The 288,358-nt window shown below is 45.4% G+C and overlaps 1 protein-coding gene across 2 annotated transcripts; it reads right to left on the bottom strand.

Annotated features, from left to right (window-relative positions):
• Window positions 1-75,501: 75,501 nt before the first annotated feature.
• Window positions 75,502-203,200, bottom strand: PLPP4 (phospholipid phosphatase 4). 2 transcript variants are annotated; one of them, XM_015065920.3, is made up of 7 exons: window positions 203,025-203,195; window positions 156,768-156,876; window positions 147,229-147,319; window positions 142,397-142,460; window positions 140,685-140,809; window positions 86,847-87,017; window positions 75,502-76,067 (listed from the first exon to the last, which is right to left on the bottom strand). In XM_015065920.3, the coding sequence occupies exons 1-7, from the start codon at window positions 203,078-203,080 to the stop codon at window positions 75,865-75,867; spliced, it is 819 nt and encodes a 272-aa protein (XP_014921406.2). In that variant the 5' UTR covers window positions 203,081-203,195; the 3' UTR covers window positions 75,502-75,864. The 2 variants fall into 2 exon arrangements, with proteins under 2 accessions (XP_014921406.2, XP_026919056.1); XM_027063255.2 differs by lacking the exons at window positions 140,685-140,809; window positions 142,397-142,460; window positions 147,229-147,319 and having other exon boundaries at window positions 75,934-76,067; window positions 203,025-203,200.
• Between the last annotated feature and the right edge of the window lie 85,158 nt (window positions 203,201-288,358).

Below are 288,358 nucleotides of genomic sequence, written 5' to 3'. Positions count from 1 at the left end.
TAATCATATAATAATATTTGTCTTTCTCTGATTGACATATTTCATTTAGCATAACACACTCTAGTTCCATCCATGTTGTTGCAAATGCACGATTTCATTATTTTTAATTGCTTTTTGATTGCTAATATTCTCGTGTGTGTATACATATATATACATACATATATATGTATACATATATATATACACACACATATACACACACATACACACACACACCACATCTCCCTTATCCGTTTGTCAGTTGATGGACTTTTGGGCTCTTTCCATAAATTGGCTATTGTCAATAGTGCTGCTATAAATATTGGGGTGCATGTGCTCCTTCAAATCATCAATTTGAAATCTTATTTTAAATGTAACTGAGTTAGAAAGGGATACAGATATTTAAAGAAACCACGCGAACAGTGTCTCAGACGTATGGAATCACCTGTTGCAGAAGTTAGTATTTTTGCATCTGTCCATTTTCTCCTGATGAGGCATACCTATATGGCCAGGGCTGAAGGGGAAACATGGCATCTGTCCTCACCTAGAAACTTTTACTTAATGAGGCAGAGATACAAACACTGGAGAGGCAGGCCACTTCTTTTTACTAGAAAATCTACCCAACAGCTTCTGCTTACATCCCATTGGTTAGAACTGCGGCTCCTGGGTAGGAAAGTGGGGAAATGTCACTTTGGGGGAGGATACATTGTCACCCTCAATTCAACCAGCTGCTACTGAGACAAGGACACTGAGAACCTACCTGGAAGTCCGAGAGAGAGAGAGAGAGAGAGAGAGAGAGAGAGAGAGAGGGAGGCAGCACGTGTGGGAAACCAGAGACCACACACATAGAAGTCACTGAGGTAAGATGGGAGGCAGGGAGTTCCGGAGTGTTAGGGCAGGAAGAATTCCTTGCTTGACTATCTCCCCTGGGTGCTGGTGCTGGAATGGAGGCCCTCGGCTGACCCTGCCTGTCCTGGCATCACTTGCTTGAGATGTAGGCTGGGAAAGGTGTCCCAGTGGTCACATCTGGACGAGGAAGCTGCTCCAGCTTAGATGGACAGCAATTCGATGGGACCACCGAAGCAGGTCCACCCAAGTGTGGAAAGGAAACCCTCCCTCCTTTAAAACAATCCACGGTGCTGTTAGTAAGGAAGATTGAGCAGCTAGAAGTCACAAACAGTCACACTTGCTAGATACCCATTTTGCTGGTGTGTCAGGGTTGGGAGGTGTGTGCTTGTATCCTGTTGCAACGGAAAGTCTGTTGGGGTGGAATAGAAGGGCGTAGGACCCACTTTTTAGGAGATTAACAGGGTTGGGCCCCTCCCCTCTGGTGCTACTCAAAATGTGAGTTGAATAGAATGGAATCAAATTGAATTTAATTGAGGACTATTGATTTCAAAAGAGGGCAAGTAAATACTCTGCAGTGTTTATCAGAGTGTGGTCAGTGGACAGATTGCATTAGAATCACATAAAAGCCTTGTTTAAAAACATCCATTCATTTATTCATTCATTGAACAAATACGTATTGACTCCACATATGTGACCAACATGAAGAAAGGAGCTGAGAACAAAACAGTAAACAAGGAAGACATCATCCTTGCCCTCTTGGAATGTTGTTTAGCGAGGAAAACAGTGAAAATTTAAGAACTGTAATAATGAAAAAGGCAAGTAAAGTGATTATGCATCGTGATGTTGTAAAAGAAGCAAATCCCAGGGGGACCACAAAGAACAGAAGTCTAGCAGTTGGTTTCTGTTTTCCAGGCACCAAGGAAGCACTTGAGGCCTTGTTAAGCCCCAGGGAAAGGAAGAGGCCCCAACACAGGCTGAGGTCAGCTGGGTCTCTACTGTGGACACCTCAGAGTCCGTGTTCATTTGATTTGGAAAACCAGAGGGAATTCTGCGTTAACGTGACACAGAAGTGTTACTCATCTCCTGTCACTCTCTAAATCCCACCAAATTCGCTCAAATTACAGATATTAAGCCACAAGTTCTGAGAGACTGGGAGAGGAGAAAATCGCTGGTGAAATATGTCAATGTGGTTTTTGGAAGGTGGAACACAGATGAAATCATGACAACAGAAGGCAGGAAGTTGCAGCCTACATGTGTGTTGCAAGGAAGATGCACAGAGAGCAGAGGTTGCTGACCATACAAAAGCCAGTTCATCCTGTAGAACCCTCAAGAAGTGTGAGATCAGTACCAGAGGCTGTGGAAGGCAGAGGTGAGAAGCAGAATGAAAAAAGGGTGGGTCAGCTGTCTTTTATTTTTGAGAGAGAGAGAGAGAGAGAGAGAAAGTGGGGGAGAGGGGCGGAGAGAGAGAGAATCTTAAGCAGTCTCTGTGCTGAGCATGGACACGGGGCTCAATCCCATAAACTTGGGCTCATGACCTGAGCTGAAATTAAGAGTCAGACACTCAACCAACTGAGCCATCCTGGTGTCCCTCAGTCATCTTTATGTAGAGCAGCTGTCCCCTCCTCCCCACCAATTTCTTCCATCATCCCACACCACCACAGCCTCACCTACCTTCCTCCTACAGAAAATAGACTGTCTAGTCCTTAAAGAAATGTGTCTAGAAATTCCCAACTTCAGGGACACCAAGAAGGAAGGAGTGAGACACAGGGATAAAAATAGGACAAAGTAAGTTAAGTCAAAGTCTGCATGCATTCTGAGCACTGGAATGCCCAGCCCCCATCCCAAATTCCAGACTCACGACCTCAAAGCAAAGCACACACTTCCCTCAGCAGAAGATTGGCACATTCACTCCGGAAAACATTTCATGGTCCCAGAGAAAACACTTTAACATACCAGCCTTCTATTAACTAGCCCTCCAAACAGAGATCCAAACCAGTGGTTTTAAAGCTAACCTCTTAAAAATAAGGTGGACAAAGAGAAATTTAAAGAAAGCCTCTGACATGAAAGAAAACAATCGAAGAAAAATAAAGGTGGAAGGAAACAAAGAAGAACCAAAAGAAATTTCTTTTTGCATTTAATTTTGTTTTTATTTTTTCCCCAAAGAAAACAACAAGTAAACAGAATATGGATTATATTCATAATGTCATCATCTCTTTGTCTTAGCAGAACATCAGACATCTCACTAGATTATTATCCTCAAGCAGAGGAAGAAGATACTCGAACCATAAAACAAGAACCAAATGCTTTTCTTTTTTTCTCTTTTGAGAGAGAGGGGGGGGGGGAGGGAGCAAGCTCATGAGCAGGGGAGGGGAGAGAGAGAGAGAGAGAGAGAGGGAGTGAGCTCATGAGCGGGGGAGGGGAGGGAGAGAGAGAGAGAGAGAGAGAGAGAGAGAGAATCTTAAGCAGTCTCCATGCCCAGCACACCCAATGCAGGGCTCAGTCCCACAACCGTGAGATCATGACCAGAGCTGAAAACAAGAGGTGGGTTCCCAACTGACTGAGCCACCCAGGTGTCCGGAGGACAAAATGAAGAACAAACAGAATGTAAGATAAAGAGAGTGAAATGCAATTAGAGAATATATCTGTGAAAGTCCAAGCACTAGAATTTGTAAAATGAGAGACCAGAGAAAGCAGAAAGAAATTATTAATGAAATAACACAAGAAAGCTTCTTAAGACTAAATGTGGGTCTTCAGATTGTAAAGGCCTGTTGAATATGCGGCCCAGTGAAAGGCAGGACATCCATACCAGGGTTTATCATGATATACCAGATACTGAACCCTAAAGTAAAAGGAAAACCCTAAAAGCTTCCAGGAAGGAAAAATAACAGGCTGCATGCAAAGAAGCAAGTGTTAGAATATTATCGGGGCACCTGGGTGGCTCAGTTGGTCAAGCATCTGACTTCGGCTCAGGTCATGATCTTACAGTTCATGAGTTCGAGCCCTGTGTCAGGCTCTGTGCTGACAGCTCAGAGCCTGGAGCTTGCTTCAGATTCTGTGTCTCCCTCTCTCTCTACCCTCCCCTGCTTTTATGCTGTCTGTCTCTCTCTCTCTCTCTCTCTCTCTCAAAAATAAACAAACAGCAAAAAAAATTAGAGTATTGTCAAACTTTTCAGTAGCAAACTGGAGAGCAGGCACCACAGGAAATTCCTTTTAGAACCAATGAGGGAAGATGATTTTCAACGTAGAGTTCTGTACCAACTCAAGAGGGAATGTTGACCAGAGACTTTTTTAACGTGAAGGACTCAAAGATTTACCTAAAATGCACAAGTCCTTAGGAAGCAACTGGGGAATGTGCTTTCACAAAATGAGAGAGGAAATCAAAGGGAAAGATGTCAGAAACAGAGATTCTAATACAGGATAATGGTGAAGGGCAGTCTGGGCACAGTCTTAGAGAATTATCAATGGACACGGGAACAAGAACATAGACACAGAAGAAGGTCACCAAGGAAAACTGGGACTGATAATTATTATGGACTGAATGTGTCCCTAAAAATTTCATAAAATCTTTCATAAAGTTTCTTGAAATCTTATGCCTCCCCAGTGTGAGGGAATTAAGAGACGGGGCCTTGGCAAAGTGGTTCAGTCATGAGGGTAGAGCCCTCAGAAATAGGATTAGTGCCCTTACGAGGGGGGGGGGCAGAAAGAGCCCCCTCCCACTCTTTCCATCATGTGAAGACACGATAAGAAAGCAGTCTACAAACCAGGAGATGGGTCTCACCAGAACCCCACCCTGTGGGCGTGCTGACCACAGGCTCCCAGCCTCCGGCTGTTGTATATAAGCCACCGAGTCTTTGGTACCTTGTCAGAGCAGCCCAAACTGGCTAAGACCATTATCCAGTAGGTTTAAAAACTAATGACAAATCCTTAGACAAGCTTACCAGGAAATTGGCAACAGAACAGTAGAAAACTATACAAATTCTCCACTCCCAGAAAGACAACACTCTACAAGAGAGAAAAAAGTCATAGTATACCACTCGATGCAGAAGTAAGCAGTGCTCACGGCCACAGTATAAACATTTTAAATGTATGATTTTATCAGGAATTGTAAATAACTCTACTGGGGCAACTGAAGGTAGCTAATTAGTAGTGATGGTAAAAGAACTAAATGTTCAACCATCACACCAAATAGTAAGGTATTGCCTAAAACTAGTCAGTGAAGAAATAGTACTAGAAACATACTAGTTGGGAAAAGATGGGTAAGTATAAAAAATATATAGCTAGAACGGTTGAGAGTAGTTGCCTCTAGGAAAAGAGCTTTAGAGATGGCGCGTGGGAGGCGACAACATATATTACCTGTATATTCTGAGTAGGTTTTACCACTCTTTAAAAAATCAACATTAACCTTTCAAAAAAAAAAAAAAAAAAGCAATGGGAATTTTTTTTTTCACAACTGAGCATCATTCCTGAGTGTCATGTACATGCCTTGTAGGCTTAATGATTTGAGAAGTGTCATCACCTGATGAAGATCGCTGGTGAGTCTGAATTCGGTTATCTCTAAGCGGTAATTATAAAACATCAAATTGCACTTCAGTATGATCCCAAATTGCAGGAGCCAGAGAATACGGACTAGCAGGATTTCCCGAGTTGAAGTGGTGAATCTAATTCTGCTAGTATTCCGGACTACTTTACCTAGTGTGTAATAGTGGTGAAATGGAGATTTTATCTCGTCCCCCCCAAACCGATTTCATTTTGTCCTATTCATACTTCTGGGGATAATTTAAAAGATCTTAAAAATGGAATCACCCCATGCTATTTCCAGTTCCTATAATGTTAAGAAACAGAAGTATATACTTGGCTATTTTTTTTTTTTTTGTCACGAGAATGCCACACAATCAGAATGAGGGTAGATTGAACGTGGAGGTTCAAGATACTCTTTTTCATGAGAAAGGTTCTAACAGGCAGAGGAAACAATAAAATTTACTCTGAGATGGTGAATGAGAGGATACTCACTCCTTCCTCTGGCTGTTCTGCTTTTGCATTCGAGATGCCCCAGCCTGAAGGATCTTTTATGTAATTTAAACACATCCTCTGTTCTCTGAACTGAGATAACCAATTTCGTATATTCCATCTGACAGCAAAGCGGGAGAGTCTCTGGATGGAAATGAGGTGAATGTTTAGGTAGGCAAACACATAATTGCTCTGTTAGAAACACCTTCATCCAGAAAGACAAATTAACGTGACTCATTTTGACAGCAACTTCTTGAACCAAATACATTTCCAAGTAGGGACGGGATAGGATACAAGCTCCAAAATTAAAATGCAGAGATATATCTGTAGCAAAATTAGTTTCTCCCCCTCCCTCTGAAATAGGAAGCTGCTGCCGAGAACAGAGCAGGAAGCCCTTACCCACGGAGGTGACGCAAATAGAAAAATTCCCCATTTCACCTTGGTATTCCGCTTCAGACTCCTTCTACCTGGGGAGAAAAATCACTGTTGTGTCCTAGACTCTCCTGTCAGAGGGCCTTCCAAGTTATCAGTTCATTGTTCCATCTTCTGGACTTTAATTACCATTTTAAACTTTTTTCTTCCACTGGGGGAAGGACTTTATTAGCTAAGTGTTCTAATGAAGTAAACTAAAAGTTTTAATGAAACCAAAACAAAACTATTCTAAGACTATTCTATTTAACGAAACTAAAATACAACTGAAAACAGAGCCTTCGTGAAAATAACAACGGGAAAACATTTAGCGGTGGCGGGAGATTTCCCAAAGGCAGGTAAGACCCATAGACAAAAAAATAAAAAATAAAATAAAATAATAATAATAATAATAATAATAATAATAATAATATACCTTTTGGCAAAGTTTGAATGCCCTCATATGAACTCGGTGAAAATGGAAGGGATAATTTTTTGATTGCCACGATTGTATTTTTAGTCGAGAAAAATGAATTGCTGAACTTGTTTAATTCAAGAGCTGTTTGCCAGCTGACAGGTATGAAGTCTGTAGGCAAAATCTCCACTTGGCTACATTTTCTTTTGATATTTACTGCTGAAAATACTGACTTTAAAATGTACTACATCCAAGGTGATTAAAAACATCCATCGGTATTTCAGACAGGCATGTTGTTAGTAGTTTTCCTTTCGGAAGGAGCTCGCCCCTGGGCCCCGGAAGCAGCACTGTCTCCCTTCTGTGGTCAAATAGGGAGGGCCGATACCACACAGACCCTGGCGACGGAGCTCAAAATACTGTGTGGTTGGGTGGCTCGACTTATGGGGAAAGGGTACAGCCCAGGCACCGGGACGCCAGTATGTGGACGGCTTCCAAAAAGGTGCCAGGAGGCAGGCTGGGGACGAAGATTCCAGCATATGCCTCGTGGGGGGAACTCTCCTCCGGTTTACTGTGTTCCCACTGGTGCCCTTTAACTTGCATTGAGGAAGAGACTTCCCCTTCCTAGCCAATCTTATGTCTCAGATATCTCCTCCCCACCTGCTCTGTCTACAGCTTGTGGTCAAAACTCTCATTTTGTACTTCGGGACCCAGCCTCTACTCTGGCTCTGCCACCTACAGCTGCTGTGTCCCCAGAAGGTGACCCAGCTCTCTTGTCCCCTCTTCTCTCGCGTGTATCACGGGGAAGAGAACACCACTGCCTGGGGTTAATAGGAGAGTCACGTGAGGATGTGCTTAGCACCGAGCCTGGCCCGCAGTGTGTGGAAAGTGGTAGCTATTAATTCCTTGTTCATATTAATATTTGTTGGCCTCCTGCTAAGCAGTGATGCTAGGGGACACAGAGGTGAATCAGATGTCCCCTCAGGGAGCCCATAGTTACCAAGTGGGAGCCATATCAAATAAGGCCTCTCACTGTTTAGGACCAAGACTTCGGATGCCATTTTAGGACTTGCATGGGATTTCCTCCCTCAGGCCTCTGCCCGCCCATGTGTCGTACCTAGAAGGCCACAGCTGCTTGTTGCCCCTCTCTGTAATTTTCAGCCCTTCCAGCCTCAGAGAATATCTGACCCGGAGGCTTTCTCCCCTTTGAGTCCTGGGGGACTAGAATAAGTAGCCTTTGGAATTGCATAAAGTGGGAGAGAGAGCGTCTTGCAAAGGGGAGGGATGAGAGGGAGACAAGAGAGTAGAAACAAGTGCTTGGCCAGGGCTCGCGGACTGGACCCAGCAAATGGCTCTCACGGAGGAAGTTTTGTTTCTGGCTAAAGGCACTCACCCCATGCCAAAGGAATCAGGAACCAGGGACACAGTCAGCAATCAAAGAGCAGGCAGGTGCCCAGCCCCATTAACCACCACCCTCCCCCCATGCTGAAGGCATAGGAAACCACTTCCTGAGTATAGAGGCCTTTTGATAAATGGGAGTGGACAGCATCCACACCACTTGGGACTTTTCCCGCCTGGTGATAAATTTTCGGAAGCAACCCCAGCTTTTAGAGCTGAAAGTCCTCAGGGTCCTCATTATTTTATGCTGCAAAAAATCTAAGTGCCCACAAGGCAAGACACAAGCAAGGAACAGGCTTATGGGCAAATACGGCTAAGTGGTTAATACCACTGGACCGATGGGAGCCAAATATATTCAGAAACCGGGACACCTGTGTGTGTCCAGATCTCTTCACAGGATGCAGGGGGCAGATGTGCACACAGAATCCATAGAAGCTTCTTTCAGCCTTTGAGAGGCACTTGGGTCCAAGAGACAATGGAGTGGCTTACTCTACTGATCTTCAACCTCAAAGGCCCCAGCAAGAGCCGTTTCACCAAAGGGCATCTTCAAGGGCTCTCAACAAGCCTGCAGGAAGTCAGCTGCCCCCCCCCCACCCGCATGCTGAGATTTGCCTGATTATAATTTTCGTCCTTTCATTTTTAAAGAAGTGTGTCCAATACATTAACCTGCCAGAGAGACAATGAGCGCATTAAAGGCTATTAAAAAGCACAGCGATCAAGAAATCGTCTAGCTTTATTTAAATGCTTTCAATCTTATTTGAACATAGAATCTTGTATGTGCTGTGTGTGTAAAACACCCTTTGATACCCCACCTCTAGAACACTATGATGTTCTGTCGAGGAGTGACAGCCAGAAGAGGGAGTCATCCACGTTCACACGAAAGCAGGGCTGGGCTCACTATTGGTCACTGCTTGCCTACTCCCCAGGTGTCATCCCGAGCATCACTGAGACACAGAATCCCATACAAGGTATAATCCTAGCCCTAAACTAGTGTCCAGAGTCTACCTGCTACAACCTGGGAATGTATAGATGAGAAAACCCCCAGAATGGGAAAGCAGGCTGATGGCTAAGGTTGACATCAAATTTGGTTCTCCTGAGTCTTATCCAAGTGTTACTCCGACTGTTCCATTTTATTCTTTCTCTCGCCTATCACCGACCTCTTATCCACCTTGTTCAGGAGACCAGAAGTCCTGGTAACAAAGCCCCCATTTTCTGACCTCGCCAGACTCCATCTAACGCATTGCTTGAGGTGCACCTTGTCATTTCTCCTCCTGGACAGCTCCACTTCTCGTTCTGCTTCAGATTCTTCTTCCCAGTATAACAGCACCACAGAGGCTCACATTTGGAACCAAGAGTCATCTGGGACCTGACCCACCCCTAGTTGCTACAAGATCATTTACTCATTGAGAAATATGTATTGAGCGCCCCTACGTAGGGGACCTGTGCCAGGTGCTGAAAATGCAAAAGGACGCTAGAGCAGATGTGGTCCCTGACCTTGTGGAGTCATCAGCCTGACACAGAGCATGGACTGTTCCACACGTCCCTCAGCTCCTCAAGGCCATCCCATCACTACGATGTGATCTCTCCTCCAAACCCCTAGTCCTCCTCCCAACATTTGTCAGGGCCCTCATTACATCAGATCAATGGTGGAAAGGACTTCTGTCCCTTTGCCTTAGCCTCACCCCTCCCCAAGCCATCCTGCACCTGCATGCACACTCTTACACTCTTATCTGAAGAGGTGTTTTTTTTTTTTTAAGAGACAGAGACAGAGTGTGTGAGTGGGGAGACAGCAGAGAGAAAGAGAGAGAGAATCTTAAGCAGGCTCCATGCTCAGCATGGAGCTCAATGAGGGGCTCGTTCCCATAACCCTGGGATCATGACCTGAGCTGAAATCAGAGTCAGCTGCTCAAATGACCGAGCCACCCAGGCACACCCCCCCAACTTTTTAAAAAATTTATATTTAGAGAGAGAGAGAGCAGTGCACACACAGGAGGCAGAGGCAGAGAGAGGGAATCCTAAGTAGGCTCTATGCTCAGTGTGGAGCCCAACGTGGAGCTTGATCTCATGACCTGAGCTGAAATCAAGAGTTGGACACTCAACCAACTGAACCACCCAGACATCCCTATTGGAAGAAGCTTTTAAAGCAACATCCTCTCTCCCTGCTTCCTAAATGAAATCCATGCTGGTGCCCAGTGAATCTATTCTCCAGTCCCTGGCAAAGGCTCACATTTTCCATGTGTGGAGATAGCTCCACAAAGGAAGGACCTTTCCCTGATCAAGACAGAATGGCCCAGAATTAGAAGAAAATTTCCCATGGAGCTAGAGAGGCTGGATATACTATTTTAGTTTCCAAAATTTCTGCTACCAGCATTCAGTTTAAAGAAAAGTACTACATGGGCAGAGTTTCTATAAATACATTGTGTGTCCAACAACCCCGGATATAGCCTCTCCCAACCTCTTGGTAAAAGACCATTGAAAGCACAAGTGAAAAATGAAAAAGTGTAACAAACATTTAAAGAAAATAGCAGTCAATCTACTATAAGTATATGAGAGAACGTCCTGCTACTTACAAGACATAGAGATGGATGGATATCCACAATCTGAGCCAACATATGCTTTTGTGTTGCATTAAATGGAGAAAACTTATCACCCTTAAAAAGTATAGATATTTTCTTTTCTGCTGCAAGTATTGAACTTTCTGCAATGATAGAAATGTTCTACAATCTGTGCTGTCCAGCACGCTAGGCACTGGCCACATGGAACTATGGAGTACTGGAGGTGTGCCTAGTGCAAGGGAGGGATGGAATTCTCAGTTTAATTTAAATACAATTCAAATGTAACTTAATTCCATCACCACGTGCGGCCACTAATGAGGCTGCACAGATCTACACACATCAGAAAGTCGGGGTCCTCCCTCTCCTGTGCAGACATTCCTTTGGGGGTAGTCAAGTGTGGGCCCCTTTCCTGCCCTCAGCCTCAACACTCCTTACTTATGAGCAAAGAATTAAATAAAACTTCCAATAATAATAATAATAACAACAACAACAGGGCACAAAGTGGTAGGACAGGAAGAGACAAGAAGTATTTATATCCTCTCCACACCCGAAAAACAAATAACCCAGTGAAGAAATGGGCAGAAAACATGAATAGACACTTCTCTAAAGAAGACATCCAGATGGCCAACAGGCACATGAAAAGATGCTCAACGTCGCTCCTCATCAGGGAAATACAAATCAACACCACACTCAGATATCACCTCATGCCAGTCAGAGTGGCCAAAATGAACAAATCAGGAGACTATAGATGCTGGAGAGGATGTGGAGAAACGGGAACCCTCTTGCTCTGTTGGTGGGAATGCAAACTGGTGCAGCCACTCTGGAAAACAGTGTGGAGGTTCCTCAAAAAATTAAAAATAGACCTACCTTATGACCCAGCAGTAGCACTGCATCTTTTGGAATTTACCCAAGGGATACAGGAGTACTGATGGATAGGGGCACTTGTACCCCAATGTTTCTAGCAGCACTCTCAACAATAGCCAAATTATGGAAAGAGCCTAAATGTCCATCAACTGATGAATGGATAAAGAAATTATGGTTTATATACACAATGGAGTACTACGTGGCAATGAGAAAGAATGAAATCTGGCCCTTTGTAGCAATGTGGACAGAACTGGAGAGTGTGATGCTAAGTGAAATAAACCATACAGAGAAAGACAGATACCATATGTTTTCACTCTTATGTGGATCCTGAGAAACTTAACAGGAACCCATGGGGGAGGGGAAGGAAAAAAAAAAGAGAGAGAGGTTACAGTGGGAGAGAGCCAAAGCATAAGAGACTCTTAAAAAATGAAAACAAACTGAGGGCTGATGGGGGGTGGGAGGGAGGGCAGGGTGGGTGAGGGGTATTGAAGAGGGCATCTTTTGGGATGAGCACTGGGTGTTGTATGGAAACCAATTTGACAATAAATTTCATATATTTAAAAAATTAAAAAATAAAATAAATTAAAAAAAATTTTAAAAGGAAGTGTTTATATCCTGAGAACTTTTTCTCTCTTGGGTAAAGCAGCAGTTGGTCAGAGACTGAGGTCCTGGTAGCAAGGTCTATGGAAAACTCTAGTTTTTCATGTCTTCTGTGCAAAGGGATAGAAAGTAAGTTATCAGAAAGGGAGGGATGAATAGGGGAAGCTTATTTTTGTAGGGAAGTGAAGCTATCCTGTATGATACCATCATGGCAGACAAAAGTCATCGTACATTTGTCCAACCCCACAGAATGCACAACACCAAGAGTGACCCCTAATGTAAACTGTGGTCTTTGGGTAATGATGTGTCAGTGTAGGTTCATCAGTTATAACAAACATACCATCCCACGAGGGAATGTTGATAATAAGGGAGGCAGTGCACCTGGGTAGTGGAAGGTCTACGGGAAATCTCTGTACGTTCCTCTCAATTTCGCTGTGAACCTAAAACCGCTCTCAAAATTGTCTTTTTTTTTTTTTTTAATTCTACAGGCATCTAAAACAGGAAAACAAACTAAACTAGATGCCTGCAGATTATCAACAAAGGATTAAAAACTACGCTGGCATGCGTTTTGTCCTCTACAATGCTAAAGAATGAAGGAATAACAAAAAAGAAATAAAACAAAACAAAATAAAAAAAATATTAAAAATATAAAAAAAAATTAAAAACAAAAAACAAAAAAGACTGTTTCCAAGGATTTTCCGCACAAGTTGCTGCTTATGTGGAAAACTAAGAGGAAGACATACCACAAAGTCAAGAACTAAGAAAATACAGCTCAGGGCATCTGGCTAATTCTGTGAGTAGAGCGTGTGACTCTCGATCTCAGCGTTGTAGGTTTGAGGCCTACATTAGGTGTAGAGGGAACTTAAAGATAAAATCTTTAAAAAAAAAGAGAAAGAGAAAGAAAACACATCTTAATTTTTTTTTGAAAAAAAAAAAGAAAACTTGATGGATGGCAGTTTAAAGCAAGAATGAAAAGTACTTAGTATGGGGAAATCCTGGAATAAAAGTGCCTGCATGGAATCCTAACATTAATTAAAGAGTTCAAAGCTTATTACACATGAAATTTTCAAATATAATCATTGAAAAGAAATACAAAACAAAAATTGCGTGTAACATAGGTACCCAACCACAACATACGTTAATGGAGAACAGGAAGTAGGAAGAAAGATATGGTAAAAAAAAAAAGAAAAGAAAAGAAAAGAAGAAAGAAAAAACATGATAACTTCTTCTAAAGCAAGAAGGAACAAAAAGGTCACTCGTATCTTTGGTAATAAGAAAACCATAGCTTAAAAATGGCTTTTACAAACTTGATGGTCGCCACCAATACAATTAAAATCACAGGGTATCCCTTCCTGATGACTGCAGTTGATCAAAGAAACTATGTCCATTTTTTCCCCCCATGCCACTGTTTTCTTCTGAAATTTTCTTCTGTTTGTTTTCCTCCAATAGAATATAAGCTCCCTGACAAGACTGAACTTGTTTTATTCACTGCGTAGCCATGGTACTGATAGAACCAAACAAATACCTGTTTATGTTGTAAGTCATAAAAATTTATGTAGGCAAACATGTTGTTTTCTCTCTTGATTGCTTCCAATGCTTTAATTCTTACTCTTTCTAAACCCCCAGAACTGAAGTCATTAAGGTTTTATTCCAGGGTTTTTAGGATTTCAATTTTTAAAGATATTGTTCATTAATCTACAAAGAATGTATTCTGTAGTTACAGTAAGAGGTTAAGGTTGTCCAACACCACTTGCTAATCATTCCTTCCTCACTGCTTTGAGATGTGTTTTTCTCTCTCTCTCTTTTCTCTCTCTCTTTCTTTTTGGTCACACAACACATTTTATATATTAGGGCCTTTTCCTCGGCTGTCTGTTCTATTTCATTGCTCTGTTGGTTGATTTTTAGAGCACAGCCAGTTTTAATGTTTATGTATTTAGGTATAGGTTACTTGCAGGAGGGACAAAGCCTAATCTGTTCCATTTTTATTTATGACATTAAATAGAACATAGCAGTGTTTATTTGCAGTGAAAAATTGGAGGCAATATAAATAAGCAACAATAGAGGAATGGTTAACAAAGATACATTCATATAGGGAATGACTGTGCGTTCAACCAATCAGGCTAATGGCTACAGCTACACTAATACCCAGGCCTATGAACACACTTAATGTGAACATCATCGCTTCGCCTGATTTGGAAATAGCACAGCCCATAGAACAGTGCTCTCGCTCCCCATGCCAGCTGCCGCCCTGAGAGGGCCCTGTGATACATTTACGAATCAAGTTTCTGAAGAATTCTTAGTGACTTTGAAGAATGATTAAGTAAAACATGATTAAGTAAAAATAAAATTAAGATATAAAATGGGAATTCCAACAGGAGTTTTAAAATCTCTGTCCTCAAGTTTTAAAGGCCAAATGGAGAGTAGAGCAAAATGGTAAAAGGTTCGCATGGTAATACAAATGACATTCCTTTGGACTTTTCTGTCCTTTCCAAATGTTCTTCCAGAAATTATATTTGCCCATGAATAATTTTAAATCCACCTTGTTAAAACTGCATGGAGAAGAGATCGGAGCATACTTGGGGGTGGAGGCAAGCTAGGCTGGAGCCCAAGAGGCGCAATGTAGTTCAGGGTGCTGATGTGGCCATGCTAGCCTGGCCCCAGGTCAGCCCTGGAGCAAAGTCCTCAGTCCCCAGGCTGCACGCCCCCTGGCTTGCCAGGCACTCACCTCATGGATCCTCTCCAGACGGGCTCTCAGCCACACTCACCTCCCGGCCTCACGGTCTTCTGCCTCAGCCCATCGTGGGACAGATGTGCGCCATGCGCCATGTAGAACTGCCCGTTGGTGTTCCCCTGAATAGACTCCGAGGGCAAGGTTGTGTTGATGCTCTCGTTTGACTGCTGTCCCTGCCACGGTTAGGAGTCACAGCTCGTCCATGAGGCCTTGATCACGTGTCCTCGCTTACTGAGCTTTTTAATCCATAAAACCCACCATAGATGGGAGAGAGATGGAAGATGGAGGAACTATTGGTCTTAGGATCTTTTTGAATTGTTTTCTGTGATTTGGGAAAACAGCTGGGGGAATGAATAATCCCAAAGTCATACCTTTTTAGTCCCTAGTGTTTCCCTTCATGGGCAATTGTTTGGATTTTTTTCTTTTTAATAGGCATTTGGCCTGCTGGTTTCCATCATCTTTGTGGAGACTGTTATGTACAGTCACATCTCTGTAGTGTGTGGGCTCCATGCTTCATGGACAGAGGAGGGTCACACCTACATGGGAACCTTCCCATCTTCATGGAAGTGATAAAATACAGGATTGGTGATGTGTAAGACTCAGCCAATCTGTCCCAGGGATAGGACACCACCAAGCATGTCTAAGGGTGTGATTTCATCCAACCCTCACATGGGCCCTCTGAGGCATCATTTTGCAGATGGGGAAATCAAGAATCCAAGAGTTTCAAATGTGTTGGTCATTAGAGGACTGGTAAATAGCACAGCTAGATTGTCTGATTCCTCTTTCCATGATTAAACTGTAATCTGGGCAGTGTGTAGCTATCTCTGGATTAAATTTATTTGTTAGTGGTCACAAGTTCCTAGAATGAATGTACCCCCAAGGAAATTGGTCCATATTTTCAAGACCCTGGTATCTGAGTTGGCTATAGAGAGGTTATAAGCACGGCTCATCAGAGCCTAGGTGCTAAGAAAGGAACTTCCAAATGGGCAGTTTGCAAACAAACAAACAAACAAATCTGAATGTAAGTTGAGTTCTTTGCAAGGGTCCTTGCTAAAATCAAACATAATTACAGGTCAATTTTATCTACAGAATTGTAAACGTCATGAAGCCAAGAGACTACTAAGGATGAAACCTAAACCAAATAAGAATACGAGGTACGATGTGTTATGAAGAATTTTAAAAGAGGAAAATAAAATAGGTACCTAGCATATCTCACGGGTAGATAATGGGAAGACACTGGCAGTGAGATTTTTTTTCTTAAAAACAAATTACCTTGCCAGTAGACCTATAGAATACCTTAAGCAGTTTTAGTATTTTGCATTTCTACCAATCCTGACATATAAATACAAATAATGCATCTCAGTCCTTTTAAGTTAGTATCCATAGTTACTCATGAACAGTAAATACATTGAGGAGTCAAACAGGGCTGAGTATTACACTGTTTCATGTTTATTCAGGCTTGTTTAATATCAAACCAATCAAAGCTAATGGCTGCAGCAAAATCAACATGCATGCGCACGAATGTATTTAAAATAAACACCACATCCCTCGACTGTAAACAGCACTGACCACAGACTAATGCGCTCATGCCCACCTGGCTGCCATCCCGTGATGCAGACAGAGCGCAGCTCCAAGGTCGGGTCAGCAAGTGGCCAGCCTTGGGCCTGCCCTTCAGCCCCTCTGTTCACATCAGTAGAAAGGAAAGGACCAGAGCTGTCCTACTGATCTCCCCTTTCGCACGGGGAAGGCCCTGTGGGGCCAGAGACCATGCCTGTGTGCTCACCACTGTGTACCACACACCAGCCTTCATGCCTGCACATCAGAGAGCTCAGTAAACAGCTGGCAGTGATTCCATGCGATCAAGTCCAGGAATTACCTTGAGAAATGGTAAAGCATTTATTCAGACCCTCGGGACAATAGTCATTACTATGTATGTGAATGAGACTAGAGGCCAGGAATTAGGGGATTTACAGTTATTATTTCATTTAATACAACAATCCTCCGAGCCGGGTGTTACATCATCATCCAGGTTTTACAGAGGAGGTGACTGACGTGGCTCAGAGCGCAAGGCTGGCAGGCGGCACCCCCGAAACCTGAGCCCAGAGGTGGGCAGCGCTCGTGCCTGTATGCCTGTGCACCCAGCTCTCCTCCTCTCCGCGCCTAGCTTTCCAGGGATTTTTCCAAGGTCTGTACATCAGGTTTCCCAGAACTGGCTACTCATTCATTCATTTATTTAAGTAACATTGATGGTCTCACGGAGAGAGAAAGGTGCTGGGCACTATGCGAGAGCAAAGACTCCTAATACACAGTCTTTGCCCCCGAGACACTTACAGTCTAGGTAGAGAAAATAAGCCACTCGGAGATCAGGAATAAACAATACCTTGGTGGTTAATAACTGTGCGTGATGATGGATGCCATAGGCTCCATTATAACTTCCTCCTCAGGTACAGACACACGTCATGACATACAGAGAAGAGAATGGTCACGCAAGTCGGGTCATCTGGGAAGTTTCCGGAAGGAACATGGATCCAAGCTGGCCCTTGTTCTTTAATCAAGGTGTAAATTTGCATTTGAAGGTGGGAGTGGAGGACTTAGGAGGATAGGAAAGGGGTGTTGTGCTGTGTGGGGAAGACTGATGTCCAGGAGCTAGGGGCAAGTGTGATCTTGGGCAAACTCTGACTCCTCTCTCTTCATCTAAGGAACCGAGAGAGGGATTACGTCTGTCTCTTGAGTTGTGAAAGGGATTAAATGAGATATCCAACATATGCAAACTAATGAGCTCTGTGCCCGCTACAGCAGTAAATCCATCAGTGGGAGTGACACCAATTAACAGTATCACTTTTCCATACTTGGAGAGACAGAGAAAAAAAGATTACATTGGTGCTGAGCCAAATTCTCCAATGGAAAAAGCTTTAAATCTGGGGAGGGGCGGAAATGAAGGGGAAAACGCCCTGCAGTTTCCATTTTCTTGCTCAAAAAAGAAATTATGTTTACTAAGTCTGCGAAACAAATAGGAAAATTAGAATTTAAAATGCTGACTTCAGCTCTTCCCAAGGCCAAGAGTAAAACCTGCAGTGCTTTTTACATCAGTTTAAATATCAGTTGCTGTAGGCGCACCTCGGTGGCTTGGTCGGTTAACCATCTGACTTCGGCTCGGGTCATGATCTCATGGTCCGTGAGTTCGAGCCCCGCGTCGGGCTCCGTGCTGACGGCTCAGCGCCTGGAGCCTGCTTCGGATTCTGTGTCTCCCTCTCTCTCTCTGCCCCTCCCTTTTTCGTGCTCTGTCTCTCTCTGTCTCTCAAAAATAAATAAACGTTAAAAAAAAAAAGTTGATAGTTTAAATATCATTTATCGTAGAAAACAAATGGGCAACTTTTCTTAAATCAAAGCTTTGTTCAAGCATCTTGTGTAAAAAGAGGTGGCTTTAGGGAACCATAATCATCATCTTCTGTTACTGAAAAGCTGTCACACAAAAGGGGAAGAAGGTTTGTTTCTCTTGTCCCAAGGAACAGAAATTAGACCAATTTTTTTAAGTTTTAAGGAGACAGATTGGACTTAGTATTTTTTTAAATAAAAGGAACAAACTGAAGACAGACAGATGGGAAAGTACCCCTCCCAACTTTCTAGCAATTTCAGACAAACTGCCGGCTGCCATCATAGACAATAAAATGTCCTCAAAGGACCTGATTAACCAGCTGCCAAGAATGCTGCTCATCTGGCCCGCCTGGCCCATCCGTTCTCCAACGACAGCCAGACTGACCTCTCTAAATGGAAATCAGAGGATGTATACACACTTAAAACATTTTAATCCAGTGTTTCACAAGCTCATGTTCACATTAGAACTGACCACCTTTTAAAATCCTGATTCCCAGGCGGTACCCCAGACCAATTAGAATCCACCTCTGGGGACAGGGCCCAGGACTCAGCATTTTTAGAACTTGCCAGGTACACCAATGTGCACCAAGGTTGACACTCAATACCATCGTTGGGTCAAGACCTTCAAGGAAGAGCCCCTACGTGCCTTCCAACTTCCTCTCCACTCCTACTCTCCCTCTCTCTACTCACCGTCCAGCAACATCAGCTTTCATTCTGTCTCTCAGTTACCATCTCCTCTCTCCTCACCAGACACTGCGGCTGCCTCTGTCGGGAACATCCTTCCCTCCCCATTCCACCACCTTTTAACTACTGCTCAGTCCTCAGACCTTATGTTCGGAAGGTCTTTCTTTTCTTCTTCTTTTTTAAATTTTTTAAATGTTTATTTATTTTTGAGAGAGAAAGACAGAGCACGAGCAGAGGAGGGCAGAGAGAGAGAGAGAGAGAGAGAGAGAGAGAGGGAGACACAGAATCCAAAGCAGGCTCCAGGCTCCGAGCTGTCAGCCCAGAGCCTGTTGTGGGGATTGAATCCACGAACCATGAGATCATGACCTGAGCCGAAGTCTGATGCTTAACCGACTGAGCCACCCAGGCACCCCAAGAAGGTCTTTTTAGTTCTCCCACCATAGACTGGACACCACCACCACCCCCCCGCCCTGCTGCTTCCCACCTATTATCTGGTCTTAAAGCTCAGAAAGGCTTGATCTCAGAGTACAAGTCTTGGTCACTGTTATGAACCTTATTTGTGTAAGGACGTGATTAGTGATTGAGTCCTCCATCACCATGGAGGCTTCTGAGAGGGGTGGGGGCAGCCAAACGTGGTTTGTTCCCTCTGAGTCTCCAGGACCTCGTACAGTGCCTGGCATATGGTAGACTGGGTGAATGATTGCTGGGAGATAATTTCTGCATAGCTCAGAAGGACATAATTTTTCTTGTCCAATTCTGGATTCAGGCATCTTTAGTTCTAGTGGTTCTACCCTGGCACCCCGATGCGGCAAATCTCCTGGCTCGCTAGTCTGGGCGCCTCCACTTACCCCGAGCTGCCAGAGGGTTTAGAAGCGCAGCCTTTGGAGTCAGACCAAGCTGGGTCTTAGTCAGGACTTGGCTACCACTTAGTAAATAGTGATTATACACCAGCCGCTTATTTTCTCTGAATTCCCTTCCTCACATGTAGAAGGAAATTAATACTCATTTCCTAAAGTCGTGGTGAGGTTCAACTGAATTGCTTCAGTGTAGTGCTGAGCACATGATAGGTGTAAATACTCACAATGCTGCTGGGAGGAACTATTATTTTCATGTTCTTCCCTGGCTCAAAGGCTCTCCTCTGGAATGCTGGACTAAAACTAACTCAGCTGCGGAAGCTTCTCATCCTTTTATCTTTGCCGCCCCTCATCTTGCAGGGCACATCCAAATACACTGAACCAGGGGTTTAGAGGCTGCTCTGCGTAAAGATTCCTTTCTCGACACTGAGCCTTCCATCTGGAGCACCCTTCCACTACCTTTCTGCCCCTCAAACTCCTCAGCTCAGAGTCAGTGTCTTAGTGAAGCCTCCTGTTTTCCCCTAGGAGGGACCCTTCTCCTACATTCTTTCTGAACTGAGGCACCAGCCACCCTTAGCGATGGTCACACTGAATTCTTGTTTTAGCGATTCTGTTTAACCCACTGCATGGCAAGATCCCTGAGGCCAGGAATCATCTCTATCCCCAGACCTTTGTGAAATCTTATACTCCAGGTACCTGATTAGTATGTGTTGATATAGTTAATGCTCCTGATCTCAGGAGCCAGGAAACAGAGATGCAGATGGTTCTAGAGAAAGCCATTTACCTCCCTGATGGGTTATCATCCTTTCTGGAAAGGGCATCCCAGCACCTGTAGGTGCTATGAAGAAGGCACTGGCACCCGCTGGGGTTCAGGACCCCCCCCCCCAACCCAGCACAGGTGTGCTCCAGCTCAGACTAAGATTGGGGTAGGAAGGCTGTGGCTCAGAAGAGTTCTGGACTCCTGATAGATCAGTGCAAAGCTCTCAGTCCCGGAGAAATCGCACAAAACCTGTGCCTTTCTAGTGCATGGTCAACAGAGCACATCCAATCCTTGCTGGTGAATCACTACAGAGAACCAAGGCAAACCCAGAAGGAGTAATTAGATTCCTTCCCTGACATCACTTTTAAAATATCTCCCGTTGCAAATAATCAAATGCTGCTTGGTTTTAGAGACAGGTCTAAAAGGCCCTTTGAGAGAAGAACAGTAATTTTCAAACTTTGTCACTCGCACACCTGCTCAGGGGAAGGTTGTGTAAAACCTGCCCCAACATTTACGAACAAAAAAGAATTGGCGTTTTGGCTAAGACCCTAAGTCTGTGGGGCCGGAGCTTCTCCTGTGCCCACCTCCTGATGGGGTCAGAGAAGGCCATGTTGGAAGAGCGCTAACGAGCACAGTTTGATGGTTTGTTATTGTTTGGTTGTTCTAAAAGGATAATTTCCATGTGTTAAATCTGCATACAGATTTCAGTGATGTTACCATTAAGATTCATTACGGTTCAGTAATGGAACCAGCTTAAGGATGAAAATATACCTGCTCTAAAGCAATAATCATCATCTCCATATATTATATTATCAGGGCAGAGAGGACCCGCCAGATTGCCATAATTTGGAAAAAGAGCCCAAACATGCATTTGTATTCCCTCTGGTACTCACTGTGCTGGGAAGGCAGGCCCGAGGGCCTCTCTGGGGGGGGGCCGGTGAATTCCATCTAACGTCATAGCCGACCCAAGCACATTCCAAAACCTTGGCCTTTTCATCCCTGCGCAACCGTGGGTCTTGGCAAATCAGAGGAAGCCCTGTTTGGTGTGGCCCAGCGGTTTTCAAGCTAGAGGTTACCTCAGAATCACCAGGAAGCCTTGTTAGAACAAGACTGTTACAGCCACCACCAGAGTTTCTGAGTTGGTGGGGAGAGTAGCGCTAGGAATTTGCATTTCTAGCAAGTTCTCAGGTGAGGACAATGCAGGCCTCACAATCTTCCCAGGTGATCCTGAAGCTCCTATTCCAGGGCTCGAAGAACCACAGTGTGGCTGGTACCGCTCAGCTCTGTCTGTGCATGAGAATTACCTGGGGGGTCTTTACTTTAAAGACCGGTAAGCCTGAGCTCCATCCCTGTGCCTGATTTAATTGGGGCTGAAGTACAGTGAGTTTAAATTTAAATAGATCAGGAGCTGGTGGCCGCTGTATTTTACAGGGCAGTTCTAAGGAAAACTGAGTGCATTTACTTGTTGGTCTTTTTTCACTGGGCTGAGCTGTGTTTACGAGCGGGATATGCATCAAGTAAAACGCCCTGCTCTCTAGAAGCTTACACTTTTTAGTAGGAATCTGTTGAATGACAGTAAATCTCTACATTTCACAGACCAAAGGGAAAAAAAAAAAAAAAGCGTGTGCTGTGGCAGTACAGAGATAACAGCAAGTTCAAGCCAAACCTCAGTTTTTCATGTTACTCAGAGTAACTTTAGAGAACTGCTTATGGTTAAGATTTCCAGAGATGTTGCTTGGGACATGATTAGTGTAATCTTATCATTTCCCCCATACTTGCAAATGTCCTCCTTTTCAATTTTTCCAAATAATTTTCTCTTCCATAAGTAATATAAGGCAGGTATGGCACCTGTTTTGCTCTCCATACATATCGGATGCTCAAAAAACACTTATTGACTCAATGAATGAGTCTATGAGTCATCAAACCTGGTTTGCTGCCTGTTTTTCGTATGGTCCAAAGGCAAAGAACGGTTGTTACATTTGTAAACGGTTGGGGAAAAGGAAGTATCTTATGACATGTAAAAACTAAGTGAAATTTATTTAAAAAATTTTTTAAATGTTTATTCTGAGAAAGAGAGCATGAGTGGGGGAGGGGCAGAGAGCGAGAGAGAGGGAGAGAAAGAATCCCAAGCAGGCTCTGTGCCATCAGCAGAGAGCCCAACACGGGACTCGAGCTCATGAACCGTGAGACCATGACCTGAGCCAAAACCAAGAGCCAGACACTCAACCGACTGAGCCACCCAGGTGCCCCAAAACTACGTGAAATTTAAATATCGATGTCCATAAGTAAAGTTTTATTGAAACACTGTCATCCTCAATTGGTTAGAATTGCCTGGGGCTGCCTCCACACTACGTGGGTAAAGTTGACACCCTAGAGCAAAACCTAAAATATTTATTATCTAGCCCTTGACAGAAAAAGTCTGCAGATCCCTGAACTAGTACCTATTTTTTTCCCAGGAGAAACTTGTTTGTGTTTCACATTTTCGAAGAAATTAAAAATTTTAAGAAGCTGCTTCTGAGTTGTGGCCAGAGAAAACTGCATTCCACACCCAAATATACACAGCTGGGATTTGGTGGGGGGAAAAAAGCAAAAGCTTTAATGGAGTTATTAAAGTTGCAGCATAGGAAATAAAATTCTCCACGGAAATTCTTAAGCTCATGAAACTTGAGGAAAACAAAGAATTTAAGACACTGTTTATTATTTGATTTCATAAAAATGCCTGGCGTGAAAGCAATTACCCATTCTAAATACTTCAGCAGAGAAAACATTCACTTACTCCTCCCAGATTTGGGGAAAGGCAGAAATTAGCTCGTAGTGTCATAAATCTTTGAGAGATCTGAACAAGCATCTTCTTAACGTTTTCAGACTTAACGAGAGCTCGACTTCAGCCCTGAAGAAATGAATCGGGAAACAGTTTCATCTTTTGTAAATCTCGGTTTCCATCTGGACTCTTTCTTGCAGGGGGGGAAGTAAACATCGTCCTTTCAAAGAGCAGACAAGATCTTAATTGCCTGTTTGACCCTTCACAGCATTTCCCCAGGAGCAGAATTTAGTGCATCCTGTTCGGATATTGATAGCATACTCATGAATATTCCTTGTAATATAAAATGAGGGGAGCTACTTTAACACAGCTGAGTAACTGCAGTCTCTCTTTGGAGACAGACAGCAAGTTGTATTACCAATCTGCATCCCCAAAATGACACTACAACCTTTAAAGCTATATTAATAAAGATGGTGCCAAATAATTAAATAAAGCCACTTATCATACAAATCAAGATAGAAATGGAACCCTTGTCATTTCATATTTTTTTAAAAAGGCTGCAGCGTAGTGAGGGCAGCATGATCTAACATTCCAAGCTAGCTTGAGATGGGGTCCACTCGGACTCCTTGTGTCCTACCCCAGATTATCGACAGGGTGTTGGAGAACAGCTTCGGGTATGTTCTTTCGTTTCTATTTCCTTTGGGCAGGGCCTATCATACGATTTGCAAAATCTTCCTAGGAGCGGAAAGGTGGTCCAGAGACAAACAACGTTTAAGGCAAAGGAGCGAGAATTGGAGAAGTCAGCTGACGTCATATGGGATAAATTTGCTGCGAACTGTTGTCAGAGCCAGATGGAGAAAGACACTGGCTTATTCAGATGTGATAGAACCATATAGGGATCATCAGAAACTGATGCGAGGTGTCACAGCACGGTGCTTCAGAGCCTGTGCTTTGGAACTAGATGAATTTGGGGTAGAATTTTCGTTCCGCCTCTGACCCATTGTTTAATCTTGAGCAAGTAACTTGACCTCATCCATGATATTGGGCCAATGATACTATCTATCCCTGAGGGAAGGTGGGAATTATAAAAGTTGATGCTTATAGCTGCTTGACGGTGAGCTCATTCCGTATAATTTTTACATGGCACTCCACAAACATGTCTGACAAGCAGGATAATTCTGGCAACGCAGTTGCCATCCGAGGCCAGTGCTGGATGCAATTTGGTGGATGAGCTGGTGTTATCTGGAAAGCAGAGACCACTTCAAAACCCTAAAACATCAGAAATGAAGAACTGGGGAATAAATTGGGGAAAGGATTTCCAAACAAAATCACTGTAGATTTATAACTCTAAAAGTAAATACTTGTAGCAGCCTATTCCTAGGGAGGAGAAAGGCGTTGCAGCATTCGACCAGGGACAAAGCGTTCTAAATCTAGAAAGCCAATAAACGCAGTGCTGTCATAGGCATCTTGGAGGTACAAGAGATATAGTCGTGTGGCTGGGGAGAGCGGAGGAGGAACAAAGCCCTGTACTGTCAACAGCTAAACTGCTTGGGACAGAGAGGAGATGAGCAAAAGAAGCTCTCCAGAGAAGTGTTCTAACTGCCCTGTTGCTGAGGCCCTGGTTTAAATGGGTAGCTCAGAATGGCTCTTGGGACCATCTACTGCCTTCATTCTTCCTGCAAATATCCCCAATGGACATTGACTTATTTTTATTCTTGGTTCTCTTCTTTAAAAATTTCCATTTGGCCACACGTAGGAAAACATTCTAAATATTTGAAGAAATGAGAAATGGAATTTTCATTTTGACCAAGGAATAACAACCTATAGAGATTACAGAGGAGACGATAAAAACCAGTGAAAAGTCAGCTTTCTGCTCTATTGCCATGTGTATTTTTCCTTTCTGCCTCTTAGGGAGCTACGGAAAATGTACTCCAGGAGCAAGGGAAGACCCTAGATGCTAAGCCGTCTGGCTCCTTGTCTCGCTGACTCACAGAATCAACCCTTTGCGTCCTGCTCCCTTTGATTAGGTCTTGCACCATGGGGGGTAGGGCAGGGGAGCAGGACCACTCTTCGATATGGCAATAGGGGCCTGAGTACACATGACGGGATGAGCCATCTCTGTGTCGCCTTTCCTTTCCTCAGTTATGACTCAAGTTTTATGCTTCCTGCTTGCTTTCAGCTCTCTCTTTGGGCCAGTGATCTTGTCACGTTGTCAACATTATGACACAATGGCAAGATTTCCCCCTGGTCCTTGTGCTAGCTTAAGAAAAAGGCTCTGAGCATCCTTTTCTTGGGAAAGTTTGACACCCGTGGAGTGTGAGGGGCAGGGTGGGCGCCAGGAAATCTCAGTCATTTACTAAACACCCACAAACTCACTGAGCTGGAAATGGCCCAGTTTAGAGAAATAGTCAGGCTTATCCACATCCAAATGGAGACCACCAGACTGTAGAAGAGAGACTGAGAGTAGCCAAAGGTCAAATTATTTCTGACTGTCAAGTTCATCCAAAGACTACATGCACCAGAAAGATGGGGGCCGGGGGTTGGCACTTTGGGACCTGTATGATAATGAGTGTTGCAGAGACAAGGCACCCCCACATAGCTGAGGTTTGTTCTCCACTTACACAACCTCAGCATACTTGCAGTTTGAAGATGATGGATGTGTTCAATACCTTGATGGTGGTGATGGTGTCCCAAGTGTTTCCATGTGTAAAATTTTACCGTATCGAAACCACTTTAAATATGTGCAATGTATTGCATATCAATTACATACCAATAATTTATCATTTTTTTTCATCAAAAAATAATAATTGTGTAATTACGTTCAGTGTGTGTCTCTTCCAGAGACAAAAGCTTGTAGGTGGGGCCTGGGGGGATCTAGTTCATTGCTGTACCTGCAGCATCAAGTACAGTGCCCGGAACACAGTAGGCATGCAATAAATATTTGTTGAATATACTAATGGGTGGACTAGTGAAGGCAAAGATTTGATCTTATTACATCTTTTTAAAAATTTTTTATTTACTTATTTATTTTGAGAGAGTGAGAGTGTGTGTATGAGTGGAGGAGGGGCAGAGAGAAAGGGAGACAGAGAATCCAAGCAGGCTCTAGGCTGTCAGCATGGAGCCCGGACATGGGGCTCAATCCCACAAACTGTGAGATCATGACCTGAGCCAGATTCAAGAGCCAGTTACTTAACCGAGTGAATCACCCAGGAGCCCCGATCTCATTACATCTTCTATTGTCAAGTCAAAGTGCTTGGTCCTAATGATTTGTAAAGAACCCAGTTGGCTATTCTCACATTGGTACTAAAAGACAAGCATTTCCACAGCTCATGACATAATACCTTAGAGGTTTGCCACCAGGGATGCTGATTTAAAAATAATGCTTGTTTCAGGGGCGCCTGGGTGACTCAGTCGGTTGGGCGTCTCACTTTGGCTCAGGTCGTGATCGCACAGTTCATGAGTTCGAGCCCCATGTGGGGCTCTGTGCTGACAGCTCAGAGTCTGGAGGCTGCTTCAGATTCCGTGTCTCCCTCTCTCTCTGCCCCTCTCCCACCTGCGCCCTCTCTCTCTCGCTCTCAAAATAAATAAACATTAAAAAATTTTTTAATTAAAAAATAAAAAATAAATGCTTGTTTCTGATTCTGATGATAACCTACTTATCATAGACAGTTTGGGAATAGTAGAGGAACAGTTTTTGAACTGATGTGTCCTTGTTTATTTTCCTGAAAGTCTCCTCTCTATAGCAAACATGGGAAACCCTGATGCACACAATCCACTTATTCACATATCTGCTGATTTCATCATTGCCTCCCGCTTCCCAGAACCCTTGGACATCTCTTTCATACCGCATGAGAGTCCTCCTTAGGGAGAGTTGTATTTATCTGACACCCTCATCATATGAGACACTTACTCTGTCTTGTTTAGACTAGAAAGAGCCAAGTTACTGAAGAATTTGGTGAGGAGAAAAATCTGTCTTGTTTTTGTTGTACAGCTTCTAAACGTTTACAGAACAGAAACTATACCCTTATACGAGGTTGCACATGTTAGTTGCACGACGATTGTGTCAGTGTGAACTCCTAAGTCCCCCACACCCCAAAGGCATATTTTATCCTGGGAGGCCAGAGAAATCTGGCCAAGAGTGCAGCTGACTGACTAGTGTCTTACAGGGAGTCTAAAGGTCACCTACTTCTGATTCCTAGAGCTTAGAGGATGGTGGCCTTTGATTAGTCATTGCATAACGCCACCATGTGGGGAATATTTATACTCTTTCCTCAATTCAATAGCTATTCATTGAACACCTGTTTTGAAGGGCTTTACTAGATGCTGGAGGGTATGTATGGGGTGAGCAGCAGATGCATTTGCTCTCAGCTCACCGTTGAGCAAGACAGCAAGTAAGCGAAAGGCACCATTCGCTATCAAATGAGAGTAGAAATTCTCAACCAGGAAGCTTCCGAGTTACCTAAATCTCTTAAAATACACAGATGCCTATCCTTGATCTGGATGCTTATCTTAGATCTACTAGACCCAAATCTTTGGTGAAGGTCACTGATGGCCTCAGTGAAAACCCTCAGGTAACATAAATCTGACTCCAATTCAGTAAGTAATACGGCTGGGCATTTGACATCGCAGGTTTTTAACTGGAATAAAGTACACATAACATAAGCTTCACCATCTGAACCGGCTTTAAGGGTGTAGTTGGAGGCATTAAGTACATTCACAGAGCTGCACACCCACCAACTACCAGCCATCCACAGGACTCTTCATCTTGCGGAACTGAAACTCCGTGCCCCCTGAACAATAACTCCCCGCTTCCCCCCCTTCCAAAGCCCCTGGCAGCCACCATTCAACTTTCTGTCACTATGAATTAGACTTCTCTAGGCGCCTCATACATCTTGGTCAATCCAGCCCACTATAACAAAAATACCACAGACGGAGTGGCTTCTCGACAACGGAAATTTAACGCTCAAATTTCTGGAGGCTAAAAGTCTGAGATTACAGTGCCAGTATGATCAGGTTCTGGTGCAGGCCTTCTTCCTGGTTGCTGGCTGATTCTCACCATCACTCCGCATGGTGGAAAGAGAGCTAGGGCGCCTGGGTGGCTCAGGCGGTTAAGGGTCTGACTTCCGCTCGGATCATGATCTCACAGTTCATGAGTTCCGGCCCCACGTTGGGCTCTGTGCTGATAGCTCAGAGCCTGGAACCTGCTTTGGATCCTGTGTTTCCTTCTCTCTCTCAAAAATAAATAAACATTAAAAAGAAAAGAAAGAGAACGAGCTAGCTCTCTGACCTCTTTTTATAAAGATGCTGATCCACCATCAGGATCTAATATTAACCCCCAAAGCCCCTGCTCAGATACCATCACATTGGGATTAGGGTTTCAAGATATAAATTTTGGGTGTATACCAACATTCGGTCTATAACGTCGTGTAAGTTGGATCTCATAGTTTTAAGTGCCACATTTATTGTGATTTCGGTTTTAAAATATTCCTTTAAAAAGCAGGACAGTACAAAAACATTTAAAAGGTGGGGGGAGCGGGGGCTCAGTTGGTTAAGCATCTGACTTTGGCTCAGGTCATGATCTCGCCTTTCCTGAGATCCGGCCCCATGTCCGGCTCTGTGTTGACAGCTCAGAGCCTGGAGCCTATTTCAGAATCTGTGTCTTCCTCTTTCTCTGCCCCTCCCCCACTCACAATTTTTCTCTCTCTCTCTCTAAATAAATAAATATTTTTTAAAAATTAAAAAAAAGCGGTACAGTACATTTCTGCATAGAGAAGATCACATCCAGCTACATGTTGAAGAAAACAACCACCCTGACATTATGTCACTGAGGTCCTGGGGCGGAGGAATATGTTTCTAGGGAAAGCATGATACCCAGATTACCACCAAAGTCTTATATCTCAAAGACGTTAAAGAGAGGAAAAGTAGCTCAAGTAATTATGAAGATGACCTTTCCCGAAGAATGAATGTGAGGAATTTGAATACAAATATTGTTTTAAGTACCAGCTCTCATTTCTAAGTTGCATTACTAAAACTTGGACGGAGTAAGTTAAAGCATCCTTAAGTTTTCTTTTTATGTTAGATCATGTCAGATTCACTGTTGACTTTGATCATTATAGAAATTGTAGTTTAAATATTCTTTAAAAGACTAAAAACAAGATGTACAACTTTCACTCACACTAAAAACTAAAGGCAGGCCACAATGAATATGCTAAAAAATAAAACCAAGGACAAGCAAGAAGTAAAACCAGATAGAGCTCCCCATCCAAAAATATCCCCAAAAGTATAGAACAAGAGATAACAGAATGAAGACCAAACATGCAAAAATTACCTCAGTAACTGTAAATGATTTAAGTTCACCTTCACCTGTGAAAAAACAAGAACAAATGATAAAAAAGCTGGCTGAGCCCATGTGCCAAACACCTTCCTCCCTCGCTCTTCCTTCCCAAGTAAAATAATGGAGGACAGTAAAGTTCAGGGTGCAGGGGAGGCTTGGAAATGGAGGGAATGTAGGGAAATGGAGAAGGTTGGGAGTCTCCAGAGACCCCCATGCGGCTGGTGACCCTACCTGAGGAGCCTTGAGATTGCTGAGAAATCCTACACCACGCAGGGCAATCTCCCCCATGAAGACCAAAGGCCTCCTAGAGCCTCATAAATTCTGGAAATAGTACAGATTAAAAAACAATCTGATGCAGAGAGAGAGGGTTTTTTGTGCACTGCTGGTGGGAACGCAAACTGGTGCAGCCACTCTGGAAAACAGCATGGAGGTTCCTCAAAAAACTAAAAATAGAACCACCCTGTGACCCAGCAATGGCACTACTAGGCATTTATCCACAGGATACAGGTGTGCTCTTTCAAAGGGACACATGCACCCCCATGTTTATAGCAGCATTATCAACAACAGCCACAGTATGGAAAGAGCCCAAATGTCCATCGATGGATGAATGGATAAGGAAGACGTGGTATATATCTACATGTAAATACATACATACATACAATGGAGTATTACTTGGCAATCAAAAAGAATGAAATCTTGCCATTTGCAACTACGTGGATGGAACCGGAGGGTATTATGCTAAGTGAAATTAGTCAGTCAGAGAAAGACAAAAATCATATGACTTCACTCCTATGAGGACTTTAAGAGACAAAACAGATGAACATAAGGGAAGGGAAGCAATATAAAAACAGGGAGGGGGACAAAACAGAAGAGACTCATAAATATGGAGAACAAACTGAGCGTTACTGGAGGGGTTGTGGGAGGGGGGATGGGCTAAATGGGTCAGGGGCACTAAGGAATCTACTCCTGAAATCATTGTTGCACTATATGCTAACTAACTTGGATGTAAATTTTTTTAAAAGCAAAACAAAACAAAACAGTAATCCGATGATGTATGATTTGAGAATGCAGAAAGAGAGTGTGCAGGCACCTCAGCCAGAGGTTTGTGAATTAGGGTTGGATGAAGAGGCCTGACCGTAAACTTAAAAGCAATTGGAGAAGGTGCAGGTGAATGTGAGCAAATGTGTTTTTTTGTGGGTGCATGTGAACAATTGTGACCAACCGTAGTGTAATAAGGTTCTGGCATCCAGAGTGTATATTCTGTGTTCAGATTCCCTAGATTCCAGGCACATACAAGTTTTGGGGGGGTCCCCAAACTCCCATAATGTTTGAGCATTGTTTAAGAAAAAGAGAAGAGGGGCGCCTGGGTGGCTCAGTCAGTTGAGCACCTGACTCTTGATTTCAGCTCAGGTCATGATTCCAGCGTTGTCGGATTGAGCCCCACATCAGGCTCTGTGCTGAACGTGAAGCCTGTTTGGGATTCTCTCTCTCTCTCTCTCTCTCTGCCCCTCCCCTGCTTGTGCTCTGTCTCTCTCTCTCTCTTAAATAAAAAGGAAGAAAAGAAGGAAGGAAGGAAGGAAGGAAGGAAGGAAGGAAGGAAGGAAGGAAGGAAAGAAGGAAGGAAGGAAAATATGATTATAAAGTTTATTTGGAATGGAAAAAGGAATTACAGCAAATTTTAAATTTGATAAATACCACAGTCTCAATATCCAGAAAAATAGCATGGTAATTTTATTATCTACCTTACATTGCTACTTTTTTTTTTTTTTTTTTGCTACTTACTCTCTAATTTCCTTTTTATGTGACAATGGTTTTGTAACACTTTCTACACAGTAAATAGAGAAACAGACCTTTGGTCTCACACAATTTATTAACTTTTTTTAATTTGCTGATAGCAGAAACATTTCTGTTTTTCCAATGTTTATTTTTGGGAGAAAGAGAGAGAGAGACAGCATGTGAGGGGTGGTAGGGGCAGAGAGAGAGGGAAGCACAATCTGAAGCAGGCTCCAGGCTCTGAGCTATCAGCACAGAGTCCAATGTGGGGCTTGAAGCCAGGGACGACAAGATCATGACCTGAGCCAAAGTTAGCCACTTAACAGACTGAGCCACCCAGATGCCCTGATAACAGAAACATCTTTTTTAGCTTTACAACCTAGTGGTAATATCATGAAGTTTTTAGGATTGTTGGTAAATTTGGGCCAATTCCATCATATTCTTTATATATATATATATATGTATGTATGTGTATATATAGATATGTATGTATGTGTATATATATATACACATATATATACATATACATATGTACATGTATATACATATATACATATGTATATATGTATATATACACATACATACATATATATATACACATACATATACATATATATGAGACGTAACATTCGGCGAGGAATTTTCCATAGACCAGCCTTATAGCTTCATGCGCTTCTTAGGTGATTCTGGTGTGAATTACCAGAAACAATCTGTCATGATTTCAGGTGAGTTGACACAATGGTAAGAGCATTCCTAAAAGCATTCTTACATCCGGAAGGCAAATAATAATTTAACTCTATGCAGAGGTGACTGCAAACCACACACACACACACACACAAATCCCACTAACTAAACCAAACATTACCCAATTCACCGTCCCCATAACCAGACCCCAACCATGCCCACAGCCACTCCAACATCAGACCAGTAAGGGTGAATGGTGGTGGGTGGGAAGTTGGAATGGAGAGAGACGGTGGTCTTTACTGATCGCAAATAGCACACGTTACTTTTGCAAGTTTTATTTTTTTAAAAAAAAATGTATGAACACACGAATATATATTCCAGAGCTTTAGAAGTAGTATATGCAAGAGAGGGGCCCTGAAGCTTAAGGTTTGTTAGCTTTATGGTAAATCCACTTCTGCCTACCTTCAAATCGTGTCTTTGCCATTTACTGGGGCCTTAGACAAACTGTTTACCCTCTTGGTCACCTCAACTGTAAAATGGGGAGAAAACACAGCTGCTTTCGCTACAAGACCGAGCTGAGTAGCTCGACTGCTCAGTAGCTTGACTGAGAGACGCTGTGGTCTGCAAAACCTAAAATGTTTACTGTCTGGCCCTTGACAGAAAATCTTTGCGGACCCCTGCCTGTTAGATTTCAGTAAGAGGGGCTCATTACCAAGTTTGGACTCTGTGCCTGAGAGACTATACTTTTCATCTCATTTCGTCCCCACAAGCCTGCAAAGTGGGTGTGTTGTTTCTACTCAGTAGAGAAGCAAACTAAGATTCAGGGAGAGGCAGGGACTTGCCCAAGGTTCCACAGACAGTGAGTAGATTCACCTCAAGTCTCCACGAGTCCAGATTATAGCGACCTCTCCATCAGGCCAAGCTGCCACTGGAGTGAGTCGTGTAATGCCCGGGGCCATAGCTGGGAGGGGTGGGAAGAAGAAAACAGCTCCCTCCCTCTGTGTAGCCGGGTTCACGTCTCCCTCGTGGCCAGTAATGGAAAGCCCCTGGCTGGGCTGGCTCGGCCTCCCCTGCAAGTGTTGCCTGCTTCCCCATTAGCAGCCTTGATCGTTATAAACACATTGTTTTATTTAAAGCGAGGTTTCAAACTGTGCGCTGGTAGGAATCGAAATTCAAGTATAAAGAGTTTGATTACGAGTGTTTCTCAGATGATTTCAGTATTGAAGCAGTCATATGGGTTCTAACAGTTATATTTTGAAAAAAGCAAAAGTAGTTGGTTTCTTCTGTCAGCCTGGGCTCCTTTGCAGCCCCTAAGAGGAAAAAGATCCCCCATAAAAAAAGAGCCACATTTTGGTGACCAGAAGGCCATCACCATGAGCAGCTCGGGAAGGAAGCCTTTCAGGGCCTGTTCCCAGAGAGAAATGCTCTACTGCCCCTAAGCCAACAGGACAACCCCAGCTCCTCAGACCCCCAGTACCTTCTCGGGCTAAGGAATCCCTCCACCCAGGGAGGGATGGCCCTTCCTTCCCTCTTTCCTCCAACCTTCTGTGGCCAGTTTAGAATCCAAGATGACCCCAGTAAATTGTGGACTGTGCAGCCACGCTCTCGTCACCAGTCATCCTTTGCTGTAATTTTTAAGGGGAGTCCCTGTAGGGAAGGTCAACCATGGGCAGAGGACAGGTGGACAGACCCCAAATCGTTTAACCCACCCCCAACTGTCAGATGACCCAAGAACAGCAGCCCAGAAGGGCCTTCTCTGCGGCATGAGAGGTGTGGATGCCATTTCCTTTTTTTCTATTGGTGGGGGGATGTTTGGGGCACCGCCTGAGGGGTGTGGGGGTTGGCTACAGACAGATGACATCTGTGGTTCGGTCTGGTTGTCAGTGGTAGGTTCTTTATAGATTCAAAAGCTTTGTAGTTTCACATTGATTGGGTTGATTTTCTATGCTAACAACGTAGAGGTAATTGCTGCAAGAGAATGCATGGTAACCAGTGGTGACAAGTTCGATTCCAGTATCTCAAAATTATCCCCCTGGAATCTGGTGGCTCGGGGAGGAATGGGAACCAGACCTCACCTGGATGGCGAAATTCCTCATGCAGGGAAGCTACTAGAGTTCCACCAGGCCCCTTGCAAGATGCAAAACCCCACAGTTCTTGAGCACAGAAGGGGGACTTGGCCATGTTCTCCCTCCAAAGGAGTTCCCACTGAGCTGGGGCCCTCAGACAGGACTGGGTGGGGACAGGCCAGCCCTCCATCCACTTCCTCCCTTCCTTAAAGGGCCAGAACAGAAAGTGGCTACGGCATCTGCCACCAGCCCAGGAGAGAAATAACACATCTCTATTAGGATGGTCAGGGTCACGGCAGGCCTGAAGCGACTCTCAGCCTACTGCCTCGCTGATTAGTTTCAAATAGGGGTGTCTAGAAATGTGGTGCTGGGATTCAGAAGCAGATTTAAAAAATGCATTGCAGAAACTTAAGAAAGCTGTGGCTGAAATCATCCTCGTTGCGCACTGCTGTTTTGGGTGAGGGTTTTACAAAGCCAACTTCCTAACAGTGTTCCTCAGTCCCTACGGTAATTTATAACCTGTGTCTGACTCTCTAATGCTGCGTTCCCTCCCACACCTTCCCTCCACTGCTCCCCTCTTTCCAATCTCTGCCTCTTTGTCACTATTTGTTCATGAAATGACACCAAGGTAATAAAAAAACATTCCTGCAATCTTCCTCCCGGGCAGACCCATGAAGTGTCAAGGGCTCTGGATGAGTACCAGAAAACCTGAATCCTCAGCCCTGTGACCTTGAGCAATTCACTTAACCTCTCGGGAATCCAATTCACTTGCATTAATATGGGAGTGGATTATCTCTAAGATCACTTGCAGCCCCCAAATCTATGGCCTTAAGTAGGAAATGTCGACAAACAATAATGGTAGGGGAAACTGAAATTTCTTCCTGTGGAAGCACTGAATGGAGCATTTGGGTATCTAGGATCGCTTAAGGAGGAAATACTAGCCCACCAAGGCATCCCTGAGCCGTGTGAATTATATCCCGATAGTCTCCAAGGACAAATTCACACTACCATTCACCACCAATACAACTGAACCCACTCAGGAATGTGCAAAGCTACAAGGGTAAACTTAATTTTGATAGAAAACAGGAAGTTAGATGCTACATGCCCTCCGACCTGAAAAATGAAACCGATCCGGTTGCGAATTAACTCATCATTACTAATTATGGGTGTGGGGGGGAGCTGAAGAGTCTTGCTTCTAAGATATTATAGTAATTATAATAAAATAGTATAATGGTGCCTCATTTCCTGATGAAGGCATGCATGGAAAGCCAATTAGTTCAGACTGATTTCTCCAGGGCTCTGTGGCACTCAGCTTCCTCCCGCCTGGGTCACCATTCTACGTGTTGGAGATGAGGCTGTCATGTCTGCAGGTTTATGGAGAAGAATGGCCCTACCCCACATGCCCACGGACCACTGGAACAGCAAGGCACGGGCTTCTCATTGATAAATGGTGGTTGCGGAGGCTTATATAAAGTTTATGCAATGACTGAATGTTGCACTTGAAGAATCGAATGTCATGATAGACGGCAAAGAGCTTTCGGTCCTGAACTGTAGGGTAGAGTTGTTCGTCATTATCTGGGGCCGTCCAGTTCAAGCTCCTCATCAGCTCAGAGCCCTTCTCACAGATGAAGAAACTAAAGCCCACGGAGGGGACCGATGTGCCTGAAGTCGCCAGGAGGAGAAGGGCAGAGTCCCGCCTGGAAGCCGAGGCCTAGCGGGGGGTGGAGTGCGATGGGGTGGGGCAGACTCAGCGCTTTCCCCATGTGAATCATGTAAGGACCATAGAGGGCAATTTCTCTTTTCATCAGCTTGAACATTTTGGCATCAAAGAATCTTAAAATGCTTTATTTGTGGTCTCGAGTGTGTTTTGGAAGCTACAATTAAATTCTAACAATTAAAACAAGTTTGAAAATTAAAGTAGCAATCTGCCAGCAATCCCATGGCATGGGCGTTCAGGCTAATGGAAGCGTACAGCAATTTTTATCTTATTTTTTTTTAATTTTTTTCAATGTGTATTTATTTTTGAGAGGCAGAGACAGAGTGTGAGTGGGGGAGGGGCAGAGAGAGAGGGAGACACAGAATCCGAAGCAGGTTCCAGGCTCCAAGCTGTCAGCACAGAGCCCGATGCGGGGCTTGAACCCATGAACCGTGAGATCATGATCTGAGCCAAGGTCAGACACTTAACCGACTGAGCCACCCAGGCGCCCCGGCAATTTTTATCTTATGATTAAAAGGTACCATTTTGGAGTAGCTCTTTCACGCCAGGAGCTGGAACAGACTTCTCACAAGCACTATCTTCCCATGATGCTCACACAGGCCCTCCGGAGAGTTAGCGTTCCCAGCCCAGCCCCTCAGACTACAGCCTTGCTCTCCCCCCGCTTTCCAGGATGGCCCCTGGTATGGGCTGGGGTGCTGCCCACCACAGTGGCTTCTTCCCTGGATGATGTCAGTGAACAGGGGAAGGACACCTAATATGAGCCAAACCACTGGCTCTGTCCCTACTCTGAGGCAAAATGATACAAACAGGAAGCCCAGTGGGGCTGGGTCATTCTGAGGGCAGGACCCTTACGACAGTCCCTGAGTTGCTTCCCCCAGATGCATCCCCATCTGGAGCTGGGTGATGGCCTTTGTCGCGTGGAGCCCATTGGTCTCACTATTCTTCTTCCCAGGGAATATGCACCCCTACCCCATTCCTGCTTTTGTGTTACGTTGTTTTAATTGTTTTCTTTTTTTTCTTTCTTTAAAAAAAATTTTTTTAACGTTTATTTATCTTTGAGACAGAGAGAAACAGAGCATGAACAGGGGAGGGGCAGAGACAGAGGGAGACACAGAATCTAAAACAGGCTCCAGGCTCTGAGCTGTCAGCACAGAGCCCAACGCGGGGCTCGAACCCACGGACCGTGAGATCATGACCTGAGCCGAAGTCAGACGCTTAACCGACCAAGCCACCCAGGCGCCCCTTGGTTTCTTTTCATTGTAAGCAAAGAATCCATGCTGTGTGTCACTGTACTGTTACAGAGGAATCCTTTGTTTTGTTTTTAAATATCAACTTTGATAATCACCTGCTAAAATCTACACCATCCACATGGCCGCCTTCTTATGCACAATAATGAATACATCAAGATACTGTATTAGTTAGTGAGAGAATGTGGGGTGTCTCCAAATGAATGTAGAAGGCACGGTAAGTTAAGACAACTCTTTGCTGAGCCCAAGACAGAGTGGAAGATAGTCTAAGGGAGGGGGCATTTGATTCTGTTTTTCTTTTCTGCTAAATCTCTAACATGAAACTGTATGCTTTGCCTCAGTCCCCTGGATCTCATGGAGAACCCTGGACTCCCTGCCTTAAAGTCCTAGGCAGACCTTCCCCTGGCACCCAACACTCTCTCCCCTATCACCCTGTTAGCGTCGTTCTCCGGCTAGTGCCAAGAATGGTCTGCTTCCTCCCATCCATGTGGCCTCCAATACTATGTACTTCTCATCTGGATCTCAGCCTCATTTATCTGTAACCCAGGAGCCTGGCCTGGGCCCGGGAGGTGGCGGTGGGGGGGGGGGGGGGACGAGGGGGGGATGGGCAGGGGGAGAAGCCCATGGCTTATACGAGGCCATTTTAGTGTTGTGGGGTGTGGCAGGGAGTTTGAATAACAGACAAGAGGAAAGTTAGGGAGGGTCCCTGAGTCTCCTGTACCACCCCTAGTGTCACTGGCCCCTGCATGGCGCTCAGTCCGTCCCGATTTACCCAGGAGTCTCTGTGGACAGCTAAGTCCATTCACTTCCTGGACTTTATACCGTTTCCCCCACCAGGACTCTAGAAGCTGAGCTGTCTGTCCCAGGGCTACACAGCATTTGATATTCTCCTGCACATTTGTGTCCCTTGTCTCTCGCATATTCCTCCGGCTGGGCTGAAATGTAACTTTTGAATCTGAAAAGAAGGACTGGTTCCTTACTCTCCAGAATTCCTTTGGTGGCTTTGACTGCTTAATAGTACCTGCGACTGCCTCCACACATACTCCTTCCACATGAGAGGCGTCCACGGGGGCTCGCACCTGCTCCAGACCTTTGGCGAGCACCCGGGCCATGTGTCGGATACTGGACTAAGTAGTGAGGGCACAGCGTTTGACAAAACACAGCCCCTGACCTCAAGAACTCCAAGGCCAGGACAGAAGCTTGGCAAGTGAAGAGATCCTTGCTTCACTGTGGACCAAGTGCCATACGAGCGAGGCACGTCACACAGGCTTCAGAGAGGCAGAGGGGGCTCCCTCCTTTCCTACGGACCTGCTAAGAGGAGAGCTACAACCCACCACTGATTTCTAGCGCTGTTCTGGGTTCACGCGCAATGCAGACAAGGCCTCAGCTCTCTGCCATTATGACTAATTGGTCGATACATATGTATCAGTCACATCAACATCAACATCACTGGCTCTCCCTCCGAGAAGAACCATGTGACGAGAGGCCTCATTTAGCTGATGGGAACATGAGCCTGGCTTTCATTACGAAGCATCCCCGGCCGCTCGGAAGGAATCGTGGGACCCGGTGAGGAACTGATGCGATGAACACTATTAATTGATTCATTTTCCAACCGCTTCATTGGTTCCCTTTCAATGCCCGAGGCTAATACTGAGAGCCTGCGAGTTGGTGGTATTCTCTGGTCCCTCCAGGCAGCTCACAGGGAGACGCCGGTCACACCAGCTTCGTCAGTGAATCCACAGTGTGAGTTTGGAAGTGATTGTGTGCTCTCTGCCTAAAATCACAAGCACATGGGACAGCGAGGCAGGGCCCCACGATGGTCCTGAGCAGATGATACCGAGTTTCAACCTTCTCTGACTTCTCTTCTCTGTACTAAAGTTTGTAAGAGTCCTGGCTTCCACAATACTGCTGCTTTAGTTTTTCACCCCTAACAATGGACCTCTGTCTGCTTGCCATCTCTCTCTTCGAGCTCCCCTCCCCCAGATCTTTGTGACACTCTGGGTGTAAGGTCAGCTTCCCCCAGTGAAATGCAAGTTGCACAAGGGAGGGGTCTGCTTTGCTCTTCTCTCCTCCCCACCCCCCACCTCCTGTGTCCCCAGCGCTGCAGAGGTGTGGCGCGTAAGAGGCACAGACCAGATGGTGGCATGAAAGAACCTTCTCCACTTTTCAACGTGAACTCTCAGTTCTGTGGGGACAACTCTAGCCTCAAACTCTCTCCTACACAAAGTCCCGCATCTCAGGCACCGGCCTGCATTTCCTTCTGTTGTCTGCCCACACTCAACATGATTGCAATAAAGTCCTTTGCTTTCTCTCTACACCAGCATCCCTTGCCACATCTATCTTCCTGTTTCTGACAGCAATGCCACCATTCACCTGACCAAGTGGGGCCACCTCCTCTTCTTCCTTCCTTCCTTCCTTTCCTTCCTCCTTTCCTTTCCTTTCCTTTCCTTTCCTTTCCTTTCCTTTCCTTTCCTTTCCTTTCCTTTCCTTTCCTTCCTTTCCTTCCTTCCTTTCTTTCTTCCTTCCTCCTTCCTTCTGTGGACCTCCTTCCTTCTTCTTGTCACTGAGCTGCTTCCTTCTTCACTGAACAAGGCCACCTTCCTTCTCTGGTTCATCCAGATCCCACGGTCTGACTCAGAATCCCATCCCCTCAGATGTACCCTATGATGACAGTCCCCTAAATGGCTCATCACTTTCCTAATCCACGGACACTCTTCCTCCAGATGATGTTCCCCAAATACTGTGTTCATCTGCTGCCTCTCTAACCTGATCAAAGCTCATCAACTGCCCCTGACTGCCTACTGTTTTGAACCTTGGCATTCAGGGACCTTCATGGTCACCCCTTAACCATGTCCAGTCTCACCTCCAGTGATTCCCAAGAAAGCACCTTCCTTCAATCTAGCATTGTCTCCTGAGCCTGTCTTATATCCTCCCCCTTCTGGACTCGTGCCCTCTCTCCCCCTTGCCTTGGGAGTCTCTGCTCAACTCCCTTCAGTGAAACCTCACCCAGACTTCAAGGTCAGCCCAGATCACACCTCCTCTAAGAAGCTTTCCTTTCCCTGATCACATCTCCCTCCCCCTCATCTGTGTTCCTATAGCTGTGTCCTCTGCACCATTGACTTGATTTTAGCATACACCTGCTTCGGATCATTAGCAATTCTGTCATGCATTTATCTCCCCAGCTAGCTTGTAAACCACTTTTGAACAGAGCTCATGGCTCATGTTTTCTTATATTCCCTACAGCGGTTAAGCTCCTTGCTTCCCAAATCCAGGTCTTGCACAGAGTGGGAACTCAGTGGATACTGACTGATTTTAAAGGAAGATAAGACTGAAATAAATGAACATCCGGACAGGAATCAAACTATGCATATTTAGGGAATGGTGTTTCCTTAGATGTTTCCTTAGGGTATTTTTTTTTTCTTTTGTAAAGAGAGAGCAAGAGCAGGGGAGGGGCAGAGAGAGAGAGGGAGAGAGAGAGGATCCCAGTCAGTGCAGAGCCTGCTGCTGGGCTCGACCTCACGAACCACAAGATCATGACGTGGGCCAAAATCTAGAGTCGGGCACTTAACCGACTGAGCTGCCCAGGCGCCCCTCCCTTAGGGTATTTTTAAAGCATTTTTCCCTCAGTAAAATTAGATACTTTGAACAGCACCAACATCCCATATTAGATGTGAAATACACGAGCTTACCTTTGGACTTATTTCACTGTTACTAATTTCCACAAGAAGGAAAATTAAAGAACCCATTATATTCCAGCGATGAAAGTAGGTCATCTAGAAATCGATCTTAATTTTCCATATTCAAATCTCCTCATTTCAGAAATAACATGGTAGATTTAGTCATAATGAAGGGCTCACCACGTAGCTCTTTTGCAGTGTTTGTGTTTTAAATCAACACAAAGGTGTTATTCATTTTGTTCTGATTCAAATGGATCAAACTACATCAGCTTTGGCTTTTTGGGAACTGTCTCCAATGTGGTTCTTGACTCTCCAGCCCTGATTTGGTCCTCCTCCACTTCCTCCTTCTTCTCGACTGAATGCATGTGTCCCCCCTCAAAATTCGTATGTAGAAGCTTAATCCCCGAGGTTATTGTTTTAGGAAGTCGGCTTTGGGGAGGGGATTGGGTCGATTCAGGTGGAGCCCACACAAACGGGATCAATGCTCTCACAGGAAGAAGCATGACAGTGTGTTTGCTCTCTCCACTCTCCGCCACCCAGGACACAGACAGACAGACAGCCAGCCATCTGCAAACCAGAAAGCAGGCCTTCGTCAGACACCAGATCTCCCAGCACCTTGATGCCCTGATCTTGCATCAGGCTGATACCCAGCCTCCAGAACCGTGAGCAATAAATACTTGTTTTTAAAGCCACCCAATCTATGGTATATTTGCTACAGCAGCCTGAACTAAGACACTGCCCCTGCCCCAAGCCTGTCCCCAAGCCTGGCTCATCCTGTGCCATCCATCTTCTGACAAATGCAGTTTCCTAAGTCTGATCCCAGAGCTCTGACTAATAATCTCTTGAGATGGGGCCCAGGAACACGTATGTCAAAAATGTTCCCGTGGTGATTCTGATGAGAAATCAGCTTTGGGAATCTCGATCTTCACACACAAGAAGCCTCAGTGGCCTGTAAGTGGCCTATAAGGGCTCCGTTGCCCTCTTCTCCCCAGTAAAGCCTGATGGGGACCACTCCACTCTGTCCCTAAAAGCGTAGCACCGGGGGCGCCTGGGGGGTGCCTCTGGCTTCAGCTCAGGTCATGGTCTCACGGTGCGTGAGTTTGAGCCCCGTGTTGGGTTCCGTGCTGACAGCTCGGAGCCTGGAGCCTGCTTCGGATTCTGTGCCTCCCTCTCTCTCTCTGCCCCTCCCCTGCTCACGCTCCCTCTCATTCTCTCTCAAAAATAAACGTTAAAAAAACTAAAAAGTATAGCACCAAATGTATGCTGGACATGCAGAGCGAATGGGGGCACCATGTCTGAGACCAAAGAGCTTGGAGTCTGACCAGAGAGACCAACCAGAAGACCCAAATGAGATTTACGACTTTTAATGTCTCTCCCACAGACAGATCACTAGAAAGCAGCTCTTAGTCAGACATCGGGTCAGAGTTACCTTTTTGAAAAGCTGACTCTTCAACTGAGGTTGTGTATTGTATTGTGTTGAATTTTTTGTTCGTTTTCCTCAAGGCAAAAACAGTCACACGGTGTAGAGAGTCAAAGTGTTTTCAATTTGTGGAAAGCCGTGGATCCCTCTTTTTCCCCACCACCTCTTGTTCATCGGAAGGCAGCCACATCTACCTACTTTAGCTCTGAGTATTTTTATTTTTCTTTCCATGTCTTTATTTGTTTATTTTTAATTTTTGTAATGTTTATTTATTTTTGAGAGAGAGAATGAGTGGGGGAGAAGCAGAGAGAGAGAGAGACAGAGAGAGAGAGGCAGACACACAGACACAGAATCCAAAGCAGGCTCCAGGCTCCGGGCTGTCAGCACAGAGTCAGGGCGTGGGGATCGAACTCACAAACTGTGAGATCATGACCTCAGCTGAAGTCAGACACTTAACCGACTGAGCCACCCAGGCACCCCTTTACCCCCATGTCTTTAAATACTGTGCTTGAGGGGCGCCTGGGTGCCTCAGTCGGTTGAACGGCAGACTCCTGATTTCGGCTCAGGTCACGATCCCGTGGTTTGTGGATTTGAGCCTGGCGTCGGGCTCTGCACTAGCAGCACAGAGCCTGCTTGGGATTCTCCCTCCCTCCCTCCCTCCCTCCCTCTCTCCCTCTCTCTCTCTCTCTGTCCCTCCCCCTGCTCGAACTCTCTTTCTCTCTCTCTCAAAATAAATAAACAAACACGTTTTAAAAATAAAATAAACACCATGCTTGAGTTGCTATCTTTTGATTTTTCAGCTTCAGGCTTTTTAAAATTCATTTTGTCCTATAGCCCCCCCCCCAGCCCCACCCGCCCCAAAAAAAGATTTTATAGTTTTATTTCCCAGGTGTGCTCCCCACATCTCCCAGCCTCCCAGAGGAGTTTCATTGTGGTTTCTATTGGATCAGTCAACACTACCATTTTATAACATAGCTAACTCATAACTTTGTGTTCTTCCTAGACTTGAATTGTCCTTTTCTTTTTAAAAAGTCTGCATGGTATACTATGTTCTTATCACTAATTTAAGACCAAACTGACAAACAATCGTCTAAACACCCTTCCCAAGGAGTCCAAATGCATTCAGAACTTTGTCAAGTTTCTCTGCCTAAGGACGCTCTCTCCCAGAGCATTCAGCTGTGCTCCAGGCTCACCCGGTGGCCCTGTGTGCCCGGCTCCCAGCTGTCACCCAGCTGTACACACCTGCACCCTCAGGGCTTTCTTCACCCCCCTTCCTTCACTGAGAGCTGCTTTCTGTATGGCATGTCTTCCTCTTGTTTGATGCGTGGCCCCATTTTGTGAGAGCACATTCTCTGACACCTTCCTTGAAAAGGTTCCTAAATACTCTGCACGTCTGGAAATGTCTTTCTTCTGACATGACGCTTGACTGATTGTTTAGCAGGTGTTTTCATTTGGGTTTCCCCAGAAGCAAATCCTGGGATAAGTTAGTGAGTGCAAGTAATTTATTTGGGAGATGATCCCAGGAGGCGCCCCGAGGAGAATGGAGAATTGAGACAAGGAAAGGAAGGAGGCCCGTACAGGCATTAAGAATCAGGTTACTGTTGTGGGCAACTGAGTTTCTGTCCTGCTGGGATCACAGGAGACTACGCAGAGCACGCCTAAGGTGTCCCGCCTGAGGGGCAAGAAAACCCATCCCCAGCTGGGGGCTGCTCCTGGCGCACAGTAAGTACTGGCCAAGGTCACGGAGACAGTCAACAAGGGAATTTTAAGAAGGCCAACACTGCTGCCTGCCCCCAGACTCCCCCTCCTCTGCCTCAGCATCTGCATGTACCTCATGGAAACTACTTCTCGACCATCCCATCTGCAGGAGCCCCCCGTGAGCCTAAAAGAGGTCACCCCCTCCAGGATGACCCATTCAGAAATCGGCCTCTGCCAACGCAGCCACACAGCCTCTATGGTGCCAGTTACCTCAATGCCTGCGGACGTGTGTGTGTCACCAGCCAGTGGCCTCGACGTGCGGCCCCAGGACTAGCAGCACAGCAGCCCCTGGGGAACATTAGAAGAGCAAAAGATCAGACCCACTCCACGTCCACTGAATGGAAAGCTCCGGAGGTGGAGCCCAGCGGTGTGTGTTTTCAAAGCCAGCCCAGCAGGCGATTCTGTTGCCCGCAGAAGCGAGAGCACCACCAGTGTGAAGTCCCGGGAAGACAGGGAGCGCACGTGTCCTTCCACACTCCAGGTGTTCGTACATTTGTACAATTGAATCTCATGAGTGAGTGGAAGGGATTAAGTATTAACCAGAACTCGGAGAGAATAAGCCGCAGATCCCATACGCCTGCAAGCCAAGTAGGGAGGTGGATGTTGAGGTGCGTCTGTGGGGACGAGGATGTCGAGAGGCACTGGAGGGGCAACGAGGAGAGAAGGCCAAGGCCAAGAACACACCTGGCCTGTTAACAACCTAGCCTATGATGTCCCAGAACGCCTGTCTGATTTCGGTTTGACCGTGTTAATAAAGCATGACACAGAATGGAAAGGAGAGTGAAAAAGAATTATGCAACATGCATTTTCTATTTCCTCCCTGCTATTTTAGGAAGAAAGAACATGTGCATGTTTGTGCTAGAATAAGCATACGAAGATGAGGCCGCCATGCACACATCTGGGCTCCCCAGCAGCTGCTGTTGGTGGAGTTGCCCCCCGCTGCCCCCCAGTTGGAGGCTGGCCATGACGGCCTACAGCCCCAGTCTCCCACGCAGTCTGCATGCAGAGGGCGACCAGCACTCTGATCCATCACCATGTGTCCTTAATGTCTTTCAGCCGCCCACGGGGACATATATTATTGATGGCCCTGGGCAGGCAGCAGATTGAGCCAGACAGGGAGGAGTGAGAACGGGGCAAAGTTCCCATAAAGCGACACAGGCTTGCAAAAGATAGACTGAGATATCTGCTATAGTAACAGGAGCAGTGATAACTCTGCCCCTTCCCGGTGCATTTCAGTTCCCACCTGGCAGACGCCCCCTCCGAAGCGAGGGACACACAGCCCATCGTTCCTTCACGGCAATACTGCTAAGAGAGAGGAATAATAGCGGTAATTATAATAGCTACAATTCAGTGAGCACATACGAAACACCAGGTGTGGTGCTGGGCCTTGTACAGACCCTGCCTCAGGTCACCTCTGCAAAGTCACAACTTTGTTTTTGGTTGAAGACTCTCGTCAAAGTCACAGGAACAGAAAGTGGAAAACTCCCCCCGATTTAATGATGAAACCACAGTGAGCTATTTCCCAAGCATTTGCTATTTGGGGAAGGACACGGGGTACAGTTAGAGACCTCGGGCTCTGGAGCTCGGCCTCAAATGCTGGCTCTGCCTCTCACCCCCTCTGCACCCTGCTTTTCTGATCGGTAAAGTTGGATACCCCATATAAAAATTGTGAGGATTAAGTGAGTAATCGTAGTAAACGTAGAAAGCCCTCAATGAAGAGCAACTCTCATTACGTGCGCTTGAAATCTCGCATTCACATAATATCCTTTTAATCTTGAAACAATTCTATGAAGTAGGTAATTTATCATCTCCATTTTGCTGATAAAGAAACAGGTTTAGCTAGGGAGCAAGGCTAAATACGATGTTCAAGGACACAGAAATGGAAGGAGCCAGGGAGGGGATGTGAACTCAGGCCTTCGGACCTACAAGCCCACGCTCCTAATTAAGCTTTTCCCACCTCACCTCACTATCTGCCATATAAAGAACCTTATGCACAATCAAAAACAAAAACAAAACCGAAAGCAAATTTACCTACTTTCAGAAAGTATAGTTCTGCGTTAGTTCAGGTCCTTTGATAATCAGATACCAAAACAGGATTAGTTGTGTAGGAGATTCTTTGGGGGAAATGCCTGGAGAGAAAATAGGGATATAGCCAGAGGAAGCTGGGAGGGCCCTGAGGTAGCTATGCATGTCCCAGGTGTGGAGGAGAAAGGGCCGAAGGAGCAGGGGAGGGAGAGTCTTGTTCCGCAGAGCCATTCTAAGAAAGGTTTGCCAAGGCCCCTGGGGAGACCAAGTCCTCCCGCCAGAGGACGAAGTGCCTTCCAGGAACGGCCTTCCTTAGAATTCCCACCAAGCTCAGGCACCTGCCAAGAGCGCTGAGTGGAAAGCATGATGCAAACAGGGAGACGGTCTTCAGCTGGGACCACTGCCAATTACGCTCCTCCTTGCAGTTGGTGATCTAAGAGGTGCATTTGCATGGCCGGCATCATTATCAGTTGAAAGCGAGGAGATCTGGCAAAATATTCCGTGGGAAGGCCCTGAGCTCCATCTAAGCAATGTTTTGATGCCACACTTGATGAAGTAAGAAGTCAATTCCCTCATGAGAGGAATGCCTCTTCTTCCAGGCAGCCTTCCCAGGAGACAGGTCAAGGCAGGTGCTGAGGAGTCTCCCCCCACCCAAGGGCCGTCAGCTCTGCTCTGCAATTGTTCATCTCTTCCTGTGTCAGCCTCACCGTCTTCTCGGACTTCAGACACCTGAATTCTCCCCCTTCTCTGAACTTTTGTCCTTTATGACGATACCAGATTTTTTTTAGCTTTTAAGAAAAATATCCTGGTTTCTCAAGGTAGCCTAAATTATCTAAAGGGGTTTGTCAGATTCCTTGCGGGGGGTGAGGGAGCGGTTCACCAAAGAAGTTAAGTATCAAGTGTCTTGTGAAGTCACTGAATATTCTATTTTTCAGTGGATGAACCTATTATTTCTATCCATTCCCTCTCTCCGTTCTCAACCTTTCTCATACCTTCAGGCACTATGGCTGCTCCAAAGTACAGTTGGGGAAGGAAGGAAGGACATCAAATGGATATATCTGAGTGGGAGATTGATTCTGTTTGCTGTAGCCTCTGCTGGTTACAGAAAACCCTAAGACAGAAGCATAAATTGATTTCCAATGCCAGTCTCTAATAACTCAAGCTCATTACCCTAAGTTTTACTTAGTGCCTAAATTGTTATTTTGCGTGGCCCTGAACCTGGATCAGGGTTGCAAAACAGTACAAACAACACTTTATTACCTACCATTTGTCACTTATGTCATTAAAACTTCTTGATCCAGTTCTTGTGTGTGTGTGTGTGTGTTTTAAGTGTATTTATTTATTTATTTATTTATTTATTTATTTATCTATTTGGGCAGGGATGGGGGGAGGGCAGAGAGAGGTGGACAGAGAGAATCAAATCCCAAGCAGGCTCCACACTGTCAGTACAGAGCCCGACCTGGGGCTGGAACCCACAAACCCTTAGACCTGAGCTGAAATCAAGAGTCGGATACTTAACCAACTGAGCCACCCAGGCGCCCCTCTTGTGTGTTTTTTGAATACAAGTTTCATGATTTCACAGAATATGCCTCTGTTGTCAATTACTTGGTGCATATTTGACACAAACGGAGTTGTGGCTTGCGAACTTGTAGTGATGGTAGGAGGTCTCCTCATTTAGACTGTGCCCACTTAGGGAAGGGACTACTACATTTGTGTGACTTCCAACAGTGAGCATAGTCACTGTTATGTTTATGTTATTATTATGCTAATAACTTTTTGTTGGAATGAAACATACCTCTTTCAGGCACTGAGGCCTGTGGTTTACAGAAAGTCACAAAACTCGTCTTCATGGAGGTCACCTGTGTAGATGACAAAGAGAGACCAATAATCCAATGGTTTCAATTAAGGGTGGTATGTGCCACCAGAGAAGTACCCATGGGTGCTAACGGCATGAAGGGTGATGGGGGGACTGCAGAGGGGTTCCCTGGAATGGGCCGCCCTTGAGCTGAACACAAAGGACAAGTGGAAGAAGTGACTGTCCTCTGTCTCTTTAGCCTTCCCTAGGCTTTTTAATACCATTTTGTGAGACATAAATAATGTCCCTCCTTCCTCATCCACTCTTTCTCATTAATCCATTTAATAAGCCTAGAGAGCAATGGTCTGAAATGCTCTAGCTCTTGGGGAAATCTGTGTAGGGAGTAATTCATAGTACCATTATAATCACAAAATCTTGGGACGACCCAAATGTCCTTTTGACAGGCAACAATTAAAAAACAATGACAGATTCATTAATCCACTTAGTCATTCCTCCAGCGAACACTGAATGAGTGTCCACCATATGTCAAGCCAGGTTCTAAGTGCTAGAGATACGACACTGAACAAAACGGAAGTTCCTGCTGGCAGATGACTTATACTATCTGGCTTTTTCTCATTGTTAGGCGTATCTTTCTACATCCTAAGTACAATTTGGTTCTTCAATCTCTTTCAAGTCAAGACCCATTGGAGAAAAACAAAAAGAAAGAGCTGAAGCTGACTGCTCGGCTCAGTTCAAATCCAAAGCCAGTGTCTGACGCACCCATGTGGCCATTGGGACTGATGCCCGGCCCATATTGGTACAGAGCACAAGCACAGCAAAGCCTAGTCCTGAAGAGTCGACTTGATTTCCATTTTAGAATCGAAAGTTCTACTTCCTCCATCTTTTCATTTATGTAAACTGTAATTTCAATAATAAAACACCACACATGGCTATTCTTCAGTATCTCTTGAGGGTCAATAACCCTTCAATTACTATTTAAGCTAAAGAATTAATAAAGATTAAAAAGACATTCTTCCCTTGTGTTTTTGTATAGAATGAATACTCAAACTGTAGACTCCATTTTAGATTAATTTATAGTTGAATTCACAGTGGAAAACCTAAGTATTCATTTTAATTTTTTTAAGTTTATCCATTTTGAAAGAGAGAGAGAGTGAGCAGGGGAGGGGAAGAGAGAGGGAGAGAGAGAGAATCCTAAGCAGGCTCATCACTGTCGTGCTGAGCCCAAGGCGGGGCTCCAGCCCACGAATCGTGGTCCACCTAGACGACCCTAAGTATTAATGTTAAAATGATCTTTGTAATTCTTTAAAAAACTTTTTTTTCAGCATTTATTTATTTTTGGGACAGAGAGAGACAGAGCATGAACGGGGGAGGGGCAGAGAGAGAGGGTGACACAGAATCGGAAACAGGCTCCAGGCTCCGAGCCATCAGCCCAGAGCCTGACGCGGGGCTCGAACTCCCAGACCGCGAGATCGTGACCTGGCTGAAGTCGGATGCTTAACCGACTGCGCCACCCAGGCGCCCCTGATCTTTGTAATTCTAACCTGCAATTTGGCAAGGGGCTTCTAGAAGTTTAGAAAGATATAAGAAGGGCGGGGCCCCTGGGTGGCTCAGCCGGTTAAGTGTCCCATCTTGATTTCAGCTCAGGTCATGATCTCACAGGCGTGACATCAGGCCCTGTGATGAGCCCAGTGTCTATTTCGTGCTGAGTGTGGAGCCTGCTTCGTGCTGAGTATGGAGCCTGCTTGGGATTCTGTCTCTCCCTCTCCCTCTGCACCTCCCACATTTGTGCTCGCTTTCTCTCTCAAAAAATAAATAATAAATAAATAAATAAATAAATAAATAAATAAATAAATAAAACAAGAAGGAAAGAACTGAACGAGATATCCTTGGGGGCGATAAATCTCAGGTTTCTCTTGGTTTCCCCAATGAAAATGTAGCCTTCTTTCCAGAAAGAGAAGTTCAAACACATTGTTCAGAAATAGCTGCTAAAGTTACTCCTGATTTAAACTTTTGCTACCACTTCCTGAATAAGTACTTATTTTGTTTATGCAATGTCTGATGATTGATATGGCTAATATCTGAACAAGGGTTTCCCAACCTCAGCACTGCTGATCTCCGGGGCTGGGTAGTTCTTTGTTGTGGTGCTGTCCTGTCCATTGTAGGATGTTGAGAAGCCCTGGCCTCTACCCACTGGATGCCAGTGGCGCCCCCACTGCTCTCTCACCCCATCCTTCCATTGGGACAACAGAAAATATCTCCAGATATTGCCAAATGTCCCCTGGGGGAGGAGGACCAAACTGCTCTTGGTTGAGAACCGTTGTTCTGGACAAAGACTATGACTATTGTCCCCTTGTTCTTTGCAACTGTATATCCTGATGGTATTTGGACAACGAGACTGCCATGTATGGATGGACGGGTCCTTCACTGCATGAGAGCACCCGGCCAAAGGGGTAGGAGAACTAAACTCCAGTTCTTTCTCTGCTTGCCAAGCCAAAAAACCTATAGGAGGCCTGTCCTGGAGAAAGACACCACTTTAGAACTCACATGCAGGTGACTTGTGGGCTAGCTTCTGTTAGCAAAATGAAAAAATGATAAGCAGACATTATCATAAAAAATGGTAATGTCAGACGTTAAATTCATCTAGCCCAACTCCTTCAGGCTTACAGATTGGAAAACTGAGGTTTTCCATGGAATTCTGGAAGGATGACTGTGAGAAAATCCATCAGTTTCTAACTTCAACAGAAAACTTGAGATGTGAAGGGAGAAGTTAATGCTCTTCGGGAACCTGACCATCAGATGGAAATATCTAACACATATTTGGAGAAGAGCCCTTCCATGAGCAGAGGAAGGAAGCACAAGCCAAATTGCAAGCAGGTGTAAGATAAAAAAGTGAGACCCTTCATACGAAAGATATGGACTGAGCAGGGAGAATGGCATGTACTTGACCAGGCAGGAAATGTCCCTGGAGAAGAAAGAGCTGAAGCTGACTGCTCAGCTCAGTTCAAATCCAAAGCCAGTGTCTGACGCACCCATGTGGCCATTGGGACCGATGCCCGGCCCATATTGGTACAGAGCACAAGCACAGCAAAGCCTAGTCCTGAGCAAAAATGTTGCTGACAGTGGAGACCCTCTGGGGCAGAAGCAGAAAGCCCTCCTAGGGGAAAGGGCAGGCTGTCCAGGAGGAGAGAGAGTATTCTGAAAAGCTACTGTTTCAGTCTTCCTTCTTTCTATAAGAAACGTATGGCTGGGGCACCTGGATGGCTCAGTTGGTTGGGCGTCAGACTCTGGATATTGGCTCCGTTCATGGTCTCAAGGTTTGTGAGTTTGGGCCCTGCATTGGGCTCTGTGCTGCTGGCATGGAGCCTGCTTGGGATTCTGTCTCTCCCTCGCTCTGCCCTCCCCCACCCTACCTCCTGCTGTCTCTCTGAGACTCTCTCCCTTAAAGTAAATAAAGTTAAAAAAAAAAAAAAACATGGCTACATATGACACTCTTCTTCCCCTGGATGATCCACACACCCAGGGTAGTAAGATAAGTTGTATTTTGCCACTGTCTGCCCCAACCCACCTGCTGGACTGGCCAGATGGAACACATCCCTTCCCAAGACAAGCAGGACTCTGGGTCTCCGAGCCCAGTGACATCCTGGAACCTAACCACGTGGGTAACTGTCCAAAGCACATGCTCTTCTCCTCGCCCTTGCAGGTCAGCTTTGCCTTGTTCAAGGGCTCAGCCCCTCTCACGTTCCCCAGCCAGAATCCTGACCAAATCTATGACAGGTTTAACAGAAGCTGCGGCAAAGCTCAGAAGCACAAGCTCCGAAACCACCACTGACACATCGCTCCTCCTCCCTGGGCTTCTGGCTGCAACCCCTTGGCAGTTTTCCTCCAATCCTCCCTCCCAGGGACCTCACAGTTTCAATGGTTCCTGTCTTTCCTACGGGCAGTATTCAAACATTTAGGAAGCAGCTATAATGCACCAATTAATTAGAACAGGTGCCTGGAGGCCCCCTGCTGGGCCAGGTGTTAATTTGCTCCTGGCCGATTCACATGGAGGTGCTGGGTCCCTGGGACGGGGACCATTCCCACAGGTACAGGAGTATTTCAGTGTTACAGCCCTGGTGAGGTCTTACCAGGGGATAACAGTCCCGAATCTCCCCCCTCCTTCCGGGGAGTACAATTTGACTCTGCCTGCCTCCTACAAACTCACAGAGGCATCTGTAGCTTTCCAAAGGACCCTGAAGGGCATTTCAAGCTCTAGACATCCACCCTCTTCGGGAAGTGATGGGGTCTAGAGATACCCCACAACACTATACCCTTGCAGATTTCCTTTCCACAGAACGCCAGCTGTGACACCTTTTTGGAAAGAGCCTCATAATATATCCCGAGCTGCTGACTCCCCTATTCTGCTGCCCAACTTCACAGACGTTTCTGCGGGTTCTGACTCTATAACAATCCATAAGGCACTAACTACGGCTATAATTAAAGCGTAAAAATCAATCCAGCAGTAGCACGCAGCTGGGAGGGGATGCATCTCCTGCGATCTCCCCGGTGGGCCATAACCCTCCTCTGGCTGCCGTAGCATGTGGCAGAGGGCATTATGTCAGCAGCATGAAGCCCGGAGTGCACCTCTGGCTGTTACTTCCACGGCAGGGGTTTGGGAATTAGTCATTATGCTGCAGTGACAATGGCAGGGAAAAACAGCCCCCCGGGCAAGTGTTGTTAGGTGAGAGACTCAGGCTGGAACTCTGCAGTGAGGGTATGAGATTTGGTGCCAGGAAGGGACCAGCCAGGCTGAGGGGGGCGACTGAGCAGAGAGGGTGGGAGATCTGGGACCAGGAGAATGAAGGACGAAAGGGAGCCAGGCCAAAGGGGAGGCAGAACCCCCCAACACTTTACTGGGGTTTTCATTGGGTAGAGACTGCCAATTAGATGCATTAATTTAATGAAATCTGCTTGGCATTTAAACGTACTACATATCTACTTAACACACGCGTGTGTTTATGTAGATTATTCTACAATGTGAATTTCATTTTCAGTGACTCTTGTTATCCTCATAAAATTCTAGAATTAAAAGGCGTCTTGGCTATTGTTACTGTCAAGTGATAGACTGGATCTGCATTCGGCAGAAGTCTCTGCAGCCTGGCCTGGAAACCACACGCCCTACATCGATTTCGCTTTTGTGTGGGTTCAATGGTGTCTCACCCCCCTCAGCCCCCAAGGGTGTCCACCTGGAACCTATGATGTGACCTTATTTAGGAAAAAAAGTCTTTTTGAAGTGATTAATGGAAGGATCTCAAGATGCAACCATCTTGGATCAGGGTGAATCATAAATCCAATAACAAGTATGCCAATAAGAGAAGCGAAAAGGAGAAAACACACAGAGAGGATGATATGAAGACAGAAACAGAGAGGAGAGTGGTACATCTGGATTGCCAGTGGCCACCAGAAGCCAGGACAGGGCATGGAATGAATTCTCCTCCAGAACCAACGCTACCAACACCTTAATTTTAGACTTCTGATCTCCAGACTCTGAAAGAGAAAATTCCTGTGGTTTCAAGCACCCAGTTTATGAAAATTTGTTTTGGCAACCACAGGAACTACTATATGTTGTAACTGGTGACGTGGTTTGGGGGATGGCATCAACTGCTAGTTTGGGGGTCAGAATAACTTGGATTTGGATCTGAGTCATGCCTCTGCCAGTTTTCCTTGTACAACCTTAGACAAATAATTTCTTAATGTTCCCTTCTGTGCAACGGGGATGGTAAGTAATATTTACTTCACAATGTTGTAAAAATGAAATGAGATACAGTGGCAGAGCACCTCGCACATAGTTAAGTACTGGGTAAATTTCAGGTTATTATCATGACCTATTATTAGAAGTTAGTTGAGCACCTAAGCTAATAACTAGTTAAGGGGAAGATGGGAACAGACACGAGTTACTTACAAGTAGGCATTCCAGAAAGAGACAATGGCTCCCCTTCTGAAAAGAAGTAGGGATACAGAATATTTGGAAGAAGTACTACAGAGAGACCATTAGCTGTATCTGAAAAGAGGAGAGAGGAGAAGAGAGGAGTAGGCTGGGAAAGACATGAGGGGAGGACTGGTTTTAAAATAAAAGAAGTATTGCTATTTTGGAAGCTGAATGGGGGGTGTGGCTCTGTGTTTGGAAGGAGGATGGAAATGGAGACACTATTATTCTAAAGAGAGGGAAAGAGGCTGTAATTATAAAGGGGATGTACATGTCTCACATGCTGAGTAATTAAATGAACATGCTTTAGGGAAGCAGTGGAAAGGAGCCCAGGGAAGGGTGAATTTCCTCATCACGATGCCTTCAAGTAACAGAATGGGCACCTGCCCATCTCCTGAGCTGCAAGAGATGGATGACAGGTCACTGATTTCTAGGCCACAGCCCAGAATGAGGGAAAGAGCACTGCCTGGGAGTCATGTGGGGCATGACTGTACCCAAATGGTACATGTACCCAAATGGGTACAGAACATGTCCATGGGGTCTCATCAAGACTGAGCTAGTCCTGGAAGTGTGGTTTTGACAGCAGAGAGGATGGAGTATGTTCTAATGTTTTAGAAGCTCATACTCTCTTTGCCATGGCCCCACGTCACTTCACATGACCTGTTTGAGCCCTGAAAGCCAGACAGAACAAATGTAGATGGTACCTAGCAAAGGGTGATGTAATATATTCTTGCCCTCTCTCCCTGCAAGTCCCAGTGCTAAAAATGCACCACTCATTGAGGGAGTTGATTGCTAGTGTCATTCGAACCTTCTTTATCCCTATTTCTTTGGTTTTGTCTACTGGTTCTATGAATTACTGAGACAGGAGTGCAAAAATCTCTATTGACAACCGTGGGCCAGTCTATTTCTCCATTCAGTTCTATGAGTTTTTGCCTAATGCATTTTTGAAATTTTGTTACCAGGTGTATACATATTTAAGATCTAAATATCTTCCTGAAAAATCAACCTTTTCATCGTTAGTCTGTTTAATATGAATACTCCAACTTCCTTACAACTATTGTTTGCTTTATATACATATGTATACATATATACATATATATATAAAGATATATCCTTTAGTTTGAACTTATCTGCCTTTATATTTAAAGAGAATTTCTTATAGACAGCATATAATTGAGTCTTATTTTTTTCATCCACTCTGACAATCTCTACTTTTTAACTGGAGTATTTATAACATTTACATTTAATGTAAGTATAGATATGGTTGGGTTTAAACCTACATCTGGTTTTGTCTTCTATTTGTCCAATATGGTGTTTGGTCCTTGTTTCTGGTTTTCTATTAATTGAGTATTTTTAGCATTCATTTTTTTTTAAATCTCCTCTATTAGCGTATCAGCTCTATCTCTTTAAGTCATTGCTCGAAGATTTAAAATATGTATTTTTAATTCACTGCAGGCTACCCAAATAGCATCACAAAACTTCAAGAATAACCTAAGAGCTATGTACTCCCAATCCTCTAACCCCTGTTTGTTTTATGTGCTATTATTGTATATTTTTCTCCCACACATGTTACAAAGCCCATAGTAAGTAATAGTTTTGCTTTAAACAAAAGTAACTCAAAATGAGTCACAGATTTAAATGTAAAATTTAAACCCAGAACTTTTAAAAGAAAACATGAGGGAAAATTTTTGCCACCTTAGAGAAGAGCAAAGATTTGTTAAAACACAAAATGTACCTATTAAAGGACAAAAATTAATAAATGCACTTTATTAAAATTAAGAACATCTATTCTTTAGTAGACATTGTTAAGGAAATGAAAAGGAAAACCACAGACTGGGAAAGATAAAATGCAACACGTTGATATGAAAGAGGACACATAACTAAAATAGATAAAGAACTCCTACAACCCAAGACAAATAACACAATTCAAAATGGGCAAAATATTGAAAACATGAACACGCTTCACACACACAAATACATGCATGCACACACACATATACACACAAGAACGGCCAATAAGTACACAAGAAAGTGCTCAGCGTCAACTGCCATAGAAATGAGGTACAAATTAACATCACAACCATGTGAAAATACACAGCCACTAGAACGGCTAATATTTAAAAAGACTGACAATATTAAATGTTGCTGAGGATCTGAATTCGTCCATAGAAACAGAGAGTTAAGAAACTAAGTCTGAGTATTTTTGTCTTTCGTCTGATTTTTTCTTCTCATAATTAGCAACTGCTTTTATTCCTGTCAGATTCTTTGACTATGCAGCTACTCCTGTTTATCCACCATCTGATGTGCTTGACATCTAATTAACTAAATATTTACAAGAAATTTTCAGAGGCCAGCTGACAGCCGCTGTCTGGGAAGAGCCAAAGGGTGATTGCTTGAATGGGATACGGAAAAGCTGCTTAACCGTGACACAGGAGAATAATAAACACTAGATGAATTCCTCCCCGGCGGGGTGATGTGCCCATTTCCTTTCCAATTTCTCTGGGCTTTGTAAATTGTCTCCCATCACTACTCCTCCATCCCCACCCCTACAGTGACCTCAAAGCCAGTGGATGAGAATTCACCTCGTGAATACTCGCCACCCCCAGAAGGTGAAAGTTGGGAAATGTAGAAATGAGACTCTGCTGCAATGGTACTTTGGTTTTCTCTATTATTCCTTGGGAATTATGCCAGCTTTCTTTTCTTTAACAGGTGCATTAAAAAGTGACCCAACATTTAATAACTATGATTTACCAATAGCTACCTAGCACAGCCTGGGGAAGGTGGCAGCCATCGTGTCCACAGAATATAGGGCGCCAAGAACAGGTGGGAGAAGGAAATTTTTTCCATCTGGACTTCTAAGTAGTAGTTCAGGAACTTAGATTTTGCTTAGCTTCATAAAAAAACTGCAGGGCTATGAAGTAGCTCCAAATGTTATTACGCCTTACGTCCTGGAGTGTAAGTGGCTTCTGCCGTGCCTCTTACTCATGTCACTGTGTGGGTGGCAGTGTTCTGGCCAACAATGACCGTGCACAGTTTGGGACTGAGCGACGTTTATAACCATCTCACTAGGTTCTGGAGAGTTCTCCAGAGCTGACAGCACAGGGCTAATTAGAAAGGCAACTCAAGTTATTTACCAGATAACGAGGGGGAAATGCCTGTGATTTAACTTTTACCTACTAATGTTCCCTGTGGGGTTTTTGAAGAGAAGTAATCACCTCCTCATTACTGCAAAGTGTGACCTGGTGTGTTTTTTTGCTGCTGCCATAGTTGTCTCCTCCTCTGGGCTCTCCGGGAGCTCAGGAGTTATTGCTCCCGAATGGCTTGAGCTCCTTTGAGGTATTCCATTAAGATCACCATTTAGATTTCCAACAGTCAAACGTGAAACAACAGACTCTCGGTAGTCAGTCTAACATTTTCCCTAATGCATGAATTTCCTTGTCAACACACAAGGAAACTATGTGTCTGGTCTCTGCTTTGCACATCTCCGGATAGGGCGCTCACTACCCCCCCTGGAAGCCCATTTCTTCACGACGAGAGTTCTTAAAATTGAACTGAAGTCGCTCTCCTACTTTACTGGCTCTAATTCTTCCTTCCTCCGTTCAAGAAAACGAGTCTACTCTGATCTCCAAATGATGGCTTCTGTGTCACACTCGGCTCCTGCCCCTTCAACACTGCCCAAATGCTGTCAACCGCCAGTGTCCTCCCCTCCAGCCAGTGATACTGCAATAGAATTCTGACCGTCTGTTTCTTTCTCTTTTTCCTTCTTTTTCTGCTTTTCGATTTTACCTTCATTCTCCCTTCCTTCCTCTCCTCCTTTCCCTTTTCTTCCTTCCTCCCTTTGTTGCTTTTTATCAAAAAAACAAAAAAACAAAAAACAAACATGCAATCAAAGCACTGTCCAGAAACACAATCACATACATGCCTCCCCTATTCCCCACAATCCCTGTCGAAGTACTACACTCAGATCTGCTCCGAATAAGGGCAGCTCTCTTACTCCATAAACACAGAATTTGGGGTCCTATTTACCCAAGGAATCATGGTGAAAAGTTTGCTTCAGCATCGTATTTTTTCCCAGAATGTCAATATCTGCTGGACTCAGACCTCAGCTTTTCATTACACTACACATCATCTGACCACAAAGGGGCCTGAGAGTCAAGACACTTACTTGGTTCAATTCAGATGACAAACTTCCTAGTCTAATGTATCAACTGACACAAGAAAACGTATTTCTTGAACATGAGGGCCTCCGATCAGTTTCCACATGATCACACAACATGAAGACACAACCTCTGAGCGCCCACCAAACTCAGTGACCCCCTTGCCCACTAAATTGTGGTGATTCTCTTTCCATAAGCATCAACTCAGATTCTAGAACCGCGTCCCCCCACCCACCACCTACCTGAAGAGGGATATGTCATTCACGAAAGGAGGGGACCGTTACAACCCTTGTGAAGCAGTATTATTGTTAATTGTAAAAATAATTTACATACGGTATTTGTGTTCCATTGTTGCTTGTGATATTGACGGTGTGCCATCTGGCTTTCTTCTCGTTTCTATGGGAAAACAACCACAAAGACCGCATTTTCTCCTCAGATCCCGCCAAAGTAAGAATGGATTTTAAATGTGTATTTATCTGTTTATAATCATACATTTGGAGAGATTGGACAGCCCGGATCCCTGCATTTTCCAAAATGACATAATGGGTATCAGTGACAGGGTGAAATTGTGGCTCGGAGCCATCAGACGGATATGGCATTTGCCGCCCAGCTACATGTACGCAGTCAGGCCGATGAAGGCAGGCGGGGGAATTCAAACCAGCAGGCTGCGGTGTTTTGCGTTCAGCCCGCGTCACCCGAGACAGAAAAACAGTGGGCTGACGCTGGAGAAAGTTGAATAATACAACGTTCCACTCCACGGGTTCCATGCGTCAGCTGGACGACAGGGGGCCACGGTGGTTCCAGGGCTGGGGGACAGCAAGCGAAGGGATGGGGAGCAAAAGACACTCGTCAAAGAACACGCAGGGCCCGGGCAGACTCCCACTCGAGAGAAAGGAAACCAGCGGAGCATGGCTTGTCTTCTAGGGCCTGGACGCACTGTTACTTGGCACTTGCTGAAAGCAGTGTCCATTTTTGGTCGCGGGAAATGCAAAAGGAAACTCAACCTGGCGACAGAGGAAAAGGGAATCCACTGGTTCAAGTAACTGAAAAGCCAGGGGTCTCTGGCACAAATGGGGGGGGGGGGGGGCGCCAGTGACATCATCCGTTTCATTCCCTCCATTTGGGGGCTGTGATTTCCTCTGTGTGGGCTCCACCTACAAGCAGATGCGTCTCCTCTGCTGGTAAGACAGCCGCAGCCGCCCTTCGAGGTTCCCATGCCAGCCTCTCAGCTACGCCCAGCAAGAAACGGCTTCCTTTTCCATGGTTCCCACACGAGTCCTGCAATGGAGGCTCAGCGGTTCTGATTGGCCCACCCCTCAACCAATCACTAAGGGCAGAGGGATTTGATATGCTGATTGGACAGACTAGGTCACATGCTCCCCCTTGGATTCTGAGCGTTTACAGCTTGGACAGAGGGAAGCGTGGCTAGTTCCGCACCCCGCCCGCCCCGGCCCCCCCCCTCCCCCCCGGCCAGCGCCTCCCAAAGTTAAATGTTATCAGGCAGAAAGCGTGGAGGATGTAAACAAAAGTGGATAACCACATCGAAGTAACAAAATTGGTAGAACACGTTGGGGCAGAGTTTATGGATGGCAAGGGACTGCTATGTATAACACTAAATGGTGGCCGTCATCCCCAAAGAACCTACACGTTGTGGGGATTCTGTAACCAGTCAGGGTTCTGCTCCTTCCAGCCATCATTTTGATCCCTGCCATTGTCAAAGTACTGCAGCTCCCAACCTGGTCTTGTCTGAAGATAAAAGCATAAGATTTTCCAGGATGGAAATGAATTTGGCCCCATCAGCAGTCAGAGGTTTCGAGGACTGATCATGTTTAAAAATATATAGTGATTGCCTTTATTCTTGGCAGCTTGTTAAGTTTTCATGTTTTCTTTGCTGACTTACTAGTGAAACCACTGTTACAGCTTATTATTTAATGAAGTAATTTTCTAATGTGAACTTACAAACGTTGTGGATGCTTCTGTTATTTTTTTAGAAGTGCCAAGAATCATCATTTCTAATTTGTTGGTTATGTTGATGCCTCTCCCGAGTGTCCGATTGCCCTTAATACTAGAGAACTGAGAGAGATTGTTCTGAAAGTCACAGAGAGCAGACAAGAGCCTTCTGGCTGGTGGATTCATTTAAGAGGCCAAGAGGCAATGTCTTCTCTCTAGAATCGGTTAGTCATTCCTACTGACTCATAGTAATTCCCTCTCTGAGCAGAAGTTCCCTTGAGGCAAGTCCCCACCATATGGCTGTTTCAACTGATAGAAGAATTCAGTGATGTTCATACAGCAAAGAGGTCCTGTGACTCCCAGGCAGCAAATCAGAGACCAGTCTTGGCCATGGCATAACCCTAGCTGGCACCACCAAGGGTGTCATTTTAACTTCCATACTCTTCTTGCTGACTACCCACTCCACTCCTAATCTAGCCACTCATTCTGCAAATGCTGGACCAAAGATATCAGGACACGAGTGAGTAAGAAAGAACATGAAAAACAAGGCAGTGGGGGGAGGTCGCCTGGGTGGCTCAGTCAGTTGAATGTCCGACTCTTGATTTTGGCTCAGGTCATGATCCCAGGGTCATGGGATCAGGCCCCGAGTCAGGATCCGAATACAGTGTAGAGCTTGCTTGGGATTCTCTTTCTCTCTCTCTCTTTCCCTCTGCCCTTCTCCTCTGCTCCTGTATGTGTGCTCTCTCTCTTTCTCTAAACACACACACACACACACACACACACACACACACACACACACGAACATCCAGTCTTCTCTGATCATATTCCTATGCTTTCACTCATTGTCTCACATGAGCCTGAAGGAAATCAAAATGTCACCCTAAAATATGATACTTTGGCATAAAAACTATTTTGGGCTGAAGACTATTAAGAAACAAAATCTAACCAAGTAAATGTGAAGACCTAATTGGTTACATTCATCGATTCATGAATCGGGCAGCATCCCATCTAGCAAGTAAGGGGAGCTCTGAGGAGTTGTACAAAATGGAAGGTTTTTATAGGAAGAAGGATAGGGAAAGGAGTTAATAGCAAAAGACATGAAAGGATTGCTTCAGGCAAGGTCACCTTCCCTTAGGGGTAAGGGCAGGGGGTCTTAAGAAGTGGATCACCTCACCTTCCACTGGGAGGTGGACAGAACCCATGTGACAGATTACCTCATTGGTGCCGACCAGAAAATTCCAGATTGATTGGCTTAAAATTCTACTGGAGAGGTTGAAACTGCAATTAAGTCTTGGTTTGCTGTCCTGGGGGCGAGTGACAACACCTTGGGCCTGTAGCTTTCTTTTTAACAAAGCAGGTACAAAACCAAAACAAAACAACAACCAAAAAAAGTCTCTGCCCTCCCTCATTTGCCTAAAAGCAGGACATACATTTACAAAGTGTCTATCCCCCTTTCTCTGTCAGGAAGGGAGAAAACTTTAGACGCTTATCCATGTGGAGACAGTACCAACCAGAGGAATCTACCTTAAAAACTTTATTAGCTAAGCTTTATCTAACATTAGTTTTCAATTTATTGACCTTCCCACAGTTTGCTTCCCTTGGAAACCTAAAATTGCTTTCCTTTGTCCTGTCATTTCTCTACAAATTTACTGTTTGTTGAAGGTGCTACAGATGCCTAACTCAAAGTCATCTCTTTGAGCTACTCATCTCTGGATACTCCCAAGTGCGATGCGTGTAATACACATGTTAAGAAACGTGTTATTCCCTTCTTAGTCTGTATTTTGTTATAGACTCCAGCTGAGAACCTAGAAGGGCAGAAGGGAAAGATATTTCCCCTCCCCTACAAGCTTGATAATCCCTTTGAGAGTTAAACAGGGCAGGGGTGAAGTCGAGCCTTGTCAAGGCTCACACCACCATCTTGGATCCACTACCTACTAATGCTTGAGGAATCCATCTCAGAGGGATTGTAGAGGTTGAAAGTCTGCTCTGCAGGTTCCCATCAGTCAAAATCATTTGCAGATTCAGGGTAGCTACCACGCTGCCCTCACTATTTTGTATAGCTCTGTCTCACATTCTAGGCCTATTTGAAGTCATTGTTCCTTATCCCTCCCAGGGAACCAAGATGTAAGGTAGCCAAAGGGCCCTCGAATATGCCCATGCCAACAGAGACCCAGAGTTTATGCAAGTGAAAGACTTTGTTAAGACACCAGCCACCCTTTAGAAAATTTTCTTCTGTGCAATAATGAACCAACTTCTTTGCTTCAGTGTCTCTCTTTTCTTTTATTCATCTTTTTCCTTTCTTCATCACTCAGTCTTTGGGATGATTTTCATTACCTGTTGGACAGCTCGGTGTTCCAAAGGAGGAAAGACGTGTTCGTGAACTGTGCACACAAACCAGCCCTGCCCTATCTGCTCCCTGACATGACTTGGATTGTCAGTGGGTCTTCTGTGAACCCCAGATCGTTCTCTTTAAGAGTTAAGCCACTGCATCATTAGTCCAGTTTGCAATTGTGGCTTTTACCCACTGTTAATTAAAGGTGGAAAAGAGACTAAGCCCTATGTCCTGGGATTCAGAGGACAGAACTTCAGAAATCATCTAGTTCAAAGCTTCATGGTTGAAGCTAGTAGTTCCTTTCTCCAAGATTAGTCAGTTAGAAATAGAAAAAATAAGAGCCAGTATGTCTCGGGTACTTGTCAGCGGCCAAGCACGTTTTCTACATACTTTACACGCATTGTTTACTTAATTCTCAGAGTAACCCTCTCTGGTGAATATGGTCATGCCTGCCATTTTCTTTCTTTTTTTTTTTTTTTATAGCAATCCATTACCTTTACTAAACTATGATTAATCTTTTTTTCAATATATGAAATTTATTGTCAAATTGGTTTCCATACAACACCCAGTGCTCATCCCAAAAGGTGCCCTCCTCAATACCCATCACCCACCCTCCCCTCCCTCCCACCCCCATCAACCCTCAGTTTGTTCTCAGTTTTTAAGAGACTCTTATGCTTTGGCTCTCTCCCACTCTAACCTCTTTTTTTCCTTCCCCTCCCCCATGGGTTTCTGTTAAGTTTCTCAGGATCCACATAAGAGTGAAAACATATGGTATCTGTCTTTCTCTGTATGGCTTATTTCACTTAGCATCACACTCTCCAGTTCCATCCACGTTGCTACAAAGGGCCATATTTCATTCTTTCTCATTGCCACGTAGTACTCCATTGTGTATATAAACCACAATTTCTTTATCCATTCATCAGTTGATGGACATTCAGGCTCTTTCCATAACTTGGCTATTGTTGAGAGTGCTGCTATACACATTGGGGTACAAGTGCCCCTACCCATCAGTACTCCTGTATCCCTTGGGTAAATTCCTAGCAGTGCTATTGCTGGGTCATAGGGTAGGTCTATTTTTAATTTTCTGAGGAAACTCCACACTGTTTTCCAGAGCGGCTGCACGAGTTTGCATTCCCACCAACAGTGCAAGAGGGTTCCCGTTTCTCCACATCCTCTCCAGCATCTATAGTCTCCTGATTTGTTCATTTTGGCCACTTTGACTATGCCTGCCATTTTCAGACGAACTAACTGAGAGAAGGAGAATCCATGGAACTTGCCCAGGGCCGTATGGGAGACCTGGGATATAAATCTGTGGGTCTCAGTCTGTGTTTGAGCTAAGATCTCAATCATTCTAGAGCTGTCACTCTTACCCACCTACTCAGCTATACTTTTCCAGGACTAACTCACAGATGAGGAGTAAGGGACAGTACTCTGAGGAGCAAAACAATTACCGACCTGCCCAATGCCACTGAGCACACACCTTCCATCATAGTCTGGCTAAGACTCGGAAATTACAAACTTAAGTGGGCAAGGCATGTCAAGTTACTTTATTTTCTTTAAATCGAATTAATTGTGACTCTGAGTGCCCACCCCAATCCTGCTGGCCTGGCTCAGTGAACTGGGGGCCTGTCCCTACCCAGCACTGTGGAAGAGCTCTGGGGTCTTATGTGGAGAACATTCGAGGGGGGGGCCTCATGGTTGCCCCCGTAGCTGCCAACCCACTTACAGCCCAAACCCACATTGTTATTCAGAAGCAGAAATTCTGCTGATTCTTGCCACTCTTGTACCCCTCAATCTTTCTTGAAGTGAAGGGCTCCAAGCCATGGGGGTCCCTCCTCTGCAGGGCAGACCACCCAACTAAACCTCCGCTTCCCTCCCACATCACCCAGAAGGTCCTTTTCCCCTCCTTGAGACCATCATGGTTCACAGCTGCCTCCCCAGTATGAACGCCATGAGCTCAGGAATGTTTGTTTTGTGCGCTGATGTCTCCTCAGTACCTAAGTCAGAGCTTGGCATGCAGATTTGTGCTCCTTGGGCCCCTCCAGAAGGCCCTTCCTGCCTCTCTGCACCCCCAGACTATGCGGCACCATCCCCACAGTGACTTCAGGCTCTCAAGAAAAGCAGGTTCGCCCAGCAGGCCTGGAAGAGAGAGGAACCCAGAGAACAGGGCAGCCAAGCCGCTCATTCTTTCTAGTTCTTCGGCAGCAAAGACAGAAGCCACACTAATCTCAATAAATCACCCTACCCTTCGTGGACCAGCCAACGAGCATCCAGCACTATTTACCCATCTTCTAGCTGTCATAGAAAAAAGACACAAGTGTGAAGGTCATTGTACAGATTTCAAAGGCCTTTCTTACTGAAATGGCAAAGTTTGAGAGGCTCCTCTCTCCAGCCCCAGGATAATGAGTGCGTGCGCACACTTAAAGGGATTTTTCTTCCCCTCAGCGCTCTCTTGTTGCACACCACAGTGCAGCTTTCAGTGTGGGGAGGCTGGTGAAGTTCTCTGCAACCTGCCCAGCTCAGCACCTGCGGGCGGGTATCGCGACTAGAGACAGACACGTCAGGAGGCAGAGACACGCTGGCAGAAGGGGAGAGATAGCAGACAGAGCATAGACATCACAGACACACAGCGATGCACAGAGACCCCAAAAAAGACACTTCAGAAGGACACAGAGACAGAAAAGAAACCGTGAAAAAGGAAACAGCGAGAGTTAGAACACCCCAGTGCTGAACTGCAAATCGAGATGTCCTGTCTGTCATTCCCCAAAGTGAACTAACTTTGCATGAAAGCAGTCGCTATGCCACTGAGGCAGCTTAGAAAAAATAATTTCACTTAATAGACTATCTTACTGCAGCCCTGCTTCAAGGCTCAGCCACTTAAAGAAGGAATATCTTTGCTATCGCCTCTTGTCCTCATTGCCCAGGTGCTGAATGGAAAGAAGATCTACGGTCGCCTGGCACGAGGGACAGGAGGAGGGCATGGGGCACAGAGGCACAGGAAGAAACTTCTAGAATGCGGAAGCTTTTATGTCTTGATTGTGGTGGTTACATAACGGCTTACAGGGGTCAAAATTCACAACCCCTTGACATGTGGAGTGGGTGAAGTTTATGCTACGTAAATAATGCCTTAATAAAAAGGACTGCCCGTGCCCACCCACTCACACACGCACACACGCACCCACACACACACAGGTGCGCGCTTGGCTCCTGAACGGAACATGGGCTGGGGACAGAGGGGAAACGTGACTAGGGATGTCACAGTGGTTTAGGAGAGAGAAGGTGGCAGCTTGCGGTAAGGTGACAATAGCACAGGGGAGAGGAGTGGATGTGGGGTGTATTTTGCAGGTGGGTCCAAGGGGAGCGGCCGACAGATCTGATGAAGGGAACCCGAGGAGACAGACCGGGAGGGGCGATGTCTGGGAGTCTGGCTTAGGCAGATGAGCCGATAGTGGTCACACAGTATAAGTACACAGTACTGCCTGCGAAATATCAACCCCAAACCAAACATCATTTCTTTTTCTTTTTCTTAATGTTTATTTATTTTTGAAGGAGAGAGGGAGAGAGACAGAGCACGAGCAGGGGAGGGAAAGAGAGAGAGAGGGAGGCACAGCATCCGAAGCAGGCTCCAGGCTCTGAGCGGTCAGCACAGAGCCCGACGCGGGGCTCGAACTCACGAACCGCGAGACCATGACCTGAGCCGAAGTCGGATGCTTAACCGACTGAGCCACCCAGGCAGCGCCCCAGACATCACCATTTCTGAGACCCTTCCCTCCCTGGGTGGAAGACACCCCAAGAAGAGCTCCACACACTATTGTCTTCTCCATTCTGTTCGTGAGGGAGAAAGGAGACAGAAGCAGGGGTTTGGCCGGGGGGAGGGGGGGGCGCCCGAGGACTGCTCCCAGGTGCGTGTCCACTGCACCGTGTACTTTGGCAGCTCTGGGGTAACCCCTAGCAATCGGCAATCAGAGGAAAAAGAAACCATCCACACTCACCCACAACCCTGGGCCCAGGTAACCTGAGGACCCGGAGAAACGGAACAGTGGCCCCTGTCCCTGTACACCCCTGTCATGCCACAACCTACGGCTGAACCTGAGATCAGTCTCGGGCTCTGTCTTCACCTGAAGCCAGGGGGCTGGGAGGCCTCGAACCCCCAGTGCCTCTCCAGTCCGGATGCGCCGAACCATTTCCCCACACCAGGTGCTCAGCCTACCTGCTGAGAACACACAGGCTGCCCGTGGGAGTCACTGGTCCTTCGGGACATGCGCCTCTGCCCCAAGGGACCATCAGAGAGGAGCCCTGAGTGTGAGGCTGCAGCACAGCACCCCAGCCCGAGCGTATGGTTAGGACCCAGGAAATCCGGATGCAAGGCTGTAAGCTGAGGCTGGAAATGGTGGAGTGGAGCCCAGAACGAGGGGCCCCTCAGTCCCCCAGGACAGGATTTCAGCCTCTTCCCTGGGGGGATGACTGGGGTGGATGCCTAGATACCGTTTTTCCTTCCAGCAGGGTCTTGAGCCCTGGGCCACCAACTGGGGAGTCCCCCGATGCCCAGCTGTGCTCCAAGGGGGGAGAGAGGTAGCGCTTGGTGGCCTGGGAGCCCTTGGGCCAGGGCCAATCAGCCGTAGCCTGGAACGCTCTCTCCTGACTCCCCCATCCCAGCTGTTTTTCCTCCCAGCGCCCCCCCTTCTCCCCAAATCTCCATTCCTAGTGATTTCCCAACTTCCCTTTCCCCTACATATCACTGTCCTAGAAAGAATACGTCCTTCTGCTTCTGGAACACAAATCTACTGACGAGGCTCTAATGGACTGCAAAATGTGAAGAAGGAGAGGCGATGAAGGAAGGGAGCTGTCCGCTCTTTCTATTCGGTTTCATCCACTCAGTTAACACTACCTGAGCCTGTCCCCTGTGCCAGGTGCCTTCCAGAGCAGGGGACACAGAGGAGTCAAGCAGAGGCTGTGGATGGCCTGTACTAAGGCTGCTCCCGGGACGCACCACAGCTGGGCAGCTGTGCTTATCCCGCTCCCTCCCGAACCTCCACGACCATGAGAGCGAAGTCCCAGACCAGCCACCGTGGGAGGAAGCAGGAGAGGGGGAGACAGCGCAGGAAGGTGGAGCTCAGCAGTCATTTGAAAGCTCACCACTCAGACAGAAGACAGCTTCAGCTTTCTGTGCTCCCTTGGGTGTCTGCATGACAGCGGCTGACAAGGACCCGGGAAAGGCTTGCGAATTCACCGGCCAGCCGGGGACAAGGACAGGCAGATCTGCCGCAGGCCACAGTGGGTGTAGGGACGAAACGTGCAGGCTCTGGGGCAGGCTGCTGGGCTCCCGTCCTCACTGCTGTGTGACACATCCGAGTGTCCGAACCTCTCTATGCCTCCCGTTCCTCACCAGCCCCCGGAGAGTGGGGACAGTGCCTCTCCCACAAAGCTGTTGCACCTGTGACTGGGGGAACGCGGCGGCAGGGGACGGGGCAGTGCTGGACACAGGGGTGTGCGGCTGTCGCCGGCTGGACGGCCTTTCCTGAGTGCAGAGTTTAGGCTGGACAAGGCCCCCGACTTCTACGCTGAGGTATCCCGGCTCAGCTCTTTGGGCTGGTGAGACTCGGAACCTGCTTCCTCCCCTCCCTCTGGTCATCCGCCCGTGGCTGGCCCTCTCTGGAAGTACATCTGGCAAACTTGGAGGCTTCCGGGGAAAGAATGCACTTGCCAGCCCAGCCCTTGGGGCCTCCCGGGGCCTCCAGACCATCTCTGCTTTCTCTGCTCCTCCTGGAATCTGAGGGGTCTGGGCCTGGCCCTTCCTCCTGACATTGAGGGGGGAGACAACAAACCCCCACCAGAGATACAACCCTGCACTTGCTCCCACAGAGCCGCAGGAAGCCGCCACACAGGCCTGGACGCCAGTGTCTTCCTTTTGCAAGCTGTGTGACCCTGGGCGGATGGCTTGCCTTCTCTGATCCCTAGTTCATCTATAAAATAGAAATTGTACGACTGACCCCATTATCCATTATACAGTCTTTAAAATCATGGCACTGGGTTCTTCAAACGAAGGTAATATTCTAGGAAGCAATTTCTGGGCAAGGAGAGTTTGGGGTATAGAACTCATCTATCAAAGCTCTTTTCTTTAAATTATTTTTTAATGTTCATTTACCTTTGAGAGAGAGAGAGAGAAAGAGGCATGAGTGGGGGAGGGGCAGAGAGAGAGGGAGACACAGAATCCAAAGCAGGTTCCAGGCCCTGAGCTGTCAGCACAGAGCCCGATGCGGGTCTCGAACTCACGGACTGTGAGATCATGACCTGAGCTGAAGTCGGATGCCCAACCGACTGAGCCACCCAGGCGCCCCTGTGTGTTTAATTTTTAAAGCAGTGACAGTAACTGTCCCCTGTCCCTGTCGCCCAGCCACACGTCTCCTTCCCTCGCTGGAGGAACTCCTGTCGTCCTTTTCTTGTGTATCTTCCCAGAGATCTTCCCTCCATGTGCAAGTGTATACAGATAATGTGTATATGTAGTTTAGGTTAAAAAAAATTACATATTTTTGCGTAGGTTGTCCTATGTGTGGTTCAAGATTTAAAACAAATAGAGTGGCTTTCCTTGAAGAGTCTCCTCTCGCTTCTGTTCCCAGCTACCTGCTTTCCCTCCTCAAAGATCGCTGATGTTAAGGGTCTTTGGTATTTTTTTTTTAATGTTTATTATTTTTGAGAGAGAGTGCAAGTGGGGGAGGGGCAGAGAAAGAGAGGGAGACACAATCTGAAGCAGGCTCCAGGCTCCCAGCTGTCAGCACAGAGCCCGACGCGGGGCTTGAACTCACAAACCTCAAGATCATGACCTGAGCCGAAGTCGGACGCTTCACCGACTGAGCCACCCAGGCGCCTCATCAAAGCTTTTTATTAAAGTTTGTTTTGAGAGAGAGAGAGAGAGAAAGCAAATGCACACAAGTGAGGGAGGGGCAGACAGCGTGAGAGGGAGAATCCCAAGCAGGCTCTGCATGGTCAATGCAGACCCCAGCTCGGGGCTCAATCCCACAAACCATGAGATCTTGACCTGAGATGAAGTCAAGAGTCAGACGCTCAAGCAACTGAGCCACCCAGGGGCATCTCATCTATCAAAGATTTTAAGTGAAAATGGTCAACATGTGAGAAAGGCTTCTGATGCAATTTTTCAGGAAAATCCAGTCCCGTGGAATATCCTGTCCTCCACAACACAATGCTGGATGACATGAACAAAAGCAGCTGACATTACTGAGTACCTACTATGTACCAAGCCCTGGGCTCAGTAAGCACTCTCTGTATACGCTTTCCTCACAAAACCCCATCTTACACAGGAGGACACGGAGTCTTCAAAGGGGTCTGTGACCTGTTCAAGGAGGTGCTCAAGCTAGATCTGAAGCCAAGCACAGCCCAGAGCTGACTCTTACCTGCCATGTGCGTGGAACTCAATACAGTGTTGAGACTGTTCATCAAGTCGGCCTCATAAGGCACGCCTTGCTTTGGTTTCAGTTTCCCCTCTGAGCTGTCGGCCATGAGCCAGAAGTTCAAGTGTCCTGCTTGGGTCCAGGGGGCAGATGCAGGGTCACAAGGCAGGCCAGGGTGACCAACCAAAGATCAGAATGTTCTGTAAAGTCTGCCTCAGGCAGTGGCAGGCCCAGGTGAGACATACGAAATGTCACACCTGCAGACAATCTCCAGTGTGAGTGTGTGTGTGTGTGTGTGTGTGTGTGTGGCGGGGGTGCCCAAATGCACTGTAAGGGGGTCTGACTCTTATTTTAAAATAAGCCTGGGCTGGCCATCTCACAAAACTCCCCTTTCACTGAGGCCAGCGCTGCCCTCTCTGCGGACACATCACCCTCTATAGCTCCAGGTTACCCTTTGCACCTGGTACCTGACACACAGGTACAAGCACCATTTGTCTCCATGCGCACTAGATTCTGGTTCACATTCCACAAGCCTTAAGAAGCTCCTGAGTCTCTGAGCCTTTTCATGGCTTTTTCCGATTCCACACTTTTTTTTCCCCAATAATTCCACCAGCTTTGTCAGTTCCGCTGCTTCCTCTTCCTTGGGTAGTAGGAGGTCCTCCTGGCCCCTTCTGATTCCTCTCCCTTCTCGGGAGGCCCCACAAGCCTCTCACCCCCTACCACCCGGTGCTGCCTTGGCCACAGTCAGGCCCCCCTCTCCCACTGCAGCAACATCTGGCTTATTGCGAGCACCTCTCTGAGATATTAATTCTTATAAAAGTCAACAGTGAAATTTACTGTAATATTAACTCTAACTTCTTAGAGTGAGGATCTGGGCTCCCCTAAGAGGATAAACTATATCACTGCCTTCTGATGGCAGCAATTAGTGGAGGGATCATAAGTCGGGGCTTTAATAGTAGATTATCATCACAGTGTTCCGGGAGAAACTCTCTTTATTTGCATTAGAATGATCCTATAGTCTTCAGGGAGTTCTGTAATCCCAGAGTGCTTGCTCAGACACCCCAGGATTTCTGCAGTAACTACAACTGTCATGGCCCCACATCTTACCTTCTTGATTACCAAGCAGTCCTACAAGGTCCTACAAGGTCGCGGTTGTCCTCACTTTGCAGATGCAGACAACGAGGCTCATGGGGAGGAACCCATTTGCCCAAGGGCTGCCTGGCCCCGTTCTGCGTGTTTCCCACTCTCCCTGCAGCACCCTGAGGAGTGAGCGTCTGTTGATGACTAAGCACAAGTATGTGGACAAAAGCAGGTGTCCAGCATCACAGCGTGCAAGGCACTCAAGACCACCCGAGACGGTGGTCTGTTATCAGCCCGGGGAACGTTCTAGGGCAGATCGAGAGAAGATGCTGCACCAGAGTAGCAGGGCCATCGCCGGGGCTCACCCACCACACAGCATTCATCGTCTGAAGGTGTCACCCGCATTGTCCCGGGGAGCACTAGTATTCCTGATTATCGGCAGAAATCCGTTGGCAGACAGTCATGGTAGCATGGCAGGAAGAACTGGAAATAAAAAATGTCTCCGAGAATGAAAATGGGTCCGTTCCTTTAATACAGGACTTCTCAGAGCTTTTAGTATGTTATTGTGCATTTTGGATCTCTAAGAGGGGAGTTTAGAATATGCTAACCACCTGCATTGTACTGGACTATAGTATACTGTATTATACTGTATTACATTATACTTTACCATATTGTATCATACCGTACTATATCGTACTATGTACTACATTGCATTACACTATACTGCACACGGTATATTACATTGTACTATACCTAACTATATCATATTGTATCGTACTTTACTACATTGTATCATACTGTACTGCATTACACTGTATTATACTATACTATACATATCCAGTATGTATAGTATAATACATAGTACATGGTACTACACTATATACCGTATATTACATTGTGCTGTGCTATACGGTCTTGTCCTGTATTGCACGGCACCGTATTATACTGTACTCTATTGCATTATCGTATCATATTGTATTTTTGCAAAGCTAGACAAGTTCTGGGAAAGTCTCCTTGGGAAACACTAATATAAGCTCATCTCTCCTCTTTTTCTCCCCTCACAAAAGAATTTCCCCTGAAATCCCAGTACTAAATCTCTACTCCCCAGATAGCAGCACTGGTGCAAACCACACTGACTTTTAACCCTAATTAAGATGGATTCCTTTGCACTAGGATGGTTATAGTCACAGGCGGCAAGGTCATTTTCAAGTATGTTAATAGTTCTGCTTGACAAAAGCAGGGTCACCATGTCCCCAAGCAGGAGGCATGCTGGGAAGAGCTAGCCCCTGCCCATCAAAGTTCTGAAGGCAAAAATACACACATTCAAGGGAAAGGAGACTCCCCAGAGAAGCACCATTATCTTTAAAAATCCATGGTAAATTTTACACTGAAATTAGCAATTCACTTTTTAAAACTGAGGAAGCTGGGGCTTTTGTTTTGTTTTAAACTGGGGACTGAGAGCAAGATCAAAGCACCCCATCAGTCCTTCCTTGTCTTAGCTGCTGTGCTGGGTACTTTGTTCGATGTGTTCACCGGAGTTCGGAACCACTGGCCACTAGAGACTTGGGGGAACATTCCAGTTGAGACTACTACCGGCCAGGAAGTCTCTGAAATTTCTGGCTGGGGTTTGCATGATGGACGGGCTCACCTTTGAAGAATGCAGTTTTGAAAGTAGGGAGTGGAATTTGAAGCCTGGTGTCATCCGTACAATGTCTGTAAAGTCCTTGTAAATTGTCCCTCCAATTCTGGAGAGTAGTGAGGTGATGAAAAGTTCTTCAGAAGCAGTTTTGGTCATAAGTACCAGAAAGCAACCCTAGTGGAAAAAAAAAGTGTGTTTCCCAGCACCCAGCGGCTGAAAATCCTGCTTACTCTCCCTCCCAAGCCCCCCTTACTTCCAGGGATTGCCATGTGACATAGTTCTAGCCAAGGTGGGCAAAGAGAATTCTCCAGGGGTACTGGGAAACACTTACTTCCTCATAAAGAGGGACTCCCGGAGCGCATTTACCTCGTCACACGATTGGATTCCTTTACTCCTGCATTCCAGCATGATTCAGTGAAGATGTGATTCCTGGGGATACAGCAGCCACCTTGTGATCATGAGGGGGGTATTGCCGACATCCTGAAGATGGTGGAGCAGGAGGATGGAAAGGGCTGGAGGCCTTTGAGACCACCTACCTCCCAATGTCTTATTATCTATAATATTAATAAACCCTCTTTGGTCAACTTGCTTTCAACTGGGTATTTTATTATTTGCATCTTAAAGGATCTCAGCAGACATAGCTATGTGATATAAAATCAAGCATTTTTAGATAAGAAGGCAGATTCCGAACTTCTCTTGAAAAATCAGAAGATCCGGCACTGGGCTCGCCTTCCTACCTGGCAGCAATCTGGAACTAAAGAGACCCTGCCACCTTCTACCTGGGGTGGGTGCTCTTCAGCTGGGCTAGGCTTCCTCCCCTGCCTCCCTCCTGCCCTGCTCACTCCATTCCCTCCCCTGTTGCCTCCAGGTGTCTGACCTTGTGCCTGCTGATCTCTAATTGGACTTTGAGCAGGTTCACTAGGGAAGGAAGGAAGGTCTCACAGACCACGGCCGCCAGGATGGGTCCTGACTGCTTGCACTGTGTGCGACCTGCTTTGCCAGAGCGCCTGCATTAGTAACCCCTCACATCCAGAAGGGGTCAGGGGCACGCAGAAGTGCCTTCGTTCACGGCCACTTCGTTAGTGCCTCATGGTGTTATTTTTCCTTCGTGTTAATAGAGCATGAAATTAAAACGTGTGGATCCACAAAAACACCCGCCTTTTGTGAACGTACGTGGTTCGTTATGGCTTCTAAGAATCCCGCCACAGCTTCACATCATTACGTCCTTTGTAACTTTATAATTTCATGAAAGCTTTTACGTGGCCTGGGGTAGGACTTTCCCTTCAATTACCAGCATTAACAGTGCTCTGTTCTTTGTCACTTTTCAGAATCCTTCCGTTTATCTGTAAATGTAAGTTATTTACATTAAATTTCCATTTCATGGCCCAGCATTTGAAGTCATCAGTAATAAAGTGTAACTGTCTTTGTCCTGCCTGCTAAGCAGAGCTCTGGTGACTACAGAATCAAAGGAGTATATGAGGGGCACCCGGGTGGCTCAGTCGGTTAAGCGTCCGACTTCAGCTCAGGTCAGGATCTCGCGGTCCGTGAGTTCGAGCCCCGCGTCGGGCTCTGGGCGGATGGCTCAGAGCCTGGAGCCTGCTTCCGATCCTGTGTCTCCCTCTCTCTCTGCCCCTCCCCTATTCATGCTCTGTCTCAAAAATAAATAAAATGTTAAAAAAAAAAAAGAAGTACATGAACCGTAACTTTTTTTTTAATAGCATCAAAGGATCCTTCTCTTGCATTGTTATTCGTGACTATATTTTTGAAAATTGTAAACACTTAGTTGCATCAGATTATTTGATTTCCTAATTTTACATGAATTTTAGCCCCGGATTTTAAATCATGTCATATAGATTGCTATGGTTTAGCTGCTAAAGTATATCTCATGTGTTTTCTGAGTTGCTTGTGAGTGTAGCTGCTGTGGTTTTTAGAAAGCAAGAGTCTGGCTGTGGATGAAAGGCAACTCAAGCCTTCCCTCCCCCCACCCCACCTCACGACGGGAGGGTCACCCCACGGCTCTGTGCTGACCCCAGTTTGGAAGGACCGCAGCTGGAGGGGGCTGCACAGGGGCTCATTTGTAAAAGGTCTTCACAAGGCGGTATGTGCACCCGGGGGCTGAGCTCACGGTATAGACAGCTAATCGAAAGCATCCTGATGGTTCTAACTGGCACACTCAGCCCAGAGCTGCTCGGGTGATAATTTGTACAGCCACTTGAGTCTTGGCAGAGGCAGTCTGTCACTGCAACTGCTGCAAAGTGTCAGTCTTTAGTCATCAAAGATGCACCCCTTCGCAGCAGGCCCAGGAACCAGGAGAACCACGGGGTGCGTCTGAGCAGAACCGAATGGAGGGAAGGCTCACTGCTTTGAAAAGAACAAACGGGCCAAGGAGCAGCACGGTCTGCCCTCGGATGGCCAAGGTCCTCGGCTGGCTGAGCTAAAACAGGGTATTCTTGACTCTGTTCCGGTGCTTTCTACCGGAGCCCTGTCATGTGGAAATGCCACCTGCCAGACAGGAGGGGGGAGCACGCCGCTGTTTAAAGAAGACCTTCTGGCAGAGTCCTGCCACACTCGGGTCCTCAAGGGGAAAGGTCCTACCCTGAAGCTGCTTCTTACTGCCAGAGGTCACCCGGCCATCCCCTGGAAAGGATCTGGTGCTCGCCAGCCCTCAGACAACTGCAGCGACCCCCTCTCCATACTGGCGCTCAGGCATCTCTGTTTTCACTGTACGGGGTGAAGTCACTTGTGTGAAGCCGTTCACCTCATTTCCTTCTAAATTCAATGATTTAAGAACCCTGGAGGGGCGCCCGGGTGGCTCAGTCCTTTAAGCATCCAACTCCCACTCAGGTCATGATCTCACGATTCGTGAGTTCGAGCCCCGCACCAGGCTCTGCACTGAGGGCGTGGAGCCTGCTTGGGATTCTCTCTCTCGACCTCTCTCTGCTCCTTGCTTGCTTGCTCTCTCTCTCTCTCAAAAATACATGAATGAACTTAAAAAAAAAATAAAAGAAGAAGAAGAACCCTGGAAAGACTAAGACAGGAGCCCTAAGCTTCAGCTCCATGTCCGAGACGTCTGCTATGATAGGCTGACCTTTCAGAAAGTTTCCAAGTTCAGCACCTGGAATGACCCACAGCCAGAGCTGGCTTTGCACCAGCTGCCCACGCTGGCCTCAGTTGTGAAACACACCACGTCTTTGAATGACTTTTGCTTCCCTGGACAGCTGACACCACGTCTTCCAGCTTGGAGGCTTTATTACGTTTCACGACCATGAAAACATAGGGCGGTGGCTATTACAGCAAACACTGAGGACAAAGGAATGGACCGAGTTGCACCCACCCTCCCCTGGCAGCCTCCTTCCCCACGTCTCTCAGAGACTGTCCCTGCGTCCTTCCTTTGCAAACTCAAGAAAGTTGAAAGGAGACATCGAAAGTAGCAGGAATGCCATCAGCCAGATGGAAGCAGAGGGATAACTTTGAGGAACAGTTGACGAAAAACACACTACAGAAAACCTCTCCTACTGCGTTGTGATGCCGGGGTGGAAGAGTGTGCCCTGGGCTCAGCGTCCATCCTCCCGAGACCGCAGTCATACGGGGCCTTCGGTGATGCCCTCCAGAGGCATGCTGGGCGCGCTGCTGTCCCCTGTGGGCCGCTCATCCTTCTTCAGCGACGTCGGGACTCGGAGGCTGACGTACGGTTTGTGACAAGCTGTGTTGGCCAGAGGGGGGTAGTGCTGTCTGTAGCAAATGTACGCAAAAATGAGGCCAATGACTCCACCCACAAACGAATCTAGGCAGAAAGAGCAAAACGGGAGACACGTGTTACGATGCATTCGTATGTGGCCAGGTAACGTTTTCCAGAAAGTGCTTTTCCCACCTGCCGCGGTGACTGGTTTGCTTGCTGGACCCCCTGAAAGACCACAAGAAAGAGAAATCATGCTAGAGGTACAGACCTTGGTGGCCTCTCCAGATCTTTCACGTCTAGACCTTAAAGATCCCTTTACAATGTTCACTGGATTCCTTCCGATGTCTTTAACATGCGTTTGAGCACCGCACGAACTCAGATTTGCATTCTCGAATTTCACAATCAATTCCAGATTCTGGAAGGAGTCCAGCCACCTCTATAGGATCTAGAGACCTGTGATTTTGGTTCTTCTGCAAGTTTCCACTAGAGACCTGCAGTATCGCTGGCGTGTTACAGAAACCCGTCGAGCAGGCAGTCTCTGCCTCATGGTAAGTGATTTTCCAGGGAAGAAATGAACCTTCTGAGTCACAAAGTGAAGAAAACATTTTGTGACACACCAGGATCGCCGACTCAACAGATCTCTGGTGTGAGAATCCCAATCCCCCTAACATCTCGTCAAGTTGAGGGGCTGAGGGGGACAGAGGAGGCAAAAAAAAAACAACCCAAAAAACCCAAAAAACCATCTACAGGCAGAACAGGTACCTACACCATGGGGGCAGCCCCCTTGCTAAGAAGGCATTCAGCTGGGGGTGCCTGGGTGGCTCAGTCAGTGAAGCATCCCACTTCGGCTCAGGTCATGATCTCCTGGTTCATGAGTTCGAGCCCCACGTCAGGCTCTGTGCTGACCAGCTTGGAACCTGGAGCCTGCTGGGGATTCCGTGCCTCCCTCTCTCTCTGCCCCTCCCCTGCTCGCACTGTCTCTCTCTCTCCTTCAAAAATAAACATTAGAATTTTTTTAAAAATTAAAAAAAAAAGAAGGCATTCAGCTGATGCCCCACAGCGACCCCATGAATGCAGCCCACCCCAACAACCCTCATTTGGTGTGTGTATGCATGTGCGTTGGCACTTTAAACTGCGTCTATAGATTATTCTTGCCAAAAAGACCCCAGACCCTTCGGGAGGCTGCTGCCTGGGGGTTTCCACTTCCACATTTACCATCTTGTTGGACTGCACACACCTCCTATAGGCAGACAGCATCGTGAATTCCTGAGTGGGGTCACAAGGCATAATTAACGGAATTAAATCAAGTTCCTCAAAAGGAGAAGCTCTTCACATTGCCTGTGACCGGCAGCCTCTAAAAATGTGCCAGGACTCAAGGGCTCAAGGTCGGAGAGTTGGCACTATTGTTTTGTGTTTCCTCTAACCCCAGGGAAGAGCCCTGCGTGGGGGCATTATTTTTATCAGGGTCTGAAATGACCCAGGACATCTGCATTTGAGCCTCTGACTACTGAACGGACCAAATAACAAAACCCACAGATAATGTCATTTGGCTTTCCATTTTCCGGGGCTTAGCATCCCCCTGGGTGAACCACTGTCCACAGGACATCGAATCGTTCTGAGTATGGGTTCCCTAGGCTGACGGCAAGGCGAGTGGCAAGTCCCGGCCATGCTGTCTTCCCGTTTCGTTGAAAGAGCGGACAGGGGTATCACAGGTCCGCCAGAGTCATTAGAAAAAATAAGGGCAACGCAAGGTCTAGGCAAGCCGCCTTCTCAGCCAAGCCATCTGGGGCTTTATTACAAAGGTGGTGAACAAGGGCCAAAAAAGGACTTACTTTATGAGGGAGACGGCCACCAAGTGCCTCAAGTGGGCTATTGGTATTTTGATGAAATCAACACTCACGTCCTGTAGGGCATGTGCTGACAGAAAAGCGGGCAGTGGACAAACAGGCCTTTATTAAGGGAAAAACCACTTGGGATGGATTTTACCCTAACTATGGTAGCATGGGACCAGAGGGTTCAAAAGGGGAATACATGGATCTCCGTGTCCCTGAAGTACGAAATACTGGAGTCTCTTTACTCAGCATCAATGTCATGTGTATGTGCTGCACAGGTATCAGGGGTCAGGCGTGACGTCTGGTCCCAGGGCACGAGGTTGAATACAATGTACACGTCCACAGTCCTAAGGGGCCGGATGGACACTAAACAGTGACAGCCTTATCAGTGAGCTGCCTCTGTGCCATATGACATGAAGGAGAGGTGAGGGTCTGTGAGATCGCCCAATGGAGTAGCCTGGGCTGGTCTGGACCCGGGGAGTCTCACCAAGGACATGGCCCACGGGCCGGCCGTGCAGGATAAGCAGGCGTGACCTGGGGGGAAGTGGGCAGTGGAGACAGGGAGGGCACCTGCAGTCTTCCAGGCAGAGGAAAGAAGGAAGGGGCTTGGCAAATTTGGGTGCCTGAGAGAAGGATTATCTTTTACCTGGCGGTGTCTTCGTAATCCTGCAGGACATACGACCATGAGGTATTCCAACTTCAAAAAAAAAAAAAAAAGCCAGGAAGGTGTCTGGGGGGTGGCTCAGTTGGTTAAGTGACTGACTCTTGATCTTGGCTCAGGTCATGATCTCATGGTTTGTGAGTTCGAGCCCTGTGTCCAGCTCCATGCTCACAGCATGGAGCCTGCTTGGGATTCTCTCTCTCCCTCTCTCTGCCCCTCTCAGCTCACACTTGCTCTCTCAAAATAAATAAATAAACTTAAAAAGAATAAGGGGCGCCTGGGTGGCTCAGTCGGTTAAGCGTCCGACTTCGGCTCAGGTCATGATTTCACGGTTCAGGGGTTCGAGCCCCATGTCGGGCTCTGTGCTGACAGCTTGGAGCCTGGAGCCTGCTTCGGATTCTGTCTCCCTCTCTCTCTGCTCCTCCGCCACTGGTGTTCTGTCTCACAAAAACAAATATTAAAAAAACTAAGTTGACCGTGAGGTATTCATGTACCCTCAGGTAATACGGACACTCAGCATGGAGCAGGGACCCCACGGGCTTTCTGGGCTGCCACGTGTGCATACTTCTTAACCCATACCCACCACCCAGTATTGACTTCCCCTTGACAACCTCCCTCATCTTCGTTTCCAAGGGCCCAGCAGTTCTTAGTAAATGTTTGGTGAATGGACATGTGCTGAACAGCACTGACAAGACGCACTAGAGAATCGACATGACCAGCCACAAAAAGCCACATATACTGTGATTCTACGAATGCACAATGCCCAGAATAAGGAAGTCCATCGAAAAAAAACGAAGATTAGTGGTTGCCAGGAGCTGGGGTAGGGGTTTCTTTTTGGGGTGAAGAAAATTTCCTGGAATTAGATAGTGGTGATGGCTGCACAACTCTGAACATACTAAAAATCACTTTAAAGGGAATGAACTACAAGTTATGAATTATACGTCAACAAAACTGTTTACAAAGTCGGGGGAGGGAAGCAACACCAGATGGGCTCCAACGGTGGTAGAAATCAGGCAACCTGGATTTGATTCCCACTCATAAAATGGGCCCCCACCCCCTTCTCATGAGGTCAAAGGACAGGACAGGCTCTCTCTGGGTCTGGCAAATGGAAGGGCCAGGACATCCTGGCCGTGCTCACTTGGTCTGGCACAAATAAGCAGAAAGGCTTCTGAAGATGCACTGTCAAGCCCCCTGGGGGAGCAAACATATCTCTCTGTTGCCATGGCAACATCCAAGCTCACTAAGCTGGCCTCAGTCGGGCCCTTGTATGCCTTGGGCTGTATGACCCAGGATACCAGGGTAAAAATTAGCTCTGACAAACTCAACAAGCCCACATGACAATTTCTGCCATTCCGCCACAATGGACTTGTGGAATGAAGTTTCCCGTTTTTGTGACTTTGAGTCTCTAAGAAAGAACTTTCAGAGCACAGAAGATGCGTGTTCCATCTGATATGCGGGCAGCCGCGGTGTGGTCTCCCTCAGTACCACACCTCCCGTGGGGGACATGCCCAGCACACAGGCACAAGAGGCCAGATGAATGAATGAGAGAATGTTTAAGGTGTAATTGTTTGGCTCATTTTTAAAGGAAAAGAACTTAGAGAGGAAAGGTTAATTTTAATAAAACCAGTGTGAAGAAAAACATGATACTGGTAAGAAAGGAACATGATTTAGTTAAAATCATTCATTCATTCATTCATTCATTCATTCAACACATTTACTGGACACTGTTATGAGCTGAATTGGTGGCTCCCCACCCTGCAAAAAAAAAAAAAAAAAAAGATATGTTGAAGTCCTCATTGCAGTTTTCAGAATGTGACTTTAGTTGGATACAGAGTCCGTGTAGGGGTCATCAAGTTAAAAGGAGATCATGAGGGTGGGCTCTAACCTAACACGACTGGTGTTCTGGTAAAAGGGTAAATTTGGACACAAAGACAGACATACAGAAGGGAAGAGAGTGTGAAGAAACACAAGGAAAACACTGGGGGGCACAGATTGGAATTATGCTGCCGTAAGCCAAGGTGCATCTGGGGCTACCAGAAGCTGGAAGAGGGGAAGGATCTTACCCTACTGGTCTCAACGGGAGTGTGGCCCTTCTCACACCTTGATTTTGGACTTCTAGCCTCCAGAGAGAACTGTGAGACACTTTCTACTGTTCTAAGCCACTCAGTTTATGGCACTTTGTTACAAGAGTCCTAGGAAACTAACACAAGTACCCACCATGTGCCATGCCAACGAAAGAGACAAAAATCTCTGCCCACATGGAGATTAGACTCCAGTGCAGAGTTCACAAACTAGGGCAACTATTTAGTTATATATTGTCCATAGCTGCTTCCACACTGCTACAGCCAAATCCAGGAGCTGGGACAGAGAGTGTATGGCCTACTTAAAGCCTAAGATATTTACTATCTGACCCTTTACCGAAAAAGTCTGCAGACTTCTGTTCTAGTGGATAAGGACAGACAATAATCAATACATAATAAACTACTTAGTTCATCAGGCAGTGATAAATGAGCAAGATGAGAGCGCTAGGAAGCTCGGAGGAAGGGCTGCTAAATCACCAGAGTGACCATCACAAGACATCCTCAGCCAGAATGTAATGCTTGAGTCAAGGTCAGGAGGGGGAAGGGAACAAGCCACATCTACAGAGGAAGTTGGATTCTAGAAATATTTTGAACACAGAGCCCACAAGAGAAACCAGAGACAATGAGAGAAAGCAGAGGGGGGAAGAATTCCTTGGAGTGAAGTAAAGCAAGTTTATCAGTGAGCCTTTTTGAGCAGCCACCATCCATCTTCCCTGGGACCTGAGCAACAGGGGAAGGCCAGGGCTAACCTGGAGGCCCTGACTCACGCTCTCTTTGGTCTGGCCCAAACACTGTCCAGTGGGTTCTGATGGGAGGGAGCAGGGTGACTTGGGGCTGCAGACTGCCCAGCCCTCCTACGGGGCAGCTAGGGTAGGAAGACAGAGATGGGCAGACTCATAAGCCATTGAGGATTGGAGGCCCCCAGACCCCGACCAACGTTCGGCAGCTGATGAGGAGTGTAAACGCAGACCCCACTACAGAGGGCAGCCGACAGTGGAGGGAAAAGGAGCTGAGATCAGTTCACTCCAGACCAAGGATATCCATGGGAGAGTATCAGTGCTTCTGTCCTATGGAAGGCTGGTGGGGTTCTGGTAGGAATAGTAATATAGTTCCAAGGGGTCCTTTTCAAGTCACTTTGCTCAGAGACTGCTTCTGACAGCCCAAGGAAACAAATGGTTAAGAGCATGTATCCCTCAACTATGTGTATGTGGGGGATGGGGGGCAGAGGTAGCAGCCTCTGCCTCACTTTTTAGTGTGACACCTGAATAGTCCAGCAAAGTGCCCCCCACCTCCCAACCACCTCATCTTCACATCCAATAATCTCAAGTCTGGTAACTACACAAAAATTCATTTCAAATCACAGACGCTTCACAGCCCAGTAAGGGAAATGTCGTGAAGGCAGTGGCAGCCATCTTGAAAACTTCAGCCCGCTCAAATATGGCATCTGTGACTGACAAGGATGCTTTCTAACTTGGGCTGGTTGGGAATGAAGGACCTTTCTCCCCTGGAAACCCATTTTCCTGTATTTCATTCCGAGGGAGATGCTCTTTCTTAGAATGAAACACCATACAAGTAAGCAGGGCTGCTGAGAATGACATTACAACTAAAGAAACCAGTGTCAGTTGGAAGGTTACCCCCAAAGGTGGAGTCACATAAGGAAAGCCTGGATCCAGATACAGGAATTTGAGGGCAGCGTATTACGCCCATTCACATAACAAACTATAATTCCTGCCACCCCCAGCTGTAATATTTCACTGACTAGAAAACATGAACACACAACACTATGAGTTGAGGCAGAAGGAAGTTCAGTAGGATGCTCTTCTCCTTCTTTATATTTTTTTCCACATATATTTTTCTTAGCATGGGCATTCCATAAATTTTAACTCTTGAAAACACATGACTAATCACAAAGGTAAACCTCTTTACGAGGTGCTGGGTTTTATAGTTAGCATCACCCACAAAACTCTGTAGCTTCCAGTTGACCTGGAAGCCAGCATGTCACAAAACATGGAGAACTTCAGCCACACACAGATTTGCTACCCATCTAGCTGGTTTTATTTCTGAAAAAGTCCTGCTAAATGTTTCACATGCCCCTTCCTGCCATGGCCTGTGTCCTCCATTTTCTTCACTTAATAAAACAACAGGCTGGTATATTTAGAGTGCAGCTGGGAAGACGGAAAAGACAAGAAGGGTGTTGACAACAGAAAACAACAATGATGATGAAAAGAGTAAGGCATTTGGGATTATGAGCTATATTGGATAAGAATATGTAATTGAGTAACTGGACGTACTTCTCCATTAGGCACGGTTGTATAAATCAAAATTGAAATGGACTCGTAAAAATCTCATAATACTAATGTTGTTAACTAAAGTCTATAACGAGAGAAATTCATGTTTTTCTGATGCCTATGGGGCTCCATGTGAATTCTCATCATAATGGACGGCCCCTGCCCATGGTCACTGGGCAGGCTCAGTCTGTGAAGAAAAACAACAACCTATTTATCTCCATCAGGAATCCTGCCTCAAACAGCCACCCCCACACTGTCTATCCCTTCTCCAAGCTGGAAACCTTGGAGGCCTCCTTGATTACTCCCTTAATAAGTGAGTGTTTACTGAATAAAATTTCCCACTCATTGAACACTGCTACTTTACTTTTTAGAGAGACAGAGCGGGGAGAGAGAGTGTGTGTGTGAGAGGAGGAGAAAGACAGAGGGAGGGAGGGAGGGAGGGAGGAAGGGAGAGAGAGAGAGAGAGAGAGAGAGAGAGAGAGAGAGAGAGAGAGAGGATCTTAAGCAGGCTCCACCCTCAGCATGGAGCCTGAGTTGGATGCTCAACTGACTGAGTCATGCAGGCACCTCGAACACTACTGCTTCTTAACATATAATAAGGGGGAAAAAGGGGGGGGGCTGAGGTACACTGTAGATCAGGGGTTCTCGACCTCAGCAACAGCCATCTGGGGCTGGATAGGTCTTTGTTGTGAGGAAGATGTGATCTTGTACATTGTAAGATGTAGCATCCCTGGCCTCTCCCCACTAGGTGCCAGGAGCAATCACCATTACCACCCTCCCCACCAGCTGTACAAACCAAAAAGAAACTTCCACACATTGCTAAGTGTTCCCTGGGAGGTACAGCAGTCAGCCCTCTGTTGAGACCACTGGTGTAGAGAGTGACAGATGGCCTCATAAAGGGGAATTCAGGTAAAATGAACCGGACTTGTTTCAGAGCCCATTAAAGAATCCAAGGAAGGGCACAGTCCTCTCCTGGCTAATTCTAGGGGTAGAAGTTGAACAGATGATGGCACAGGTGAACTGGTACTTGACCCACAGCAATGACCTGTACCAATGGACATCGATGTACCATGTACATTCAGTTTTTCCTGAATGTCATGGAGGTCTACCGTGACAGGCTGCTTTGCCCCTCAGGCGTGGCCCTAAACGTCGTGGAACGTAAATTCTATTGCTTCACTTGCCCATCAGCCCACAGAGCATTAATATCCTCCTTCTACTGCTCCAAGTTCCTCTGTGTGCCAGGTGGATGAGACGGGTCTGAAGCCCTGATGCCAGCAGGCCTTTGATGCACCAGCTGCGTCATGAGTCCACCACTGTGATAAAGCCTAGGACTGTGAGTCTTCATCCTTCCATGACGCACCAGCCATACCAAGGTCATGAGGACCAAAACTATTTCAGAGAGGCCAACCTCACGTCTTCGGGTTTCAGGACAAGATTGCTACATGAAGGCTCTTCCTGCCTTCCAAGAGGAAGCAGTGGTCTATTCCATTGTGAAACCCTTAATCGTTTCTCAAATCCAAAGTGACTGAATAAACGTGCAAGCCAAGGGTTCATAGCTTACAAATAGACCATGTTCCCTTCCAAGCACAACCAGGCCTGACCCTGCTTAGCTTCCGAGATCAGACGAGATCGGGCACATTCCAAAGGATATAAAAATGCTGACTCAAAGGGGCACACTCACCCCAATGTTTATAGCAGCACTATCAACAATAGCCAAATTATGGAATGAGCCCAAATGGCCATCAACTGATGAATGGATAAAGAAGATGCAGTGTGTGTGTGTGTGTGTGTGTGTATACATACACATACACACAATGGAATACTACTCAGTGATGAAAAAGAATGAAATCTTGCCATTTACAACAACGTGGATGGAACTAGCATGTATTATGCTAAGCGAAATGAGTCAGTCCGAGAAAGATAAATATCGTTTGTGGGATTTAAGAAACATGCCAGATGAACATAGGGGAAGAAAAGGAAAAATAAGAAAAACAGAGAGGGAGGCAAGCCATTAGAGACTCTTAAATACAGAGAACAAACAGCATTGCTGGAAGGGTGTTGGCTGGGGGGATGGGCTAAATGGGTGATGGCCATTAAGGAGGGCACTTGTTGGGATGAGCACTGGGTGTTACATGGTAAGTGATGAATCACTAAATTCTACTCTTGAAACCATTATTATGCTATATGTTAACTAACTTGGATTTAAATTTTAAAAGAAATAGACCACGTTCCAAAAATACATCTGCCTCTAAATCACTTGTTTGGGCAACACAACATATCCTTCTTTAGAAACAATGCACGAAGAGACAACAATACCAATTTGCATTTGTGTAATATGTTTTCACTTACAAAGTACATTCAGATCCATTATTTCATTCAGTCTGTGAAATAGCATGTGAAATATTTGGGGGTTATTGTTTCCAAGTTCAGAAGAAGAAACTTCAGTTTGCAAGGGATATAAATGAAAAGCAGTCCATAAGACACCATCCAGGCCATGATGTTCTTGACCCACAAGGACCCTGGGGAATTGCCCTCATCATCTGGACAACAATGATTCTGTTGGAAAATATTGCCGGGCGCTGTGGGCATGCCCTTCTGCTGTTGACTCAGCGACTCTCTCTCTCTGTTTCCCTTCCATGATGTAGCTTTGTGCTATCCAGAACTTCATCCAAGTCATCGATAAAAGTAGACCACAAGGGAGGGCGCAGGACCCAGCATTATGGCTTCTAGTGGCTTCCCCATCAGGAGGGCCTCAAGACCCTGAACTGCACTTGATGCATCTACCTGTCCAGACCATGCATCAGCCTCTGTTTCCCCTACACTCTTCACTCCCAGCTCCAAGCTGCTGCTAGAGGCTCATGAAGCCTGGAGTGCGAGCTCTAGGAGGGTGGTGGGTGGAGCTGAGGTTGGGGAAGGAGCAAGAGAATCCAGAGAAGATGTCCATTTAGGAGCCCCCCTCACCCCTGGCCTCATCTGCTGCCTCAGGGCCACTGGAATGAATAGCTAGGATGAGGTGAGGAGGGCACAGAACCACAGGCAGCAGAGACAGAAAAGGAGGAGGAGGGGAACCGCCTGGTGGCAGCAGGAACCAGGCAAGAAGAGGAAGGACAAGCCCCAGGAGGATCGTGGAAAGCCATACGGATGGGGAATCTGGTTTGGGGCACATATAATTCAGTTTGCTTAAAGCTGACACACTGGCGCTCCTCCCCAAAGCTCCTCAGACTTCATCAGAAACAACAGACTTGCATGCTAACGCAGACTCCTGGCCACCACTCCAGACCTACCCCCGGAGTTGGCCTCCCAACTCAGGGTGGCCTGCTCCAGGTAATGTGAGGATTGCCCAGCAGGAAACACGGCCCTAGATCCTGCACTCGTGGCCACCCCACGTCCTCTGGACATCACCTCTGTGTCTGCTCCCTGTTTGCTGTGGCAGGTACGGGCTGTGAGCTGCAGCTTATCTGTAGGAGGAGACGGCGTGGTTTCGTCTTATTCCAGTCCCTCACTTGTTTTGTGTTATTTTCATTCTTCTCGGGTATTTCAGGAGTCACATGTATAGGTAAGCTTCACCACAGCCTTGGAGCAGCTGCTCAGAACGTGGCTGGCACGGATGCCCGGGCTGGACACATCTTTTGGAAGTGTCTCTGTGGTGAGAAATATGGCCTTGCGTGACAGATGTGAGATGTGACGGGAGCCCCAAATCACTTGGCACTAAGTCTGCAGGCTGAGGCAAGTGATCCGGCAGGGAAATCACACTTGGGTCTGAGGCCACGGGTCTGCCGTCCCGGCAGGACCTGAGCACGGAGGAGATGGTGGGGCTCCGAGTCTACACCCAGCAAGGGCAGTGTGAAGGTCAGAGCTCCCTTGAACAGGCGTGTTTTCTTTAAAACCGCAGCTCCTGTTATTTCAGCCTCCTCTGGTCTGATGGTGGGAGCTTGGCTCTCCCTGAATAGGTGCTTTGCTATACCCATCCCTGCAGGACGGTGTCAGACAACCATGGGGACGGGCCCCGGGCAGGGACTCACCTTGCCAGTGATGCTTGTAGTCACACATGCGGGACAGGGCAATCATCATGGCGCAGTATAGGGGCAAGATGGCGGCACAGAGCCGCCAGCTCTTCCCCCGCCCGCTCTCAGTGAAGCAGTGCAGCTTGCCAGCCAAGTAGAACGTCGTGAAGCCAAGGCCAGAAAAGGCAACTGCCAAAGAGAAACAGCAGGTGTTACTCCAGCAGGCGGTAACGGTGGCAGGGATGCGGCACACACCGGGCATCCTATCTACCATCTTGCGCGCCCCAGGGCCAAGGCATGCTGGCACCAGGCACCATCTAGGCAATCTGTGCTCTTGCTAGAACCACGCTGGTATGAAACTTTTAACAATCAGAGTGACTTTCCAGGCTTGTGTGTGATCAAAATCTTTTCCTTTTCTTTCTCTCTTTCTTTCTTTTCCTTTTCTCTTTCTTTCTTTTCTTTCTCTTTCTTTCCTTCCTTCCTTCCTTCCTTCCTTCCTTCCTTCCTTCCTTCCTCTTCCTCTCACTCAACAATGATTTAATGGGCATCTACTGTGTGCTAGATGAGCACTACTCTAGGTGGGAGAACAACAAAGCACATCAGATCCTTTCTCCGTGTCAAGGGGCTCAGGGTCTGGTTGAAAGACATAGCCATGTTAAGAGAGAATTTTAATATAATGCGCTGAGTTCCATAAGGAAAACATGTGCATGGAACACAAGACCGTGATGGTTGCTTAGATCGGAAGGGTGAGGAAAAGGAAGGGATTTGGGGCTTGGTGGCGTTCACGGAGATGGAGCTGCGTGGGATGCGTCTGATGGAGAAGACGGCGATGAGAAATGCCTTTTTTTCGTCTAGAAATTAGGGTTATTGATACTTAGAATTGCAAAGACCACTCCTGACTATGCCAAGCCCATGGTCAAAAGCATGGAGGTCAGGTGTAGCATGTACAATCCCCAAACTTTTCATCCAGTCAGGTTTAAAACACAGTTGGAACTCAGTGAGGTTTAGAGGGGGTCTTCTGTGGGTTTACAAGAACGGCCCTCACCCCCTGGCTGTTCATGGAGTCACCTGAAAAACTTAGGAAGCTTTACAAAATACTGGTGGCCAGGTCTTGCTGCCAGATATCCTGTTGGTGATGGTCTACTGGTCTGGAGCATGTGTATGAGTGTGAGTGTGCAAGAGTGCATGTGTAGGTGGGAGTGTATGCATATATATGAGTGTGTACGTATAGGCACTGTGTGTGAGGATGTATGTGCGTATGTGTGTATGTATTAGTGTGTGCGTATATGTGAATTGTGTGAATATGTGAGTGTGTATAAGTGTGTGAGTGTATACAAACGTATATGTGTATATGTACGAGGGTGTATGTGTGCACATGTGCAACTGTGTGTGTGTGTGTGTGTATGTCAGTAGGTGTATGTGTATATTATGAGTGTGTGTGTATGTATGTGTGTATATGCGAATGTGAGTGTGTGTGTATGTATACGTATGAGTATGTGTGTGAGTAAACGTGAGTGTGGGAGTGTGTACGTGATACTCCCCAAGTCATTCTAACGTCAGCCAGGATTGTGCTTAGGGCACTATCGTGGAAGCCGCAGCCCCTGCCTTCTCTAGACACCAGCCTAATCAAAACGTTCCTCTTGCTGGGACAATGTTCCTGGGGGGCAGAGCTCCTTGATAACTAGCCCACACAGGGACTTGGTAAAACCGGGACTTGCGAACACTCCGGATGCCAGGATGCCGGTGACTTTGAGAGACTGCCTGAAGCCCGAGCAGAAGCCTCAGCATCCCTGAGTTTGTTACGGATGCAGAACGTCAGGCCTGCCCAGACCCTCTGAGCCAGACTCTGCGTTTTGTAAGGTCCATAAGTGACCTACGTGTACCCTCAAGTCTGAGAAGGCCTGGCCTGAAACACAGTCATCCTCTTTATAACACATCTCTAAGAGTCATACAAGAATATGGAGAGATCTAGAAGATATTCTGGTCGAGTTATTCATAATTATAGAAAAGGAGAAGGTGATGAACACAGAAGCACAGATAAGCAAACCGACATACCTCCACTCAGTGGACTACGATGCACCCAGGAAATCACGGCCCTAATACAGCACCACAGATGACACTTATGGTACATTAAATGACAAAAGCAGGACCTCAAATTGTAGGTTCAAGATAATCACGTAAAAATAAATGAACGGCAAATTATCTCTGATAATAATGTGTCTTCTTAAAAGGGATCCCCCAGGTACGAACACAAGCCTATGCCAAAGCAGAATGTTTTCAACCAAATTAAAGAAGGGAAGAGGGTCCCCCCCCCCCCGCTTTTAAACATAATATTAAATCAGGTTTATCTCAGGAATAAAAATGAAGCACTTAAACATTTCTGAATAATGATTAGCACTTAAATAAACAACAAAGCAGTGCCGATACATACTGAATATTCTGTTTGAAATAAGAATACGTAAGGGGCTTCATTGTCCAGGCCTGTTCTACATTTTTGCTAGGGTGGAAGGTTTTTAAGTGATCCATGGGCATTCCAAGGTGGCCCCATTTGGCTACCATCCTCGCAAGCACAATGGGTTCTTAATTTCCTGTCCTCGCCCACACTGCTGTTTCTTCTATTCATTTATACTCTCCCCTGAGGTCCCAGAGTAGGAGGGAGATGCTGGACAGTTGTCTCTGGTGGGTACTGGCCTCATCCTGAATTCTTACAGGCGAGTAATGGACTTCATTCAAACCAACAGTGTAGCAAGTCTATCTGGCTGATTACACTGAGCGCGGGGGGGGGGGGGGGGGGGGGGGGGGCTAAAAGAACTGCCCTGGGGCTGTGTGAAGTTATGGATGAAAGTCTCCAAGATTTCAATCAGAGAGGCAGCTCTACGTGTTGCCAAACTGGCATCTCTTGGGAAAAGAAACGGAAAACAAAAAAGTCAACGAGTACAAGGGGAATGATGAGCAGGAGTTTGTATGTGTCCCCATAAAAAAATTGGTTTGGAGACTTTGCAACGGACATGTCCCAGCTCAGGCAGCCAATGCCTCGAGGCACAAGATGGGCAAGGGAAGGGGCGGCTGAAAACCCTCCAAGGTCAAGAACTGGGGTGGGTGGCTCTAGGCCAGACCCTCAGCCTACACTGGATCACCTCCCTGTCCCCCAGGAACTCAAATTTGGCCAGCTTCAGCAGTGGTGGGCTGGGACCCAGTCTTTGGCAGGCAGGTAAAATGACCTCTGTCCCATGTCATGGGACTCATGCTACAGCCCTCGGGAGTGCTGGAGTGTCTGCTTCTCTGAAAAGGAGCAGCAATTCCAAGGCGTATCTTTAAAGGCTGGGCTCCACAGTCTGGATCCTTGGCCACCCAGCAGCCTCTGCTCTTCTTCCACACATCCTACTGGGCCTTTGGGCAGTATTTTTTTTTTAATTAAAAAAAATTTTTTTTAACGTTTATTTATTTTTGAGAAACAGAGAGACAGAGTGCAAGTGAGGGAGGGGCACAGAGAGAGGGAGACACAGAATCCGAAGCAGGCTCCAGGCTCCGAGCTGCCAGCACAGAGCCTGACGCGGGGCTTGAACTCATGAACTGTGAGATCATGACCTGAGTCGATGTTGGACGCTTAACTGACTGAGCCACCCGGGCGCCCCCGGGCAGTATTTTTAAAGCAACGCTGTGTGCCATTGCTTTGCTAGGTGACATGACAGCCTCCAATTTCATGCTAAACCTTATGCTTGTCGCTTTCTAAATGACATTTATACAGCGGTTGAGCCAGCAGAACGTCCTTTGGCAGAGAGCTTCTGGGGCTCCGCCTTGCAGCCAGGGAGGCCCATCTGAACCACGGACACTATGGCCACTTTGCATTCCTGCTTTTCCAAAAGCTGTCTGAATAAGAACCAGGTTCTGCGAAATCACACTGAACTCATGTGATCCCACATTTTGTTCTGCTACTGCCTCCTGTGAGGCTGGGGGTTTGTGATGAGAATGTAATCTTCTGGGAGCCTTCCATCCCTGAGATCCTGGGGCTCCCCAAGGCTCAGATTCAATTTGACTGGGAGAAAAACAAAACAGGGAAGTTTTTAAAGAAATGCTTTCCAAGGCTAGCCAAGCAACCAACACCCTATTCTCTCAAAGAAACGTGCACTTTTGAGACACTGCAGGGCTGGACAGCCTTTCGTGCTCATGTGGAACAGGTGACACCCTGTGCATTCTGTCTGCCCTTCCCCTTGGACATCGCCCTCATTTCTAGCATGATTAACGAATGGAGCTGAGAACAGAGCTTTCAAGGCTGTGGACATTTCAGAAGATGACCATCATAGAATAGGGTAAATGCGTTCATATTTTGCTAACATTATGGACAACAGAAATATGATCGGAACACTCCCAAGCCAGTGGGCAAGGGGATACTGAGACTCTACCTGTCCTTGGGGGCTCTGAATTTATTCACTTTCCAAAGTCTGAAACACACACACACACACACACACACACACACACACACACACACACAGCAATCTATGGGATAGAGCATACACCCCTTGCTTTCAGAGCCTGTGGCGGGTTTTCTTAGCTGGAAATAGTCGATTGTAAATATTTGTATGTTGATCTGGCTGTGAAAAGCAAAGATGTTCTTGGAGCCTCTAAACTAGGAAGCAGATGAAAGAGGATGATTTCCCAGCCCTGTTTCTGGCACTTACAATGCTCGCTTGGCTGTGGTCAATGAGAGGAGATAAGCAAAGCATCACAATACAAGCTGCCCGTCCAGGACGTGACGCGAGGCACATCCCCTGAACAGGGCTCTCTGCCTGCCTGGTGATTTTGAAAAGGAATCACTGATTCTTCTCCCAGGCTACACAGGTGAATTGCCATAGGTTTATGAGTCTCCCTTTGCAAAGAAAGTTCTATTTATTTAGCTAGCTTAGATGAAATAATGTGGCTTGCCTTTCCTCCCCACTTGACTTTTAAACCAAGTGGAAGACCTTTGGACCCCAATGATTGCAAGAAATAAAACTGGCACCCAAAAAAAAAAGAAAAATCTTTCAAAATAAATGAGATAAGAAGCAAGGGGACAGATCCTGCTTTTCATGTTGTGCTTTCCATTTGTGCCCTTTTTAATAAATTTCTCCCAAACTGATCATTCCTGGCACCAAAAATGGAATTGTACCCTGATGAGGTCATCTGTATAAATTTTCCATTTTATGATGCTCAAAGTGTTAGTATTTTCTTCTTCTTCAAGAGAGAAGGGCAAGACCAGGTGGCTGAATAAATCTTAACACTGAAAGGTGCTCTGAGGGGAATGCATCCCTACAAGACCATCTCCACAAGACCATCCAAAAGCAGCACGTGGGAACAAACCTGCACACTCCTTACAAGCAGGACAGTGCAGCTGGCAGAGATCTGGGTTCTCACCGTGGCTCTGCCATTAACTGAATACACGAGCCTGGGCAAGTCACTTTCCCTCTCTGGGCCTCGGTTTGCTCTGTAAAATGAGAGACTGAACCACAGGAGCCACCAGGTCAGAGAGGAAACATGAGTAAAGTAGTTGGATATTAGAGGTGACTTTGTGCAGCAGAAAACCTTCCTGGTCTGTCTTTTATTATTCCACTGTTGCTAGATACTCAGATAAGAAACACTTCACTCTCTGAAAAAAGCAACGGCTCATTGTGATGGTGAATGCCAGCTAACACCTGGCCTCACTATTGAGTGACAATTGGGAGTGGGGAGGACTGGAGAAAACGGGAGAACACCTGCCTGTTTAGAGATGCAGCCTTCCCTGTACAGCAGCCAGTGTCTGCCACGTAGAGACGTGGGCTCTGTGTTCCTAGAAGTTTCGATCTTCTAGCACAGGAGGGAAATCCCGAAGTTGACGGTAAATGTCTCCATTTTAAAATATGAACAACTCATCAAAAATTACGACGGTGCAGACCAAGCGAGCCTGGTGGGTGGGCCAACAGGGCAGGGTCCACAGACTACTGGTCTGATGGCTCACCTGACCGCTGCCTTCCAGCACCAGTGGTCTACTGTTAAATGACCCTCTAAGCCTGAGCTGAAAATTACAAGTCAACTTGTCCCTGCTCCCCACACCACAGCAAAGCACTTGAGTTTGCGATGATTTTTGTTTATTTTTTTTAACGTTTATTTATTTTTGAGACAGGGAGAGATAGAGCATGAACGGTGGAGGGTCAGAGAGAGAGGGAGACACAGAATCTGAAACAGGCTCCAGGCTCTGAGCTGTCAGCACAGAGCCTGATGCGGGGCTCAAACTCACAAACCCTGAGATCATGACCTGAGCCGAAGCCGGACGCTTAACCGACTGAGCCACCCAGGCGCCCCACGATGATTTTCGTTTAAACCAACAGCAACACCATTTTAAGCTAGGCAGGGGATTTGGGGACTAGACAATCCATTCAACAGCAGGGACTACAGACAGTCCCCGACTTACAATGGTTCAACTTATATTTTTTTGACTTTATAATGGTGGGAAAGAGATATGCAATCAGTAGAAACTGTACTTTGATTTTTCAATGTTGTCCTTTCCCCATGTTTGTGACCTGCGATACGATCTTCCCTCGTGATGCTCAGCTGCCTGGTCAGCCCCGCGCTCCCCAGGGCAAGCAACTGGCACACGGCCATCCTGTTCTTCACTTTCAGTGCAGTGTTCAACAAATCCCAGGAGATATTCAACACTTGATCACAAAATACGCTTTGTGTTAGATGATTTTGTCCAGCTGTAGACTAATATAAGTGTTCTGAGCACATTCAAGGGGAGTGGAGTGGGGGGGGGGGATGCTCTAGGCTAAGCTATGAGGTTTTAGTAGGTCAGGTGCATTCAGTGCATTTTCAACTTAATGGTATTTTCAACTTACCACGGGCTTATCGTGACATAACCCCATCATAAGTTAAGGAAAGGCTGTATTGTGTGCTGTTGAAGAGTGCGGGCTTTTGAGGCAAACCCATGTGGTGTTCAGCTCTGCCACTTAACTCCCATAGAAGCTCACCTCTTGGGGTCTCCAGTTCCTTATTTGTGCAATAGGATTTGCAGCACTTGATTTACAAAGTGATCTTGCAAGTCAGTTAACGAGGAACTGTAAAATGCTTAGTGTAGCACCTGCCGCCAAGCGATCTTCTGCCTAAGCCTGCTGGCTACAGCAGCAGCTGCTGTGCATTGCCTTGCACAGGAATGGTCCATTCTGCAAGAGAAGCCTTCCCCAAGTCTACTTTGTCATCTGCAGCTCTTTAGTTATATAACTGCATGCTTGCTTGGAGAGAATTCTGGGGCTAGGTATTCAGGCTGTTACAATTCTGCAGCCTCCAAGGCTCTCAGCAGAGATAAAATGATCTTAGCTGGTAAAATGAACAAACTTGAAGACTCAGTGAGATGAGTCAGTGGATATATCTTTCTGATCCCACTTTGAGGAATGCCTGAAGCTCTCAGATGAGAGGATCGGAGAGCCAGGAGGCCATGCCCGCGTGCTAAGTGACCCATCATGTAGCTTTTTTCCTAGGATTCCACAGTAACAAGCTTCACTGTGTTAGAATCTACTCTAATGTCCCTGTGGCCCCAAATCCCTTAATGTGACTAGTTTCTCATTCATAGTTTCAATTGCATAGTTTCTCAATTTACAGTTCAGCCTAGCCAAGATGCCTGCTCTGTTTTCTATTTTAGGACAAGTGAGATTCATTAATATTCTAAGCTACTGGTTAAGAGATTTTACTTAAAAAAAAGAAGAAAGAAGATCACTGCAAATCTTTGTGAGAATGTGGATCCACAGGGCATCTGTAGCCTCAAACCATTCCGCAGAGTTTAAGGAATGACAGCTATTTATTTCGCCTGAAATTATTGGCAGATGATCATTCGCGTCTGATTTAACAACCCAACCAGAGTTACAATTTCAAGGGTCAATTTTGATGAAAACCACAGAAGAGACTCAGTACACACTGTGATTTTTAAAACAGCCTGCCTCTCCCCAGTTCAGGAGCAACTGAGATTACTCTGCTCTGATGCAGGAGGCAACAAAAAAGTCTATTTTTGCTGGAAGAAAGAGAACTCTCAAAATCCCTGAAATCTTTTGAATCTTACATCAATCAACGATTCTTCTAAAATTTCTTTTAAGAACAAGAGTTCGTCATGACAAATATAATTCAACAGAGCCTCAAAAGTATCAATTAGTCAACTAGATGACCTAAGTGAAAAGACTTAGGTCCTGATTTATCTTAGGAAGCATCTATACATAAGTGCTTTGCTTTGCTTTTACAACCCGGTAGACATAGATCCCACTAGACTATGACCTCCATGAGGGCAGGACTTACAATACCTTCTTCACCCTCATATCTGTATACTCTTACAAACGGACTGGCCCCAATAGACATGTGCTGAATGAAAAAAGGACTGAGCCCAAAGGTATGTTATTGCCATCCACTCCTTCATTAACTCTCTCAACGCATATTTATTAATGGCCTCTCGGATCCAGGGACTTTGCTGGACCATAGCGATAGGAAGATGCAGAAGACCCCGTTCTTGCCCTGGAGAAGTTTTATTTCTGAGAGGAAAACTGGGAAAAACAAGGGAAGCTCCAAGGAGGAAATAGAACTGGAGCCTGGAGGACAGACAGAAGGAAGGGGCTGTAAAAACCACCTCAGTTATCTGCAATCCAGGGCTTAAAGTCATTCAACCCTGTGGTAGAACTGTCTGTGACCAAGCATGATCACAGTGCCTGTCAGCCTCAGACAGAATTGCTTACTCTTGCACCATCAGCCTTGAGACTTAACAACAATTAGTGTGCTGATGAGAAACTGAAAGCTGTCTGTTAGACCAGAGGAGACTGGGTAGACCCTAACCACCTTGCAGAAGGCAGGCTGAGCCTGGGACTGTTGAAGCCAACACCACTGGACTGCTCCAGAGGGATGGAGAAAACCATCTTGACCCACTGTAGGGAGCCAGGTGGCCAAGCGGACCTGAGACTCCAGAAATATGATATTAACTGAGAACCTATAGCAGATCAGAGATGGAGTTAGGATCTAATAAACGCAGGTGAGAAGTGCTCTGTAGCACAGCCGGGTGGACCTAGATGGGCATTCTGACCCCACCACCTCCTATGTGTATGATCTAGGGCAAGGTGCCTAACTTCTAAAACTCAGGCTTGCCATCTAGAAGATGGACATGCCAGCAGCTGTCAAATAGAGTGATTGGGAGAACCAATGATAGAGTGTCCATGATACGTTGGGCAAAGTGCCCGGCGTGCATTAGGCTGTTGATGATGGTCTGATCCCTTTTACCCTCCCTCTCCTTTCCTACTTAACGCTCTTCTCAAAATGCTGCTGCCTCCCCCCAAAGTGAATCTGAAAGTGTGGAGGAGGAAATGAAACAGACACACGTGCAAAGATAACGAAGATGCAAACTCAGTGGTTCCACAAACACGATGGTGTCTGATCCATTGCAGTTATATGCTCCACACCAAGAATAGCGCCAGACAAGTCACGGGTGCTCAATAAATACACGTGAATGAACAAATTAATGAAAGGAAGAAATGGTGGTGTTATGGAAGCTAGACCAGATGATGTATATTCTCGGGGGCGCTATGGGAACGCAATGATGAGCATCCCTTTTCTGCCTAGCTAACTCCTACTCGCTCATGTCTCAGTTTAAATGTCACTTCCTCAGAGGCCCTCCCTAGCCCCCTAGCAGGTGTAACAGGCTCTTACTGTACCTTGTACCTGTCCTTCATAACACTTAACCCAATACGCTTATTCTTGTGATTGTTTAGCATCTATCTCCCTTCTACTAGATCCTAAGCTTTATGGGGACAGAGGCTGTGTTCCCCACACCTGCACTCACCAGATGTTCAACAAATGTGCATAGTGAATGAATGGCTGAAGATCTGATAAGCAGGGAAGGTTTCACAAAGAAGGGAGGGATGCACCCAATGACAGAAGGGGTAGAGTCAGGCACTGGCTCAGAATAACATATGGGGTGGAGATGAGCTGGGGTGTTCATTCTTGCCACATCCCACCCTCCAGACATATCCACAGTTAGCACCCCCCCTCCCCTCAGACACACGCATGCCTGCACACACGCATGAGCGCACATGCACACTTCCTACAAGGTTCATCCTACAAGAGTGGCCCCAGAATCCTCCCGGGATCTTCAGAATAGAAGCCCCTCTCTTCCCCAGGGACTGACACCCAGCCCCCAGATATCCGGGCTGGATTCCAGGGAACACCAGGAGATGCTCGCAGAGTTCTCAGATGAGGTGAAGCTCTAGAAAGGGAAGCAACATGAGATTCCAAGGGCCTGAAGGATGGACAGGCAGAGTGGTGTCTCCATAAACTAGAAAAGGAAAGGGGAAATAGTGCTGACTTGAGCAGGCACTAGGAATGTTCTATCAGAAGGACAGCAAGACGCTCAGGCGTGGGATGCCTCCATCTGCCAGGCACTGCACTAGAAGCGTTCAGTATCTGGCCTTACCTCATCCCCAGAACAACACAGAGACATAGGTAATAGGCCCATTTCATGGATGAGAAATGGAGGCTCAGCTAGGTCAAAATATTTACTGAAGGTTAAGGCAGACCCTAGAAACAGTGAATTATTTCTAAATAGAGCAAGAAACCACAGAGTTTCTTAGCATAATTGCGGTCATGGCACTGTTAACTGCCTATTTGTGTTTCACACCCCTGTAGGCATGTACCTTTCAGGGTCACCACGGAAGCCCTAGGACCCAGCATCCTGCCTGGTGAGAAAAGTAACCAATACATAGTAACTGAATGAATATGTAAATGGTAGAGACCATTTATTCACTTCACAAATGTAATTGGACTCTATTAGGTACTCTGGCAACAGGCCAAGGTCCTTGGGGATGGAAAAACATCATGGCCATGAAAGGTCATGCCCTCCATCCCCTACTTCTAAGCAGGGTGATACTCAAGCTTCCTGAGCCAGACAAGATTTCCATCTCACGGCAGAAATGAGTGTGCAGCTTTGTTTGAGGCTGAGCGATGGGGAAAAGGAAAAGGAATCACAAAGCTCATAATTAGTCTGTAAAGCAAATGTCAGAGGCAGGAAAGGCAAGCAGGAAAGGCAAACAGAAATGGCAGACTGTAAGCTCCTTGCAAAACCCCAGTCTGCATCTTCAAATAGGATTCTGTTCTGGAAGAAAAAAAAAAAAAGAAGGAAAGAAAGAGAAAGAAAGAAAGAAAGAAAGAAAGAAAGAAAGAAAGAAAGAAAGAAAGGAAGGAAGGAAGGAAGGAAGGAAGGAAGGAAGGAAGGAAGGAAGGAAGGAAGGAAGGAAGGAAGAAAGGAAGGAAGGAAGGAAGAAAAAGAATCAACAGCCAACTCAGGCACAATGTGCAAAAAAAATACAGACGGAGCTCCTAAGAAACTGGCTTTGAGGGAAGAAGGTGATGGTTCTTCAGTCAGTCCCTGGAGACAAGATCCTGGGAACAGGGAAAGCATTCGCAAAGGAGGATTAAGGATTTTTAAGTGACGGAAGCCACTCTGGCTCCCCCACCCCCCACCCCACGCTGCTTGATGACCAAGTCTTGTTAGGAATCATAAATGCTACTCCTCGCCCTAGAGAGAGCTATGAGGAGTTACCACGATGGAAGTGGTTTGCCTACCAGAGCATCCTAATCTCCAGAAGGTCTAAATCGCCAAGACAACTTTTGCTTTTTTCAGTCGTGATTATATATGCCACAATGATCTGAAACATGAATATGAAAATACGCCCTCAAAAGGGAGAAATCACTTTTTGCCATAATACCATTAGGGAAGCTGATAAAAACATGGGCCAGGTGAAGATGAAGATAACATTTTAATGAGAAATCATTTTACTTTCCCTCCCAAGGCCTTGGCAGCACAGAAATTTGAGGGTGAAATTTCAGTAGTAACGTGCATGGTTTGACAAGCAACTAAGTAGGCAGTGGCCATGAATATGCCCAGTGCGTCCATCTGACCAGCCTCTCTGTGGGGTGCACGGGCTTCAGGGGAAGCCTCTGAAGTCTGAATGATGGCTACCGCCCAGCCACGCTCTAAGGAAGTGACCTTCTACGAGTTGTTATACCACCTGCATATGATTTGTTAGGGAAAAACAACCCTTCCAATCTGCCCCCACCACTAGCTCTGACTGGGGAGCTCAGTCCACACAGGAGGACAACGTGTGAGACAAAAGAAAACGTACACATTGGTCTCTGCCTCAGGTTCCAAGCACATAGCCCCTAAAGCCCTTGTAAATTCCTAAGTGATAAGTACCAAGAGTGTCTTCTGTTCTATTGAGGCAACTCTGGGCGGGCTCCTGGATGGGGGCTGGTCACCAGAAAGACCAAGCCATGATTAGAACCTTGGGATTTTCAGCCCCATCTCGCATTCTCCAGAGAGGCTGGAAACAGAGTCAATGATCGATCATGCCTATGTAATGAAGCCTCCACAAAAATCCCCAAAGTCCAAGGTTCAGAGAGCTTCCAGGCTGGTGATCGTACGAGGAGGATGACCCCAACTCCATGGAGACAGAAGCTCCTGGGCACTGGGCGCTCCAGACCTTGCCTCATCTCTTCATCTGGCTGTTCGTCTGTAACCTCTATCATATCCTTTAATAAACTGGTAAATGTTCAGTGTTTCCTTGAGTTCTGTGAGCCGCTCTAGCAAATCAATCAAAGCCGAGGAGCAGACCATGGGACCCTCAGATTCGTGGCCAATCGGCCAGGAGCATAGCGACAACCTGGATTAGTGACTGGCATCTGAAGTTGGGTGGGGACAGTTTTGTGAGACCGAGCCCTTAACCCACGGGATCAGAGGCAATCAGCAGGTAGAGTGTCAGAACTGACTTAAATTGGAGCCCCCTGGCAGAGAACTGCTTGGCTGGGGAAGACCCCCCCACATCTGGTACCAGCAGTGCTGTAAGCATGACAGCAGAGCAAGAAGAGTGGGGACGCAGGGGGAAAGACCTGGGTTTTGTACACAGCACAGGCCCAAATGGGCTCCGCGTTAAGATCTGCAGACCCCGAGGTGTTTGGCTCAAATGCTGCCCCGCAGAGTGGCCATAATGGGTGCTGACCACGACCAACTGAATCTTCTCAGCCCTGCAGGAGGGGCGAGGGGAAGGCACATGGACCTCATGTGACATCCTGTGCCCGGCGAGGGTGTTGTTCTGGTTACTAAAGAACACTGCAGCCCCTCCCAGACTCAGGGCTGAAGAAGTGACTGGGTACCGGAGGAGATGGCTTCCCAAGCTTCCCTCATGTCCTGGTTTCCCTGACAACAAGCCTCCATCACGATCCATGCTAATTTCTCACTTACACCCCTAAGGAAACTGACCATAAATATGGCAAGAGCTTCATTTATTTGATGTATGGAAAGGCTGTCCCCCTGTTGCTGGCCCCATCCAAATCAGAAAGATTTGTTTATGTTCATACAAGAATTGTGGGTTCTTTTTTTTTTATTATTAAGCTAAAAGGGCCATTTAAATTCGGGAAAGCAAAAATGCTGATTTTTCATCTCCTGTGACCTTAGCAGACACTGCTAACTGATCAAGGGACTCTATCAAGAAGCCAGCTTGGGGCTCAGGATCTTCCTGAAGACACCTGTCCAAGTACCAACTCGCCCCATGCAACAAACTGAAATCCAGTAGCTGGCTTCTTTTAAGTGATTTAATCCAAGACAGCACAAAATAGAACTAAAATAGAACTCTCCCAGGTGTTACCAGGGCAGAGTGGTGTCCCCCACAGTGGTCTTTCCCATTTGCCAAAGGGGGACAACAAGATCTGCCTCACCCGAGTCTCAAAACCACGAGTTTTGCAAAAGTACCTCGTACACAGAAATTCCATGTACAAATGAAAGGGAGAATTAGAAACGCTGAGGAAACAGATGAGAAAACTCGCAGCTGGCCTCGGACCCAGATCTGTCTGCTTCTCAGCCCGACTTCAGTCTCCTTTACCGATACAGAAATAGCTAACACTTCCCAAGTCCAGGATTTTATTTCCAGCAGTGTGGCAGACTGTATATCCTGACTGAAAGAACTCCATGTTGAATGAAATACAAGGACAAGGCAACAATCTTTTAAACCTATCACCGAGTTGACGCAAAGAGAAGAATTAATGAAAGCTAGGTTCCCCAAAAGGCCAGGAAAGCCCGGGTCTTAGATACAAGGTACATTAGATACAGTAAAGCCAGCCTGTGTCCTGAATGTGTTCACAGAAACCTGCAGACCTCGAGCCTCTGCTCTGATGTTGCCATGAGGCACAGGGGTGAAGGGACACGGTCTCAGGCTTATGTGAGGTAGAGAACATAACAGCAGCCTCCTGGATGAACCTTAGATCTCAAAGGCTTAAGAGTAAATAAGGAGGAAAACAGTAAGACTTCCCTGTCTTCATCTTTGTGCCGTGTGGAGAGATCTCACAACTCTAACACCTCTCTCACAGATCTCTGCTGCCTAATTCATGCTCCCCATATGGTCCCCACAAAACCTGAAGTGGAGCATTGATTCTGCATGGCCCCGGAGCAGGTAGGGCTCTTTGGCAAAATTCGTCCTCAACCCAGACATGAAAATATTCCCCAAAACAAAGTTCTAGGAAAAATGAAAAGCCCAGACTAAGGAAGCTCTAAACACAAAAGATTTCAGGGCCTCTGGAGGAAAAGCTGACTCGTAACAACTTCAGATAATATACGGCACAGAATATAAAATAATTATTTGCGATGTGTTTAAGGAAATTATAGGGAGGCATGAACATAAGGACAAAGAACACGCGCCATAAAAAATAATGAAGCAGATTTCTTAAGACCAAATAGAATTCTATAAATAAAAAATAGAGTAATTGAACTTAAAAGCTCAATAGATTAAATACACATGTGAAACAACACTGAATAGAGAATCCATAAATTGGAAGACAGATTCAAAACTTTTCCAAAGCGCCATTAGAAGAAGGCAGGCAAGATATGGAGAGGTCACATGATGTGGCTGATCGGTGAGAAAGTCTAACCGGAGTTCCAGAGTGGAGAAGAAGACAACAGAGCAAAAGGGAGGAGAGATAGTCAACCAGATAATGGCTGGAGTATCTCAGAATGGTGACAGGCACGAGCCTGAGACTTAGGGAGCCCGGTGAATCTCACACAAGATACGTGAAAGGAAACCCATGCCAACACACAGAATAATAAAACTTTATGACACAGAAGAAAAGCAAGAGGCTAGAAGCACCCAGAAAGGGAAAACAATACTAACACAGAAGCAGCAGTAAGACTTACAACCGACTTCAAAAATGCCAGAGGCACCGCAGCGAGATAACAGCAAAATGGTGCCTTCAGAGTTCCGAGAGACAGGAACTGTCAACTTAGAATTCCACTGTTGGTAAAGCCATCTTCCGAGAACGAGATCAAATGAAGAAACTTTAGAAAAATAAAAAATAGGGCATTTACCAAAAAAGAATATCAGAGAAGGACATTTAAAGGTTCTCGTTGAGGCAGAAGGTGGGCAGGCTGAGACAGAAAATCGACGGTGAGCAGAGGTGCTGGTATGCACAGGGGTTACACGTGCACAGGTTGTACATGGGTTACACATGCAGGGGTTGGTGGTTCTGTTGGCGGAGAGAGAAAAGGAATCAAGCTAGAGTGAAGACCAAAGATCTACCAGATAAATGAGAATCCATTTATCAGAGGGACAACATTCAGGGTCTTCACATTCAATGTTGAGAACAGAAACGCACCCGGGTGGCTCAGTTGGTTGAGCATCTGACTCTTGATTTCAGCTCGGGTCATGATCTCATGGTTTGTGAGATCAAGCCCCACATCTGGCTCTGGTCTGACAGAGTGGAGCCTACTTGGGATTCTCTCTCCCTCTCTCTCTCTGCCCCCCTCCTGCTCATGCTCTCTCTCTCTCAAAATAAATAAATAAACATTAAAAAAAATAATAGAAATAAACGTTCAGATGGGAAAAACAAAGATATTAAATAACTTGAGACTGTGTTCACTGTGTGTGCTAAACTAGAGATCTGATAGACCTTCTAAACAAAAAAGAGGAAAATAATGAAAAATCATAACAAAAAATCATGCAGGAAGGGAGGAGAAAACAGTACATAATGAATGATAAAAATAAACCCTCACATATAAGTAATGGCAACAACTGTAATTAAAATTAGCTCCGGCTAAAAGTTCAAGAAATACATACATAAAACACAGAGCACAGAGAATAGAAAAAGATATAAGTAGCAAATATTAACCAACAGAAAGCTGGTTTTAGTAGTAAAATCAGATATTCTTTATTGTAAAAACAGCGTTAGAAATAAAAATGGTCATGACTTATTTATAAAGGTAGTAGAAGATACATTAGGAAGTATGATAATTCTAAACTGTGTTTACACATCACTTCAAAATTATATGAATCAAAAATGAACAAAGGTACAAAGGCCATGGAACTATGTCATCTACATAAGGGTGAAACACTTTAACACACATTTTCATAATTGATAAATTAGGCATAAACAGGAAATGGTTAAATATATTAAGATTTGGACAGCACAACAAGTTTGGTCTAATGGACATATGTACAGCTTTATGTCCTGCAATTTTAAAATTTACATCCTTTTGAAGCTATGTGAAATATTTAGGAAAACAGGCCATATGCTAAGCCATAAAGCTAGCCTCAAGATCAAAAGAGTGGTAATTTTCAGATCACATTATCTGACCACCATGCAATTACACTATAAATCATTTAAAAAGTATAACAAGAAAAATATCCTATGTTTAGGATTTCTTCTTTTTTTTTAAAGACTCTTCTAATCAACTTAGAGGAGTCACAGGAAAAAAAAAGAAAATTAGAAAATTTTCAAAAGTAAATTTAACGAAAACATATGCGTTTAAACTTACAGAATGCAGCTCAAAGCCACATTTGTGGGAAAATTTACAGCTCAAATTGTTCCAGTTAGAAAAAGAAGAAAGAATAGCACTATCGAGCAATGCATTCAAATTCGCTCAATAAGTTTAAAAAAAGAGAACAGAATAAATTCAAGGTTGAAAGAGGGAAATAAGAAAGATAGCAACAGAAATAAGGTAAAACAAATACACAGCACAGAGGCTTCCAGCAAAAGAGGGCATATTGAAAAGAATAACAGATTAAGCTCTGGCAAGATAAACAAAAAAATTCAGGACAGAGGGAGAGAGAAGGTGCCTATAAACAATAAAAAACTGAGTAATGCAGATATTAAATTGAGAACAAATGGATATTACAAAATTCTTTATATCAATACATTTGAAAGTTTACCTAAAAGAACTAAGCTCTAAAAATAAATACAAATTACCAAAAATACCTCAAGAAAAAAAATTAAAACACAAGAGCTTTGTAACTTTAAATTGATTCAGTATTTTAAATTCTAAGACCAAATATTTTATAGGCATACCTGCCAGACATCCCAAAAGGAGATAAACCATCTTACACAGACTCTTTACAAAGGATTAAAAATGAGGCAACACTCATCGTATGAAGCTTAACTTTGTTATTTCAATCTTCTATGTTTTCCCACTTATGTTTGATCTGTCAGTCACGGACATAAATAATGTTTCCAATCATTTTGGTGGATTATGTAGGTCTTGTGTTTCTTTTGTGTACTTCTGTCTGACTTTGGTAAGTGATTACAAAACCAGTGACTACAAAAATGAGAATTATTGGCCAACATCACTCAAAAAATATTGATAAATATCTTAAACAGGATACTATTAATGAAATCTAGCATTAAGTAAAAAGGGGGAAAACAGCTTAACCAAAGTGAGTTAATTACAGGAATTAACACCCGTTTCATATTTTAATAATTAAGGACTATAAATCACTACATTAACACAGTAGAGGGGAAAAACTCCAACTCGTAGATGCACCAAATTCATTCTTAGAAACTAGAAATAAAAGGAACCTGATTTTAAAAATGTCTACCCAAAACATCATGTTTAATGGGAAAATGTTTAAAACATCCCCTTTATATCAGTAACAAGGCATGGATGCCTCTATCCCACTTCTAGAACATTGTATGGGAGGTCCTAGCTCGTGAAGTAAGGGAAGGAAATAAAAACTTTTAAGAATTGGAAAGGAAAAAACAAAACTGTCATCATTTGTATGTAATAGAGTTTTCTTTGTAGAAAACCCAAAATAATTTACAGATAAGTAATCAGAATTACTAAGGAGTTTAGGAAAATTTCTGCATTAAAAAAATTAATATACCATAATATACCACAGTCAATTATATTCCTGGATACCAGAAAACAATCTGATAGAAAATATAATTTAAAAATAGAATTTATAGTTATAACATGAATATAAAGTATCTAAAATTAATGTGCTGAATAATGTGGAAATTCTTTAAATATAGAAGTATAAAGCTACTAAAAGACCTAAACAGACAACTATACCCTGCACTTGGATAGGAAGATATTACGTCTCTCCAAACTGAACCATAGACTCAATAAAATGTCAATCAAAATGTCAATTAGGATTTTCATGCAACTTGACCAGCTGATTCTAAAATACATATGGAAGAGCAAAAGGCTGAGAATAGATAAAACATTACTGAAGAACAAGGTCAGAGATGTGGTAGGCGACCATCTAATTCTAGTGATAAAAGAATTATATTCCCCAACACCCTTGAAACTAGGTGTGGTCATGTGACTAGCTCTGTCAATGAAATATGAGAACTGACTTGTGTCACTTCTAAGCATTGAAAGATGATGTGTGATTTTCATACTCTCTTCTCCCTCCAGGGAAGCACATGTTGAGATGACCCAACAGAGCCCCCAAGGGACTACAATTACACATGTAATAAGCAAGACACAACTTTTTTAATGATTTTTTTTTCAACGTTTATTTATTTTTGGGACAGAGAGAGACAGAGCATGAACGGGGGAGGGGCAGAGAGAGAGGGAGACACAGAATCGGAAACAGGCTCCAGGCTCTGAGCCATCAGCCCAGAGCCTGACGCGGGGCTCAAACTCCCGGACCGCGAGATCGTGACCTGGCTGAAGTCGGACGCTTAACCGACTGCGCCACCCAGGCGCCCCAAGACACAACTTTTTTAAAAAAGTTTTAAGCCACTGAAAGATAGCCCAGTCTAGCCTGGCTAACATGGGGATTTGCTCTACTTAATCTCAAGTTATTATTAAGCTATAATGATTAGAACACTGCAGCATTGCTACAGGAACAAATAGATCCATTTGCTTATCAAATAGATCAGAATAGAGAGAGCCAAGGAGAAGACCCAACCTTGTGTGGACAGGAAATATGGCAGAGGTCATGTTACAGATCAGTGTAAGTCAATAAATAGTGCTGGGAAAGATGGATATCCATTTGGAAAAAAAATAAAATTGGACATCTACTGTAGAGCATATACCATACCCAGAAATCAAGTCCAGATACGTTACAGACCTAAAAGAGACAATGAAATTTTAGAGCAAGTAGAAGGTAACACAGCCTTGAGGTTGGGAGACATATTTTTATAGACACCAAAAGTACTAACCATAAAGAAAGGACTGATGGGGGCGCCTGGGTGGCGCAGTCGGTTAAGCGTCCGACTTCAGCCAGGTCATGATCTCGCGGTCCGGGAGTTCGAGCCCCACGTCGGGCTCTGGGCTGATGGCTCGGAGCCTGGAGCCTGCTTCCGATTCGGTGTCTCCCTCTCTCTTGCCCCTCCCCCGTTCATGCTCTGTCTCTCTCTGTCCCAAAAATAAATAAACGTTGAAAAAAAAAATTTTTTTTAAATAAAAAAAAATACAAAAAAGAAAGGACTGATGAAACTGACTGCATTTATTAGTGAGAATTTGGTTCACCCAAATACACAATAAATCCTGCATTGGATACCGGCTTGACAACAGCTGTAGGAGGAACACTGGGAAAATCGGGAGACGGTTTGTATACATCATGTGATGAAAATTTACTCAAATTGAAAGGTGGAAATTATTGACTGAATTTTCAGTTTGATCACACACACAGAGTCACATACACAAACTCAGACTCTCACGCTCACACACACAAATCATCCAACCCAGAAGAACATGCACTAAGGTGTTCATTCTGGTGACTTCTGGGCAGTAGGAAGTAACACTTCTATAAGGATAAAACAGTTATTAAAATAAATGAATGAATAAATAAGAGAGTGAATACACAAATTCAATGTGGGAGGCAAAACCAAAACAAAACCAAAACCAAACAAACATAAAGATAATGAAAAAGACAAGCGCCAAGAGGAAAATGCTGCACAAATAGCCAACAAGGAACTAATATCCAGAATATTTTTTTAAAAAACCTGTAAGTAAGCAAAATTAAAACAGGCAACCTAACTGAATAGGCAAAAGACACAACGGTAATGTCCTATAAAGCGGAAACCTAAACTCCATTAAACTCATGAGAACAAGGTCCAGCTCAGTGGTCATCAGGAAGATACAGACCATAACTGAGGCTGCCATTGCACTCTCCGGACCAGCAAAAACTAAATCCTGATGACCCCAAGTGCCAGCAAGGCTGTAGGCAATAGGAACCCTCGTAACTTGCTGGTGAGACCGTATAAGAACAGTTGGGCATTATTTCTTAAAGTTGAAAATAAGCAAATGCCCAGAACTCTTACTGCCAGGAAACACATCTGAGAATTATTTTTGCAAGAAGTGCACCAGAAGTCCATAGCAACACTCTTCATAACTGGTACAAGTTGGAGATGACCCAAGTGTCCATTAACAGAATGATTGTTTTTAAAACTGGTATATTCATGCCTTGGAATATTATGCAGCAATAAAAATGAATGAATTTCTGCCATATACATTAATAAACAGATCTCAAAAACAATGGTAAGCAAAAGTATCAAATGACAAAAATATACTCAGTATGACTGGATATGAGCCATTTATGTAAAGTTCAAAAATAGGCAAAACCAGGGGCGCCTGAGTGGCTCAGTTGGTTATGTGTCTGACTTCAGCTCAGATCATGATCTCACGGTTCATGAGTTGGAGCCCTGCATCCGGCTCTGTGCTGACAGCTCGGAGTCTGGAGCCTGCTTTGGATTCTATGTCTCCCTCTCGCTATGCCCCTCCCCTGCTTGCTCTCTCGCTCTCTCTCTCTCAAAAATAAAAAAATTTTAAAAATAGGCAAAACTTACCAATATTTTGTTTAGGGGTGTGTGTGTGTGTGTGTGTGTGTAAGACTACTCAGAAAAGCAAATAACTTATTTTTAAAAATTCAAGGGAAGCCCGGGTGGCTCAGTAGGTTGAGCGTCTGACTTTGGCTCAGGTCATGATCTTGCAGTCTGTGAGTTCAAGCCCCACATCGGGCTCTGTGCTGACAGCTCAGAGCCTGGAGCCTGATTTGGATTCTGTGTCTCCCTCTCTCTCTGCCCCTCCCCCGCTCATGCTCTGTCTCTCTCTCTCTCTCTGTCAAAAACAAATAAACATTTTAAAAAATTAAAAAGAAAATTCAAGATAATGCAAGCACCTGGGTGGCTCAGTCAGTTAAGTGTCTGACTTCAGCTCAGGTCAGGATCTCGCAGTTCGTGAGTCTGAGCCCGTGTCAGGCTCTGTGATGATAGCTCGGAACCTGCAGCCTGCTTCAGATGCTGTGTCTCCCTCTCTCTCTGCCCTTCCCCTGCTCCTGATCTGACTCCTTCTCAAAAATAAGGATTAAAAAAATAATTTAAAATATTTAAAATAAAATAAAAACTCAAGATAATGGCAACAGTGGAAGAGAGAACAGTCACCATGGAAGGTTATTTAGGATTTCTAAGAGTATATTTACATTCTAATTTATCTTGATCCAAGTAGTGGGTACATGAGGGTCTGTTTTCTGTTACTATTTAATATTATTATTTAACTATTATTTAATACTATTATTAATACTATTATTTAACTATTCCTACTACTGTTATAACTATTACCATTATTTACTTTAATAATATTATTATGTAAACCATACAGATATGTTTCATATGTGATTTTGTACATATATTTCACTGTTAACTAATTGTCCCTATTAAAAAAAAAAGCAGTAAGAAAATGATATAGTCCAGGAGCAAGTGCAGATTAGATAGAGACAGTCACCAAACTGTTTGCCCTACCTATATCAGGGACTATTCAGCCATTCATTCGGTCATCGAGCAAGTCAGGCCCCTTAAATAAAAGAACACCAAGTTCAAGTCCCCCAGCCCTGGTCTTCTTTCATCGTAAAGGTTGACTGTAAAAGCTCCATGATCCCAGGGCAGGCAGTGTGCACATCGGGGCTACGCACGCCAGCTTCAGCAACACACTAATGAACACAAAGCACCGGCTTTGGTTTCAGGAGACGCTAAGAATCATAATTATGGAGACTTTAAAGTGCATTTTTATGACGACAGTAATCTGCTTAACCAGAGAACAGAAGCAATGCTCCTGAAGAAAAAACAACAAAGGAAGCCTACCCAAACATCACCTTATTATTCAAGTGCAATGAACTCCAACTAATACTTAATTACAAGAGGCGTTTGGAGGCTGCTAGTAAATAAGACATGGCATTCTCTGGAGGCACTTGATTTCTCAGATTATAAAATTCAAGCCACTGAGAATTCTGAAAACACTGATTTAACCAGGGCGCACTCAAAGCTTGTAATGAGAATAAATACAGAATAAATGAAACTGGCCAGGTTGACTGTTACAGATTTTACACTAGGATGTTTTTCAAGCTTCACTGCTACTTTATTTTTCTGATGTAACTATTTCTTAAGGGTGAAACACCTCATCCTTTTTCTTCCTGTTCATTGCAACACACAACTTGCAATCCTGTGTCATTTGTCATGTTTTGTGTGATTTGCACAGGCTAAGAAATATCAGGACTTGGATTGTTTCTTTTCTTTAAAAATTATTAGCAATGAAGCATGCCCCACAAACATGAACATAAAATACTTTTGTTACAAAGTTTTCAGAAGGAAATATCTATTCTGTGCATACATGATCAAACTGGAGTTTTCTTCACTAGCATCTTAAACGAAATAGAAGACAGGCAGATATTGATGCAAAGTAACACCTAAGTGCCTGGGTTTAAATACTAGTTTCACTATTTACTAGTCGCGTGACCTCGGACAAGATACTTAACCCTTTGGGTCTCACATGCAAAATACGATTTATAAGAATATCTACCTCATAGACTGTTTCTGAGGATTAAACAAGACAATGCATTTACAAGACAATTTGGTGCACTCCCAGAATATAGTAAATACTCAATAAATGTTAGCTGTACACAGTCAGTAGAAAGCTTCTATGCTTTTGTTCAATATACTCCACAGGAGACTGAACTTGCCCTGTGTCCGTTCTGCTGTGAATCACAAGCTTAAATGTTATGCCCATGTCCACACCACTTGACATCCTACCCATGAAATTTGAACACAACCTGTACCTACAAACAGATGCGTGGGCCAGAAATAATTTAACTGTTCTGTTCCCACTGTGATTTCCAACATGAGAAAGAGAACAATTACTCCCCAGGACACTGAGAGCCTTTCCTCATGAGGTCAAAAATTACTTCCAGGAATCGATGCAAAACCATGGAAAACAAAAGAGGTGCCAGAAGCCTGAGGACAAGAAAATATCTTAATTGAAAAAAAAAATTTAAGAGAAAATTGGAATTTTGGAAATTAAAGACCGAAACATCTGCTGTCAGTCTCTGAGAATATTCACGGAATGGAGGGTGATCTCCTAACAGTGAGAGAGGGAGTTAGTCACACAAGCCACTAGTCTGCAAAAATAATAGATCAAGGGGATACCCACGCCTACAGTTTTGGTCTCAGAGTACATACAGCCAGTTAGCCTCCTGGAAGAATCCCTCCTTTACGGTCTTGACTTCCTTACCCGACTGAGTTCCTTGAGGACAGATGCTGTCTCATTCACCTCTGCAGCCTCAACACACAATTTAGTGCCTGGAACTTAAGAAGCAACCTGACATAAATGGTAGTTAGGTGAATGAGTGATACGTCATCCTCCTCAAGGTCACCACCTAAAGTGATAGACATAAGACCCAAATTACATTCATTCAATCATTCATTCCTTCATTCAAACAGGCTTGAAGCCAGTCAGACCTCCCAGGTCCCATGCTTTCTGCCTCGCACAAGAACACTCTCAGGGAGTCTCAATTTTACTAAGGCATTTGCCAAAACCTCACCTGAGAATTTTAACAGACTGAGCAAGAGACTGGGGGGTGGGGGGGGGGGAGGTGTGGGGTGCTATTTTCGTAAATGACAAAAAAGCCAGGTTTTCCTTTTTTTCTCTAGAGGCAAAAATAAGAGCTTTGCTATTTAGGATCTGCTTGTTTTGGTGTTTTGCATTTATTACTCCCTCGCTGGCACTATTCTCCATTCCCTTCCAACCCTACTTCCCAAATTTGGCACTCAGTTTAACCAACAGCCTCTGAGAAATTATCAGCACTCCCAAAATTTCCTAAAGCAAGTTTGGGGGCAGGCAAGGAGTCATATGCCGCCCAGAGTGGGTGGACAGAGCCTGCTGCCACAGATCCACGGGTGAACAGGTGCTGGGAACACAGAGAGGAGTGGCCAAGTCTGGAGAGCAGTTCAAGCCATGGCACTGGGCCTCTCTGACCTGCCTCTCTACCTCTCTGTGATTCTCGAGGGGTTTCAGGCCCCCATGGGTATCAGGAGGACCCAGGCCCATGGAACCCAGCTTACTCTCAGGACAGGCAATCTCACGGACAGCAAACAGTTGCTTAAAGTGAATCTATTTAAAAGAGAAAGCCACTCTTTACATTAAATACTGCAAAAAATCTTTCATTGAGATGCCAGGTCAAAAAATTAAACTAAAACTTGTGAAATTTTATTTTATATTGTATTTTACACAATATGGGTTACAATGGCAATGAAGCTAATTTCTAGAACAAAGAATAAATCAAGTTTTGATGTTTTTTTTTAATTTAATTAATTTTTTTTTTTGAGAGAAAGAGACAGAGCATGAGTGAGGGAGGGGCAGAGAGAGAGAGGGAGACACAGGATCTGAAGCAGGATCCAGGCTCTGAGCTGTCAGCACAGAGCCTGACGCGGGGCTTGAACCCACAAACTGTAAGATGGTGACCTGAGCTGAAGTTGAACACTTAACTGACTGAGCCATCAGGCGCCCCAACTGTTTTTGACATAACGTAAACATAAGGGGGTGAGGCAACACTGGACATTTTGCCTTCAAAATCACTAGGATCCTTCTTTTTTTATATATAAATACAGAAATATCAGTAGTCTTCATCATTTTTCAATTACATCTCATAATCCTTTGATCCTCAAATCAGTCTCTTCTGAAGCAAGTCCGCTGGCCTCATCCTAGCGGGTTTGCTTCTTTTTAATTGTAACACTGGCCTAAGTCTTTGGTCCAACAGTTCTGCAACATCACTTTCACTGACTTCATGAAATCCTGAATCTTTGTCAAGACATCAAAGATTTTCCGTTGGTCACCACCTTACAGCATGCGTGGGCGTTGTACCATCATGTCAAAACCCCCAATAACCAGTGAGACCTGGGCAAGGGTGGCAGGGAAGCCCCAGAAGCAGGCATAGATGTTGGAGAGCAGATCACCTGCAAAGGTGGTTGATTCTTACTGTATATTTCCTTTCATGGCATGTTGACTCTACCTTCCCCATGAAATCTCAGCACTGCAGAGGATGAGATAACAATTATCTGGATGTTGAGAGCGCTGATGTCTGTGCCCTTCCCAAATGCAGTGCGCTCCGTCTATGCTGTACCAAATACCAGAAGAGGATTTGGGGGCAGGGGTCCCAGCTTTTTCCTGCACTGATTCCATCAGCTCTAGTCCTTGTCACTCAGCTCCTTGAAGAGATCTGGAAATCAGCATAGCTGATATTCCTTGCCAATCATTGACGCAAGCCAATGGCTTTGGGGAAATGAGGCCCAGAGGTGGAAGCTTGTTTTTGTTCTGAAGTGCCAAAGTAGGTCATGGATTCAGTTAGTTCAGTTAAGAAAGAAAAATAAATAAAGAAAAAAAAAAAAAAAAGAGGCAGAGAAGCAGTAGCAGCTACTTGTCAATTCAGTCAAATGGTTCATCTGGTCTACCAGCCAGACCGCTTTCCTGGGGATGAGCGTAGGTATGTGCGTGCAGAATACAGGAAATGATAAAGTTCCTGAGTCTTCCCAAGACACTCTTTGATGGTCATTGGTGACAGAATAAAAATGCAAAATGTCAAACCCTGCAATCAAATCAGATTCCAACTTTCTACTCAGAGGAGAGACAATGACGTATTGCCCTGATTTTAACTTCAATGTTTCATCCATTAAATACAGACGCCACAATTCAGTGAAAGGTCACCTAACCGTGGGCAGCTAAATGTCTGAATTTAAAGAAAAATGACTTTATTCCCTATGACAATACAAGTGTTTGTCAATGAACAACAATCTGGCCCCGATTTAGAAAAATGTGTGGACTTCCCAAGACACACACATGCACACACACACACAATTACTTTAAATAACGATCACCAACACCACCTGGGGTTATAAGGTTGAGAGTTTTATTATGAAGCTATTCAACAAATAGTCATTTAGTTCCTGCTACATGCTTGACTAGGTATTATGCTCTGCTCGGGGGAACAATGAGACCGACTTGGTTCTTGGTCTTATGGATCTAGAGATAAAAATAATTATAAACTGTGAACGTGTAAGAAAAGGAATAGGCTTTTGAAAGAGAGTGATTGATGGGGCCAGGTGGGCACCATTTTATATAAATCTGAAAGACGAGAGAGAACTACATACGCCAAGAGCATTGGGAAGAGTGTCCACAGTAGGGAATAGCAGTGGAGCCCCAAAAGACAGAGAGCTGGATACAATCAGGAGTGTCAGGTCAGCATGGCTGGAGTAGATCATGGCTTGAGAGGAAGCTAGCGGATCAGGCAAGGGCCAGATTTTTATAGGGTTTTGTGGAACACGGTATTCTAAGAGTTTGCCTTTTATCCCAAGACTTTTAAAGAGAAGTGCAGTCAAAAATCAATTGGCTACTAAGTGAATGGCCGGGAGATAAGCCAAAGTAGAAGAAGGAAGACAGTAAGAGCCCACTGGTCTGAATCACTGTATCAGTGGACAACACTGAACTCAGGGTACCCTATTACTTCCCAAGGTCATTTCAAATGCCACTTAAATGCAATCACAATTTAGAGCCTGCTTGCTTTTCAAGTTACAACAAGTGCGATGTGATGTCTTCATCAATTACCAAGCTGTTCTGAAATATCCTTGAGATTCACTCATACGTGTACGGTACCTCTTACGTTTCTGAGAATTTTTGCTTTTGGTCTAGCTTTTCTTTTATTGAGATAAAACTTACACACAGTGAAATGCACAAATCTTAAATCCTGAAAAACACAGATACTCATGTAAGGAAAATCTCCCAAAAGATTTTACAACCATTTCTAGTCAGTTCTTCCCCAGTCTGTGATGCCCCGCTCAGAACAAACCACTCTGATTTCTACTCCACAGACTAGTTGTAACTGTTCTGGAACTTCACATAAACAGGATACTACGCACAGTACGTACTCCTCTGTGTGTGGCTTCCTCAACTCAATATAGTGTTTCTGAAATCCATATATGGTGATCAGTGGTTTATTCCTGTTCATTGCTGTCCCTCCTCCTACGGTAAACACTTGTATTGTTTCTAGTTTGGGCTGATTAGGAAATGAAACTGCTACAATACTTTGTGTCAGTCCTTTCTTGGACATGTGTTATTTCTCTTGGGTAAACACATCAGAATGGACCTGCTGAGTCACAGGGTAAGTATATGATTAATTTTATAAAAAAAACTGACCACCGGTTTACAAAGTGGTTATACCAATTTCCACCAGCAATATATGAGAGTTCTTCTTGCACCTTCAACATCGACATTTGGTGCTATCATTCTTTCTAAACTTAACTATTAGCTCATCGCTATGAAGTGGTATCTCGTGGTTTTAATTTACATTTCCCTAATAAGCAATAATTGAGCACCTCTTCATGTGTTTACTGACCATTCACACACCTTTCTTTATGCAGTCTCTGTTCAAGCCTTTTGTTTGTGTTTTTATTAGGTTATCTTTTTATTATCGATCTGTAGGAACTCTTCATATATTGTGGATATAGGCATACAAATCCTTTGTAAGATATATGAACTCCAAGCGTTTTCTATCAGTCTATGACTTGCCTTTTTCTTTTCATAATGACATATTCTGAAGAATGAAACTTCTAAATTTTGGTGAAGTTCAAGTTATTATTTTTATTATTGGTGCTTTTGTGTTCCTTCTAAGAAATTTTTGACAATCCCAAAGTACCAATATATATTCCTCTACATTACCTTCTAGGTGATTTGCAGATTTAACTTTTAGTAGATGATTCACTTTAATTTTTACATACTGTATGAGGTAGGAGTCAAGGTTAATTTATTTTTCATACTTTATTCAGGCTTTCTAGTACCACTGATTTCAATCTTTTCTTACACCACTAAATTACCTTAGCACCTTGACCATATATGTGTGGGTCTATTTCTTGGCTCTATTCTGCTCTGTTAATCTATTTATCTATCCTTAAGCCATACTAGCTTGATCACTGTAGTGTTATATGAAGTCTTGAAGTCAAGTTCTGTCAGTACTTCAAATTTTTATCTTCTTCAAAATGATTTTGTTATTTTAGGTCCTTTCAATTTTCCCATAAATTTTATAATCAACTTTCAATCCCTATCAAGAAAAAATTTATATAGGATTGTTTTGAATCTATGGTTCTATTTAAGAAAAACCAACATGCACGTTTTTCTCCTTCTTCTTCTTCTTCTTGTTCTTCTTTTTTAGTTTATTTATTTGAGAGAGTGTGTGAGCACAAGTGGGGGAGGGGTACAGAGAGGGAGACAGAGAATCCCAAGAAGGCTCCACACTGTCAGCACAGAGCCCGATGTGGGGCTCGAACTCATCAACTGTGAGATCATGACCTGAGCCGAAACTAAGAGTTGGATGCTTAACCAGCTGACCCACCCAGGCGCCCCTAGGTTTTTCAGTTTCTGTTGTTTATTCTTATGTATTCATAAGTTGATGCTACTGTAAATGGTATTTTTAAAATTTGTACTTTCTGTTTCTTGCTATTATATAGAAATAACGTTGAATTTTATATTGGCCTTGTACCTAGGATTTTCAAAATTGCTTATTAATCTGACTATATTTTGTAGATTGTCTAAGATTTTCTAAATAATCGTGTCATCTACAAATAAAAATAACTTCACTTGTTGTCTTTTGTTTGTTTGTTTAATTGCACTAAAACCACCATACAACTTTTAATAGATACAGTGAAAATGGACAACCTTGTATGATATTCACAATCTAAAGGGGAAAGTATTAAATCTTTCGCCATTAGGTATGAAGTTAGCAGTAGGTTTTTCATAGATGTCTTTTATCAAACTGAAGAAGTTCCATTTTATTTCCAGTTTAATAAGAGATTTTATCATGAATGAGTGTTGTTTTTCTACATCTACTGACATGATAATATGATTTTCCCCAACATTTTGTTAAATTGGGAAATTGTAATGATTGATTTTTAATTTTTCAATCAACTTTGCATTCCTGAGATAAATTCCAATTCCTCTGTATGTATTTCTGGACTCAACTTGCTAAATTATTAAAGGATTTTGTGTCTATATTTATGACAGAAATTGGCCTGCAATTTTTCTTCTCTGTAATATCTTTCCAAATGTTGTTATCAGGATTATTCTATAACCTTACCTGTATAGTCTTACAGAATTTGTTGGGAAGTGTTCCCTTCTCTTTTATATTTAAAAAAAAATTTTTTTAATGTTTATTTACTTTTGAGAGAGAGAGAGAAAGAGACAGAGCATGAGCAGGGGAGGGGCAGAGACAGAGGGGGGGACACAGAATCCAAAGCAGGCTCCAGGCTCTGAGCTGTCCGCACAGAGCCAGATATGGGTCTCAAACTCACAAACGGTGAGATCATGACCTGAGCCGAAGTCGGACGTTCAACTGACTGAGCCACCCAGGCAGGCACCCTTTTATATTTTTGAAAGTTTTATTTATTTAAGTTTTGTTTATTTATTTAAAATAAATTTAAGTAAGTTTATTTTATTGAAAGTTTTATTGAAATAATTTATTCAAAAATTACTTGAGTTTTATTTACTTATTTATTTAAGATTATTTACTTATTTATATATTTAAGATAAACGTTTGAAGATACCAGTGAAACCATCTAAGCCTAGCAATTTCTTTCTACAAAGGTTTTTAATTACAAATTATATTTCTACTCCATTGATATCCGTTCTGGTGAGCAGTGGTTTGCAAGGAATTTGACCATTCCACATCCATTGTTGAATTGCTGGCATGAAACTTTTCACAAATGCCCTCATTATAGTCTTTTTGATGTACTTAGGATACTTAAGAGAAGCTCTGCTTTCCTCCCTGGTATTGGTAATCTATGTGTTCTCTCTATTTTCCCTTGATCAGTCTTGCTAGGAGTTTATCAATTCTATTAATCTTAAGAACTAACAACAAGGGCAAATCCAGTGGAATTGGAAGTCCTTTACCTTAAAGTTTTGGTATTCCAAACAACTGTTGCCATGAAAATCAATCCCCCAAATCTAACGCCAATCATTTTGGTCCATATGCAGTCATTATCCTTAAGAAATTCACCGGCATGTGACTAAACCGAATGAAAAAATATTAGTACGATTTGAAAGTTCAGTGATATAATCCTCACAATAATGTGAAATAGCATTATATCTATTTCAAAGATGAGAAAACCAAAGCTTAGAGAAATGAGCAACTACCAAAGTCACACAAGCTAAATTATGGATTCACACTCATGTCCTTCGGATTCCAACACCTGTGTAATTTCCACTCAACCAGTAAGTTTCCATGAGTAAATGATTCAGGATCATGTTACCAGGACCTGAACAGCCTGGCTTTGGAAAGGTATAGAACCTCCATGAAACTACGCTAAGTGCAGCTGGAAAAAGGAACATGAAAAGAAAAGATGTCCCTCAGTTTTTTCACATGGCCAAGAAGGGTCACACTGTACTGAGTAAAATGCCATTGTTGATGGAAATTACAGAAAGCAACACTTCAGCCAAGTCTGAATGATTGTGGCTCTTTTTTGACTTTTTGATAATCAATCATTCTTCTACTGGGTTTCTTCCTCCATTTTACCAATTATTTTGTTAAATACAATTTTCAACTTTCACTTCAAACCTTATGATTGATGAAAATGGGAAATGTCACTTGCAAGTATATGACATGCTATGTTTGATCAAAATAATGCCATCTCTGCTTATTTAATAACAGGCCCGCATAGAGTTATGCTTTGCCTTCTAATTTCTAGACATTTCTTCAAAAGGCATTTATTTCCTCTTAGTTAAAAAATACTAGGGATTAACTATAAACACTCATTTCAGTACTTGTTCTTATTGAGGGCTTTATTTTAGAAAAGAGAGAAAAATAATTTTCCTTTCCATTATCTTTGCTCAACACTCCTAAGGATTTTTTTTAAAAGGCAAATTATTTCAGGAACATCCATTTTAGGAAAAAAGAACATACTTCCTAGCATCCCTGAACTCTAGTAAGAAACTGGACAGGGGCGCCTGGGTGGCTCAGTCGGTTAAGCATCTGACTTCAGCTCAGGTCAGGTGATGATCTCACAGTTTGTGAGTTTGAGTCCCACGTCAGGCTCTGTGCTGATGGCTCAGAGCCTGGAGCCTGCTTCGGATTTTGTGTTTCCTCCTCGCTCTGCTCTCCCCCATTCATGCTCTGTCTCTCAATAATAAATACACGTTAAAAAAAATTAAAAAATAAAAAAGAACTGAACATACATGGTAGACCTATTCCTTGTGAACTTCTGCTATTCATTGCACCTGTTATTCAGTGCATAGAATCAACTATTCCAGGCTAAAAACAATCAGAGAACTGTGCTTTTGTATTCTCCTTTACGTCTGAATTTACTGTGGACAACAGTGTCCTTGTGCACTCTCTGGCCTTAGCCATCCAACCACACTGCCAGGAGGAACAAGGGAAATGATATGAAGAAGGGAATGAGGGTCTTTATCGCCACAGGTGGCTTGCAGGAAGAGTTGGGAAAATGAGTCCAGCCTCAAAAGATGGGTAGGTAGGGCGTATATTCACTTTCTTAATACTATTCTGTGCCAGGTGGGGGTGGGGGTGGGGGTGGGGGGAGGCGGCTATAGCGAAGAGCCAGGAAGACATTTCGGGAAGAAGACAGTGAGCCACAGGCTAGGGCAGTGATTGTGGGGGCTTGAGGCTGCTTGGTTTGAAGGGTATGTACTGGAGAGGAGAGAAACGTGCTCTTCCCAAAGGGGGTAGGAGAGTGTGGTGGTGAATTCTATGTGTCAACTTGATCGGATCACAGGGTGCCCGGATATTTGGCTAAAAATTATTTCTGGGTGTGTCTGGTTTCTGATTTAGCATTTGCATTGGCGGGGTGCTCTCTGCAGTGTCAGTGGGCACCATCCAATCTGAGGGTCTGAATAGAATAAAAGAGAGAGCAAGAGGGGATTCGCCTTCTATCCGCCTGACAGCTTGAGCGAAGACACCAGTTCGCTCCTTCACTTGGACAAGGACACATACCATCAGTCCTCCTAGTCTCTGGCCTCCCAACTCAGACTAGATTTTACATCGCCAGCTTTCGTGGACCTGCAGTTTGTAGACGGCAGAACGGGACCCCTCAGACACCATGATCACGTAAGCCAGTTCTCATTATATACACACACTGGTTCTGTTTCTCTGGAAAACCCTGACTAATACAGAGAGGAAGCTCAAATTGGTTCAAGCATGGTTTAGGAAAATCCCCAGATTAGAATTCTCTAAGGAATTATTACAGAAATTGGTGAGTGACTACGAGTGATATAGGTCCCCATGTTCCCAAGGCAGTGCCACCATGCCACCATGAGGAGCATTTAGGGCTTCTAGAGCCACCATGGGTGAGGGAATGGAAGAGGAAGCCCATACAGGGCTTCTGGAGGTTGGGGGAGGGGCAGCATCCAGGCTGATATTTGGAGGAAAGAGTTAAATGAAACGCTGGAGGACAAGCCAAGCCTTCATCCAGCCCACCTTTGTGCCACACTGCCATTTCCAGGGCAGAGGGAGGGAAAGAGACGACATCTGGGGACCCGCTCCTGGGTCTCATGGGCCTCGCAGGCTCTGGCCCTCCCACTGGAAGTTGGTAGGGGACCACAGGCTGACCACACAGGCAGGGCACCCTGTGACAGGCAGCTGTGAGGGTGCCAGGGTCAGCTGGGCTCTGCCCTCTTCCGCCTCACCATCTACAGGCAAGGACAATGCTGCTTGAACAGGAAGGCTCTAAAATGGTGCTGAAGACGGGGACTCCAGTTTCCCGGGTGTCCCTGGAGTCTCGCGGCTTCTACGACTCTGTGACATTACTCACTCAGCTTGTGGCGGGCAGTCCTTGGTGCTGGTGGGGCCCCCTCGGCCCCTCCTCACAGCTCCCCAGCAAGGGGGCCCAGTCCTCCCGCCCACAGCCACACTGGTCCAGTGTCCGGGGGACATTGCCTGTGGCAGCCTCTCTTAAGACACAGCACACGGACTGCCTCTAGAGGAAGAAAAACTCCATCCCAGTGAGAGTGTTGCCAACGCGTGGGAGAATTTTTGACAACTTTGGAAAACGAGGTTGTCATTTACCAACAATCAGGCGTCTAATTGTTCCACGTGCCCAGGACAAGAAGGAAGTGTCCTTGAGAGTCACGCGACAGTGGGTTTTGTGGTTGTTGTCAGGGGAAAGCTTCTACCGGTTAACTTCTCCCAGCAACTGAGGAATGAGTGCGTGTGCCAGATGGGGGAAAGGAACTGAGCATACTTTTAGAAAAATCACTTTTTGCAGAGGTTTACACGGCCCCCTACGTTGGCCGCAGCCCTTCACCAGCACCTTCTTTGCTGGGGCAGGCAGCCAGCTCCTCGGCGAAGGGCTCACGGCCACCATGTCCCCACTGCTTCAAATCCCGCCTCACAAACACTGAGGGAAGCCCAGTAAACCGTGGTTCCCAAGTTGCCTCTAAGTTTTGAGGACAACCATCCTAGCTGTACGTGGAGGCTTCCTTTGCGTCTCCAGTAACTACCTTGATAAATGATGTTACTCACTTAGGGAATTGACTGTTAATTCTGTTCTTGGGCTTTAGCCACATCCAGTGAGCAAACACGATGGAAGAACAGCAGATAATGACTTTGAACTCCACTGTCTAAGGTCAGGCTATGACTCTGGCAGTTTGTGTCTGGGCCCACGCCGGCCAACACACGGACAGACCTCACTCCGGGTATCCCCACCTCGGTGACCTTGCTAGGTGTGGGTACAACTGTCAACCGACGTTCTTGGCCATGAACCTCCAGCAGACCTCCTGACCTCTAAGCCTGAGGCTGGCAGGCAAGGGCACCATGCTGTGCCGTGTCCAGAAGCCCAGCCCAGGGGAGGCTCTCTGAAGCACACAATGGTGTTTGAGAATAATCTAGAAATGGCACACTGTGATTCTTAAATGCAAAGCAGGACCGTGCTGAGAGAAATATCTTTTCAATGTTTGAGTTTTGCTTTGAAAAATTATAAGATTTTGAGTTTCTGAAGCACAGGTATCTGTGCTTAGAATCAAATTAATACTGCGGGTGTAAACGTGAGAACCAACACAAAAGGAGTATGTTGACTGAATTTATCCCACAACTCTCTCGGCAAAACGCATGGCACGAAGGAAATCATTCATAATGTAATCATCAAACACGTACCTTTAGATAGGGAAATAAACTTGAGTGACACATTTGCAGCCTGCTGTCATGCTGCCTTAGACACAAATGGATACCTGTTGTAGGCACAGGAGATTTTGTTTCTTCTTTGTTCTCTCATCCGTCAAAGGGGACAGAGACCAGACTTTGATCTTCCCCAGAGTCAGAGTTCAAGGCAGAATGGCAATAAATGATCTCATTTCACCCTCCCCCGCTGCCCTGACACCTTGAAAGGTAGGGATTGGGACTCTGTTTACAGATAAATAAACTGAGGCACACCGTCATGAAGTGACCTGTCCAAGATTGCATCCCTGAAGTGATGGGGCCAGGCCAAAGTCAGGTCTGAGTCTGAAAATAATTCTTCTCTCTCTACATAGTCAACACATAAATGGCGGACACAAAATTATTTATTTATGTAGAGCAAGCTAATGATGACAAAGGCAAATGTATCATTTTTAGTCCCAGGCTAGGTCTTAAAATGACATTCTTTTGGCACCAACAATACATACTTCTGAACATATGAAGAAAAAAGAAATAAATGAATGCTCATGGGATTTTGAGCCGCAATCCAAAAGTCACAAAAAGATCTATGTGTCCCGGCCCTCTTCTCCATCACCCGCTGGCGGATGTCTCCCTCCTCCACGTGTGCTGTGATGAGGGACGGGTAGGCATAGCGTCCTTCCGGTCAGAAATGCTCCCAGCCCCTCTTCTCCAGTCTTGCCCCACCATTCCTTTCGAATGAACTGTCTCACATGCCTCTGATTATGTAAGAGACACCACTTTAATTACTAGGTATTATATATTTTTCCTGGTAGCATATGTCAGGGTTGTAATGGCTATTTGTTTCATGTCCATTGCCGTCCATCAGGGCTACCGAGAACGGCTGTTGAGGACACTCGTGGCCCCAGGGTGCCCAGCCGACAAGGGACTGGTACACTATGCCCTGTACCTTGTGCTGCACCTGCTGGAAGAGATACCTTCTCCTAACTGGCACAAATCCTCCGTGGCCTTGCAGTGGCCCTGCCCTGTGAACTCTGCCGGGACAGGCATTGTGTCTGTCTTATCCACCACCGCCTCTTCCCACACCACGCACAAAAGCCTGGCACGCAGTAGGCATGCGATCAAAGTGTGTGGAATAAATGACTGAATTTCTAAAGAAATGAGTGAGTGAAAACTTTTTAAAGCATTTAGAGAATCCCGGAAGTTTTGCCTGCGATGTGATGACAAAGTCCCAATTGTGAGCTATATGGCGGCATCTCACTTGTCATAGCAGGTACGACAGTAGGTACGACAGCAGGAGGAGACAACGCCCAGGTTCACAGAACCAAGCCACATGGAGAAACAGGGAGAAACAGGGAGAAAAAGACAGCTGTTCTTAGGGCTTCCCTGCTCTAGCCAGAGTCAGCAAGTGCCAGTCACTTTTCTCATCCAAAAGGAAGTAATTTTGAAAGGATTTAATAAATGGAATCTGGTTTTATTTGTAAGGTGTGGTAAATATCCAGGCCAAAACATTCTAACATTTGACCAAAAGGCCATATTAGTAAAGGACAAAAATATGATCTGTACTTTTTACAAGGTTACTAATCACCATGGGATCTGGAGGGGCTCAGGTGGAGGTTCTCAAGAACACTGCCTCTTTCTTTCCTTCCTTCTCCCCTTCCTTCTCTCCTTCCTTCTCTCCTTCCTTCCTCCTTCCCTTCCCTTCCCTTCCCTTCCCTTCCCTTCCCTTCCCTTCCTTCCTTCCTTCCTAACAAAATCTTGCAGAGCTCCTCATAACCTAGAAAACCAAGGGAGATAATCCTATGGAAGAGAACAAGCTGTGGCCTGAAACTGAATCCATCTACTGGTGGAAATGAACATAAAGAGGCTTCCCAAAGCCTCTGAATGCCTGCTTATTAAAAAAGACTCATGAATGTCAAAGCTCCAGAAGCTAGCTTGTCTCCCGCACTCCCCGTGCAACAGACACTCAAGTCCCCAGGCCCCACTCAGGCCTCCAGGCACAAGGGATCCTAACTCAAGGTGTCGTCTTGGTCTTTCCAGGCATTGACAAAGCACCAACTAAGAGCCTGGCACCATGCAAGGTGCTTCCCCACCTGTATGCCTTTCAATTCTCACAAGAACTTCTCTGCTTGGGATTTTAAACCCTCTTACAAAACTGAAGACTTCACGGCAGAACCACAGAGCTTCCTAAGTCAGAGTAAGTGATGAGACCCTAGCCCAACCAGATCCCTTCATGTTCTAAGAGTCAAGGGGAAGACTGAGAAGTCAAGCGTTTGCTGCTAGACTTCCCTGAGAGGGAGCGGGACAGCTGAGCATGTTACCCTAACAGCTCGGGTCTCTCTTTCTTACTCTCAACAAAGGAAGGTGGGGGTTGTTTTCGGAACTGAGCATCAATGGTGAATTTGGGGTCCCGATCACACAGTTATAGCCTAAACATAGCTTCAGTTAAAGTCTTTTTTCAGTTAACAAATTTGTTCAAGAAACATTTGGGGCACCTCTAATGAGCCATTCACTATGATGGGCACCAGAAATACACCAGTGCTGGAGATAGTCAAGGTCCCTGCCCTCAAGGAGGAGAAGGAGACAAAAACAAGTAAACAACCAGAACGATTATAGACGCAACTAAGTACTACAACCAAAAATAGTGGCAGGGGCATGTGGGGTGTTCAGGATGGCTGCTTTAATAAGGCCACATAGAGGCTGAAACTCAAGGAATTAGTAGTTCCCTCAGGATGAGACCCTGAGATAGAGTCTGCAGATAGATAAGCTGCAAACAGTTTATTAGGAAACTGATTCCAGAAAATCCAGTGGGGAGGTGAGACAGAGATAGGAAGGAAGCCAGTGAGGCACAATATCCAGTTATCATTGTCGGAGGCAAGAGCCCAACCCCACTAGGGCTTGTAAAATACACTTCTCAGACACATTCTACATAAGCAGCAAGGGAGCTGGGATATTTATACACCAGCCCCGTTAGTTTCTGGCTGAGGGCTGCTCCAGGGGACACACACGCATCCATTCTCTGCACGCCCAGGTGCCAAGCGCACAAAGAGAAGTGGGGGCTGGTGGCTGGAACTGGATTGGTACACGTGACACAGTGGGTGCTGAAGGAGGACAGGCAGGCTCCTGACAGCCCCTGAGAAGAGAGAGCAGGGCACGTGCAAAGGCCAAGAAGGAAAGAACATCTCACGTTGAGGGAGCTGTCGAAAGTTAGGCTCTGAAGTCACATGATCTGGGTCTAAATGCCAGCTCCGTGACATGCTGGCTGTGTGGTGTTGGAGCCAATAATTATCCCCCCTCAGCCTCAGTTTCCTCATCTGGACAAGAGGACTAATAACAGTACTGACCCCACAGGTATGTTGTGGGGATTCAATGGGATAAGTCCTTGGAAGCCGTTAACACAGTCCCTGCCCCATTTCCCATTTTGATTCAATGATAGCTGTCTGCAGTGTCATCACAAGGACAGAGTGGCTGGAACGCAGGAAGCATGGTTGGGTCAGAGAGCAGGACACGAGGCTGAAGAGGCAGCAGGGGCCAGAGCATATGCAAGCGTCTGAAGACTATCTCGAAGGGGCTGGATTAACCTTAAGGTACACTGGAAGCCACTGAAGGGTTTTAAGCTGTAGAGTGTCCTGATATCACCATTCTAGAATGCCATACTCTTCAAAGGCTTGAAATGTCTTTTCTACTTCCATATCCCCAGAGCTGAATCCACTGCTGGCATAGAAGGAAGGTGCTATTTAGCACTAATTAGCAGACTCCAGAGACTGATGGGAGCAAAGAAACGCTGGTCTGAATCATCCAAAGATTGCACAAATTTGGCTGTAGAATGATCTGCTTCATTTTCCTTCGGCAGACTTAACTTCCTAATTAAGTTGGCTCCCGCTAACATTCAAATGACTTTGCATTTCCCAAGTAGATGCCAAGAGAGGTGGGAGAGGCGGCCGCCCGACTCACCGGGAGACATCAGGAAGCAAGCCCGGAATGAAATGTTTGCTGTGGAGACCCCCGTGGGAATAACGTATGTACTTCTAGGAGTTCTACCCAAAAAGGAAAAGAAAATACACGGGTACTAAGGATATGCATGCTAGATATGAATCTGAGAAAATACAAAGAAAAAGGCCAGTGGCTCTGAACCCATAAGGCAATGTTTCTATGGCAGGGCCCCATCTGAAGATGGGTCATCACTGAGGACTGGGACAGTTTTCAGAGAAGGGGACTGGGGAGCAGTGTTGGCTCATGACTGATGGGTTGATTCTTTCTTTCCTTTTTTCTTTCCCTTTCCCTTTGTGTCTTTCCATTCATACATACACATCCCAAAAGATGTTCATTACAGACCACATGCAATAATTTCTAGTTTTGGAACACATCTACCATCTTGAATGATCTCTGGGCCCAAATTTGGAAGACTGTGTCAAAAGCCCATCGTTTGATACAGAGGTAAAAGGAACCCACACAAAATAGGTGTCTAGCCAACAATTCCTTTGCAATTTAAATCCATTCCATCACAAACAGTGCAGAAGATCTCGGTTATAAACTTTTTTTCACGGTTGATGGACCCAAGAGCCTTGTATCCACAAGAAGTCATTGCATGATATAGGAAGAGGTAAAATGAGGAACAGAGGACATTTCCTAATGATAAAAAAAAGTTGAAATATCAAGAATACACAGCAATCATAAATGTGTATGTGCCTATAAACAAACCTTCAAAATACGTGAAACAAAACTAAAAGGAGAGACAAAAGTCATAGTTGAATGCCATCAAGCCCTACTCATAGTCATGATAGAACATTAAGACAAAAATTAAAAAAGCAAAGATCAACAATTTCTGAATGACAGCATCTTAACTTCATGGACACATATGGAATGCCACGCCCAACAAATACATAATTACATTTTCAGGTGTACGTGGAAGGTCCACTAAGATAAAGTATTCACTAGGCAACAAACAAATCTCAACACATTTCAAAATACTGAACATGCTGTTCTCTGTTCACAATAAAACTAAGTTAAAAATTCAAAATATTAAGATAGCTAGAAAAGCCATTTGGAAAGTGAAACAATTCACTTCTAAATAGGAAGGTCAAAGACAGAATCAAAGATCAAAGAAGAAATAACAAGGGAAGTTGGAAAATATTTTGAATATAATAGGAATAAAAGTACAATATACCAAACAGCTAATACAGGGCTTAAGGGAAAGTTATTGCTATAAATGCTACATGAGAAAGCGAAAAGGTCTTTTAAAAAAACCTATGATATAAATTTCCAACTCAGAAAACTAGAAAATTATGAGCAAATTAAACAAAACTCAAAAATAAGAAAATAAGATATTTGTCTTTCTCTGACTCATCTATTGAATTTAAAAAACACAGCAGATGAACACAGGGGAAGGTAAGGAAAAGTAAGATAAAAACAGAGAGGGAGGCAAACCATACTCTTATGTACTCTTAAATACAGAGAACAGACTGAGGGTTGCTGGAAGGGAGGGAGGAGGGGGGGATGGGATAAGTGGGTGATGGGCATTAAGGAGGGCACTTTTAGGAATAGGCACTGGGCGTCATATGTAAGAGATGAATCACTGGGGTCTACTCCTGAAACCAAGACTACACTGTATGTTAACTAACTTGAGTTTAAATTTAAATAGATAGGTAGATAGATAGACAGACAGACAGATACATAGAGGCTCCTGGGTGGCTCTGTTGGTCAAGCATCCGACTTTGGCTCAGGTCATGTTCTCATGGTTCATGGGTTCAAGCCCCGTATCAGGCTCTGTGCTGACAGCTCGGAGCCTGGAGCTTGCTTGGGATTCCGTGTCTCCCTCTCTCTCTGCTCCCCATCCCACCCCCTGCTCATGCTCTGTCTCTCAAAAATTAATAATACATGTAAAAAAAATTAGATAAATAAATAAATAAAAGGTATCCTAAAAAATAAGGAAACAATACAAAGAAGAGCCAAAATCAATGGTATAGAAAAAATATAGAGAGAAAAGAAATAAACATGAAAGTTGTTTTTCTTGAAAAGGTTAGTAAAACTGATAAACCCCAAGTAAAAATAATAAAAAAAAAGTACAGAAAATACAAATAACTATAACAGAAATGGAAGAGGCACTATTACCACTGATCTTACAGAATCACAAAGTCCATAGAATAGTACAAACAACTTTATACTAATACATCCAACAACCTAGAAGAAATGTACAAATTCCTTAAAAATACAATTCATCAAAACGGACATAAGGTAATTCTACTCCTAGGATGGCAATGTGACCCTAGGAGCTATGTGGACCCACTCCAAAGCAAAACTCGGAAAAATTATTAAAAAAAAAAAACTTTTTTAAGTCTCTGGATGGTCCTTAGAGCATACAAAAAATGCACATTTCAATCCCTGTCAAAATAACATCATCATTCTTCACAGAGCTAGAACAAACAATCCTAAAAGATGTATGGAACCAGAAAAGACCCAGAATAGCCAAAGCAATCCTGAAAAACAAAACCAAAGCTTTTGAGGTATCACAATCCTGGTCTTCAAGATGTATTACAAAGCTGTAATCGACAAGACAGCATGGTACTGGCACAAAAACAGACACTCAGATCAATGGAATAGGATAGAGAACCCAGAAATGGACCCACAAACGTACGGCCAACTAATCTTTGACAAAGCAGGAAAGAATATCCAATGGAATAAAGACAGTCTCTTCGTAAGTGGTGCTGGGAAAACTGGACTGCGACATGCTGAAGAATGAAACTGGACCACTTTCTTATACCATACACAAAAATAAATTCAAAATGGATGGAAGACCTAAATGTGAGACAGGAAACCATCACATCCTACAGGAGAACACAGGCAGCAACCTCTTCGACCCAGGCCGCAGCAGATTCTTACTTGACATGGCTCTAGACGTAAGGGAAATAAAAGCAGAAATGAACTATTGGGATCTCATCCAGATAAAAAGCTTCTGCACACTGAAGGAAACAATCAACAAAACTAAAAGGTAACCGATGGAATGGGAGAAGATATTTGCAAATGATATATTGGATAAAAGGTTAGTATCCAAAACCTATAAACATCTTACCAAACTCAACACCCAAAAAACAAATGATCCAGTAAAGAAATGGGCAGAAGACATGAATAGACACTTTTCCAAAGAAAAGAGCCACATCCAGATGGCTAATAGACACATGAAAAGATGCTCAACATCACCCATCATCAGGGAAAAGCAAATCAGAACCACAAGGAGGTATCACTTCACACCTGTCAGAATGGCTCACGTTAACAACTCAGGCAACAACAGATGTTGGCGAGGATGCAGAGAAAGGAGAACCCTTTTGCACGGTTGCTGGGAATGCAAACTGGTGCAGCCACTCTGGAAAACAGTATGGAGGTTCCTCAAAAAATTAAAAATAGAACTACTCTACAACCCAGCAATTGCACTACTAGGTATTTATCCAAAGGATACAGGACTGTTGATTCAAAGGGGCACATGCACCCCAATGTTTATAGCAGCGCTATCAACAATAGCCAAAGTATGGAAAGAACCCAAATGCCCATTGACGGATGAATGGATAAAGAAGATGTGGTATATAGATAGATATAGATATAGATATAGATATAGATATAGATATAGATATAGGTATAGGTATATAGATATAGACAGATATAATGGAGTATTACTCAACAATCAAAAAGCATGAAATCTTGCCATCTGCAACTACATGGATGGAACGTGAGGGTATTATGCTGAGTGAAATTAGTCAGAGAAAGACAGATATAGGACTTCACTCATATGTGGAATTTAAGATACAGAACAGATGAACATAAGGGAAGGGAAGCAAAAATAATATAAACATAGGGAGGGGACAATACGTAAGAGACTCTTAAATACAGAGAACAAGTTGAGGGTTGCTGGAAGGGTTGGGGGGTGGGCTAAATGGGTAAAGGGCATTAAGGAAGACACTTGTTGGGATGAACACTGGGTGTTATACATAGGGGATGAAACATTGGAATCTACTCTTGAAATCATTATTGCATTATATGCTAACTAACTTGAATATAAACTTAAAAATAAATAAATACATAATAAATAAAAATTTTTAACATGAAAAAAATGCACTAAAACTCAGTAAGAACAGTAAGAATCTGTGGCATTTGAACCTGACCCATTCCTTCCTTCCTCAATCACAGCCTACTATGATGATGCTCCATCCCAGGTGGATATAGCCCAAACACAGGGCCCCCTCCTCCTCTTCCTCTTCCTCTTCCTTTTCCTCTTCCTCTTCCTCTTCCTAGTCAAGGGCACTGGGACCCTCTTGGGAGGGGCAGGCTGTCAGCATTTCTCAACCCCCCAAGAGGATCAGAGGCTACTATGGTCCCCTCCCTATAGCACCCAAGTCCTGGGATATGGGTGTCATTGAGAGAGAACCTACCACTGTCCCTGGCCCCAGCTGCAGAGACCTGTAATCGCCAAAACAACCTCAGGAAAATAAAACAAAGATGAAGAACTCAAACTGCCTGACTTCAATACCTACCAGAAAACTACAGCCATCAATACAGTGAGGTTCTGGCATCAGGATAGGCACAGAGATTAATGACCAGTATACAAAGCGCAGAAATAGACCCACACTTACACAGTGTATTAGTTTTCACAAAGGTACCAAGGCTATTGGATGATAAATGGAAAGTCTTTTCAATAAATGGTGCTGGAAAAAACGAATATCAATACAGAAGAACCTGACCTTCAAACTCTACCTTGCACAGTGAACAAAAGTCAATTTGAGAAAAGCCTAGATATAAAACAAAAACCACAGGGTTTTTGAAAAAAACATACGAAGGTATCTTCGCAACTGGAGGGTGAGAAAAGATTTTTTTTTAATGTTTATTTATTTTCGTAGGAGAGAGACAGAGCATGAGTGGGGGAAGAGCAGAGAGAGAGGGAGACACAGAATCTGAAGCAGACTCCAGGCTCTGAGCTGTCAGCACAGAGTCTGATGTGGGGCTCGAACTCACAAACTGTGAGATCATGACCTGAGCTGCAGTGGGACGCCTAACCAACTGAGCCACCCAGGCGCCTCCCCCTCCTTTTTGTTTTTGAGAAAAGATTTCTTAAACGGGACACAGAAAGCAATAATGATGAAAGGAAAAAAATGGCAAATTAGACTTAATCAAAATTAAAAACTATTGCTTACCAAAAGACACCGTTATGAATATAAAGTGGGAAGCCAGTGATGGAAGAAAATATTCACAAGACATTTCTTTCACAAAGGCTTGTGAAGAGAATAGGAGGAAGCTTCACCAACTAATCAAAAACAGACCAAAAAAAACCCAAAAATTTTTAGTGGCCGCAGGACTTTGTTCAGACCCTGCACCAAGGAAGACATGTGAAGAAGCAATAGGTAAATGCAAGTATACATGCCATCATTAGTCACCAGGGAGATGCAAATTACAAGTACAATGAGATACTACTGCACATGTGCCAACACGCTTCAACTGCAAGAGCCTGATGACACCCAAATGTTGGTGAAGATCAAGGAGCACTTGAAATTTTCACACGCCGCCCGTGGGAATGCGAACTGACACAAGTGTTCGGCAAAAATATTTGGCGGTTTCTTCCAATGTTAAACACATACCACACTTTTACCCCCCAACGTCACTCACAGCTATTTAACCAAGATAAACGGCATTCTGGCACATCAATGCTCCCAGTGGCTTTTATTAACGACTGAAAACACTGGCAACGATCTGTTTAGCAAAGAGAGAATGGATACATGATTTGGGGAATATCCGTGACAATGGAATACAGAGAGGGAGGCAAACCATAAGAGACTTTTAAATCTGAGGACAAACTGAGGGTTGACAGGGGGATGGGGGTGGGAAGGGGTGATGGGCACTGAGGAGGGCAATTGTTGGGATGAGCGCTGAGTGTCATCTGTAAGTGATGAGTCACTGGAATCTACTCCTGAAGCCAAGACTACACTGTATGTTAGCTGACGAGATAAAACTAAAGAATCTGAACAAAAACAAAAGCAAAAAACCTGAACAGCAGCTCTCCTGAGGCACTGAAGACTGACTCGGAGACATAATGGACCTTCTGGGGTTAAGGAGATACTCTACATTGTGACAGGAACATGGGTGACATAGTATGTGCATGTATCGGAACTGAATGACGATTTATGTGTTTTGATACAAATTTTACCTTAAAATACCAAAATAATTTTTTAAAAAGCACTGTCAGTACTGAATGGTGGTAGGAAATGGGCAGAGAAACATAAGAAGCAAGAAGGGCAAGGTGTTGTACCTGGGCCACGGGTATTCAGTAGGTTCCTGGTTTGGGTTATAGGTCTGAAACTTTTTATAATAAACAGTTGAAAAAGAAAGACGGAAAAAGGCGTTAGTCTCACATATAACCTTTAACCTTACCCTGGTGTTTTCTTCACAGAAAGCAAATAGTGAGTTGAGTTTTTGAGGGAGAGTATTTTATATTAATTAAACAGTATCCATTTTATTTATTTTTTTAAGAAGTTTATTTATTTATCTTGAGGGAGAGAGAAAGAACAAGAAGGGGAAGGACAGAGAAAGAGGAGAGAGCGAGAATCCCAAGCAGGCTCTGCACTGCCAGTACGGAGCCTGGTGTGGGGCTCGAACTCATGAGCCATGAGATCATGACCTGAGCCAAAGTTGGACACTGAACCGACTGAGTCTTCCAGGTGCCCCGAACTGTATCAATTTTAAATATATCCTATTTGAGAGGGGCGCCTGGGTGGCTCAGCTGGTTAAGCATATGACTCAGTTTCAGCTCAGGTCACGATCTCATGGTTTTGTGGGTTCGAGCTTCTCATCGGGCTCTGCACTGACAGTGTGGAGCCTGCTTAGTATTCTCTCTCTCTCCCTCTCTCTTTGCACCTCCCCCGCTCATGCTCGCTTGCTCTCTCTCTCTCTCTCTCTCAAAATAAATAAATAAACTTTATCAATCAATCAATCAATCAATCCTATTTGGTCAGACCGGGAACTTGGAGAGTGGATGAATTTAACACACGAGTGATCAACTTCTTCCACACATCTGCCTAATTACCCTAAACAGGGTTGCTCAGCCTGGACACAGTTGACATCTGGGGCAAGATAGCTCTGTGTTGCGGGGCTGTCCCGTGCCCTGCAGGCTGTTCACGGCAGCATCGGTGACCTCTATGTACTAGATGCTAGTAGTCCGCCCTCCGATTTGTGACAACCGAAACTTCCTTCGAGACATTGCTAACTGTCCCCCAGGAGGCAAAACTGTCCAGTTGAGAACTACCACCCCAAAACATGCATCCTCAAACAGGACAGCATCACCCGCCCCCTCCACCAAGGGGAATGAAAACTGGTTCTTGGGGAGATGAAAAAGTCTTAGGTATTATAATTGCTTGTGGCCCTGCAAAGGGTCACAGTACACACACACAGAGATACAGTATATTGTTGGCATTAAAATTTCACAGTAGAAAGGAGCAATTATGGGGGGGGATGTCTGAGACAAGGAGGAGGGGTGATTGTGAAAGATGAAGAGGTGCCCTCCTATGAAGAGGTCTAGGATTCTGCTTAAAGCAATCATTCCCTCCCCACGTTTGGCAACCCCAGAGCAAGGCTTTCCAATGTGCAGGGGAGTCTTCATTTGCTTGAGAAAGATGTGGCAAAATAACCATAGTTGCTTCCCAGAACCTCGCAAATTGTCTTTGAAGCTTGAGATGTAGGATGATACAGATTTAGGAGAAAAGCTGTAAGGGGCTCTTGCCAAATCTGATGCCATCCCTCTACACACTAGTGAGACTGGACGTTTTCCTCTAAGTTCTAGAAACCACACTAATTGAGCTGACCCCAGACAAATGACCACCAGTGTGCCCTGGCTGAACCAATGACCTCAGCAGCCGAAACTGCCATTTTATAGCATTTTTTTAAGTTCATTTATTCATCTTGAGAGAGAGCGCGAGAAAGAGAGCAAGCGGGGTAGGAGCAGAGAGAGGGAGACAGAGAATCCCAAGCAGACTCCACACTGTCAGCACAGAGCCCAATACGGGGCTTGAACCCACGAACCGTGAGATCGTGACCTGAGCCCAAATCAGGACTCAGATGCCTAACTGACTGAGCCACCCAATAGCATTTTTATCAGAAGAAGGTAGTACGTTTCAAGTTGCTCATCTACCAAAACCCATTCAGCAAAACCCCCGGACAGCAATTTCAATTAACTCAATGATGCAAAAGGACCAAACCTTACAATTTCCTGTTTTCATTTTCCTGTTTCTTTACACAAAAGCTTGCCTAACATTTAACAACCAGCTGGTTTATAATACTGAATATTCATGCTGGACAGGGTCACACCTGGCCAGTTAGTATACATGGGATCTTGTGACCAGTTCTCAATCTGTAGTTAAAATGCATTTAGATTTGTTCAGTGAAAGCAAACTCCCAGACATTCAGCCTTACAAAGACCCTTCAACAGGTGCATGCCACGCTCAAGGACTTGTCAGTAGACGAACATTGAGGCTGAGCAAGAACCTTCGAACATGGGATACCTCTGCAGCTAAGGTATTAGAGCATTATAGTGGTTGTTTCTGATTTTAAAATGATAGCAGAAGGATAGAACAACAGTGCAATGGCTAATTTCATGTGTCATCATGGATAGGCCAGGGGGCCCAGCTGCTCTGTCAACCTCAGTCTAGATGTTACTGTCAAGATATTTGTAGATGTGATGACCATTTACCATCTTTAAGTCAAGGAGCTCACCCTCCCCAATGTGGCTGGGCCTCGCCCAATCAGTTGAAGGCTTTAAGAGCAAAGACTGAAGTTTCCCAAATAAAATCCTACCTCAAGACTGAAACATGGAAATCCTGCTTGACTTTCCAGGCTGCTGGCTTGCTCTGCCCTTTTTAAACTCAAGACTGCAACGTCACCCGATACCTGAGCTTCTAACCTGCGGGCTGGCCCTACAAATTTCAGGCTGGCCAGACCCACACCCATGCAAACCAGTTCGTTAAAATAACTGCTCTCTCTCTCTACACACACACACACACACACACACACACACACACACACACACTGCTGGTTCTGTTTCTCTGGAGAACCATGACTAATGAAAACAGGAACATAGATTCTACCTTAAATGGAGCTAGTCCATTTAAGTCCACACCGTATGCCAATGAAAAAGCAGGTGGCAGAAAGAATACCTCTCAGAGCCAGGAAAGACAAGTCTACGGCCTGCAGAGGGCGGTGCTGATGAGAAGCCGCTCACCCACCAACAAGAGCCTGCAAAGCTCTGAACTGGAGGCCCCAGGTACTACAGAAGGCAGGGGGAAGGCACAGGATGGACACAGGGAACAGGTGGAAAGACCTTATTAAGAGCAGTTAACGTCTCCACCCCAACCTACAAACCAGAAAGGAAACATCAGGTCCCCGACTCTTGAAGAAGATACAAAGTTCAATTATTTGAGGCTCTGCACTTAGGAAAAGCAGGCAAGTAGAGAACAGGGCCAAACAACCAGGCTGAAAACCAGGGGATTAAGGGGATGTCTGCAAGGTCACCTGTAAGAACCCAAGCCCCTCAGCCTGGCAGCCAGAACGCCAGGCTCAGGTACACCCGGCGAGAGCCAGAGGCACCTCCCTGGGAAATGGAAGAGCTCAAAGTAAAGGCCAAAAGCCAGCACTCAGAATCAACCAGTGAAAACCCAGCTCGCTCCCCAGTCATCCTTCAGTGAAGACTAATTAAAGAGGTCTGCCCAGTTAGCTTAGTGTTTCCACCTTAAATAAGAAGCCCAGTAAGGTACATCATGTGAAACTTCAGATGGCCAGACACGGAGAAAGGATTCTAAGAGGTTCCAGACAGGGAAAGAAAAACAAAACCAAGGAAGGGAAGACTACAAGGCTTGTCTCAAACGCACTGTAAACCAGAATCCTGCACAGAAGTGATATTCTACCTAGAATTCCACACCCAGCTAAAGAGTCGGATAAAGGCACTTCTGGTATAAATATCTCAAAACATGCAGCTCCAATGTCTTCTGCTGGGAAATGATAGGAACAGGTGCTTTTCCTCCCAGAGTTCTCCCTGTCCCCGGCTTGGAATTTCCAGCTCCCCAATTCCACAGCACCGTGGCAATGCACCTGGTATTTGTTCTTGCCCTAAAGAAGACACCACCACGTCTGACCATCCTGTACCCTCCCCAGGAGCTAACCCAGTACCTACAAAACAGTCAGTGCTCAAGAAGAATCTGTTAAAAGACCATCAGCCAAATACACCTTTTGAATCTTGTCTGTCATGTAAAGAACTGTATCCCACAAGCACCGATTATCCTATAAATGCCCCCTTTAAAAAATGAAATAGTTGGTTAAAAACTGAAACATCTGTGTGCATAATTACAGTGCCCTGGACTTGCTTTAGTAATTTTTTTTTTTAATTTAAGTTTCTTAGAGCAGTTTTAGGTTCACAGCAAAATGAAGAAGGTACACAGAGACTTCCCACAGGACCCCCACCCCCACACACGCACAGGCCCCCTCACTATCAACATCCCCCGTCATCTGTTCCAACTGATGGACCTACACGGACAAATCACCCGAAGTCCACAGTTCACATTAGGGATCACTCTTGCTGTTGTGCGTTCTATGAGTTTTGACAAATGCACAATGATACATATCCACTATTCAAGTATCATAGAGAGTAGGTTTCACTGCCCCCAAACTCCTCTATTCTCTCCCTATTTATCCCCGCCCAACCCCAGCCCTCATGGTAATGCTTTTTCAAACTATTTGTTTGGAGAATAAGCAACAGGTTTTCAGTTTTCTGGGCCATGTCTCCCTTGCAACTGTACAACTCAGCCATTAGAATGTGAAGACCTCCATAGACAATATATAAACAAATGGGCATCCCTGCGTTCCAATAAAACTTTACTTACAAAAACAAGCAGGCACTGGATTTGGCCCATGGGCTGTTGTTTGCTGACAGCCTGACAACCATGTCACTTGATAGATTCTCACCATTTTTACAAAACGAAGTTTCTTAATAGCTTCACGTGGCATTAATAATTTACTTCTATTTTCTGTCTGAAACCTAACCCTGAAACTATACCCGGTCAGAAGCACAGACTGCAGTGAAAGACAATTCCCTTTTCAGAATATCCCTGCTTTGAAGCTCCCTTGCCTTTCTCTGCTTTAAATCCCAAATTTCTGGTAACTCTGGAGGGAACACTTGCTCTTTGAAACTGTGATCTCTGTTTTGCCCAGAAGGGTGGCCCAGGCTGCCTTACGGAGCGAGTCCCATACGAAGGCTGCCATGGGATATGCTGTTTGCCAGCCAAGCACTTCAGCGGAGCACTGACTTGTTTATGGTAACTTGGGAACAAGATCTTTTATTTCCAAAAGAAACCGTTTGCTCTTATGTTCGAAGAAAACCAACTCTCCTGCGGGATGATATGTGGACATCGACCACCTTCTAGTCACTGATTATCTATAAACAGAGCAGAAGCAAAGCCATGGTTACCTAGCCTGGAAAATTCATCTCAGGAGATCCCATGCTCCAGAACGCCTGTGTCTACTCACTCCAGTGCAACCTACAAAGTTGATTTTACTGAAGGGAGAAGGAGGGTGTGTGTCACAACTGGGGTCCACTAACGTCACCCCACTGAGGCCCAGCACCTCCTCTGAAAACCAAGAGTCATGCCTACCACGAGGCTTCCTGTTAGCCACAGTAAGAAATCCAAAGAACAGCACTGATGGTTTTTCTAAGTGGATGTGGCAGTTCCCTGTAAGGCAATCACTGACCTGTCACAACAAAGAAAGAGAGCAGATAAAAATACTATCATCAACGCCTAGACACAGGGTAGGATTCTGTGTCTGCCAAGTAGTAAAAACGTGTAACTTTTTAAGTAGTGTTTTAAGCAAAAGATAGTAACAGCCTCTGTCAAAAAGCTGGTCTCCCACAGATGCGACATCAGCCATGCATTTGACAGGGCACCTGGCGGACAGCTCTGTCAGCAAATGCATCTGATAGGGAAGGTGTGCTTCTAAAACGAGCACTTTTGTGGGACCTGGCCCCCACTCTCGAGGACCAGCGGTCTGCTGGGTTGATTTCTTCACACCCAGAGCTATTTCCTTCCCAAGGTCAAATGCAACACGGGATACTAAATTGTGCCGCTGTCCTTGGTCAACCATCGGAAAGCCAGGGTTCAGGTTTTCCCACGGGGGTTCACTTCTTTCTGCTTTTAGCATTGGAAGCCCCTTAAAGCTCAGCACCAGGTCTTTGGGAGGACAGAACATGCCCTAAAACAACAGAGAACTCGAGTGACACTACAGGGACAGAGATGGAGAGCAGACAGGGGTCAAGCCCAGGTGCATGCTGTTCCGGGGCCCTGTACACAGTGGCTGGCATCAGAATGCCAGATGATGAGCAGACGGTAACCGTGTGGTGGGGCATTCCTCCACTGGCACCACAAGTCCTCCAAAACAGACGCTCACTTAAAATGAGACTTCAGAGAGAGCGCCTGGGAGGCTCAGTCAGTTAAGCGCCTGACTTCAGCTCAGGTCATGATCTCACGGTTTGTGAGTTCGAGCCCACATTGGGCTCTGTGCTAACAGCTTGGAGCCTGGAGCCTGCTTCACATTCTGTGTCTCCCTCTCTCTCTGCCCCTCCCCAACTCATGCTCTGTCTCTCTGTCTCTCTCTCTGTGTCTCTCTCTCTCTCAAATAAACATAAAAAAAAATGAGACTTCAGAAGGACAAATAAACTCAGAGCGGGAAGTGATTACAAATGGATGTTTTGCCTTAAGTAGCCTCAGAGAAGCTCGGGCCCTCCACCTTCATGCACCGCGGGGCCCTCGCTATGGGCATTCTAGGGAAGCACACTCAGTAAGCGTTTTCCCTCAATCTCCCCCGAGACTCTAGAGCCAAACGCCTTCCATTAACTGGTAAGTGTTCAGTCTCAGCCTCTGTATTCTTTTCCCAGGGCTGCCCTTACCGATAACCACCAGCCTGATGGCTAACGACAACAGCAATGTGTTCTCTCACGTTCTGGAGCCCCAAAGTCTGAAATCCAGGTGTGGCAGGGTCATGCTCCCCATGAAGCCTCTGGGAGAGGATCCTCCCTTGCCTTCTCCAGCATTTGGTGGCTCCAGGTGGCTCCCTGTGTGACTCTGATCTCTGCCCCCAACTTTACGTGGCCTTCTCACCTGTGTCTCTGTGTCTCAAATATTCCTCTGTCTTTCTCTAATGGGAACATTTGTCATTGGACTTAGGGCCACCCTAAATGCAGGATGAGCCCATCTCCAGATCCTTAATTACCTCTGCTAAGACTATTTTCCAAATAAGGTCATGTTCACAGGTTCTGTGGGCTAAGACTTGGACATATCTTCTGGGGGAACATTATTCAACCCACTATAGTCTCCAACAAACCAGACAAGAGTACGAGTTATTTATTTAAATGAACATGGAGGGCATCTGAGTGGCTCAGTCGGTGAAGCATCTGACTTCGGCTCAGGTCATGATCTCGTGGTTCCTGAGTTCATGTTCCCCATTGGATGAGCTCAAGCCCCACTTTTGGTGAGCCCCTCTTCTCTCTCTCTCTCTCCCTCTCCCTCTCCCTCTCCCACTCCCTCTCCCTGACTCTCTGTCCCTCACTCATTTACGTCAAATACACAAATAAATACAAACATGCATACATACATACATACATACATACATACATACATCTTCATTGTATTTAAACACTGAAAGCCCTGAGACACTATGGAGTCAGAGGCTGGCATGAAGGTCAACGAAGGGTTCTTGAACAAGTTACTGAGTCTGTCTGAGCTTCACTGTCCTCATGCGTAAAATGGGGATAACCCGACCTGGGGTGGGGGGGCCACTGTACAGGTTAACAGCAACTCACTTAGAGTGTCTGGAACCCCAATATCTTGTTGACAGGGCTCTCGCCTCTAAGGGCTCTGACCAAAATGTCCACAAGCACCTCAAGATAGTTACTCCTTGATCCAGCCACTATCAGGGAGAAGTACTCAGTCTTAAGTACTTAGAGAAAACAGGAAAGATTAAGGTAACAGACCTGCCAAAGGCAAGTAACGTCAGACCTGTAAGGAATCGAGGACTTCGGGTCACAAGAGTGGCCTCTCTCAAGTGGTCGCCAGTGGCCACAGTGCTTCTCCAATGATCCCAGGATCACCAACCTAAATATACAGCATGCCACTGCCTCTGGACTCCCCGGGACACGAGCTGTGTCTTATTTACCTTTGTGTCCCCCACACCTGGCACAGTGCCTGGCACTTAGTCATTCCGTAAACATTGCCGGAATGAGCCCGGGTATTCTGAAACCTCAGCTCTGGCTACAAACAATAATACGGATGAGTACCGTTGATTTAACGCACGTACTGAGTACTTCACGTATACGTTGAGTGGATTCAATAAGATAACACACCTACACATTTTGTCATGGTGGCTGCTCCAGAAATGACAGCGATCATCATTGCTTATTTTAACTCTCGCTCCAATCATGGAAGCATTATCATCCCCATTTTACACAGCGGGAACTGAGGCAGGGGAGGGTCAGTCACAGAGCTAATACCTGACTGAACCAGGGTTTGTCACACTTCAAAGACCTATGTGCTCTGCACTACACCGCCCTGCACCTGGTTTGTATTACTTAGTGTTGGCTTTAAGGCTGGTCCCAGCTTGCATATCTATAACCAGACTATATATTGGGTGTGTGTGTGTGTGTGTGTGTGTGTGTGTGTGTGTGTGTTTATGTATTTGTATATGTGTATATATGGGCTATAGATTGGTACACACACAATACCATCACTGAAAGAATGAGCTAGATAAGAACACAGAGCTGAAAAGCTTAAGGTCCCAGAGAACGTGATAAATTCCCTTGCACTGTCAGGCTCCTGAATCGCACTGCCAAAGGGTAAAGTGTCACATGTCACACTCTGCTGAGCTCATAAAAGCAACACATACAATGTCTTGTAAACTCTAGAGCCTCATCCACAGGCTTATTACTTGCTGGCAAATTCTTGTTTCTAAGCCTACAGGGAAGAAGAATGAACTGTGCTCAACATTCATGTCCCAGCACTTTCCTCTCGACCGAAAATCTCAAGGCAAGTGGTCAGGAAACACAACCCAGAATTAAAGAGGGTCCCAGCCACTGTGAACTTACAGGAGGAGTGGATGCTGGGGAAGCTTTTGCGGCCCTCGGACACCAGGTCGGGGTCACCCGTGCAGTGCATTTCCGAGTTCATCACTCCATCTGGAAAGCAGCGGTAAAAGAAATCGGGGCGAGGTCTACAAAAGACACCATGGACATTTTCAATATAAAATGCTGCCATCACAAATGAACCCCAAGCTGACCCCCACCACTCCCTGCTGCCCCCACCTCCTCCTGTCACTGACACCAGAGCTCCCCATGGACCATGGGGGTCTTGGGAGAAGCTCAGGCTTCAGGGTCAGAAAGCTCTGAGTTGGAACTCCCGCTTGGCCACTTACTAGTTTTCTGACCTTGGGAAGGCTATGTAGCCTCTCCCAGCCTCAGTTTCCACATCTGTAAAAGGGGGGGGATCGATACCCACCCAGAGGTGAGGTTGTGAGGTTTAGAGGAGATGACTAGATAGGAGGCCCTAAGCCCAGTGCCAGAGAAATAGAAGGTGGTTCCTGCCTCCATCCACAGCTCCCATTCAGAGGCTGCTCTCAGGACCCCAGACTCCAGGTTTCTCACGTCCCTACATCTTGAACTTGGATGGCCAATTGCCCCTCGTTGAATAGCAGGCTTCACCTAACTTCACTGAGAGGGAGGACCCGACAACTCGGCTCCATGATGCACAGCTCACGGCCATCCAGGCTGGCCTCTCTGGCCTACATCAAGGGAGGCAGACCTCACAGGAAGTGGGCGGAAGCTGGCCCCCTGAGGTCAAGCCACCTGTCGCAGACACAGCCAGCATTGACTGAGCCCTTCCTGGGGACGAGGCACAGTGCTGGGCACTGCACGAGCATCATAACGTATGATTCTTATGCCATCCCCGGGACTTCCTTCATCTTACAGTTGCAAAAATGAAGGTTTAGAAAGGTAATACTCCTGCCCAAGGTCACATACAACCAGTAAGTGGCAAAAGCAAGCAATTGGATTCTTGCACCAACACACTTCACCCATGTTTTTTTGTCTCCCTCAGGTGAGGATTTTTACACAGATGGGTGATAGCCAATCATTTCCCATTAATTCAACTAATATTTGCTGAAGGCCAGCCATGGGCAAGGCTCTGCTAGTTCTATAAATGCTAGGGCCCTTTTCTGCACATATTGGGTCACGCTGACTTCCTGATCTTCCCAGCTCTCGGATCTAGGCCCAATAATAGTCTATCAATATCTATAACCTATCAATAATCAGAATCAATAATCTATCAGAGCTGCTGACGTACTCTCTCTCCCCTTATTGGCTAATGTTCTCCAAATGTAGTTATTCACCTACTGAACCAGAACCTTAGAGCAGACAAGGCCTGGGAACCAGCATTTTATTGGGGCCTCACAGCAACTCTAAACAGAAAGATGGAAGAATACCACAGCCCCAGGTGATGCATGGCCCAATCTGTATCCACCTTCTGCCCTCTTGCTACCTGGCCAGCACCCTCCACCAGGTAGATAATCAGTAAATGCTGAGGTTCTGAGAGGGGAGCTAACCTGTCCACGGCCAACAGCTAGTCAAGGCTGAAGTCAGGCCTCAAATTCAGGTCTTTCGACCATTCACCTCTATGGAGATCAGCTCACTGCTGGAGCAGTCAACAGAGAGGCAAGATAAATGGAGAAGAGGAATCGCTTCCCATGTGCCAATCCACAGATGACCTTGAGAGTCTAAGCCATTTGTTTCTTTTTGCAACTTACCTTCCCACTATCAACTTAATAGTGTTTGTGCAGACTCCATTCAAAGCAAGAGCCAAGGATACTGCTACAAAACAAAACCAACAGACAGAAAAATAATGAGCTGGTTCCCAATCACAATCATCATCCTCATCATCGTCAACATCATCATCAACATCATCATCAACATCACTGTTCCATGATAATACTATTCGATTTATGACCATAGAAATATGAACCAATACTTTAAAAAAACAGAGGTAAGTCTGCATGGCTAGAGTAAAATATAATTAAGACAAGACTCCGGAGGGTGACTCATAAAATGCCAAGCCCCTATGACATGAAATTTATCTCTCCTCCCTGACTTTTTAATATTTTTAATATTGGAAAGGAACACATCCATTATGTTCTGGCCTGATAGGAACAGATTTAATATTACAGCATATAGAATTCCTCTTAGTGGTAGCAAGAAACTAACATTTTTCTTTCTTTCTGGCAATCTTCTCAAACATAATTCTAATCACAGCATCTGCTGGTATCCGTCTTCGGAGCAGGACATTCCCACTTGGCGATTATCTCTTTGTTGACTCTTCACCTGCTGACAGCTGTCCATTCGTTATCAAACAAATCACTTTCTGAGAAGGTAAACAGTCCCAACACCTCACTGGGTTTTGAGAAGGTTGGCCAGGTGGTACTTTTTTGCCATCTAAGGCAGTAGGAACTTCTGGAATACATTATTTAAAAATATACAGCATGGAAACTTTCTCTAAGTGGCTTGGAAGGATTTTGCTGGCTGAAGTACAGATCATCCAAAGGGAGAGAGCTTTCCCTGCAAGGACCTCCCAGGTCTCTCCCATATTTATCAAGACCTCACAAAAGGCAAGTCAACATAATGGAAGGTCAAATGCCGTGCATAAGCGATAAAAACCTATTGACACCCCCATTCCATTGTCTTGTTGAATAATAAAACATATAAGCTACCGTTTCCCTTTGGCAAATATTAACTGTTCAATAGTAGCTGAGATTTATGGAAGAAAATAGCAGTGGCGGGACATTTCCAGGAAGGGACTGCCTGGACCAGTTCATGGTCATCAAGGGAGACAAATGTGTTCTACAAGCAGAAAGTACTATGGAATGGCTGACACAGTCACTGAGGGCACCGGCCACAGAGATTGATACAAAACCTGTCTGCTTTTAACAAGTCATGGGAAGCAGAGAGAATGGGAGGGACCGGTTCAAATGAATACTTTTGTCAAAGGGAAACAAATTACCTAAGAGCGAGACATGCAACAACTGGCCATATCTGAGTGTGGCAGCAAAGGATGGATGGGCCACCAGTGTGAAGAGCAGAGCAAGAGTCACAGCCGCGCACTGCCATTAACACACCAAGCAGGCAACCGGGATGTATAAATCGGAACCGAGCATGGGGGAATTCAGAGAGATCCCGCTGATTACATCCTGTACACACAGACCCTTCCTTCTGAAATGCTGGCTTCCCTCCTCTCTTGCCACCTCAGAACACTGCTGAGAGGTCTCCTTTGCAGAGAGGAGGGAAAATGCCCTGAGCTATCTTCACTGATGTATTCTCCCCAGAGCTGTAACAATTCACAGGCTGTGGGATCACCCTGCAGGACTGGGATCTTTTCCTGCTAGAGCTGGTTTGGCAGACTCACTGCTGGGTTTTCCCAGCTGGGTCAGACTCCTTTTTATTCGGGTCCTAGCATGGCCTCAGCACCAAGGAGGTCTCCGGAAACAAGCATTGCTAGCTGATCTCCCAACGCCCTTAGGGAATTTCATAGACCGCTACATGGATCCAGAACACCATACATGTCCCCAGCCTCAGCACCGGCTGGGTTAATTGTAACACAGGGCAGTTCTTTGAAAAGTTTCAAGTAGCTGAACTAGAAAATGTGTAGATGCAATGTAACCACCAACAGCTGGCAACTTCACTCTCTGATCTAAAAACCTGAAGGAGACAGAAGACAATCGGGCTCCTAACTGGTGCTATTTAGGGTGAAAGTCATCTCAGCATTCTGGAAGTAAACTGAACTGATTATTTTTGTCTGAATAGTACAACCCCTGGGGGACCAATATGGGGGCCTCTCACTGATACCAGAGGGTAGGCTGGGCCCAGATCAGATGCATGAAAGGCTGGCTGAGCAGGAAATGAATGGCCCCAATCAGGGATGTTTGTTGACTAACAATAACCCAGTGGGTCTGTTTCATAAGGGCTGTGTTTACAACATCCCACAGCACAGTGGGTTTGAGAGAATTACACAAACAAAACCAAAGACAAACCAGACTATGTCCGATGAAGAAATTCAAAGTGAAGTGTCCAGTGAGTTAGCCTCTGAGAGGCCTGTATTGAGAACAATACTGCTTATATGCATCCCAAAGGATTAGAGGGCTTTTGCTGTTACTTTGCTTGTTGGGAATTCAGCACTGTGGTATTTCCATAACAGGGGTCTCTGTTATACCAATTGGCTGTTCTGCAGCCAAACCCCTAAAAGCCGGATGCTGCATGGGGGCAACCCTCACCCATCTTGTTCCACGGCACACGCACAAAGGTGGCCACTGTGGACATGCAGATAAAGGAAGGACTTGGGATTCAGGTCTGCTAAAGAAGGGACCTGAACACTAAACCACTCTCACTGAGAAAGTCCTGAACTCCAGATAACACTGGAAACACTACACGTGATTTTCTGACCTTGGTTTTTAAAGATTACTCTTCCAGCCCCCTACTTCCAAGGCTTCGTAAAAGAAGTTATTAAAAAAAAAAAAAAACACCTGTGTACAACAGGAGGCTCTTTATCATTTTTACAGGGCAAGCTCTCATTTATTTAGGCAAACAGAACATCCAATAACTCCACCTTCTGTGTTAACATATAGGAGACAGGATATGGTGTGCAATTTCTAAATGTCACTCTAAGGGAGATTTAGCAGAAAACGAAAAGGTCTAGAGAAGTAACTTACTGCCATAACAACACACAACTCCAAAAGCTGGCAGTAAATTATAACCATAACCATGAGAGACAGGTCTCACCCACAGTCATACTACCTTGGGACTCGGTTCCAGGGGAGCAACTAGAATAAAAAGTAAGGCAAAGGATTGCCAGGTCAACTGAGACGACTCCCAGTAGGACGTTTCAGGGACCATGGGAATATTTATCCAAACACTGCCCTGGCTGCTCCACCCCCATGTGGAGGGCACTATGCCCTCCTTGGAAAAACTGACTTTTCTGCCACATCAGCTGAGGGGACTGAGATCATGTGACTGCCAAATCCCCAAACCACAGATAAGCAGCCAGGTAAACACTTGACCTGAGATAGGGCACCTATAGGCTGGCCAGGGACTCATGACTTTTGTGTCCGGGTATGAAAAATGGGCTGAGCCAGAGGGTCTGCCCAGGAAGTCTGGTCCATTAGATGCAGAGGTACTTGGAGGTGGGCATTGGAGATGACAGTCCTATGGGTGTGGGGCGGGAGCGCCTACCGCTGCAAGCTCGAACCCCATAGAAATCAAAAGTATGGGGCAGCAGAAATGATGGGCCCACTGGAGGATTAGGCAGGACACCTGAGAAGTAGAGGGAAGGCACATTACAGACAGAAGCATGTCTCTATCCCCGTCCCGATGGCCCGGCTCCCTATTCTAGTTCCCATACTGCTCCTCTGTCCCTTTTCCCCCTATTCGTGGCTATCTGTGAGATTGCTGATATAACCCTGTAACTAAACCCCTAATTTATGTGAGCTAATTGGAGAGAGATTCTGTTCTGTTCAATTAGAGCCTAACCCAAGCCTGGTTATGTAAGAAATGTTCCCTGTCCTGTGTCAGAGCACAAAGCCCCTTAACTGTTCTGCCTAGCCAAGATTTTGCCCTTACGCTCATTCTTGTACCAAAAAAAGAGAAGACCATGTTTTGCTACCTTTTCATTTCCTCAAAGCCTAATAATTTACAAACATACCCTCAGAGGGGCAATATCTCATTTTTCCAGATATATTATCTAACTGAATAATAAAGTCCATACAACACATCAAAAACACAGTTTATGTAAGAGTTTGGATAGCTTTTATGAGGTGTCAAAAAATAAACATAATTCAGTTTTCCTAAGGATCAGAAAGCTGAAAACCTGGCTATTGGGTATTATTTGGGTTACTCAGCAAGCCAATTACCTTTGCTTTCTCTTAATATTGTCATTTACTCAGTCCTTTAACTAATATGCAGATCATAAAAATGGGTTTAATCTTAAAAATGTCAAACTTGTGTCACATGCAGATACAGCTTAGCTTGGGGAGAATTTGTTACAACGGTCTTATAATCGATGGCAAAGACTACAACACTCTCTATACAATAAAAATTGCTTAATTTTAGAAATGTCCCCAAAAAGATGAGTTATAGAGTTTATTTCCGAACTCTGTTATATTTTACATCTGCTTTTGCCCATTTGTGCCTCCAGCCAATGGTGACAGGTCAAGAAATCTGTGCCTGATTTCTGAATTGCCTGTAATTTATTAGTCACAAATGTGGGATTTGGCAGTCAATAGTGACAGTTTCAGATCATCTTTGCCTTACCACTAAGAGCTACCCTGCTCCTGTGCCTGAGTAGCACAGATCTGGGATGTACAGACGGACATTCACATTCAGCACAATGGACAGCAGCCAGGCTGCCACTGAAGGTAAGGTGTTTTTTACCATCTGCGAATTGGCTCCTTAGGGCTAAAAGTTTACCTTCTCTTGTTTCTCCCAAGTTTAATTTGACCAAGAGAAAAATCAGCTGGGTCCAACAGAGATTTTTTAAATCTACTGATCTAATTAAGTTCAGCCCCATCCCCTAGAGCAAGAACTGTGAATACTCTACCTAAGAAGGCTTCCTTAATTTCAGTCTTGTCTGTTCGCCGGATAATTTTCACCACACAAATAACAGCCAGGGGTGTGAGGAAAGAAATTGCCTGGAAAAAATAACAAATAATCCCTTATGAGGACAGCAGTTTGCTATCAGAGGGCTGATTGATAATTAGTTCAAGTTAGTTTCATTTAGACTCACTAGTTGAATGATGTTACTGAACTCCTGACCTCAAAGAAGGAGGATTTATATCTATACTTAGAGATTCTGACGACTTAAAAAAAAATTGGAGGTCTGATTGTGGGTTATAATTGATTTGCAATTGCTGGGAGCCACCTTTAAAGTGGTGGCTTTTTAGGTTTTTTGTTTTTGTTTTTGTTTTTTAAATGTTTATTTCTGAGGGGCGCCTGGGTGGCGCAGTCGGTTAAGCGTCCGACTTCAGCCAGGTCACGATCTCGCGGTCCGTGAGTTCGAGCCCTGCATCAGGCTCTGGGCTGATGGCTCGGAGCCTGGAGCCTGTTTCCGATTCTGTGTCTCCCTCTCTCTCTGCCCCTCCCCCGTTCATGCTCTGTCTCTCTCTGTCCCAAAAATAAATAAAAAACGTTGAAAAAAAAAATTAAAAAAAAAATAAATGTTTATTTCTGAGAGAGAGAGGGAGGGAGACACAGAGTGTGAGCAGGGGAGGGGCAGAGAGGGAGACACAGAATCCGAAGCAGACTCCAGGCTCTGAGCTGTCAGCACGGAGCCCAATGTGGGGCTCAAACCCACGAGCTGAGAGATCGTGACCTGAGCCGAAGTTGGACATCCAACTGACTGAGCCACCCAGGCGCCCCAGAGTGGTGGGTTTTTAAACAGGGAAGAATAGCCTATAATGATGACTCATCTTTGCCAGAGGACCCCCTCACATCCTCCACTGCAGAAAGAACCCTTGGCCTCCCATCCCCATCTCTCTGGCAACACATTGGACTTGCTTAGAGTCAATCGATCCGTTTTCTTTGATGTTCTTTTACTGAATTTCATTTCCTCCACAAAACAGAGTTTAATACTGTTGCTTACCGTCTCCCTTCCTTTCTTCCATCTCCTCCCCTCCCTTGGCCCAAAGCACACACAAAAGTACAATAAGTGTTTAATGAATCAAGCTGGTGGGATTCAGATGCAAGCAACATTGATTACAGAGCGCTCTATGAGGCAGGAACTATGTTTGGGTAGCATCGGGCACCGGTGTCTCTTAAATCCTCATGATGACTCTGTGACTATCTTTGCCAGGCTTGGGGACTAAATGATGTGCCCAAGGACATACAGCTGGTGAGTAGCAAGGCCAGGCTTTGGAGACCAGGTTTTCTGCCTGCCATATCTAGCCTTTATTCAGCATTCTACAATTAGTAAGTTGTTTTCAACATTCCAACAACCAGGAGAACACTATTGAAGTTACTTCCTTACTGATTATAACATCTCAGGAAAACAATATCAGAAGGGACTAATTATCTCACAAATTCACAACTGACCTAATACACAGTGGTAGGAAGGGTGGGGTTTGGTGACTATTGACCGATAGTGGTCACACCTTTGGAAATCTCCACCTGTAATGCAATGCCACTTTTTGGAAAGGGACTTTCTAATGGGGATAGGCTTGGCTAGAAGACACTTTTCTTTTATAAAAACAATTCACCCAAATGAACACAGTCTTTCAAAACGACCGGAGATGCTCTACACACTTGCTGCAACTAGATTGCAAGAGCTCAGCACATCCTGGGGTCTCCTCTCTGGGAACCATCTTCAGAGGCAGCTCATGAGACAGGAGAAAACCCCTCCCCTTGCTGGCTGGTTTCTTTCCCATTACAATGGCAGTAACCAGCTGGATGAGCCTCCTTATCAGCTGTGGTCCTGAATGACTTAGCTGTTTAAACACCAAATCAGCAAGTCCTATCACCATGGAAGGTATTCAGAAGAATGTGGCACCAGTCTAAGGGCAGCTGTATAAGAGGAGATTCAGAACTAAAGCAGAGAAGCAGAAGATTTCCCCAAGGGCGACTGGAAAAGGCAATGCTCACTTGTGCATTAATACCTCCAGCGACATCTGTGAAAGTTCCCAGGGGTGCCTGGGTGGCTCTCACACTTGAATAACAGTCGGGTTCATTACAAAGCTGAGTCCCTCAAGGAGCCTTACAAGACCCGTCTGGGAATCTACATTTTGTACCAGGTGTCTCAAATGATACTGATGCTGGTGAGTCAGAGGTTTGACTCGCGCATTTAGTGTTTCAAGAGTGATGATGGAAGCCCCTGCTTACTTAAGTCCAAAGTTACAGTCAAGGTCCAAGAAGTCCTTAGCTCCCTGTTTCCTCTCATGTCAGACACGCAGACGAGGCCACACACTCCCCAATAGGGAAAAGCAGCTCACTCAACACTGAATGGCGCACAGTGACCCCACTGATACTCAAACCTTAAATACCAGAATAGCGCAGGACTGGAGACCACATTACAAGGCAATCCCGGATGGAATACTCTAAGGTAAGACTGACATAAAACCCCAGAAAAGATACGAGTTGGCAAGACCTTGCCTACCTCAGAGGCTGCCTACAGGAGATCCTGAGCTGGAGTGTACCAACCAAGAGGAGACAGGGACACCACAGGGGAGACCGATAGCTCCAGGCCCATGAGCAGGAGCCGGAGAAGGCATCAGGACCACCCAGTGGCTCCAGGCTCGCAGCCTGATGGCAAGGGGATCTCCCTGAGCACCGCTTCCTGTCTCAGCTCCCCCCCAACTCTGATGGCCCAACCAGAGCCATCACTTAATTTCACCCCTTCTACAACTTTCCTATGTAGATGCACATTGGTCTGTTTTCTAGAGCCACCAAGAAACTACTTCCTAGGCCTATGCTAGTCACCCAGGAGGGTGAGGGCTCCCCAGCTCATGAGCTTCACATGAGGGAATGCATCAGAGGAAGAACCACAGCACCCATCATCCAGGCGGCCACAGAAATGTCTGTGCCTGAGGGTGTAGCCATCTTTCTTTCCTCCCCTCATCCTAATGACACTTGGGCTCCGATCCCACTTCTTCTTCCTGGAAACATATCTGCCATATCCTTGGACAGCACAGTCTTCAAGTCAGCATAGCCAGAGACATATTTACATGTGTCATCTCTCCCCCTTTTTACCAAGATTTTCCAACTAAAAGGTAGATTTAAGCGATTAAGCCCCAGAAGCCAACCCATTAGGAAAACAACTTCCTTCTGGGCGGAAGCACCCCCGAACTGAGTAAGAGGAGTGGACACAAGAATGGGTACCCCCCTTTCACCCAACAAACCAGACCGAATGAAATCCAGGGCACACCCCTTCCACCGCTCCTGCAAAAGCCTTTAAAGGCGGCTGCCCCGCTGCCTGAGCCCTTGGAGACAAAGACACACAGACAGGAAGTGGGGGTGACCACTTCTACTTCCAAACAGATGTGGACATGTAGGACAAAGAGGCAGGCAAAATTTCCCCTGCTATTGTTTTCCCTTAGGTTCACTTTTCCAAGCTTTGAATGTTTTTTAAATCCTGGGAATGAGCCCAGTGGAAAGAGAGTGAATGCTGAGTGCTTATTAAGAGGGACCGGAGAGAGACCAGAACGATGAATTCCAGCCAACCACTACCGCAGGACGCGGAAAACAGACTGAACCCTTCTCCATGCTTGAGTTTCCCTCACTAGTTACGAGAACAGAGGGCTGCCCCGCGTACGGACGTAAGCGTGATAAACAGCACTAACGTGCTCTGAAAACTTAATTAGGACCGTGGTATGTTCTGGGCATTTCATGCAAATTAACATATTAACACACGTTTACTTTATGGATAGGAAACTAAGGCACAGAGAGGTTAAGCAACCTGCTGAAAGGCACACGGCTACTGAGTTGAAGTGGAGATTTATACCCAGACTGTTTTTAAATCAAGCTCTGGGATTTTAGCCATGGTGTTATAGGAGTTCTCACCTTAGAAGTAAGAAGCATTAATAAAACATGGTAAATGCCTCTTCTCTGGAGTTGGAGGGGGAAGTAAGGGGGCTCACATCCAGGAACATGGGCAAGTCACAGAAATGTTAGGGACAGCTGTCATGGATTCAGCACCTACTATGTGTGATGGGCTTCCCTCACATTTGTCTAATCTTCTAACTACTCTCCTGGGGGAAACATCCTCCTCACACAGCTAACAAAACCAAGAAAGAAATGAATTCTCAAAGGCACGCACCCGGTGGGCCTAGAAACCCCAACCTGCACTTCCGTGCTGCCTGGGCTGGAGTCTTGAATCGCAGCGATCACCTTGGTCCAAATGCCTCATCTTACAGGTGAGGAAACTGAGGCTGAGATCATTCTTGCATTAAAGAATGGCTTTGTAAGCTACTAATTAACTGTAGCGCACAGAACCCAAATATCAAGATAATATATCTCAGTCATCAGGCAGGGCCCATTTTGTGACTGGTTTTGCCTGGTGCTATTATACAGGCTGAGAAACACAATGTGCAGAACAGACTCCGATTAAGGAGAGCTGGGTTCAAGCTCCAGCTCTGACGCTTACCAGCTCTGTGGCCATGATCAAGTCACTCAACCTCTTCACCTTTGGATCTCAGTTTTCTCATCTCTAAGATGGGTGCAACAATACCATCCATAATAAATATTGCTACTGGGATTTAAATTCACCAGCAGTTATTGAATGCTTCCTCTGTACCACACACTAAACAAAGCACTGGAAGTCTATCACCCCACTTGATGCTCTCAACACTGTAGGAGGGGGAGAAGAGTGTTATCAAAGGCCCTTTATACAAGTAAGGAAACTGAGGCACTGAGAGGGTAGGTGATTCTTCCAAGTCACATAGCTAGAAAGGGGATCTGAGGCAATCCAGTCTGGAATGTACAGAGAAGCCCGACCCAGAGAATCCAGCAGCTAGCATCCAGCATCCACTGGATGCTACGATGTCATTATTTCCCCAGGGAAAAGTGTTAACAAATGACCCAAGCCAGTAAAGGAGTACCAGGATCCTGTGACCACACTACTGGGAACAAAGCGGTTTGAAGCTCCCGCCCCCTATGCCCTGAGTCTGAGCAGTGCGGGGAGGAAGTCAGGAACAGGGAAGAGCCTAATGCATCCAGGCAACCTGCCATTGCCTACACGACCAGCGACCAGAGTCTCCACCGGGGACCGGTCTTGTGCGTCCACCAATGAAACCAACACAGGAAGTACTGTCAGTTCCTGGGCACTGCTGCTCCAGAAGGTGGGTCACCTGCGGCACTGATACAAGACACGGTACTTCCAGGATGCTTCTGGAAAATGACAAAGCAGGGCCAGTGTGTCTGACGTGGGAGGGGCACAAGTATACCGAGAACTTTTAACAACGAAAGGGCTCAAACTCTGATGTCAGGATGTTAACCAGAGACGAGCTTGTCACCGGAGTTCATTCATATCAGACAAACAACAGGCCCAGAGTGCCTTAATTTCTGGCACTTGACAGATGTGCTGAAAAGTGCTTATAGAGACAAGCCAGGACATGCAGTGCAGACACCTGGAAAGGGCCTTGCTGTGGGTAAGAAATTACAGCCCATCACGGAGAAAAGAGCTGTCTACGACTTTTGCAAAGAGTCTAAAAATTAAACTGTCTATCATGAGCCAGCTTTGTCTCTTTTCCTTCCCTCCTCCCCCCAAAATTAACTTTCTGTCTTCCCTAGAAGCATTCTATACTAGAATAGGAAACACTGTTATCGAATCAACACAGTATCAGTAATATTTTACAGAAGTAAATCTTCTGGACTCATTGTGGCCAGGGCAGAAAGAACAAGGGCAAAGGACAGGTGTTGGGTAGGGTTTGTTTGTTTGTTTGTTTGTTTGTTTAAGCCAAGTAAAGCAACTGGGGAACACCAATCATCCCATCAACTCACTACCTGAGCTTACCTATCAAAAGCTTTCCTGGGTCCATCCAAGTCATGTTCGTGTCTGTGTCCCTGGGCCCTGTTCACTGGGCCCACAGGGCCCCTGCTTGCTTGTGTCTGTGCCTTGACACACCAGCTCTTCTGCATGCGATCAGCTTCTCACCACCTTTCCACATCACCTGAGCCCCGAAGGAGACATCACAGTTGAATGGGTCCATGAGGGTCTAGCCTCTGGCAGCTGGCATTCAAATCGGGGTCTAGCAACTGGTGGTTGTATAACCTTGGACAAGTTGCTGAATCTCATTGCAGTTGTCATTTGCTCCATTGAAATGATGGGATTCCAAAAGTGATGACCTCAACAGGTTGTGACAGGGATTATCTCAGATGCCACTGTAAAGTGGTGAGCACAACTCCTGTATTCCAGAGATGTTACTTGTTGTTGTTACTGCCATGATGATGATGATGATGATGGTGGTGGGGGTGATGGTGATGATGGCGATGAGGAAGCTCCCTGCAAGTTTACCCAAGCCTCTAGCCCTTTCTAGATTCTATTTTTCTTTAGAGTACCATCTCTACCAGAAGCCTGTAGGACCCCTATATACAGGATATACCCCCCAGATCTGATTTGACTTTCCCATCACCTGAAGCTCCTATGGCTTTTCTTACCCACAGCAGGCTGGAAATGTTCCTTGAATCTACAAAGACACAACTACTAAGACAGAAACAAAGAGTATACTGAAAAGCAAAAAACAACACAAACTAAGTCTTCCTACAGCAAAAAGCAGGTTTTCAAAGATGCTATGATAAACCCCACACACTCAGGAGGGAACCATGACGTCTTTTCAATAAGGAAGCAGCTTTCCATAAAGACAGCTAAAAGTTTGGGAACTTCCCAGAAATGTTAATTCAAGACTCAGTATATGTGAAAAGAATTCTCAGCCTGTCTCTCTGGTCAACAGGAACCCAGAGTCATCAAGGGATACAAACTCTCAGAATCAAACAATCCAACCACACCCAACTTCCATGTAGAAGTTCCATCGTCACCTTAGCTGAAAGTGCCAAAGACAGAGAAAATGAGAGGGGCTTCCTGGTGATGTTATCACCATTGACTCTGTACTTAACTCAATCCCCTACCATTTTAATACTGTTTTTGTGACCTCTGACCAAGTGGCTCCTCTAAAATATACATGCGTGTGCGCACACGTGTGTGCGCGCACACACACACACACACACATACACACACACACCGCTCCAGAGGCACTAATTTCCCAATCAAAAGACATGTGGTTTATTACAAGCTGTCTTTAAATAACACTTTGGTTAGGAAGTTAAAAAGTTTGCCTTTAGATTAAAACACTCCAACCAAGGGGCACCTGGGTGGCTCACTTGGGTAGGTGTCTGACCGACTCTTGATTTCAGTTCAGGTCATGACCTCACAATTCATGAGATCGAGCCCCAACAGTCTCCATGCTGGGCATGAAGCCTGCTTGAGATATTCTCTCTCTCTCTCCCTCTCTCTCTCTCTCTCTCTCCTGCCCCTCCTCCACTCACACACATGCACATGCACTCTCTCTCAAAAACAAAACAAAACAAAAACCCCATTCCAACCATAAGTAAAACAGACCCCAAGATTTTTTTTATGTATTAAACAATAAAACTTGAGCCTTCTAAAGAAACCAACTTTGTTTTAAAAAACATTGAAAATATATATTTTATTACAGTCTTCCATAAACACCTGAAGGTTTTAATGGATCAAAGCAAACAGATGATATTTTATATTAAACTCTTAATAAAATCCAGGAGAAAAAAAATCTGATTTATGTGGTGACAAAATATCTTTCCTCTTTGTGTTACATGTATTATAAATTTATCTGCTGCTTTCCTCGTGTTATTATGGAGCCTGCATTAAATCTTGTGACCAAATGAATGAAATACATCAACTACCACTAACAAAACAAAAGGTTGAACTTATCTCCTTAGGAGATTCGAGGGTAGGAATCAGGATCTGAGGCTGAATACACTTCTATTCTCTGAGACTCACAGCACTGAATAACTCCTTTACTGCCTCCTATCCACCTCTGCCAACATGCAAATGTACCCCCTCCTATGTGTGTCTGCAGCCAGGGTATTTGTGGCATTTGTATCTAGACTTCAAAACAATCCATTGTTCACAAATCTAGGACACAGCCACAAATTTCTCACAATATCCCATATGAGCATTCATCTCCAAATTGTGTCTTATAGCACGTAAAATGTGAAATCTTTGAAGAGTGGGGATAAGTGAAAAGAGCTTCTCCCTTTCAAAACCATGGCATAAACTAGCCAGACACACACTAGTTCCTTTATTTCTAGGGTTTATGGAAGATTTGAGTTAGAGCAGAAATGGAAAAAGTCTAATTTTAATACTCAAGTGTTAGGTAAAGCCTGAACTCTTCAATTCCCCCCTGAAATTTACAAAAATCCAGTTTAGTTTCCGGTGGAAAAGCAATTATTAAAAGGCAAATAAAATAAGATTTCAAAGCTCTTGTAATGTGCTGGGCATTTCGGGATGTTTTCAGACAAAGATCTTTCTAATCATCATGAATTAACAAGATTTCTTTCATAAAATCAGAGGGATTTCTTTCAAGATGCAAAAATATTCTTCATGTGCTCTATGAAATCTTTAGAACAACCACGTAAGTTTCCAGAGGCACAAGACACAATGGCTGGTCAACAGGAATGGCCTTCAAGCTAGAAGACTAGCTCAACCAAAAATTACATTACTGTTCCGTAACAAGGAGGAGCTTAAATATTTCCTCTGCTACAGAAAGGCCTGATGGCAATTCCCCAGGAGGCCATTAGCATCAGCAAGGAGTCTTGGACACTCAGCTCCCAACCTACATGGCAGCCTCAGGGATGAGCCTGGGCTCAGAGCAGGCTGCTTGGATCTCAATCCTGGCTCTACCACTCACTTGCTGTGTGGATTTGGGCAAGTTCCCTCCTTTCTCTAGAATGTAATTCTGCATCTGCAAATGTGAACAAGACTGACATCTTTCTCACTGTAATGTTGGGTGGGATCAAATGAGATAATCCTTTCTTAAGCTCTCAGCACAGTGCCTGGCACATAGGAAGTGAAATGTAAAAGGCTTCAATAGCCACGGAGCAGGGTGAAGAGGTAAAAATAATCCTGCTATATCCACCAGCTATTTGGATGCTGGCCCATTTGTTCTAGAAGTAGAAAGGCACAAAACACTATCTGGGGATTGAGTCATATGAGGTATCGCATCAGAAGTCAACTGACCTGCTAGAACCAGAAGAGTGGTTGACAGAGCTATCTATATAGGGCCTGAGTTTGGCAAAACAGAGGTTTATTCCAGAAGGAGATGGAGCAGGAAAATCCATTTCTGGTCTTATTTTACCGTAAGTATTTGGAAACAACTCGGCACAGCTCACGTAAGCCAGTCCCTCCTCTTTCCACGGTGTCAGGCAATTACTGGTTCCATATGGCCAAGCAGTGCCCATCATGATCTGGAATGGAGTTTTAATGCCATGGGCTGCTCACCTCCTCTTTCTCTGAGACTGCTCACTGTCTTCAGCAGGGGTTGGCAAAGCAGAAATGGAAACCCATTTGGTTCATACTTGGGAGACGGGTCAAATCAGCCATGAAATCGCGGTACTTACGAACATGAGGCGGGTAGGTATGTTGTCTGACTGCACCAAAGGATTTTTGTAGAGCCAGATCTCTTCTGGCTGGATGACCCTCTGGAATGGGTCCAAAAACTCTGTGAAACTGAAACAAAACAAAGAAAGATGTGTGAGCGCTCTCGTCTGTTGCCTGTATTTCCCGAGAAGGCCACTCCTTCACGCCCTCAGTAGAGAATCCAGCCTCTGGGGAAGGAGAAGGGGATGACAGGGTAAAATGGATCGAAAGAATTACCGAGACATGGTAGACACTGTACAACTTTCTGCCGCCGAGGACCATTTCTGGGCATAAAAGAATGGTTGTAAAGACCCTAGGAAGTTGGGGCTCCAAAGTGAACTGAAAGCCGAAGGGCAGAATGGGGGCTCGGAGTGGGGCGAGGCCAGGCCAGCAGCCGGCTCTGGGGAGGAAGTAGGCTGGAGAAGGAACAAAGGTTGAAGAGCCACCGGGGCAGCACCAGGGGGAAAACGTCGGGTTCTTCCCTCCCCTCCCTTACCCTGGACGGCGTGCTGACACCTCGTCACCAGTAGGGGGCAGAGTGAGCAAGAAAAGCTTCTGAGAGAAGACAGAAGGTTGGGCAGGAGGAAAGCAGAGAGAAAGGCAGGCAGGGAGGGAAAGCGGGGGGCAGTGAGGTGCATCCTGGGGCTGCTGCCAGGAAACCAGACCGCTTCCCCTCCTCACCTTGTCAGCCTCCCAAACCCTCCCACACCCTGGGAGCCCACAACACCTAGGCGGACGGAACCCAGTCACCACCGAGAGAAAGACGGGGAGCAAGGGGGCTGAGTCCGCGGGGATATGGTTTGCTTTGTCAGCTCGCGGCCATCAGGCCACCTCCAGACCCTCCGGACCCCGTTCTGTACCTGGTGAACTCAGTTCAGGATGGGGGTCCGACAGAGCCAGGCTGAGGCTGACTGTCTTTTCTGACCTCGTCTCAGAGTCTTGTGGTGTTATCTGGTTACACAAGAGTCTGAAAGTCAAGCCCGGGTTCCAGGGAGGGGCCTGGACTCCGCCTCTTGGCAGGGATGTGACAAGGTCCCGTCAGAAAGGAGCCAGTAAGATGACACAGGTGGCTTTAAAATAACAACCTGCCACCCACGGGCCGTCAGCAGTGTTAATGTGCCCAGAGCCCCGCTCTCAGAGGCCCCAGAACCTTGATCCCCGTTTCTTCCCCACGCAGCCGGCACCGTCCCTCCTCACCTCGTTTGTCCCCCACGTGTTATGACCATCATGGCGATCTTTTAAAGCCTGCAATCAGCCTTTTGCACAATTCCACACCCCACCCCGAGGAGCTGCAGCCAGAACACATCTATCAAGCAAATTATATTCCCTGGGAGCAGCAGAGCCTAGAGAGATAGATGTCCCTTCTCCTGGAGCCACGCTCCAGCCACCGGTGCCTGCCCCTGAGATTCCAGACAGCAAGGCAGCTACGCAGAGGACCGTGGGTCTCAGAGGGCAAACGGAGGCAGAGGTGGGCGTGAGGCAGAACAGACAGGTCTGGAGACAAGATAGGGTGTTTCCAAGAAAGGGCAGCCCAGGCCTGGAAACCCCCTTCCATGAGCTCTCTGTAGGTGGTTTGGATGCCAGGAAGTGGAAACCTGGTTTCTGCTGAGGAGGTCAAGCGCGACCTCCAATTACCTGCTCACCAGGGCTCACTAGGCACTGGGACCCACCCCCCCAGTGGCACTAGATCAGCACTTCCCAAACATTAACGTGGCCAGGATCCACTTTGGGGTCTTGTGCTGACAGGAACAACCAGTCCTGGGTGGGGCCAGAGAGCTGGCATCCCCAGCAAGCTTCCCAGTGGTGCCACGCTGCCTGCCTGTCAATCAAACCGCGATTCGCAAGGGGCCGAGGCACTGGCATCAAAGGGAGGGAGCCTATTAACAATGCAGAGTCCCGGGGCCTCACCCAGATCTACTGAATCAGAATCTTCATTTTCAGCAAGAGCCCCAGGGGATTCATGTGAGCACTAAGGGTGGACACACAGGCTCCCGGGGACGGAAAGCCGGTGCTTCCCGGCTTCAGCCATTTGGGAACCAAGGGGCACCTTGGGGGGCCCAGCTGGTTAAGCGTCTGACTCTGGGTGTCGCCACAGGTCATGATCTCATGGTTCATGGGTTCGAGCCCTGCGTCCAGGCTCCATACTAACCATTAGGAGCCTGCTTGGGATTCTCTCCCTCCCTTTCTCTCTGCCCCTCCCCTGTCTCTCTCTCTCTCATTCAAAATAAGTAATGATTAAAAAAAAAAAAAAGAACCAAGTTGGCCAAGTTTTGCCTTATTCCCCCTTCCTCCCCTACTGTGACTTTCCTTGAGACTTGGTAAACTAAAAGCCTAGAGAAACTTCATGTCACTGCTTAATTACAAAGTCAACATTCCCTCTGTCAACAGCCGGTAAATGTCAACATAAACACAATGAAAACAAAAGACCGCTATTAAATTCTTTGGTGCCACTGCCTCTGAGAGGAGCCCACCCTCCCTGTGAAGGCCCAGGGAGTGTCTGTCCATGGCCTTGGTCTGTCCGTCCCCTGCAAGGAGGGGAAAGACGGAAGGAAGGGGAAACGGGGAGGGGAGTGAGCAACCCTCTCCATGACTGCGGAGTTGGGGGCTCTCACCCGTGTGTAACCTAAGCGCACATCACACAGCCCCTAAAATCATCTCTAAGCACCGCTGCTGTCGTGGAAGCGGGTCAAAACATTTTGATGCAGAAAGGATAGAGTTCCCACTAAAGGCAACCTCGCTTTTCTTTTGTGAAAACTGTACCTGCCCAGAGCCAGGTGAATTGGCTTGCTGTTGGATGTAGATCCGAGATAGGCTTCTTTAATTTCTCTGCTGCTCAAATCGCACAACTGTCTCAATCTAACCGTATACCGATTTCTTCCTCGCAAAGGAGGAAGAGTGTTCTTGTTTTCTCCCTAAGTTTTCTAACGGTGGGGTTTTAAGAACTTGGAAAACATACACAATGAAAATTCAGAGACATTATTCTAACTCTATGCTGAACAATTCTCTTTTTAATTCATGCATAAATCCTCCTGAGGCTGGGTTCCTATCCATACTCTCTTTCTCCGTCTCTGTCTCTCTGTCTCCTCATGGCCAGTCCTGTTTCCACAGCCCAGCCTGACTCTTAAGCAGCATACGGTATCTGCTTATATAGGAAGGGTGCAGTAGGGGAGAGGCAGTGGACCACCATCATCTTTGCCTCCTGCTTATTCATTCAACAATCACGTACTGAGTGCCTGCAATGTGCCAGGCACTGCCCTATGAACCCTGGGGAATAAAACACACGTGGTCCCCCTCTTGCGGAGGTTACAGTCAAGGGACCGTGAAGTGCCAACTAACTGGAGAATGAGACGTCAAGGTCTTCAGTTACAGGTGTCAGAGCTGTCTACACAGATCCTCGCCAGCCCCCTCTGCTTTCAGGAGATGTCGGGTTAGGAGTGTTCCAGTAGGTGGACCCATGAGATGGCCTCTAATCTAGGGCTGCTTATGAGGATCCTAACCCCCTGGAAATGTCACAGGGTGTGGACCTATCACTGTCCACATGCTGAATGGGGCAACATTCAGAATTAGGAACCCAGAAGAATGGCCCATCTTGACATCACACTAGCAAGGAACGGTGAAGCCTCTGTCCCCCATGCTTCTAACTCAAAGCCAAGTTCTCAAAGCTCCGCTCTCTCCCCCCTTTAATCATATCACATACGTAAATGGCATAGCTTTTTCAAAATAGGTTAACACTTCAGTCACATACTAGACACAGATCTCTACCTCCTTTTCCCACAACCAAAAATAACACAAGATTGTACTGAAATATGAACCTAACCAGACCATTAAACTTGGTTCAAATCCCTTCTTTGGCATTTGCCAGCTGAGGGGCTTGAGAAAAGTCACTTAACCTCTCTGAGACTTCGTATCTTTCCCCCCACCCCACCCCCAGGATGGCTACACCTTCCAGGGCAATAATAATACTGCTATCATCAGCAGTAAGAAAAGTTAGGGTCTGCCAAGTGTCTAGGGCATTAAAGGCCTCCACTGATGTTCCTCCAGTGTGAACATCAACACTGCTGAGGACACAACGTGGGTCTGAGAAGGACTCCCCACCCCCATTCTCCCCAACCTTGGGGCAGGGAGGTTGCATGATGGGGGAAGAGGGTCAGACAGACAACGATGACAACTGTCACTCATCATCTGACCATTCTGTGAGCGACAATGGCCCAGGAAGTCCCTTTTGAACCTTGCAGTGTGATAAAGAAGTTTTCCAGGCAAGAGCAAAATGTAAAGCCTGTTCCTTAACTGAACTATTGACTTGCCCCATGGGTGGGCGTCTCCCATGAGAGAGGAAAAACACTTACAAATGGGCGCTGGATGCGGTCAGTAGACGGGCAAGTCGCTCCAGGCCCGGCAGGGAGGAGGTGTCTCAGACTTACTGTTAGTCCTAGGACAAAGGGTGGGATGAGGCCACGGACAGAATGTACTGATGAATTATCTCTGTGAGCCAGCAAGCCCGTGACCTGTCTCTGAACATACAGCCTTCTCCTGAGTTCGGTGGTTGGCCATCCCAAAGACAAGAGTAACAAATTTCATAATAACTGGTTATCACATTTGGAGCCATCTTGTGCCATGCCCTTGACCTGGTGCTTTCCAACATTATTTCATTTAATTTTCATAAGAGCCTATGAGATAGAAATTGCTGTTATTCCCATTTTATAGACGAGAACACTGAGGCTACAAGACAAAGGGTCTCTTGCCTAAGTCGTCACGGTTCTATGTGCCTTGGAATGTCCACTAATGCACGTCCTCCTCAGCACATAGTCTGGAACTTTAAGGAAAGAACATGCAAATACACACACACACACACACACACACACACACACACACACACACACTGCCCACCAGTGTAGCGGCAACTGCAATTATTTGAATAAGAGACACAATTTTCCACAATTAGAAATATGGCCTTACTCTTGGGAAATGCAACATGTTGATCTCAGTTCTCAGTGTGAAGGCTGAAATCAGATTCTTGCAGAGGGCAGTCGGATGTTTGTTGTGAAGGAGGGAAGGGAAGAAACAATGCACAGAGAAGGAGGTGGCAAGAGAAGTAAAGACCCCAAGAAGTTGGCCCCAGCATCCCCCTCCTCCCCGCCCCCCAGAGAAGCAGGTGCCGTGCAGCAAAGCTGTCGGCCGCTCACCTGCACTGTATCCAGGAGACCAGCCCTGGACCAGATGAGGAACGGCTCCCATGGCCGCCACCCCATCCTGGGGATGGCCCCTCTTCTCTGCAGCAAGCTTCACAAAGGATGGGAAGGCAGGCTTAGCGAGGGTGGCCGCCCCCCGGGGGGCCGAGGCACAGGCACAGGCAGGCTCCACTCCTCCTCCCCCGGTTCCAGCCCTCATGCCCTTCCAACTCTGTGGGCACTGACTCCAACCGGCTGGGTTGGATTTGCACTCACCCTCACTGACTGTGTGACCTTGGGCAAGACGCTTCCCTTCCTGGGCCTTGATTTCCTCATCGGCAAACTACTGCTGATGATGACACCTACACACCTCCGTCAGAGGGCTAGTGTGAATATTAAGGTGATGGTGTGAAGTTCTTAGAAGGTCACCTGCGAATAGCACGTATTCTGTACGTGTGTTACCGCGCTGCAGCCGAAAGCCTCAAGTTACAGCCTAATGCTGGGTCCTGCCCTGGCGTCTGAAACCACACGGGCTTTGACCAGCCTGACCACAAGCTCCCTTCCCTGCTCTGCCCCCTCAGGGGAGGTCCCCCGGCCAAACAACCCTCTTTATCAAGGGGCCAGGTGAAATTATTGCTTATTATCCCTGAGTATGGGGTTTCGGTCCCCTACCAGCCCACAAACAGGCCAATCACATCCTCCTGTAGGAACCAGGGCCACCCCTCCCTCTTGGAACTACACAGCCTGCCTCCCACAGGCCCTGCTGGCTGGCAGTCTCCTCCTCCCCTGCTGTGTGCATATGTGACTAATAAACTTCCATCCCTCTCTCTGTCCCAACCTCGGTGCCATGTATGGCCACCCCCGTGGCCCTTAGGGAAGGAATCCCTCCTCACCAAGGGTGTGAAGATAGGACGATCAGAGCATGTACTCCTTGGCCAGGCCCTCTGTACATGATGGGGTGGGACAGGGGTAGAAACGTCTGGGCCGCGCCTGGAAATGTCTTCGATCTATCCAGCTCCAGGAAGGAAGAGAAAGGACCAGGGTGGGCAGTGTGGATAAAACAAAGCTGCCGACCCAAAAACTACCTGCTCACACTGGCTCTTCTTCAGCATTTAGAAAAACGGCCCTGGGGGTGCCTGGGTGGCTCAGTCGGTTAAGCGTCTGACTTCAGCTCAGGTCACGGTCTCACGGTTCGTGGGTTCAAGCCCCACATCGGGCTCCGGGCTGACAGCTCAGAGCCTGGAGCCTGCTTCGGATTCTATGTCTCCCTCTCTTTCTGTCCCTCCCCTGCTCATGCTCTGTCTCTCTCTGTCTCTCAAAGATAAATAAAACGTTAACAAAAAATTTTAAAAAAGAGAATGAACAGCCCCAATCTGCCTCCCTTATACCTGTGGTCACCAATACTGGGACCACAGACACACCTTGACTTCTGACACACGCTCCATGAAGTACACGACACCTCCAACCACGGATGGATCCATGGATGTTTGGTCTTCCCAAACATGTATACTCTGAACTTAATCAAGCCTTTGGATCCAACTTCTAGCTTATAGGAAACACAGGGGCAGAGGAACAAGTCAAATGCCCTCCAGCAATGAATTAGACAAGTCTAGGAATAAAGCTAGATGGAATGTTCCAGAGTACAAGACTCTGAAGAGACAAGACAACCAAATGTAACATGCATTTGACTGGATCTTGGGTCAAAAAAATTAAAAAGCCATTAAAAAGAAACTTTGAGGATGACCGGGGCAGTACAGGGAGTGGAACGGACTAGATATCAGGTGATAATAAGGTACCAATTTCCTTCAGTGTGGTGAGAACACGGATATGTAGAAGAATGCCTTATTTTTTGGAGAAGCATTTAGGGAGCTTAGGATAATCACCAGCAATTTACTCTCAAATAGTTCAGAAAATTATACATAAAGCATATAAATACAGAAATAAAGCAAATAAGATAAAATGTTAATTGCTAAATCTAGGCGGAGTATACGGGGGAATCATTTTGCTGTTTCTACTTTTCCGCACATTTGAAAATGTCCAGGATGAGATGCTGGTATAGAGAGGTCCGGGAGCAGGAGCCCCTAAAGTGGGGGAACTAGGACAGAAGGTAATGTTGGCCGTGAAAGTAAATGTTGGCAGCCACAGCTGTGGAGTTGAAAAGACTATGTTCTACCCTTGCCACTTACAAGCTGTGTGACCCTGGGCAGGTTACGCCTCCTCTCTGAGCCCTGGTTGCCTTGTCCACGAGTGGAGATAACCACACAAACTACCTTCAGGGCCGTGGTGAGGAATGGATGGGGAGGAAACGCATAATGGACTCAGCACAGAGCAGGCTGTGCGACGCTCAGTAGATGCCCCCTCCCCATCAGGCAGCTCCTGCAGCCAACGGCATATTCAAACCACCGCACAGAAAAAGCAGGACACCCCCAAACATGCCTGCAGTGGGGCGGGGGCGTACCCGGAAGCATATTTCGCAGCAGCACCACGTTCAAAATCATGTGCATCAGCCCAAAAGTCCAAACATTTAATCCAACAATTTCTGAGCATCTCTACAGAGGGTGCCTTCCCTTTGGAAGTCAACGGAAGCCCGAAAACATTTCACTGTCTCAATTCAAACAGAAAATCCTGGTCTACAGACACGCGGGCTGCAAAAGCCAATGCATCAGGTCCAGCTAGGACTTCGTGACCGGGGGCAAACTGGCGAAGTCCCCTTCCCATCTGTAAAATGGGCAGCACCCCTGCTGAAATGTAGTGAGAATCTGAGTTCAGTCAGGGTCCATCAGAAGCACCCAACAACTGCCATTAATACTACTACTCACTGAAAAATCACAAATTAAAAAAAAAAAATTCCTAAGAATATGCATCCCACAAAACAACGTGGGGACCTTGTCTAGATCCTGATTCAAAGAAATTAGGTGTTCATTTGATTGGGGGTTACAAGTGGTGTTGTGCTCTTGGCGGGGGCTGGTTCAGTTTTTTGTTTCATTGTTTTTGTTTTTCTTAAGTCCTCATCGGTTAAAGTTTTTGAAGTATTGGCATATGAAATGATGTTATGACTGGGCTTTGCTTTAAAATACTCCATCAATAGGGGCGCCTGGGTGGCTCAGTTGGTTAAGCACCCAACTCTTGATTTTGTCTCAGGTCACGATCTCATGGTTTGTGAGTCCGAGCCCTGCATTGGGCTCCACACTAATGGTGTGGAGCCTGCTTGGGATTCTCTCTCTCCCCCTCTCTCTGCCCCTCTCCACTTGTATGCTCGCTTGCTCTCTCTCTCTCTCTCTCAAAATAAATAAATAGGGGCACCTGGGTGCCTGAGTCGGTTAAGCATCCAGCTTGGCTCAGGTCATGATCTCACAGTTTGTGAGTCCATGCCCCACATCAGTCTCTGTGCTGACAGCCCAGAGCGTGGAGCCTGTTTCGGATTCTGTGTCTCCCTCTCTCTGTGCCCCTCCTCCACTTGCACTCTGTGTCTCTCAAAAAGGAATAAATGTAAGTAAATGTAAATAAATAAATAAATAGTAAGGAAAAATACTCCACCAATAAAGGGGGAGAGGGGACCAGATGAAATCAAAGTCCTGATAACTGGTGGAGGGTTTGTGACAATTTCCACAACACGAAGTTCGTTTGTTTGTTTTTTTTAAAATGATTTTGCTCACTGGCCAGAAAGATACTCCAAAATTAAGTGTTTTCTCAGCCAAAGCAACTGATGCTCTTGGAAAGTATTATTTCAGTCAAGTGTACAGACAGAAAGAGGAATGAATAAAAGTCAGCAAGAAGAAAGGAGATAAGGGAAGAGGTCAGCTGACTCACAGAAGGAGTTCCCTTCCAAAACCTGCACACCTAGACCTATCTGAAGACCCTCAGGTCAAGACCCCAAGGTCGCCTCAGAGCCTGAGGCGATGAGGAGTCCTCTCCCGGGCTCAGATGCTGCCCAGACTGGACGCCTCGGAAAGCAAGTGCTTCATAACTAAGGCAGTGACATGTGGGTGACAGTGAGCCGTGGGGGACAGGTGACTATGGGCAGAGCCAGGCAGCTGAGACTAAGGCTCTGAGAAACCTATGGAATCTGCCTCCCACTGGCTGTCGGGCCTCCCAGAGCTCAGAGCCTAGGCCCAGGCTCAGAAAAGCTCTCCCAGCAGGGCCGGCAACGCAGAGCCCTCTGGGCCAGACACATCTCCCAGCAGAAAACGTTGCAGGGACCACCAGACTGTCTCTGAGCCACAGCAAACAAAAACCACTCCAAAGGAGAAAAAAAAAAAATGTAGTGAAAGGGGACGAGGGAGGAAAGTTCATATCTCTTTGCTAACAGACCTCAGTCTCCAATTAATCTTTGGCTCTAGAATGCCCAGGGAACCATTCATTCCTGGATTAAACAAGTCTTTAGGAATTTAGCCACAGCTGAAAGCACTCTGGAACATTCTATGTACCCACACCTGGAATATGTGGTATGTGGCCACACCAGGCCACATAAAGACCCCAGAATACACCACCGAGCAGAGTCCTGGGGCAGCACAGAATGCCACTCAATGCTTAGGACAAAACACAGTGAAGACAGAACTTAATTTGAAGGGGTTTCTGAGCTATAATTTTAATTAAAACGCATCAGCCAGAGAGAGCACTTGTTCCCAACTGGGGCCTTCAAGTGTCTTCGAGATCTTGCTCCCTTACAGCCTCATCTGAATTTCCCCGGTGGCAGTTAGCAGGGGTCCAGCTAGCAACAGGCCCTTCTTCCCCGAGTCCTTGGCAGATATCAGCAAAGCCCTGACCTGAATGAACCCCCTGATCATTTTCTCCATGACTTATTTTTCCATGTTCTAGAATGATCTTCAGTTGGGCTGGGAGGCAGATTCCTGAGACTGCACAGCCACAGATCAGAAGGCCCAGGGCCAGGGACGGCCATGATCAGACAAGAGGCTGATGAGAGCATGGGGATGTGAGACAAGATGCTGGGGGTACATCTCCCCTCGGCATGAAAACCTGCTCAGCAGCCAAGGTCTGGAGGAGGCAGAAGTTTCCCCCCTTCTACCCTGAGGAATGGCCAGGCCTGTGGTTTTCAAGCAGATCAAGAACCCTCATTTTTGCCCCCAAAGTTTTTTGCTGTCGGCATCACCTGCACTACAAGCCCTCAACCCCCTAATGCAAAGTCAAGTTGGGACACAGTCCCGTGGACCCGGGTTAGGCCGTGCGTAACTGCAGGCTCCCTGGGCCGGTTTCTATGGCCCCAGTGACAGCCAGCTCCCGAGTGAAGGACCCAGCAATGGCTGCCTGTTGGTACGACTAGGCTCTGTGGCTGGGATCCATCTGCTGACTTGAAATCTTCCTAGGAAAGAATCAAGGATAAGCCAGGTCATACCACCACGGCCGCAAAGACACAGTGATGATCTCGGGGCTGAATTCAAGGGCCACAACCAAACACCAGCTCCAAATGGGCACCAGGGACTTTTGTCTGCTTTCGATCGGAGCCGTAGCCCCAGGGCTTAGAGCAGTGCCTGGCATGAAGTAAGTGCTCAATAAATACCTACTGCACCAAGACTAAACAAATTCACGGCCGCTATTTCAACAAAGATGGGATCTTCTGCCACATGGAATCTTCAGTCGGCGGCTGGCAGCTGGCCGCCCTTGGACTGAAAGCAGCTTCTTGCTACTACATTTGTTTTGGGCTGCTCGGTGTTTTTTGTTTTTTGGCTGTTTTTTTTTTTTTTTTTTTTTTAATGTATAATTCATGGCCAATGTTTAAAAACCAGGAGCTCTTACTGCACAATCTGCATCTCTGGCTTCCGTTGAAGAATTTGGTCTGGAAACCTCAGGCCCACATCCCGCCAGGGCAGCAAACTGATGAAGGAGCGAAGAAAGGGCCGCCCGCCTGGGAGGGCCAAGTCCTGCCTCGGGTCTGGCCACACCCGTTGTGTTTGTGAATCCCCCGGCTAGACCGTGCAATACGACACATGCTCTTCTCTGTGGCTGCTGCAGCCTGGCTGCTGGCTGGCCCAGGAGTGGGGGGCACTTAACAGTCTCCAGGACCCCCCCCAGTCTACGAGGCCAGTGCCCCCAGTGGATGAGTGCACCTCTCTCTTCTCAGGGAGCATGGCTTTGCAGACGGCTCGTCTGCTGCCTGGTTTGTTAGAAGGCATCGGCCCACAGCACTTGGGTGCTCCCCTCCAGCAGCACTGGCAGCACCTACCCACCCCTGCAAACCTTGCTCTCAACTCTGTCCCAAGTGACAAGAGACCCCCCCCAGCCCCGAGGCACTGCTGAGAACTGGGTTTGATGCATCCCCGGTCATCTCAATGGCTCCTTAGTAACACAGTAAATGAGATGCCATCTTCAGAGACACCCAGAAGGAAGAGAAGGGGAGAGGAAGAGAAGTGGGGAGAGAGGAAGCAGAGTGAGGGAAGACGGGTCAGCTGATCGCTTTCTGAGTGCTTCCTATAGGCCAGGAGCCTGCTAGGCACATGTTACAGCTTCCCTCAATCACTCCTCACAACGAAAAAGTAGGCACTGCCGTCCCCAATGTCCAGGGAGGGAAACTGAGGCTCAGAGGGTGTTGTGTTTTTGTTTTTGTTTTTGTTTTTGACCTGCCCAAATTCATTCATCAGGACAAACAGCAAAACTGAAGCTCAAACCCAGGTCTTCTACCATAACCCTGGGCTATTTCCACAGCCCCCGTTTCTGGGAGGGTGGGCAAGGGTACACTGAAGTGACAGCAAAACCACGGGTGGGCTGCAGACAACTCCACTCGGTACAGGCAGCGGTGGGAGGATCCGGGGTCTGCCCGGGTGGTACAGGGATGCAGGCTGGTGCTGGACAGCAGCTCACTGGACCACAGCCAGCTAGCGGCCACTGATTACCTTGTGACCACAGGAAAATCGCTCCTTCAGCGTTGTTGCTTCTTGATCAGTATAATGCAAATTCATTCGCTGTCTCATTCATTCATCTGCAGTAGAGCAAGGCAGTAAAATGACCTTGGCCCAATCACTTTACTTCTGTGTGCCTGTTTCTCATCTGTAAAAGGATTACTATCCATGAGATAACTGGCACATAGTAAGCAAGCCTGATAAATGCTCAGTTTTACTCCTCATTCATTCATTCATGCAATCATGTGTTCAACAAGCACTGACATCCGCCTATGACTAGGTTTTGTCACCCTACTCAAAAGGGGCTAGTGTTGATCCTGGGCTCCTAGGGCACCGTCTTCCTGCTCTCTGATCCCTCTCCTTGCTCACTTTGTCTTTCTTAAGCTCCTCTCCCTCCCTCCAGACCCTTCATAAATAATGTTGGGGGGTGCCTGGGTGGCTCAATCGGTTGAGAGTCCGACTTCGGCTCAGGTCATGATCTCACGGTTCGTGAGTTCAAGCCCCACGTCGGGCTCTGTGCTGACAGCTCGGAGCCTGGAGCGTGTTTCAGATTCTGTGTCGCCCTCTCTCTCTCTGCCCCTTCCCCCTTCATGCTCTGTCTCTCTCTGTCTCTCAAAAATGAATAAACATTAAAAAAAACTTTTTTTTTTTAAATAATGTTGGCCCAGGAGCCCATCCTAGGACTGGGGCTGAAACAGTGGGGACCACATTGTGTTCTCAGGGCCCCATCAGCCCAACTTCCGGCCTTTCCAAATTGACATCTCCAACCCTAATACCTACATGCCCGTGTTCATTTCAAGCATTATTCACCATACGCATGATACAGGAACAACCCTAAGTGTCCTTCAGTGGATGAATGGATAACGAAGAGGTGCTGTATATATACAATGGAATATTATTCAGCCGTAAGAAAGAAGGACATCTGCCATTTGTGACAGTATGGATAGACCTTGAGGACATTCTGCTAAATGAAGTCAGACAGAAAGAGACAGATACTGTATGATCTCACTTCTATGTGAAACCTAAACAAGCAAACTCATAGAAACAGAGACTAGAATGGTGGCCAGCATGGGCTGCAGGTGGAAAGTAGGAGAAATGGGGAGATAGTAGTCAAAGTGTAGCAACTTCCAGCTATAAGATGAGTAAGCTCTAGAGACCGAATGTATATATGGCATGGTGACTACAGTTAGTAACACTGTATCATACACTTGAAGTTTTCCAAAACAGACCTCCAATGTTCTTACCACAAAAAAAGATATATTAACTCTGTGACACGCTGCAGGTGTTAGCTGATGCTACAGTGATAATCATTTCTCAGTATATAAGTGCATCAGATCAACATATTATATACCTTAAATTTACACAATGTTTTTTTTTAATTTTTTTTAACGTTTATTTATTTTTGAGACAGAGAGAGACAGAGCATGAACGGGGGAGGGTCAGAGAGAGAGGGAGACACAGAATCCGAAACAGGCTCCAGGCTCTGAGCTGTCAGCACAGAGCCCGACATGGGGCTCGAACCCACAAACCGCGAGATCATGACCTGAGCCAAAGTCGGACGCCTAACCGACTGAGCCACCCAGGCGCCCCTAAATTTACACAATGTTATATGTCAATTATGTCCCAATAGAGCTGAGGAAAAGAAAAACACAACTGGGTATAAAGATCAAGTAATACTGGTAAAAGGAGGCTAACAGGACGCTGCTAAAGAAGTCAATTGTTGCTTCTCTGCCTTAAATGATTCCCCAGAGTCCTTTAACTTGTGATTTTATAAGTGGTATCGCGTCTCCAAATGAATCCGTACCCAGTGCGACTGGCAACATTACCAATCAGAATGACCCCCTTGCAGAATACTAAAGGTGCCTCTCAATCGCCATCTACACAATCAGAAGCAGGGATGGCACCTTCTCCCCTGTAGACACAATACCTTTGTTTAAAAACGTAACAGTGAACCCCCCTGGCTGTCTCTAAAATATAACAAAGCAGAAGCAGAAGGGTTATACTTGCCACCCTCAACCTGTCAGGCAGCCAGCTGGACTTATCAGAGAGGCTTCCCCCGATTCTGCAGTCATTACGGGAAGGTCTTAATTGGCTTTCGCGATTTTGCACAGCACTGCGAATTTGGATAATCGAGTTTGGAAAAAAAGTGTAATCAAGCTGATTTATCCACAATTATCTCCCCCTATTATCCTCCTTGTTACCCCATTCTGCAATTACTTGCATGGAAAATTTTTATGTAATAGAGACATGCAGGCAAAGGCAGCGGAATCCCTGAATCCCGCAGTGAGCGAGGGGCTCAGCTCTTCCCAAGGACCCTGGGCGCCTCCAGGAGGCGGCCCCAGGCAGGCAGACCTCAAGGCAGGTAGTGTAAATGAGGCGCTAATGCCCAAAGAGCCTCTGCTCCAAAGCTAGTGTTCCTTGAACCCTAACTTGGAAACTCACACTAACCACCCTCTGAGAGAGGACTGGCTCCCTGTCAGGTCAACCAGTGGACGGGGCTGACCACCACCAGGCGCATTCCAAAGCAAGTCCAAATACAACAGTGGAAAACGCAGCCATTGACGGTTGCTACCGCCTCTGACATTTGAATGGCGACCCCCCTCCCTATATCAATAGTAACTTGAAACAATATTGTACCATCTGGCATTCTCGAGCCACATGTTGTTCTGGATACTCTACATGCACCATGTACCTCTTCTACTTCACAAACCCTATGGAGTATTACTGGCATTACGACCATTTTACAGATGGTCGAACTGAGGCCCTCAGAGGCCGCATAGTAACAGCGTAGCCAGATCCCAGAGCCTTCCGAGCCTGTGCTCTGTGCTCATACTCACTAAGGGGTCCCGGCTCAACAAAGAGCAGGTGGAGACAGAGAGGTTTATCTTCACATCGAAGGATCAGCTGATCTTTTACAGGGGGATTTGGGAAGAAACAGGAAAACTTTAAAGAAACGGAAAGGAAGCCACCCACAGATGCAGGCTGGTGGGGCCGTCTTGATTTGAGGCCACTGGCAGTGCCTGTAGGAAAGTCCACGGGTGGAGGTCCCGGTCTCAACTGGGCCACCACGTGCCTCATGACTTTGCAGATGGCACCTGTGTCTCTGACCCTCAGTTTCTCCATTTGTAAAATGCGTGGGTGGCCCCTACGCAATACCGGTGACTTGTAGGGTTTGAAGGGCTTCTAATGTGAGAACAGAGCAGAGCCAAGAATGCCCTGGGACCGCGCTTCTCAATCCTAGCTGCACAGTACGCTCACTCGAGACACTTTTAAAAATATCACTGCCCTTGCCCTGCCCCGGACCAAACAAGTGTGGATCCCTGGGCGTCCCGGGTGCGGTACTCCTGCTCTGGGGCCAACAGGACACTTCTCTTTCCGCTTCTGTTCTTTTCTCTTTTATGTGGATTTTCCCTTTGATTTGTGTCTTTACCTCTCTTATTCCTTTCCCCGATGAATGAATCAAAATTGTTCCTTTTTAAAATGCGACAAGGAACCCATAGCATCTGGCATCGAAAAACATGTGCTTGTTTTGTGTTCTGCCCACGAGTCCTACTTCACAGGGACTCCCCTCCGAAGGCCTCGCCAGTTGTGGGCAAGGCCGGTGGCCAGCACTCCGTGTCTGTGCCGCCTGGCCTCGGCCGAGATTAGCCTGGGCTGGCCGCAGGTCCCTCAGCCTTGGACGCCACTCCCAACGGGCAGCATGAAGAACCATTTGGATTTGGAAAGAGAGAGACGATACCACTCCAGCCCTGAACTTGGAGGCGCCAGTCCTGAGCAGGTGCAAAGAGTTTAATACATGCCCGTTGAGGCTGAAGCGGTGCCAGATGCAGGGATCCAGCCAGAGTGAACAAGGCACAGCCCGTGTCCCAGGGAGCCCAGCGTGGCTGGTGGGAAGGAGGCGGGGAGAGGGGGAGGCACAAGCCTAAAAACCAGCTGTCGTAACAAACCAGCTGTTTGAACCAGCTGTTCCCTATTGCTGTCGTAACAAACGGCTAGTGGCTTTAGCAACACTAGTTCCAGAGGTCAAAGGTCTGATGCACATTTCACTGGGCTCAGATCAAAGTGCAGCAAAGCTACCTTCCCTTCTAGAAGCTCTGGGAGAGAATCCGTCCTTGCCTTTTCCAGCTTCTAGAGGTGTCCCTCATTCTTTGACTCGTGACCCCCTTCAACGTCACAGCCGGCAAGAGTAAGTCTGGATCTGTCCACCCTGCATCTCTCTGGCCCCCTCTCCTGCCTCCCCTTCCTCCACTTTCAGAGCGAGTTCAAAGACTCCCGTGATTCCACTGATCCCACCCAGATAATCCGGGATAACCTCCCCGATGAGCAACCTTAGTTACCTCTGGGACCTTAAACCCCCTCACGACACAAGGCAACACGTCCACAGATCCCAGGGATCCGGATGCGGACGTCCCTGCGGGACATCATTCTGCCGCGCGCTGACCGCTTACGGTGACTGGCCGTGAGGACACGCCGTTAGGTGAAGGGACAATCCTGGGCTCTCCTGTGTTGTGGCTGTTGGTGGTGTTTACATGCAAACATACACTGGGCAAAAAAGCAGGAAGAAAATCCCCAAAACGTTAACACTGGTTGTATCTGCTCAGTCACATTTGTACACCTTCCCACGGACACTTAGCACCACACAGGGACCGCTGAGGAGCCCGCCAGGCCGGAAGCGGCATGAACAGAGTCTGTCTTTCTCCCTCCATCCCTGGCTCACAGTGGTGACCATGGTGGACATGGACAGAGGACTCCCAGGTGTGCTAGCACATTCTAAGTGCTTTACACACGTTAACTCGGTCCTCGCGAGGCTCCATGGAGGTCAGTGTTATTTTAAGCTCCACTGTTTGCACCGGAGCGAGCTCCTCCAGGCCACCTCGCTCAAAGCCACCCCAGGGACCCTGGAAAGGTCACTGGAACTTTCATCCTCCTCGGCCGATGAAGACCCGCACCGACCCCGTATCCTGAACTCAAACAGCAATTTCTCATTTATCTCGCTTCTGACCTCAATGAAGATGAGGCAGAAGCCTGGCAGGGAGGACACCCCCTCCCGCCCCAGGAAAGAGGTGCGCAGGGCTCTGTTCCCGGTCAGTGCCAGTGGACCCCTCTGTAGGCTGGAGGCAGGGGTGCAGGGCACCAGGACAGTGAGGATGGACACAGGGACAGGGACACGGACGGGGGTGATCTCCACCAGCCCAGCCCAGTGGGAGCGTGAGGACTTCGGAGCCACGTGGATCTGCACTAGAATATAATCTGCGTCTTGGAGCTGTGATCCCTGGAGGTGCCACGCACCCAGCCTGGGTCTCCCTCGGGGACCAGGGTCTCTGAGCAGTGAGAACAGGAGGAGGTGAGCAGCTCGACCCAGGGTCTGGAATCCACTGCCCGGCCACTCTCATCGCTACCGTATGTGACTCTCTCACTCTACCCCAGACACACTGGCTCCCCCGAGGGGCCCTGAGCTCACCAAGTGTGCCTCCACACCGGGCACTTTGTCCTTGCCATTCTCTCCACCCGGAATGTTCCTCCCAGACACCTGCAAGGTTCGCTCTTCTCTTGCTTCAGGCCTCTGCTCAAATAGCATCTTTTCAGGCAGGTGTTCTCGAATTATTTCCACATAAAATAGCAAAACCTCATTCCAAACCAGCCCTTCCTCTCCTTCTCGGCCACATCTTTTCCTACTGGGCGTCACCACCAACAGACTATATTTTTATTTGTGTGCTTCTCTATAGCCTCTCTCACCAGACTGGTGGACCAGCTTGATGGGGGCAGAGACTTTATCCATTTTGTCACTGCTGTGTCTCCGGGGTCCTGAGCTGTGCCTGAAGCCTAAAAGGGGTTCAAAAGAACTTGTTGAGGAATGGATGCTCCCTTCGCATAATTTCTGGGGAAAAAACCCACACATACATTTAGTGATATCCCCTCCCTCCAACAAATGGTCTGTAATCCTATTTCTGGCTACAGGAGAGAGTTGTAGAAAATGAGTTAGGGGTCATCACTCACACACACACACACACACACACACACGCACACACCAGGCACACCAGACAACTGGGAAGGCCAAGCACAGCCAGAATGACCAAGGGCAGAGAGGCCTGGATACAGACCCCACCCCAGGCCGCGTGAGGCTGGGAGAGTTTGACAATTGGATTCTGTCCCTTCCCCCCTCCCCGCCTCTGACATCCATGAGGCAGGAAAGATCCAGCACCTCCACGTGTGGAAATTTAAAGTCAGTTGGTTTTCACAGAAGTGCTCAGCTCACCTGGGCAACAGATTTCTAGCAGCCTCAAGCGCAAGCAACACAGCTGAGACCCTGAAGGCAGATGGGGACATCAGCCATCTCCCGTCAAGGGGGCCTCTGGGTCAAGTGCTTTACAGACCTGGAGACTAATGCTACGTTTCACAGCTGAGGTTCAGAGAGGTTAAGTGATCAGATGGCGGCCTCACAGCCAATAAGTGGCAGCGGGGACTCGAACCCGGGGCTGTCTGACTTCCAGCCTGTGAAGGCCTCCCACCACCCCACACCACCTCCAGGCCTGAAGAGGACCCGTGTCTGCATGTTCACACAGACGACCTTGGCCTCTTTGCTGTCCTGGGAGAAGAGGAGACTCCACCACCAGAGTCCCCAGGGCCATACACAGAGGCACCGACGGGTCAGCTGCCGACCCGCAAACAGACACAGGAGGCAGAAAGAGCTTCGCCAAGGCAGGCACCAAGTCCCCGGCCACTGAATTCCTACCCTACAGACCCTGGAAGAGCTGTCACTAAACCCCAAGACAGCAGAATCGTAGCATCGGTGGCCCTTAGAGGAGGAACAGACTTTAGTGATCAGCTGCTCACTAGCTGACTTAGAAGAAGAGTTCAGTGTCCTGATGTGTCCAAGGGAGACAACAGGAGCACGGAACCCCACCGGATGGGGGAGGGAGGGAGAGGAGGGGCTATTACATAAAGTGCCTGGCATCCAGGGAGAGCCCTAGGCAGGGTCAGCCCTGGCTGTTGTTTCACTAGCTTTCAACTCCTCCCCCTCCATTTAAAAATCCTCTCTGGGGGGACCTGGGTCGGTTAAGTGTCTCACTCTTGACTTCAGCTCACGTCATGATCTCACGGTTCCTGAGTCCAAGCTCTGCATCGGGCTCCGTGCTGACAGTACAGAGCCTGCTTGGGATTCTGTCTCCCTCTCTGTCTCTGCCCCTCCCCTGCTTGCTCTCTATCTCTCTCAAAAATAAATTTTAAAAAATATACTTAAAAAAAAATCCTCTCCAGAATTCAGCTGTCATGGTTAAGTGGTGATTCCCACCAAGCAAGCAGTCCGAATGTGGTCAGAAAGTTCCACTTGGTTTAAAGCTCTTTCATTCAAGGAACTGCGTTGTCTTCTTCCTGACATCCCCCGGGCTGCCCTGGAGCCCCCCTGGGATGGTCCACACCTGGGTATGGTCTGCCTGAGCATCCACAACTGAGTCACCTGCTCCCCACAGCCCAGGGTCTGCAAGCCTGTCACTGCCTGGCGGCAAGAAGGTATAACATCCAATGGTATGGAGTCCTGAGCCCTACCCCATTCTCTGAGAGTGCTCATACCACCAGGCAGGGCATCCACTGGGCACCTGTCGTGTGCCAGTCACCGTGTTACTGCTCAGGGCGGGGCACCTATTAAGGCAGACACAGGCCCTGTGAGTCTTGGGTCCAAAGCAGAAGACGGACGATCAGACAACAGCCACACAGTTTGGTGAGCACTGTGATGGGGTAGAAGGGCTGCTGGCCAGCTCACAGGCTCAGGACAAGCTCCCCAGAGAAAGCAAGAGCTCAGGTGGGGCCTGGAAATCAGTCCAGGTTGGGAGAGGGGCACTGGAAGACGTGCTCCAGGAAAGAAGGGCTATGAAGCAATTTACCATCCTCTAGATCTGGAGGTCCTACTGTGATCAATAGCATATAAGGCGTAATTAATTTTAAAAAGCACATAAGGCGTAATTAATTTTAAAAAATAGCCTCGAGGAAGCCCACAGGCCTTACTTGGTTTCTTGTACACAAACTGCCTCCAAGGCAGGCCTCGGCCAGCGCTGGCAGCTGCTGGCTGGCTCTGCCTAAGTGAGCTGCAAGACTTCACATGTAATCCTGTTAGGGTTTACCTTGTTAGTCTCAGACCCATCATTCCTGCCAAGATTTTTATGAATCTTGATTCTATTATCCTACATATTAGACTTCCATCCCCGTTTTGTGTCATGCACAAATTAGATAAGCCTACTGTCTATGTCTTTATCCAAGTTGCTGATAGAACCTTGGACAGAGGAGGTCAGATTCAGAGTCCTGAGGCATGGCCCTTGGCATCATCCCCCAGCTGTGCCCCAGATGCACGGCCACTGCCAGTATTCTCTGCATGAGCTACTCGTTCAGCCTCTGACTGCCACAGCAGTCTGATGACATAGTCTTCGGCTGTACTCAAGGGGACACTAACTCAGTAATAAGAATTGTAATACCTTGCTCATCCAGAACTCAACTATCAACATCACCCCTCTATAAGAACCAGTCAGCAATTTAAAAAGCCTCTAGGCATGTAGCACACTCAAGCACTAAAACACAGGACAGCTACTCAGACCCTCAAGTAAAACCTATTCACTCTGAATTTACACACCATTCTACTAAGGTGACTATCTCCTTTCAAGGCCCGCTACAGATTAACAGCTGCAAACTGTAGTAGAAACACAACTTGCTTTAAGTAAACACACCGTCTATGGCCTCTTACATACAAAGAAAAGCACTTAAACTATGAGAAACAAACCACAATACTTAAAACCCCCAGTCAGTGCATGGGAAAGATGCCTTCCTTACACCTCAGTACACCAAAAGGAATCACAGGACCACCTGAGGGCCACTGATTGCCAGCAGTAAGTTAAATCATGTTTGTCATTCTTTGTTTTAGAATAAAGGTAACAATTTTTAGACAGATGCCTGGGTGGCTCAGTCGGTTAAGTGCCTGACTTTTCAAAAAAATTTTTTTGATGTTTGTTTAGTTTTGAGAGAGAGAGCAGAAGAGGGACAGAGAGAGAGAGAGAGACACAGAATCCAAAGCAGGCTCCAGGCTCCAACCATCAGCACAGAGCCCGACGCAGGCTTTGAACTCATGGACCACAAGATCATGACCTGAGCCTAAGTCAAAGCGTCTGACTCTTGATCTCAGCTCAGGTCATGATCTCACAGTTCATGGGATAGAGCCCTGCATCGGGCTCTGCATTCACAGTGTGGAGCCTGCTTGGGATTCTCTCTCTCTCTCTCTCTCTCTCTCTCTGCCCTTCCCCTGTTTGCCCTTCTCTATCTCTCAAAACAAATACATTTAAAAAAATAGTTTAGAATAATGGTAACAAGTTTTTTTTTAATGCATAATACAAGTTATTAGCAGTGTGAGTAAGCATTTATTCACTCAGTAAACTTGTCCTGCACACCAAGATGCACAAGCAGGGTTGAAATGGAATGCTGGAAAGGCTCTGCCCAACAGCAGGGACCCCAACAGGCAAGGTTCCTGCACTTACAGAGCTTACAACCTGCTGAGTGGGGACAAACAATAAAGATGCCAATAAATAACAGACAGCATCAGTTCAGATTAAAATAAATACTATTAAAGGGGTACCTGGGTGGCTCAATCAGTTAAATGTCTGACTTGGCTCAGGTTATGATCTCATGGTTCATGAGTTCAAGCCCCACATCAGGCTCTGTGCTAACAGCACAGAGCCTGGAACCTATTTAGGATTCTGTGTGTCCCTCTCTCTCTGCCCTTTCTCCACTTGTGTTCTCTCTCTCTCTCTCTCTCTCTCTCTCTCTCTCTCTCTCTCTCTCTCATCTCAAAAATAAACATTAAAAAATTATAAAATCAATATTATTCAAAAACTATTCAAAAAAAGGGGGATAAGTAATGCAGCATGGTGGGGCATGAGCATTGAACAAAATCCTCAGTAAAGGTTTCTTCAGCAAGGTATATTTGAGCAGGAAGGATAAGAAGAACCAGCCAAATCAGGCACTGTACAGAAAGTACAACCTTTCTGCTATTAGGAGGAAGTAGAGGGGGGAAAATGCTTTGTCCCACAAATCCCTCATCCAGGAATTAAGTCTAAGAATATAATCAGAGATATTCATGGCAACACATGAGCCAGAATGTTCAACACAATGTTGTTTACATTAGCTAAAACCCAGAGATGCCCTACTAATGTCCAACACCAGCAAGCTGACTGTATCTAATTATTTGCCTTCATTTAATGTACTGTAGCTGTAGAAAAGGAAAAATTATTTCCCATCTACCCTTCTGAGTTCTTAACTGTATCCCTATAATAAAAGACAGATTCAGAGAAACAAATAAGAGTTTATTAACAGGTGTACCACATGGTTACATGGGAACTACCCAAGGAAAAATGAGTAACTCAAAGCAATGGCTTAGAACTCCAGCTTATACAGCATCCCCAGTAAAGGATAATAAATCTGTGAAGGAATGACAGGACAAAGGAAGAGTTTTAGCACTTCCAAGGGTAGCTAACTGTGGGAAGGTCAAATATGAGAGGAAACTAATGGCACATAAAGGCTAGTCAGTGAAGTTTGTTATTGCAAATTACTCCAGTGCCATCTCCAGGCTGATAGGGTCCAAAGTTGTCTCCGTTGACCAATTTCTGTCCTTCCTGGTACAGAGGGAGGAGGAGGGACAACTTGAAAATTTGTGCTCCACTTTTAGGCAAAGCGGAGGAAGGCAGGGAGCCTTCCTCATCTGCCTCCTCTTGACTGCTGTCAGCTCAAAGCATCCTTATGCCAAAGTGGCACATTTTGGGGTGGTGTATTCTGCCAACCTTCACAACTTTTACAAAAACATATTGGGGATGAATATTTATTGTCATAGGGAGAATATTGAGGGTGTTATGCCAAGTGGAAAAGGCATGCTACAAAACTGCCTTTCAGACAAGGCATAGCTTTTGTGTAGAAAAGTACTGAAGAAAAAAAAATAAAAGAACACAGACCAAAATATTAACTGTGGTTTTCTCTGGCTAGTAGGACCATAAATAATTTCACTTTCTTTCCCATTTTTCTCTCTGTATTGTGCAAGTTTCCTACACTGAGCCTACAACTGTTTTATAATTTGAAAACATTGATTTTTTAAAATAAAAAAAAAGCTTCTGGGGTGCCTGTGTGGCTCAGTCGGTTGACCATCCGACTTCGACTCAGGTCACGATCTCACTGTTTGTGAGTTCAAGCCCCGCGTCGGGCTCTGTGCTGACAGCTCAGAGCCTGGAGCCTGCTTCGGGTTCTGTGCCTCCCTTTCTCTCTGCTTCTCCCCTGCTTGCACTCTGTCTCTCTCTCTCTCTCTCAAAAATAAATAAACATTAAATTTTTTTTAAAGAAAGAACTTCTAACAAAAATAACTTTCTTTTTTTTTTAATTTTTTTTTTAACGTTTATTTATTTTTGGGACAGAGAGAGACAGAGCATGAACGGGGGAGGGGCAGAGAGAGAGGGAGACACAGAATCGGAAACAGGCTCCAGGCTCCGAGCCATCAGCCCAGAGCCTGACGCGGGGCTCGAACTCATGGACCGCGAGATCGTGACCTGGCTGAAGTCGGACACTTAACCGACTGCGCCACCCAGGCGCCCCCAAAGATAACTTTCTTAAAAAGCTGTGGTTCTCAAAGAGGTACGCTTCAGCTCAGAGGTAGTGCTCAGAGGGTCTGTGCCTTGGGAAACAGGCCTGACCCCACTGAGGACCTGTCACAAGAAGGTTGTGGACAGCCAGCTGTGGGCATGGGCCCTGAAGAAGATGGAGACCTGGCAGACCATGGTGTGTGTCTCAACATTTAATCAAACACACACGTGGCCACACTAATCACACTGTCACCTTTGCCACCTCCCTGCTCAGTGCTACCCTGCACAGCCTCTAAATGCCAGAGCCCAATGGGAGAAGATCAGGAGTCACCCTTCCTGGGGAGCTGACAGAGCCACGAACCCACATGGTATCTCAATATCATGCCTGGACTTTTCCTCATTGCATTTCTTCCTGGGGAGGAAAAGTTGTCCAACTTGAGTGACCCATGGCTTCCCTGACTTCTCCTCTGAGCTTCTCTGTACACCTAAAGGGCAAGCCTTGACCTCATCTTCCTGTCTGTAGGCCCAGGATATGCCAACTGGAAGAGGTCCTTTCTCTAGTAGGCAGACCGTCATCTGAAGTCACCTCACTACAGCTACGTCTTTTGCTCACTATTTCCTGAGCACCTACTATGTGCTAGCCACATCAGCAAAGCCCTCCTCTCAAGATGCTTGTAGTGGAGCAAGGCAAATGCCAAAATTATACCTGCACTCATTTGTATCTCACATGGATTTGTTCTTAGGATTTGACTCCATTCACTGTGAAACTGAACACAGTTCACTCCAGAGTGAGACCTGCTTTCCGATTTCCCATGAGCAGGGGCTCATGATTTCCAACACAGCCAGCAGAAAAACCCAGAGTGGTTTCCAAAACACCTCAGAAACAAACAAACAAACAAAAAATCACAATGGAAGCACTTCTTTCTGGAGCACAACCTTCACAAAGTTCTGTTCTTTTTTTCTTTTTCTTTTTTTCCAAACTTAAACTAATTAAATTTAATCCAAAAAGTATTCAACCTGCCTTTAGATTCTCTGAGAAGGGAAAAAGAAAACCCTCAGGCAGTAATTCTAAGTGCTGACAAAGCAGTAGGGAAATTTTTTAAAACACTGCTCTCCTGGATTAATTCAAAGCAGGCAGCTCACGTTCTTGAGAGGAAAATGAAAACCATGATTCGCATTTCAGGCATAAAGTACACAGATAATTAATCAAGCTTCATCCAAGGCTCTTGATGCTTTTTATGTTGGCTATTCCTAAAGCTGCACTGCTTTCCAATACTGCCTGCTAACATCCAGAGAAAGGTTCCACTTGTTCAAGAAAGAAACAAGGATTATGGTAAATGAAGACAGGTTTACCTTATAAACACATGGTTCTCACAGGCAAGATGGGGTAAAGATGGGGCCAAAAGAAGGGTAGGGAAAGTTCTAGATGAACACCAACCATTTTGATGACGATGGCTTTTATTTATGGAGAGCTCCCTGCATGCCAGGCATCACCCTGCTAGCATTTATTCTCTGACAGTTTCCAACAGGTACGATTTTTCTCCCTACTTTGCAGATTCATAAACTGAGGAAGGAGAGGTTGAAGTAATTCAAGCAGAGGTCGAGCAGCATCTGATGCCAGGGGGTCTGGGGCTCCAGATCCTGGGATCCTCTAGGCACTAGGCTCAACTGCTCCTGACCATGGGTTTGTTATGACCAAGATCCACTGCAGGCACGGTGCACAGGAGGCCAGAGGGTGGGCAGCTGGGGACAAAGAGATCACCCCCACCCAACCCCAGCAAGACAGCAATGGGAACAGAGAGCTATGGAGCCAGGCAGGCCTGGACCCCCATTCTACCTCTGCCACCTATAGAAATGACCACAGACAGATCACTGTCCCCTCCCTGCACTTCCCCTCCCAAAAAGTGAGAAAGTTAACAGCATTCACTTCATGCTGGTGTCATAAGGACCAGACGAGTTCATTGCACACAAAGCATAAGAAACTCACCTGCATGCACAGTGCGAATTTAGGATTGCTATTCCTGAATTTCCGTAAAGTAACACAACTGCCTTTCTTTTAAATATCCTATATTGGACCATTCCACTGTTTTACAAAGAGAACTCTCCAGGTCATCCGAAACGGTGATGTGGAACAGTAACAGGTAGACTATATTTTGCAAAACTCATTTGACAATGAAAAATGTAGTCAGTGAAATTATTAGACTATGCTGTTCTCAGGCTACCCCTGTTGAATTTCTTTTTTTTTTTTTTTTTTTTTTTTTTTGCAAAGGTAAATACACTCTCTGATGTTGAAGAATACAGTTCTTAATACATCCATTAATGAGGTCACACTCAGCATGAATATTCTGATTTCAGGCATCAATTTTTACTTTTTAGATTTTCTTAAGATGAATTAAATGGGCTTATAATAATCATAATTTTTTTAAAAAAGAATCTCACCTGGCACAGAGGAAGCATTCAAAAGGAAAGAAGCTATTCCTGCAAAATCAATTCAAAAGGCAGGCCCCGGGACTGGAGACCCAGAAGCAAGGTCTGCACAAAGGAGGGCACAGCTCGCCCCAGGCAAAGCTGCTCCCCGACGTCCTCCACTCAGTTTTGTGTCCCACCTCTGGGTGCTGTGGCTCTTACCACCCAAACCCCAACCCCACTGGGCCCCCGAACCCCTGGCAAGCCCTTCCTGCTCTGCCAGTCCTCCATGCCAAGAAGACTGGCCCCATGGCATCCCGACCTCCAAGGACCCTGCTCTCTGCCGCTGACGCAACTCTGGCTAGTGAGGCGGGCTTGTGGCATTCAGTTCTTGTTCCCGGGCCTGGCTCGGCATCTCACACAATGGGACACAGTCAATGCACTGCCAATGCTCCTGAAGGCGTAGAGGTTATTCCTGCACCATCTTAAGGGAGGGGAGTGGAGTCTCCACCCCCAAGTCATCTACTTCTGCTCCCAGGGCAAGGGAATGGAACCAAGGAAAATGACGTGTCACCATCCGCAAATATTCTGCCCCAAATGCAGGTATTCTCAGTGTGACAAGGGCTGCCCTCCAGTTTTCAAAGCTGGGCTTTACAAAGAAAACCCCTCCAGAAACACTCACCCCTGAACTTCAGGTCCATCCCTCTTCCTGATACTTAAAACAAGGTCCACAGGCAACTGCAGGTCAAAGAGACCACGAGGAGAGGACAGCGCTCGAAGGCAGGACTCACCTGTCACCTCGCATGCTCTGGGCCTGTGGACGCGTCTCTCCTACACGTGGTGCAGAAGTGTGGCAAATACATGTAGAACTGTCAGGACTTCTTTTTGAAAAGCTTTACTGAGATCTAATTGACACTGTGTATGTTTAAGGTGTGTGATGTATTGGTGTGATGCACTTAAATACTACAAAGGGATTACTGCCACAGTGTTAGTTAGCACCTCCATCATGGCGCTTAACCACCATTGCTTTTTTGTGGTGAGAGGATTGAAGATTTACTCTCTTTGTAAGGTGCCCGGGTGGCTCTATTGGTTAAGCATCCGACTCTTGATTTTGGCTCAGCTCATGATCCTGCAGTTCGTGAGTTCAAGCCCGGCATCAGGCTCTGAGCTGACAGCAAGGAGCCTGCCTGGGATTCTCTCTCCCTCTCTCTCTGCCCCTCCCCTGCTCATGCACTCGCTCTCTCTCTCGCTCTCAAAATAAATAAATAAACTTAAAAACATATTTACTCTCTTCGCAACTTTCAGATACATAACACAGTACTGTTAATTACAGTCACTATGCCGTCCATTAGATTTCTAGAATTTATTCCTCTGATACCTGGACGTTGGTGAGGAAAAGGAAGAGACACTGGGATTTCCTTTTGAGCAAGAGTTTGTTTTGATAAAAAGAAGCTCTCCTCACTAGCTGCCCTACAGAGGCTGTCTAGAAACAGAGCTGCATTCAAATGATCCCAACAGGATTTTGAAAGGACGAGACCTAACATGCAGAACTGACGCCTCAAGAGGAGCAAAGGAAGTCACCTGCTACAGCAGCCTGTGGGGCCAGGAGTCAAGAGACGGAGGTTCTAGACTCAGCTCTGCCCCTGAACAACAAGGAGGATCTCAGTAAGGACCTCTGGGAAACAAGGCAGAGGGTGATGGATGAGACAACGCCTAGAGCCAGGTCAGGCCAGACACTGGGTATAATATAATTCACTCGGCGGTGCCTTCCAGTAAAATGTCAACATTCCATTTGCTCGTCGTGTGTCTATCCCCTTCATGTCCATGATTTCGCAGAGGTTGTCAGGGTCATTTCATTATGAGGAAGCCTCACTACCAGTCCCTCCTCTTCCCCACCCCCACCCAAATCTGCTCTGAATTGTTCCAACTCATAAAATACTCAATTTAAATGTTTCATGGAAAGCATTTCATCTTGCTTATTAACAGTGTGACACTGGGCACATTCTTTAATCTCTCTAAGCCTTGGTTTTCTCATCCAAAAACATGAAAAATTATAAAATTCTTATCTCACAGGAGCAAAGTGCCTGGCATATAGTAAGTGGTCAATAAATATGAATTATCACCACTAACATCATCGTCATCTTCGTCATCGTCAAACCACCACAGTTTGCTACTTCCAGCAAACAGTAAAAGGATCTTTTGCGTTAGGAAAAAAATCAAAGCAAATATCAAAGCATCTGTGTTTCACACGATTTTCCGTGAGTAAGCTGTTCTTATGTTTAAAGTCCAGTTTAATATGTTCTCATTCCGTGGCTGAAAATCTTTGCACTGGTCCACAAAACTGAATTAAAGCACAACACATTCAGGAACCAAGTATTTCTGTCATTAAATAAAAAGATAAGCAGGGACCTTCTATATAACACTGTCATCAATATCACGTACATTCATTCAGGGCTCATATGCTCAGACAAGGTAACAGAGAAAAGCAAATTCTGAGCCAAGTCTTAGAAAATAGGTAGGATTTTAGATACATAAAGGAGAGGTCACTTGAATGATGACTCCAAAAGCCATAAAAATATTCACAGGTAAAAGTAAGAATCAGTGGATTTTTAAAATATAATTTTATATACTAAAAAACATAAACATTGTGTCCAAGAAAAAATTGAAAAATCTATTTAAAGAGATATCTAATTCAAGATGGCTGATGCAACCCATTCACTTTGTCTCTCTTCCCTCTCAAAAAACACAACTGAAGGGGCGCCTGGGTGGCGCAGTCGGTTAAGCGTCCGACTTCAGCCAGGTCACGATCTCGCGGTCTGTGAGTGCGAGCCCCGCGTCGGGCTCTGGGCTGATGGCTCAGAGCCTGGAGCCTGCTTCCATTCTGTGTCTCCCCCTCTCTCTGTCCCTCCCCCGTTCATGCTCTGTCTCTCTCTGTCCCAAAAATAAATAAAAAACATTGAAAAAAAATTAAAAAAAAAAACACAACTGAAAAGAAAGAAAACATTAAGAAATCCATAGCCAGGTTTTAGAGCCTCCAGGAGTGTCCATCAGTAAAGCAGAATAGCGGGGGAGAAAAACCAGGGAAAAGAGAAAGCAAGTGGAAATAAAATACTGGATAATACCACACACACACGAAACCTCCCTGAAAAAGAGTTTAGCCAGAGAAGGGAAACCCAAAATTCTGTGTACAAATTCCCTTCAAATTACTGGGTAACTCAGACATTGTAATGTGCAGGACAGGACTCCAAGGATCCCATTGGAAAGTAACAGCCACAGTCTAAAAGTAAAACAGGAAATTCCAGCAGCTAGCCAGTGCCAGGAGATAGAGTTTGGAGTTGAAGTTCTTCCAAGTTAGCCTTTCTACTGAAACCTCAGAAGAGCCAAATTATAGTAATAAAAAGCACCTCCCAGAACTAAAGGATGTACCCTAGAATCAAAGGCAAAACCAAGATAGACTTATACAAACATAGCCTAGAACCAAGATTCTAAGGATGAAGGCGACCCAGCAATAAATTAACTTCATGCAAGAACACACCTCAACACTCTTTGGCAGACAATAATGATCTATCGTCTCCATAATGTATGATTCATAAGCTCCAATATGCAATAAAAAATTACTACACATACAAAAGAAGCAGTAAAATGTGACCCATAATTATCAGGAAAAAAAAAATCAGAACCATAGATCACCTTGATGTTACAATTAGCAGAAAAGGACTTTCTGTTATAAATACATTAAAAGATTATAGGGAAAGAAGAATAGAATGAACAAGTGGAAAACATCAGCAAAGAAGCTAAAACTCTAAAAAAGAATCAAATGGAAATTCTAAACTGGAAAAAAATGAACTGAAATAAAGCATTTATTGCATGGGCTTAGCAGCAGAATAGACATAGTAGAAAATAAAGAATTGGTGAATTTGAAGATAAACCAATAGAAACTACCTTAAATTGAGCCACAGGGAAGAAAGACATAACAAAAATAAAATAGAACACAGCATTCCAAGACTTGTGGAATAATATGAAACTGTCTAATAAGGGTGCTTGAGTGGCTCAGTCAGTTAAGTATCAGAATTCAGTTCAGGTCATGATCTTGTGGTTTGTGGGTTCGAACCCTGCATCCAGCTCTGTGCTGACAGCTCAGAGCCTGAAGCCTGTTTCAGATTCTGTGTCTCCCTCTCTCTCTGCCCCTCCCCTGCTCACACTCTGTCTCTCTCTCAAAAATAAACATTAAAAAAAGTTTTAATAAAAATAAAATAAAACTAATATCTGTGTGAATGAAAAACCAAAAGAAACAGAGAGAGAAAATGGGGCAGAAAAAATATTAATGTCTTATTAATATTTAACTGATGAAAGACATCAAACCATAGCTCTGAGAATCTCCATGAACCCAAGCAGGAAATGTACAATGAGACCAACCTAGACACATCATACTCAAACTGCAAAAGATCAAAGGTGAAGAGAAATTCTTAAAAGCAGCCAGAGGGGAAAACACATGACATTCAGGAAAGCAACAATAACAAAGACAGCTGACTTCTCATCAGAAAGAATGGAATCTGCAATTCAAAGCCATCTCTAAATAGCTGAAAGAAAACTGTTAACCTAGAATTCTACATCCAACAAAAGTATCTTTCAAAAATAAAGATAATCCCAATAGAACAAAGTCCAAGAGAACCTATTTCTAGCAAATCTGCCCTGCAAGAAAAGCTTAAAGGGGGGCACCCGGGTGGCTCCATCGGTTAGGCATCTGACTTCGGCTCAGGTTATGATCTCACAGTTTGTGAGTTCAAGCCCCGTGTCAGGCTCTGTGCTGACAGCTCACAGCCTGGAACCTGCATCAGATTCTGTGTCTCCCTCTCTCTGTATCCCTCCTCCATTCATTCGCTCACTCTCTCTCTCTCTCAAAAATAAGTAAATGTTAAAAAATTAAAAAAAGAAAAAAGAAAAGCTAAAGGAAGTTCTTCAGGATGAAGGCATATAATCCTAAAGGAAAACACTAAATCTGAAAGAAATAACAAAGAACATTGGAAATGCTAAGTATGTGGGTAAATACTTTCAATGTAATTTCTATAAAGGTATATGGACTGTTTAAGACAAAAACAAATGTTTTATGTGATTCATACATAGAAGTGAAATCTATGACAGTATTTCAAAGGCATAAGGGAAGAAATGAAAGTATGCTGTCATAATGTTTTTATGCTGTATTTTATGCTGTATTTGAAATCTGTTTGAAATATTGACTTAATGGTGACAAGTAAAAAATGCATATTGTAATCTCTAGAGAAACAACTAAAATTTTTGAAGAGGTGTAGCTAAAACTACAATAAAGGAGATAAAATGGAATATTAACAAATGTTAATCTAAAAGAAAAGAGAGGTGTCTGAGTGGTTCAGTCTGTTAAACGTCCAATTTCAGTTCAGGTGATGATCTTGCAGTTCCTGGGTTCGAGCCCTGCGTCGGGCTCTGTGCTGACAGCTCAGAGCCTGGAGTCTGCTTCTGATTCTGTGTCTCCCTCTCTCTCTGCCCCTCTCCAACTCACACACTGTCTCTCTCTCTCTCTCTCTCTCTCTCTCAATAATAAATAAACATTAAAAAAATTTTAAAGAAAAGAGAAAAAAGGAACAAATAACAGGACAAATAAAAAACAAATAAGATGGTAGACTTAAACTCAACCACATCAATAATTGCATTAAATGTAAATGGCTTAACCACTTGAAATAAATGGCAGAGATTGGCCATACTGGATAATATTAAAAGGTACAACTAAATGTTGTTTATAAGACATATACATTAAACATAAAATACAGGTAGGTTGAAAGTAGAAGGATGGAAAATATATTCTATGCAGGCATTACCCTCAAAAAAGATAATGTAGCTAGCTATATCTTGTATTAGATAAAGTGTACTTCAAGATAAGGAATATTAACACAAAGATGAAAACTTATTAATGATAAAAGGTTTATCAGAGGGAGATAAATTTTAAGAACACTAATCTGAAATGCAGACATAGGAATTCTGACCTCCAAATCACTAAAGGAAAAAAAGAAGGGTGGCAAAGAAAACTTGAGCTATTCAGCTACACTCAAGAAATTAGGGGGTAAAAAAGTAAAATGAAGCACCACAAAAATAAAACAGAATAAGCTGGCAGTAGTATGACAAAATATTAGTTACTTCTTCCAAAAATGTAAATGCTTTAATTACCATAGTTTGAGGGATAGCATATCTTCACATTAAAAAGACCAAGTTAGGGGCACATGGCTGGCTCAGTTGGTACAGCATGCTACTCTTAATCTCAGGGTCATGAGTTTGAACTTCATGTTGTGGGTAGAGATTACTTTTTTTAAAAAAAGACCAAATTATAAAGAATGAATTTTTTTATAGTAAGAATATAGAAGATTTGAATAGTATAGTCAGCTTGCTTTAATATATTTAGAGCTTTGTACCTATCAAACACAAACTATTCATTATGTTCAAGCTATATAAATTTACAAAAAATTGACCACATATGTGGCCACACAGAAAATCAGAACAAGTTATGAAACACAAAAATCACACAAGCCGCTCTCTCTGATCTCAATACAATGAAATTACTGCATCATTATCCATTATTATTAGTAGTATCCACTATTATCCATATCATTATTAAGACCAGGGAACTAAAGCACAGAGAGATAAAGCAACTTCCAAGTTCACACAGATAGTAACAGAAGATTAGTGGTTTGAACTCAGGCATCCTGACTCTGGAGCTTGCAGTCTTAACCTCCATGCTATGTTTGTTCCCAGAGGTAAGGGGCCATATACCTTAGAATTGAAATTGCAACAAGATTCACTTGCAATTCCATGGACATATGGGAATTTGTAACTGGTAATGGTATCACGGAGAAGACAATGTCTACTCCACAACTGAAAACTATACAGAAACAGCAATTTAAATCCTCTACCTCACTCCATACATAAAAATAAATTTCTGATATGTTAAAGAATTAAAATTAAAGAACAAAGCATAAAATACTAGACAATACAGAACGTTTCTATTTTAGATGAAAGAGGACTTTCTAAATAGGACAGAAACTCTGAAACCATAAAGGGAAAGGCTGATAGATTTAACTACACAAAAATTAAAATGTGCGCATAATAGAAACTGCAAAGAAATTTAAAAGTCAACCACAGACACAGAGAAGATAGCTGCAACATATGAAAGAAAAGATTCATATCTTTAAGGCATAAAGCACTCCTACACTTCAGTAAGATGAAGCATGGATTAAGGGAAATGATATTTCACTAAAGAAATACAAATTGGCCAGCAGACACATGAAAAGATGCTCAACATCACTCACCGTCAGGGAAATGTAAATCAAAACCACAATGAGGTATCACCTCACACCTGTCAGAATAGCTAAACTCAAAAACACAAGAAACGAGTGTTGGCGAGGATGTGGAGGAAAAGGAACCCTTGTGCACTGTTGGTGGGAATGCAAACTGGTGCAGCCACTGTGAATGGACTGAAGGTTCCTTAAAAAGTTAAAAACAGATCCAGTAATTGCACTACCGGGTATCTACCCAAAAAAATATAAAGACACTAACTGAAAAGGGATACATGTACCCGTTTATAGCAACATTATTTACAATAGCCACATTATAGAAGCAACCCAGGTGTCAATCAATAGATGAATTGGATAAAAAAGATGTGTGTGTGTGTCTATGTGTGTTTATATATGTGTGTGTATATATATACATACACAATGGAATATTATTCAACCATAAAAAGAATGAAATCTCGCCATTTGCAACGATGTGGATGGAACTAGAGAGTATAATGCTAAGTGAAATAAGTCAGAGAATGACAAATACCATATGATTTCACATACATGTGGAATTTAAGAAACAAAACAAACAAGCAAAGGAAAAAGAGAGAGAGACAAACTGAGAAACAGATGTTTAACTATCGAGAGCAAACAGATGGTCACCAGAGGGAAGATGAGTGGGGGATGGGTGAAATGGGTGATGGGGATTAAGAAGTGCACTTGTCCTGATAAGTAACTGGGTGATATACGTAATTGTTGAATCGCTATACTGTATACCTGCAACTAATATAACACTATATATTAACCATAATGGAATTAAAATTAAAACTTAATTAAAATTTTTTTAACATTTCTTTAGTCTTGAGAGAGAGAGAGAGAGAGAGAGAGAGAGACAGACAGAGCATGAACAGGAGAGGGGCAGACAGAGAGGGAGACACAGAATCTGAAGCAGGCTCCAGGCTCTGAGCTGTCAGCACAGAGCCAAATGTGGGACTTGAACACATGAACTGTTAGACCATAACCTGAGCCAAAGTCGGATGCTTAACCAACTGAGCCACCCAGGCACCCCAAAATTAAAACCTAATTTTAAAAAGGAAATAAAAACTGCCAATACACAATGAAAAGATACAAATGTAATATTCTGTCCTACCGTACAAATATAAAACATTACCAACACCCAGCATTGGCAAGGATGTCGAAAAACAGAATGTAAACATGGACAGCCAGCCCTTTGGATGGACAACTGAGCAACATCATCAGAATTTAAAACACACATGGTCTTCCGATTCTGTGTCTCCCTCTCTCTCTGCCCCTCCCCCGTTCATGCTCTGTCTCTCTCTGTCCCAAAAATAAATAAACGTTGAAAAAAAAATTTTTTTTTTAAAATAAAACACACATGGTCTTTGACCATGAAATTTCATTTGCAAAAGCTTATCACATCAATACTTTAACAGGTGCACTACAGTGTAAGCACAATTGCAATGTTGTCTGTTGTACTGAGACATGAAAACACCCTAAAATTCCCTGAGTAGGTTAATATGATGAAATACCCACAGCCAATAAAAAGAATCAAGTAGATCTAAATTAAGTAAAAAAAAAATTTGTCAGGGTGTCTCAGTTTTTATTAAACTTTTATTTATTTTATTTTATATTTACCTATATTTTTATTATGTGTAAATACATAATATATTCAAAATGTATATTTTATGTACACACACACACACACACACACACACACACACACACACAACTGAGCACAACATAGATGAATCTCAGAAACGTGCCAGGCAACATAGTCCCACAAAAGAGTACACATTGTTTAAAAGTTTGACTTTAAAAAGTGAAGGAAATGAACGGGCAGAGAGGTGAAGCAGTCCTGAGAGAGGTAAGCCATCCTTACCCTTCTCTGTTGTTTCAATTTTTCCAACTATTTCATAATCTTAAAAAAAAATTTTTTAATGTTTACTTATTGAAAGACAGGGAAAGACAGAGCATGAGCATGGGAGGGGCAGAGAGAGGTGGGTACACAGCATTCAAACCAGGCTCCAGGTTCTGAGCTGTCAGCACAGAGCCCGACATGGGGCTCAAACTCACAAACCGAGAGATCATGACCTGAGCTGAAGTCGGACGCTCAACCGACTGAGCCACCCAGGTGCCCCTATTTCATAATCTTAAAGAAATGTTTAAGTGAAGAGACACATTCATTCCCACTATATACATGCTCTTCTGTGTAAAATCCTTTCTAATATTTGCCCAAATCAAACATGCTGCCCACAGTTTAACTCTGACATCTATTTTTGGAGAGTCCTTTTTCCCTTTAACTACTACATCATAAAATGTTACCATGTTTCTTCCCAATTTTCAAAATTATCGTTTTAATAGACAATTTATCGTGTCTGTAATTTATCAAACTATTCTTCCAGTGTTGACCACTTGACTTTTATTTTAGTTTTATTTAACAAATATATTTGCTTTTATGGAACACAGCAGTGAATATCTTATACATGAGGATATTTTTGCATCTCTACATCAGTGCCTCAACATATTTTTCTAACACTTCTAAGTCAAAGGACAGGAATAATTTCAGGTCTGTCTGACTATACCACTGAAGAAATACCACTCTTCAAAAGGCTTATGTCCAGGGTGCCTGGGTGGCTCAGTCGGTTAAGTGGCCGACTTCGGCTCAGGTCACCATCTCATGGGTGGGTTCAAGCCCTGCGTCGGGCTCTGTGCTGACAGCTCAGAGCCTGGAACCTGCTTCAGATTCTGTGTTTCCTTCTCTCCCTGCCCCTCCCTCACTCATGCTCTGTCTCTATCAAAAATGAATACACGTTAAAAAAAATTTTTTAAAGGCTTATGTCCATTTACATTTCCACCTGCAGCCTCAGATCACATCTGTTTCACCACAACCTTGCACATCTGGGTGTTAATCTTTCCCTTCTGGTTTTCCTTTCAATATTTTAGTTGATATTAAATATAGAAAGGTTGATTTTTGACACATTCCCGCTACAGATATGTCTAAAGCAATCACAAAAAGATCACACAGCCCCATCTAAGAATATTTCATTAGGTTCTTCCCCTCCCCATAACAGGAAACTTCTACATTGATTTTTCTGATTCTATATGAAGGTAATAAATGTTTACCGTAAAATAATGTAGACAATAAATAGCATGAAGAAAAAAGCAAATATTATATAATTCCATCGGCTAAAATAACCACTGTTATAATTTTGTTGTATATCTTTATAGCGATTTCCTTATAGATATCAACACAAACTGATTTCATTACATTACCATATGAAAGTAGCATCGTGCACACTTACATAGCCTACTTTTTACCACCTCACAATTTATGGGTATCTTCCGCAAGTCAACAAATAGTCGTCTATGTTACTAATTTCAATGGCTCCACATTCTTTGGTCCCAGCACAATAAAAAGTGTGTGCTGATCTATATGCAATGTCATTTTGCTGCTTTCAGATGGATGTTTTGCCTTTCTATGGAAATCACAGATTTATAAAGGTGCGTTCGCTATTTGTATTACTAGTTCCCTGTTAGTTCTGCTGCCCACTCTTCTCTTCAAGAGCTCTGCTCTTTTCTCATTGATTGGCAAGAGCTTTCTGTATATAAGGAGTGTTAACTCCTTACTGTGTAAATCAGGACAACAATATCACCTCTTGCGGCGGGGGGGGGGGGGACTTGCAAAGATGAAATCATCTAAGGTGTGACAAGTGCCTAGAACAAAGTTGATCTACAGTACATGTTAAAGCTCGTCTCCTTTCCTCCCTCTGTAACCAAAGTGGAGATACAGGTCAATGAAAAGATACTGACAGGTACATAGGTATTGGTCAATTCATTTTGTCAGTGATTTCTTGGATGATTATTCAGAATGCTTCCCCCAGACTTCTGAAATCCTAGTTCAAGGTGCAGCTCTCCTGTGGTGCTAAGAGCTGCATTCTTCTTCTTCTTATTACGCTGTGATATTAGGGGGGTTTTTTACTCACCTTCATCTCCACCTGCCCACAGGAAGCATGATGGAGCCAGGGACACAGAGTGGCTTTACCACTATGTACCAGCTTTGTAGCTGGCACCTGTTACGCATCATTTCATCCTTACAGCCCCCTGGCAGGTGTTATTTCTTATCCCCACTTCACAGATGAGGAAGCTAGGGCACACCCTTGCAATCAGCAGTCAGAAAATAATTCCAAAGCCCTTGCACTGACTACGGTGGCCAGGCTGCCTGCCTGCCTGCCTGCCTGTAGAGTGGGGACCCAGCTCGTGGCTTCTTCGGGGCATTCGGGGCCACCACGGGCTTTCACAAAGTAACTGCTCAACAGATGGAGATTAAAGCAGCACACATCCCTAATTCAGAAGCGGAGCTAGACGAAGAAAGGCCAAATCCTTCTTTAAAAACCTCAAGTGAATAACAACCTAGCATTTCCACTCCTAGGTATATACCCAACAGAAATTACAAATATGTTCACGAGAAAAAAGAAAGGAAGAAAGAAAGAAGACAGACAATAACAGCATTAGCCCAAATCAACAAATAACCCCAATATCCATAAACAGCAAAGTGAGTAAAGCAAGAGGTAAGTCATGCCATGAAAGCTCTATGGCAATAAGAATTAACAAACTACAACTAAGTACAACATGGATAAATCTCAAAAACACGCTGAGCAAAGCAGCCGTATGAAAAAGTACCTGCTGTATGATTCCATTTATATGGAGCTCAGAACTGAACCCTGGGGGCAGGGGAAATGGGGCTTGGTGGGCAGAGGGTATTCTGGGAAGCTGTGCAATTATAAATCATGCATTTGTTTCCTTGTGTATTTTATTTTTAGGTTGAATTCAATGAAATTCTTGCTTTTGTAGGTCAAAACAGTCAAATATCAGCCACTGCATATGGTTCGAAATAACACTTTCATAAAAATGTTTTTAAAACCCTTCGAAAAAGGAGAAAAGAAATGTCTCCCAGTGACTGGCAGACTGCCTACTTTTCTGAAAACCAACCTAAATGCTCCTCCTACGGATTCTGACCCTGTTTCTTGCTCCTTTGTCTGCAGTGGAGACCGAATCACAACTAGTCTCTCACCTTTGTAGGACAGTTTTTCAGTCACATATTGAAAGCTGGTGATGCGGCCATCCCTGGGCTCAAGACTCCCAGATTCTCTGTGCCTCCTGCTCATCCATCCCGGGACATCTCCAAGTCCCTCTACACCTTTGTGCCTTTGGTTAATGATGGCACCGGCGGGTATGGTTCTGTGTCAGTCCACCTCCGCACTGTAAACCGGTGCTTCTGATTCACCCACAGGTTATAGTTACTAAAGAAACAAGTATTACTATGATGATTTTCATATTTAAGAACACTATCATAGGAAAATAGAGGGAGGTATGGTGCTTTTATGAGCCTTGTGTGGGTCATAAACGGCATCATCTTTATAACTAATTGAGATAACTTTGTCTACAAGTTATGAAACTAATGATCTCCTTTTCGTCGTGTTATAAGCATTTATCTCCCTGTGGCAGAACATCATCAATTCTCAGAATTCTGGGTTCAGCAGACTCACTTTACAGTGGCAAATAATATTTCAAGCAGAAGGCTGCTCCATTTATCAGATGACAAGGCAGAAGCCTCCCCAGGGAGGGAAGAGATACTCACCGCACTCCACCCACTCCGACTGGGGGTGGACAGGGCCCCGGGAAGGTGTCTGATGGAAAACTCCCTGAGCAGGGCTTCGGACACTGGGTGTCGGAAGAAAATGATAAGAATGCAGCATTTTCCTTTCACATGGTCCAATGCAGTTATGCTAATGTCCCTTCGGATCTGATGTCCTAAAATCACTGTTGTAAACGGCCAGCAATGTAAGTCACATATGAGAAACGACAGTACTGGGACCACCCATCCATTAGACAGCGAGCCAGCCACGCTGCTCTATGGGGGTACAGCTCACTGAATGAGCTCATTCATGAGCTCAAGTTACATACTTGCCTCACGGGGACTAAAAGGAATCATGCGAAATGTATTTAAAGAAGTTTACTAGTTTATAGAAATCCCGTAGTAAATCATTTGTAATCAGAGTATTGTTAGCTACCTATACGTTTCTCTTTAGCGTACATTATGGATTCATCTTAACAAAAGGACAATGGTAATAACATTTCCATTTACTGAGCACCCATGATGAGCTGAATACTCTCTCATTTAATACTCCCAAGCCTTACGTTCATGGGTACTGCTATTTTTTCTGTGGAACAGAGGGAGAAACAAGGATCTAAGCTGGATAAATACTTTCCCCAAAGGCTCATGCAACTAATAAGTGTCAAAATCTGGATTCAAGCCTCAGCAACCAATGTCAAAGGCCATGGTCCTGACCACTGTGCTACACTGCTATTCTCAGACACCAACTATACATAGTAGAGATTCACAAGTGTGGGGAGAAGGCATCTCATTTTTGTTCCATGTACTGTAGGTGCTTAAAGCACCTTATCTCCTAGGGCGCCTGGGTGGCTCAGTCGGTTAAGCGTCCAACTTCGACTCAGGTCATGATCTCATGATCTCACAGTTTGTGGATTCCAGCCCCGCATCAGCCTCTGTGCTGACAGCTCAGAACCTGGAGCCTGCTTCAGATTCTTTGTCTCTCTCCCTGTCCCTCCCCCGCTCACACACTATCTCAAAAATAAATGAGTAAACATTAAAAAAAATTTCTTTTTAAGGACAGGGGTTATAAAAAAAAAAAGCATCTTATGTACTAACATCCAATGAGGTAAGTATTGTTCTTCTTTCTCACATGAAGAAATCGAGGTTCGGAGATTTTAGGCAACTTGCTGGTTAGTGGCAGAGCTAAAATCCAAACATAGACCTGTCTAGCTCCAAAGTCCATAGTCTTTCATCATACCACTTTGCCTCAAATGACTTTGTTTCTAGAGAGCAAGCAAAATTATTCCAAGTGTATTAGCCAGATGGAACAGACTTGTGCTTCGGTAGCTCATCAATCCCTAAAATCGCCATTAACGCAAAAAGTTTCCTTCTGGCCCACAAAGTCCACTGCCAATGCTATGACTCTCCAGGGAAGCTGTCTCTCTGCTTACGTGGAGAAGTTCTGCCGTCTCAACACACAGCTGCGTGCTCGTCCCCAACAGAGGAGGACAATGACAGGCCACTAAAGGCCACTAAATTTACGCTGCCCCAACCGGAGCTCACCAGCTGTCGAACACCCACATTCCATATGGCCCCACCTGATGGCAGGAGTTCGGGAAGGGTAGTCTGTGCAGCCAGAAAAGAACCAGAGGAGACCCTCCAGCACAAGAAGGTGTAGGCTGCACGTCAGTAGTTCCCAAATGTGGTGAACAGAAAGCGCACCTGTTGAAAATGCAGATTCCCAGGGCTCCATTCCGTATGTTGATTCAGTGAAGTCTGAGCTGGGACCCAGGAAAGTCTGATGCACGTGGTCGGCAAACCTTTAAGGAAGCCTCATTCTGCACTGAGGCAGATCGCCCTGGGGTCTATGTGACCACCAGAAATGGCCATCAGATATCCAACGCAATCTGGTGAGCACTCAAGAGGCACAGACCGCGCTGGTGGCAAGGCCTGGCTGGGAATATAGACAAAGCAAAGAAGACGATGACACAGTGCCGGCCCCCACAATCCAACAGCTGGCAGTGTGGAGCCAGCCACGGAGACAGCTGACCGCAACCCAGGCCCCCAGAGCGCACACACCATGGGGCACAGCAGCTGGGCACTGTCACTTACAAACGTAAACAGGGCCTACGTGCCCGAGGGAGCTGTCATTTTCCACCACCAGGCAAGTGTCTTACCATGAGGCTTTTTTGTTTCAAATCTCCCAGGGCTCCCCAGTTACTGCTTATAAAGGAATGTCCACGCTTCCCAGCAGGGCACTGAGACCACCCACAGGGCACTGAGACCACCCACATTGCTGTCCCAGACTCACTTCCTGCCCCTCCTACCAGCCACCTCCAGACCCACACTCTATGCTGAGGCCACGCCCAGAGACCTGATCCCCATCCAAAATGTGCCTCCAGACCTCTAGGCCTTTGCTCCAGGCCACTCTGTCCACAGGAATGTCCTCAGGCCTGCTGCTGGATACTCAAGACTCAGGTAAGGTGCCAGTTCTGGGCAGCCTTCCCTGGCACCTGTCCCCACCTTCCCATCCCTCCTGGGGCTAATTAACCCCTCCTCAGTAAACGGAGCACTTTGCTCCAACTACAACTGTCCTTGGCCTGGAGCCCCGGACAGGACTCTTCGCGGTAATACTGCAAGATACGTCAGTTTCCGTCACTACTCCAAAAATCCTACCTGACAGCTAGTGCCCTCAGGCAAATCACCTGGACCAGCAAAGGTGCCAAGTTTCCCTGTGTCTGTTTGGAATGATACCAACCAGAGCGCACCAACGAAGGGGAAGGAAAAGAACTCGTACAGTGCTGGCCCCTAGAAGGTGCCAAATAAGCATCTGTCACCTGGATGGATGATAAAAACGCTGGGAGGAAAAACTTCCAAAGCAAGCGATTACACTGGGGAAAATCACTAGTGGTCCACTGTGTGCTTGCTCGGCCAACCTGTGAGCTCCCAGAAGGCCCCCCCAGCCTTCTTCTAACACCCTCCCCCCCCCACCCCGCACCCAGTACAGGTCTCCTGCACAGGAAGTGCTCCAAGAAAGACGCAGGATTGATCTGAATTGAGGCAAATGTCATCCACTCGCTGAGCAACCCACAGCTCCCAGAGGGACATCCCAGACAGGGAGCCACTCAGAGCGGGTAGTGGAGAGAGGGACTGAGGACCCCAGGGAACCCGGGCTCACAGGTGAAACAGGTAGATTGCCTTCCCCCTCCACCGGCATTTCTGATTGTCTTATTTCCAGAGCCCTTTCTGCAGCGCTATAAAGAAAGGGTTTTCCAGTTGAACTGATGTCCTGGAGGCAAGGGCCAAAAGGTGCAAGAGAGAGTATACACATCCTCCAGTTCTTTAATCTACCAATTAGGTTCTGACCTGCAAGTTTCTCTCCCCACACCTCACCCTCTGGGCTCCAGAGACTAAGGGAGACCCTGCAAAATCTGTAACATATCCTAATCCCGTCTCTTAGGGCATGGGACCCATAACTACCACCCCATGCCCTTTGAAATGTCATCCTAAGAGTCTGCTCTGAGAACCAGAGTGACGCCTCTTCCCACACATCATTCTACGCCATTCATTTGTTTCTCCGGAGACAATAGGTCACGGTAAGGGGATCGCTTCTAGGATGCAGTCACTTTTGCTCTAGTTTCCAAAGTCTGGTGCCAGACACATTCTATCTCAGTGGCTGATGGCTGTGGGACGTGGGGTTCAGCTGCCTGTTCAGATCCAGATTATACCTCCTGCTACCTGAGTGTCCTCAGGCCAGCTACTCACCCTGTCTAAATCTTGGTTTCTTTGTTTGAATGTCTTAGGCACAGTAAACCCTTGAGAGCCGCGCACCGGCTGTTATTCTTCCTGAAGCAGTATAGCGAGGTGACTAAGAGTCCAGATGACGCAGAAGGACCATCTAGATTTGGATCTCAGGGCTTCCCATATTCGCTCTGTGACTTGAGCGGTTCCTTAACCTGTCTTTGCTTCGGCCTCTTCATGCGTGAACACAAATGCCAACATACCCGCTTCGTGGAGTGTGTGTAAGGGTTAAATCTGTGTGATCATCTTCATTACTGCCTGGCACGTAATAAACCTTCAATAAATGGCACTTACTGTACTGGTGACAGCAGTAAAAGTGGAGGTAATATACTACCAACAGTGTAACACTGGCTGCGAGGCTGTTGACTGACCATCTCGTATCCACACTGCGTTTGCTCACCGAGGTCCGGTGCTGGTTTTGCAGGTACACACAAGCTCACAGAATCTGCCGGAGCCTTGGGTGGCAGGAAAATGGAGGAAGCCCACTGAAGCTCCTCCTCTCTGCTCTGCCCACACTCCATAAGTAAGAGCAAAGGGGCCTCCGGGCAAGCTTCAGAGCACTAAATGCAGCCTCAAAGCTACACATTGTACTCTGATTTTTCCTAAACACTGGGCTCCTCTAACCGTTTTATTCCCTGTTCGGTTAAGCTTTCTGTGCCAGCCCTGATTTGTTACTCGTTACTAATTTTCTTCCTGGTGGTTTGAACTTCTTGGTCTGGGCTGCCCAAAGGACATTGCACACCTCTTGGATGGTCTATGGGGGGTTCCTGGAGGGCATGCTCTTGGGATCCTGAATCGCCAAACCTCAGCACTAAACCTGGCCTAGAGACAGAGAAGTGGTTCCCTAAGTAGAAAGGAAAGCATATAACCCTACAACCTCAAGGTCCAAAACTGCATTTCATTAGCACTCACTTCAAGTCTACAGGAGCATGTGGGCCTCAGGCAGTGGGGTCTTGCTCTCACTCAGAGAAAATATAATCACAGAACAGGTGCATCTACAGGTGACGTCCTCCCAGAGGCACAAGTTTGCAAAGAAGCAAGGTGTCTCCCCTGCCCCCAAAAAGATTATTCTCTTATCCTGAGAAATAGGGTACATACAACGAGCAGAAGCAGATGATGACTTTTATCAGCTACACTGGACCCAGCTGCAGAGAAAGTGGATGCAGCTTGCCCAGAAGGATTTTCTCAACCCACTCTGCTACGGAGACCACCACCTTCATGAGCACAGGTGGGTACAAACCACTGAAATCTTGCCATCAGACCAGCGCTGGAGAAAGGAAGAACAAACTTCCCCCCAAATCCAGCCTCTGTTATCCCACCAGAAGCTTATCTAAGAAAACAAAGGGTCATCTGTATCTATGTGCGCCTAGCCTGTCCTTCCGGAAGTCGTTATCTCTGCCTGATGATAACAGCATCTGAACATCCAAGATTCCCACCCAGGCAGTCTCACACCGATACCAAAGCTGGTCTTTGCAGGTAAAAGAGCCACAAGTTGGATCCACTGTACTGGTTCCAACTGACAGAAAATCAGGGAATCACCCCAAAACACCATCAGTGCCCAAATGTTTCCCTTTGGGTAACGGCAGATCCCCCATTAATTAATACAAAGGGGAACTTTGGAGAAAAGAATATAAAACTGCCTGATTGTTACATAACGTTCCTTGAGGAAGTAAAAAAGCACATAAAGCAGTAATTATCACATTTTCAAAGCCACTGCACAGAGCGTCATATATCTGTAAACATCTCATAAATGTTTTGGGGGCTATTTGAAATCTGAAAACAATATAAATATTTGCTTACCGTTGGACCCTTTCATTATCTGACAATTTCCAGCAACAATCAAACCAGGCAGCCTACCAGCCTACCTCACTTTATTTCAGCATTACACACACTCACATTTACCAAACAAACGTCTGGTAAATCCTGTGCACTGAACACTATTTTATCATTTCTATCATATAATAATATAATGGAACTAGCCTATCTGCCAATCAGATCTGGCCCCATCTGATCACACAGCAATCTCTAGTTTTAATATATGTTCCAAAGGTAGAAAGATGGAGTAAGAGAAGGGAAAAGTGTTTTTTTTGTTTTTCCAAATGCATCAAAACCCAACTGAAGTTCTTCTAATTCCTTCTTCGCACTGAATAACAGCAGTGTTTAGTCAGAAGCTGGGAGAGGGGGCTTGCCTGCATCTGGGGGAACTCATCACCCTTTATGATGGTGTGAATCAATACTCTGGATGAATTTAATCCCTAGTAAAGAAAAACATGCAAGAAAGGGTCTTTCTTTCCATGTGTATACCCTGGGCTGCACGAAACAGAAGTCAACTCACAGCCTCCCACCTGCCATCAATGACTCTAGGCTGGGGCAGAAATCCAGAGAGGGGCCTCCTGTTTGGAATGGCTGCATGCATGGGCTTTTCAAAAGAACCTGGCAAGTCCAGAAAGTTCATGCAACTTTAATATTTCAAATGTGTCAGAAAACAGTCATGGGCGCAGGGGCAAAGAGAACCTGACCAGCTAACGTAGGGTCAAGTGCAGGTGCCGTCGCCTGCCTGGCAAGAGATCATAGCGGGCTGTGGAGTGGGTCTGAGCTGGTGTTAAAGGCTTGGATCCGAAAGGCAGAGACGGCGACAGCTCTCTGCTGCTTGGGCCTCGGGGGCCGGCGGGTAGCGGGTCCCTGAGGCGCCCTGGGGTTCAGACATCTCTAAAAGAGCCTGCGCCCGGAGCCCCCTCCTCTTTCCAAGATCGCTATTTCCAGGTACCAGCCGCTCGGAGCCACCAGAGGCATTTCGCTGCTATCCCCATTAGCGCCCGCCCGCACCCTAAGCGGACAAGGGCTCCGCACTGAGCTCGGGGCGTACGGATCCCGTACCTCGGGCTGCGGCCCCCGACTTCCCCAGCCTCCGCAGCAACAGTTTTCCAGCCAGAGAAGTACCGCAAACGTCTCCTGGGGGAAACGCTCACCTGAACCCCGGTCGCCAAAGCCAGGGCCAGGGCCACGGAAGGAGATCCAGCCTGGCCCTGCGCACGGCGATGGGAGATGGGCCAGGAGGAGGGACTGCAAACGTCGGGCTCAGAAGATCGCACAGAAAGAGAAACTTCCCGAGTGCGCGAGCGAGGTTGCGCTCCCGCTTCCAGGGGTGCAACCTGAGTCCCCGGGCAGCTGGTGAGCAGCCGGCGACAAGCGCAGGCGAGGGGACCCGAGCGGCGGCCGGTCCCGCTCCCTGGCGCGATGGGGGTGGCGGGAGCGAGTCTTCGTCCGGCGTACGTGGGTCCCTCCGCGCCCAGGGTCCCTGGAAGGGGACCAGGACGGTCCCGTAGGACACATCCCGGGCACTGGGCGGGGAGGAGACCTCGAATCCAGGCCCCGAAGGGACGCGGTGGCGCAAACAAAGTTGGGGCGCAGACACGCTCGGTCCGTGGGTCCCCGCGTCCGCGCGCCCCCGCCCGCGGCGCACCACTACTTACACGAACACTCCGAAGAGCAGGGCCCGGACCCCGATCTCGATGGCCAGCTCCCGCATGGTGCGGCCGGAGCAGCTCCCGGGGCGGCGGCGGCGGCTGGTGCTCGCGGCGGCTCCCGCAGCTCGACCCGCGCCGGCTCGCCAGACCCGGGGCGGCGAGGGAGGCGCGCTCCAGGCCGCGGGCGGGGGCGGGAGGCGGGCGCCGGGCGGGGGCGGGCGGGCGCTGGGGAGGGCTCGGCCCAAACCTCCCGCCGCGGGGCCCGGGGGCTCGCGGACGCCGCGCCCGCCGCTCCCCGCCCCGCGGCCCCGCGCCGAGCTGGGGGCGCCCTGGGGACTCCCCGCGCCCTGGCGCCGAGCGCCGCCTCCGCGCCCTGGCCCGGGGAGGGGAGGGGAAGCCCGGGGAAGCCCCGCCGCCGCGGCCGCCGCCGCCGCCTCCCCTGCGCGCTCCCTGGCTCCCCCGCCAGTGGGCGGCCCCTGCGCTCAGCTCCCGGGGCAGCGCGCTCGCTGGGTCTCCGCCTGCGGCTGCTCTGCGGCTCCGCGCTCGGCCTCCGACTCCCGCTGACCGGCCTCGGGCTCCCGGCGCACGCACGCACGTGGGCAGGTGGCGGAGACGCGCCGGGGGATTCTCAGGCCCAGGCAGCCCCGGCACCCTCTGCTCCTGCGGAGCCCCGCACCCTCCCTCCCGCTTTTTTGCTCTCCCTACCCCTTGCCAACCTGAAATTCTTCCCTTTATTGTCTATAAAGTTGCCCCTGCCCTCTTCCCACCACCCACCCCGAGAGCCCTAGTAGGCTTCGTTTTGCGCTCAGGAACCGCCAGCCAGGCTCCGGAGTCCTGGCACACGGACTGAGGGCAAAGGTGAGCCTGGCTCTTCACCCACCCACCAGCACCAGGCAGCCCCTGGGGTGGGCTTCCTCCGACCCCCACCCTCAGCAGCTTTGGGGCTGCAGTGCTGTGAAAAGCGAAAAGGACAGGCCCTTGGGGGTCAGCCATGAGCCCCTGGGGCAGTAAGACCAGGAGTGTCATCCTTAGGGTTCACAGTCAAAGGCCAGACCTTCACCACTGGCTGCTGGCCTGGGGTCATGACCTCAAGCCAGAGCCCAGAGGGGATTTGGCTTTGCTTTTCCCATCCCCTGTCAGGACTGCGAGTATTTCCTTTAGCTTTATTAACTTAAGTCAAATGGACATTCAAGATAAAAGCTCACGCTAACCATTAGTTTGTCCCTGGGGAGACCAGATCTCGTGGGTTTTAGGAGAGACCCAGCCAGGATTTTATGAGTATGAGAAATGGATTAGAGGGTAGTCCCTGGGAATGAGGAACCAGATCTCAATTTTGGCCAAAGGGGGAGTAGGTGGAGAGAAGAGCTTTGGAGGAGGGCTTTGGCACCAGCAAAGGACAAACAGACCCTGCCTCCAAGGGGACACATGACAGACCCGAGATACCTAAGCCCAGACATCTCAGGGTCTAGGGACAGAGAGGCAGACAGAGGAAGAACAATCCTAGCTCTTTGTGGAAGAGGCTTCACATCAAAACCACAGGCAGTGGGGTGCCTGGGTGACTCAGTCAACGGTTAAGCATCTGACTCTTGATTTTGGCTCAGGTCATGATCTCACAGTTTTGAGATCGAGCCCCATGCCAGCACAGAGCCTGCCTGAGACACACTCTCTCTCTCTCTCTCCATCTCTCTCTCTCTCTCTGTCTCAAAATAAATAAAAATAAATTTTTAAAAAACCCACAGAGGAATCAAATTCCTCTGATTTGCCCATCTCTGTACACCCAATGCCTGGCACACTGTGCTTGATGAGTTTTTGGCAAATTAATGAATGGACTATGTATCTCAGTTAGTATGTGGGGTGTCAGGTGTGGTGGAGAGGGAAGAACTTGGGGGAAAGAGGTATGGTTCTGTCTCCTCTGTGTCTTGGGCCTTGAACACAACTGGATTCACGCAGGTTGGCCAAGTGGTATAGGAGATCCTATAGTCAACCCAATGAATTCTAATGACCCAGATCTGAGACTGGCAGGTGGCCATATTCCAGGAGGGGACACTAACAAGAGCCCATGTTATTAAAATATCCCTTGTTGGGGCGCCTGGGTGGCTCAGTCGGTTAAGCGTCCAACTTCAGCTCAGGTCACGATCTCACGGTCCGTGAGTTCGAGCCCCGCGTTGGGCTCTGGGCTGATGGCTCAGAGCCTGGAGCCTGCTTCCGATTCTGTGTCTCCCTCTCTCTGCCCCTCCCCCGTTCATGCTCTGTCTCGGTCTCAAAAATAAATAAACATTAAAAAATTTAAAAAAAATAAATAAAATAAAAAAATAAAATATCCCTTGTTATAAGCATCAACTGAGTGCAGCCTGTGCAAAGCCGTGTGCTAGGTGTTAGGATTCATAACCTGGATAATTATGGGGAGGATGGGGAGCCAAAGAGTCTTGAAGAAACATCAAGAAGCCATGCAAAGCAGTCTTAGTAAGTCCAAAGTAGTGCTTCAGAAAACTGGATCAGTCAGAGGTCAGAAGTTCGAGTCATTCCTTTGGTCTGGGATGGCCAGGGACTAGCCTTGTAGAGGACAGTTGGTTCTTGTAAGGCAGAGTAGGAAGACACAAAGGGAGGAAATTCTGGGTGAAGGTAAGAGGGTAGATGCAGAAGGTTGGAAGAGGTTTGGAGGGCACAGTCGGTCCACCTTCCTGGAAGAGCAAAACCAAGTGTAGGTTCGTGGCAGAGAACTAGTTCTAATATCCCTGCCCACCAGAGTCTGTTACCAATATTACAGAATTAGAATCTTTGTGCCACAAAGATTCTATCATTTTTGCTTGTATTAGAGATGCCTTGGGAGGGAGTTTGAAAGGGCATGTGATCTCATTGCCGTAGTCATTAAGAAGCGACTCTGAAACACATCTAAAGAGCTGCCCAGTTCAACTTCCTGTCTGATTGCCTGAATCTATTCTCTTGGTTCTTCCCTTCTCTCTGTTCTGTCTGCACTGTATTGGCTTCAGTCTCAGGTTCCTGGTAGTTGCAAGTTGGCTGCAAGAATCCCAGCTTTGCAGGCTCTGAGTCAAATCTGGCGGGAACGACCTTGATCTTGATCCCAGAGCTCCCAGCCAAAGTGTCATTGAATGTCAGTGGCACTGCCGGACATGAATCCATCACTGTGGCCAGGGAATCCTGATGGACTGACTGTCTCAAGCCTGGGTCACATGCTTGATCCCTAAGCAGGGAATGAAACCTTCACCCAAAGCCCCACAAATAGGGGCTGATACTTTGGAGTAGGGAAATTGTTTGATGTGTAGCAAACAAACAAGGGCCAGGACACCCCCAGGCAGACTGAAGACAACTGGCATGTACCCCACCCCCCACCACCGAATTCTTGTCTACGCCCAAGGTCTTTCACCAGTGAATGAGTTATGCTGGGCGCTCCCTGGTAAGACAGCACCGCTTTGTCAACACAAATTTGCAAGACTTTAAACAAAGCTGTGATGTCACCCAAGGCTTGCCCTTTGCTATCCAGTCTCTTCCCCTCTTCCTTCTTTACTCCGGTCAGCAAGCCTGTCATCTGCCCTAATGATGTCCCTTTTCATTTACCAGATTTGGCTTCCAGGGAAAGCTCCAGCCTTCTTTACTGTATAAACCTGGATCAGGATATTTTGTGGGCTCTCTCTCACGGAAGAGTTTCTAATTTAAGGGAGGTCACTCTTGAAGGGCAGGCGGGTTCTCTTCCCAGTGAAAGGGGACTGAAGAGGACATTCCTGGTGTCCCAAATCCCACAGAGCAGACAGCCACTTCCACGGGTGTGGAGGTGGTTGGCTCCAGAAGCGGTGCAGCTGTAAACACGTGCCAAATAACAGAGCTCTCCAGAAGTGCCGTATTGCTACCCCAGCAGATAAATGCATTGACGAGGGAGTGAAGAAATAAAAGCAGGGTAGATAAAGCACTCCAGCCAGATCACCCAGGTGTCCAACTCGGCAGTTCCCACTGGGTCTTTGTAAGACTCCTGTGGAATGTGACGCATTCCCCAGGGAAGGAATCAGGGGTCAGAGCTTCAGCAAGCTCAGAGACTTGAGCAGTCGCTAGAGTCTCACCCAGTCATCAGAAATGACATAAACGTGTCCATCCCTTGTGGAGACATAATGAGCACCATAGCTGTAATGCGCGAGACTGATCTTTGAAAACTCACATCAGAATGTAAACACTCAAATGACTGCAGCTTCCCCCAGTGCTTCTGTGGTTGCACACATTTTCCAACTGCCACTCTGGGAAAATCTCTCATATTTTATGCCAAGCTTATGAGCATGCCAAGAAAGTCCCCGTCATCCCTCCATAATCATGCCTCTGCTGTTGGATATTTTTTTGATCCTCAGACAGCATTGTACAGTATGGTGATCCCATATTGACCAGACTTTCAGCTATTTCTGAAAACCAAAGCCACCTTTGGAGAACGGAACTTTGCAACGATTTCTTATAATCTCATTTCCAAAAGTTACACGTTGTATCTCAATGACACCCATCTAAGTGCTCTAAGAGCATCACCTGGCAACAGGCAGCCAGCATGGTGACCCTTAACCTCCGAGACCCACACATTCAGGCTTTCCATCATGATTGCCTGGTACAAACTTGCTGATGTGCCTAAAACACCAAAATCCAAGAGAAATTTCAAGAGAGGTCATCAAGTTCAGCCTTGTCCATGAATGTCTTCCTAAATAGTTAATAAGTATCTGTCTTCTTGAACACCTCCAGGGATGTGGAACTCACTGCTCATTCCATTTTTGGAGAGATTTGTTGTTGTTGTTGTTGTTGTTGTTGTTGTTGTTGTTTAAGGAGAAACAGGTTTGTCTGTAGCCTATATCCCTAGGTCCAAGTTGTGTTTTATGGGCCACAGAGTATATTTAATGCCTATTCTTCTACATTATAACAGTCCTTTAATTATGCTGTGACTGGAAAGAAATGGAGACATGGAGACGGAGTGGGATGAGGGAGGGAAAGAGAGAGACAGAGAGAGAAGCTTCTCTTTTCCAACTAAGCACTCTCGGTTCTTTCACCTTTTCAAGTTGTAGTATTTATAAGACCTTTGAGGATATATCACTATAGATAACACACGGAAGTACATTAAGCCAAATTCTACCTAATAAAAAACAACTTTCCTGATTCTGGGAAACGTATAAACTACATTGAACATGATTTAACCCCTTCATGTCTTTAGACTAGCTGTTACTCCATCCAAGGAGGAAAACGTATGAATTTATGACATTTTCAGGAAAATAAAAATGTTCTTTCACTTCTTAGAAGAGGATGTAAGCTAGGAACTTTCTTTTCCCTGCAGGACTTTGTCTATTATGTTCAAATTCATCATGTGAAAAGTCAGAATATCGCTACCTTTACTTCATCCAAAGAGAAATCTTTGTGCGGGGGCCACCAGCAGGATTCTCACTGGCATAAATGCTGTGGCACAAGTGAGAATCCCAGAATATTAGTGCAAGAAAACAAATTGAAGATGAAGAAACCTATGTACTCAGTGCATAGCTGCTTTTTCTCTCTTGCTCATCAGAAGTCCAGGGCCTTGCCCAGACCTCAGGAGTCAGGGGCAGGGCCAGGGGCAGGACCAGAACTCAAGTCCCTCACTCACAGTCCTGTGCCCTTCTGATGACACCTGCCTGCATCCTGGATGAAATCATATTGTGGTTTTGATTTCCGGTTTTTTGATGGCTCATGATGTTGAACATCTCTTCATGTATGTCTGGGCCATTCTGCCACCTTCTTTTGTAAAGTATCTATGCATGTCTGTTGCCTATTTTTAAACTTGGGTTCTTCCTTTTGATTATTGATTTGAAGCAATTTTTAATATAGGCTGAATATTAGTCCCTCGTTAGTATACCTGTTACAAGTATCTTCTCTCCATCTGTGCCTAAACTGTGCATTTTCTTAGCAGTACCTTTCGAAGAGAGCACATTATTAGTTTTGACAGAGACCCGCTTATCAATTTCCTCTTTTATGGTTATTCGTTTTGTACCCAAAGAAATCTTTGCCTATTCCACATCTGTGAAGATTTTCTCCTACGTTCTCCTCCAGAAGCTTTATAATACTGCCTTTTATATTTAGATCTATATTCTATCTCAAATTAATTTTTGCACGTGCCAAGGAGCAGGGGCTGAGGTTCTTTTTCCCCTTAGGCTATCTGGTTGCTCCAGCATTGTTTGTACAGAATACTATCTTTGCACATTGAATTGCCTTGGCAGCTTTGTCAAGAACTGATGATTTGTGTGGGCCCCCTCGGTTCTTTTCATTTTCATTTTCTCCATGTCTTCTCCTTGGGGTCTTTGCTCTGTGCTAGCCAAGCCCAAGGGACGTGTGCAAATGCTCATAGCAGATTGATTCACAATAACCCAACACTGAGAACAACCCAAATGTTCATTAACAGGAGAATGGATAAATCGTGGCATGTTCATGCGAGGGAATATTCAGGATTCAATAAAAAGGAAGGGGCTACTGATCCATGCAAACACACGAGTAAGTCTCAAAAGCGTAATTTTGAGCAGAAGAAACCAGACATAAGAGAGAGAGCATCCCATAGGATTCCATTTATATGAGCTTCTAGAATAGGTGGTTCTATTCTCCACCTGGTGGTTACCTCTGGGTAGAGGCAAGAAAGAGGCACAAGGGAACTTTCTGTGGTATTACAAACATTCTATACTTAACTGAAACGCTGGACACGTGGGTGCACACAACTGCCAGCACTCATCCAACTGTATGCTTTAAGTCCGTGTACTTATTTAATCGTGGGTACGTTACAGCCCAGTTGTTTTGTTTTGTTTTGTTTTGTTTTGTTTTGTTTTGTTTTAAGTGGAAGACCAAAGAAAAACAACAGGTCACAGGATGTGGAGGAAATTCTCCGTGGGAACCCTCAAGCAAACCATGCCACCCCCTTCATTTGTCCAAGTGTGCTGCCTGCCATGGGGTCAGACGCACTCAGCAAACCCCGCAGAGGTTGTGTCTCGAAGACCCAAAAGGAAATGTCACTTCTAGGAAATCTCTGGAAGCTGCTCAAATGCTCCTTGCAAGGAGGCACTCAGATACCAGTAAAAGTTGTTTCCTCCCCACCACTGATCGGATCGGACCAGTGAGCTCACTACTCCCCCGGCATTCTTTGGGGAAAACTCCTCATTTATTTTCAAGCTCTTAGCCCCCAGAGCCGGAAATCCTCGTCCTGGTATCTTCCCGTGCTGGCCGCCTTTCTACCTTCAGAGGACGGCACAGACAGCACAGCTCCACCACCGTCTTCTCCGGTCCAGGGAATCCACCTGTCCACCTCATTGGTCCTTTTCCCACAATGCCACCTCTGCTTTGTCACTGCTGCAGAAATATGCGCCAATGGAAAGAAAAATGTTCTCTAAATACCCAGGTGCTCCAGGTCATTAACTACTATCCTGGGAATGGAGTCAGTCGCAGGGCTCACTCCGCAAGGGCCAGCGGAAGAGGTGCCTGCACGGGATGACGGGGGAGGCAGGCAGGGCCTCTGACCCTTATCAGCCCTTGCTGAGGGCTGTCATTTCAGGTCCCAGCTTAATTCGTGCAGCAATGAAGTTTTTTCCTCTTCAAAGATCCCCTTTGGAAGAGCAAAGTCTCCCAGGTGAACTCACACATTAGGCTATTTGTGAACAAAGATGTCTTCTTTTTCTTCTGTCAGTCTGCTATTTACAGCACACTGCCCCTGCCCCTTACACCGACTCCTTTGATCCTCAGCATGAGCTTATGGGGAACCGAATGTTTTGGGGTTGTTGTTGTTATTGTTGTTGTTATATCCACCCTTCTTTTTTGGGAAGATCAAGCTCAGACAGTTCCATGGCTCACCCAGACCATCTAGATGGTAAGGCACAGAGTAGAAGCAAAGGGCCTCTTCCAATTAAAGTTCAGTGCCCTTCCTGGCATGACACGCCCCTGGCCTGCCCCCTCCAGGGATTGATTGACCACTAGGAGAGCAGATGTGGAACCCAGGAGCCGTGCTGGGGAAGGGAGGAAGGGTGCCCGGGGTGGAGTATTGGGGCATGAGTAGTAGGGGTTGATGATAGGAAGGAAGGGGCGATGAAGCCCACCTCACCTTCCCCTTCCCCACAGGTTGGCATATCTGTTCTCAGAGAACCTTCCATATGCCAGGTACTCAGAACATGCTTGTAGCTGAAACTACATCAAGTCTTCAAGGTCAGCAGGTGCATCAATTATGATTCCTCTAACAGCAATTGGTAGAAAACCCCACTCAAGTTGACCTGGATGATGGTATCCAGAGGGGAATTCTGGAATCAGGCTCAGCTTGATCAAGAAATCAACGTATGGAGCCTCGATGTCTTTGGCACTAGCACTCAATGCTACATTTCTATTGCTTTCATGCTCAGATTCTTCTTTGTGTGCAAATTGACTGATAGCTCCAACTTACAGCCTCTCAGTTTCACGTTCAGCAGAGATAAAAGAGAAAGTGTGTGTGTGTGTGTGTGTGTGTGTGTGTGTGTGCAATTCAATAGCTCCTGTAAAAATCCTGACATTTGCTCTGATCAGACCAGTATAGGTAATGTGACCATTGTGGCTGAGGATTTGGGGTATAATTATGCTGACTGGGATCACTCTGGGTCATAGACCCATCTCTCAAACCAAGAGGATTGAGAATGGAAAAGGATTAATGCCCTAAACTAAAGTCAGTTACTTTGGGTGCACAGATATTGGGAAGACAAATACCATATGCCCACCACACAAGATGCCAGCCACATGGATCTCACTAGAAGATAATCACTATTACTAAGGGACCGTTTTTTACATTTGCTGCTATGTCCCCTTGAAAAATACCTGGCCCAGAGTAGCTACTCAGTAAATATTAGTATTTGTCGTATGAACAAATGAGTGAATGAAACGTTAAGCATTGGGGGAATCTGCTAACAATGGTATTAGGTGATTTTGCCTTGCTCGTCTCTTCCTTCATCCAAACAAGATTTTAGGAAAGAGTTGGGTCCACAACTACATCCAGCAGCTATACCTGTCTCACCTGTCTCAAAGCCCATTTGCCACTTGAGCTTAAAGGAGACAACACGTTATTGTCTAGCATGGTATAGGTGACATTGATGAGTTTTACAAGTTAGCATATGTATATATATACATATATATACATATACATACATATATATGTATGCATATTGCATTTTGGAACTTAGCTTCTAAAAACAGTCTTCCCGCTCTTCATTCTCCCTCAAAGAGATTAGAAGAGTCTACTGCAGGTGGATAATGTGTTTGGAACAGCGATGGATAGATAAACATAGGCCATGACCCAGTGGCCCCAGACAACTCTCTGCCTGTGACCACAGCACAGGCGTCAGGATATCCAGAGCTATTGCCCTATATATGTACAGTCTTTTCAGACATGGAACATAAAACTATCTCCGTCCTGAGAACAAAGGTTGCCTTATCTGCCTTTCTACTAACTTCTCCAGATGTGACTCCCAAAGCTATAAAGTTCCCTAATAATGCTGGGATTTTAGTGGGTATGTGAAACTCCCAGAAATTGTTTGCAAAGTGTGGGGTATATGTTTATTTTTCTATAAGGGTACATAATTTTTACCTGACTCTCAGAAAGCTGGCATCTCACCATTGCACAGATCCTGAGGATTAAGTTGAAATGGAGGAAAGCAGAAGTAAGATTTGGGCAAATCAGGCACCACTGCCATTGTATGATGCCCGAGGCAAGCTTTGGCTACTACCACTGACACTTGGACTCCCCAGTTACATGGGCCACTACCTTCCTGGTTTTGCTTAAGGCAGCTTGATTGGGATTTTTTTCTGTCATTGAGACCTGACTGAATCCTTATATGTAATATGTCAATCACAGGGTGTTTACCAAATATCTGCCACGTGCCAAACACCATTGAGGGATATGTGGGGGACACAGAAGGTATAGAGGCTACGAGGGTTTAGTTAGGAAAGCAAGATCACCCCTCACAAAGCAAGAAGCTGATGACTAAAGTGCACACTGGGGAAAATAGTTGAAAGTGGCCATTCTGTCTGTCCACCCCCCAGCCATAGAATAAAATTCCATTCCAGAATGACTCCATCCCTCCTTGGCCTCTGGTGATCATGTGCACGACCAGGAGTTGTCAGCACAGGACAGTAGGAGAGAGTGGTGTCGCCGGGACAAAGCTGGCCCCTTCCCATTTTACCTGAACCTCATCTCCTCATTCAATTCACAGGTCTGTTGTATAACTTTCCAGGACACGAGATGTTCTGACACTTGAGTAATAAGTGATATTCACAAGATGTTTTCCCCATCTCTATGCAAAGGGTGCTAATGAAAATGGGTGCCATATCTCCCCTCTTCCCAACCTTTGTCCAAGTAGTAAGATGATAGTCCTCCCTCTCTTTTAAGTTAAATTACATCATTAGATATAAACACCAACAACTCTTTAATCTATGCAGGGAAAAGCAATATGGAGATGCCCACAACCCAGAAGGTTTTCTTTGATCTTGTCCTAGTAAGTTGAAGCAGGTCTATAAAGGTCCCAGCTGTCCCAGCAGGAAGGGTAGCCAAATATCACTGTAACCACCAAAGGTCATCTCTAAAGGAGGGCCCTTGGGGAATGGGTGGCCAGGTGAGCAGACCAGCCACTGGTCACTAACAGAAACACCTCACAGGGCGTGTACCTGCACCAGCAAAAACTGCCCTGTTGTTTTTATTGTAAACACTTACAGTTCCAAAGAATTATTGGTAATAGATAAAAATTAGAGGAAACTGGACCTCTGTGGGAGACAGACACTATACATCTGACACGTGGAATGGTTTGTTTTTAAAAAATGGAAACATCATTGTACACAATTCTTTACCAGTGTTTGCCAACGCCTACCAGCGTTATGTAGACAGAAAGACACTCTATTCCCAGGAGAGAAAGTCCCTCACCTTAGCCGTTTGTCACCTGTGCCACTAGGAGCAGTTAATAAACTCATGGAGTGAAGGAGGAAGAGCATACCCTTTGCAATTAGGCTCACTGGGGATGTAGTTTTGATGAAATCTTTGGAATGGGACAGACCTAGGTTTGAACCTCAGCTCTGCCCCTCCTTTGCTGTGTGACCTTGGGCAAGTGACCTAACCTGTCTGTGCTACGGCCTTTAGAAAATGGTGATGGTAGGGGCGCCTGGGTGGCTCGGTGGGTTAAGCGTCCGACTTCGGCTCAGGTCATGACCTCACAGTTTATGAGTTCAAGCCCCGCATCGGGCTCTGTGCTGACAGCTTAGAGCCTGAAGCCTACTTCGGATTCTGTCTCTCCCTCTCTCTCTCTGATCCTCTCCCACTCATACTCTGTCTCTGTCTGTCTCTCTCTCGAGAATAAACATTTAAAAAAATTAAAAAAAAAAAAAAAAAGAAAATGGTGATGGTAATTATAGCCGCCTCGTGGAGCATTTGGGGGGCCCAGTGAGATGAACCATGTGGGCGCTGAGTGGCATGGATGGCACGTGGCCTCTGGGAAAATCTGCAGGTATTGCAGACTGAAGGTCGGGGAGGGGCTGCGTGCCGGAATGTGGGGGGTTGAAACCTGGCTCTGCTTCAGGGGCTGTAGTCAAATGGGTATTGTTTTCAAATATGTTTTAACCACTTCAAAAGCCGTAATAAAGAAGAACATACACCTGCCTGGGTGACATACTAAATCTTAACATATCTAAGACTGCCAGTGCGCGAACGGGTGCAGGCACATAAGCTCATTTTTGTGCAAACTTTGGGGGAAAAAAACCCTATCTCCCATCTCTGCATAGGCCTGACCCTCACATGAAGGTGGCCGCGATTAGGAGTGCTGCACTCTGTGCTGGTCGTTTTACAGATTCTGGGCTCGGTACATTCCTTTGCATCAAATGCACAAGCGAGGACACCACTGTCGGCCCAGTGCATGCCCTTGTCACTTTGAAGCAGTCTGCTGTGCAGCGACAGGTGAACGTATGGGCCTTCACACCACGCAAACTGGGCAGCCGTCCCATCGAGAGAACACTGGGTGCTGGTGGTAGGTTTCTATTTTTCCAAAAGCTTCTATGGCTTCTTGCTTGACTAAGATTTCTGCGATGGAAGTGGTGCTGGTCCTAAAGCTTGGGAGCTTCCAGGGTGACACCTGAAACTGGCCCCTATACACAGAGGGCTGGGAGAGACAGAAGGAAGAGGCGGGCCACTCCAGGTTGATGGGTGGCAGTTGTAATGAACAAAGGAACTTACATACGGGCTTGTCTTGGCTGCACAAGATGAGCAGATCTCCAGACCTGCCCGTTAGGATCTTAAGAGTTTATACAGAGGCCTGAACTGGGTTCAGGCACATATGCTGTTTCTCTCAAGGCTGTGTTCTTGAGAATGGATCCCGCTGTGAGGATGGCAGTCAGATCGTGCATTCCAAGGACAGGTGAGGGGGTGAGGAGCCTTCTAGGTCCAGCTCTTGGGAGAGCCTGAGGTCACGTCCTCTTGACGACCTTCCCCAACAAGTGGTTGTTAGCTCTTGGTAATGACTCAGTTCTGAAAACAAGTACTGCCCATCTCATGCTTCTGGAAGTTTAACTGAAGAATATGTACTGCGATTGCACAGTGAGATCTTCAAATTAACTATGTACCTGTGTGAAAGTAGAATTTTGTCTTTTCCATGCAATCCAAACAGCACAGGGTGAAAATGGGAAGCTGAGAGGAACACAAGGCAGCACCTACTGGTCGTAATGCTTGGTCTGGGGTCCTCCAGAGGCCAACCCAAGACAAGGGTCTGAGGACTTGTAGTTTATTTAGGAAGTGACCCCAGGAGGCCCTGCAGGAGAAGTGAGGACATGGGACAGAATGGGAAGGACAACCAATACAAGGGTGTCATCAAGCAGGTGGCATTGTGGACAGTCCCACTGGGGAACAAGGAGAGCCCATCTCAGTCACCCCCACCCCAACCACAGCTGGGAGCCGGGGTTCTACTGTCTGTCAGTTGTTGAGCATCACTCCTGGGACACCAAGGGGATGCTTCTGGGAACTTCTGGCCTTCTCTGAGCTCCAGCCAAGCAGGGGGCGATGACCAGAGAAAGCCCTCAGCACGAAGTTGCAGGTGTCTGCAGCTGGAAGGTGGGAGATGGTTATATAAGACGTGATGGGTATGCAGGGGTGTGGGCGGGGCCGGGACGGTACCTGCTCCCCACCTCCTCCACTGATTTTAATAACAGTTCTGGGTGCCACACACTTTGCCCACGACACCTCGTGTGATCCTCACACCAGCCTCATCCCCATTTTACAGATGAAAAAACCGGCTCCAAGAGGTTGAATGACTAGCCCCATGAGGCCGTCCAATGGACCATAGATAGACCCCGCACCTGAATCCAGAGCTACCGGACTTCAAGTCTCTGCCCTTGTTGCTTCACCAAATGTCAGTCTTCTTCATTCTCATGTACAAGGCTAACTAACCGGTTACTTTGTTTTTTTAATCCCATGGCAGATTAGACGAAGAAAATGCCAGAGATATGCAGCAGCCACGTGTCCACGCTCAGGGATGGCAGGTGCAACCTCTCTGTGGCACCGCTCCGCCTCCTGAGGAAGGTCCAACAAAGATAATGGCACAAAGCTTACATTGTGCTCAGCTCTTCCTCTTTTCAAAGGAACATAAGCATGTAATGTGGTTTCTGAAAGACTTCCAACAAGCTTCGTGAGCGATGTCCAGGTTTGCTCTCTGGAAGAGTCTATTTCAATGATCTGGATTATCCATGCCCTGGCAGAGCTGGGGAAATGAGGTCTTAGGTTGCTCTCGTTCCGGAAGCTCTAAGTCAGCTGGATGAGCTGAACCCATACAAAGCAATGTCTGGGGGGCTGAGGCGATCCTTTTGGGAGGAAGATTCTTTTGGCCTCTTGGATTAGCCAAGCCCCATTCCAGGCAGAGGGCTGCATGGATAGGCCTTCAGCATCTCAGCTGCAGAGACAGGCTGCTTTTAGGGAGAGGCTGCAAGATGAGATTGAATCAAGGCAAGAGAAGGTACCTCCTTTTATCTTCAAAGCCCTTTTCAAAACCTGAATTCCAAAACAGCCCAGCCTCCTGGGAAGTGCTGTCTAGGGGGGGCTTTTGTCTGCATGTTTAAAGGGAAGAATGAGGCCCAGGCACCCTAAGGGGCCAAAACCAGAAGGAAAATAATTTTTGAAAGCAGGTCCTCTGGGCTGACCACCCACCACTGCTCCAGAGAGTTCTACAACTTTGAAAACCTGCCCTTCAAAGGGGACAGGTTGACGACCATTCCCTTCCATCGCAGCCTTGAAAACAGGAGGCACAGAATGCTATGGTTCCCATCTGATTTCTTGCTCCTTCAGATTAATTAGCATTTGGGAGGGGAAAATCCCTACCTGTTGCTCAGAAACAAGTCCCACCTCTGTGATGCAGGTCAAGCTACCTAGTGACTCTCATCTCTAAAACATTAGAAATCTGTCAGACAGTTAGCAAGCAGTGTGTACCTCCCTCTTGCACTTCATATAAAATTTCCCAGAAGTTGTCTTCCACTCCGCCATGGTTTCGCTGTGAGTATATACCGTAAGCAAAGCAAATGCAACACACAGACAAGGAGTGACATTTAATGCAAAAGAGTGATGCCCACCCTATTATGGTCTCCACCCCCATTATTATTATTTTCTGTGGTTTCAAGTCATGTGATGGATTCTTTTTCTCACATGCTAGACTTTTTAGATATCATTCAATTGAAAAAAAAATCACCATTGACATGATTTGTTAACTGTCTCCTTGTGGGGGAGAAGGTGTGAGTTTCTAACATGATGGACTTCATGAGAAGATGTGGCCTCAAGAAAAATTATGAAGAGCTTGGCTCGGGATGCTGGAAGTTTAGCCATGTGCTCAGCCCATCTCCTGCCAAGTGTCTCTCAAACAACAGACAGTCCCTTGCCAGCTCTGGATATCAGACCAGACTTAGTAGAGGGAGGTGGGAGAGGGTCATTGCTTTTTATTATTCAAATCCCCTGCTATCTGGGAATAGCTCTGTGCTTAACTCCTTGAAACTACACTGTATATAATCATTGTGTCAGGTAACATCTTCTTTCATTGAGATATAAGTGTCCGTAAACTTAAGTGTAGAAGCATATGGAAATTGTCATGTGCTTACCTCATTGAAATGACACTATATATGATCCATCTTGCAAGTAAAATCTTCTTTCATTAAGATATACATATTTATAAACATATGTGTAGAAAGATATGGGACAGCCCTGTGCTTAACTCATTAAAACTACATTAAGTATAAAAAACTAAAAACAAAAAAATAAAATCCACTGCCGGAAGACTTTACATCTTCCGGAGCAGCACTATTCACAATAACCAAAAGGTGAAAGGAACCAAGTGTCCACACAGGGATGAATGGATAGAACACGCACCATGGGGTATTACGCAGCCTTCAAAAGAAGGAAATACACACACCACAGCATGGATGGACCTTGAGGGCACAAACCTACCTGAAATAAGCCAACACAAAAGGATAAGTGTTATCTGATGCCAATCAGATGAGTGAATGAATGGTGGTTGCCAGAGGGGTGCCTGGGTGGCTCAGTCGTTAAGTGGCTGACTTCAGATCATGATCTCATAGCTTGTGAGTTCAAGCCCTGTGTGGGGCTCTGTGCTGGCAGCTCAGAGCCTGGAGCCTGCTTAGGATTCTGTGTCTCCCTCTGTCTCTGCCCCTCCCCTGCTTGTGCTCTGTCCCTCTATCAAAAATAAATAAGCATAAAAATTTTTTTTTAAATAATAAGGAATGGTGGTTTCCAGGGACTTAGGGGTGAGGGAAAGGAAGTCAGTGTTTAATGGGTGTGGAGTTTCAGTTTGGGGAGATGAAAAGGTTCTGGAGCGGATAATTTGATGGTTGCACAACAGTGTGAATATACTCAATGCCACAAAACAGTACACTTAAAAAGAATCTAAGTAGTAAATTTTGTGTAATTTAAATTTTACCACAGTAAAAAAAAAAAAAAAAATCCCCTGCGGGAACAACTTCCTGTCTTAATGCCTTTACATCAGCCAAAGAACCAAGCACAGCAATGATTCACAGCATCTCCCAAAACTCATCTTGTTTATCTTTCAGATTCTTATTTGCACTCATTTGCATTCTAATTTGCATACTCACCTCCTCTTTTCTGTGGCCGACAGGTGTCCTCCTTGGCCACTGACTTTTTCTAAGTTGGAAACACCACAGAGCAGACTTTGCACTAGATGTAAGAAGTTAGAGGGGGAAATCAAAACGAAAACTGGGTCATGATATTCCAACACTGTAGGCTTCCTAACTGAAAAATTTGGCATAGAAACTCATTGGGCTGAACTTTTTAATACTGAATAATAAAAGCTCTGATTTTTGTTAGTGAAAGATTTTAGGCACATGTAACTTTCTGCTAATAACCAACGAGCAATTTAATTGAATTCAATTTAATTGAACAGGCCAATCAGACAAAGGTACAATGTTTTGGAGCTCTCTACACACGATACATCCATTCTTTGTTTTGATGTCATCACTCTTATCTGTTTGCAGCATTTTTTCACTTTCTTCCTTTCAAAGGGGTCTTTTGTGCCAGCAAAGAATTACACAGAAGATTCTAAAACAATAAAACAAAGGAATAGCTCCCTTTTAAAAAGAGACAGAAGCAAGATTTTCGAAAGTGTGTTCCATGAAGTACCTATATCAGAATCACTAATGTGCTTATTAAAGATGCAAATGCCCTACACGATCAGAATTTCTAGGAAAGCTGGCCCTGGATCTGCTTTTTTTTTTTTTTTTTTTTTTTAATTAAACAAGCCCCCTCAATAACTGGATAACTCAATAACTCAGTCAGGGAAGGCCTGACTGAGGCAAGATGGTGGACAAGACGAAGTTCATTTTTGGTCAGTAGGGTCACATGTCAAAAGGCTCTCTAAGTGACAAGTGAACATGCCCCTACTACCCACTTCAGTGCTCTTAGACACTCCCATTGGTTGGCTTTGAGGGGCACAGCAGATCACTGCTCCCTCAGGACCCTTCGTTAATGAGGACAAAACAGTAATGGCCAACCTCATGCTGGCATCTGCCCTCCTTCAGCTTCTCTGACCTCACCACCGTGGGGGCTTCCCTGACCAAAGTGTCTGCCAATTCACCCCTCATTCAACCAGAATCCCCATCCCAGGTCTACCAGAGTGGCCAGACTAGGCTAGACAAATGGATCTTCATCTTGGGTGCTAAATATCAACCATTGTTTGTGGATATCTTGATGGCTGTGGCCAGGGAAAAGCTGAGTCAGGGACCTGCCTTCATGGATTTCTAGTGTCTGACATGGGCTGAGAGGGGCTGGACAGCCTTGGGTTTCCAGTATGTGGTCTCTGCCTTTAAATTGCTTTAAGATAATGCTTTTCATGCCTCAATGAATTATTTACCGATTTAGTTATTTACAAGTACTTATGTAGCACTTCTGTGTTCAAGACAATCTTCTAAGTGCTTTATGGATATTAACCCATTTCATCCTTATAGCAACACTGAAGCCAAGACTATTTTTATCCTCATTTAAAACTGAGACAGCTGAAGCACAGAGAGGTTCAGAACTTTGCCCACAGTTACACAGTTGGTAAATGGCAGTGCCCATTCAGGCCAACACAGTCTGTGCTCATAATTTCTCCTAAGCTATTTAAATAGGGTATGTATGAGTTAATGGCAAAATAAAGGACATCAGTAAAAACTGTGTATTAACTTCTGGTACTACTGCCTGTCCTCAGGCTTAACTCTCTCTTTGTTGCAACAGGAGATTAAGGAAGATTTTTTGAAAGTGTTCAAGGGAAATAGCACAAAACTGAAGCTTTCTCACTGACATCACTAGAACTGAAAGAGATTGTAAAAGGAGTAACTTTCTTACTTTGTGGATCAATATCACTTAATGTCACAAAAGGAATAATCAGGGTTCCTTTTAGGAAACCAACCTGTTGGCACATTTTTGCTTTGTGCTTAGCACACCTAGGCTAGGCATACCAGAGGACAATTTGTTTTCTCACCGTTTTAAACCTCTTCTTGATAACCATGTATGCTATGAATTCACTGAAAAGACCTTACTTTTTTTGTACAAAATGACATCTTGGCCCTAGTCACATGATTAGAAAATCTCTATGAGTCGGATCTAAGTTGACAAAGTCTTTACGGTTGAATTTTCCAGTCAACACACAGTCATGGGTTGATATTGCTGTAGGATGTGGTTCTCAACATGTGGTCTCTGGACCAGCAGGCACAGCTGAGGACTTGTAAGAAACGCAAATTTTCTGGCCCACTCCAGATCTACTGGATCTAAAACTGTGGACTAGGGCCCAGTATTCCATGCTTTAACAAGCACTCTAAATTCTAGAAAATTACTTTCTAGAATAGCTGGATACAGCATACACCACAGTAAAAACTGTATGTCCATTCCATGCCATCAGTTAGACTGACTTCCAAGATTCTTTCTGGGATCAAATCCTGGCTTTGCCATTCACTGCCTATGGGGCCTTGGGCAAGTCACTGAATCTCTTGAAATCTGTTTTCTCATCTGAAAAATGGGAATACAAAGACTAATTTATAGGGTGTTGCCTGGACTAAACAGTGAAAGCACATTTAGAACATTGACAGTCTCTAGACCATGATGAATGCTCGGGATATGTCTCTGCTGGTATTATTATTGCCACTGTTTTTATGGATACAATAGCATTTGGTCAGCAGTATTTAAAAGGGAAAGGATTGTGTCCTAGGTAGGAATTCTAAGACAGAAAGAGGTATTCCAAGTCTGCAGGCCAGGGAGTACTTAGGCAAAGGTTGTAGACCAAGCCCATCATGCTCACAATGTGTTCCTGCCTGCCCACTGCCCAAACTCATCCTCTCACAGACCTACGGTTATCCTAGAACACCCCCATCCCTGGCTCTGAAGATCCCTAGAATGTAGGGATGACCCCCTCAGTAGATACTTCCAGCCAGATCCTTCTCCAACCAAGGAAATCTTTGAAGAGAGCCAGTGGGGAAGGCCATGGGGGAGCAAGGAGAATGGTTCGGACAGGACAGGGCCGAGGAAGGGTTCCCAGGCAGATCCCAGCACTCCCTCTCACCCCACCACTCCCCAAGCTCCTCACCCTGCCCTTCCATAGCACCTTGACCTGACCTTAAAATATGCTACTCTCCTGCTGCGAGACACACGCCTTTCTCTTATATCCTTCTACACAGGCTGGAATTTTCCAACCAAAATTGTACTAAAACCAAAGGAGAGAGAAGGTGGGAGAAACAGGAAAATAAGTTTGATGGAATCAGAGAAACAAATACAAGCCCCCAAAACCCAGCTCAATCACAGTTCAAGAAGCACCTGCTAATTGATTTCTTTTTTCCATTAAAATGGAATCACAGGGCCATCTAAAGATAAATGTCAGGGTGCGTGAGTGACTCAGTCTGTTAAGCGACTGACTTCAGCTCAGGTCATGATCTCATGGTTCGTGAGTTCAAGCCCTGCATCAGGCTCTGTGCTGACAGCTCAGAGCCTGGAGCCTACTTTGGATTCTGTACAAACATCATCAGCCAAAGGGAGCCCAAGTTCATGGGCAGGGTCTTTTCCTATGTCATCTGAATTTCTGATCCAAACCACCATTTCTTTATTTTTCTTCCCACTTGCTCCTTTGGGCTAAGTCAACCAGTGGCAAGTCAAGTCAGGACTCTTTGCACAGAGGTAACTTGAACCACATCAGAAGGATGAGAAAGATCCATCAAATAAAGGATGATCACAATCAAACCATGACTGAGGACTCCTCTGGGAACTGCTGAATGCCACATCCATCGCCTCCGTTAATCCTCACAACAAACTGACAGGCAATGCTAATAATAATAGCTATTGTTGTTGGGCACTCCTGTGCCCCAAGTACTGTCCTACACACTATATATGTCTTCATGAATTGAATTCTTATTACAACTGTAGGGGCTACATATTACTTTGTCCATCATTCAAATGAGGGCTTTGAGATACAAAGAAATTAAGAATTGGGCCCAACACCACACAGAAGGAAATAGCAGAAGCTGGACATGACCCCTGGGACTCTGACTTAAAAATCCACCCTCCCAAGCACTGTGTTTCTGGGAAGAGGGAGCACAGAGGCCTGAAGATGAACAGCTATCCAGGGAGAGCCAGGGGACAGGTGTTGGCTGGGAAAGTGTTGTGGTTTTAGGGTCAGGAAATGATTTCCATGAGACAAAAAGAGGCTAGAACCTGGAGACTGCAGCAGGTGCTGAAAAAGAAGTCTCAGTCTCAGATGAGAAAAAAAGTGAGAAGTGAATAAAACAAGATGTTCTAAGGGGCTCCTAGGTGGCTCAGTCGGTTTAAGCGTCGGACTTTGGCTCAGGTCATGATCTCACGGTTCGTGGGTTTGAGCCCTGCATCAGGCTCCGTGCTGACAGCTCAGAGCCTGGAGCCTGCTTCAGATTCTGTGTCTCCCTCTCTCTGCCCCTCCCCCACTTGTGCACATGCTCTCTCTCTCTCAAAAATAAATAAATGTTAAAAACAAGATCTTTTTTTAAATGTGGTATTCTATCCCCAGCTACATCAAGAGTTTTGGTTGCAAAGAACAGAAACCAAAGTTAGCCAACCTAATAAGCAATTCTTTAGATGGGTTTATAACACGACTGGAAAGACAAAGGACCAGGCTCAAAAAAATTAAAAAAAAATTATAAACAAGAACAAATGAGACCCAAGCATCGGAAAACATACTGTCACACCCAAAGGACAGTCTGGCTAATCACTGTCCTTGGACCCCTAACGGCTCCCTATCCCTGACTCAGCCGCCTCTGACTGTGAGTTACCTCAAAGTGCCCCTTCTTTGGTGTGTCAGAACTTCACATGGGGGTATCCGATTGGCTGAGTGCACGCCAGGGACAGAATCTTCTCTGCCAGCATGATTCACACAATGGTCTCCCTTCCCCTTCAAATCCACAACATCCGCAAGAGCTGCTGAGGCCAGCCTGAGCAAGTATACCCCACTGTGCCAGGTCGACAGACGTCCTGAAGACTAGCTAGCCTGGGTGCCCAAGAATAGAAACAACCAGCAAGGTGTCCAAGATAGGGGGGTACCAACAAGCCTCTTTCATGAGATAGTTTAACTTCAGAAACATCTACTCTTGAATCACCAGGGAAATGGGAATGAAAACCACAGTGAGCCGTCACCTTAACATCTGTCAGAATGGCTCTTATCAAAACAACAAGAAATGACACATGTTGGCAAGGATGTGAAGGAAAGGGAACCCTCACGCACTGTTCATGGTAATGTCGATTGGTGCAACTACTGTGGAAAACAGAATGGAGGTTCCCCCAAATATTAACAATGGAAATGCTGGGATGCCTGGGTGGCTCAGCTGGTTAAGTGCCCAACTCTTGAATTCAGCTCAGGTCATGATCCTACAATCATGGGATCGAGTCCCAAATCAGACGCCACACTGACCATGGAGCCTGCTTGGGATTCTCTTTCTCCCTCTCTCTCTGTCTCTCTCTCTCTCTCTCTCTCTAAATAAAATAAAATAAGATAAAATAAAAATTTTAAATTGAAAATACGATACAACCCAGTAATTCTACCACTGGGTATGTACCCAAAGAAAACAAAAATACGAATTCCAAAAGATATATTCACCCCTATATTTATTGCAGCATTATTTACAGTAGCCAAAATATGAAAGCAACCTAACTATCCATTTGCAAAAACATGGATGGACCTAAAGAGTATCATGCTACGTGAAATAAGTGATTGGTTTCACTTACATATGGAATGTAAAATACAAGCCAACAAGCAAACAAAAAAGTAGAAACAGACCCGTAAATATAGAGGACAAGCTGGTAGTTGCTGGGGCGGGGGGCGGGGAGGGGGAGAGGATGGGCCAAATGGGAGGTACAGGCTCCATTATGGAACACTTAGGCATGGAGATAAAAGGTAGAGTATAGAGAATATAGTCAGTGTGTTGCAGCATTCTATGGTAACAATTGGGAACTACACTTGGGGTATATAGAGTTGTTGAATCAGTGTTGTACACCTGAAACTAATGTGACATCATAAGTTAACGATACTTCAATTAAAAAAAAAAAGACATCTCCTCTTGAAGCCTTTTTCCTTGGGGTCAGCGCCACCAGCCTTGCGTAAAAGCCCCCTCTATTCGGGAGGATTCTGAGACCTTGATGTCCCAGTCTCATCCAGATGACAAGGCCCTTTACTGTAAGTGATGGATGTCTTGGGGCTGATAGTGATAATTGGATGCTCTGGAGTCCGTGGGCTGGAAACCTCTCCACCTGGTGACTGCCTTGAGCCCAGCCCTCAGTGTGACCGACACTCAGGGGAACTATGGCAGCAAAGTCTGCTTGAGAGAGAGGGAAGTTAATGAACTGTCTGCTGACCTGTCAACACAAGGAGTCACCATGAACATAGGATGTTTTTTCCATCTGAGCAAAGGTTGGATCTGCATCCAACTATCCCTGCCTATGCTTGTGCCGACCTGAAAATCTCACTGTGAACTCTAACGCGGTGAAGCACATTGTTAAGCTTTGAAAGTTCCTACTATTGCAGATTCCCCTTCGTGCCTATTTCCAGCCTGACACCGGAGGATCGGACAGTGAATCATTAAGCAGGGCTCCAGCCACATGCCCCGGTTCCAAACAAATCCCGCAGCTGAAAGGAAGGCACTACCATGCACGTGGCCGAGATACAACAATTCCACCGTGAACGTGAACCCAACAGCTGATTGAGGGTACAACGAAAGGACACTTTTAGTGGGGAAATTTCATTTCAAAGGAAAAACTTCCAGAAAATTACAAATGCAATCATTTGACTTAATCATCTGCATTTGAATAGCTCTGCATGAGAAACACATTTAAACATTTATAAAATTAAGATGCTAAAATGAATGTTCAGCTATTACAGCAATGCATATAATTGTCTGGCAACCGTGCATAATTGAATAGCAATTTTAAATGTTACTGGATGGGGCCCCACTCGGAGCCACTGTGTCAAAAAGGAAAACATGAAGGATTCATTGGAGGAAAAGTTTGTGGGCTGTGAGCCCTCTTGTGGCCACAAGGCACAGTACAGCCAAGGTCTTGACCACCCCTCCACTCCCACCCCCAAAACCCTCCCCATTCCCAGAGGAGGCGGAGTTGGGGGCCGGGCCCTGAGCACCAGGCCTGACTCCTTCACCAAGCTAGGACCCTCTGATTCTAAGGAAAATGCTGGGCAGTAAGTAAATGCCCTTCTCTCTTCTTAATCAAGGACATTAGGACAGAGCCCAAACCTTCCCACGCCCCCACCGTTACCTGGTAACAACCCCTAACATTTGTGGAGCTTCAAGTTGCATTGATGGATGGTATCGTTTGGTCCGAAAGAAAGCGCCATCATTCCCATCTGCAAGATGCGGAAACTGAGGCTCCAGGAGACAATGTGACTCGCCCAGCGTCTTGCAATCTTCTGACCTGACATTAAGCGTCTTCCCTGGCGACCTTCCATAAAGCCACCCACCCACCCACACCAGCTACTGTCAAACACTCCAGCCTCTTCACCTCCGCTGCTCAAATGGAGGCAAATCATCCTGGCCACATCCTGGTCACGTGGTTGCTGTACGTCCCCCGCACTGGAATGGAAACTCTGGCGGGTCTGTCTCTGTCCCCGTCACCCGCGTGGGCCCCGGGCTTGGTGCTCAATGAGTATGTCTGGAACCACCGGCGAGGAGGCCGTAAGGCACGTGACTGAGCCACAGCAGCACCGACTAGCTTCTCCACAGTCGCTGGAGAAGCACATTCTCTTCAGGGCTCTAGGCTTGGTGTAAGCTCCCGGGTCCCCCGCTCGGGCCACCCTGCAGCCCCCTCGCGCTCCGTGCACGTTTTGCCAACGAACTCATTTCTCCTCCATGATGCCGCGGTTTGGACTGGGAGTGCCCCCCTCCAGCCTGTCGCACAAGCAAAAAGTCACGATGCCGACCTGAGGCCTCGGCGGTGAAACAGCCCCTTCGTCTGGGCCTCATCTAACAGACACCAGGCCCCGCTAATTCCACCCCCCGGGGCACCCCCCTGAACACACACCCGCTGCTCTCCGGCCCTGGCCACACCTCCCCACTCAGGCCGGCCTCACGACTCCTCAGCAGCAGGGCAGAAGCCTGCCAGCTGTCCCTCCCAGGTCCAGGCTCCAGCCAGAAGGTGCTTCCAAAATGGCAGAGACATGCCTGTCCCTGTCACTTAGAGCCCTCTGGGGGTTCCCTGTTGCTTTCAGGAGAAAGAGCAAAATGGCTAATATGACCCTTTGGGCAGCCTGTGTGATCTGGCCCCTGATATTTTTTTTTTAAGTCTATTTATTTATTTTGAGAGAGAGAAAAAGAGAGTGAGCAGGGGAGGGGCAGAGAGAGAGGGAGAGAGAACCCCAAGCAGGCTCTGTGCTGTCAGCACAGAGCCAGATGCAGGGCTTGAACTCACAAGCCATGAGATCATGGCCTGAGTCAAAATCAAGAGTCAGATGCTTAACTCACTGAGCCACCCAGGTGCCTGTGGCCCTGCTACTTCTCCATCCTCCTCTCCCACACCTGCTCTAGCCTTACAGACGTTCTTCCAGAGAACTCACCCATGCCAACCACCATACTAGACCCTTTCAGGGACACGATCTTAATAAACTCTCTCAACACCTCTCTGCAAGGGAGATGTTACTATTCCCGTTTTTTCACAATGAAGCAGGCTCAGAGAGGCAAAAGTGACTTGCCTGGGGTCCCAAGGCCTCCCGGTTTGAAATTCATTGCTCCTTCTATCTCAGCCTTCTGCTCCCCACCCTTGACAACGTTTGCTGAGTACCTACTGTGTACAGGACACCATGCAAGATAGACTCCAGGGCACATTCTCCCCTGAGCAAGTCATAAAGCATCCTTGTTGGCACATGGTTAGCAAGGTGCTAACTGGAGACTCCAGTACCTTGAATCCCCAGCATCTAGCATGTACTAGTTGCTTAATAAACATTTGTTAAGTGATTGTTAATCAAGATTACCTAACTGTTAAGTGAGTGATTGTTACTTAACCAAGAGAGTAGTGATGCTCTTGCCCCTACGCCATACCACCTTTCAGCAAGTACAGTTGGTAGTGTTTCTGGAACCATCCATCTTGTAAAAGGTAAAGCCTAAGAAAATATGACCTCTGTTTTTCTTTTTCTCTGGTTCTTCAGACTCCTACAGGTCTAGAAAAGATTTTCTTTCCATCTCTCTATGTAGAACACTAATCCTGCCATCATGCAAGTCTCTGACCTTGTCGGCAAGTTCTATCACGATGCCGGTAAAAACTGTAGTGAAGACGCTAGGCATAAGTCTTTTCACAGATTTTGTCCCAAGGTTGCCAATGACAGGGGCTTTGGGTGTGACCTTTGTTGGGGTTGGAATATAGATCTGAGCTCTTGCAAAACCCCAAGAAGGCAATGGCTGCAGGGCTGGGGGTGCTGAGGCAGCCCCCAGTGGGAGGAATGTTTTAGGCAGCTAGAACATCCAGGTATAGGAGTTGCCGGTTTACGCTAGTTGCCATGGCAACCGTGCCCTTCAAATTTGGAAAGTTACATGCATAAGATCACCCTTTTCATGAAAACAAAAAACAAAACAAACAAAAACAAAACAAACAACAACAACAAAACCAGGCCAACTCAGCCCCCCGGGGGAGCATACTTTCCTTGGAGGACGTCTCTTGTAAAGCCAGCCACAAGATAAAAAGACTCTGAAGCCTGCTAAACATGAACAGGAAAATAGCAAAAACTACTTTCACCTGCACTAATTCAGGATTTATGACCCTCAGAAACCTTTGCCCTGGGATGCAGCTGGTTCAAAAAACATATTTTGAATATATGAATAAAGGAATTTTTTAAAATAAAATCAACTTCTTTTATAGATATAATATAGATATAGATGTGTTTCATTGCACCATAAAAACGCCTAGAAAAATAAAACAGCTCTGAAGGTTGGATTTTCCAATGCACTGTAATTTATGATTAGAACATCAACACTGACTAGAGGGAAAGGCTTGGGATTTTTGCCTAGGATCATATGCCACTAGTAAGCTATTTTTTTTTCACTTGAGAATGGTCATGATGATAAATAAAAGAGTCTATGCTTAAAAACAGGTTGTTTTTTTTTTAACATTTATTTATTTTTGAGAGAGATAGAGCATGAGTTGGGGAGGGGCAGAGAGAAAGGGAGACACAGAATCCAAAGCAGACTCCAGGCTCTGAGCTGTCAGCACAGGGCCTGATGCAGGGCTCGCACTCACAGACCGTGAGATCATGACCTGAGCGGAAGTCAGATGCTTAACTGGCTGACCCCCCCAGGCGCTCCAAGAACAGTTTTGAGAAGCTGCAGTGGTAAACCAATGCTCGCGGTGTTTCTTTAACCCCATCCCACCAGACCCAGGTTTTTTATGTTTCTGCTCATTTGGACCCTATTTCTTTTTTACATGGATATTAAATATGCCCATTCTGCTGCCTTAGGCAATCCCATCAAACCAGAGGGTCAGACCAGTGTGAAGTTTGTGCAGTGGGTATGTTTATGGGCACTTGGCTGCACGTGGTTATGCGGGGGTGAACATGGCCTCAGGACACCTGTCACTGAGGGGAAAAGCCAGACCAGGCTAGCACAGTGAGCAAAAGCCTGGCCATTGACCTCTGGGTAAATGACTTCACTATTGGAAATGGAAGGTTTCTTTGGAAACTCTTCCAGGCTTCCCTGGTTGAAATGTCCATTGTCACCTTTCCTGTATACCTGATCCGCAGAAATTCCTTCTTTCAGACAGCTCTCGGGTTTTTGGCAGGAATGACTGTACGGGTGCCGTGTGTGATCTTCAAATCCCATCCAGACTAAGGTACCCACTCACCTGTCTCACTCTCCAACAGGTAAGGATGTCAAAAATCATACTCACTTGCTTCATCTCCAGAAGGTGGAATGAACAAATGTGGGCAGATGGTACCTGAGAACAGAACAAAGCCTCTAACGCACTCATATCATTGCTTCCTTTCTTCACTCATTCATTACTCATTTATTTATTCCATGAATGTGTTGAATACCTACACAATAGTATGCCATATACTAGGCACTGGAATACCATGGTCAACAGGCCCCAGACCTGACCTCTCACCTTTGCTCTCCATTATTCCATCATGCAGGTTCTGTTCTTACACCATCTTCCTGCCCCAGGACGTTTGCACTTACTGTTTCCTCTGCCTAAAAAGATCTTCCCCTGATTCTTTGTAGTGTTCATGCCTCCCCTTTCCTTCTGGCCTCAACTGACCAGTCACCTTTATAGAGAGGCTTCCCATGACCACACTATCTAAGAGGAATCTCCCCTCCCCAGTCCACCCTGCATTTATTTCCTTTATGGACAATGTGAAATTATTCTAATTTTTCGACAGTTCTTTGTCTCCTTCCCTGCTGGGTGCCCAGCACTTGCACACCACCTGGCATATAATAAGACATAACAGAATGTATTTGTCACTCACTGTATACTGGTTGCCCTTTGGAGTGTTTTATGTGCACCTTCCCAATTAACCATCCCTATAGCCTATGAAGTGAGTACTAGTAGAGGCATAGAGAAAGCGTATAACTTGATCATACAGGTGGTAAGAGACAAGGTTGGTTTTCGAACCCAAGAAGTTTGATTCCAATGTCTGTTAATTCCAATGCTCTTAACCCCTACACTAGACCAGCACTCGATTTATCAATCAGCATTTTGAATGAATGAGTGAATAAAAATGTAAGAATGAATGAAGGAATCTAGGGTGGAATACAAACATTAAACGAATAATTATTTAACACCTCCATAAATACGAGGAAGCCTAGGCTATGGTGCAAGCATGTAATAGATCAAGACTCGTTTAGAGCATCAGCAAGACCCGCCTGAGAGAGAGACACTTATTTAAGCGACAGTGTGGAGGGAGGAGGGGAGTCAGTGGGAGAAGAAGGTTATGCATCAGATAATGTGTTGGCATCCCTGGAAACACAGATGGCCGGCTGAACACAAGTGTCAGACCTCAGGTTCAGCGTGATATCTCTTTATGAAGATGTGGAGAAACAGGCAGAGTAGATACCAAGGTAAGAGTGCAAATTAGTGTTTTCAAAGGCAATTTGCAGATTCCATGCTATCTGTAAACACCTTGCAGAACTTAAGATATACCCTCTTTTCAACCCAACGATTTCACTTTTAACTATCTTGCTTACCAATATACTTGCCCAGCTGTAGAGAGGTATGTATATAAAACACGTAGCTCTGCAAATAGCCCAAAATTGGATAATAAAAAACCAAATATTAATCGATAGGAGAATGTGTTAAATACATTTGGTAGACCATGTTATGTGGAATATTCTGGAATAATTTTTTTAATGATTTTAATCAAGATGCAATGACCTATAAAGATCTACAAGACATAATGCCAAGTGAAAAAAAATTCCAGTAACACTTCACTGTGTCAAGAATGATCCTAGGGGCGCCTGGGTGGCTCTGTCAGTTAAGCCTCCAACTCTTGATTGCAGTTCAGGTCATGCTCTCAAGGTTTGTGAGATCAAGCCCCACGTCGGGCTCTGCACTCACAGTGTAGATCCTGCTTGGGATTCTCTTTCCCCTTCTCTCTGCCCCTCACCCTCCTCAAGATAAATTAAAAAATCCTTTAAAAATGATTCTATGTATATATTTAAAAAAAAAAGAGAGAGTGAAACAGAAGCTATGCATGTGTGCACATCATACACACACATATACACACACAAATATAAAATGCACGTTTTGAAAGGTTTGGGATGTTTTGAAAGAACATTCAGCTAATTCTTATTCATGATATCTTGGGACAAGGAATAGAAATACGATTCTGATATACCTTGCCGAAAACCCTACCAACCCCACAGCTCGATCTGGACCATCTTCCTAGAATTTCCAGCCTACCCCAATTTGCTTCCTCATTCACTCAGGTCAATGGTTCTCAGATTCTGACTCTCAGCTTACTCCTGACTCTGTATTTGGGCTTTATCCAAGGCTCAGGACGCCTGCCTGTGCATATCCGTCATTCGACCTTGGACCTGCTGTCAACCAATCAATGTAGTTTGGCTTTCCTTCTCCACAGGCTTCTTCACCTCCTCATCGGGAAGTAAGGTAAAATGTCCTCCTCAACCCCTTGGTCTCAGAGCTGAGAAGAAACCCAGCCTATCTATAGACCAGACAAGGGCATATTCATAGCATCACCTGGTGACAAGGTTACAGTCAAGCTTAATGCTGGAATTTCTCCTTATTCTGTTATGCACACTGCATCGTCCATGTGGTTTTAGTTTTCTTTCCAAGATTCAAAAATAGATTAGCTCAACAGAGAAGAGGGCGAAATCACCTGTGGTTGGTTGAAATTTTAGTGGCATTAATAAAATAATTAACAAGGTACTTGGGCAAAGCCATGATTGCTTCTCAGGCTCACCCTTCCCTTGGTGCCCTGACCCCTGCCCTCCTCACCTGTCCCAGCAGCATCTGGGACTTGCACCTGGAACTCTGAGCCCATCTCACATGGTCAGCAAGAAGAGAGGAAGAGAACAGGCTGGGAGTGAAGAGAGAAGCATTTCCCATTTCAGTTCAATAAGGTGATGAGAGCCATACCTGTGTTAAGGCCTGGAGGACGAAGCCAGTAAGACAGAGAACGTGCCTTCTTGGGGCTTCCAAGCCAACTTAGGAGATTGACCCAGGAACACATAATCTCAGTACTGTTTGGTGAGTGATAAAAATTGTCATACGCACAGGGAAATAAATACAAAAATCAGGGGTCCTAGCTTAGCCAGAAGATTCTGGGAAGGCTTCCCGGAGGAGGCAGATGGATGAGTAAGGGTATCCGGGCAAAGCTATGGATGCCAAGGGTGAAGCATGAGTCAACGCATGAAGATGTGAAGTCAGCAGGTTGGCATTGCTTAAGCATTAGCGATAGTCGATGTGGCCCTGGGAGCAGATGGCACAGGAGAGACAGGCAGGACCCAGCAACAGAGGCCCAGAGCACCACCTCACACTCTTTCCACTGCATTCGAACTTGCCAACTGGCATTTCAGTGCCGACTCTCCAAAGCGCTGAGTATTCTTTTAGCATCTTCCTGTTGCATTTAAATGGGTCGGGGGAGGGAGATGTCACGTTTGTTAAGGTTGGTTAAAACTGTATTTGACCCTTGTGGACATTCTTCTCTAAAATAAAAGGGCCGCTTTTAGAAAGTTCTAGGTAATGACTGCCAGGATGATTGCTTTTCAGGGGCAGCCTCCCGCATGCTGACACGGCTGTCAGTCCTAAGGAGGTACATGCAGAGCTTGGAGATGGTTCTACTGAATCTCGTGTTTGGAATGCGCTACTGCAGTGTGATTTGCCTCTCTCTTCAAATGAGAGAACAACCAGATGTTCCTTGGTATTGGGATTTTGCAGGACAGCCTGGGTATCAGTGTGGCAGCGTTCTGACAGATACTGATATGATGGATGACTTTCCAACTTGCATGGTAATTCCAAGTACAACACAGCCGGATTTGAAAAACCCGGTGATTCAGCACACTACTTGATACAAACAGGCATCCTCAAACACATTAGTGCGTTTTTCCATACAAAAAAAGAAGAAGAAAAAAATAATCCATGGTTCTATTGTCCATAAGTTTACTCTTTTCTGTCAACTTACTTTGACTTTATTTTTTTTAACTCAGTTTTATTATGTTATAGTCTACAACCAGTAAAGTTTATGCTGTGTTGGGTGTTATGGATCAGGGCATTTTGTAAGGCTGTGTAACCATCACCATGATTGAGATATAGAACATTTTCATCACCACGAAAAGTTCCCTCATGCCTTTTATGGGTCAGTTTCCTCCATCTGGCAATCACCAACTCGATTCCTACCCCTACAGTTGTATTGCCCCAATTCTTAAGAAATAATGTAAGAATCAAGTCAGAAATTTCAAATATTACGGCAAAGTATGAGAGGAGAAATAAAGGGTAACTTAAGAAATCTTTTCCTCTTTCTTGTGAAGGTACTGGCCTTGGGAGGAAAAGTGAATGCCTATATATTTTTTCTGTCAGTTATTTTTATTTTACTGTGATTAGAAAATGTCATCTTACACTTTTGACCAAGAAGAATTTATTGAGATTTTCTCCATGAACTTTCATTCGGTCAATTTTTATAAATGTCAAAAAACTATTTGAAAATAAGGAGTAGTCTCCATCAGCTGAAATGCCAATGTATATTAGGTTATAATTATTAATCTTATTCCTTATAATTTATTAATTCTATTTTTATTAATAGTAACTAATTATAATTATATATTAATTATAACTTTTGGATCTTCTAATTTTTAACTTTTTTTATTTTTTGAGAGGGGAGGATAAGCAGAGAGAGAGAGAGGGAGAGAGAGAATCCCAAGCAGGCTCTGCACTGTCAGAGTGGAGCCTGACATGGGGCTCGATCTCATGAACCATGAGACCATGACCTGAGCAGAAATCAAGAGTTGGAGGCTTAACCAACCGAGCCAGCCAGGTGCCCCTAGATCTTTTTTAAAATTAAATTTAATTAAATTTAATTTTTTTCATCATGGTAAGTATATTTTTAAATCCCCATCATCTATTTTCCCCATACCCCCACCCACCTCCTCTCCAGTAACCATCAGTTTGTTCTCTGTAGTTAAGAGTCTGTTTCTTGGTTTGCCTCTCTCTCTCTCTCTCTTTCCCTTTGTTTGTTTTGTTTCTTAAATTCCATACATGAGTGAAATCACACGGTATTTGTCTTTCTCTAACTGGCTTATTTCACTTAGCATTATACTTTCTAGCTCCATCCATGTTGTTGCTAATGGCAAAATTTCATTCTTTTTTATGGCCGAATAATATTCCATTCCATATATATGCCAACTCTTCCTTATCCATTCATCGGTTGATGGGCACTTGGGCTGCTTCCATAGTTTGGCTATTATAAATAATGCTGCAATAAACATAGGGGTGCAGATATCCCCTTGAATTAGTGTTTTTGTATTTTGGGGGTAATTACCCAGTAGTACAATTACTAAATCATAGGGTAGTTTTATTTTTAATTTTTTGAGGGAAGTTCACACTGTTTTCCACAGTGGCTGCACCAATTTGCATTCCCACCAATAGTGCAAGGGGGTTTCTTTTTCTCCACATCCTCAGCAACACTTGTTTCTTGCACTTTTTTATTTTTAGTCATTCTGACAGGTGTGAGGTGATATCTCATTGTAGTTTTGATTTGCATTCCCTGATGATGAGTGATGTTGAGCCTCTTTTCACGTCTGTTGGCCATCCGTATGTCGTCTTTGAAGAACTGTCTGTTCGTGTCTTCTGCTCATTTTTCAATTGGATTATTTGGCTTTGGGGTTTTGAGTTTGATAAGTTCATTATATATATTGGATACTAACCCTTTATCAGATATGTTATTTGCAAATATCTTCTCCCATTCGGTAGGTTGCCTTTTAGTTCTATTGATTGCTTCCTTTGCTTAATTATAATTTTTAAAACCTTTTTAATTCTTAGATTTTATTTCCATATCTCCTGATCCTTCAACTAGGCTACTGTATCAAAAAGACCCCCAAATATACAATGACTCAAATGCAATGGAAGTTTTTTTCTCACTCTCATAAATTGTACTGGTCACAAGGTGATTCAAGGACCCAGCTCTTTCTACCTTGAGTCCTCTCCATCTCCCAAGGCCTCATCATTACCGTGGGGGGGGGAGGGGAGAGTGAGCTTCTTAAAAGTCTTGGCCGAGAAATGTGTTACATCACATTGGCTGGGACTGTCACATGGCCACATCTAGCTGCAACAGAAGCTGGGAAATGTAGTCCAGTTGTGTTCTTGGGAAGAAGAGAAGAACACAGATTCTGATGGACATCGTGCAATCTCACACCCAATTCTGTGTGAATGAGTTAAAATCTCTTTCATGATTCTGTATATTTCTCACTGTAGTCCCTGCCCTTTATTCTTTACATAACTTGACACTTTGTCATTTGGTACATGTATTAGTTTCCTATGGCTGATGCGACAAACGACCACAAATGTAAGCACTTAAACAACCCACGCGTGGTATATTACAGTTCTGGAAGTCAGAAGACTCCCTGGGCTAGAATCAAAGAACTGGCAGAGCTGCATGTCTCCTGAAGGCTCCAGGAGAGAATCTGCTTCCTGGCCTTCCTCTTTTCAGAGGCTGCCACATTCCTTGGCTTGTGACCCTCTTCCACCTTCAAAGCCAGAAACTCCACCACTCATTATATCCCATTTTCTGACTCTGCTGCCCCCCTCTTTCACTTAGGAAGTCTCTTGTAATTACTGGGCCTACCGGGATAATCCAGGATAACCTATCTCAAGATCCTTCACTTAAACACGCCTATAAAGTCCCTTTCGTCATGGCCACATTTTTACAGGTTCCAGGAATTGTCCATGGACATCTTTGGGGGGACCATTACTCTGCCTGCCACGGAATCTGAAGATCCAGATGGGTGATCATTATGGTCTCATTGTGAATAATATCCTTTACAACAAAGTGCTACCTTTGCCTTGTTTTAATCCTTCGCTTTGAATTCAACCTCGTGTGACATTAGTACCATTTGCTAATCTTTGCTCAATATCTTTGTTCAGCCTTTTGCTTTTCACCTCATCAAATCACCTATTTTGGATGACTTCCATTTAATCATTTAAATTCTCGGGGCACCTGGGTGGCTCAGTCAGTTGAGTGGCCGACTTCGACTCAGGTCATGATCTCATGGTTCATGAATTCAAGCCCCCCGTTGGGCTCTGTGCTGACAGCTTCGAGCCTGAAGCCTGCTTGGGATCCTGTGTCTCCCTCTCTCTGCCCCTCCCCTGCTCACACTCTGTCTCTCTGTCTCTCAAAAACAGATAAACGTTAAAAAAAATTTAATAAAAGTAAAAAATAAAATTTGAATTCTTAAACAGCTGAGGCTGAGGCTTTATTTTAGTGAATAAAAGCCCATTCACAGTATATAATAATGCTGGTATTATGTTTGCCTCCTTTTTGCTGCTGTCTGTCACAACACAGTTTGTTTCCCCAGCACTTCCCAAAACGTGTTTTTTGGGCTCAGTTATCGTCCCAAAGGAATGCAGGTCCCAAAGGGCTGGGACCAGGTCTGGCCTGCTGACCCTCACATGACCCCAGTACTCTGTGCAACACCAGGTACAGAGACGTTTGTCAATGAACAACTGCGTTGCCCTAAGTGAATGACCCAGGTCAGGTAAGGGGTCCCGCTCCCTCCCTGGGATTGCTTTTGGCAACTATCCCATCTGCCCACCTACAGACCCCTGTGTCCAGAGTCAAGCTGATGGCTTCAGAGAGTCAACACATCTTCACCTTGCTGTCATCGGAAGACATTTCTCCCAAGGAACTAGAGTGATGGCAATCTGCTCTCCACTCCTGGACCTCCCAGTCTCCCCACAGCCAGGGACTGCTGCCCAGGCAGCCAGATAATTTTTAGTCTCTCTAAATGACCGCACTAAAACCTTTCAGAGAATCTGAAGACCACCACCTAAAAGCCCTTCCTCATGTAAATTTCCAGGGAAACTCAGAAACAAATGTAACAACATTTTAAAGAGATTTGGCATTTGCCGCCACATGAGGATACCTAAAATGAATTAATTATTTAGCTGTTTTCTGTAAAGCAGCCCAGAAATACCTTTGAGACGTCGGTGTTTAATTCTGCTAAAGGATTAGCAGTCTGCCTAATTTCTCCCTTTCATATTTTACTAACTTTTCTCCCCCTGCTATGTTTACTCCATTAAAGTCCATAACAGCATAAAAGATGAAAGAATGCATTCAATTGTTTTAAAATGCTAATATTGGGAAGCCTGTGGCTGCTATTCAGGGTAATTTCTCCTTTAATTAGGATAAATTTCTGACCCCCCCCCCCCCATGTAAATTGTTTGGTGTTCAGGTTGCAGCCTCGGTCACTTATGGGTTAATCTGATCAAGAGTAGTTTACATTGCAAACCTACAAAACCCATGTTTCTTGTACTGTTGGCAACAAGGAACCAGCTTGGGGTACATAAATCAAGCATTTACTCCTCTCTGAAAGGCAGAGCGTAGCAATCAGAAGGTAGTAGAAACCAGGAGTTGGTAAAAATTCCATGTTCACGGAAGCTATGAGGAAGCAGAAATGGTAGGGTAGATGGAAGTTTGTGGTAGAAAAATAGGCAGAAGGCATTGTTACCATGAGGGTTGAGCTCCAGGGAAGGGAGTGGCAAATGGCCCCCTTGAGTGAGGGATGTAATAATGAGGCCTCGAGAATGAAAATGTCTTCTTGGTCACCCGATGGGGCCCAGCTCTACCACTGATTTATCTAATTTGGGGAAGTTTACTTCCGATCATTCCCATTATTGGCGATAACCTGAATGTGTCTGGTCAAGCATAAAACCTGCTCCAGTGCCATTGGCTCCATGAGAAAATCAGGTAGCAGGTATGGCTGGCTCCGGGCAAACATACCAATATTGGGGAGAACAACTCAAATGCATGTGCGGCCAAGGGAGGGTCTGTCTCTGTCGGTAAAGAAAAGGCGTATTTCAAGGGTCATGTTGGGGAACAGTCGTCATCACACATACAAGTAGTGTCAGGCATGGGACGGGAAGGGCCGTTTGTAGGACCACGCAGACTTTACAAAGGCACGGTCCCACCTCCGGTGCTGCTGGGCATAGAGTAGTGACCAAAACGGAGTCTCTGCCTTCCTGGAGTTTACGTTCTGGTGGGGTCATAGGGAATAAACCAGCACACAAATTATAAATGGCACTAATCAGATTGTGCTCACAATGGGGAGAAAAACACAAGGCAATTCACAAAGTGTGTGCTCATTTCCTGTTGTTGTAATGAATGGACACAAACTTAGTGGCTGAAATAAACACAAATTTGTTCTCTTATATTGTGGGTGTGTGGGGGGCGGGGGGGGGGTGGCGCGCAAAGAAGCCCAAAAATCAAAATGGTGGCAGGGCTGCATTCCTTCCAGAGGCTCTAGGGAAGAATCCGTTTCCTTGGTTCCTGACCTCATCCTCTGCAACACAGCATCCTCCCCTCTCCTCTCTCCTGGCTCCTGGCTCCTGCTTCTCCCACTCCTTTACCCTCTCCCTCATTCTGTTCTGTCCTTACCCTGATCTTCCTGCCTACTCTTCTAAGGATTGCATTGTGACTACATTGACCCACCCAAACAATTCAGGATAATATCTCCATCTCAAGATCCATAATTTAATTACAAAGCTCTTGTTGCCCTGTGAGGTAAATATTCACCGTGTCTGAGGACTGGGATGTGCCACCTTTAGGGGACCATTGTTTCTGCTATCTCGGAGGGACGACCTTTCTGAGGAGGAAACACTTGAGCAGAGATTTGACTTCTGCAATGGAGTCAGCCACAGGAAGGTGGGGAGGTAGAGGCAGAAGCAGAGGGTCTGAGGCAGGAGTGAGCATGGCATATTCAGGAGCAAAGACCCGTGGGGACAGAGCTTGGCTGAGAGGGGGGACAGGGAATGAGGCAGAGACAGGAGATGGAGGGGCCGTGGGGAGCTGGTTGGATTTTACTCAACATTTGATGGGCAACAGGATTTTAAGCAGGGGCATCCCATGATTTGCACTTGAAAGATCAAGATCCCCAGGGTGCCTGGATGGCTCAGTCAGTTAAGCATCCAACTTCAGCTCAGGTCATGATCTTGTGGTTCACAAGTTCAAGCTCCAGGTCGGGCTCTGTGCTGACAGCTCAGAGCCTGGAGCCTACTTCGGATTCTGTGTCTCCCTCCCTCTGCCCCTCCCCCACTCATGCTCTGTCTCTGTCTCTCTCGCTCTCAAAAATAAATCAAATATTAAAAAATTTTTTTAAAAAAAAAGAAAGATCAAGGTCCTCGGGATGCTCTGTGTAGAATAACCACATGGAGTAGCTGTGGAAACAAAGAAAGAAAGAGAGAGCTTTGTAAGAAATTACAGGTGCAAGGTGAGGGTGGGGTAGACCGGCAAAGAGGGTAAGGACCCAGTGGGTTTGGGATGTGGTTTGAAGACTAAGGAGACCCTGAGCAAAGATTCGGAAGCAAGCAGCTTACTTGAGGGGTGGATCCTAAGAAGCACAGTGCGGGTGTGGGAAAGTGAGACAGGAAAGGGAAGAAAGTCAGAGGGTGCATGCGTTAGCTGCTGTAGACGCTGGGGCTCCGTCCAGCTGGCGCCTCTAGGAATCGGAACTGCTTCACAAAGGGTGAGCTTTCTCCACTCAGTCTCATCCTCTATTGACTGAGGGCTCCTCAACCCTTCCAGAAGCCCCCAGACCCATGGGCAAAGTACCCCCTAGAGCAGAGGACCAGGCGGAATTGACATGAAAGAGAACTGTTCCCAGTGGCCTCCAGGATAGTCTAAGGGGAACGGGTGGGGACACCCAAGCACCTGTTACTCTCAGTTCTTTGCATCTTCCAGAAGGGATGGGGCTGGTGCCCAGGACAGGGAGGGGGCTGCCTTACAGAGTAACATGAACAGTGCCATTGTGACCGAGGAGGAAGAGAAGAGCACAGAGGAGTCAGATTGATAGACTGGGGAAGGTGGGCAGTTCCTATTTTCTCAGTGAAATAACAGAAGTCATCAGCTAAGAGAGTAGACAGGGTAAGATGTTGGAGGTCTGAGGAAAGCGCAGGTGTGACAAGAGTCGTGGAGAATCGTGGGAAGGTGTGTTTACTGAGAAAACAGCACAGGGTAGAGCATTGCCAAGGATCCATTTTGAAACCAGAAACTGCCATCCTGGTTGGATATCTTCTTCCAGCCACGTTCAGGGGCTTGGGTTGTCAGCGACAGGCGCTCTGGTTTAATCAGGGCTGGAATATTGGCAAGTGTGAGTGAAGAAGGGCAGAGTGGGGACCATAGAGTTAGGGGTTATGCTTTGGGGGCGCCTGTGTGGCTTAGTTGGTTGACCATTAGACTCTTGGTTTTGGCTCAGGCCATGATCCCAGGGTCGTGGGATTGAGCCCCATGTCAGGCTCTGCGCTGAGCATGGAACCTGCTTAAGATTCTCTCTCTCTCTCTCTCTCTCTCTCTCTCTCTCCCTCTGTCCCTCTCCCCTGCTAGCTCTCTCTCTCTCTCTTTCTTTCACTTTATATCAAATTAAAACAAAAAAAGAGTTATGCTTTGGCATCAATCCACATTTTGTGGGTCTGAAATGTAAACACTTTTGGGTGCCCTCTTTAAGAAAAAGCTTACAGTATCACAAAAATAAATTTTTTTAAAGGTAAAAATTTTTTAGAATGAGAAAATAAATTATAACAAATACATTTTAACATCACAAAATCCAGAAGAGTAACATGATTTGTTATTAATTAGCTGCCTGATACAACTTTGGATTACTTTCTTTCCTAATATATATATGTACATATATATATACATATATATGTATATATATATACATATATATACATATATATGTATATATATACATATATATAATATATATGTGTATATAATATATATGTAACATATATATATATACACATATATGTGTGTGTATATATATATATTGCCTATTCATGTGACAGTAATTTTGTATATTTTCTATACAGAGAATAAAAGGATAATTCTGCCTTCCTTCTAACAAGGCTGATTGGTACTTGGTGTTTTTCTTATTGATAGTTGAGGAAATAAAACACTTAATTTCACACAGAGATACTATTTGTAATTTTTCATGGAGCTCCACAGGAGCGCATGTGAAAACTCAGGTGAAGCTTTTGCTCTAATCCACCTACCCACCTCTCCATCTATCCATCCCCCATCCATCTGTCCTGCCATCCATCAAATCACCCACAAATCCAGCCACAGCCCCCATGCATCCAGCTGCCTGCCTACCCTTCCCCCATGCACCTGTCTGTCCATCCATCCGCCTACTACTCACCCAATTACCCCTCCATTTAAATCCTCAGTAAGCATCTGATAAATATAAGATGTGAAGCTTAGTGTTTCATTTAGACAACTGAAGCCTTTCCAAACTTTCTCATTTCCATCTCCATTTCTCATTATGAGGATGTATTTTATGCATGGAAATCCCTTGTCTCATTTATAATTTCATCTTCAAGACCACAATTCAAGCCATTTCTCTCCCCATAGAGGCCCCTTCTCCTCCACACTGTTTGCATTGCTTGTGCATGACTAATTAACTTCTCTAATCATAATAAGCCTCCCTCCGACACTGTCAGCATTGGGCAAGAGCACACCATAAGCGCTGTGGTGTTGTTTCCTAAAATTTAATAAGGAAACAATAGCTTGGGATTTATAATTTCTCCAACAGTGGAGACATTTGTCTGCGGAGAGATGGAAAAATAAAATCCAGTTCAGTAGCTAATAGAAAAAAAATACATAAAGGAAAAGATTGTTGAAAATGTGTGCTGAGCATGTGCTGACCCTAGAATAGTATTCAGAGAAAAGACAATAAGAGTTGACATTTATGAAGTTCTTACTAAGTGCCAGTTCTTCGCATGAATTACTTAATTTATCTTAATTATCTTTGCACTAAAAGATAAATTTAGCTGTTACCCCATTTTGAAGATGGGGAAACTGAGGCATTGCTCAATGTGTGAAGCTGACATCTGCAGTGGGGCAGCCTGACTCTGGAGCCCCAGCCCCAACTCCACCCTCCTAGCCTTGGGTATGTGGAGGAAGCCACAGGGGTGAGGCATAAGTGGAGACCAGATGGACAGTGGACATAACAAAGCCTGGGAATCAAGGGCTCCAGGTGCTAGCTAGTCTCCTTCCAATCATTAGCTAGCTGTGTGACCTTGGGTAAGTCGTTTTTCCCTCTGATCCTCATAAAATAAGAAGACTGGATTGATGATCTCTCATGTCTGTTCCCTCCTCAAAGCCTGGGCTATCCACCCCGCTGACTATGGTGTTCGTTTATGGTGTTCGTTTATGGCATTAAGCTAAAGGTATTGCGGTTATTCAAGCAGCAGAATTAACCAGAGCAAGGACTACAGCTGGAAATATCAACATGCCAGCTATGAAACACAGTCTGGGCAATTCTGTGACTAGAGAGAGTCCCAGGGAAGATCCCAGCAATCGGAAACCTTGGCCCACAGCCCCTTGATGCCATTGCCCAATCTTCACACCCTGCAAGCATCCTTCCCGTGTACCAGCTTACACGGAGACACATAGCAAGCACCAGTGCAGACAAGACTAGAGTCACTGACTCCTCTATTCAACAAACACATGCTGTACACCTACTGTGTGCCCCGCAGGGAGCAAGTTGCTGGAGATGCAGATGATTAAAGCAGAGACAGGAGACAGATACCCAGACCCCCACTTAGAGAACCACAGGCACCCTGTACCGGGAGTATGCACAACAGGTTTTGAGGGCACAGACGGGGAGCCCTTAATCAATGTTCTCCCCGGTCCTGCTGGCTTTTTACATTTCCTCAAACTTGCCCTCCTCCTTCTTTGGGTTTTGACGTGTTCTGAAATTATCTTCGCTTCCTCTAAGGTTGACTGGCTCCTTCTCTTCCTCCAAGGGTCAAATTATAAGCCACCTCTTCAAAGAGGGCTTTTCTCACTTCCTTACGTGGGAGTTGCTCTGTCATTTCCATCTTTCATGTCCGGTTTTCTTTATATAACCTACCACTGCTGAAATGATTGTGTTTGCTTATTTGCTTATTTTTCTGTCTTATATTCTCACTAAACTCTAAGATCCTAAATCTGCCATGTCTACCATGGTATTTCCAGTGCCCCAGCAAGTGACTGTCACATAATTCCAAACATTTTATTTTTTGAATGAATAGACAGCTGGGGAGAGCAAGGAAGGCTTCGCAGAGAAGACATCAGAAGGAACAACAGGATCCCCAGGTATGCAAATTGATGACAGGGCTGTTCAGGAGATCAGCAGGTGCAAAGGCACCTGGGTAGGATCAAGAAGGGTGATCCCAGGACCGCTTGATGGGGAAGACTGCTCACTGCCTCAAGCCTGTGGATCTAAGCCTTAGAAGTGTCTGGTCTTCCATTTTTCTTTTTTGGGAAAATGTTGAGTCAGTGAGCAAACAAACCTGCTCAGTGTGAAGTAAAACAAGGCTAATAAAAACAAGGAAATGATGCAAATTACAGTTTACGAGATGCTTAAGGTGAAGGGAGCTTCACAGTTGACGAAACTGCACATGAAAATGAATCATGATTTGTCTCCAGCTTATTCTACTAAAACAAGGATATAGTGCGTCTCTCTTGGTATAATTCCTTAAAGCACTGGCAGACACTCATTATCATGTTAGTCTAAGTTATGCTCGCTAATAGGCTCATTGTGTCATTCTCATCCCAGATGAGATCAACTCCTGCATGGCTCTGGCAGGGAAGGCCAGGCTAGGTCTGGTTAGCAAGAGTGTCTGTCTGCCCTCCCATGTGGGGAATAAGCTCTGAAATTCCCTGAGCCTGCACTGATGGGTTAACAAGGCAAAAAGAATTACAAAGCCATAGGATGCTCACACGCAAGTTTGGGTAAACGAGATTAGGTAAATAAGTATAGAGAGGATGGGCCAGGCCCCAGGATCAAGAGGCTGGGGCCGAGGCCCTATACAAAGATATATGAGGAAACAAGATTAGGTATCCAGGGCGGTAACGCCCCCCAATTTAGTACTAAAGCAGAAATCTGCTTTCACAGGAAGGAAGGACCAAATTAGGTAAACAGGTAAATAGGGCTCTAGACTCTGCAGGGTGAAGTTGCCCAGAGCTGAGCTAATCAACAAAAGAGAAAGGTGCCTTGTTCACCCTGAGGTTACACACTCTTTCTCATCCCCTAGACCAGTTTAGATAAACAGAGGTGTTGCCTCAAGTCTGGTGTAAACAACCTTGTTCCTGGCCTCCCGGCTGTATTAACCCAAACCCCTAACCCCGCATGTCTTCAAGACCACTTTTCCCTCACGTTCACAGTTTCATTGTCTTTTTGTGCACGTCCATCACCATGTTTGTAAGCCTTCTGATCCTAATAAAAACAGAGCAATCACCCTTAATCGGGGCTCTTGTCTTCTCCCCGACATTAGCCATCTCTCGCATTTTTTTAAATCTTTTTAAACATTTTTATTTATTTTTGAGACACGGAGAGAGACAGGGCACGAGCGGGGGAGGGACAGAGAGAGAGGGAGACACAGAATCTGAAGCAGGCTCCAGGCTCCGAGCTGTCAGCACAGAGCCCGACGTGGAGCTTGAACTTGTGAACCACAAGATCATGACCTGAGCTGAAGATGGACACTCAACCGACTGAGCCACCCAGGTGCCCCCATCTCTCGCATTTTAATCCTGCGTCCTGCTTTCTTGCTAGACAAGAAAGAACTCTAGACCCAGAGTCTACGACACTCCCATCCACCCCAGTCATCAAGTACCTTCTTCCCATCCCATCTTGGCTTCACTCATAAGGAGGGGATGACGCAAGTCTGAGCCTGCACTTGGGACATCCTCGGAGTCTTTGTTTTGTGTATCTTCCAGGATCCACTCAAATGTAGATCCTAGTCCATTCCCTCTGTGTTCCACAGTCACATGTGCTCAGGGCTTCTGGCTGTGAGAGAGAGGAGATTAACCAATGCTAAATGATAAGGACGGCATGTTACGTCCAGATTGATTCCAAACCAGCTCATCACAGGGCTGGTGCCACAGTGTGCATCCCAGAGGGATGAACGACGATTAGACACTCTCCTTGTGGAGCAGAACTGGAGAAGTTGTAATTACTTGGTGTTTATGCCTCCTCAAATGAAACAAATGAGCATTTCCTTCCACACAGAAAAGCCTACGCATCTGAGCGTTATTAGCTGCAAACTAGGTTTTCAGCAGATGCGAGCTCCGTTATTAACCAACCTAATGGAAGCAGCCGTGGAACCACGGCTGGAGACTACACTAGGATCTTGCTGGAACTAACTTTATGGTGAGATTGTTCAGGGAAGCCACCACATCATATCCCAGAGATTTCTTTGTCATAAAACAGAAGCAAAATTATGCTGTGAAATATCCTTGGTTGAGGACAAGGAAGGCTTTCTGTTTAAGCAATGTTTTTCTTGCTAAACCCAGCTTTGAAATCTGAAAAACAACGTGATTGTTTTCCCACCTGATTACACTTTAATTTTTTAAACTAGCAATGCTCCTTCAAGGGGGAGTTAAACTTTTGAATCAACTAGAAACTTCTCAGTAATGAGGTATTTCTTTACCACCCCATCCCATGGTTTTGGAGCGTTGTCTGTCTCCTGTCTCTTGGGACCACTTGACAGTGTGAAAATGCTCGAAGGCTCTAGGGGACAACCATTCTACAGCTCTTTGATGCAAGTGACAACCATGTTCCTTGAATTCTAGGAAAATGTGGGATTTTTTTTCCTGTCCAGTTGTCATACACTTTAATAAACAACTCGTTGGCCCAAAGAGCTCAGGCCCAAGAAATTTGTTTTCACCAGGAAGCCAGGTAGGGGGATAGCAAGTCCCCACTCCATGGGCACAATCGTCACAGATTAGATGGAATAATGACTGTCCTTCACAGTGATGCTAATGCAAACAGTTCCATTGAGTCTCTAGAGAGTCCAAAGTGTGGACGCTTCCTCTAGGAAACTACTCTGCTAACATCAGTGATTTGCAGGCATTAAATATATACCAGTTATTGTTCAAACACATAACCAGTTCCCTCTCCCCTACTCTCTTGGGCAAGCTACCTCACTACATGTTCGATGCCCTTTTTCTATTATTGAAACAACTATATAAAACAAAGGTGAATCGTTCTATAATTTGGCCTATAAAAATGAAATGGACCGGGTCTTCCATAAATTGGAGCACCAGGCTAACAGGCTTTGCCCCTTCCAGGAAGTAACTGCAGTGATCAGCCTGCCGTGTGTCATGCCATCCTGGGGAGGATCAGGGGCGCACAAGCCAGTGGCTCTGCTGGCCTGTCTGCCACCCCAGGCTCAGGACTGCTCCCCAGGGGACTGGCCTGCAAGCTGGAGAAAGTGAGTACAAGGGATCTTCCGCCCCCTGCCTCCTTCCCTTGTGATTTTATAGTAATTTGAATGAAGACAATGCATGTCCAGGGAAAGAAGATTTCAGAGGATACAGACAAAGGTTTTAAATAAAAAAGGACCCCTCACTGTCCCCGCTACTTCCTGTCCTCTGCAAAGATAACCACTATCAGCTTTTCTTGCATATCCTCTTGGTTAAAATATTAATGTAACTGCATGTATTCCCATGCTCTTTTAAAATATTTAATCAGGGTTACGTTCTCCATGTATGCTATTTCATATCACATAGATCTCTATTTTTTAAGTATATTATATTTTACTTTTTTTGTGATAAGATATACATAAAGTTTACCCTTTTACATGCAGCTCAGTGACATTAAGTATATTCAAACCGTCGCATGCATAACCATGTACAACGTCAGCACTATTCATTTCCAGAACTTTCATCATTCCAAACTGAAACTTTACACTGTTAAATAACTCCTCCTTCTCCCTCCCACCAGGCCTTGGTAACCGCTATTCTACTTCCTGTCTCAACGAATTCGTCCATTTCAGTGACTTCATACCTGGGGATTCATATACAATATTTATCCTTTTGCATCTGACTTATGTCACTTAGCATGTTTTCAGAGTTCATCTTTGCTATAGCATGTATCAGAATTTCATTCCTTTTTATGGCTGAGTAATATTCCATTGGGGGATATAGCACATTTTGTTTATTCATTCATCTCTTGAAGGACATTTGTGTTGCTTCCATCATTTGACTATTGGTGTAAAAGTACTGTTGAGTCCCTGCTTTTAATTATTTGAGGTGTATGGTTAGACGTAGAAGTGTTGGATCATATGGTAATTCTATGTTTAACTTTGTGAGGGTCCACCAGACCATTTTCCACAGCAGCTGCACTATTTTGCATTTCCACGAGGAATGTACAAGGGTTCCAATTTCCCCACATCCTCACCAACACCTGTCATTTGCCCTTTTTTAAAAAAAAATCATTGCCATCCTAATGAGTATGAAGTGATATCTCATTATAATTTTGATCTGCATTTCCCTAATGATTAGTGACATTGAGTATCTGTTCATGTGTATTGAGTATTCATATATCTTTGGAGGAATGTCTATCAAGACCTTGGCCCATTTTTTAATTGGGTTGTTTGTTCTTTTTTGTTGTTGAGTTGTATCTATTTTTAAGTAAGTCTTTAGTTGAAGTATTACATATATATAAATGCCAAAGTCATCAGCGTAGAGCTTGATGAATTTTCAAAGTGAACACATTCAACTAATCACCACCTATGCCAAGAAATGGACTCCATGTTTCACCCCATTCATTACCCCCAACAAAGGTCATCCCTACGTGGACTTCTATCACTCATTTCATTCATTTTCCCTGACATTGAGCTTCAGACACTTGGAATCATGTACTGTGTACTACTACACTCTCTTTTATGTCTGGCTTCTTTAACTCAACATTGTGCTTGCAAGATTTACCTATATAGTTGCATAGAGCCACAGTTTGTTTTCGTTGCTGTATAGTATTCCAGCAATATGCCTATTCCACAATTTACCGACCTAGTCTACACTTTTTGGGTATTTACCTTGTTTCAGATTGGGCTATTATAAATGGAGCTGCTGGGGGCATTCTTAATGTCTTTTGTTGATTATATGATGCAAATCTTTAGAGAATGCATGCAGGAGGAGACCTGCTAGGTTATATTGGTATGCATCTGCTCAGTCTCAGTAGATGCTGATAAATAATTTCGAAATTATAGAATTGTGTTTTCAATTCAAATCGTTAGTTTTAATTTAAAACATAAAAAAAGTTATGGCACCGAATTATACTCCATCCAGAACAGTTACCCCGGAAAAGTCTCCCAATTAATTTTAGCAATCCATTGTATAGATGCACATAATAAAACTATCCAGTCTTCTCTGAAAAACATTAAGTTGAATATTAGAGTTCCCCAGAGAAACAGAACCAACAGGATCTATGCAGATATATAGAAAGAGACTTATTTTGAGGGTTTGCCTCATGCAATTATGGAGACTGAGAAGTCCCACCACCTGCTTTGCAAGCTGGAGTCCCGGGAAAGCTGGTGGCATGTTTTGCACTAACTCCTAAGGTTGAGAGCCAGGACAGTCAATGGCATGAGTCCTGGTCTGAGTCTGAAGGCTCAGTGACCAGAAGCGCCAATGTCTGAGGGCAGGAGATGGATGTCCCAGGTTAAGCGGAGAGTAAACCCACCTTTCCCCGGTCTTGTGGTTCCATTCAGGCTCTCACCAGACCGGATGTGGCCCATCCACTTTGGTGAGATCGGTCTTTACTCAGTCTACCAATTAAAATGTGATTCTTTTCTGGAAACACCCTCACAGACATACCCAGAAATAGTGTTTTACCAGCTCTCTGGGCATCCCTTGGTCTAGTCATGTTGACCCCTAAAATTAGCCATCACAAGTTGTTTCCAGTTTTTTTTTCTTCTATTTTCTCCATTACAAACTGTTACAGTGAGCATCCTTGCACATATCAATTGGCAAATTTTTGCGAACATGATTGTAGGGTAGATTTGTAGCAGGCCAGGAACTTACCTACGCTGTATAGGACCCTGTGTGGGCATTACGCATTTTGATAGATATTATGAGATTATCCTCCCGAGAGGCTGCAAACGTTTTCATTGCCATCAACATTCTGAGGCCGACTGCCACCCACCACCTCCCTCCCCTGTCCCCAACACTTTAATTTAATTTCTCTCCAATTCAATGCATGAACAATGGCCTCTCTTTGTTGCTCTGATTTGCATTCTTTAATTATGGAGTGAGGTTCTCACTTTCATTTTTAAACTGTCACTGAGTCAGTGACAGGAGGCGGCAGCTTAAACCCAAAGGCAGGACGAGAGCTTCCTCTCTCCACCAGCAGCCTCCCGGTGCAAGGCACATGGCAAAGCCCATTCGAATTTAGTTGTCACAGGGACCAACCCTCAGGCTATAAGGTCTCAGAAGCTTCCAGAGTGCGTCATAAGTTCTGCTCCTGCCATTATAATTCTTCTCCATGCACCAGGAGCGAGTTTGGGGTTCAGGGGAGCATTGTCTCTCCCAGCCTCGCTCCTGAGGGCGCTTCATGTCATCTGCTGAGGCAGAAGGTGATCTGGCCCCACTGCCTTCAGCAGCACGTTTGTGAGGACTTGCCTGAGTTGGGGAAGGTCCTCACTGCCTCCTTTGACGGAGAAAGTATGAGTTTGAATCCTCCCTGCGGTTGGGCCCACACCTCTGTGAGACTCTAAGGCTGAGGCCCAGCCTGGCTGGTTTTCAGGAAGCCCTCCTGTGGCACCATAACAAATCACCTCACCCGGGAGCTTCGCACAACAGAAACTTACCCACTCACAGTTCTGGAGGCCAGACGTACAGAACCAAGGTGTAGGTGGGGGCAGACTGTCTCAAGGGCTCTGGGGAGGATCCGTCCGTTCCAGGCCTTTCTCACAACTCCTGTCACCGGAGACCCTTGGCACTCCTTGGTTTGCAGCGGCTGCATAGCAGCGATCTCTGCCCCCATGGTTGTCACACGGTGCCCTCCCTGTGTGTGTCTGTGTCCAAATTCCCCTCTGGGGACACCCGGCACGCTGGATTAGGATACACACTGATGGGCGCATCTTAACTTGATCACATCTACAAAGACCCTACTTCCAAATGAGACCACAATGACAGGTACAGAGTGTTAGGGTGTTTGGGGAACACAATTCAACCCCTAAGAGCTGCCTAAAATCTGGAAAATCTAATGTCTTGCCTCTCCAACCCACTCTTCCCCTTGCCACCTGAGTCGTTTTTCTAAATTATAGGCACTGTTCTTCTCCCCTTTTTAGGAACCTGTCGCAGCTATAGCCACCCGCAGAATCAGATCCAAACTCCTTAGCATAGGAAGGCCTCCACTCTCTGGCCCTTTCTAACTTCTGCCTCCTCTCTCACTCCTTCCCCCTCCATATGCCTTGCACTCCAGCAGCCCCCCACCCTCCCCAAACGTACCCTGCACTCTGATTCCTGTGCCCAAAATGTCCTTCCTTCATCTGCTCTACATCCTGAACTCTTATTCATCCCATAAGCCCCCAAACAAGTGCTGCCGCCTCCAGGAAGCCTGCCCCAATCCTCCCTGTAAGTGAATCCCTTCTCCTCTGTCATCCAGGACCTACTGCCTACCTCACCTCATTCTGCTTATGGCCAGGTCTTGATATGTGTGTCTTCCCTGCCAGATCATTTCTTTCTTTTTGAACGTTTATTCATTTTTGAGAGACAGTGCAAGTGAGGGAGGGGCAGAGAGAGAGGGAGACACAGAATCCGAAACAGGCTCCAGGCTCGAACCCACAAACCGTGAGATCATGACCTGAGCCAAAGTCATACGCTTAACAGACTGAGCCACTCTGGCGCCCCCAGATAATTTCTTTAAGCCAGGATATAGTAGCACATGTAGGTCTCCCCTCTTCCCTCACCCCACGCCGAGGACAGATCCATATTCTATCTTTGTATCCCAAGGGCCAAGCATGGCACATTAGGTTCTTGGCAAGGAGTGTTTGTTCAGTCAATTACTTCCTTGACTGCTGAACCAGAATCAGGCTCATCGCTCACTGCTGGTCTGACTTAGTCCCAAGTTCAGATAAAGTTGCAAATGTTAGGCATCTAGCACAGCATCCTGCAAGGAATGGTGGCTGTTGTTAATGTTATTTCTTACCAAATGGAGAGGGAACTTGACTTAGACCTGGTCTAGAGAAAATGCCATTTCTTTCAGAGACTGAATTGAGTTCCCCGAGGGGTATGAAAACATGGCAATGTAGCGATGCTGAGTGAGAAGTCTGAAAACTTATTTGTAGAGGTGACAGTGGCACAAAATTCAGAAGGAGGTCCTCCATATGTGGAGGTGAGCTACAGGTGCACAGGCCCAGAGAGTGCTGGGAGGAAGAACTCAGGGCTTTCCACGCCCTGCCTCCACCCCATCTCCTTTGCCTGCCTGGCTCTGTCCCAGTGTTACCCACCTCAGTGAATGGCTCCACCATCCACCCTGCTTTGCAAGTCAGAACCTCAAGCGTCACCCCTAACCTCTCCATCACCTCCATTTCTAGATCCAAAACGACATCCTGTCGGTGTACATCCTCAACGCATTCAAAGGCCCAGGCATTTCCACGACCATCTCTGTCCAATTGTCCGCCGTCTCTCCCCGGTTCCCTAACTTCTCTCCCATCCCCACTCCTAACCCCACGCTGTAGCCCAGAGGTGCATCCAAAATGAAAATCAAGTCGTGAACAACACACACACCCATACATACATGAACACCCATTCATAAAACCTTTTAACAGTGGTTTGCCATTTGGCACTGGAATAAAAACAGAAATTCTTGGCAATGCCTACTTGGCCTGTGTGAGTGCCTCATCTTCGGACTCATCTTGACTTCTTCATACTTCAGTCACTGCCACCCTGGCCTTCTCTCAATTCCTGGAATATGCATGCTCTCTCACCTCAGGGTGTTTACACTTTCAGCTCCATCCTTCTGGAATGTTCTTCTACCTCAACCAGGTTAGCCCATCCTCACCTTTCAGATTTCCATTCAACTACCCTTCTGGAGCAAAACCTTCCTCACCCCTTCTGAATAGGTCTCCCACCCCACACATAGCAGATCTGAATAGGTTAGGTATCCATCCAGTACCTCGAACCTCACGTCTCTCCTCTTCAGCACTTACTGTTGTTTGTGTCTTAGTGATTTACCGAGTATTTGATACAAGTTTCTCTCTTACTACACAATAGGCTCCATAGGGCAGGCACCAGGTTTCTTCTTCATTGCTGTGTTCTCATGACCTGGATCAGTGCCTGGTGAGTTACAGGTGCACAGTAAACATTTGTTGAGTGGATGAATCGTGAATGGATGAACGCATGCCTTTGTGTTTGCCCATGTGCCTGCTTGATTGAAATTCCAGCGTCCGGCACCAAAGAGCATTTGTATTAGGGAATGTGTAAAGGAAAGTGTTACTGGTCACCCAGCCTTTCATAAAATCATCTCAGTAGGGCCACCGCTGCAGCTACAAGAAGAGCGGGTGATGAACTGCATGAACCTGCTGCCCAGTCAACACTAGTTCAAAACGCTCCCCAAGCAACTTACATAAAACCGTTCAGTGAAGTTATTTTGCGTTGATTTGTCCATTGGAACAAGTCAGGGATCTCTGCCAAGAATAATGATTTCCTTTTCAGCACAGGCAGTGATTCTTCTGAGAAAATTGCCCAGGAGGTTTGGCTGCCTCTGCAGGCTGAAGATGTCTACGAAATGGAAAAGGACCGATTTTTTCCCCTCATTCACTGTGCCAAATGGGCGTGTAGCTGTCCAGCTAAAATTACTTGCCCGCCTCAAGAAATTCAGGCAGAAGTAAAAAGAAGGCGGTGGCGGGAGTGAGATGAGGAGAACTCTGAGGCGTGATGGCCACTGTGTATGGCTTTCTCTTTGCACCCCGGGGTTCAGTGCAGACCCTCTAGGTGTTCTCCTGTGTGGTCCTCACGGACACACTCCAGACGGGGGTGATGTCACTATCTCCTGTCACTGACGAAGGAACGAGTGGCTCAAAGAAGTTAAATGACTCAGCCAAAGTCCACATCTAGGAAATCAGAAGCCAGCGTCTGAGACCCAGGTTGGTAGGACCCAAGCATCGTGTGCCATTATGGACCATAAATGAAATAAATCACGTACCTAGCATCCCAGCTCCCACCCTCCAGCCTCATTGGTCCTACAGCTAAACACAGTGAACCAAACCCACATCTGAATGCAAATTGTGTGGCTAGAAGTGTAGAAAATCTCACAACAGCCCTGCAGAGTACAGTACAGGGCATCAATGATGTCCCCACAGTCACATCATTAGTAAATTGCCATCTTGGTATTTGAACCCAAGATTCTGGTTTCAGACTGCTATGCATTTGACCCCTTCTCCTGTAGAACACTCCCCTCCTCTGCCAGTGGCCAGTATGCCTCTCCTCTCTCCCCAAGCAGAGGTTCCTGGGAACACCTAAGAAAAAGGGATTAGAGAACCAAGACCCAGGCTGATGGAGAACCCGATGCCTGCTTTTCTGAAAGCCACCCAGGTGTCTTTGCATTCATGGCAGGTATTGACCACAACAATTATTCTGCTCTAGTTCCAGAGATGCTGAAAACATTGAAACATGAAGTCAGAAATCACTTAACAAAATAAAAACATTGCATTAACATCACAGGTCTGATTTTAACACTCTCTAGTCTGCTTATTTGGAAAGATCAGAAACCCTACCAGGATTCTTTCCCCTGTTCTCAGGGCGAGATTATCCCACCACACAAGCTGGGAGAGTCAACTGAAATCCCCACTGTTGAGAGGCTGAAAGAGACTTCCAGATTTCTAACAGGCTCCTCCTGCCTCAGAAGTTCTAGAAAGATGTCAAATTTCACTGGAGACGGCCAACCGTCCCCAGACACTTCAGAGCCCAAGGAAGCCTCAGGATGATGGTTCTTTGCACAGTTTAAATTACATCTTCTGAGAAAGGAGAGTAGCCAAAATACAAGTGAGAAATCCCATCAGTGTTTCCCTGACAAAAGAGCTCTTGCATTATGACTTCAATTATTCTTCAGGCATTTCTGATTAAAATATAATCACTTTCACATGGGTCCACAGGAGATAGGACTCTGGAAAAGAAATGATTGCTTCTGCACAGAAATAAAAGAAATTATAGGATTTTAAAAGACACGGTATAAAGTTAGATATGTGGCATTTGGTCAGGACCCATCAACATGTAAAACCCTCATGCTCTCTGACACACTACACCCCCAAAACCTGCCCTGTGACCAGGAAGGAGGCACGTGAGGGTCCATTGCAGGAAACCCCATGAGGGTGGGCATCTTGGTCTAGAACAGGCACTAACATTTACTAAATGCCTCAAAAATATTTATTGAATGATCAAATAAGTAGAGACAAGCCAAATACCAGTCAATAGGGTGTGGTTCGATGAGTTAAAGCAGAGCAAGACTTTGGAACAAAGGTCAGAGGTCAATTGTAAACATACACCACCATGTAAGGCATCCTTGTTATGTCACTGAGGGTAAAGCGGATGACTTGTATTATCACTTTTTGTTGTTGTTTTTGTTGTTGTCAACATGGAAAGAACAAAAGTCCTGGAAATGTGTGTGTGTGTGTGTGTGTGTGTGTGTGTGTACGTGCGTGTTCGTGGCCAAACTGGTAGCTGTGTTATACGTAAGGAGTTGGACTAGGAGAGAGGATTTATGGGATAGAAGACATCCATTATTTACTTTATATTTTTCTGTTTGGTTTGAATTTTCAGCAATCAATGTGTATTCATTTGTAATTTAAAAAGTATATCAACAATATCAAAAATAAAGGCTGCTGCCTGTTGTCTCATAAGCTGAGATCTCAGCTGTACAAGCTTCTAAGTTTCCAGTACGCTGCAATTCACTGGCATTGATCTGTCTCTCTGGCTCTCATGTGGTTCCGAGTTTGAATGTCAGCCAGGCTTGGCTATTGGCCACAGGACAAGGGTGGGGGGCAGGCAGGGGTCATGACGAAGGGGTTACAAAACACAAGGCTGGGGACACCTGGGTGGTTCAGTTGGTTGAGCGTCCGACTTTGGCTCAGGTCATGATCTCATGGTTCATGGGTTAGAGCCCTGCATCGGGCTATGTGCTGACAGCTTGCTCAGAGCCTGGAGCCTGCTTCGAATTCTGTGTTTCCTTTGCTCTCTGCCCTCCCCAACTTGGACTCTGTCTCTCTCCGTCTCTCAAAAAAAAAAAAAAAAAAGTAAAACACACACACACACACACACACACACACACACACACACACACACACACGGCTGAGCCCTGGCCAATCCCTTTACATGAAACATCAGAAATCAAATTATTCACTGGACGTAACTGGAGAAAAGTCACGAAGTTTACTTGTCATTGGAGTTTTAAAAGGGAACTCTGGGGTGAGCAGTGCCACCAACAGTTCCACAATCAACACCTTATACCCAGTGGATATGGGCTTACAGCATAAGCATTTACAGTAAGTGCTTGCTCACCGAGAAGTCCAAGAGCAGATTGTGGCAGGGGCTAAGAGGTGGGTCAGAGGCTGTCGTTGGTGGCTCTGCCAGATACCCTAAATCTCCTTCTTCCCCTTGTCTTTTTTTCCCATCTTCTCTAAAGACCCCAAAGGGCTTCCTTCCCCCAGTCCGCAGGGTTAACACTGCTCTGTTCTGTTTCCTCCGGTGACATCCCCCAGCTCCAACCTGGCTCTTCTCTCCAGCCCAAGCCTGGCTCTGAAATAAAACACTAGTTCCCTGCTAAGCACTTACCACCTCCCTATTTACTTATTTGAAGAACTTTATTACCAGTTATGAGGGACATATAAGGGCTTACAAAAATGTGCACCTAGAGGGATCACAGAAGCAGTAAGCAGCAGTTCTGGCTTCTGAAGCTATCAGAAACACCTTAAAATCTCGAACAAGAGCCCGCCCCTAAGGACTCCCAGGGTTGATACACGTCCGGATAAAATTTTCCATCTACATTTAAAATTTTTGCATGTATAATTTAGATTCATAAAATCACTGCAAGATTTTTCTAAATTCACCAAAAAGAAAGTTAAACCAACACTGACAGTCCGATTAATCACATTCCAGCAATAACGTAAGGAACCCGAAAGAGCTGGAAAAAATGAATGGCACAAGGGGGGAAAAGCCTGTACCTTTTTCCACCTAAAATTAAGTTAAAGTTTTCTAGAAAATAGTCCAGAAAATATTCTAATTAAATATTAATTGTACCACCCATTAGTGTATACTGGAGATACAGATCATTGGCGTCCTCTTAGAAACCCATAATTCAGGCTTTAATACTTAGAAATTACAGCAATAAGGAGACAGTAAGATTCTTATCCTGTTACTGCATAAAACTGAAACACCAAAGACATGAACACATGGACCAAATGGTAGTCAAATGGCAGATTCTATTTTGGGCCAGTAGAGGAACCTAACATAAAGACAGCCCAGGATGACCTCTTGAGGTCACAGCTGGGGGAGGCAGCCTGAGGCTCTTCCTGTCTGAGTTCCCTACAAGCATCCACTGGGGTCCAGGCAGAGAACAGAGCAATCCAGGAAGGGATGTAGGGTCAGGCTGTGGCCCCAAACCAGGGTTGGGGCAGAGAATGCAAGACGAGATCATGCAAGGTCCATGGTCTTACCACCTGGCGTCCTCTTAGGAGCAGATTCTGGGGAGTTGGGAATCTGTCCGACTTAACAAGATCTCAGATGGGAAGGGGTACCACAGGCTTCTGATGGCCTGCTTCCCTGCCCAAATTACCAAAGTTTCTTTGATTTGCAAGGATAGACCCACTCTAGCTCATTGAGGGGGGTGGGGTGGATGAAAGGACATTCTTGGAAAGATACTGGACTATCTCATGGTCAGTTAGATATCCAAGCAGCCTGAGGCTTTCTCTCTCCATTTCCACCATTAACATGACTTGGTTCCTGCAATACTGTAGTGCAATCCTGGGGCCAACCATCTGGAGTTAGACTCCACAGCTTAAGGGCTCAGTCTCCGGCAAGACTGCTTCTCCCTTCACAGACTAGCCACAGCCTGGGGCGGGGGGGTCCCCAGGCCACCTGCACTCCTGACCAACTGGCTACAAATCGAAACCCTCCTCAATCTTGCCACAGCAATACCAAGAGTGTATTGATTATGTGAATTTCAGAAATTACATTAAGTCCCCAACTTTATAATTTAGGAAAGCGTGTATTAAGGAAACACTGGCTCAATTCAGAAACAGCCGCGGATGGTAAGTAAAGAGACTGGATATGTCAGAATGACTGAAACACGGTTGTATGATTTGATAAAATGGAAAACAGAAACGACACAGTGGCATTCTTCTGCCCAAGCCCACAATGGCAGACTCATATCATACGAGGATGGAGAAATCTCACCCCAGAGCTAATATCTAACGTCCGAACGTTCTTTGTGCTTTTGACTCATGTTAATCATTTATCCCACAGAAACTGCTCTGCATGGTGAGTTGATAAGGAAGCAATATTTCCCTTTTAGAAACAACTGGACAAAAATAATTGGAGGCTCAGAATCTCATTATGTGTGTGACACACTTCCTCTTTTCCAACTTGTCAAGTCCAACTAGAAAGAAAAGATTGATGCCCACAGAGTACGCCTGGGACCACTGGCTTGTCCAACATTGACCTCTATGATCCCCAACAGATTCAGGAAACAAATGAGCTTTGGGCAACTTGTGTTTCAATATTATATTTACATAAAGCTACCTACATTTCCCCTTCATTCTAATTTGGAGGAATAAATACAACGCCCTTTTTACAACCCCCATGATTTGTTGACTGGTCAAGAGGTTGGGAAAGGTAAGGAGCACGCCCTGGAGCGGGTAAAAGAAAGTCCTAGTAGTAATATGGGTGGAGGGAATGCACTGTTGCTAGTCTGGTTCAAGGCTGCATAATACAGTTGGCGAGATTTATCTTCAAACAGATAACAATCATCTCACCTTTTTCTTTTTGCAGACAGGCTGGCTCTAAGCTGTGCGCACACACAAAAAGCACAACATACAGGGAGAAAAGCAAAGCAGCTACAGAAAGCTGGAAGGCTGTGGCTTCTCCTCTTGGTCAGACCCTCAACGGGGCTGTTCCTTGACCAGGAGCTTTAGCTTTAATCAAAAGGACAGTTTCAGTGCAGTGACCGACAATCCACAGGCCACAGATCTCAGGGGGAAAGGAGTAATTTCAAAGACTGTGAACACACGTGGCAACAAGCACTGCCATTTTCATCTTTCTTTTGTTACCATAAAAAATAAAATGATGCCAGATTTATGCCTGTAGGTGCTGTGAAGACTAACTTGCTTTTAAAATATTCCTCAAATGACCCATAACATTTTGTCATATTATATATGTTCTCAATTAACAGATATTGAAAAGTACAACCACCATAGAGTGAAAATCTGTGCAAGTTTTTGCCATTAAAATAGGATGTTCCTCGGTCCCCTAAAAGCTGGGAATGGCTTGTCTAGTCTACTGGTTCCTGTTCCCAGTGAGGATGCTTTGCTCAAAGCCCTAAATGTTTCCTTAACTCAATCAGCCAGTGGAGAAGCCCATACATGGTGAACCACTGTGTGAACGCTCCGTGTTTACTGGCTCACCGGGATAAAAAGTATACTCAGGGGTACCTGGTTGGCTCAGTCAGTTCAACATCTGACTGTTGATTTTGGTGCCGGTCACGAGCTCATAGTTCAGGAGTTCGAGCCCTGCATTGGGCTCTGTGCTTATAGTATGGAGCCTGCTTGGGATTCTCTCCCTCTCCCCCTCTCTCTGCCCTGTCCCTACTCATGCGCACGCTCTCTCTCTCTCTCTCTCTCTCTCTCTCTCTCTCTCTCTCTCTGTCTCTCTCTCTCTCTCAAAATAAATAAATAAACTTTTTTTTTTTTTAAGTATACTTAGTGGGAGCCTGGGTGGCTCAGCTGGTTAAGTGTCCGACTTCAGCTCAGGTCATGATCTCACAGTTTGTGGGTCTGAGCCCTGCGTTGGGCTCTCTGCTGACGGCTCAAGCCTGGATCCTGCTTCAGGTTCTGTGTCTCCCTCTCCCTCTGCCCCTCTCCTGCTGGTGCTCTGTCTCTCTCTCTCAAAAATATATTAAAAAATTAAAAAAAAAAAAGCATACTCAGAATAGACCGCCTACAGATTCTCAAACTAAACAACTTTAAACAAGAATGGTTCTTAAATAGTAATAAGAGCCTCTTTGTGAAGCCTATTTTCCCAAGCAAAATGCCCACAGTAGTTCCCCAGGAAGGAATCAGGGATTAGCCATTCATTTCCAGAAGACATATCCCAGTGCCTTTCCTGAGAGCACTGTCTTGTAGGAGAGCTAAGGGTGGGTGTTATCGACTGAATCATTGTCTCTCCCATCCCAGATTCTTATGTTAAATCCAAACACCCAATATGATAACATTAGGAGATGGGGCCTTGGGAAGGTGACTAGGTCACAAGGGTGAGTTCTTATGAGTAGAATTTTTTTTTCTTAAAATAAGGACCCCAGGGAGCTTCCATGTGAGGACACAGTGAGAAGACGGTCATCTATGTACCAGGAAGTATGTCTTTACTAGACATCAAACCTGCTGGCAGCCTGATGGTGGACCTCCCAGCCTCCAGAACTTTGAGAAACAAATGTTTGTTGTCTAAGCCCGCCATCTACGCTATTTTGTTGTAGCCGTCCAAACGGACTAAGACAACTGGGCTCTGCCCACGAGGAGTTTCCACCTGCTGGGAAAATGGAAGCCTACAAATGATGAGCATCCACTGCATGTCCCACATGTGTATGTGATTAGCAGTTACCCAAAGAAGAAAGAGGTGAACTCCAAGAACGACTAATGATGTGCCCCATAAGCCAAAAAGTGGAGAGAGATCTGTAGCTGCAGGAGATCAAGGAAGATTGCCTGGAGAAAGCAACATTTGATCTGCTTTTTTTTTTTTTAAATGTTTATTTATTTTTGAGAGAGAGAGCGCGAGCAAGGTAGGGGCAGAAAGAGAGGCGGACAGAGGATCCAAAGCAGGCTCTGTGCGGATAGCGGACAGCCCGACGTGGGGCTTGAACTCACAAACCGCAAGATCATGACCTGAGCCGAAGTCAGCCGCTTCACCGACTGAGCCACCCACAGGCGCCCCTGGACCTGGTCTTTAAAGATTACTTCACATCGCTGCTGATGGAAGAGAGGGTCGGATCTTCTGCAAAGCACAGCATTGAGACTTGCGATCTGTATGCACTTCACGGAAGCATTGACTTGCTGGAGTCCAAAGACAGGGGTGAATGCTAATGGTTTCCTTGCTTAACCCCTCAGTCAGTGTGGGCCACGTCCACCTAAGAGAGACAGGGGAGCCAAGGCCAGACAGGTGACCCCCAGCGTCCCGGCCTATGACTACAGTGAAGGGTCACAGGAAGGGCATCGGCCCAGGTGTCCCCGGCCCTTTTCCCATGTGTATAATGCAAGACTTCCAGCCCCTTGAGAAATGCGTGTGTACGTTCACACACATGCCCCCAGCGCCCATCCCCCGGCACTCCTCTTTGAAGAGTCACCAGAGAGTCTTCACATAGGCTCACAACAGCTCTTGCCTTTTGTCCTGCAGGCCAGTGTCCACAGTGCTGACACTAACGCTGAAGTCAAAGGACACTCCGTTTTCCCAGTGCCGCCAGCCTCCTCCAGCTAGAGTGGGCTGCTCTTCCTTGTCTGAAGCCCTGCTGTACCCCGCGATAAGTGGAAAAGACGCCCCCATCCTCACACGGCGTCATGATTCCCACCCAAGGCCAGGCCATGGACGCCCCTCACCGCTCCCTTCCCTCCCCACAGGCTCTCTCTCTCCACGGGCCTCACAGGACAGGCCAGATCAGCACCACCAGTGTCAGAGACCCACCCCAGACCAGTCTCATCTTCTCCACACCACGCCTCCCCGCTCAGCTAAACACACCCTGGGAAATGGCCTCCTGGGGGTAGTTTGTCAGAAAGTGAGTTCCGGAGAAGTAACCCGGGGTCCTAAGCCTTCGGGGGAAGGAGTGGGAGATGTCCAGCCTCATCTTCTCAGTTCAGGTCAGTCAAGCCTTGGTCCTGAGGGATTCTTGCTCAGTAGGTTTGGGGGTGTGGCTGAGCACTGTTACTGGCATTTTCAAACGATGCCAAGGTATATCGAAAGCCAAGAACTACCACCTAGGTGTCCCCAACTGCCAGGAGGAAGTCAGCATATTTTATCATCTCAAACCCACTGGAAAAGAAAAAGTACATAAATACCAAGAGTTGTTTTTAAACCAATGAGACATTGGATTAAACTATTAAATGTGTGCTCAAGACCCAGTAGAGTTTGGGTCCCCAAAACACCTGATCTTTAGATGGTTTTGAACCTGGCCCAGGGCATGAGGAATCTGCACTTAACACCAGGGTGCTTGCCTAGGTTTCTGCATTGCTTTTCCCACGGCTTCAACCACAAAGAAGAACCCAGAAACGTAGACCCTGCCACAAAAGCCTTCAGCTGTGGGAAGAGCGCTCCCATGACCAACATGGCAAAGATTGAACCGAAGTGTGAACCAGCAGACTGTTACGGCTTTAGTGTACCCTCGGGGCAAGATTCTTCCTCCCTGCTGTTCATATTCCAGCCAAGGAGCCCATCAGCCTTCACAATGCTTCACCCTGCACACTATTATTTTCACATTGCTTCTGTAAGTGTGGTTGCCAACTTTCTGATAACATCCATCCACCTCCAGGAAGGTGGAAGAGATCTTCTTTAACAGGCTCTGTGAGAGCCTTCCTCAACATAGATGTTTTACAGACTCCTAGTCATGTTCAAAATGGAAGAGGAGAAACATAGCCCCATCTGGCCATCTCGCGTGCTTACATTTTTAAATATTTTACGAGAAATGGTAATTTTAAAGTAGCACTCAGAAATCACTTTTTTACAAATCTTATAATCTTATTATTCAACTTTTTACAAATATGCCAACAAAGCACTACCTTGTTCCAAGTGGCTCAAAGAGCCATTAGAAGCAGATCTTGTTCTTTTAACCTTCCTGTAAGTATATTTCTATTGCGCTGAAATCTATGTTAATATCATAATGGCTCCATACTGCCAGCTAATGTGATGTATTATGAAGTGTGAAGAGCTGAGTAATTTCCATATTATGGGACTCAAATCTATTCTTAATGGGCACCTAAATGTGTATTTATATATTACCTCATAATAAATCACAGAAATGACCCAGAAGTTTTTAAGCACATTATTTGAAAACTCCTAACAGCTCCAGAAACCTCAATAAATCTCACTGTACAAATTAATATGTAATGTTTCATTTGACTTACACAAGAAAAATGTATTTTAAAGGCCTACAAGCAAAAAAAAAAGTACATCTATGTATGTCACCTTTGAGTTCATTTATCAAGAGGAGAAAAGGAAAAAAAAATGATGTGCCATATACCTGAAAAATCTGTTGATTTAACTCTACCTGTTATAAATGAAATGTTTTGTTTGTTTGTTTTGAAATGTTTATTTATTTATTTTGAAAGAGAGAGAAGGGCGTCTGGGTGGCTCAGTCGGTTGAGCATCAGACTTAGGCTTAGGTCATGATCTCACGGTCCATGAGTTCGAGCCCCGCATCTGACTCTCTGCTGACAGCTCGGAGCCTGGAGCCTGCTTCGGATTCTGTGTCTCCCTCTCTCTCTGACCCTCCCCCATTCATGTTCTGTCTCTGTCTCAAAAATAAATAAAACATTGAAAAAAGTTTTTTTTTATAAAAGAGAGAGAGAGGAAGGGGAGGGGCAGAGAGAGAAGGAGAGTGAGAATCCCAAGCAGGCTCTGCACTGTCAGCACAGAGCCCAAGGCAGGGCTCAAACTCACAAACTGTGAGATCATGACCTGAGCCAAAACCAAGAGTTGGATGCTCAACCGACTGAGCCACCCAGATAGCCCTAAGTGAAATGTTTATACCAAAAAAAGGACACTATGCTTTGAGGAGAAATTTTGAGTTAATTTTCCAGATCATTTAAATTAAATTAATATCCATTTCAAATATTTAGATTATTAGAGCCAAGCTGAGATAGAATGGTTTGAATTCCTGATGTAATATAATCACCTCAAGTACCTTCTGAGTGTCTTTGTCAGTCTCTATTCTAGGATTGTTCTAGCTCTTGGCACAACCAGTGGTGGCCCTAAGGTTTTGGTGTTTTCTTAAGTCTCTATCCAAAAAGGTCTAGATTGATTTTTCTTCCATGCAAAGAACGAAACTAATTCTGTTGACTGAAAACTAGAAATTGCCCTACAGAAATTGCACTGTAATGAACTGTAACTCATTAGTTGCACGTGGGCCTTTTTGGTGGCCTAGACTTCCATCCACCCTGTGGGCTCCTCCTTGGCCTGGGACGCTGGCATGCAATCTCTCTTCACCCCACATTCACACCAGTAGAGGAACCCCTACATCGTGTCTGGATGGCTTCCACTGACCCTCCTGCTCTACCCTCCACCCTCCTCCACTCTGCACTATTTGCAAAAGGCTCTCATTGGACCCACCACTCCTCTACTTGATTCCCCATGACCAACACTGCCAGGAAGTAGAAGAAGGGAGGAAAGTGAAGTGGGGGGTACCTGTGTCCCTTGGCTCACTTTTGGTCTCTGCAGTTTGGGCAGCACCCTCTACCAAAGGTCACAGCTCCTGCTGGGAGATCCTCTCTTCTAGTTTAAGCTTCCCTCCAGGTCCCAGCAACTGCCCCCTCAAGCCAAAGGGTGATGGGAACATCCCCAGAGCCCTGAACCATCCCTTGGTGTTTCCTCTTATCCTCCCCACGCTTTTATAAATAGCTACCTTGACTTGTTTTTCTAAGTTATCTTGTACATTTTTCAGCAGCAAAAACAAACTGCGTTTCCGATCTCTCTCTGTTTCTTGCCAGGGAAGAGCCTTTATACAAAAGGACACATTTTGGATTTTTCTCATTGTGAATTTTAACCCTCTTTTTGTATAATTTCTACAATAATTCATAAACATTTATTTTAACCTACTTTTCTTTTACTTTTCAGGTCAATTTTTTTATTCTTCACTTATTTGTTAAAGATTCTTGTGTAGTAAAAAATGGTGATGTAATTATATGATTATATATATAATTATAATTTTACGTGTCGACTTGATCAGGCCATGGGATATCCAGATATCTGATTTTTTTAAATTAAATTTTATTTATTTATTTTGAGAGAGAGAGAAAGAGAGCATGAGCATGGGAAGGAAAGAGAGAGGGAGAGAGAGAATCTGAAGCAGGCTCCATGCTGTCAGTGCAGAGCCTAACATGGGGCTCGAACTCATGAACTGTGTGATCATGACCTGAGCTGAAATCAAGATTCGGACACTCAATTGACTGAGACACCCAGGCATCCCTGTGATTTTGTTTTAAGTAAGCTCTAAACCCTATGTGGGGCTTGAACTCACAACCCCAAGATCAAGAGGCACGTGCTCTATTGACTGAGCCAGCCAGGTGCCCCTACCAAGATATCTGATTACATATTATTTTCGGTGTGTCTGTGAGAGGATTTCCAGAAAAGATTTAGTGTTTGAATTAGTGGACTGAATGGGGCAGATGGTTCTCCTCAACGTTAGGTGTGCACCACTCAACCCATTGAGGGACTGGGGGAATTCAATATATATATATATATATATATATATATGTCTTTGTAGGTGTCATTAGGTAAGATGAGATCACACTGGATTAAGGTGTAAACTAATCCAATGACTAATATTGGATAAAAGAGAAAACACAGACACATGTAGAGAGAAGAGCCTATGTGAGGATGGGGGCAGAGGTTGGAATGATGCATCTACAGGCCAAGGAGAACAAAGGATTGCCAGCAACCACCAGAAACCAGGAAGAGGCAAGGAAGGATGCTTCCTTCAAAGCTTCAGAGGGAGCATGGCCCTGCCAACACCTTGACTTTGGACTTCGAGACACCAGAACTGTAAGAGAATACATCTCTGTTGTTTTAAGCAATCCAGTTTGGGTTCCTTTGTCCCCAAAGCCCTAGGACATGAATCTGGGGGTGAGTGCTCTCACACTCATGAGCTTCTTGGCATCTCTTAGGACACAACACTCTCAGATTGTCAGTATTTTAGCCATTTTAGCATGTGTCCTGCCCCAATAACTGTGTTTTGATGGTGTGTCTTCTCCCCAAGAATCTTTCCATATATCTCTCTTCATTTCCGGTATCTCCTGCCTCCCTCCTCTCCACCCAAGACCCTTTCCCCAACTTCCTAGGAGAGGAAAAACAGAGTCTCTTGTAAGAGACTCATAAGAGTCCCATAAAAGAGAAACCAACACGCCCAGGTGGTGCCCACTGGCCCCCTAGTCCATGGATAGCAGATCATGTCAACTGTCACCACACAGGTCACATGTGCTATGGCCACCATGTTCCCAACGTTTTAGTCAAGCAAAGACTGTGACACTTTAAGATGATATCCATTCTTCTCCCCAGTTGTCGCCTTTGCCCATTGAAGCAGGTTCTGTGTTTCATTGCTTCAAGGGAGAAACATGCTAGGGCAGAAAGCAACCAGCCTTAAACTTCTTGGCTTTTGCTTTCCAAATCCTGAGCCCACCACATGGGGCAGAGCTGGTGGAAGAGGCAGTGGGGCTCCAAGAAGCAGGATGGTTCAGGGAGGGTCTTCCCATTGAAGAAGAGACTTCCCTGCGATTGGAAGGAGAGCAGCAGGGATCTGACCCCCCCCTTTCCCCATCCCCCGTGAGAGAGCCAGCCAGACCCAGAGAGGACCCCAAAGTGTATGGTCAGAGACATCAAGGGTCTCAGACCCCCCACATCTCCGTGCCCCAAGCACAGCACAGAACTGCCCCTCATTCTGAAGTATGAGCTGCTCAGCAGAGGGACAGATGGTGGCTAGAGATCCTTTCCCTTTCCTGACTCTGGTCACAGCCCCCACGGGGTGTGGCAGGAATCACACAACAACTGAGAGAAGATTCCCCTTGTCTAGTAGTATGAGGAAGGGGACTTAGAGCTAAAAATTAGGTTTAGGGGCACCTGGGTGGCTCAGCTGCTAAGCCTCTGACTCTGGCTCAGGTCATGATCTCATGGTTCGTGAGTCTGAGTCCCACATTGGGTGAGCTCATGCCCCACTTCAGGTGAGTTCGAACTCTGCTTCAGGTAAAAGACACAAGCCCCGCTCTGGGCAAGCCCTGCTTCTCTCTCTCTCCTTCTGGAAGAACCCCCTCCTGGGATTCTCTCTCTCTGCCCCTAGCTCACTTGCGCCCTGTCTCTCATAAACGAATGAATGAATGAATGAATGAATAAATAAATAAATATTAGGTTTAAATTTTTAAAACTCCAGTGATACTTCTCATACACCTGAGTTTATGGCCTAAGCACCACTAAGTCTCCCTGTCGGTTTCAGTGAAGACTGAGACGGTTGAAGGGCAGGTACTTTAATTTACAATTAAAGTCAAGGGAAGCTAACATTCCTTATTCCAAATTACGCACAACAGAAATACGGGCATATGCTTAACAGAAGACATCTTCTAGAATGTTCCCAGAAGCACTTCCCATAACAGCCCCAAATTGCAAACTTCCCAACGCCCATAGTTGGCAGAATGGATAAATAAACCACAGTATACGCACACAATGAGAATGAGTTTTCAACTACACACAACATGGATAAGCCTCACAGACAAAATGCCGAGTGAAAAAAGCCACAGGATTCCATTCACATAAACTATAAAAACAGGCAAACGCATGTAGGCAGTTAGAAATTAGGGGCATGGCTGCCCTTGGGGAGAGTTCTAATCTAGTGATTAGAACTGGGCATGAAGGGGCTTCTAGGAGGCCAATTAGAGTTTATGAGAATTCTCTCACCTGAACACTTATGACCTGGCACTTTTCTGCATGTGTATTTCCCTTCACTACAAAAGAAACAAAAAACCAAAACAAACAGACAAAAATACAAGCTAAAGAAAGGAGAGAGTTTCAGACAAAGCGGGCAGAGACAGAGAAAGCTACACTGGGACAGATGGGGGCAGACAGGGACAGGCGGGGACAGTCCAGACAGACACCCTACCCTCTCCAAAAGCATGAGCTATGTGGCCATCATGGCAATACTAAACACACTGGCTTGGGAGGGGGGATTGGAGGTAAGAGATAGGATGTTTGAAACTACAAGATCTGGGTTGATGTTCCGACTGTTTGTAGGAAAGGTTGGCACTTAACAGGCAACCCTCAAGCGCTGCCCGCCCTCCCCTCCCCATCATCTGCTGACTATGAACAATGGTGCTAAGGCTTCTGAATTTTATAATGAGCAGAGCTGTGCAAAGTCTCTTACGTACTCAGTGCACGAGGAGAGGATTTCTATAGCCAGAGACAAACATCTACATTGGCTTGTTGCTGAGTGTGGCAAAACAGATGGCCTGCAGTGTTTCTTGGGGGGATAATGCCATTCACCCATAAGTCATAGCAATTTAATGACTGTTATAAATGGCTAAATAACTTTTTCCAAAAACCATAGTATCACTGGAATTGTGTAGAGGCATATGAAACTGTGCTCAGGATATTTCCTAAGAAAGCTGGGCTCTCATATGCCTTGCCTCACACTCCCGATGGACTAATCCGCATCCCATCCAACCCTAAGTGCAGCACAGATGACCTTCAGACTTGCTCACAAAGATCTTCACTGTGAGTTTTTTGGTGGCCTGAGAAATGTTATCTTAGCTGGGGACCTACAAGCCCCTGGAGGATAGGGCCATGGATTATCAATTGCTGGCATTAATATACACCAAAAAAAGTATATATCTGGACACAACCCCCATGACTCCACAAGCATTTCCCCACTTGATTCATTATCCTCCCTTATATGAATGCATGTTCATCATCTGCATTACCAGGCCTCTAATGATGCCATGTCAGACCCAGATGTCATCTCATTATTTCTGACACTCACAGAACCCACAACAGTAAAAGCCAATTATAGGCTAGAGAAATCCCACAAGACCTTGCCTATTCTAACAGCTAATATGTTTCTGCATCATTATACTCAGAGACGGCCCCATACGATGGATGTCTGTGCATATCTGTCCTGGGCAGTGGGCCCTTCCATTCACAGGGGTAAAGAGATGGAGTTTGGAATAGCTGGCTGTTGGAATGTCCTGGCGAAAAGCCATGGGAATTCATTAGCAGCTCGACACCTGAGGTGCTGTCTTTTATTCTGACAGACACGAGGAATCAATTTCAGAGAGTGTTTCATTGACTGAGTCAACTTGGCTGAGCTGGGGCCATATTTAGAGATCCAGTAGAGGGTTAACCAGAGGAGAAACGTGCTGAAGATCTGCAAGGTAGAAGGAAAGCAGCAGCCATTGCTTCTGGGAAGGTCGTCATGGTTAGGCAAGGTGAAAACATGCTGAAGACCTGGGGCTCTAGTGTGTTCCTATTCTTCCCTCAAAACACGTCCAGCTGTCCTTCTTAAATGCCAGCCTACTAACCAGCAGGACATCCAGACCCACATCAAACGGAGAGGAAAGGCCTCCACAGACTTCATCCCCTCCCCGTGGTGGTCTCCTGCGAGCAGTGGGACCTGTGTGGAAGCTTCCCAGTTTGGGCAGCAACCTCTGACTTTCTACCCGGCTTGTACTTCTGGACAGCTGGCGAATGACTTTTCTCTGACCTTCCAACGTTCCTTTCTGGATTCTCTTTCCAGCTTAAAGGACTGGCCTGGTCAGTGGGGTCAATAGAGGCAATCAGTGGGAATTCATTTCCTCATAAATGTTTATCCAGAATCCTCTGTGGACTGAGCACTAAGGATACAGAAGGAAATAGATAACCAGTCCCTGTCCCCCTGAGCCAGCACATCTAGTAAGAGGATATGTCGTTCACAGGAATTTACAATATCATAAGCACCAGGCTAAATGCTCTACATAAAGGATTTCATTTAATCCCCATAAAAAGAATTTTAAACCGTAGGTACTATTATTGCCTCCATTTAACCAACAGGGAAACTGAGGCTTAGTCAGGTTAAGAAACATGGATGCCACCAATTCCAGAAGGCATATTCTGACCCACTTTGCCATTGAGTCTCCTTGGGCAGGAAGATTCCCCCAAGCTTCTTGTCTTGTGCCCAGAGCTCCTAAGTGACTTCAGTTGAAGGAAACACTAACCCTGGAACAATGCTATTCTGGCATCTGAAAAAGGCCTTACTGGAGGACAGTGGGCACAAGGGCAAGGCCAGCTGCTGGCCAGAGACACAGCTAGGCAGCAAGGCAGGCCCAGGCCCACGTAGGTGGTTGTTGTTTTATTAATACACAGGGATAATTAAGTTATCAATCAAGTTCAAAATACGTTACTTGATCTTTTCTGTGTTAATAAATAAGTGGTAGAATGAGCCAGAATCAATTCCAAGAAGAATACCCAACCGTTGATGTGGTTTTTCTCACAGATGATGGAGAAGAGAGGTGATTCCAGAGAACTCTCACTTTGCAAATCAGACATTTCATAATATGTGAATTTTCAGCAGTGAAGATATAGACTTTTGTCTATATCCAAAAAAATAAACAAATGAAGCCGCTAAGGCGGCCAGGAGTCTACATTGCAGTATTGGTTCAATTAAAAGGAGTCTTCACTGCAAACACCATTTGTTCAGAGGCAGCCCACTGGCCCAGACCTTGCCTTCCTCACTCTCTGCGCCCAACCTTTGCCTTCATATACATTCAGAGAAGAGAGCCGTATTAGCAATTGCTCTGTGGTAATGAAGTCCAAGTTCACCTGTAATTGATCTTGTCTTATACCTCTTTCCCAATTCATATAAAGTCTGAACCATTAATCATTCCAGTAAAGCCCAGAAATACTGCGTATACTGATCGCCTGAATTTTATCACCTGCTGCTCAGGAAACAATGAGCTCAAAAAAACTTGATAGCATTTTCATTACAATTTAAGAATATCACTCACAACTTTTTTTGTGGTCCTGTCACAAAACAATATGTAAATACATATTATTCAAACCGATACACTAATGAGAAGGATGGATTTGAGTTTGCCAATATTCTTCTTGGATTGATTTTTACCTTTTTGTCAAAGAAATGCAAAAACTGAACTGAAACTTTGCAAAGAGACAAGTTTTCTTCATTAACAATAGAGGCAGATGCCTAGCTATTAAACTGGGCCCCGTAAGAATACTCTTTCTAAAGTCAGTACGAAATCCCAATTCTTAGTGATTTCCAGTTTAATTATATAGTTTGGAACAAAATAAAAACAGGTTTCAGGGGAGGCTGGGTGGCTCAGTCGGTTAAGTATGCAACTCTTGATTTTGGCTCAAGTCATAATCTCATGGTTCATGACATCAAGCCCCACATCGGGCTCTTTGCTGACAGAACAGATCCTGCTTGGGATTCTCTCTCCCTCTTTCTCTGCCCCTCCTCTGCTTGTTCTCTTTCTCTCTCTCAAAATAAATAAATAAACATTAAAAAAACAGGTTTCAATAATAATTTCATCTTTTAGTGAATACAAGTATTCAAAAGGCACAAAACTATGGGTTGAGTCACATTGGACTCTTCGTGTCTTCCTACCCACCGGGTTTATGCATCTCTGCCCTCTGTCCTCAAACTCCTCACCCCATCAGTCCTGCTTAGCATCAACCCCCAGGTGGACTATCACTCTGGGAGGTATTATAGGACCTTCGGCTCCCCTTTGATAGAATCAATCTGCAAATCTTCCCTAATCCAACAGCTTCACATGGTTTGTGTACTCTGAACTTCCATTGCTGACAGGTCCTTGCAGCCAGGGTCTGTTACTACTGCCTTGGCTCCTGTGGCCAGCCTGACGCCCAACCTAGACTCTACGCTTGATAGTCAGCACCAACAAACAAATATGAGGATGGTGATCCAGACTCAATGTCCAGCCTTGCCACAGTACTGACTCTTTCATGCTCAACAGTCATCAACTTCTCTGGAGCACTGTTTCCTCGTCTATGACATGTAGAAAAATAAAGAATCACTACATTACAGGATTTAGAATTGCAGAAACATCCAAGGCTATAATACATAGGAAAGCAATTTGTAAGGGATAAACTAATAAATACGTTATGGGACTACTCAGTGCTCAACTGAGAGAAAGTTTGAGTTCGATCTGAAGGGAAGAAAAAGCATGGGTTTCCGATTTTAATTCTAAATCCTTTCCAATTTATTCAAGCCCAAGAATCCACTTACATTTATTAACATATCTCTGCCATATGTGAATTTTGAATCTGTAAGATCCTGACTGCCTTAGTCTGCAAATTTCTCCCAGTTGGTCTCTCAGTGTATGTATGTATGTATGTACACATATATATGTATATATAGATACATATATACACACACATATAAATATATATATGGAAAGACATATATACGTGTATACACATACATATATATATATATGGAGAGAGAGACATATATACATGTATACATATACATATATATACATATATATGCTATTTTATTGGAAAGCTAAGAATAAAAATAAAGATAGAAATTATGTTTTCTTCAGCAAGAAGATTCTCTTGTGAAATTGATGTAATCTGTTCTTTTTCTTATTCAGAACTTGCCTTGGGAAATAGTATTGAATATCCCTACAGAATCTGGGGGGTTCTTAATGCTTTTTAAGGTACTCTGTATGTACAATGTGGGGCTCCAACTCACAACCCGGAGATCAAGAATGCGCACTCTACCAATCGAGCCAGCCAGGTGCCCCCTAACCCTACAGAATTTTTTAAGAGATCTACTTTGAGTTAATTTTCTAGGACATTTCACCCCATTTTCCAGTTTTCTCCTCTCCTTACCAACTTTCACCCAAAAAGCAACAAACATGCATTTGGACATTTAATTATCCCTGAAGTTCAGACTAATCCAGGCACCTTCCAACACAAAGGCTGAAATTCCAATAGCAACGACGAGTAAGCAGATGGGCTGTTTACGGGGAAGCACAGGAGAAAATGATGCAGCCTACTTTATACACCTTCTCCAGGCCAAATCACTCCAGGCCCTTTACCACATTATTAAAGTTATAAATTAATCCAGCTTGAGGGCTTGGCAAAGAAATAACAACTGCGGAGAGGGGAAGAGTCAGGGAGCGGATCAGATGAGGAGGAAGGTCCGCTGTCAGCAGAGGCACTGATTTTGCACAAGTGGCAGGATTCTCAGCTACAGCCTCCTGCCACCTCCAACAGAACTCTCCTCCACGGATTTGTTCTAAAGTCTTCCTTCTGATGTCCGGTGATGGAGAGCAGCCGAAGCAGCACTCCGTAGGAGCACTGGAAGCCCCCTGGCTTGCATTAGGAAGGAGAGGTCTCTCTGTAGACCTCTGATTTCTATGCTGAACTCAGCCACGTTGCCATTTTGGACATGACACCACATTCTTTTGGTTACTGGTTATAACAACGCACCTCCCCGGTGTGAGAATTGTAAACTCAATGGGAATAATAGTAAGTGTACCCGGCAGGGGCTGTCGGCAAATGAAAATGATGTGGCCGATGAGGGCTCAACAAAGTGATATGTATTCTGTTCTTTGCAAATGCTAGGCACTTGAATATTTGCAGATTGAGCTACCTTGCTCTCCCTTTTTGAGTGAAATACATGAACCACTGGCTACAACTCTAAGTGATAGATAGTGCAGAATCTACCAATCTACAGATTATTCTTGGGATTAGCAGGCTGTCGATGCTCCGACCCGCCACTTAACAATGGCTATTTACATACTCAGTGCTTGACAATTTCTAGAACCCTTAAGAAATCTTCACGCATATAGGGAAAAGATTATAGTCCACACAATTTATATTTTAGCTGTTAAAATTTATTCCAACATTTCTGGAAAATATTATTAAAAACTGACCATTCACAAAGGTAAGAAAAACCCCTCTGCATACGTTATAGCCAAGGTATTGGTATTTCCAGACCTAGCTCTGGGCCTTGAGCAAGCCACTTTTCCTACCCTTCTCCATAGGTAAAAGCTGAAGTTTGGTTAGATCTAGGGTTTAAATAAACTTCACGGCAAATCAATCAAAACTCAGTATTATATTGGAAAGGGTTGTGAGGCCGCATCCAAGCCTCATGAGAAAAAGTGCAGAGGTTGATTAGCAATGTCTGAAATGAACCAAAGAAAGTCCAATGGTGCAGGGGCACCCCCTGGGGGATGATTGATCGCTAAGATCTCTCCAGTGTCTAAAATCCACGCAGAATATGAGCTCTGGCATGTCCTTTCACGTCACCCGCTCCAGAAAGCCAATCTAAGCACAGTCTCTCATGAAGCAAGGAAGGAGGGAGTAATGCTCACCAGATTGTCTCCAGTCACAAGGAGTTCAGAGAGAGAAAATCCAGAGATGGGGCCAAGAGAGAGCGACAGAGAGCCCTTGTAGAAGATCAGAACATGCCACCCCAAAATATGCTACTTTGGCATAAGGATTTTTTTTTTGAGCTAAAGACCATTGAGAAGCAGCAAATGTCAAAAAACCTCTCTGCTCTTCCTCATTCCATGATTTTGCACTTGCCTGGCTATGCACCCAGCAAAACAATTTCTTGGTGAGCCATACACCGATCAGTGTATGAAAGGAAAGCTTCCTCCTGCATTTTGCCACCCTTGTGAAATAGCCACAGCAGTATAAATTATGGAAATTCCAGAGTAGGGCCCTCAAACTTTACCAGGGGAGCTTGATAAAAATACAGATTCCTGGGTCCCATCCCCAGAGACTCTGATTCAGTTTATCTGGGTAAATCTCAGGAATCTGCATTTTAAACCAGTTCTTCAGGTTCCTGGAAAGCAGGTCGTAGAGGGCACCACACCTGGGGGAAACCCCTCACTGGGTAATCCATCCTACTTCTGTAGAAAGTATTGCAATAGGCCCCCATCGACCCTGAAATGAGCCAAGAGTTCTTTCTGATTTGTATCTGGTGATATCCATCAAACATGTTAACGCCAACCACAAATTAACGACTTTTAAGCAATTTGTGTAGGTGGCTGCCCACATCATCGATCTTAATTCACAAACACTGATGACTGTCTACACAAGAGTAATAATGTATCCAACCTCACACATAAATCTTTCAAATGGAAGTTAAGTGGGTAGATGTAAGACTCTGGTGGGCATTACTCAATGTCCCAAGAGGTAGCATTAGGTTAACAGAACTGAAGCTGAAAAATCAATCAGACTATCAGGAGAGCGCCTGTCTTGCCCTGTTCAGAGCCACACCCAACTTGAAAGCCACTGCAGGGACTTGGAGTAGAAACCCTTCTCCTCTGGAAGGTGGGTGTGCCATGAACCTGGAGACCCTCTGGAGGGCTGTGGTCACTTGAAAAGGAGAGTGGAATTGGAAGAAAGCCAATCTCCACAACTCAGGCAAAGTGCTCACAGTCTGCCTCAAATGGTGGAAGTGACTTTGAAAGACAGAATCCAGACATTACAGAGGTCATGGGTTGTCTATCCAACACCCCTTCTTTGGGAGAACATCCTTTCTCTCCTGTTACATGATGACCTTGCGTGTTACACAGCCTCACTTGCTTGATAGTGATAGGGGTGGCTCAGATCTGCTTTCCCTGCCCACCATGATTGGTCACAGAGATGGTCATGTGGCCCAAGCAGAACCAATCAGAGTCCTCCCATGATAGTTTACATGCTTAAGACTGAGAAATAGAAAACTATGTAAGCTCAGAAATGTCACTGTGCAGTTTAGCTGCCAGGATGGCAAGAGCCATTCTGAGAACAAGCAACACAGAGGAAGGAGGGCTGGGAGATTCAAAAGTCCGAAGACCATTGTTTGAAAGCCCAGATCTATCCCTGAATTCTACATTACATAAGCCAATGCATAATTTTGTATATGTTTTTAATTGTTGTAAAAAACACATAATATAAAATTTACCATCTTGAATATTTTTAAGCGTACAGTTCACTGGTATTAAGTACATTCACACTGTTGTGCAACCATTACGACCACCATCTCTAGAACTGGAACTATACCCATAAAATGACTCCCCATCTCCTCCACGCAGACCCTGCAGCCACCATTCTACCTTCTATGATTCTGACTGCTCTAGGTACCTCATGTAAGTGGAATAACAAAGTATTTGTCTTTTGTAACTGGCTTATTTCACTTAGCGTAATGTGCTCAAGGCTCATCCCTGTTGCAGTGTGTGTTGGCATTTCCTTTCTTTCCTTTCGAGGTTGGACCATATTCATACGATATGAATAGACTCATATCATTTTCTATTATTTGTATGTACCTCATTTTGCTTTTCTATTCTTCCATCATCGGACATTGGTGTTCCTTCACCTTTCGGCTCTTGTGAAAAATGCTGCTATGAACATGGACATACAAATATCTTTTTAAGCCCCTGCTTTTAGGTATATACTCAGAAGTAGAATTGCTGGATCATATGGTATTTCTATTTTTAATTTTTTGAGGAATCACCACACTGTTTTCTTCAGGCTGTAACATTTTACATTTCTACCAACAATATTTGTTATTTCCTCCTTTTGACAGTCATCCTAACGAGTGTGCAGTGGTATCTCATTATGGTTTTGATTTCCCTAGTGATTAATGATATGAACATCTAGTCATCATGTGCTTATTGACAATTTGTATATCTATTCAAGTTCTTGGCCCATTTTTTTGAGTTCTTTGATTTTTTATTGTTTTTGAGTCATGGGAGTTGCTTGTACATCATAGATATTAGCCCCTTATAAGATAAATGACTTGCATATATTTTCTCCCACTCCATAGGTTATCTTTCACTCAATTATGTCCTTTGATGCAGAGAAGTTTTTAATTTTGATGTAGTCCTATTTGTTCTTTTTTCTTTTGTTGCCTTTGCTGTGGTATGATATCCAAGAGCTCATTACCAAATCTAATGTCGTGAAGTTCTTCCCCTGTTTTCTTCTAAAAGTATTATAGTTTGAACTCTTACCCTTAGGTCTTTGATCCATTTGATTAATTTTTGCATTTGGTGTAAGACAAGGGCCCCATTTTATTCTTTTGCATGTGGATATCTAGTTTTCTCAACACCATTTGTTGAAAAGACTTCCTTTCCCTTACTGAATTGTCTTGGCAACTTTGTTGAAAATCATTTGATCATATAAATGGGGTTGATTTCTGGACTTTCTATTTTATTGCATTGGTTTGTATGTATATCTTGGTGCCAGTGCCACACCATTTTGATTACTGTAACTTTGTAATAAATCGGCTTTGTAAAAAAATTTTTTTAATTAGGATGTGTGAGACCTCCAACTTTGTTCTTTTTCAATACTGTTTTGACTATTTAAGGTCCCTTGAGATCATATGAATTTTAGAATAGATTTTTCTATTTCTGCAAGGAAAAAAATATCCCACTACCATCAGGATTTCAATAGGAATTATACTGAATGTGTAGATCACCTGGGTTAATACTGACCTCTGAGCAATATTAAGTCTTTGCATCCATGAACATGGGATGTCTTTCCACTCATCTGTGTCTTCTTTGATTTTTTTCAGCAAAGTTTTATAGTTTTCAGTTGTACATCCTTCACCTCCTTGGTTAAGTTTATTCCTAAGTATCTTACTCTTTTTGATGGTATCATAAATAGAATTGCTTTCTCCATTTCCTTTTAGGGCTGTTCGTTGGTAGTATATAGAAATGCAACGGATTTTAAAATGTGTTGATTTTGTATCTTGCAGCATTGCTGAATGTATTCGTTGTGACAGGTATGTGTGCATGTAGTCTTTAGGGTTTTCTACACATAAACTTATGTTGTCTGCAAACAGACAATTTTACTTCTTCCTGTCCAATCTGGATAGCTTTTATTTCTTTTTTTGATGAATATTTCTGGCTAGGACTTCTAGTACTATGTTGAACAGAAGTGGCAAATGCAGGAATCCTTGTCTTACTCCTTATCTTACAAGAAAAGCCTTCAGTCTTTCACAATTGAGTGTCATATCCACTGTGAACTTTTCATACATGGCCTTTACTATGTTTAGCTGATTTACTTCTATTCCTAGTTAATACATTCATTTTTAACATGAGTAAGTTTTAGTTAGGTCCCTGTTACTTGCAATCAAAAGATTCTTCACTAAAACAAGCATATTGTAATGTCTACAAATACTTGGTCCTGGCAAAAGTGAGCACCTGTATGAGAGTGTAGCTCAAACACATCACAGAGTTATAGAGCCAGCCCCACCCAACACACGATAGAGTCGTTTCTGGGGTTGCAGAAACTGACTTCTTTGTAGTCTAGTGTGTTTTGGTTTCTTTACAGGTGGACAAGCACCCTACATGGACCATAGAATTTGCACAACTGTGTGCTAATACACCTTATACCCTCAAAGGAGGTAGAAATGGGTCAAGAAACTTGATCACAAAAGGCAGAGCATGTGAGTCCCAGAAAGGGGGAGGAAATCCAACCAGTACCCAACAACTAGAGGTTTGGGGCATCACTGTTTATAAATGAAAAGCCATGTGTGGTGTGACCACGTGTGACTCTCACCCTCAAAGTGCCAGAGGCAGAGATGAGTCCATGCTGCTTCTGAAGCCCCAGAAGCACATCCTACTTCACTGATCCCAAACACACAGAGCACTTGAGGGCCACATGGTTTTTAGATAACTAGTTTGGTTTATGGCCAACAAGAGGGTTAAGCTGAGGTGTAATTAAACTTGCCCCATTTGTCAGCACTTGGAGTTTGTGGGCACCATGCTGGCTGCTGATGACAATGACAGAGAAGATCAGAGACCAGCTGGCTCCAGGCTTTGGTGAACACAGCTGGCCACACACCGAATGGTAGTCAATTAACAACCTTGGGTTCCAGGTACTGAGCTTTTCAAAGCTCATTTGTCCCACTACCTCTAGAGGTACAACCTAAAACTTGGGATAAAAGAGTAGAGTGACATCTTTTACGCACAGAGTACTAGTCGTGTCGGTCATCCCTCTTGCTCCCCCTCGACGATCCCCTTGACTTCTGGGTGACTTGTTCTGTGCAGTCTCACAGTGATGGCACTGCCTCCCAGCAGCCCTCCCTCCTCTATGAATAAGTCGCCCCTCCAGGGTTGCTTGTACCCTCACTTAGCACCACTTTATTTTCCTGCACAATAGTCAGTTGTGCCATGATGTCTCTCCCAGTTGGTCTGCAGCTCCCAGGCAGCAGGGACCTCCTTTTACTTTTTGTTATGTTTATTTATTTATTTTTGAGAGAGTGTGGGTGGGAGAGGAGCAGAGAGAGGGAGACAGAGAATCTGAAGCAGGCTCTGTGCTGTAAGCTCTGCACAGAGCCCAACACAGGGCTCAAACCTACGAACCATGAGATCATGCCCTGAGCCAAAATCTGATGCTTAACTGACTGAGCCACCCGGGTGTCCTGGGGACCTCCTTTTAGTTACCTTTCTATCTATTCCATTCTATTCCCCAAAACCCTGCATAATGTTCACACATAGTAGGTACATGACACATGCATATTACATCGATATAAATGGAATCTATTAAACAGATAAGAGAATTACACACAAACTGCAGGATTGGGGCTTTTAGAGGCTGAGAAGGCTCAAACTAGGCAGCTGCAAACAGGTGGAGGAAGGAACTTGTCCAGAGAAGAGACCTCGCAGCCTGAGCACAAAGGGAGTGAAATAAAGCATGCTCTCTATCACAAAGGCGCTGGGTTTCCAGCAGAACTCACGCCTGCCAGCGAAAGCAGAGGTGGAGAGAGTGGGTTTTCCACTCAGTTTCACCCACATGCATCTCCAAGGAGAGCACGGGAGGCTGACTTCTAGATAATTACATGAACTCTGATCATTCAACTGGCTGTGCAAAATTGGATTCCAAGAGGGAAAAAGTTTAAAGGGAAACCTTACATGTTAATATCCCAGGAAAATCACCCTAAACCAATATATTTCAGCTCAGCCTTAGAGTACTTTACTGACTCACAAGTAGAAAGGATTCTGAGGGGCACCTGGGTGGCTCAGTCGGTTGAGCATCCAACTTTAGCTCGGGTCATGATCTCGCAGTTGGCTAGTTCAAGCCCACATCGGGCCCTGTGCTAACAGCTCAGAGCCTGGAGCCTGCTTCAGATTCTGTGTGTGTGTGTGTGTGTGTGTGTGTGTGTGTGTGTGTGTGTGTCTCTACCCTCCCCCACTCATGCTCTGTCTCTGTCTCAAAAATAAATAAACATTAAAAAAATTTTTTTTTAAAAAAAGAAAGGATTCTGAAACTCTGCTGGGCGTCAGATCACCTCTGGAACTTGGACAAATGCCTGGATTCTGATGCCCCTGTGCCGGCCAGCCTGGGAATCTGCATATTTTCTCTCTCCACCACTTCCTCCATCCCCCTGCCCCGGAATCTGCATTTTAACAAACACCCAGTGATTCCAATGCCTGTGGCCAGTGAAATTGGCTTCTGGAAGCACAGCTGCTGGAAGGGGGGGTGCGGGGAACACTCTCAGGAACCCCCACCTGGGGCACAGCCCTGCTGTTCAGGCTGGTCCCTGCTGTGTTCTGCACTTTGAACCAAGCCAAGATGTGGGCGGGGCGGCGACATTTCCCTTTGAAAATAGGAACATTTGATCCCTGCAGAGGTGTGTACATGAGACTGTCCTCTTTCAGAGGTGGGCAGGGTGAAGCATCCCACCACCCCGAGAGTAAACCTTGCAGAGTGGGCCCAGCGAGCCGCGTGCACAGGCTTCACCTGCCTTGCCCTCAATTCCTTAAACCCAGGGATGAGCAAATGAGAGACAAATCACACGGGAGGCAAACATAGAACGGATTTTTCTTTCTTTCTTTTTTTTAATTAACACATTTTATATTTCAGGGGAATTAATTTTAAACATAACTGTCCCCACCTGGCAAATTTTCAGACCTGCTCAAGAAAGTAGCTTACTATGGGAATTCTGCAGGCACACAATAAAAGCACAGTGGGGGCGCCTGGGTGGCTCAGTCGGTTAAGCATCCGACTTCAGCTCAGGTCATGATCTCACAGTCCGTGAGTTCGAGCCCCACGTCGACCTCTGTGCTGACAGCTCGGAGCCTGGAGCCCACTTCAGATTCTGTGTCTCCCCCTCTCTCTGCCCCTCCCCTGCTGCTCATGCTCTGTCTCTCTCCGTCTCAACAATAAATAAAAAAACATTTTAAAAAATTAAAAAATAAGTAAATAAAAATAAAAGCACAGTGGGAGAAGACAGGGGGCAGGTGGCTTTAGGGCAGGAGCAGAGCTGCCTGGTGATGACCCCGGTTTCCTAAGGTGGATATGGTAAGCTTTGACTTCCAATTTCTAATCTCATCCCACCGCCATGGCAAGCCCTGAGCATTGGGTAAATGTCGAAGAGGTGACTCAGCAACACAGAGAACGCTCGTAATCCCAAAACGAAAAATACATATACTCCCTCAGCTGAATGTTAAGAGATTTTCTAAACTATGCGGTGAGAAGTTGCTGTTGCCAAGTTGAAAAATAGTTGGAAAACCTTAAGAAGACGAGCTGTTTGGGTTTGAGATTGTTTTGCAGACCATGGAGACCAGGGAAGCTTTAATCATACTGAGTGAAAATTAAGATTGCAGGGGCCATTTTTAGAGTGGTTCAGTACTTGGGCTTTGAATGCAGACAGATCTGAGTTTGAATCCACTTTTTCTTAAAATCCACTTTTTAGCTGTGTGGCCAGAGGCAAGGCACATAATCTTTCTGAAGCTCAGTGTCTTTATCTGCAAATGGGTTATAATAAATCTCAGCTATGAAGATTAAATGCAGTAATAGAGCCCCGGTGAGGAAAAGTTCATTGATTTCTCTTTACTGATTTTTTTAATGGTCTTTGAGGATTGGTGTAATGCAAGGACTTCTTGCCACCAAGTCAAGCCCCAAAGGCTATTTACTTGCTCCCACTGTCCCTGAGGCAACAGAAGGGGGACTTAAACTCAAGCACCCAGATGTCTCAGCTGGACCTGTCATTCAGGATTGAGAGAAACAGAACAGGTGGGAGCAGCAGAGAGTTTAGGGACAACAGCTCTAGGGACAATAGCTCATGTCCTGGACCCCAGGGCCAGTAGGCATCAGGGGATGCTACCAAGGCTCAAATTGTGGGTGACCATTGGTTCTGGCTGCCCAGCTCTCCCTGTTCCAGGCCACACTCCAAGTAGGTGTCCTGATCCTTTGCCTATAAGTTCCTTTTCTAACAAAATTAACCAGGGTTGCAATGTTTATAGCAGCACTATCAATAATAGCCAAATTATGTAAAGAGCCCAAATGTTCATCAACTGATGAATGGATAAAGAAGATGTGATACACACACACACACACACACACACACACACACACACACACGCACACACGCACCCAATGAAATACTACTCAGTTATGAAAAAGAATAAAATCTTGCCATTCGCAAAAACACGGATGGAACTGGAGGGTATTAAGCTAAGTGAAATAAGCCAGTCAGAAAAAGATATATACCATATGTTTTCACTCATATGTGGAATTTGAGAAACTTAACAGAAGCCCATAGGGGAAGGGAAGGAAAAATAAGTTACAAACAGAGAGGGGAGGCAAAACATAAGAGATTCTTAAATACAGAGCACTGAGGGTTGATGGGGGAGGGGAGGTGGGAAGGTGGGAGTGGGGAAAATGGGAGATGGGCACTGAGGAGAGCACTTATTGGGATGAGCACTGGGTATTGTATGTAAGTAATGAATCATAGGAATTTACTCCTGAAGCCAAGACTATACTGTATACACTGTATGTTAGCTAATGTGACGGGACGGGACGGGACGGGACTGGACGGGAAGGGGAGGGGAGGGGAGGGGAGGGGAGGGGAGGGGAGGGAAGGGAAGGGAAGGGAAGGGAAGGGAAGGGAAGGGAAGGGAAGGGAAGGGAAGGGAAGGGAAGGGAAGGGAAGGGAGGAAAATCAACCAGGATTGGAAGAGCTGGAGATTAAGTGAATCACCAGTGCTCCATGATTGTACCAACCATACCTACATAATGCAATCTCCATAGAAATCCTACCTGAAGGGATTTGGAGAGCGTCTGGTTGGTTTATGCATCCATGAGCTGAAAGGGTGCCACACCCCAAACTCCATGGGGACAAAAGCTCCTGCACTTGGGACCCATCTGGACCTCACCCTCTGTACCTCTTCATTTGGCTTTTCATCTGTATCGTTTGCAATAGTCTCTGTAATAAACTGGTAACAGCAAATAAAAGTATTTCCCTGGGTTCTGTGAGCTGTTCTAGCAATTTATAGAACCTGAGCGGGGGAGGTGGTCATAGGAATGCCCAGTTTGTAGCCAAGTCAGACAGAAGTGTGTATCACCTGGGGTCCCAGAATTTGCAGTCAGCATCTGAAGTAAGGGGCAATCTGGTGGGACTATGGTGACTGCAGTGCTCTGGGCAGTTAATGCCAGAATTGAATTAAATTTTAGGACACCCGGTTGGTGTCTCCATAGAATCTGGAGAACCACTTGATGTGGAAAATCCACACATCTGCTGTCAGAAGTTCTGTGAGTGGAGAAACAGTTTTCATTTAATGCCTCATACCAAAGAATTCAAAACCCCTAGCAGAAGGCAGAAGTCCTGGCTTTCTATTTTCATTTGACCAGACCATATTTCTCTTAAGCACTGTGCACAGGAAGTTGGAGTTGCCTAAATGATATTACCATAAAAATGCCTGCCCTATATTTCTATATCAGAAAGTAAACCTCAAGGGGAAAAAAAAATCCCAACTTTGGATCTCTGAAGAGAAAGTACAATATGGAATTTCATTGTGTTACCTCCGTCACTTTCCCTCCTAATAAAACCCTTCTTCAGAATTCCATCCATATTTTAATATTTCGGTTTAAGTGAATTTAAAATGATTTAAATATGAAAACACTGAGGTCTTTGAAAATTCAGATTCAAATCAGGAAATGTGCAAGGAAGATTAAACCTATCTGGTATATAGAAGGCCACTTGAGATTGTGTCAACTGGGGTTTTCCAAAGAAACAGAACCAGTAGGACAGAAACAAATAGAATTTACAGAGAAATTTATTTTAAGGAATTGGCTCATGTGTCTGTGGGACCTGGAAAGTCTGAAATTCATATGGCCAGCAGGCTGGAAACCCTGGAAGGAATTGATGCTCAACTTTTGAGGCAAAATTTCTTCTCTGGGGAACCTCAATTTTTGCTCTTGAGACCTTCAACTGATTGGGTGCGGCCCACCCACACCATCAAGGGTAATCCTTTGCTTAACATCAACTAATTGTAGACATTAGCAACGTCTACAAAATTCCTTCATAGTAACACTTAGACTAGCATTTGGTTAAATAACTGGGTGCTATAGCCTAACCGAGTTGACCCATAAAATTAACCATGATCGCTTAGCAGAACTCAGCATTTCAAACCTTTCCCCCATGCCATAGTGCAGCCAAGTGAATTATTTGGCAAGCTACGTGCATCATAAAAATTAATTTGATTAATCACACCCTCCATTTCATTCATTTTGCCAACATACTTGTCACTTTATAACACACATATATATGAGTATATATACTTACAGATATGCACACATATAAAATCTGACACAACATAACTTTCCAACGTGCCGGTGCCATAAGCCTTTTTTTTTGCTCATTTCCTCCCCAAACTGGCTATATTTTAAGTGAGCATTTTAAATTACTTTTTCTACGGATGATGCTTTTGGGTTCATCACATTTCCCTTTTTTGTTGTTGTTAAAATGATGATATTTAACTTGCATTTTCATTTCAAACCATTATGTAGTTATTGTTTAGAGCCCAGAAAACCAATCTGCTCTCTGCCTGTTCCTCAGACACCAGTGATTTTGCCATGTTGAGATCACAAAGAGAAAAGCTACACACCATTTCACATCTGAGCTCTGACTATCGTGCAGGACATTTGATGGCCATTAACCTCTTGCTTAATTACTTTGGCAAATGTGGTTCAAAAACAACAACGACAACAACAACAAAAACTAGACAGGAAAATCCATGCCTGCTTCTCCACAATAAACACGGGCCAGACTGCAATTGTATGGTGCTAGTGAGATCCAAAGCACTGTGAGTCTTAATAATAATTTCTGGTAACGGAGGAGGGCTTGTTTTTAAGGTGAAAAAAAAAAATCAGTAAGACTCCTTTTGCCTAACCAATCCTCATCTGTTTGTTTTCTCCAGACTTTATGATGATCATTCTGTTGGGTATTCCTTAGCAAACCATAACCCAGAGTGATTTAATTAGCTTTAATAATAATGCTCACTGGTGCTTCATCCTTCTGGAAATTCATTGCAACATGAGTGCATAAATTGGCAAATGCCTGCCGTTGGGGATGCCTGGTTATAACTCTCACCTCTGGACTCTCATAAAAATCAAAGAAATAATCACGGCCTCTTCCATCTTGACTTTCCGATTGATTATTCTTCCTCACCCTCCTGCCTGCTGATGATAATGCTCTGTTTGGATCCAGCCAATATTCAACACGCTGACACTGTCTCAGAAACAAATGAACTTCCCTGGTTTTTCCAAACCATATTTCTTTCCTTTGAATTGGTATCTGCATAGGTCCTTTTCACCAACATAAAACGTTTGCTAGTGCAGACACAATGTAAATCTGTGTTTACCTGTGATTTGCCTTGAAGGAAACCATACAGTTTGCATGCCTCAGCTTTCCAGAATGAACTTGGAATGCTTTTGGCTTGGTCAGGGAATATTCCAGATAATTGAAGGTTTGTGGGTTTGTTTGTTTGTTTCAATAATTTGGAGTTTCTCTAATTACTTCCACTTGATCTGGACTAAAGCCTTCGTAAAAAGGCAATATTTAGAAAGATTTACCAATTTATGCAGTATTTATCCATGGTTTTAATGAATTAAACAACTAGAAGGTGAATTTAAAAACAGAACCTTTATAGGGGCGCCTGGGTGTCTCAGTCGGTTAAGTGTGTGACTTAGGCTCAGGTCATATCTTGCAGTTGGTGAGTTCGAGCCCCGCATCAGGCTCTGTGCTGACAGCTCAGAGCCTGAAGCCTGCTTCACATCCGGTGTCTCCCTCTCTCTCTGCCCCTTCCCCACTCACGCTCTCTCCCTCTCTCTCTTAAAAATAAACATTAAAAAGATAAAAAATAAAAACAGAACCTTTATAAGTATATACCATCCTCACCAAGACAAACAGATTCCCTTATATTTTAAAATTGGTTACAGTTATCACTATGTTTAGTCCCTCCCATCCCAGAGATGCATAGCTGAATCAGTAGAAGCAAAATTTCAGGAAGCTGAGTTTTAGGACAGACTCAAAAGATAACACAATGTCTAAATATTTTTTTCACAAAACGTTAACCCTCTCTCAAGTGGGCCAAAGCTCACATTTAAAATTTTTTCATTTCATTTCAGTAGCTAATGAGCTAGCCGCATTCCTGGAAACCTTTGAAATACATTAAAAAGTCCTTGATCTGTAGGTATGTGTGTAGACCATCTGAGCAGTGATTTACATTTTCTAGAATGATGTCCTCTTTAGTACTTGGGGACAAGGCACAAAGATCCTGTTTACAAATAATAAGCTGCTGGTGGTCAACAGTTGATTTCATAGACATGACTCCGTGCCAACATTAGGGGTCACAACAGTTTTGCCCAGAGTTGACCAGTGAGAAGCAAAACTGGTAAAGGGGAGGCTCACAGAAGACTGAGTGACTGGAACTGACTTTTCTTTAGGGTGAAACACAGGGTTCTCAAATATCAGGTGGCCCATCTCCTCTTCAGAAAAAAACCAAAAATATCAAAGGTAAAGCAGAGCAAACATCATAAGAAATTGGGGAAGGAAGGAGGAGGGCAGGAAGAAGGGAAGAGAAGGGAGAAACCGTCTTTTGTATGCTCACTGGAGGAAATCCAATGTACTTTTTGCAATTTTGAAAATAAAATCCAGGATAACATTAAGTAGGGGGAAAACATTTTTTAATAAAAGGAAATAAAGAAAGAAGAGCCAGCGCCCGCCTCAGGACAAGCAGCAGCTTCTCTAAGTCCCAGACTTCGAGCATCCCAGCATCAAGCTGGAGCCTTGCTTTTCATCTCCAGGGATGAAGAAAAGAGAAGAGAAAACAAAAAGATGAAGATTATAAAGACACAAGCAAATGAGAGGGCTACCCCCGCGAGAATCAAATCAAATGAAAGGAAATCTTAAACTTTCCAGAACACCAACTATAAGTTTCTATTTCAAATAGGCTAAGATTACGATTCAAGGCATTTCTAGACAGCTCATCAGATGTATTTGAATGAAGTGTCAAAAGTTAGTAAAACTGGCCATTTGGTAATGCATGGCTGAATTAAGTTACAAAAATTGAAATTCTTTAAAAAGTCAAACCAGTTTATCTGAGATTAGGGATCTATCCTTTCCACCACAACCCCCCCCGCCCCCCCCCCCCCCCCAGCATTAAACCTGGCTTTAATCCCAATGCTTGGCTGTTCTGCTCCCTTTGGGCTCCAGTCACAAGTGGAAAGGACTTGCCCAGATTAAGACCCAGGTTGTACTTATTTATTATTTATTTATTTATTATTTTTATTTATATTTTTTATATTTATATTTATATTATATATTTATTTATTTATATTTTTATTTATATTTTATTTATTATTATTATTTACGTACATACCGTGCACTGCCTAGTTTCAACCGTATATCAGAGATGTCTTCCAGCAATAGAAAATCAAAACCAGCAAAGTCAGTCACCACAATAAACAATATAGGCACTGTTACTGGCCACTAACTGACCCAGGAGCTTTCCGTTGGTCAAAGCGACACGTCCCTCTTTAACTTTCTTCCTTGAAGAACAACTTTTCAGATGATAATTTGTCTTCCCATTGGGCCTTCACCAAGAGAGAGAACATTCTGGCCACACAATTCAATTGCATGATCCCCCTTTCATGATAACACTCCTCAGTGTGAATGAGTAAAGACTTCTGCTTTTATAAATCAGCCTTTGTAGGCTTGGCCACTGGGAGCCATGCCAGAAGTCTCTGCACATCAGATTTCTCACACACACAGCTGATGCCCACTTTCTCCATCATGGCAAAAAGCAGCAAATGTCATCCCAAGAGCCCACCAATTAGCCTTCACCCCTGGGTGATAAACCGCCCTGGTATCGTTCTTTTATCCAGGGCTGGCGCCTCCACTTTCCACTGTCACGGAAAACTCAGCAACTCAATTATTGGACAAGCCAGGGAGCTTCGCTCCAGTTGTGCCAATAACAGAAAGTTCATCACACGACAGATCAGTGAGAGAATGGCCATGCCCAGAGGTAGGCCCATGTATTTGTCATCCCTTGACTCTGCGTATAGTGTTGAGCACTGGGTGTGTCCCAGGCAGTGTGTGTGTGTGTGTGTGTGTGTGTGTGTGTGTGTGTGTGTGTGATATTAATAAAGAAAATATAATCTACACCCTCACTGTGGCTTGTTCAACCTGACCCCTTGGCCTCTTCAGTGAAAAACACTTTCTAGTTCTTTAGTCGCCAAGCTGCCTCCAATTGCAAACAGGCGTGGGGAGGGGGTGGGCAACAGAAACAGACGTTGAACAACAATGCTGACGATGCTGTGTTTCCGGGAACTGGAAGAAGCTATACAACTTCCAGGCTCCCGCCCATCCCAGTCAGAAATGTTATCTCTAAAGCTCGATCACTCTTTTTTTTTTTAATATATGAAATTTATTGTCAACTTGGTTTCCATACAACACCCAGTGCTCATCCCATAAAATGCCCTCTTCAATACCCATCACCTACCCCCCCTCCCTCCCGCCCCCCATCAACCCTCAGTTTGTTCTCAGTTTTTAAGATCTCTTATGCTTTGGCTCTCTCCCACTCGATCACTCTAATATATGACACCAGAGGCAAAGTTGGATCTGAACAGCCTGCTGTGAGT

Source organism: Acinonyx jubatus, chromosome D2 (genome assembly GCF_027475565.1).
Source record: "Acinonyx jubatus isolate Ajub_Pintada_27869175 chromosome D2, VMU_Ajub_asm_v1.0, whole genome shotgun sequence".
NCBI classification, from domain to species: Eukaryota; Metazoa; Chordata; class Mammalia; order Carnivora; family Felidae; genus Acinonyx; species Acinonyx jubatus.
This window is presented reverse-complemented; position numbering and strand designations above follow the sequence as displayed.

Bases quoted from the DNA above. Each gene is read 5' to 3' on its own strand.
- PLPP4 (XM_015065920.3), bottom strand. From the start codon at position 203,080: ATGCGGGAGCTGGCCATCGAGATCGGGGTCCGGGCCCTGCTCTTCGGA. The intron at 140,810-142,396 runs GTAAGTTGCAAA...TGTCTTTTGTAG, and splicing joins ATTAAGTTGATAGTGGGAAG to ACCTCGCCCCGATTTCTTTT. The intron at 76,068-86,846 runs GTGAGTCCCTGC...CTTTCTGCCTAG, and splicing joins CTACAAGCATCACTGGCAAG to ATTCGTTTGTGGGTGGAGTC.